The 246,318-nt window shown below is 41.9% G+C and overlaps 2 protein-coding genes across 13 annotated transcripts; one reads left to right on the top strand and one right to left on the bottom strand.

Moving 5' to 3' along the window:
* Nucleotides 1–83,263: 83,263 nt before the first annotated feature.
* LOC119650566 (sodium/hydrogen exchanger 7) lies at nt 83,264–220,183 on the top strand. 12 transcript variants are annotated; one of them, XM_038053375.1, is made up of 16 exons: nt 83,264–83,897; nt 166,378–166,502; nt 166,573–166,761; nt 178,626–178,915; nt 178,983–179,124; nt 179,559–179,867; nt 180,737–180,848; nt 190,256–190,409; nt 190,702–190,756; nt 191,004–191,033; nt 211,938–211,997; nt 212,231–212,334; nt 212,391–212,499; nt 213,080–213,196; nt 214,420–214,519; nt 219,438–220,183. In XM_038053375.1, the coding sequence occupies exons 1-15, from the start codon at nt 83,621–83,623 to the stop codon at nt 214,489–214,491; spliced, it is 2,145 nt and encodes a 714-aa protein (XP_037909303.1). In that variant the 5' UTR covers nt 83,264–83,620; the 3' UTR covers nt 214,492–214,519; nt 219,438–220,183. The 12 variants fall into 12 exon arrangements, with proteins under 12 accessions (XP_037909303.1, XP_037909309.1, XP_037909301.1 ...); XM_038053381.1 differs by lacking the exon at nt 213,080–213,196; XM_038053373.1 differs by lacking the exon at nt 214,420–214,519.
* A 17,231-nt stretch (nt 220,184–237,414) lies between these two features.
* LOC119652108 (uncharacterized protein F54H12.2-like) lies at nt 237,415–238,893 on the bottom strand. Its single transcript, XM_038056049.1, has 2 exons — nt 238,674–238,893; nt 237,415–238,298 (listed from the first exon to the last, which is right to left on the bottom strand). The coding sequence occupies exons 1-2, from the start codon at nt 238,891–238,893 to the stop codon at nt 237,415–237,417; spliced, it is 1,104 nt and encodes a 367-aa protein (XP_037911977.1).
* Nucleotides 238,894–246,318: the final 7,425 nt, after the last annotated feature.

The raw sequence follows: 246,318 nt of genomic DNA, 5'->3' as shown, positions 1-246,318 counted from the left end.
AATTGCGCGACTGCAATGGTGGGCAACGTCCTCACATCTTTTCACAACAATGAAAAGAGTATCGCTCGCGCAAGCGTAAGTTTTTTCTAACGACAGGGCTTATTAAGGCTTTGTTCTGCAGGGCCACCAATAGCCGATAGTAACACAGGAAGTCTGCGCCTAAAACGGGGGTGCTAATGTTTGCCAAAACCAATTGCCACGAAAACGTTCGGCGCAGTCAGAGGCTCACATTCACCTGCTTGTAGCAGTAAGTGCGGATGGGAGACGAGTTCGCAGCAGCCAATCGCAAGTTTTGCGGTATCAACATGCTTGGACGAGGTACAGGGAGAACCGACACCAGAAAGCAACCCCCGCTCAGAGGAAACGTGGCGTGATACTGCGTGGGAAGGCGGCGTGGTACTGCGCTTCGGGTAGCCGTGGTACATTTGGTCGCTGGAGCTCCGAATTTACGGTGGTACCCACTCTAACGTTGTTGACTCTGCTGTGATTGTTGCCGTGTGTTGATGATAGCTTGTTGCGTCTACACTTGAACTGCATTTGTTGGAATATTTATGGTATTCGCTAACTTTGATGTATTTGCCACATATGTACGAATATTTCCGCATACCAGAGCTTACATTGATGCAGCTGATACAACCAAAATTACTTGTTGCGTTGCATTGGAATGTTATAGATTCTGAAATGACTCTACCGACGCCTGTTTTCAATGCTACGTCCATAATTGTTTGTTTGCCTGACCGGAGTCCGTAGTTAATCCACACGATCTATTTCACTTGAGTGTCTTTGCAACTCGATAAACAGTTTAAACAGAATTCACATATTACGGAACTCCTACTTTGATTTTCGACGAACTATGGCACGCAAAGGTTTGAAGACCAGAAAAGCAGAGAACTTCATCTTGGCTGCTATGCTCCTCTCTTGCGCAAATTGTTCCGTTAGCTGCTATTGGGGTCACCAATATCCGTGCAATATCGCCGGCAGTTCAATCGAGAAATTTAAGTTTTTTTTTGTCATTATAAGCAAAGTGGGAAACTGATTTATTTATCAGAATCAATAGTTATTTCTTATAAACAAGACTTTTATTTAAATCCGATTTTGATTTAGCCGAGCAATTGTGCCGGCGGCGCAATCAAGAAATTTAAGTTTTCCATGGCTGCGTTCACCCACGTCGGCGGTTAGCACAAGAATCAAGGAAGTTCACGTCACAGTAGATCTACTATAGGCAGTACCCTTACAAAAATGACCCCACTTGCAAATGTGCTTGCAGAAGCTTATCTGTACACATCAGAGACGCTAAACAAGGAAAAGGCATAATCTTCGTCAAATCGTATTGGTAAGAGAGAGATCGGTGAGCTTTTGCTATTCTGGTACTGCGGCGTGCTCACCCATTAGCAAAAAGTTGTTTCACGTATTCACTTATATATAAGCAAAAACTTACTAATCTCACCAATACATTGGCAAGTCCGGGCGGTATGTCAAACACAGCTGATCGGGTTTTCGGTACATCTCGCTCATGCTCAAGGGCAAAACAATTTGAAATCGTGTGTACTCGCACTGATTTCCCCCCTTGAGGGGCAAGGGGGAGTGAGGTAGCTGTCTAGTATCTAACTGTGGTTCACGTGCCGGCCTCGTGTCAGGTCGCCAGTCGCGGCGGCGGTAGTACAGTGCGGCGGCGAAAGCGGATTCACCACGGTAATGCAATTATAGTTCATGCCTCCGATGTTTCGCCCCAACATGCCACACATTCCCATTTGCTATTTAAAACAAGTCAGGAAACCGGAAGCTAGACGCTTCAGGTATGAAAGGTTTTGTGTATTTCTTTTATAAAGAGATTTGGATGTGCATTTGCCCCATTAGCATGTAGTACGTAAAATATGCATATACAGTCGAACCTGGATATAAGGAATTGCAAGGGAAACTCACTTAAATTCCTTATAAACAAGTTTTCCATTTATCCAGTTTTCCTTATACAGAGGCTTTCAGCAAAAAATTCCTTTTATCCAGGTTTTTAAAATCACCTGGTGTATTTAGTATTACAGCAACTTTGAGTTTTCATTTAAATACAAATAAATAATCCGCATGATAAATAAAATTAAAAAGAGTATATCAATATCAAAGATTCTTTATTTCATAAGTCGTCACTATAATCAGTCGAATACATAAATGGAATGAGTGTCTATCTCATAGATATTAAGTTTTGAAAAAATCAAATATTTTTGTTTGTTTATCAGTGACCACATTTTCAACGTTTCTTTCAAGAGCGATAATATTTTCGAATATCTTTGGTTCGGTTTCACGCTGTTCAAAAAATTTTGTTAAAGTATGCAGTGCCTCTAACGCTTCCCTCTTCTTTACAAGTTTTATTTCAAGAGTATCGCCGTGATCTTCATCACTATCGTTTTCATTGGTGTCACACATTTGGAGGGTGCTCACAATGTCGTCGACTGTTTGCTCTCCTGTAACCTCGATATTTTCATCGACGTTTACATAATCTTCGAAGCTAGGTACCCTCTCACCGGCATTGGAAGTTAATTCAGACCACTCTTGGAATGAAGGCCGTAACTCCTCATGTGAAGAGTCCCATTCGGAATATTGGGGCTCTTGTAAACCATTTATCCTGAACCCTGCTTTCCTAAAACAGTTAGCTATAGTGGTCTGGGTTACAGATAACCATGCTTTTTTCACAAATCTCATTGCGATGAGAACGTTTATTTCCAAGCTACCGTTGCTTTCGAGATTTGTTAAAATATGGCGAACAACCTCCCGACGATAATTAATTTTAAAATTTTGAATCACTCCCTGATCTAGGGGCTGCAGCTTGCTGGTGGAGTTTGGAGGTAGGTAGACAACTTTTATGTGTTGTAGTTCATCTGAGCTGTAATGGGCAGTACAATTATCGATAAAAAGTAAAATTTTCCTATTTTCGAGGCGCATCTGAATATCGATTTTCTTAAGCCATTCCGAAAAAAGTGCTGCAGTCATCCATGCTTTGCTATTGTTTTTGTATTCAACAGGAAGAGTTATCACGCCTAAAACAGAAAAAAATCTATAGTATTTTAACTATCGACTCATAACCTTTATTCTGTTAATGTCATTTATACAGTAACAGCGAACGAAGAATCTTTTACTCACCTGCAAAACATCTGGGTTTCCTTGACTTGCCGATAAGAAAAACGGGTAATTTCTCAGTGCCAGTCATGTTCGCACATAAAAGAATAGTGACACGTTCCTTGCTGTACTTCCCACCATGACACGAAATTCCCTTAAAGGTAAAGGTCTTATCTGGCAAGCATTTAAAAAAGAGCCCTGTTTCGTCTGCATTGAAAATGTCGTTAGGAGAATAATCTCCCAGCAAAGCGGGAAGATCGTTTATCCACTGGCTACATGCGTTGATGTCTACAGCACCACTTTCACCAGAAATTTTTTTAAAAATAAGATCATTTCTTTTTTTAAAGCCATCCAACCAACCGTTGCTGGCGCAAAAACCTCCAATCGTCAACTTCCTAGCAAATTCTTCAGCTTTTTCTTTCAAAATCGGTCCATTTACAGGTACATTCTTGCTTTGGCACTGTTTCAACCACTCCACTAAACACTGTTCCAGATTCGGATATTCCGAATTACGATTTCTTTTTATTTTGCCATGTCCTTCAGAACACTCTTGTTTGATTTTGTCGCTTTCTTTTAAAATACGACACAATGTCGACAGCGGCACGAAATATTCCGCGGATATTGCATTCCGAGTTTTTCCGTTTTCAAACTCCTTTATCAATTTCAATTTCTCACTTAAACTTAAATTTTTTCTCTTGTTTTCGGACATGACAGCCTTTTATTATTAAAAGAAACAAAAGTTATAGCGGCAAAGGAACAGTAAAAGGTTTAATTTGCAAGTGAAAGAATCGTCACCACTATCACCGAGTTTCAAATTAAACTTTGAATAAACAAAAAATTTCAAAACGTGTCACAATAGAAAATTGCACGATTCTAAGAAAAAAAAAAGACCTTCTCTTTTTGTCGTTCAGGGGAAAATTCCATATATAGAGGTCATGACAACTGAATAACATAAAAATTTCCATTTATAGAGGCTCCGGAAAAAAAATGAATTCCTTATAAAGAGGTTTTCTATTCCATATATAGAAGTTCGAAAAATTGAAAAATGTTATTTTTTCTTTGAAAATTGAAGGTGCACGAAAAAATGTTCCATTTAAAGAAGTTTTCCTTATATCCAAGTTCCTTATATCCAGGTTCGACTGTATTATGTGAAAATAGCCACTTTCAAGTGATATTGACATTCATAGTCTTGAATTTGCAGAGGAGCGCAGATTTGACCTAGTATAACTTTGTTAGTAATAGTGCAATTTTCACCAAATTTGGCAGGATCATGATCTATGCTGTAGCCTACATTGTTGCAAAATTTTGTGATTCTAAGGTGAACTTAAGGGGGGTTTTCCTGTCAATTACTAAAAATTATAGTAATATACTATTATTAACTTTATTTGAACAGGTATCGATATGGAAGGTATTTCGGAGCCTAGGCACCATATAGTGGCAGCCCCCTGATTTTTTCCAGATTTTTTGGTTTGGTAGTTCCTGAGAATGGGTTCGTTAAAAAAATGACCACTTTGAACCCCCCGCGCTCCCCATCTTTTCAGCAAAAGTCGAAACTAATACCGGCTTCGAAAAGTACTCACCGAGACCTTTAATTTGATACCCCACATGACTATATTTGATGAAAAAAAAATTTACACCCCCCTTTTGCATGTATGGGGACCCCCCCTTGAATTCGTAGTAAGAAGATGTAACTCACTATATGCATGAGCGTTCACAGTTCCCACCTTTCTACCAAGTTTGGTGTCAATCGCTATAACCGTCTCCGAGAAAAATGCGTGTGACGGACAGACAGACAGACAGACAGACAGACAGACAGACAGACAGACGGACAGACAGACAGACAGTAAACCGATTTTAATAAGGTTTTGTTTTACAAACAAAACCTTAAAAAGATTCAATTTTTAAGGTTTTGTGTGTCTGTCCGTCTGTCTGTCTGTCTGTCTGTCACAGGCACTTTTCTCAGAAACGGCTATACCGATTGACACGAAATTTTGTGAGAAGGTGGGACCTGTGGACCCCCAGACATGCAGTGATTGATATCCTTATACGCTGAGATTTAGGGGGTCCCCATACATGTAAAAGGGGGATGTAAAATTTTTTTTCACCATACTCATGTGGGCTATCATATGAAAGGTCTCGATTAGTATTTTTCGAATCTGGTATTAGTTTTCAGATTTGTTATAAAGGCGGGTACTGGAAGGGGTGGAAAGTGATGATTTCTTTAACGGACCCATTCTCAGAAACTAGCCAACCGAAAAATCTGAAAAAAAATCATGAAGCTGCCTCTATATGGTGTCCAGGCCTCAAAATACTCTCCATATCGATATCTGTTCAAATTAAGTTAATAATAGTATATTACCATATTTTTGGGGAAATTGAGTAAAACCCCCCCTCAGTTTATCCCAGAGTTATAAAAGTTGGTAGTAGTATAAAATACAACATGAAGCATATTATCTTTAAGTTTGATCAAAATCATACTATTAGTAACAAAGTTACACTAGCTCAAATTTGTCTTTACCGTGTAAATTTACAAATGGGATACTTCTACACTCAAATATACTCACACAAGAAGCAAACAAAACCTTTCATACCTGAAGCGCCAGCTTCCGGTTTCCCGACTTGTTTAAAATAATATACATTTACCCTTAGGAATACGTGCAAATTCGCTAATAATAATAATCGCTGGCGCAACAATTCATATTGGATCAGGAGCTTGAAGCGTGTTGGAGCACTTCATTCAAAACCGTAATGGTACACTACAATACACTGTAGGAGGCAATGTGGTCAGCATTGCGCTTGCCCGAGATTTATACCCTGATTTGACTCAGGCACTCAATCGCAGCTGGGTCGACTGGTATCCGACATCCAGTCACGATAACAAATCCCTCAGCCACCAGTGAGATTTGATCCACGACCTTCTGCTGTGTCAGCCCAGCGCTCTGGGTAAATTCATTCCTAGAGTTAAAAGCTCCCGTTAAAGACTTCATGCAATTCATTGTTTCCTCAGTGGAAACTATTGATCATACATAGGCTTCTTTTAAGGTATCAGTTGCCTTTCGAATTCTTCCTGTAGTTTCTGTGTTTTCCGTTGAATTATTTCAATGTTCTCTGCGTCAAAACAATTTTTCTTAACACGATTTTCGTTGATTTCCTGCGCCAGTGACTCATAATTCACTTTCCTTTCTACATACTTCTGTTCAATGTTGCCACTATGAGGGATACCAGCTACAAAAATGTACGTAGAACGACTTAATGTCAAGCAGTGGACTATGGCAATTATTTAAAAATTTCCAATCCTATTTCATGCCCTTTCGCATACTGCCCGCGGTTCATATCGATAAACCGGGGATGTTTCCATAATCATCCCATGTTTTTATGCAAGATTCCCAACCCAATCAATGCACTTCAGGATATTCTGATGCGGAATACAGCCTACTGGGAGTCAACCTATCTCCCCTTGGGGTTAATGTGTAGCTCTCCAGGAGTCAAAGCTCTTGTCTACCAAAGCCGTTATTTGGTGATAGCCACGCCCAGTACGCGCTTACCCCTACTACTACTAGTCGAAATACACCTCCCCTAATTAAAAGTATTATGAGAACCGTGCGGTTCAGGACAGACCTAAGCCTCCATCATCGGAGCGAAAAAAGCGGAGAGCAGCGTAGATCAGCCCCCAAGAGGGAAGTGCCTCCAAGGTCCCCAAAGTCAAGTCTGAAAGAGGGAAAATCCCGGAAGGTCAAGGGTAAAGGTAGAATCTTATCGTCTTATATTGATAGATTATGTGATAGAGGACATGGTGGGCTGACTTAGGATTAAAGTCCCTAAATTGTCAGTATGGAAGTGATCGGAACTGTCGGCATGTGCTGCTATTCCAGGGGCACACATGGTGACGATCTACCTCTTCAAAGCCACAGCGGGGAAACTTCCATGCCCCCCATCACTCAAAATATGGATCGCATAGGCGTGCCTTAGCAAGGAACTCCAGACACCCCGGTTTTGCGATGAGATCCAGCAATTTGATATCCCTAAAAGCTGTCTGCCGCCCTAACCTGTGCCATCGCTCCATCTGAGGCAAGGTCTGGCTCGTCTTCTTTTTCTACCATAGATATTGCTCTTATAGACTTTCCGAGCTGAATCATCCTTATTCCCTTATTCCAACCGTTCGTGGTATCTTTGATAGACTTCGTCGTAGGCTACGGAATCGTCCATCCTCATGTAGGGAGTCAAAAATCTTTGGAAGATTCTTCTCTCGAACGCGACCCAGAGTTTGCAATCTTTCTTGCTAAGAACCGAGTTCTCCGAGGGATACGTAAAGACTCGCAAGTTCATAATCTTCTACAGTAAGAGCTTTGATCCTACCTGAAATAGGTTCTGTTGGCAGCCAACAACCATGCGCAGATTTCGTCGACATAGCTGTTATCGGTTGTGATTTTCGACCCTAGATTGGAGAAATTATCAACGATCTCAAAATTGTACTCTCCTATCTTTATTGTTTTCAGTTGGCCAGTGCGATTTGATGTTGTTCGTTCTGTGGTTTTGGAGAGTTTTAAGAACCCACAATCGGGGTAGTTGACTGCACCATCCAAATAATACTGCTAAACGTATTAATTATGCTCAAGATAGCTCTAAGGTCTGTGCCAGCATAGAGCTTGATGTCATCTAAACCACCATAAACTGCAAAAATAATTCAGCGCGATACAAAATTAAAGAGGACTCAATGAATCCCATTGGAAAGTGCCTCTCCACTGAGAAGTGGTATGCTACACTTTTATGACTGTTGCTAAAGCCTTAACAAGTTTCGGATCAGTGGAATACAGAAATAACGTATCTATTAGCCAGATATGCGGGACGCTAGCAAAAGCCTTTTTTATCGTTGTAGCAATTAAATGGATCGGACCCTTTTGCCTCTAGTTGCCTGTCCTACAAATACCCAGTCGTTACTCTTTGCAATCCCTCGATCCAATTCAGCAGGCCTACTGTTCGAGTAGAATGGTGTTTGTCTCGAAGTGTGAACTGATCCACTAATAACTGACCTTATGAATTTGGTTTGGTTGGCAAAGTAGTTAATTGCCGCAGTGAGAAAGGGTCAGGTATTCCTTTGGCCGACTAATGACCTAATGTACACTTGTAACAGACTTAGGAGAAAACAGGAGGATAAAACGATCATCCTAAGCGGCCGAAAACGACCTAGAGGAAAGAGCTAAACCTAAAATTGACCGTGAAGGTCAGACCGCAAAGACTGAAGCTCCATCAAACTGCTCGGTCGATACGTTCTTGTATGCCTGTATGTGCTAGCCAGGCTCGGGAATTTGGGTGTGGTGGGGGGTCCTTTGAGCGCTTTGATCTTTCATGTGCCATTAATACAAAATTAACGTGTCTTTACCGATTCGTGGGTCCGCACCGGATTTCAAAATAGACAACACACTTGGGAATTCGCGCCGGCCTAACGATGAAAACCAGAACGCGAGCTAACACTGAAAAATTAAAAAACAAGTCGGGAAACCCGAAGCTGGACGCTTCAGGTACGAAGAGTTTTGTGTCTTTCTTAGTACGTAGGACGTAATATATGCATATACAATATTATGTGAGAGTATCCTTTTTCGGGTGATACTGACATTCAAAGTCTTCAATTTGCAAAGAAGCAACAAATTTGACCTATCGGTACGGAAGGTATTTCGGAGCCTAGGCACCATATAGTGGCAGCCTTCTGATTTTTTTCAGATTTTTCGGTTGGGTAGTTTCTGAGAATGGCCCCCTTAAAGAAATGATCCCTTTCAACCCCCCGCACTCCCCACCTTTCCAACAAATGTCAAAACTAATACCGGTTTTGAAGAGTACTAACCGAGACCTTTAATTTGATACCCCACATAACTATATTTGATGGAAAAAATTTACACCCCCCTTTTGCATGTATGGGGACCCCCCTTAAATTCTACGTAAGAAAATGTAACTCACTGTATGCGTGAGCGTTCACAGTCTCCACCTTTGTGCCAATCGCTATAACCGTCTCCGAGAAAAATGCGTGTGACCGACAGACAGACAGACGGACAGAGAGACAGAGGGACAGAGAGACAGACAGCCAAACAGACAGTGAACAAGAACAAGAACAAGAAAAGAGACAAGAAGCCAAAGATGTCCGGAACCAATTGCAATCTCCAGCAGAGGACATCTAACGTATGCGGAGATACTGAAGAAGGTGAAATCTGACCCCGACCTAAAAGACCTAGGCGGAAATGTCGGCACCTCCGGATTTTGCCGACATTTCCCAGAAAGGAAGTCTCATGTTTGGGCTGAAAAAATGAGGTTAATACAAATAAACTTTAATCATTGCAGGGCCGCACAAGATTTGCTTGCGCAGACCACTTACGAATCCGCGATGGAGGTTCCTATCGTTAGTGAACTGTACAGAAATCTCTACGGGGGTGTATGGGTCACAGATTCGACTGGTGGAGCGGTGATATGGGCGTGCGGTCGTCAAGCCATACAATATAGCATGCGTCAGGCGGCTTGTGGCTTTGTATGGGCAAAAATAAGCGGTATATTCGTATACAGCTGCTACCCTCCGCCGAGCCTCACACTTCCTGAGTTGAAGAGCTGTTAGACGATCTTGTTCATGACGCAAGGGGACGAGGTCCAAAGGTGATAGTCGGTGACATTAATGCGTGGGCTATCGAGTGGGGCAGCAAAGAGACTAATGCAAAGGGGCGGTGATTATTAGAAGCATTTGCCCAGTTAGATGTAATTCTGGCCAACGAAGGCGATGTAAACACTTATCAGAAAGGGGGAACTGGTTCAATTGTAGATCTGACTTTTGTCAGCCTTGCGCTGGCACGTGACATGTCCTGGCAAGTTAGCGAGGATTTCACGTACAGTGACCACCAGGCTGTCACCTTTGGACTAAGGACGGAGGTACTAGGCAGGATACCCGCACCTCGGAAGCCGAAATCCAAAAGAACACCAGGTTGGTCTGCAAAAGCGATGGATGAGCAAACATTCATGGAAGTGTGGCTAGACCTGCCTCACAAAGCAGGCTTCTCCACGGATAGAGCTCTCCATGTTACAGAAAGCATCTCTAAGGCATGTGACGCGTCGATGCTTAGGGGATGCTCATTCTCCACTAGAAGGCCCAATTATTGGTGGAATAGTGAACTTGCCAGCCTTCGATCGATTTGCTACAGAGCCAGACGAACGGCTCAGAGGGCAATCGGTAGGATCGACCAAGGGCAAAAGGAGCATGCCTATAGGGAAGCTCGCAAGGACCTCAAGCTAGCCATCCAGCGGAGTAAGAGTGAGTATTTAAGGAGTTCTGTTTGGAAGCGGACATAAATCCGTGGGGTAGTGCCTATAAAATCGTGACAGGACGATTCAGAGGCCGATCATCTCCGCAGATCACGTGCCCTACACTCTTGTTGAATGTAATCCAGGGGTCATTTCCCCAGCAAGAGGGAGGTACTGGTACTTTTCAGCATCCCCTGAATGTGACGCCAAATCCACCAGGCACCAGGGACGAACTGCTGGAGGTCTGCAGTCGAATAGGCGAAGCTGCTGCCTAAGGCTGGCAAACCCCGCCAGGGTAACCGTCCTCCTATAGACCCATATGTCTTTTAGTCACTATGCAAAAAATGTTGGAGCAGATTATTTATAATAGACTACTCCCAGTCGTTGAGAGCCAAGGGGGCCTTTCAGATAGGCAATATGGTTTCCGTAAAGCCAGATCAAACATTGATACTTTAACTGTTGTTTCAAAATTTTATTAGATGGTTGCGAATATTTACAATATAAAAACTTATTAAGTTTAGTAATATAATAATAATGTAGTCTTTTGAAGACACTTTAACAGTTGTTTCAAAACGTTTTATTTGATTGGCTCGAAATTCCCGAGAATAAGACTTTAACTTTGTCTAGGTGTGTTCACCGAGGCGGTTGGAGACAGAAGAGACCGGCTTATTTCCATGCGGTCCTTACTGTCCCAACCAACGGCATTTTCTCACCGCTAATTCTCCACTTCCCTGGCGAGCTCTAAAATGAGTGAGTGGAGAGTTCCGCGCCATCTACCCGTCCGCATCCGCAACATTCGAAAAAAATGGCAGAAAATGCAATTCACTGTAGGGGTTGTACCAGCAAATATTATGTGGTGGTGACCCTGGATGCGAGAAATGCATTCAACTCGGCCAATTGGAACCTTATACGAAAGTGTCTGGCGAAGATTGATGTTCCCACCAAACTCGTTGCTATTATAGATAGCTATTTGCGTGAGCGAACACTTTGGTATAATACCGATAATGGAGCCAAGGAGTACGTTGTCCCCGTGGGAGTCCCACAGGGACAAAGAGACCGCCTTTTTGTGTCCACCGATCTCGAGCTGGAAGAAATGTTCTCCCCTCTCGAGAATGCGGTACGGGCCCTCATATGGAGGCTGCAGCAGCTTCCGGACGGCATCCGTCCTGACCAGAACGTGCGTGCATGTGTCCAGTTCCTTGGGCGAACAGGCAGGTGTGGGCGAGTGTCGAGTGGGTGGTGGCGCTTTGATGCGTCGGAGATTGTCCCTCAGCAGGCGCACCAACCCCGACTCCGTGAGACCCGATCTCTTGTCGAAGACCGGATCGCTTGGGAGTCTTGGGTTCTCCCCGTAAACCAGCTCCGCGGGGCTGGCAGCAAATTCCTCTCGGCGGGTTGTACGTAGGCCGAGTAGGACGAGAGGCAAGACTTGAGTCCAGGACGGATCGTCGCGTGCCATAATGGCGGCTTTCAGCGTCCGGTGCCAACGTTCTAGCATCCCATTGGATTGCGGGTGGTATGCAGTAGTCCGTTGGCGTTTAAAACGCAGGAGTTTACTTAACTCCGAGAAAAGGGTGGATTCAAATTGCATTCCCTGGTCAGTGATGACCACTGCAGGGACGCCAAAGCGGGTATTACCTCAGGCCACCGCGTGAACCTGTCCATGATTGTGAGGCAATACTTGTAAGCGTGCGAGTCTCGCAAAGACCCTATTATGTCGAGGTGTATGGCGTGGAAACGCTTGGTAGTGCGGGGGAATGAGCCCACTTCTTTCCTTATATGCCTGGAGACTTTACACTTTTGGCATGCGATGCACTCTCTGGCCCAGGAATTGATATCCTTGTTCATGGAGGGCCAGAAGTATTTTCCGGTGACTAACCGGTTTGTTGTCCTGATGCCGGGATGCGCCAAGTCGTGAACTGCGTGGAACACTTCCTTGCGAAATGTGGCCGGAATGTATGGCCGAGGTCCCTTTTCCGAATCTTCGCAGCAGAACGAGAGGTTTGAGCCGAAGATGGGGAACTCCCGAAATTTGTATTTGAGGCTCTGCTGCGTCATCCTCCTGCGCCTTGGCAATAGCCGAGAAATCGAGTGAGGCGGGGATGTTAACCTCGGAGACACGAGACAAAGCGTCAGCAACTATGTTGTCCTTGCCGGACACGTGCTGGATGTCTGACGTAAACTGGCTTATGAAGCTCAGGTGTCGAAGCTGACGAGGGGACGCTTTGTCGGGCTTTTGTTTCAAAGCATACGTGAGAGGCTTATGGTCCGTGAACACTGTGAACGGCCTGCCTTCTAGGGAGAAACGGAAGTATTTGATGGACAAGTACGCGGCGAGCAGTTCGCGATCGTAGGTACTGTAGTTCCGTTGAGCGGGATTCAACTGTTTCGAGAAGAAGCTCAACGGCTGCCAAACTTGATCCACCTTTTGGTGAAGGGCAGCACCTACTGCCATGTCAGAGGTATCAACAAAAACGGCTAGGGGTGCATCTTGCAGAGGAAATGCCAAGAGTGTAGCATCAGCCAGTTGCTGTCGGGATTTATCAAACGCGCGGACAGCCTCTTCAGACCACACAATCTCTCGTGTGTCTTTTGTTTTGGGGCCAGACAAGTACGCGTTCAAAACGGACTGGTGATGGGCGGCCTTGGGCAGGAAACGACGGTAGAAGTTTAGCATGCCTAAGGACCTCCTCAACTCCCCCACTGTTTTCGGACGCGGGAAGCTTGTAATTGCTTGCACCTTGTCTGGGTCGGGCTCCTTTCCTTCAGAGGAAATGGAGTGGCCGAGGAATCTCACCTGTTTTTGAAGGAATTTGCATTTCTCAACGTTTAGGACTAAGCCGGCCTCAAGGAGACGTTGAAAAATGCACTCGAGATGGGCTAAGTGCTCAGATTCAGTGGAAGAAGCGACCAAAACATCATCCAAATATACGAAACAGAAATCGAGGTTTCGCAGGATTGAGTGAATGAACCTTTGAAAGGTTTGCGCCGCATTGCACAATCCGAAAGTCATTCGGGTGAACTCGAAGAGTCCAAAGGGTGTGCATATTGCCGTCTTTGGAATGTCTTCAGGAGCTACTGGGATTTGGTGGTATGCCTTGGCTAAGTCCAAGGTCGAAAAGATGCGGCAATTCGCGAGGGGATGCGCAAAGTCGTGGATGAGTGGAATCGGATATCGGTCAGGAACAGTCTGTGCGTTTAGCCCTCTGTAATCCCCACAGGGGCACCATTCGCCATTTGGCTTAGGGACCATATGTAATGGGGAAGACCAACAGCTGTTTGAGGGACTACAGATACCCTTTTGAACAAGTTGTTCAAATTCTTTCCACGCAATAGCCAGTTTCTGGGGTGGTAGAGGACGCACCTTCGAGAAAATCGGGGAACCAGTAGTATTTATGTGGTGCTGCACATTGTGCTTCACTGGTTTCGAGAGACTACACTCGGTAGTAATCTGGCTGAACTTTTGGAGGAGTGTCCGAACACGAGAGTCGGTGATGTCTTCCAAAAGAACGGAAAGGTTATTGTCAGCGTGATATACCATTTGGCCCGACGAATTAAGGTTGGTCGTGGGGTCTATAAGGGACTTATTTTGCAAGTCCACCAGCAAACCATAGTGACACAAGAAGTCTGCGCCTAATACGGGGAAGCTGACATCCGCCAGGATGAAACGCCACGAAAACGTCCTACGCAAGCCAAGACTCACGTCCACTTGCCTGTACCCGTATGTATTGATGCGGGAGGAATTTGCTGCCGCCAGTTTGAGGGGCTGTGGGTAAAGTTTATGATGCTGGGGTACGGGAAGAACCGAAACCTAAGCACCCCTGTCGACGAGGTAGTTGCGCCTGCTGAGGGGGTCGAAAATAGTTAGGCGACGTGGCGCTGCGCTCTGGGTGGCCGTCGCCAAGACCCCCCGCGGACCTAGTTTTTTGCGGTAGGCGCGAATTTACAAGGTAGCGTACATCTTGTCGCTTTATCTCCGAAGTTACGATGGTACCAGCAAATACCTTTGTCCGCAGGCTGTCTTGATGACCTACTACCCGAACGCCCTTTTCGTGTGGCAGACCGTGAGCGAGCTCGCGATCTGGCACTCGAACGCTGAGCGTCCAACGTCGCCCGCATCTCGGCCACGCTGGCTGTTAAAACAGCTATCTCGCGCCTTAAGTCGCCCACCTCATCCGACTGTGGTTGAATGGCCGCTATGGTTGGGCGAACGTACACCTCCTGCACCTGGTCGGCCGTCGCTGCCAGTTCCTCCAAGGAACCGGAGACGCAAGCTAGGATCGCCTGGGTGCCCTCCGGGAGCCGTCGCAGCCAGAGCGACTTGATCAGGTCATCGTCAATCTTGCTCCCACCCAATTGCCTCATTTCGCGAAGCAATTGGCTGGGAGTTCGATCACCCAACGTTAAACCGGCCAGCAAGTGGTCTAATTTTGCCGACTCGCTTGCCGAGAGGCGCCTGATCAACTCACTCTTGACCTGTGTGTATGATGCCGACTTCACTACGTCGGACACCATAAGAATAGACTCTTCGTCCAGGCCGACCACCGCGTAGTTGAAGCGGGTCGCGTCCGATGTGATGCCGGACATTTGGAACTGCGCTTCTAAATGCACGAACCACAGCTCCGGGTTCCGCCGCCAAAACGGAGGAACGCGTACGGCGAGGGCGGTCACTTGCGGGTCCGATGGGCCTGCCGCGTCTTTGCTGTCGAACGACATCTTGAGTAACGAAAAGTACGAGTAACGAAACACAGAAATGACGACCGAAGCGGACGCTTTCCAGCGCAGACCGAAATCACCACCCAGAAACCCGCCAAGAAAACGGAGAACCCGCGATGAGAAACACTTCAACGCCGTCTCCTGCAGCTGGTATAACTTTTATTTTAACTATAATCACGATTTAAACTCTTAATAATATAATTAACAATTAGTGCGAATATTGCGAAACTAATGACAACAATTAAATTTGAACAGATTGATTGCCAGTTGCTATCGTTATTGGAACGAAGTTGATGGCCGTCTCCTTTCCTGCGAAACTCCTTGCCAGGGAAGCAATTATATTTTTTTTATCGGATATAATAATTAGTTGTATTGTGCGTAGAAAGATGTTGATGAATCGCAGCTATTTCTTGCCCTTGGTGGCCTTTTCGTCAGCCTTGGTCACCTTGCCACCGCTGGCGTCCTTGAAGTTTACAGCCTTGATTACACTGACAGCGACGATCTGTCTCATATCACGAACAGCGAAACGACCCAATGGAGGGAACTCCTGGAACGATTCGACGCACAAAGGTTTGGTTGGGACGAGGATGACGATGGCGGAATCATCAGACTTGATGGCCTTGGGGTTCTCCTCGGCGGCGGCGCTGGTGTGAATTCAAGCGGCCGTCGCAGGTGATGGTGGCTATGACTGTGGCGGCGGCGCTTGTACTAGTATCGCTGGTGTTGCGTTTTCCTTTTCGGGGTCACCACTTTAACTGTTGTTCCAAAATTTTATTAGATGGTTGCGAATATTTACAATATAAAAACTTATTAAGTTTAGTAATATAATAATAATGTAGTCTTTTGAAGACACTTTAACAGTTGTTTCAAAACGTTTTATTTGATTGGCTCGAAATTCCCGAGAATAAGACTTTAACTTTGTCTAGGTGTGTTCACCGAGGCGGTTGGAGACAGAAGAGACCGGCTTATTTCCATGCGGTCCTTACTGTCCCAACCAACGGCATTTTCTCACCGCTAATTCTCCACTTCCCTGGCGAGCTCTAAAATGAGTGAGTGGAGAGTTCCGCGCCATCTACCCGTCCGCATCCGCAACATTCGAAAAAAATGGCAGAAAATGCAATTCACTGTAGGGGTTGTACCAGCAAATATTATGTGGTGGTGACCCTGGATGCGAGAAATGCATTCAACTCGGCCAATTGGAACCTTTTACGAAAGTGTCTGGCGAAGATTGATGTTCCCACCAAACTCGTTGCTATTATAGATAGCTATTTGCGTGAGCGAACACTTTGGTATAATACCGATAATGGAGCCAAGGAGTACGTTGTCCCCGTGGGAGTCCCACAGGGCTCTGTACTGGGCCCACTACTGTGGAACATCATATATAATGATGCATTTAACCTTCCGGTTCCTTAGAGGGCCACGGTGGTGGGTTACGCCGATGATATAGTACTGGTTGTGGTCGCAAAGCATCTCGAGGATGCTGAGTTGTACTCAAGCGAAGCAATCAGTCTTGTTAAGGCTTGGTTAGAGAGTGCTGGACTGGCACTCGCTGAGGAAAAGACGGAAGCGGTCCTCATTACTAAGCGCCGCAAAAGAAATTACGCCTGCATTAGAATCGGGAATCATATCATCACTTCCAAATACTTGGGGGTGATGATAGAGGGAAAACTCAATTTCATGCAGCACATAGAGCATACCTGCAAAAAAGCATCCACCACCAGTATGGTTCTCGCAAGAATGATGTCGAACGTAGGAGGACCGCGGCATACTTGCAGGCTGCTCATAGCCAGGGTGGTGAGTTCTATCATGCTGTATGCAGTCCCAGTTTGGAAAAAGGCGCTGCAGGTTTTAGGCAATGCATATAAACTGAGTACGGTTTACAGAAGAACAGCCTTCAGGACCGTCTCAGACGATGTAGCGTTCATCATATCGGGAATGATGTCGATTGACATCCTGGCAACCGAAATGATGAACATTTACAACACCACTCTCACTTATCTCAGGTGAAAAAATCCGAAAGGGAGAGATCCACAAGCAGATAGCAACAGCGATGGGACCAGTCAGAAAAGGGTCGTTGGACTTACAGGTTGATCGCTTCCATCAGGGAGTTGCTGGAGAGAAAGCATGGGGAGATCAATTATAATTTAACCCAGTTTCTCATCGGCCATGGAGGATACCGTCAATACCTGTACAGGTTTAAATTGGACACCTCACCTTATTGTCCAAACTGCGACGGGGTCCCAGAGGACCCAGTACACGTATTCTTCCAATGTCGTGGGTTCGTGGAAGAAAGGAGGAATCTAGAGGAAACTCTAGGTGAAGTGCTGTCACCGGAAAATTTTGACCGGAGAATGGTAGCTTGCCAGGAAGACTGGGATGCGGTCAATTCCATGATCGCAGTAATCCAGGAGAAATTGCGAAAAACAGAGGAAGTGAGGGAAGCGCGGTTACGAACTACACGGGAAGACGGAAGGAGACCTAGTTAAAGTAAGCTGACTCCACTTTGTGATGTAATATCTAAAGGTGGTTCCACGGGGTAGGGGGGAGTCGGGGGTGGTTTTAGTGGGTAAAAATCCCACACTCTGGCGTGCCCAGGCCAGAGTCTTTTGAAGATTTCCACCCCCTTAACAAAAAAAAAAAAGACAGACAGACAGTAAACCGATTTTAATAAGGTTTTGTGTTTATCCTCAGGCCAGTATTTCAGAGAATGTCTCTAGAAAGGTTTTGCGGGGTCAAGGAGGAAGAGAGAGGGAGGAGTTCCTTAAATCATTAAAAATTATTCAAAATTCATTATATATTGATCCACTCCAACAAAAAAAAACAAACAAATATATAGAAGTAAAAGAAATCTGAAAATAATAATATACAAATGAAAAAAAAAATTAAATGAAATCAAAGAAAAAATTGAAAAAAAAAGGAAAAAGAAATGAAATCCAAAGAAAAGAAAAATTAACACTCACACGTAGAATCACTCCGAGCTCGGCGTGTGTGTATATATCATGATGATGATGATTCTGTTAGTGGATAAAAAAAATATTTAAAACATTACAATATGAATTTAAGAATTACATAATATACCATTTCATTTTCCTTTAAAAAAAAGCGTTTAAGAGTTCGCGATTGCTTCTATGGCTGCGCACTGGAGTTTTCTCAGATCGGGCTGCGAAAACGACACTTTTGGTTTGCATTGTGATGTCACCAGAATGTTCACCGATCACCGGAATATCAACGGTATTCACGTCAACTTTACATGAATCCAAAATGAATTTTCGAGCAAGGACAATATCCAAAATTGAAACACCGAAGAGACGACGGGGATAGTACTTTCGTTTGGATTTTAGAACTTCTGTGGCAATTGATACACACGAGTTCACAGAAAATTGTCCGCAATGGCAGAAGTCAAACCGCGAACGATACCAGCATTGGTGTTGAACCAATCACATCGAGTCCTTCCAGGTTTACGTGGCAAACCTGCTGGGATAACAACTCCATCGACGCCTTTAAAACAATTCGCAACTTCCTCTGCTACAACGTATCCTTTTACACTTCTGGCTCTATATCTGTCGGAAAAGATCCGTCGAGTCTGGTGAAACAACTGCACGAGGCGGAATCATGCTCTTGGTCATTGTATTGCCTAAATAGAGCAACTCACCTACCACACCGGATGGCTTGCGCCTGTTATCGGACCTTAAATTTCGCTTTCCCCTCATTTGTTAGGTATCGTGACATCTTCCATAGCGAGTTCCATAAGCTTCTCCTCAAGGGGCAACGGCGACATTCAGCTATTGAGACTGAAGCTGTCCATAGCTTTATTTATGATTACAGGAATATGTATGCGCTTTTATTTTATTTTCAAATACCAAAATCTGAAGGGGTAGCTGTAACGGCGCAACTTTTAGACATATGGAACTTCCCTCACTGTTTAGCCAGTATTGACGTCAAATGTCACCATGGCCTGCATATAGTATCATTTAATTAGAAAGACAATTTCAGTATTCTTTTTGCAGTAGTTGGACGAATTGCAACTCAATACCGATGTATGGTATTAAGAATGGTGGTTTTTTAAATGTACATCTTTTTATAATAAAATAGTGCGAAAGTTGGATATCCCGCCAGAGAGAGCCTTGTAAGTTAGTCTACCCATGTCTCGTATGTATTTATCACGCAGAGTTAATAAAAATTTATCTAAGCTAACGATCGCGTTCACCTTCTTCAGAAAGGATTTTTAATCATATGATATTAAGGGCGTGATTAACTATTCAAAATATAATTGATACTCTCAAAACCAAGTTCTGATAAAATGAAACCTATCGTTTATTTACGTATGTAACTATCTAAGCCTTAGTTTACAGCTTAAGAATTTATCAATTCCTTCAGGATCATTTTATTTAGAATTGGTTGATGGAAATTTGAGAGATGCAAAGCGGAAGTCTGAATCAGAGAGTGACTTGATAACTTGATAACTTTAGTTCCACCGATGTCCGTAGAATTCGACATGAGTTTCGAAATAATTTTACAACTCCAACAGGAGCGGTACCATGACAAAACAACCTATGAATCTATGGCAGCAATTCACCTATGTAAGTTATCGAGATTTCATTCCCAATCCATAAATAAGTCGGGAAGCCGTAAGCTAGACGCTTCAGATATGAAAGGTTTTGTGTATTTCTTATATAAAGACATTTGAGTGTGCATTTGCCCCATTAGTACATAGCACGTAATATATGTAAATATTGTGTGAGAGTATACACTATCGGATGATATTGGCATTCATAGTCTTGAATTTGCAAAGAAACGATAACTTTGACCTGTTATAACTTTGTAAACGATAGTGCGATTTCCAACGAACCTGGTAGGATCATGCTCTATATTGTAGCCTACATTGCTACAATTCCGTTTTACACAAAACCTTAAAAAACAAGTCGAAATACCGGGAGCTCGGCGCTTAATGTTTAAAGGTTTTGTGTTCATCTTGTGTGAGCAACTCTCTATGCACGTTTCTTCATTCATACATTGTTAAGAGTGCAAAATACATATATTCATATATTGCAAAACAAAATGTGCATAGGTACATACATTTTGAATATATAAATATTGTGCACAAAATTGATCTAACATATATGCACGCATTTCCATTCAGTGCACGAAAGCATACATATTTAAAGTAACGTCCATTTTATTGAACACTACTCGCAAATTTCATTAGCATATACGTATACATACACATGCCTGTCTCCAGTAATTGATACTGATATTCAAATAACTAAAACAGGTCGGGAAACCGGAAGCTTGATACTTCAGGTATAAAAGGTTTTGTATTTCTCTATGTGACGAGCATAACGCAGTTCTCCATTGGCTGATAGCATTGACTCGAGATATTTAAATCGCTCAGTTTTCTCAATGGCAGTAACCTACCCGGAACTGAGCGATTTAAATATCTCGAGACAATACTATCAGCCAATGGAGAACTGCGTAATGAAATTGCTTCACGCATTAACGCAACCTGGATGAAGTGGCATCCCCCAACTGGTGTTCTTTATGATCAATGTATCAGCGAACGTCTCAGATCTAAAATTTAACGCAATATCTTCCGTCCATCGCTCTCTATAGTCCTGAGTGTTGGCCGACTATAAAAGACAATGGAAGATATCAGCGATTGATAGGGGGCTCCACCGCTCGTGGAAAAACTTCGAAAGCGGCGAATTCATTTCCCAATAGTGGTCTGAACATCGAAGTCAATGGTAAGCGACCAAAAGGCGGTCCGGAAAAACGGCGGCTTGATACGCTGGTTATGGCCCACTAGGGCAGGACATTGCTAGACTGATTCAGATCAGTACTGACAATGCCAGCAGACGGATGAGTAATAAAGTGCAGAGGGTTTACAGAAACTATGCCATCCCCAGTGAGACACACGTAGTTGAAATTCTGGACACAATAAAGCAGAAATTTTCTGTCATATGTAGTCGGTTACGACAGTATGGCGAAAGTCACTCCAGACGGGTCCAGAATGCAATATACGCGAACCAGCGGAGCTTTTTCATATCTCTCAACGAATCCCAACAGAGCGTCCAGTCAGTATAGTTTTCGGTAACGGAAGCGAAAGAATACTGGGGTGGACTTTGGGGGTTACCCGCCCAGCGTGCTGAGTTAATCACCGCCAAAGGCACCCGCCATGCCAATCCGCCTGGCATGAATTTTGTAGATGTCACACACGTATACGGAGAGGCATCTTCCAGGGGGACTTCCATGGCTACTGAATGATGCTAGAGGGCATGGTTTTGCAATTAAATATGGTCTACGTGCTAAGTGCGAACAGACACACTTGATATACTTAGATGATATCAAGCTGTATGCAGATACTGACGACCATCTTAGAAGTCTGTTGCGAATAGTAGGCATGTTCAGATCATCACGAGCCACATGACGGACATAGCATTGGCGACTTCCACTTCGAAATTATGACCGAGACAGACTTCTACAAGTCCCTAGGAATTCTGCAAGGAAATCTTATTCAAATTGTTGATCTGAAGGATGATCTGCTGTCCGAATTCCTGCGACGTGTAAAGTTCGTACTGAAATCGCATCTTTCGCATGTATTCATTATCGCTTCACTGGTTTATGCATTCGGAATATTCCCGTGGGCTGACTCCACTTAACTGGAAGGATCGGTCTTTCAATCCTCTGAGTGGGGTGAAGTCGGACCAAGAACGCTCGATGAATGGAAGTCGAAGGTCATCCACGGTAAACACATGTATTGCCTTTGGAAACCATTTATCGATTCGCATTTATCGACCAGATGGCTGTGTGCTGGGGAGCTCTTTGCTAGGACGGAGGGATTCATGTATGCCATTCAGGATGGCGTGGCCTCCACCTGACCTTATAAAAAGCTCATCATGAAAGAGCGGGCGGAGAATGTGTGGTTTGGGGTTAGCGGCGTTGGACCATCTCATTTCTGGCTGCACTGTTATGGTACCCGTGCAACACATCACCAGGTATAATGCTGTATGTAAGGTTATCCATCAAAATCTTGCATACAAGCATGGGCTGATAATGGGAACATGTCCGGTTTACCGATATGAACCACAAGCGTTACTTGATAGTTTGGCTTACAGCATGTATTGGGACCGGTAAGTTCTGACTGATCGCCGTATTCCACACAACAAGCCTAACGTGCATTTAGTTGACAAGACGGGTCGCTCCCTTAATGTCCTGGGACCTTCGCACAGTGTGGTTCAAACCATGCAGTAGTACACCATTCTGCAACGTGCTCGATGTTGCGGGAAGTTCTCAACGGATTCTTCTATTGACCTACCACCGGCCACCACCAGCAGCGCCCCTTTAGTTTTTAAGTAGGTAGGATCGTCCGAACTTAAATGCTTGGCACTTAGTGCTAGTATTAGGTAAAATCCGGCATCTGTCGAAATTGTGACAACTCGGAAAACAACAATTTAAAATTTATATATTTCCTTTATCCTCACTAGTCCAAGTTAGGTGGTGCTACACAAAGTACTTGGACTAAAGTAGAGCGAAAAGGTAGGCGTCGCGGCCCGATGCGTTGATTATAAAATCAACAAGCGAGCGGACATATACGGAAATCTTGCAGAAAGTAAAAACAGACAGTTCCCCCTTGGACCTGGGTGAACACGTGAACCGTATAAGGCGCACACAGAAAGGTGATTTGCTTCTTGAACTTAGGTGTGGGGAGAGTAAGTCCCACGATCTATATAAAATCGAACCGTCACTGGGCAAAATAGCGGAGGTAAGGGTGAGCCAGGACTTAATGCTGATTGAATACAAGGACCTAGATGAGATCACCACAAAAGCGGAGATCTGCGAGGCCTTAAAGACTCAACTCGGGCTAGAGTTGATCCTTGAGTCCAACGTGAAAAGGCTCCGTAATGCATATGGTGGTACTCAGACGTCTATAATAGCCTTACCATTTGAAGCAGCAAAAAAGGTTATTACTGTTGGTAAAATACACGTCGGCCGGGTCAGCTGTCTACTGCGAGAACAGATGTCGCCAAAAAGGTGTTTCAAATGCCTGGAATTTGGATACATTTCGAGAAACTGTTCAAGCAAATACGATAGATCTAAGTTGTGTCGAAGATGCGGAGAAGAAGGGCATATTGCCAAAGAAACAATGGAGGTTACCATGGACCATACCACAGGCAGTTACAGATGAATTTAAGCCTCACGCTAGATGAATTCATACGGATGGTAGAAAAATTAGCTTCCGAAGCAAGCCGCCACAATCCAATAATAATAGCTGGCGATTTTAACGCTTGCGCCGAAGATTGGGGTAGCGGTGAAACAAATGCTGAATGTCTTTCTGGTAAATACTGGCGGCGTCAATACTTTTCGCAGACGAGATATGGGATCGGTGATACTCGTTACGTTTGTTAGCGATACATTATCTAATAATCCCCAATGGCAGGAGGAGGAATATACCCACAGTGACCATCGGCAATTACCTTCCAGGACAGGACATCCAAAAAACTTGATAAAGAAATGTTTAAAGAAATACTCCTGCAGGAAGCGATGCCGGTGAGAAATGCACGGGAAAAGGTGGCGCAGATTCTTGACAGGATACAAAAAGTGTGTAATGGTTCCATGCCCCGCCGATACTCAAGAAACGAATGTCCAACTTCTAATGGAATGCCGAAATCGAAGAACTTCGTAAAGTCTGCCTTAAAACCAGAAGACACAGCCAACGTAGCAGAAACCGGCCTGAGTCTGAAGAGTTGTACAACCGATATAAGAAGGCGGGAAAAGTATTGCAAGCAGCCATCTTTAGAAGTAAAACCGAACACAAGAAGTTATGCAAGGAAGCGGACTTCGGCTCATGGGGCGGTGCATACAAGGCAGTTATGGCATCAATCAAAAATAAGCGCTCACCGTCGATCACCAACCGCGATTTGCTGCGGGATATCATTAGCACTCTCTTCCCACAAGTTTCAAGTGGATCGAACCTACCCACTGTTCTGAAACTCCTGAGGTACCCACTGACGAAGTCCTGGAAGCCGCGAAGAAGATTACCGAAAATAAAGCACCAGATTTAGACGGCATTCCAAATAAACCACTGACATTGACCGTCGCAACAGTTCCAAGGTGGTTCGCTGAAATATTTACGACGTGTCTAATAAATGGGATTTTCCCGGAAGAGTGGAGAAAACAGAAGCTTGTGCTAATCCCGAAGCCAAATAAACCTTTGGGTGATCCTTCGTCTTATGGGCCTATAGGTCTACTAAACGGCATCGGGAAACTTTTCGAACGGGTCATCTTCAATCGGTTTGTACCAATCACAGAACAGGAGAGTGGTCTCTCAGTTCGGATTCCGAAAGGCCAATAAATTTTGCGCAGTAGTTACTCTCGACGTGGAGAATGTCTTCAATACGGCAAAATGGTGCAAAATAATTGCGGCTTGCACATAGTCATGGAATTTTTCCAAAAGAAGATATTGTGTTATGATTCGGACGATGGATCTAAAACGTATACAACAACCTGCAGGGTTCCACAAAGATCAGTCCTCGATCCTCTCCTGTGGATAATAAGGTATAACGAAATTTCAAAGTTGCAACTATCCAAAGGAGTGGGGATCATTGGTTTCGCAGACGACATCGGAGTGACTAACGTGTCACAAGATATTGATGAAATCGAAGTACTCACAAACTAGGCAATTTTTGAAATCAGCTCTTGGCTAGAGGAAGCTGGCCTGACGCTCACGGAGCGTAAAACCGAGGTAGTTTTGATTTCCAAGCGAAAAAAGCAAATGTCGATAAAGATCAGGGTTGTGAACACATCATACAGTCGCAGCCAACGCTTAAATACTGTTACGAATTTGCTTTTACGTACTTCTACCGCTATCACCAATTGTTACGATTTCCTTTACGTAATCCCGTCGCTGTCATCAATTGTTACGTTCTTAGCACTTCGTACTCGTCACTAGTTACGTTACTTGCTTTACTTAGGCTCGTATCACTGGATCGCGTAGCACTAAACAAAAACCCGTTCAATATCAGCGATTATTAAACACTAAATTATACAACCGTACTGTATAATTAATTATAGAACAATTCTTTAACGGATACAATTCGAGGCGTATTCATAATCGACGCGATCTTTTCTAACTCTAGAGTTAGAACGGAACTAGAATGACTTTGTGGGCGGATTTTCGGCCCTTTTATACTCCGCGGAACATTCCAGAAAGGCATGTAAACACTTTACTAGAAAACTACTTTGCGCCTTTGATAAGATCTTTTTGCTGACATTAGAGTCATCTTTTAACAATTGTCGCCACACCGTTGTACAATTTTGGCGTCTTGGCTAATTGTCATAACCACGATTTATATTGACGTCACACATAATTTTCCAAAGTGATTTTCATCACAATACCCATGAGTCATGAAATTCAAGTTCCATTTTCAAAAATTTTCCAACCAAAACTTCAGGGGTGGCTGCATTGTTGGCAAGAATGTTACCAAATATAGGTAGTCCTAGGCAAAGCTCTCGGCTCCTGATCTCGAGAGTTGTCAGCTCCATTTTGCTTTATGCAGCTCCAGTCTGGGCACCGTCTTTGAAGTTGGAAGCAAATAGAAGAAAAATCGCAGCCCCATACCGATTGTGTGCATTGCAAACGTCGTGCGCTTACCGTACAACATGAGACGAAGCAGCTTGTGTGATACCAGGCATGATCCCCATCGACATCTTGGCGAGCGAGCCTCTATAACTCATCATATGCAATCGGTGAGTCCTATACCTATCGTCGGCAATTGGCACAAAGTAAATCTATTTTGGAATGGCAAAAAAGATGGGATGATTCACCTAAAGGACGCTGGACACACAGGATTATTCCAAATGTCTCTGAATCCCGACATGCGTAATGATTCCGGAGGATGCGGAGCATGTTATTTTGAACTGCCAGCGGTTCGTCGCACACAGGGCGGAGGTGGAAATTGATGCCGGGGCACGGTTGACAGGCGAGAATATCGTGGACCACATGCTAGCCTCTGAAACATCTTTTAGGGTGGTAGAAAAATTAATGAAGGCGATCCACAATCTGCTGAGGAGACGGGAGATTCGGAGAAAAGTTACAAATAACGACACGAGGCGCAGTTCGTAACTGATCTTTCCCGGCGACGTAATACCCAAATGGCATTCCCGCGGGGTAAGAGAAGGAGGTGGTTTTAGTGAGTAAAAGTCTTACCTAACCGTATGGCAGGAGCCAGCGATATGTTTTGAACAGTTCCACTTTCCAACGTATATAAAAACAAGTCGGGAAACCGGAAGCTGGACGCTTCAGGTATGAAAGGTTTTGCGTATTTTTTTCTATAAAGACATTTGACTGTGAATTTGTCCCATTAGTACGTAACACGTAATATGCGCATATATTATGTGAGAATATGCACTTTCAAGTGATATTGACATTCATAATCTAGAACTTCCAAAGAAGTGTCAACTTTGACCCAGTATAACTAATAGTAGTAATATTACGATTTCCACCAAACTTGGTAGGATCAAGCTCTATATTACAGCCTATATTGCTGCAAAATGGTGCTAGGATGAACTTAAGGGGGCTCTGTAGCCAACTACTGAAAATTGTAGTAATATACTATTATTAATTTTATTTGAGGGATATCGATATGCAAGGTATCTCGGAGCCTAGACACCATACTGGCAGCCCCTTGATTTTTTCGAGATTTTTTGGTTTGGCAATTTCTGAGAATGATCACTTTCGACCCTCAAACTCCCCGCTTTTCCAACAAATGACAAAACTAAGACTAACTTCGGAAATCACTAACCTTTCATTTAATACCCCACATGACTATATTTGGTGAAAAAAATGTACACCCCCCTTTTGCATGTATGGGGACCTCCCCTTAAATTGTGCGTAGTAGGATGTAACTCACTATATGCGAAAGCTTTCACAATTCCCACCTTTCTTCCAAATTTGGTGCCAATCGTTGCTGCAGTCTCCGGCAAAAATGCATGTGGCAGACATGTGGCGCGGCAGGATTCGCGGCATTTGAAATTTATTTCGAATGTCGCGAATACCAGCGGACAGATGACGTCACCGGTGCTCTACTCAGTTCAGAACTACAAGAGTGAAGAACAGAGTAGGTGACGAAAAACGTCAGATAGGAAAAATAATAGTTGGTTGGCAGTCACGGTGAAAGAAAAGATTTTCGTGTAGAAAGAAAACAGCTACATACGGAAATCAGTATTATTTCTAATATCTCAGAGTTATAATAAGAGTAATTTATAATAAGAGTAATTTCTTGAAATTATGTATTGAACTTTGCAACATACGAAAAATATGTCGAAAACCTATTTCGAATAATAAAAGAATAAAAGGTTAAATACAAGCTCCTAAATTTGACTGAGAACTCTTATAGACAGACAGGCAGACAGTGAACCGATTGTAATAAGGTTTTGTTTCACACAAAACCTTAAAAAGACAGGCGGACAGACGGACAGACCGACATTGAATCGATTTTAATAAGGTTTTGTTCCACACAAAGCCTTAAAAAGAAATAAGATAGATACTTTGATAATTATTATTATCTCGCGCATTTTCAATTATAAGTCTGTCGAAAATAATTTGTTTGCCTCTTTTATGCAGTTCAAGAAAAAAGGGAAGATGCTGTTGTTATATTTTGTCATATATATCATATATTTTGTGAGGAGGATTAAGAGCGCATATTTGAAGACACATGCTATGAAAAGACTATGCCGGTCCCAAGCCCGGTTGCGAAAGGAGGAGGGATAGATGGCTTCAGTCTGAATGGCTGTACGCCACCGCAGCGTCTCAGGGGGTAGGTGAGGAAAGTGCAGGAACTTTGCAGTCTTGCAGATTACTCACTAAGGAAACTATCCCAACACCTGGCAGCTAGGGATAAAATGCACCACCAATAATGAGAAGAAGAAGAAATTTGAGGTCCGGTACGGATAACCGGCGGGAGTCGTCTGACTTGGTTACTGGATCGGGCTCTCGTAATGGACAGCACGGCGTCGAAACCACTAGTCGTGCGGCGGTTCGACGTCTAGGCGCCACGACGACCAGGAGCACAGCTCCGCCTGCTGCAGCTGTTTCGCCACAATCTGTGGCGACCACTTCAGCAGGTTCGCGTAGACAGCGGCTGAAATGGACTGAAGAAATGAAGCTCTTCATCATCGGCTACAACATCTTACCGCCCCTTGTTGCACCAGAGATTCGTCGAGCGTTTCCCGCAATTCGCGCAAGTGACTGTGCAGCGAGTCGCAGATCAGTACCGCTTTAATACTCGCAGCGACACAATCCCGGCCACCATCAGGGAACGTGTTCGACTTGAGGTCACCGGGGAAACTTGTGACCGAGAATCAGTGGGGGCAGATGCGGCGCTGAGGTTTCGGCTGAGGTTCGGGACGAATTCCAAAGAACGTGTGTAGAATTCTCGGATATGGATCCTTTGCATAGACCAGGTATTCCCAGGCTCTATGCATCTCCAGCAACTCCGGGAATTCTATAGGGCCTACAAATAAGTTCTGTCGGGTTTTTCTTTAAATTTGAAGCTTTATTGTGAAAAATTGGTTATACATTCATTCTTCAAAGTATTGCCCATCGCTAGCCACAACTTTCTTCCATCTTTCAGACAATTCATAGATACCATCGCGCCAAAAATTGGCCTGCTTGGCCGCTATCCACTCATCGAGCCATTTTTTGAGTTCGTCGTAATTGGAGAAGTGCTGGTCAGCCAAGCCATGCTGCATCAACCGGAACAAATGGTAATCAGAAGGGAGAGTACAGCGGGTGGGGTAGGACTTCCCATTTCAACGTTTCTAGATATGATTTAACGGGCTGTGCAACATGTGGACGAGCATTGTCATGTTGCAAAATAACTTTATCATGCCTTTGCTGGTATTGCGGCCGTTTTTTCTTGAGTTCGCGGCTCAAACGCATCACTTGACGTCGGTAGAGTTTGCCCGTGACCGTTTCGTTCGGTTTTAGCAGCTCATAGTATACCACGCCCAGCTGGTCCCACCATATACACGGCATGATCATCTCACCATGAATATTCGCTTTGGCCGTCGATGATGAGGCATGGCCGGGGTATCCCCACGTTGCCAGACGCTTGGGATTATCGCAATGGATCCACTTTTCATCGCCAGTAACTATTCGATGCAGAAAACCTTTCCTTTCTTGTCGTTGGAGCAGATGTTCGCACGTGAAAAAACGGCGTTCGGCGTCTCTTGGCTTCAGTTCACACGGAACCCAACTTCCGACCTTTCGGATCATTCCCGTTGCTTTTAAACGGTTGGCAATGGCCTGCTGAGTGACTCCAAGTGTTTTTCCAAGTTCTTCTTCCGTTTGCGATGGATCTTGGTCGAGCAATGTTTCTAATTCTTCATCTTCAAAAATTGTTGGCCGTCCGGCGCGCTCTTCATCTTCCAAGTCAAAATTGTCACTTTTAAACCGTCCAAACCACCTCTGACATGTTCGTTCAGATAGAGCATGGTCACCATAAACTTCCACCAAAATGCGATGACTTTCGGTTGCTTTTTTCTTCATATTGAAATAATGAAGTAGAACTCCCCGCAAAAACACATTATTTGGTACAAAATTGGCCATTTTCGTTGATGAAAAAAGTATTGTTGTTTACACTTCAATTAAATAATTTATACTGACGTTTGTACCTATTGACAGTAGCTTTCCGATGAATGTTTGGAAATGTGGATCAATTGAATAAAAAACAAGGTACGCCATCTATTGAGAAAACGGACAGAACTTATTTGTAGGCCTATTATCTCAAATCAATGATGAGATTGCATCTCGACTGTGTGTTGATATTTCGCTGCTGCAATTACAATCACTTGTGTATTGTGGTGCAGTTGCGGCTATCAGATTGCACGGTCAGAAGATTCGCTTTCGTGTTACTCGTGTTACTCACTAAGGCAGGACATTGCTAGACTGATTCAGATCAGCACTGGCAATGCCAGCAGACGGGTGAGAAATAAAGTGCAGACGGTTTACGAGAACTATGCCATCACCAGTGAGACACCCGTAGTTGTAATTCTGGACACACTAAAACAGAGACTTTACGACGGTATGGCGAAAGTCATTCCAGACGTGTCCAGAATGCAACATACGCGAGTAACCAGCAGAGTTTTTTCAGATCTCTCAACGAATCCCAACAGAGCGTCCAGACAATACAGTTCTCGGTGACGGAAGCGAAAGAGTATTGGGGTGGACTTTGGGGGTTGCCCGCCCAGCATGCTGAGCATGCTTCTCAAAATAATGCGGTGCATACCCTTGGGATATAATGAATCCACGTGAAATACAAAATTTGGTCGTTCTATAGAGTTAAATTGCACATCTTTTGTAGTATGGTGGCGAAATTTTGAAATAATAAGATCACTCTAATTGAAATAATGAAATATATTATATATATTTTGAAATGCAAAATCACTTTAATTTAAAATAATGAAATATAAATTATATATATAAACTGGTCCAATTCACAATGCAAAATCACTTTATAGTCGCCGGCCACTTCCAACCTCCTTCGTGGTTGAGACAGAAGAGACCGGCTTATTTCCATGCGGTCTTTTCTGTCTCCACTCTCGTGGCGAGTTCTAAAACGAGTGGAGAGTTCCGCGCCATCTACGTGTCCGCATTTGCAACATTCGAAATAAATTTCGAATGCTGCGGATCCTGCCGCGCCACAGTTCTATAACTTTGTTAGTAATTGCTGGATTGCCTTCAAACTTTTCAGAATTGTGTCCTATATCATTGCTTATACTGGTCCCAAATTTTATACTTCTACCTTAAACTTAAGGGGGTGTGACGGCGGGGGTCTGAACCACGACTGCATTATCGGTGATGAAATCGCCTTCGCCGACGCACTGTACTGCCTTCGACACGCCTAGCGGCCTGACACAAGGCCAGCGCACGAACTTCCTTCCTTCTGATTCGAACCACCGGCGCGTGTGTACCAGACTTCTAAAGGTACACGTAACAACTATTTCCTGAGTTTTATCTTAATTTCTTCTATATGGTTCTTTCAAACACATATATAGATATTTATATTCTTAGTAAAGTCCAGTTTAATCTAGAAAGGTGGTCTAAATAAGGGGACCAGACATCTACATCTAAAACTGGTGGCTCCGACAATTCGGACAACTGAAACAACAAAGGCGGACGTGGTGTACCGCAGTTTCGTCGCAGGTTGCGATTTCATCATTGGTTTATAAGTGCTTGGTGCAGTGAAAACAACACAAATAAAGGGCAACGGAAAAAATCTGACAGCAGTCACAATAGTGTCATTTCGCCCAGTTGCAACTACAACAAGTCATCTAGCAGCAAATGGAGGACTTCCACAATCCGCCCAGAACTCTCGATGCTTGCCGGAAAAATTTGCATTTGTGGAAAGCAATTTTGGACATTTGTAAACAATACAATGCGAGCGCTGTAAGGGTCAGCAGGCGCTCTTCACCAACGGGAGAAACAAACCTGGCAGCCGTTGAGCTTCTTTTCAAAACAATTCAACCCAGCTCAGCGTGACTGCAGCGCCTACGATAGTGAACTACTCGTCGCGTACTTCTCCATTAAATACTTTCGTTTTTCCTTTGAAGGCTGGCCGTTCACCGTGTTCACAGACCACAAGCCCCTTACTTTCGCGCTTAAACAGAAGTCCGACAAAGCAGTACTACTTCTGGCTGTCCATGAACAAGGGCGTAAAGTCTTGGGCCAGTCATTGCATCACATGCCAGAAGTGTAAAATCGGCAAGCATTTAAAAAAGGAAGTAAGCGTATTCCCTCAGTCGACCAAGCGTATCCACCTCTACATCATTGGCCCTTTGTGAGACTCGCACGGATACAAGTATTGCCTCACAAACATCGACAGGTTTGCGCGGTGGCTTGAAGCAATACCTCTGACTGACATTTTGTTGTTTGGAGTAGGGTGGTTCCATTAGCCGAGATTCCAGCTGAAGTCCTGTCTGCCGCTTCTTTGATTTGCTCGAAGAAGCTCATCTTCGAGTCGAGCATTAAACCAAGGTGTTTAACTGTTGGTTTTGCCTCTATAGTTAACTGGCCGCCGATCGATATGGGAGGTAAGGTCGAGATTCTCTTTCTTGTCAAGATGACTACTTCGGTTTTTCTCCAGCGCAAAGCTGAAAACATGAACAGTCATTCATCTGCTTACCTGTCACATCAATATGCCAAGTCTGCTTTGCGCCTGTTTAACAGTACGTCCGGCAACAAGTGTCGCAACGTCGTCTGCATAACCGACCAGGCGCGATTATTCGGGCATATCGAGTCTTAGCAAACTATCGTAGGAAGCATTCTAGAAGTCCGGCTCTAGAATAGATCCCTGTGTATTCGCGACGTGATTTCCATCCTCCTCTGGCCCTCTAGCGTCTCATAGAGCAGAGAGCACTCTTTCAGATCCCTCAATGTGCACAAGAGTTAGCTTGGCACGTGGAATGAGTTTTCTTATGTACCCAGCATATCTGTCCATCTCATGGAATTGAAGCATTTCTGACATGAAGCGTTATGAGGAGCACTATAGACGAGATCGGCAGCTGTGTGCCTCGGCTCGCATCTACGGCCTTCTTAACAGTTTCCACTGTGGACCTCTCTATTCTGAACCCGACCTGCCTTCGCAATATCTCCCCGGCAGAGCGGACCGCTTCAGCGAGTCTACTCCTGATGAGCTTCTCAAGCACTTTCCCGGCCATGTAAAGCATACACAGCCGTCGTTACGCAGACAGGAGCTCCAGTTCTCTTTTTCCCTTGCTGATCAGTCGTGCGAGTCTCGCCATCTTTCAGTGACAAGGAAAAATGCCCTCCTTCAAGCAAGCTTTAAACGCTCCAAGCAGCAAGTCTGGCCGTTGGTGGAACACGAGTTTGTAAACTTTCGCCGGGATGCCATCAGGACGTCGAGTTGGGGCTCGTCGACAAGTAGCGTCAACCACTTCGAACGCGATGTACTGGTGACCACTTGCCGAGAAGTCTTCCAGGACTCACCCTCGTCCACCGATGGCGGCACAGATTCCGACGCAAAAGTTATGTCAAGAATGCTTCCTTCACAGCCTGAGCGTCGAAACGTTGGCGACGACCCCGGTTTTCGCCGCCATTTCCAGAATCCGTTTCCCCCTGAAATCTGGCTGAGGCATGCCGCATTCAAGCGCCCTAGCATCAAAATCACCGTCTACCAGGATTCGCCATTCCGTGCCCGAAATGACGTCTTTCAGAGCATCAAGCCGCGTTGAAAGTCTGGCATTGTTTCATTCGACGTCAGGTGAATCCTAAAAAATATTATCTCTAAACACCGAACCCAGACGGCAAGAACACGAAGTCGAACTTCGCCCCGAACCCAGATGGTGGCGGTACCCAATAAGACGTGATGCCATGAAGCCAGGTTCCTGTTTCGGTATTGCTCGCTGATTAGCTCTAGATCAGCATTTACCTCCGCAGCGAACCTTGCTAGCAACTGGTGAACGGTTGCACTTCGGTGCATGTTAATGTGTAAAATACGAATCATGCCATTCGTGCCCTAACCCTTTCCATAGCTTACACCAAAATACAAATGATACCGGACTGCGCATTATTCAATTAGCAGCGTCACACGAAATGGTTGTTGAAAGTACCTGGTTTGCGCGGAAAGTAGTCCCCAAACATGCATAGGCCTCTCCAGACCGGACCACTTTCAACCAAATTGACCACGTGTTGATCGAACGCCGCCACTTCTCAGCCTTGATGAATCTCATTAGCATGGTGCTCCGAGCTCCAATAACAATATCACCTAGAATCCCCTCCGACAATCAGGTGAGAGTTAACACTGAAGCCATCCACAACACAGCCCTCCGCGACACCTATAAGAGGGAAATGGATGCCGCAATAACCGCAGTCAATTGAGGATCTGGAGACCAAGCATCAACAAATGATCTTCACAACCACCTGAAAAACGTTATCATGTATACGGCCACAAACATACTTGGCCCCAGCCGCAAAAGGAGTCGGAACGGCTGGTTTGACGATGAATGTAAGCTAGCAACGGAAGGGAAGAATGCCGCATACCGAGTAATGTTGCATTCTCAAAGAACGCGGGCACGCGCAGAGACTTATCGCGAACTCCGTCGAGCGGAGAAGCGACTTCACAGCCGGAGAAAAGAATCCGGGGAGAACCGACAAGTCTGTGAACTAGAAAAGTACAAGGAGCAACCGCACCAGGCGCGGAAGTTTTACCAACAAGTCAGCAGTATGAAGCCTTATACACCTCGATGCTCATCCTGCCGAGACAAAGAGACACAGAATGGGCATATTGAAGTGATGGGTTGAGTTCTTTAATGAGCTACTGAACAACCAAAACATCGGCGAGTTGGAGGTCCAACCAACTGAAGACGACGGACAAATACTGCCACGACCAAGTTTAGGAGAAACAGTCCGTGCAATTCATCGGCTAAAAAATCATAAGTCGCCACGAACCGATGGAATTAAGCCGAATTGGTTAAATAAGGAGGCGACCAGTTACACCAAGTGGTTCAACTTGTGCTCAAGGTATGGGACAGCGAATCAATGCCAGACGATTGGCAACGAGGCATTATCTGTCTCATACATAAGAAGGGAGATATCACACAGTGCAGCTATTATAGAGGTATCACGTTGCTGAGTACCATCTATAAGATGTTCTCTGTTATCTTGCTAGGCCGGATAGCCCCATACGCCCAGAATATCATTGGCCCATACCAAAGAGGCTTCACTCCAGGCAAATCAGCAACAGATCAGATTTTCTCTGAGACAAGCAATGGAAAAACTGTTGGAATATGGACAACAGTTGCACCATCTGGTCATCGACTTTAAAGCCGCCAATGATAGCATTGCCAGGGTAAAACTGTACTCGGCCATGAGAGAATTCCTTATCCCCACGAAATTAATAAGACTGACTAGCCTGACCCTGACCAATGTGCGAGGCCAGATAAAAGCAGCAGGATCACTCTCAAGACCATTCGACATCAACAACGGTCTGCGACAAGGGGATGCCCTATCATGCGTCCTCTTTAACCTGGCTCTTGAGAAAGTGATCCATGATGCTGAGGTAAATGCAAGAGGTACGATCCTCTTTCAGTCCACCCAACTACTGGCCTATGCTGACGATATCGACATCATGGGAAGAACCACCCGAGACGTACAAACTGCCTTCATCCAGATCGAGCAGGCGGCGTGAAATCTTGGAGTGCACATGGCGGCAAGTCCTGCGGCGAGACAAAATATATGATGGCAACGTCAGCATCAAAACCCAACCAACCAACAACATCAAACCGCACTGGTTAAACGGGAAGAATAAAATTAGGAAATTACAACTTTGAGACTGTTGATAATTTCTCGTATCTAGGGTCGAAAATCACAACCGATAATAACTACGATGATGAAATCCGCGCACGGTTGTTGGCAGCCAACAGAGCCTATTTCAGCTTACAAAAACTGTTCCTCTCGAAACGTCTCACCATAGGGTCAAAGCTCTTACTGTACAAGACCAGTCCTCATGTATTCCTCGGAGACTTGGGTTCTTAGCAAGAAAAACTGCGAACTCTTGGCCGCGTTCGAGAGAAGAATTCTCCGAAGAATTTTTGGCCCCCTACATGAGGATGGACGAATCCGTAGCCTACACAATGACGAAATCTATGAGCCATGCCATGACCGTCTGGTTGTGGATAATATCCGGCTCAATAGGTTACGGTGGGCGGGTCACTTAATCCGTATGGATGAGGACGATCCCACCCGGAAGTCTATAAGGGCAATATCTGTGGTAGAAAAAGAAGATGAGGCAGACCCTGCCTAAGATGGAGCGATGGTGTAGGTCAGGACGCCAGACAGCTTTTAAGGATATCGAATTGGTGGACCTCGGCGCAAAACGGGGACGGCTGGAGTTCCTTATTAAGGCAGGCCTAGATCGGATACCGGTTGTTGCGCCGTTGATGATGATGATATGAACTGAAATACGTATACATATTTATATTCTCAGTAAAGTTCAGTTTAATCTAGAAACGCTGACTTAATAAGCGAAATAGGCATCTACATCTTGAAACCGAGGTTGAACGGACAATGAGGAAGTGGGGCACACCCTTCATGTCTGAAATCTTCCCAATGATTAAACCGAAGATTATATATAATATCCACAACATTTGCTTGATGAAGTTGTTAAGAAACGCAATAGTATTTCTTATACACAACTTCATTGTGGTTAGTATCCAACTGTTTGGACATACGCAAAAATTATCCCGATTTTTAAGCCAGAAAAACTTGCTCGTGCATCTAGCAGTTATAGACCTATAAAGCCCGCCATCCACGTATAATTCGGCCTGTCGGTTACACCGGAAGAGCCCGCAGTGCACCCATCCACCAGTTGAACTAAATGAACCACCCACGTACCGGCAAGCCGCAACGCCATTAGTTCAACTCTGGACGTGGAAGGACTTGAGATGAAAATTTGAGATATTTTTGTGTTCGAGCATTTATCAAAACTGTCATTAGCGATAAAGATGCCATAAAATTCTCGCTCACAGTCTAAACAAAGATGAAATCCTCGACCACAGCCTAAACAAACACATCTGTCCAGTTAGCGGAATCATTTTTCATTCGATCATTCGACAATGCCACCCCATCCGCGTTACAATCGCCGGTCAAATACCGATTATTCAGACGTAACTGACACCAGAAGCTTGACGCTTCAGGTATAAAAGGTTTTGTGTTTCCCTATGTGAGGAGCGATGAGTGCATGACAGTTCGTACAGTTCCGTGTGCACGTAGTTAAAAATTCCATTGCTCTCTATTTGTTAACAAGTCGGGAAACCGGAAGCTTGACGCTTCAGGTATAAAAGGTTTTGTGTTTCGCTATATGAGGAGCATAACGTAGTACTCCATTGGCTTATAGCATTGACCCGAGATATTGAAATCGTTCAGTTCTGGGCAGGTTACTGCCATTGCCAGAACTGAGCGATTTAAATATCTCGAAGGGCAGGTTACTGGCATTGCCAAAACTCAGCGATTTAAATATCTCGAGGGGCAGGTTACTGCCATTGCCAGAACTCAACGATTTAAATCTCTCGAGTCAATGCTATCTGCCAATGGAGAACTGCGTAATGAAATAATTTCACACATTAACGTAACCTGGATGAAGTGGCATTCCCCAACTGGTGTTCTTTGTGATCGACGTATCAGCGCATGTCCCAAATCTAAAATTTACTGCAATGTCGTCCGTCTGCCGCTCTCTATAGTTCTGAGTATTGGCCGACTATAAAGGTCAATGAACGGCGTCTTGCGGTAAAGGGGACGAAGATGTTGCATTGCACTGGTGGCGTGACACGTTTTGATTAGGTCTGAAATGAGAATATCCGCGATCGAACGGGTTTGCACCGATCGTGGAAAAACTGCAGGAGAGGCGTTTTCGATGGTGTGGTCACGTAATTCACACTAACGAGAATTCAACAACCAGTATTGGTCAGAACATCGAAAGCAATGGTAAGCAACCAAAAAGCCGGCCAAAACAATGATGGCTTGATACGCTGGATGGGGATTTAAAGGTCTCAAGATAACATCCTGATTAGGCATTTGATAAAATAAAATGACGGAACAGATCACCACAGGCGACCCCGCTTGTGAACTGATGGCTGAACAAAAAGACAAGATGTGAGGAGCGACGAGTGCACGACAGCTTCTAGAAAGTGATTTAAATAAATCATTTGATGGAAAGCCCTGTGTTGATAATGGTCAACCTCATACGCCCCACACCCTGAGTTTAATATTATTAGCAAATGCCAACATCAAATATAAAAAAGGGCTAGGGAGAATTAGATTCTTCTTGAATGGAATTTTAATATTTCACTCGGATGTCAATTATTCTCGCTAACTATGACGTCAGCATCTTATTTGTATGGCTTAGAATGCTGTTAATTAGCACGAAATTGATTAGTTTGAACTGCTATAACTTTCCCATTAATAGTAGTATACCTACGATGAAGTTAAGGGGAGTTTTTTAGTCACTTTCTAAAAGCTGATAATATACTATTAGTAAATTTTTTGAGCAAATACCGGAATGGGACATCTCTCGAAGATTAGATTTCACATAAGTGTTTTACACAAAATCTTAAAAGGGGTTGCAGATAAGTAGATTCTTCATAAATGTGACTTTAATATTTCACGCGAATGTCAATTATTCCGGGTAATTATGACGTCAGCATCTGATTTGCATGGCTTTGGTAGCAGTAAATTCGCGCGAAATTGCTGAGTTTGAACTGCTATAACTTTGGCGTTAATTGCCAGATTTCCACGAAATTTAGCGCGTATGTACGAAATATTGTCTTCTATTCTGGTACAAAATTCGGAAGTCCTAGGATAAATTTAAGGGGGTTTTTTCAGTAAATTTCTAAAAAGTAGTAATATACTATTAGTAAGTTTATTTGAGCAGATATCGGAATGGGACATATTTTGAGGCATAGATTTCATCTAGGTGCACCACCTAACCTACAACAGATACAAACAATTCGGAATACAGGAAGCTCGCGCTCCAGATAAAAAGGTTTTGTGTTCATCTTCACCCTAAACAAACAAACTGCCTATACTTCCCAATATAAATTGATCGCACCCATATTTCCGATTTACTTGGTGCAGAGTAGCATACATATGTACACTAAATATGACTGGCTTTATGTACAAATATATCTATCTGAATTAGACATTACCCACAAACTTCATCAGCGCGCATATACTATATACCTGCATATACACATGTCTGGAGTAATTGATATTCATATAACATATAAATGACTAAAAAACTAAAACAAAATAATTCTTTCCGAGGCCATTCATATGAGCTTACTTTGTTGTGGTATTGACGAATTGATATGTGATGATGACGTCATACATATTGTAGACTGCAGGAAATTCACAAAAAATGGCAGTTTCACCCCCTATAATTTAATAATGTTAATAATAGTTTCATTTTCTTCAAACTTGACAAAATTTTGCACTATGCTATTACCTTATACCTTGCTTCTGGGATGGAAATAAGGGTGGTTACCGGGTAAATTTCAAAAATGTGGAAATATACTATTATTAACTTTATTTGTACAGATATCGGAACGGGATGAATTTTGAGGCCTAGATTTCATAGGAATGCACCACTGTGATTTTTTTAGATTTTTCGGTTGGATTTGTTCTGAGAACGAGAGCTGTTACACTTTTTGATGGTCATATTTTGAACCCTCACTCCCATATGTTTCACCCTATATCAAATATACCAGTTTCGAAAAGTGCTTGATACTCCACATGACCACATTTTATGAAAAAAATGTTGCTCCCTCCATTAACATGTATGGGGAGCCCCCCTTAAACTTAACACAAAATGACGCCAGTTACTGTATGTAAAGGGAACAATAGACCCATGCTCTCACCAATTTTCGTGACAATCGGTCTAGCCGTTTCGAATAAATGGGGTGTGACAGACAGACAAACAGAGGGACAGACAGACACCGACTCGAATCTAATAAGGTTTTGTTTCACACAAAACCTTAAAACGGGCTGGGGAGAAGTAGATTCCTCACGAATGGAATTTTAATATTTCACTTATTCTCGTTAATTATGACGTCAGCACCTTAGGATGACTTTAATTCGCACAAAATTGATAAGTGTGAACTGCTATAACTTTCAATCTAATAGCCGGATTTCCGTGAAACTTGCATATGCACGATACTGTCCTCTACGCCGGTTGCAAAATTTAGTACTCCAAGATTGAACTTAAGGGGGGTTCTACAGTCAAATTCTCAAAGTTGGTAATATATTATTAGTAAGTTTATTTGGGGACATATCGAAGTAGGATATCTTTCAAGACTTAGATTTCACATAAGTATTCGTTTTGAGAATAACGGAGTCCTAAGTCCGTATCAACTTAATGCTGGACCGGACTTAGGACCCCATCATTCTCAAAACGAATATTTCAGCTCTGGCCAAGCTCTGGTCAATAAGGGGGATTTGCACTCAATATAATTCGTAGTCATGTCGTGTTCTAGGAATTATATAAAGGAGCACTCAACATCTGTGAGCCGCTACGGTCGCGCTGCTCCCAAGGCAGAGGTGAGGCAGCGTCTGACAATTTGCCTTTGCCCTTGCCCTGGTAAGAAACAGTAAAGCCGTCATCGCTTGACTTTTTTTTACGTAAGTGTTTTGCACAAAACCTTAAAAAGTTCTGACGAGAAGTAGATTCCGCATAAATCCAATATTAATATTAATAATTATGACGTCAGCACCTTATTTGCATGGCTTTACAAGCAGTAAAATTGCGCGAAATTGCGTTCGAACTACTATAACCTTGGCTTTAATGGCCAGATTTCCATGGCGTGTATAAGAAAGATATTGTCCTCTATGCTGTTGCAAAATGTGGTATCCCTAGGATGAACTGAAGTCAATTTCTAAAAGTTGGTAATATGCTATTAGTAAGTTTTTTTGAGCAATTATCGAAATGGCACATATTTTGAGGCCTAGATTTTATTTAGGCGCACCGCCCTGATTTTTGGGTTGGGTATTTTCCGGAAATGAGTTCTGTCTCACTTTAAGTGTGTATATTTTGACTCTTTACTCGCGCACTTTACAATTCACGTCAATACTAATATCAGTTTCCGAAAGTACTAACCGAGACTTGATCTGATACCACACATGACTATATTCGGTGCATGCATGGGGAATCCACCTAAATTTATGTCACTCACTATATGCGTGGGATTTCATAGCTTCCATCTGTCCACTAAATTTCGTTAGCCATTTTGGAGAAAAACGCGTGAGACAGACAGACAGTGAATCAAATTTACACAAAACCTTAAAAATGATACCAAACGAACAATTTGGATTTAGGCATTCAACAAACCATCATTTAATGCGTGTAAAAAATGCAGTTGAATTAGCTTTCAGCACAAAACAATCTATGGCCTTAGTGTCCCTCGACATGAAAAAATCCTTTGATAGAGTTTGGCACATTGTTTTGCACTATAACCTCAAAAAGGTGAACTTACCGGCTTACCTTATGAATCTGGCGAATAGTTTCCTTAGTGGCAGATCATTCAAAGGTGGGAGGAACATGTTTTTCGCAGAATATGGTATCAAATGAAAGGGTGCTAAGTGCTTTTCGAAAATGATTATTTCTGATATTAAGTGAAACCCAGCGGAGTGAAGACTCAAAATGTATAACCCAAAAAGTGAAACAGGTCTCGTTTCTGAGCCTATTCCGCCGAAGAATCTGAAAAAAATCACAGTGATGCATCTATACAAAACATAAGTCAATTAAAGTTAAGTAGTATATATTGTAAAAATTTACTCGAAAACCCTCCTTAAATTCGTTGTACATGCACACAATTTTGCAGTAACATAGCTGATTATATGTGTATCGGACCATACTGGCAGGTTGCTGCAAACGTATAGTGCATCAAATTAGTATTTTTCATGAGAGAGTTATCAATTACTCTATAAAATGTTATATATACGAACTGGAAACGCACATACTAGAAGCTTACACCATAAATGACCCCATAACATTACCAACTAGTGAACCGAGTTCGCTATCTGGCAATTGAGTTGGCGTGTAAGACGCATCATGGGGTTAAGCACTCTGAATTGTAACATTTTGATGAGGGCCATATGTTAAAATCGGTTCAATGTCTGTCTGTCTGTCTTTTTTTTTCAGGAGGTGGAAATCTTCAAAAGACACACCAGCGTGTGGAATTTTTACCCACTAAAACCACCCCCGACTCCCTCCCTGCCCCGCGGAACCACCATAAGCTATTACATCACGGGGCGGAGTAAGTTCACTCTAGCTTAGTCACCTTTCTTCTATACGCGGCGCACGTGACCGCGTTTTTCTCCTCTCCTCTGCTTTTCGCAGTTTATTTTGGATAGATGCGATCATGGAGTTTACCGCATCCCAATTCTCTTGATGTGCTACCGTTTTCGATACCAGCACCTTTCCTAGAGTCTCCTTTAGATTTCTCTTTTCCTCCACAAATCTTGGAGAGTGGAAGAATACATGCAATTTGGACATTCGGGTGAGGTCTTAACCTGTGACAGTATTGGAGATATCCTCCATGCCCCGTGAGAAACTGAGTGAGATTATAATTAATCTCCGACCCTCCGACCCTTTCTTCCCATCTATTTATGGATCTCTCCCTCTCAGTCTTCTTCGTCGTCCGCGATGGGGAAGAGGTTGGCTTCCCATTGTATTGTATATGTTCGCCATTTCATCTGCCAAGATGTCAATCCGCATCATTCAAGAGATGACGAATGCTGCATCATCTGAGACAGTCCTGAAGGCAGAACATACCCTCAGGGCTGTCCTCCTGTATACTGAACTCAATTTGGTAGCGTTCCCTGACATCCGCAACGCCTCCTTCCAAACTGGGGTTGCATAAAGCATGATCGAAGTCACCACCCTGCATCATCCTTGCCAGGGCCATACTCGCAGTTGATGATTTGTCGCAAACATACCGCACATGTTGCTTATAGCTAAGCTTTCTGTCTATCACCACCAAGTATTTGATGGTCGGCTTGGAAGTGATGATATGATTCCCGATTCTAATACAGGCATAATTTCTTTTCCGGCGTTTAGTGATGAGGACCGCTTCCGTTTTTTCCTCCGCAAGTGTCAGACCAGAGCTCTTAATAGGACTGATTGCCTCGCTTGAGTATAACTCAGAATCTTCGAAATGCTTTGCGACAACAATCAGCGCTATGTCGTCAACGTAACTCACCACTGTGACTTCCCCCGGAAGAGGAAGATTAAGTACATCGCTCTACATGATGTTCCACAGTAGTGGGCCCAATATGGAGCGTTGCTGGACACCCGCGGAAACAACGTACTCCTGGGGTCCGTAATCGGTGTCTTACCAGAGCCTCCTTTCAGTTAAATAACTATCGACGATAGCGGCGAGATGGGCGGGAATACCAAACTTCGCTAAATATTTCCGTATTAGATTCCAATTGGCCGAATTGAATGCATTTTTCACATCCAGGGTTACTACCACGCAATATTTGCTCGTACTACCCTTTCAGTAAATTGCATCTTCGGCCAAGCCAGTAACCAATTTGATAGCATCAATGGTTGATCTGGCTTTACGGAACCCATACTGCCGATCTGAAAGGCCGCCTTGGCTCTGAACAACCGGGAGTAATCTATTATAGATTATCCGCTCTAACATTTTCCCCACAGTGTCCAAAAGACATATGGGTGGGTATGAGGATGGTTCGCTTGGAGGTTTACCTGGGTTAGGCAGAAGTACCAACTGCTGTTGCTTCCAAGCCGCCGGAAATATTCCTTCGGATATGCACGCTTCGAACAACTCAGCGAACATGTCCGGCCTGGATTTCACTGCAAGCTTAAGGGCCTTATTCGGTACTCCGTCCAGGCCCGGCGCTTTATTGTCTCCTATTCTGCCGCAGATCTCCAACAGTTCGTCTCTGGTAGTAGTTTGGTCTTCTACTGGGGAATGAGCACCTCCTAGGCGTGGACGCGACACATGCTTTGGCGATGCATTGAGCTAGATGGACGGTTCTTTCCGTAGAGGCACCTGCTTTATCAGGTTGATCTAACCACAGCTGTATGAAGGTCTGCTCATCCAAAGATTTTGCAGACCAGCCTGAAACCTTTTTCGGTTTCGGGCATGATAGCTCTTTGCCCTGTGGCTGGATACATGTCTCGAAGAAAATTGTCTGGTGATCGCTGTGGGTGTAGCGTTCGCTGACGCACCAGGACATACCACGCGCCAGCGCAGGGCTGGCAAAGATCAGGTCTACAACTGAACCTGACCCCCTTGCTGAAAGGTGTTCACATCACCTTTGTTAGCCAAAACTATGTCAATCTGCGCAAAAGCTTCTAATAAACTGCGCCCCCTTGCATATTCTCTGCTACCCCACTCAAGGGCCTAAGCGTCGAAATCACCAGCCATCACCTTTGGACTTCGTCCCCTTGCGTCGAGAACAAGATTATTGTGGCGCAGCAGGATTCACAGCATTCGAAATTTATTTCGTATGTTGCGAATGCGAACAAATAGATGGCGCGCCGAACTCTCCACTTTTTAGAACTCGCCACGGGAGTGGAGGACTAGCGGTGAGGAAGTGCCGTTGGTTGGGACAGGAAAAGACCGCATGGAAATAAGCCGGTCTCTTCTGTCGCAACCACCAAAAGGTACACGCGGCTTCTTACGCGGCCAAGTAGAAAACCATTCACCGTTCACCGTATATTTAAACTCGCAAAAAGTAAGACGTGGAATCCTTCGACTGAAGTTTCTAAATTGAATAGTAATTATAATAATGTTATAACGTAGCGTTAATTAATATCAGGAACATGACATGTGGAAAATGAATGTTCGGAATATATTGAAAAACCCATATATACAAAAGTGATTTCCAAGTTGTTTTTATATACATAAATATGAAATTACTGAGTTTGGTCACAAATGTGTAAAGAATCGTAAGAACTGTAAATGGCCAGACGATACTAAATTTTCCTGAAAGTTTGGCGATTGAACTTATATGCCAAAAGTGACAGTAAGTAACACTAAATTATCAAGCCTTTGCTCCAATTCAGACAGTGTCAGACTTGGTGGAACGTAGTAGCTGTATACATATACATCACTTATTTTTGCCCACACAAGGTCACTGCCTGACTTGCAGTAGATTGTATGGCCTGTCGATCGCAAGCCCATATCCCCGCTCCCCCAATCGAATCTGTGACCCATATGCCACCGTGACGGTTTCTGTACTTATGATCGCAATTTCCATCTCAGATTCGAACGTGGTCTGCTCAAGTAAATCCTGAGCGACCCTGCAATGATTCATTCATTCATACAAAAGGAGGGTGTAAAATTTTTTTTCGGCAAATATGCTCATGTTGGGTATCAAATGAAAGGCCTCGATTAGTACTTTTCGAAGCCTATCTTTGTTTTGACTTTTGCTGGAAAGGTGGGGAGTGGGAGGGGTGGAAAGTGATGATTTCTTTAACGGACCCATTCTCAGAAACTACTTAACCGAAAAATCTGAAAAAAATCATGAAGCTGCTTCTATATGGTGTCCAGGCCCCATAATACTCTCCATATTTATACCTGCTCAAATTAAATTAATAATAGTATATTTTCATATTTTTGGGGAAGTTGAGTGAAAACCCCCTTAAGTTTATCCTAGAGTTACAAAAGTTTGTAATAATATAGAATATAATATGGAGCATACTAGGTCCAAGTTTGATCGAAATCATACTATTACTAACAAAGTTGCAGTACTTCAAAGTTAAGTTTACTATGTAAATTTACTGCAACTAAATATCCGTTTTAGGAATGATGGGGTCCTAATTCCGCATCAATAAATATCAATATCACACTAAAATGAGTAGTCTGACATTAAATGCATGTTCATAATGGGTTACGTACAAATTGGATGGTTCTGCACTCAAATATACTCACAGAAGAAGCAAACAAAACCTTTCATACCGAAACACCGAGCTTCCGGTTTCCCGACTTGTTTTTATAATAGTAGCATTTTTTTTTATAAAATAAATTCATAATGGATTCATCTAAAACATATAGTACCATCAAATTCGATATGAATTCTACTACTATTAGCAAAGTATAGCGTCAAATTCGTTTTCTTTGTTTGAATTTACTGCATTCTAAAAAATCAAGAGATATCAGCACCGCATTGAAACCAATAGTCTGACATACACTACATTTACCAGAGTCCTATACATATATAAGCCAAACTAAAGATACAGATATAAACTAAAGATACAGTCGAAACCGGGCGTAACGCCATTGAAGGGACCGTATATTTCGGACGTTATGTCCGTTAGCTGTTATAAGGAATACATAGTATAGGTAGGTTTGCAGTATGGGTGTAGGTTATGCATATGAACTTGTTTTCAAATAAAATGTGGAAACAAGCCGGCAAACTGGACTGGACGCTTCAAGTATGAAAGGTTTTGTGTATTTCTTATATAAAGCATTTGAGTGTGCATTTGTCCCTTTAGTACGTAGCACGTTATATATGCATATATTATGCGAGAATATCAATTTCATTGAAAGTCTTGAATTTGCAAAAACGCAACAACTTCGACTTATTATAACTTTATTAGTAATAATCCGATTTCCACCAAACTTGGTAGGATTATGCTCTATATTACAACCTATATTGGAACATTTCGTAATTCTAGGAGAACCTTAAGGGGGGTTTGCAGTCAATTACCAAAAATTATAATAATATACTTTTTTTTTACACAAAACGTTAAAAAGAAATTATTATGAAAAAAAAATGAAGTAACTAGACTACACTTAGCTTTTTAAAGTTCTCGGTCATTTTAGTCTGTTTTTTTTTAAATGTGTCGTCAAGGTATCATCAGTATTAAAATGGTCGTGAAACGCCTCAAATTTTTGTAAAACTGCTATTTCGGTAAGGGTTAATGGTCTTCGTGGTCTTTGTTTTCTTTGTCAATGTTACGATTGTTAGTTTCAATTTCTGCAATAATCTCTTTCTCAGTAGCTAAGGCACACACGGCAACATTGTCATCTATTCCAATAACATGCCCTAATTCAAACCTTGGTTCTGTAGCAGTACATCTGCGCAATTGAGCAACTAATTGAGCTAATGGTACGTTGTCATTTTTCACCTGTAGGAGATTCTATCAGTTTCGCAGGCGGAATATCATGATCGTCCTCCGCTTGTGATGGAAAGAATCTTTAAAATCTAGATGGCGAAAGCAGTTGGCTATAGTGGTCTGCTTGACGTTTTCCCTTAGCTTATCATTAGAATTGCATCTAGAACGCTAAGACCTTCTGCGTCTTCGCCGTTAATTCCAGTAAACTCGTTGGGGAGTGTCGCCCCCCTCACTGGAGGTTATTTGGTACCATGGGAACCGAGATGGCCCTCTGAGAGCATATGCTCCAGGAGAATTCCTGGAGAATGTGTTCTCGGCCCGGTTATTTGCGGTTGGCCCCCTAGTGGGAGTTTCATGGTGGTTGTGGTTATGCCTACATCGCGGGCAGAGCTCCTCGGAGTTCGAGCGTGGAGTTGCGCTGTACAACTCGGGTGCCGTACCCTTAGTTGCGGCAGAGGTGTTAGATAGGCCTTGCATCCATTGATATGAATGCTGACCCTGCACTCAGTATAAACCAGTACGGCTGTGTCAGTCATGGCGGGGCTCTGATTGTGGTCTCCAAATCAATCCGTGTCCGAAGAGGAGCGTGGGATTATGGCTACACGGCAGGTACTCACTTTAAACTCTCAAGACCATCATATGTGGTTAAATTATAAAACTCTGCAGTTTCACCAGCATCAAAGCTTTCTTCTGGTTTGAATACTTCGCACAACGCAGACCTCTTACGAGGGAACCGCTCTTTAGTAACACCTTCAGGACTGATCACATACCCGCTTTCGGAGTATATTATTGACACAGCTATTAAGAATGGGTATAATCCTCTGACTATTGAGAAGCCGATCGTAAGGAAAATCAAGCAACACCATGCCTATACAATATTATTCTCGCAGCAAAGGAGACAACCAAGAGACGGATAAGTATCTCGTATTCCTACCTATTTAACAACATCAGGAATTGGATAAAAAAAGTTTCAACTGGAACTCGTAGGTTCGAGTTCCACGTTTACGTTGTGGAATTTACTGCGAAGCGTCAAGGATCCATTGGCAGCGGAAGAAAAAAGCGGAAACTACCGAATAACGTACAGCGATTGTAAGAAGATATACATAGGACTGTCTAAACGACTAGATCCAATGAACCCATCAAACAAGCGGTAAGTATACCATTCAACGGGACAATCTTGAGTTCTTGCGTAATGCAAAACGAACGACAACCTTGTACCCTTGGGAAAGTGTAGAAATTTTGAGAGAAGACAGGACGCGATTATTTAACACGGATTCAGGTAACTGTCCCTCAAAATTAGTAAGACTCGCCGCGGCAATTAACAAGTAATTGATAGTTTAAAAAATGTTTAAAAGTAATTTAAGTAATGAGTGAATAACTATAAAAGAACCTTATAATTGCAATTGTTTTTAGCAGCTTTGTACTGATGAAGGGGGCAAGTCGCTCTCGAAATATATATTTACATTTAAAACTAAAAATTGTAGTTTGGAGGCAGCTATCCCTTGTCTATCAATTGTACCACACACGACGAGCACTCGAAATTTGCCTTCCCCATAAGGCGAGCGAAGTCGCAGGGTTTTTGTTGCTATATCGGACCACTTATTGGGACTTTGTTTGCCATCTGATGTATAAAACAACTGAATAAAGCCTCTTCGTTTAATTTTCAAAAAGTTGTTCTCGAAAAGAGCTTTTATTTTATCTCTATTCTTCCAAATCGTTCATATTGTAGAGTGTGAGACTTCACATTCCTTTGCAATTTCATTATTTGACTCGCCATTTTGTAATCTCCATATAATATCTGATTTTTTTTCAATATTAAACACTTTCCTCTCTCTTTAAAACATGGTAATGCGTAAACACACGATCTAAACCAAAACTTTTGAAATCAACCTATCATTCACGCGGTCAATTATCGCACTAAATAAGTTGTGAAATATCCAAAGTCAAATGGCAAAGAGCGCAGAAGAGGTTCGGATAAGCTGGGAGTAGAATAATACACAAGTCAAAATTTCTTCATAGATTAGTATGGGTAAGGTTGAACATTTTTCGTATTGTTTTATTTTCCTGGAACACGTAGTAGGTCGTTATAGCCGATTAAAATCAGTAAACTTTCGTCGCTTTAAGCGATATATCACTTTGTCCGATGTCACTATAGGCGATATGTTTACTTATTATAATAGTTTATATAGAGATTCGGTCAGAACCTTGCCATTCGGTTGTTATAACCGATCTGTCGTTATAAACGATGTCGTTATATTCGGTTTCGACTGTAATTACCAATTTCATACACACACCGCCTAAGTTTATCTATTTAATATTCAAAGCAATGCTGAGGATTACTTTGGTGGACAAAGTGGACTTCATAAGACCACAAAGGTTAAACGATTTTCGCGAATTGTTAGTACTTAGAAGAAGCAAGAATTCAGAAATAACAACAACTATAATAAATAAAGCTTTGTGTTAAACAAAAACTTATTAAAAAAAATTCAATGTATGTCTGTCTGTCGGTCACAGCCGATTTACTCGGAAGAACGAGATTTGGCATTGGTATAAGGGATAACATAAGGCATAACTTTAGGAAGTTTGAATGAAATCCAACTATTAGTAATGAAGTTATGGACGTTGAAATTTTTAAATTTCACGGAAATTTATTGCACTTTAAATGGTGTATAACGTCATCTTCATAGAAAGTGAACGGCAGAGACCATGGGGACATTTTAGTTTTGCTTTTTTATCTTTTTTAAGGTTTTGTGTGAAACAAAACCTTATTACAATCGAGTCGATGTCTGTCTGTCTGTCACAGCTGATTTATTCGGAAACAAGTGGACAGATTGTCACGAAAATTGGTAAGAGTATGTAATCTGGTGTTCCCTTTACATGCAGCAACTGGCGCCATTTTTTGTTGAGTTTTAGGGGGGTTCCCCATATATGTGAAAGGAGGCTGCAAAACTTTTTCTCACAGAATGTGGCCATATGGGATATCAAACGAAAGGACTCAATTAGTACTTTTCGAAACCGGTTCAATATTTGATATCGGGTGAAACATAGGGGAGTGAGGGCTGCAAAAATGTCACCCAAAAAGTGTAACAGGTCTCGTTCTCAGAACCTATCTAATCGAAAAATCTGAAAAAAATCACAGTAGTGCGTCTCTACGAAATCTAGGCCTCAAAATATATCCGGTTCCGATATCTGTACAATTAAAGTTAATAATAGTATATTTCCATATTTTAGAAATTTACCCGGCAACCCCCCCTTATGTTCAACCGAGGAGTACAAATTTGGCATGCTTATAATGAAGAACATAATGCACAATTCAAGTTTGAAGAAAATCCAACTATTATCAACAAAGTTACAGGGGGTAAAACTTTACCATTTTTGTGAATTTCGTGCACTCTACAACCTGCATAACGTCATCACCACATATCAATTCGACAATACCACAACGAAATGAGTTCTTATGAATGGGATCCGAAGGGAATTGTTTTGGTTTTTTAGTCATTTGCATATGAATATCAATTACTCCAAACAGGCGTGTGTGTATGTAGGTATATAGTATATGCGTGCTAATGAATTTTGCGGGTAGTGCCTAATTCAGATAGATATGAGAAGTAAATCGGAAATATCAGTACGATCAATTCACATACGTGCATATATGTGTACACTATTCCGAAATAGGCAGTTTGTTTGTTTAGGGTGAGCGTAATATATATGGTTTATAATATGTACGTATGTCTCGTAGTTTGGAAAAATATGAAGGAATATGTTGGATTTGTAGCTATATACGGATAGAAAAATGTGCGTTGAAATTTCTTATATAAGATGAACACAAAACCTTTATACCCGAAGCGCGAGCTTCCGGTATTCCGACTTGTTTAGTTATTCGTATATCAGTATCAATTACTCGAGACAGATATGTGTATGAATACGTATGTGCTAATTAAGTTTGTGGGTAGTGTCCAATAAGGTAGACATTTGTGTAGGTTAGTACCAGTGGTAAGTACTTTAAGTACATAAGTTATATGTACGCTTTTATGCACGGGGTAAAGTGGAAATGTGTGAAGATGCGTTAAACCAATTTGAATGGGCAAGGTTTGTTTATTTACGATTAGAATAATGTTGATATGTCTGATATGTATGTACGTATGTATATCTAGAGTTGAGCAATTAAGGCCAGGAACTTTTGCATTTTTAGCTATGTACGAATGGAAAGCCGCCGATAGAGAGTTCCTCACATAAGATGAACACAATACCTTCTATCCGAAGCGCACAGCTTTCGTTTTTGTTTGTAAATATTGGCTCCAGCTGCAAAATCTTCTAGGATTTTACCTCGATGCAACACTTGAAATTTTGTGCTATCATATGTCGCTCCCCTCAGGGGTCGCTAGCGACCTTTAACGTATCCCTTACGATACCGGGTGTGACGTCCTCAAGGTGCCCGAGTAAGTAGTTCTGACCCCTAGCTGGCAGTATACCTCCATCCTAGGTAGTAGCCTCGAGAAAGCTTCTCGGTGAAGAGCGAACCGCGAATGACCGGTACACGTCGGGACACATTGGGAGTCTCCGGAGCCCCGACGTAGACGGGGTGATGTGAGCGTAGCTCTTCCAAGATAGTAGTTGTGACGTGTATCAGGAGTCAGCCCCTTCGGAACCCTGGTCGGGTAGGGTGCATTGAACCGGTGTTAGTAGACCACGTTACCCCAAGCGAGCGCTGATTCGTCCGTGAATTCCGGGATCAGCTAATCGTAGGTTAGGCCTCAGGGAACCGGGCTAGGGGCTGTGTCACCGAGGGTACATCTGTTCCTGACTATTGCGGCCCACTCCCTTGCACACGATGCGCTGGTTAGTTTTTCATGGAGAATAAATATACATTAATAAAAAAAAATCGACGAAATAACAGGGAACAAGGAAGAGCTGAATGCATTTGGGCGGAGCACAAAAATGCGTCGTTCGCCGCAGAAATTAGCGAAAGAAGCAGCGAGGGCTAACATAGCCGATGTGACACCGGGGCATCCAAATAAAGAGGAAGCCTTATCAAGTAGCGCGACTGACCGGGCAGAGATGGCAATTCCAATACCTTGTAGTGTCCCTGTCCCGGAAGAAAGCTCAGTCAGAATCGCTAGTCGTGAGCAGAAGGATTCGGACACAAACCGATTGGAAGTGAAGTCGACCGTCCTAGCTAGAGCCGAAGAGGAAAGGCGCATCAAGAAAAGCGCAGCAGTGCGGTCGGCAACGTTCCTCCAGAAGAACGTCAGCAAAGTCGTCAAAAACGGGCTGATGGAGCTGGAGGAACTATTGGACCGCATCTCCTTCTACAGACTAACGTGGAGGGCAGCGGAAGACGATTGGAGAGTGGAAACAGCTGAAATCTCCGCTGAGAACTCTGCAAAGCGAACTGGGGAAAAAGCGGAAAGAAGATGACGTGCCTGAAGGAGACTTTATCGAATTAGTTTATTAGTTTTTTTTATTATTAGTTTCCAGGGCCCAAAAAAATAAGGTGAAGGAGGAAAAAAAGAAACAACTGATTCCGCCGCCAGAGACACGTCTGTCCAAAGACAAGGAGGCTGCCAACCAAAGCCCAGGAGCAGAAAAGACGAGAAAACGAAGACTAAACCGTCGGCTCTGCTCATTAAGCTGGCGGAAGGGAAGATATTTGCGGAAATTCTTAGTGAAATCCGCTATAGGATGAAACCCGAAGACAACGGAGCAGAGATGTCTTCCATACGGAAAACGAGAAGTGGCGGAGTTTTCGTCGAACTGGGCCCAAAGACGACTAATAAGAGTACGTTATGCGAAGCGGTCAAGGGGTTATTGGGGGAGAAGGCTCTCGTTTCCAGCCTACAGCCAATGTGCTATCTAGAAATCCGGGATCTTGACTGCTCACAGAAATGGCCGAAGTAGAGGAGGCGATAAAGTGTGAATGTCCAGAAGTAACCAATGCCCGGGTAAGTATTACCTGTGTAAATGCTCAAGGCCAGAAGCTCGCCGTGGTGGAAGTCACCGAGCAATATGCGAGGAAACTGCTTAGCAGCGGGAGAGTAAAAATCGGATGGGTAGTATGGAGGGCACGAAGTGCTACAGGTGTCTAGAGTATGGACACACCTTTGTGTCGGAATCTCTGCCATCATCGGTGGACGGGTGGCGAATCCTAGAAGACTTCTTGGCAAGTGATCATCAGTACATCGCGTTCGATGTTGTTGACGTTACTTGCCGGCGAGTACCAACACGACGCTCCCCCTGCCTGTGAAATGTCGTGAAGGTGAACATCGGGAAGTTCGCCGAAGGTCTTGGAGCAAAAAGGGCCGCGCTGGAGGGTGCTCTGGGAGGGGATGGTAGTGTCGCATTCAGTGATGAATCTGATAACGATGGCGTGTGAGGCTTCCATGCCCCGGAGGGGCCCCAGGCGCGACAAGCTTTCTATGTACTGTTGGACGGCAGAAATTGCCGATCTACGGAAGAGGTGTCATAAGCTCCCCCGATTGACACGACGTTTGTACGCCAACGTGGAAACATGTGCCATAATTGTAGTAAAGGAGACCCGGAGCTCCCGTCTGCATACCGACCGCTATGTATGTTTGACACGTCCGGAAAAGTGATCGAGAAGCTCATCACTCGCTGAAGCAACTTGCTCTCCCGGGGACTTACCCCCAAGGCAGTTCGGCTTCCGAACAGGAAGATCCACAGTGGATGCTGTTGTGGAGGTCGTAGATGTAGTTCATCGAGCCGAGGCACACAGCCGCTGATCTCGACTGATAGTCCTCCTTATAACGCTTGATGTCAGAAATGCCTTCAATTCCGTAAGATGGACAGATATGCTAGGCACACTAGAAAACTCATTTCACGTGCCAAGCTAACTCTTGTGGATATTGAGGGATTATCTGAAAGACCGCTCCTTACTCAATGAGATGCTAGAGGGCCAGAGAAGGATGAAAATCACGTCGGGTGTAGCACAGGGATCCACCCTAGGGCCGGACCTCTGGAACGCTTCTTATGATAGTCTGCTGAAACTCGATATGCCCGAAGAGTCGCGTCTGGTCGGTTATGCAGACGACGTTGCGGCACTTGTTTCCGGAAGCACTGTTGAACACCCCCAAAGCAGAGTTGGCATATTGATGCGACGGGTAAGCAGATGGATGACTGTTCACCCTTTCAACTTTGCGCTGGAAAAAACCGAAGTAGTCATCTGACTATAGAGTCAAAACCAGCGATTAAATACTTTGGTTTAATGCTCGACTCGAAGATGAGCTTCTTCGAGCAAATCAAAGAAGCGGCGGACAGAACTTCAGCTAGAGTGTCGGCCTTAAGTCGGCTAATGGCAAATGTCGGCGGCCCTATATCTACTAGGAGACGTCTCCTTATGGGAGCAACACAGACGGTTCTGCTCTATGGCGGGTCTGGCTAATGCCCTTGACAAGGAGATGCGTCGTAAACGTCTTGCTTAAGTGCAGCGGCAGGGAGCTTTGGGAGTGGCGCCTGCTTATCACACCGTCTCCGAACTGGCCGTGATGGTGACTGTGTGAGTGATCCCCTTTGCCCTTTTGCCAAGGAGCGCAAAGCTATCTACCGCCGTAAAGGCGAGAACTTAAGAGAGGTGGCTGCCCGTGAAAAACGTCAACGCACCCTTACGGAGTGCAACTTTCTAGGCAAAATGAGCCAAGGGGCAAATGGACTGCGCTGCTCATCGACAAATTAGATCCGTGGCTGAACCGAACGCACGGTGAGATTGATTACTTCCTTACCCAAGTTCTCAGTGGGCATGGAATTTTTCAGTCTTACCTGCACAGAATTGGGAAGGCGCGATCTCCTGATTGTGTGTTCTGCAATAGAGTAGCGCCCGACGCTGAATACACCTTTTTCTCTTACGACAGATGGGACGGCTTTCGTCAACAGCTTTATGTAGACACAGGGAGCTGGCAGCTGCAATCGTATTGCGCATTATTTTCGGGCTCTTCTGATTGTGAAGAAGATTGCACTCGAAGGACGGAGGAATGGGACGGTAAGGGGTTCCCTGACAACTGGCAACTCCTTTTCTGCCCTCCCCTCACGCTGGTAAAAGAGATTTCCTTACTTGAAGGCTCCCAAAGCCGGAAAAGCGGTAGGGCTAGCCCGAAGTAATGTGTCAAACGGTTCCAGGCTAGTACTCTGATAGCAAAGAGGTGTTTAGTTGGTAGTCCGACAGCGTGCTGTTGCGGGAGTCCAACACTCTGTGCGTAAACGCATTCACCTACACTACTCCCAACAAAAATAATCATATATTGCTCTGGTAATGGCTATTAGTTTCTTTGCCCCTCCTACGTAGCGCACTCCAGATACACTCTCTGTTCACGCTATCGATAATTTTCTCGAAATTGATGATGAACAGGTGCAGCGAAGATCTAAACTCTGCGCACTGGTATCTTCATAATCAGTGGAAGAAGGTTGCACTTTCTGGGAAAAGTCTCGGATTCCCAAGATTTCCGGACAAGTGAAAGTAGCAGGGGCTTTACTCCGACCCCATGCAGGCTTTTTCGTGATGCGGTATACATTTCTGGAATCATTGCGATCTGTGGCATCTTGCGCTTCCCTGACCAGCACAATAGCAAATTCTCTCGTCATGGTGTACACTATGATGAACCTCTCGGGATTTTGCTTGGTATCGGAGTTCGAGCGTATCACGCTCGCCATCTTCCCAGCGGTCAGTAGAGCCTCTAATCCTTCCATTTATCGATCCGTTTCCGCGATTCCACAGTCAGCTAGAATTTATCGCGCTCCTCCGGGACGTGGCCGTCGATTTGTATAACGCCCTAGAAAAGAGCACTTTTGATGTATGCATAATGCTCATCGATATTCTTAGGCGGATTACTCAGTATATTTGCCGTTTAATCAGAAAGTGGTTCATGTTGGACTCAGGGGTTCGCAGCTCTCCAACCCTGCGAGAAATGATGGACGCAATACGCAAGCGAACGTAAGCGACCATCAGATGGTAATCCCTTTCGAGGCAGATATCAGCACCGCTGTTGTTACGTACATCCAGCAGACAACTAAAAAATCTACTGATGATCGCGATGTGGTCGATAAGATTATGGCCTCGGTCAGTTGAAACCCAGCCAGCCATATGGCGGACTCTTTGCTCGAACAATGTGCACCAAAGAGGCGGTTGAAGTTGTAGAAATCCACAATCCCCCACCATTACTATGTCCAAGCAGGGTGTTGTGAGATCCCACCTTAGCATTCAGATCACCCATCCAGCCAACCTTATAGCGGACTCTTTGCGCGAACAATGTGCAACGACGAGGCGGTTGAAGTTGCAGAAATCCACAATCCCCCACCATTACTATGCCCGAGCAAGGTGTTGCGAGATCCCACCTTGGCATTCAGATCACCCATCACGATCACAATGTCACCTTTATGAAGCGTCCTCTGGACTTAGTTTAGTTGCTCGTATAAACCATCCTTTTCCACCATATTGGAAGTCTCCGTTGGTATGTAGCACTGTACAATTGTCATGCTCCTTAACCTGGATCAGAATCTTGAAATTAAAAGTCTGTCAGAAAAAGGCAACCAAATCAACGGGTGAAGTTAGAAGCACTTGGCTTTCCTGAGTACAAGAGCACGTTGCCGCAAAAGAGAGAGGAGTACTCTCCAGAGTCCCACCATCTTACTTCGCTTAGACCCTCGAGCTTAGAGCTCCTGCCACACGGTTATGTGGGACTCTTACCCAATAAATCCACCTCCTTCTCCCTTCACTCTCCCCGCGGTACTCTCACTTGATATTACGCCGCAGGGCTGGATCAGAATTTATTCTGCGCTCGTGTTAACATTCGTGTTTCCCTCGCGTTCATTCTTCCGCTGACCTTTGCTTTCCACCATATATTCCATTATATTTTCGGGTGTGCTCCCCGGTTGTAGTTTTCAATGCAGCGTGTTCTGTGTCCTCTGCAATATTTGTGCACTTTGGGCAATATGGCGAATCATCATGCCCAAATCGACACAGATATGCTCGATAGCCTCTGTGTTCCTCAAGATTAAGTTAGGTCTAAATCTACTTCGTTTTGTGAGTCTCTATCTTGAAGTCGTTGTCTTCCTTTCGACAGAAGCAAGCTGCTTCATTGAATATTGTTCTGTAAGGGCAACATTTTCGGAGTACACTTATGCGATACGCAGCTCCATTTTATCTCTTATTTGTTGTATTTTTTAATGCATTTGCCCATACTGCTGCATACAGTAGGATCGAACTGACCACCTTGGAAATAAGGAGTCGACGGCTCGCTCTTGGGCCACCTATATTTGGTAGAATTCTCGCCAATCAGTGCTCCTATGTTATATGCCTTGGTTGCTGCGCCCTCCACATGCAATCTAAAGTTTAACTTCTGGTCAATCATTTCGCCTAAGTACTTAAGCGCAAGCTTGGAATGAATTGATTGTGTTCCAACTTTGATCTTCATGGAAGTTCACTTTCTTCGTTTGGTATAATTTCATTCCTTCATCTGATTCGCTGCACAGAACCCTATCGATTACGAAGTCGGCAACGATACGCGCCAGGTATTTCGGCACGCCTAAGTGGATAAGGGACTCAAGTATCTTGCTCAATCTAGCGGAATTGAAGGCGAGTGTGATCATTGCACAACATTTGTCCACGACAAGGCAGTCGTAGCTGTGTTAGCCACCAGGACAACAGCGTCCGCTGTAGACCTCCCCTTTCGAAAACCGAACTGATTCTCAGAGCGACCGCCGTCCTTTTCGGCAATTGGAAGTAATCTGTTATAGATTTCTCGTTCGAATAGTTTGCCAGTATTATTTGGAAGACAGTGTCAAGTACAGTCAGTACAAGACTGTTATACGGAAAGTCGCGGTTCGAATCTCACTGGTGGCAGCGGAATTTCTATCGTGAGTTAACGTCGGATATCAGTCGACTCAGCTGTGAATGAGTACCTCAGTCAAATCAAGGTAATAATCTCGGGCGAGAGCAATGCTGACCATATTGCCTCCTATAGGGTACTGTAATCCTGTAGTGTACGGTTACGGTCATTAATGAAGTGCTCGAACACCCTTCAAGACCATGATCGCTTCGGCAAACATATTTGGAACTATTTTCACTTCTGTCTTAAATTGATTGGGGATGCTATCCAAGGCAGCTTCGAGGACCTCCTTTTCACTTACCATGGGAACTACGGCGGTGTCTATCTCGACAGTGGGAAGGTTAACGGTTCTCACATTTTGTGGGGAAAGATCCGTTACTATTCCATTAAGCAGAGTAGGGCAAGAAGTTGATGGGCATGCTTCGTCATGTTCCCGAATATTGTATCATCTGAGCCCATCCTACATTTTTGATTCCAACATCAATTATAAATGATTTCTCGTTTAGGAATCCTTTGATCAGTTTATGAATCATGCAATTATAAGGCGCCATGTTATATACGTAGTATGGCTTGTCATCGTTACGGGGGGTCACCCCGTGTAAAGGTCGTTTTTTTTTCGCTTTTTTTAGAAATTTTTTGTGAAGAACTGGATAAAGTAATAAATACGCCATAAATTTATTAATATCTTGAGCGTGCATAGTAATTTTTCAAGCCTGATCGCATAGTTCGTTATTGAAATACAGAGTAATTTATACACCCATCAATAAAAAAAGGTGTTTTTCTGCTGCCACGCTAGAAGGCGCTGTGATCATCTTTGAAAAAAAAGTAAACGGCATTTTAATGTACAGACTCAACTATAGTCCGCAAACTAGGATTATTAAAAAATATTAAAAATTAATTTTTTGGTGCCTTGTTAAACTTTTTTTGTGAATTTTGGTGTTTTTTCAAAGAATTTGGTTTGATAGATTTTGGGGTATGGTGGCAGCCGATTTTCAACATGCAGTTTCGAGAAAAACGCATTTAAAAAGTAGAATGCGATTTTAGCCATAAAACCATTTTAGCCTAATCCATAAACTTTAGGTTTCTTGAAGAAACACATGTACAGCCTTGGTTTCAATTCTTGTCCTTTTAGCGAAGTCATTCGAACGTCATTCGGACCGATAAATGCACGCTCTTTTACGGCGATCGACATAAATCTGGCATGTGACTTATCACGTCTTTAACACTATAATTTCCGAACGGTTCCGAATATCAAACAATCACTTTACCCATATATTCTACACTATATCCAGATACAATTCATGCCAAAAAAAAATTCGATTCTGCGAATCCGACACACGGGATGACCTCCTTAAGTTGTTTGGTTCGATCTTTCTGTAATGTATCGATTCTTCCCCAAGCTTCCAATGTGCTGTCTCTCCTTACGTGTGTGATAATCTCGATTTTACCCACTAATTAACTTAACAAAAAAAAACTACTTTAAATCAACATCCTTTATTTCAATCTCACAACATTAACTACAAATGACTCTTAACCTATTTTAACTTACGGTGCCACATCTTTGTCTTAAGCGTTACTGACTCGTGGTTTACTCGGTAGCCCTGTTCAATAAGTCAATATTAATCTGAGGAATACTTGCATTCAACAACGGCAGATTGACCCACATTCGTGTTCGGCATATTGCTTCACGAAATTTGCAATTGGTACTACAATACCAGCTGCACATATGCTTGTTACAAACAATGAGCCATTTCACGCGTCGAAACTATTATACATATGAGTACATATCATCATCATCAACGGCGCAACAAGGCCTTAATAAAGAACTCCAGATATCCCGGTTTTGCGCCGAGGTCCACCAATTGGGTATCTCTAAAAGCTGTCTGGCGTCCTGGTCTACGCCATCGCTTCGTCTGAGGCAGGGTCTATCTCGCCTACTTTTCTTATCATTGATGTTGCCCTTATAGATTTTCCGGGCTGGATCATCCCCATCTAAACGGATTAAGGGACCTCCACCGCAACCTATTGAGCCGGATTTTATCCACAATCGGACGGTCATGGTATCGCTCATAGATTTCATCGTTATATAGGCTACGGAATGCTCACGTAGGAGGCCAAGAATTCTTCGGAGGATTCTTTTCTCAAACGCGGCCAAGAGTTCGCAATTTTTCATGCTAAGAACCCGAGTCTCCGAGGAATATATGAATACTGGTAAGATCATTGTCTTGTAAAATAAGAGCTTTGACCTTATGGTGAGACCTTTCGATCGGAACAGTTAAGTGTAAGCTGAAATAGTCTCTGTTGGCGGCTAAAAACCGTGCGCGGATTTCACCATCGTAACTGCTATCGGTTGTGATTTTCGACCACCATTTAATTTCAGACCGGACCAAATGGAGGAGTGCGTGGACCGGAAAGAGTGGGAGCAAGTTGCTCTCCATTTGGTTCGGTCCGACATTAAGTGGATGCGGACTCCTCAATCCCTAAAAAAAATTTATGTTGTTGGTTGTTTAGTTTTTGGTGCCGACCATTTATTCCGTCTTGCGTCTCGCGCCGCTTGCTCGACCTACATGAAGCCAGTTTATACGTCTAGGGTCGCATAGGGGAGCATAGGTCAATAACAATTTCTTTGGGATATGCTATCATAGGCGGCTTTGAAGTCGATGAAAGTATGGTGCAACAGTTTTTCTATTGCTTGCCGCAAAAAATCTAATCTGTTGCTGATTTGCCTGAAGTGAAACCCTTTTGGTATGGGTCAATGATGTTGTGGGCGTATGGGGCTATCCGACCTAGTAAGATAGAATATCTTATAGATGGTTTTCAGAAACGTGGTCCCTTTATAATTGCTGCAGTGCGTGATATCCCCCTTTTTATGTATAGGACAGATAATGATTCGCTGCCAATCGTCAAGGATTGATTCGCTCTCTGACATCATAAGCATAAGTTGATGAATCGCTTGGTGCACAGTATATCTAATTGGCAGTAAACACACTAAAATGCCCCGAGCACAGTTAGATACTAGACTGCTACCACGCTCCTCCTTGCCCCTCAAGGAGGAAATCGGTGCGAGTACGCACGATTTCAAATTGTTTTGCCCTTGAGCATGAGCGAGATGTACCGAAAACCCGATCAGCTGTGTTTGACATACCGCCCGGACTTGCCAATGTATTGGTGAAATCAGCAAGTTTTTGCTTATATATAAGTGAATACGTGAAACAACTTTTTGCTAATGGGTGAGCACGCCGCAGTACCAGAATAGCAAAAGCTCACCGATCTCTCTCTGACCAATACGATTTGACGAAGATTATGCCTTTTCCTTGTTTAACGTCTCTGATGTTTACAGATAAGCTTCTGCAGCCCATTCGCAAGTCTGGTCATTTTAGTGTAGGTACTGCATATTGTAGATCTACTGTGGCCCCGACTTACAAATGCATCGCGTAAGCTTATACGTACACATCATAGTCACTAAACAAGGACAAAGCATAATTTTGTGTCCGGATAGCTGAGTGGTTAGAGCACAAGGCTGTCGTACGGAAGGTCGCGGTTCAAATCTCACTGGTGGCAGTGGAATCGTGATTTGACGTCGGATACCAGTCGACTCAACTGTGAATGAGTACCTGAGTCAAATCAGGGTAATAATCTCGGGCGAGCGCAATGCTGACCACATTGCCTCCTAGTGTACCGTTACGGTCTTGAATGAAGTGCTCTAACACACTTCAAGGCCCTGATCCAACATGGATTGTTGCGCCAACGATTATTATTATTATTATTATTAAAGCATCATCTTCGTCAAATCGTATTAATAAGAGAGAGAGATGAAAGCAACATCTCTGCCATATTTAATTGAACGAAAAATTATGTGTCATGGCCTCTGTAATATTTATAAATTTTTGTATTCTGAATCGGAAAAAAAATTTCTGAATGAAAAAAAGCATTTAAATTTGGTAATATCGTCCAATTCGTTCGGAGAGATTTTGCTATGCTGGTACTACTGCTGTGCGCACCCAGGTTCACGTACTCACATATCCATAGACAAAAACATGGGCAAGTCTTGGCCACAGTTGATCTACTATAGGCAGTACCCACACTAAAATGACTCCACTTGCGAATTCGCTGCAGAAGCTTATCTGTACACATCAGAGACACTAAACAAGGAAAAGGCATAATCTTCGTCAAATCGTATTGGTAAGAGAGAGATCGGTGAGCTTTTGCTATTCTGGTACTACTGCCGTGGTCACCCATTTAGCAAAAAGTTGTTTCAAGTATTCACTTATACATATGCAAAAACTTGCTGATTTCACCAATACATTGGCAAGTCCGGGAGGTATGTCAAACACAGCTGATCGGATTTTCGCTACATCTCGCTCATGCTCAAGGGCAAAACAATTTGAAATCGTGCTTACTAGCACTAATTTCCCCTCTTGCGGAGCAAGGGGGAGTGTGGTAGCTGTCTAGTATCTAACTGTAGTCCGGGCGGCTTGTCAAACACAGCTAATCCGATTTTCATTATATCTCGCTTATGCCCAAGGCCAGAGCAATTTGAAATCGTGCGGACTTGCATTGATTTTCAATTCTTGGGGGAGCCAGTCCCCGGTAGCTGTATAATATCTACCTGGTGTAGTGTGATGTGTTTCTGTTTTGCAAATGCAGCCAATATGGGTATTGCACACATGTAGTTTAGTTTGTTACGTCCATTGTACTATCCCTGGGGATCATGTATTCATCGGCTTCTCGCCGAAGTCGTTCGCAGGTTTTCGCGAATCTGAAAACATTCTCCGGAAACAGAGTGCGCCGACTCTTCGTTAAAGAAAACTGAGGTATCTTCGTCTGAAGTGTGAGGAGGGTTGGCAGCAGCATACAAGTGCAGGATCATGTCTTCTTCTTTATGCAGATTAGACTTGACAGTAGATGACCGGATGCCAACAACTGGTTCTGGCCCCACCATTGTAGGTTCAGAACCTTGGCGAGTCAGTCTGTCGACACTTGAGTGGCCTGGCGTCCAGATTAGAAATGTTTCGTTGAGTCGGCCAAGCTTTAGCAGCACTTGATAACCACTCCACACCAACTGGCTCGATATCGCGCGACCCCTCCATTTATATCGCAAACATTCTTTTGTTGCCAATAAAACGACATACATCTTCGCCTGAAATATGGACGCCATTTTGCCGAAAGGTCGAGCCAGTTCCATAATCGGATTTCCCGAGAAGACCCCTACGACCGATCCGTTTTCCATGACTTACCCGTCGGTGAAGATTATTAAGTCTGTAATCGCAAAGGACTCGTGGTGGTATAGACCATTTTTACGGTTTTGTGTAAAACAAAACCTTATTCAGAGTGAAATTATGCGGTGTTTCCAACGATTAATTAATTGAAATAATAAAAACTATTATTTCAAAAACCTTATTGAAATCGGTACTGTCTGTCTGTCCGTCAAATGTATTTTTCTTAGAGATGGTTTTAGCGATTGACAGCAAATTTGGTGGGAACTATGAACGCTCACGCATACAGTCAGTAACATAATTCTATGTCGAATTTAAGGGAGGTCCCCATCCATGCAAAAGGGGGCTGTACATTTTTTTCATCAATTTATCAATTATATCTTGTGGGGTATCAAATGAGAGGTATCGATTAGTTCTTCCCGAATCCAGTCTTAGTTTTGACACTTGTTGGAAAGGTGGGAAGTGCGGGGAGTCGAAAATGATCATTTCTTTAACGGAACCATTCTGTGAAACTACCCAACCCAAAAATCTGAAAAAATCAAGACACTGCCACTATATGGTGCCTAGGCTCCGAAATACCCTACATACCGATATCTGCTTAAATAAAGTTAATAATAGGATATTACTATAATTTTTAATAATTGGCTGCGAAACCCCTCTTCAGTACATACTAGCAACATGAAATATGTAACAATGTAGGGTATACCATAGAGCATGAGCCTACCAAGTTTGGTGGAAATCGCACTATTACTAACAAAGTAATAATAGGTCAAAGTTGTTGCTTCTTTTCAAATTCAAGGCTTTGAATGTCAATATCACCTGAATGTTGATATTCTTATTTAATCTTTTTTTTCTTCAGCCTTTGTCCCGTTCACAAGCGGGATCGGCTCGTCGTGATCGGCTTCACCATTTGACTCTATCGAATGCCTGATCTGAGTGCAATCTCGAGGTTTTCAAATCCCCATCTAGCGTATCAAGCCACCGTTGTTTAGGTCTGCCTTTTGGTCATTTACCATCGACTTCGATGTTCAGACCAATCTTGGCAAGTGAATTCTCGTTTGCGCGAATTGTGTGACCATACCATCGAAGACGTCTCTCTCGCAACTTTTCCACGATCGGTGCAACCCCATAACGATTGCGGATATCCTCATTTCGGATGTGATCAAAACGTGTGATGCCACTAGTCCAACGTAGCATCTTCGCCTCCATTACCGCAAGACGCCGTTCATTGTCTTTTATATTTGGCCAACACTCAGAACCATAGAGAGCGACTGGGCAGACGATATTGCGGTAAATTTTAGATTTGAGACGTTCGTTGATGCGTCGATCACAAAAGACACCAGTGGTGGAACGCCAACTTCATCCAGGTTGCGTTAATGCGTGAAGCAATTTCATAACGCAGTTCTCCATTGGCTGATAGCGTTGACCCGAGGTATTTAAATCGCTCAGTTCTGGGCAGATCACTGCCGCTGACAGTGATTGTGCCTGTTTCATGGGGATCGGTCGTCAAAAATTCAATTTTGTTTAAATTCAATCTGAGACCGTGTTGGATGAGGCGATCATTCCATTTTTGAACAAGTTGTTCGAGATCATTTTTGCTATCAGATGCTAGGAAAACATCATCTGCATAAAGCAATGTGTAGAGCGCAGGACGTTGGATAGCCCGTGTGACGGTGTCCATAACAAGAACAAAGAGGAATGGTGAGAGGGCGCTTCCTTGATGAACACCAACAGAGACACGAAGTGGTTTTGATACACTCGCCATACTTCAAACTTTACTTTTCGGATCGTGGTAGAGCAATTGAACCCAGCGCACGAGTTCTTCTGACACTAAGTGTTGTCGTAAAGCATACCAGACACATGCTTTCTCTAGATCCAGAAAGGCAATGTAAAGAGGGCGATGCTTCTCACGGTGTTTCTCCATGAGTAACTGCGCAGCGTGTATTGCGTCAGTAGTTCCACAGTTCTTGACAAATCCGGCTTGATTCACGGTTATTTCAACGATTTCGCGAATACGGTTGTCAAGAATGCGTTGAATGCGTGAAGATTTCATGGTATGGGAAAGTAACCGGATCGGACGGTAATTTGAACATTCTGCTGGACTACCTTTCTTTTCCATATTGGAACAGTGGTACTTTCTTGCCAGTCAGATGGTGTTCTTCCTTTCTGAATAACCCGGTTAAAGAATTCACTGAGCCACAGTGTTGGGTCCCAGCTCTTCGCTTTTCAAAGCTGAGATGCGATGTCGTCAGGTCCTGTTGCTTTCCCCGATTTCATTCGTTTTATTGCCTCCTCGATTTCAGTTGCGCTGACTGGTGGAACTGCTCCAAATGTCGGCAATGATTGTGGAAGTGGAGGATGAGCAAATTCTTCAGTTGAAATCTGCTCGAAGTATTCTCGCCATCTATCCGTTGCGGCTCGACGGTTGGTAAGCAAAGTACTGTTATTGTCATTAACGCAACAGAAGTGTTAGATATCCTGTGTGTGTTGATTACGGCTTTTAGCAAGTCGATACGGATCTCTCTCGCCATCCCGAGTGTCCAGTTTATCGTAAAGATTTTTGAAATGGTTCGCTCGGGTGACAGCGACCGCTTTCTTTGTTTCCCGGTTGGCATTCTTATAAATTTGCCAATTAGCAGGCGTTTTATCGGTGAGAAATTTGTGGTAGAGGCGTTTCTTTTCACGGACCTTCATTTCAACATCATCATTCCAAAGCCAAGTATCTCGGTTGATGCACCGCTTACCCGGCTTGGCGACGCCGAGGGTTTCAGAGGCCGCTATGTAGATGGTGTCTTTCATTTGGTTCCATGATTCTTCCACATTCGTAATGGTCGGCAATCGTATGACTGAGACCGTTTCTTCTTTCTTCTCAGCAAATCGCCACCATTTAATGCGCGTCGGGCCAGTGCGTTCCTCACGCTGTTTTATCGGTGGCTTAATTCGCAGGACGGCAACCACCGGCCGATGTTGAGGTGCGATGGTCTCATAGGAAACAATTTTGCAATCAGTGACGGTGGTAAAATGTTGGCGTATTATGAGAATATAGTCGATTTGCGTTTTACTGTTCCCACTATAAAATGTAGGAAGATGAGACAATCGTTTGATGAACCATGTATTCATAAGCACAAGGTCAAGTGTGTCCGCAAAATCGATTATACGCTCGCTACGCTCATTGCGCGCTCCGAACCCCTTTCCCCCATGGCACCTGTTACGGTCTGCCTTTTCACCCACATGACATTAAGGTCGCCGGCAATGATTATATAATCATCAGCAGGCACGTAATAAGTCTTTTCATCGAGAAGTTGCCAGAAGGCATCTTTCTCGGCATCAGGTCGACCTGTCTGTGGTGCATACGCGGTGAAGAAGAGGATAGTGCGATCAGCTGATATAATGGTGAGCTTCATCAGTCGATCATCAAATCGTTCGACTTCTTTAATGGCATCACGGAAACCCTCTGAGATGACAATGCCAACACCATATTGAGTGTGGGTTACCAAAATAGAGAAGCTTTTGGCACCAGACCATCGGGTTTCTTGCAGAGCGCAGATATTAATGCGCCTTTTCAGAAGGGCTCTTGCGAGTTCCTCGGTCTTTCCAGTTAGGGTACCAACATTTAGCATGCAGACACGTATTTGTTTTGTTCGTTGTGTGCGGACTAACTTGCTTACGTCCGGACACCGTCCATGCGTCAAGAACCCTTGCCCATTTCTTGACAGGACCGGGGCCCGTCCTGCCGCGACGACTGAGGTGGACGCCCTAGCATTCCTCCGAGGCTTGTGATTCAATCCAATCATCATGTTTGTAACGACATTGTATGTATTTTCTTGGTCGACCTGCCGCGGGGCCTGTCACTAAGAGGGATCAGATAGGATTTAGCATAGTATTATAGAATAACTCCAACTATACTCTATTTATCTCTTTCCCTGATCTCAGCATTTTATTTTTGTTTAACTGAGGATAGTACAGAGTACGTTGCCTCAAACCCTCCTCCTTTACCTGGGCTTGGGAACAGCATACTATGTTAATAGCATGGCGGAGTTCTCTGATATTCTCATTTAATGTATGTATATATTACGTGCTAGGTACTAATGCGACAATGCACACTCAAATGTCTTTACGGAAGAAATACACAAAGTCTTTCGTACCTGAAGCGTCCAGCTCCGGTTTCCCGACTTGTTTTCTTTTGGTGATTATGTCTTTTCGAAGACGAATCTGGAGACAGGCATCAGAGCGTGTAGCTGCCTCATCTGACATTTCTGGTAAACATAACTAGTCCAGTCTTCCTACTGTTCATAGTCAGTCCGTTATGTAGGCACCAACTGTGGATCACATGCTGTGTTGCATTCCGATGGTCACATACTGTACCCGCAAACTAGCCGATAATTATTATGGCTAGATCGTGCGCAAATGCTTGTGCGAAAACTTTTGTGTCCTCCAGGAGCCATAGGAATATACCCATTACCAGGAGCCCTAACTTCCTGAGTTTATGGTATGAATTACAGATAAGTGCTGACTTGAGGTATTTATTGGGGCAGAGATATGAATGTGTTAACTTGTATATAACCGTTGCACACACAGACTTTTGTATATTTATTCAAGAATAAATCACCTGTTTTCCAATACTTCTTCCTACTATCTGAATGTCAAATACCAGGAAACAGAAATTACAACATTCTAAACGAACTATTTGTTCTGATTTAGATGTGTTTTTTGTTTTAAGCGGACATTTAAGTTATCGATACGAAATTTTCCTCATAGTGCTATAGAGAAGTGAAATTAATGCCGGCTCCTTTGAAACACTCTTTTAAGTCGACTCAGCTAAGTGAGTGAGTCGAAATGAGTCGACCCACCTAAAGGAGTCATATTTCCCACCACTTGTGGTCTTCAGTTGGCGTGACCTCCAAATCGCCGATATTTTGGTTGTTGAGCAGTGCCTCAAAACACTCAACCCATCGCTTCAATATGCCCATTCTACCGGAAATCAGATTTTCCTCTTTGCTTCGGCATGATGAGCATCGAAATGTATAAGGCTTCATCCTGCTGACTTCTTGTTGTTAAAATTTCCACGCCTTGCTGCGAGTGCTCCTTTTAATTTTCGAAGTCACAGACTTGTTGGTTCTCCCAGGCTTCCTTTTTCCGTCTGTGAAGTCGCTTCTCTGTTCGACGGAATTCGTGATAAGTCTCCACGCGTGCCAGCGTTCTTTGAGAATACAACATTACTCGGTATGCAGTAATCTTCCGTTCCGTTGCTAGCTTACATTCATCGTCGAACCAGCCGTTCTAATTTTTTTGGCGACTAGGGAGAAATATGTTTGTGGACATATCAATGATAACGTTCTTCAGGTGATTGTAAAGATCGGGGACAAAGGCTGAAGAAAAAGAAGAAGATTTGCTGATGCTTCATCTGCAGGACCTCTGTTGACTGCGGTTAGTGCGGCATCCATTTCCCCCTTATAGTTGATATAGAGGGCTATGTTGTGGATGGGTTCAATGTTAACTCTCACCTGTCAGAGGGGATTGTTGTTGTTGTTGTGTTGTTATTCGAGCACAGAGCACTATGCCAACGAGATAGTGATTCGAATCTATATTGGTCCCCCCAAAAATGTTCTGACATTCATCAAGGTTGAGAGTTGGCGGCGTTCAATGAACACATGGTCAACTTGATTGAAAGTGGTCCCGTCTGGAGAGGCCCATGTATATTTGTGGACTGCTTTTCGCGCAAACCAGGTACTTCCAACAACCATTTCGTGTGAAACTGCTAACTGACTAATCCGCAGTCCGTTACAATTGAAGTAAGCTATGGGAGCCAACGTTTCGCCTGAATACGAACTCCGTCTCCACTTGGCTGTTAAAATCCCCAAGTATGATTTCGATATCATATCTGGGGCAGGCTTCGAGGGTTCGTTCTACTGCCTCGTAGAAGGTATCCTTCTCCGACTCTGCACGTCTCCCCTGTAGGGGCGTGAACGTTAATGAGACTTATATTTCTAAATTTGGCTCACGATTCAAACATAAGCAAACATCTCAACATCACCTCGTCACCGTACAGTAAAGGAGCGATAGAGATGTGACTTATGTGATAAGCATTGCTTTTTAATATCCGTGCAGATGTGGTATTACATCACGAAACATCACTTTTATTACACAAATTTAGGCGGTTGCTCATTCGGAAGAATTATGATTCTCTGTTCTTTTCATGTGAAAATATTTTACTATAGTATATCAGAAGTTTACTTTTTTTCTTCTCCTGCATGAAGAAAATCCATTAATTGTGAAAGATATTGGGGGAACTAAACTTAGTTCTTGTAATGCTTTCAGACTCTTGAATCCCGACACATCTTTTTGACAGGAGACATAAGGTGAGCCTTCTACCCTAGCCTAGAGCAGGAGAATGACTGGCAAGACTGGTACCGATGGCTCAACAATAGAACAGGGTTCTGGGGCAGGAGTCTACCTTTCGAAATGAGAAGTGGGGTTTTCCTTGGGGACAATATAGAACGGCCTTTCAGGCTGAAGTGAATGTAATCCTAAGAGCAACAGCATGTGTGATTGACGAGCGAATTAAGAACAGGAGCATCGTAATCTACTGCGATAGGCAGGAAGCCTTGAAAACGTTGAACAGTCCCTAGATCACGTCAAAAATCTTTCAGAATGCAGAACTTTTTTGAACTCTTTATCTAGATTCAATACGGAAGAACTACTTGGAATACTTGTCCACTATAGTGTAGAGGTAAATGAAACCTCGGATGTTTTCAAAAAAAGTAGCAAAGTTTGCAGAAATATTGTCTGGCTTCTGACTAGACATATGTGTCCATTCTCTAACGTGGTGTCTCACCTATGGGGGCACCAGATGTCAGATTTTTAGTACTGATATACCCCAATTGCAGTGGGTGGCATCTCATTCACAACGGCAATCTCGGGGCACATTAACAAATCCGGAATATTCCGTTAGACAAGGACACTAATTACAAAAAGCCACTATAGTCAGGGCGCTCAAAGGTTCCCAGTTATAACTTAACAGGTCCCAGAAACGCATAACCTCAACGGCCGTACGAAAGGGTTTTTTCGTTCGGTTACTGTTAAGCTAATTAGAGTTTCCAATAGTTCCAATAGGGTAATATAATGCAATTTAAACAGTTTACAACATGGAGAGGGGGTTGAGGGCTTAGCGATAGTAGTAGTTTAGACATAGGCCTTTAATAGTATCATACTTCTCATTTCAATCAGATAATGCTATTCCATGGTAAAGTATCTTAAGGTTTTATCAATGCAAACTAATGAACAAGTCGGAATACCGGAAGCTCGCGCTTCGGGTATCAAGGCTTTGTGGTCATCTTATGTAAGAAACTTCAATGCACTTTTTTCTGTTCGCATAACAACATAATCCTTCATATTTTTACAAACTACAAGACAAACGTACATATTACAGCCGTAGATATTATCCTCACCCTAAACAAACAAACTGCCTATTTCCGAATACTGTACATATATATGCACGTACATAAACTCGTACCCATATTTCCAATTTACTTCGTGCACAAAAGCATACATATATACATACATAGCACGTATATTAAATACGACTGGTTTAATGTACAAATATATCTATCTGAATTAAACACTATCCGCAAACTTCATTAGCATGCATATACTATATATGTATCTATATACACACATGTCTGGTTGGAGTAATTGATATTCATATACAAATGACTAAAGAACTAAAACAAAATAATTCTTCGCGACCCCATTCATAAGAACTCATTTTGTTTTGGTATTGATGAATTGAAATGTTTTGATGACGTAATACAGGTTGAAGAATGAACGAAATTCACAAAAAATGGTAAAGTTTCATACCCTATAACTTTGTTAATAATAGTTGGATTGTTTTCAAACTTGACCAACTTGTGCATTATGTTCTTCATGGCAAATTTTATACTTCTGGGATGAACATAAGGGGGGTTCCCGGGTAAATTTCTAAAATGTGGAAATATACTATTATTAACTTTATTTGTGCAGATATCGGAACCGGATGTATTTTGAGGCCTAGATTTAGTAGAGATGCACCACTGTGATTTTTTTCAGATTTTTCGGTTGGATAGGATCTGGGAACGAGACCAGTGACACTTTTTGTGGGTCATATTTTGAGCCCTCACTCCTCTATGTTTCATCCAATATCAAATATGGAAGCAGTTTTGAAAAGTACTGATTGAGCCTTTTAATTTGATACCCCACATGGCCACATTTTATGAAAAAAAATTTTGCACCCTCCATCCACATGTATGGGGAGTCCCCCCTTAAACTTAATACAAAATGGCGCTGCTTGCTGCATGTAAAGGAAACAACAGGTCACATACTCTTACTAATTTTCGTGACAATTGGTCTAGCCGTTTCCGAATAAATCGGGTGTGACAGACAGACAGACGGACAGACAGAGAGGCGGGTGTCCCACAGGGCTCTGTACTGGGCCCACGACTGTAGAACATCATGTATAATGATGTACTCAACCTTCCGGTTCCGGAGGAGGTCACGGTGGTGGGTTACGCCGATGATATAACACTCGTTGTGGTTGCAAAACATCTCGAGGATGCTGAGTCGTATTCAAGCGAAGCAATCAGTGTTGTTAAGGCTTGGTTAGGGAGTGCTGGACTGGCACTTGCTGAGGAAAAGACGGAAGCGGTCCTCATCACTAAGCGCCGCAAAAGAAATTACGCCTGCATTAGAATCGTGAATCGTATCATCACTTCCAAGCCGATCATCAAATACTTGGGGGTAATGATAGACGGAGGACTTAATTTTAAAAGAGCATCCACCACGAGTATGGCTCTGGCAAGAATGATGCCGAACGTAGGAGGACCGCGGCATACTTGCAGGCTGCTCATAGCCAGGGTGGTGAGTTCTATCATGCTGTATGCAATCCCAGTTTGAGGAAAAGCACTGCAGGTTTTAGGCAATACACATAAACTGAGGGCGGTTTACAGAAAAGCATCCCTAAGCGTGTGTTCTACTTTTAGGATCGTCTCAGACGATACTGTGTTCGTCATCTCGGAAATGATGCCGATTGACATCCTCGCAACCGAAATGATGAATATTTATAACACCAGGTCCATCTCTCCCTTATCTCAGGTGAAAAAATTCGAAAGGGAGAGATCCATAAGCAGATAGCAACAGCGATGGGACCAGTCAGAAAAGGGTCGTTGGACTTACAGGTTGATCCCTTCCATCGGGGAGTGGCGAGAAAGCCTGGGGAGATCAATTATAATCTCACCCAGTTTCTCCGGCCACGGAGGATACCGTCAATATCTGTACAGGTTTGAATTGGACATCTCGCCTAATTGTACAAACTGCGACGGGGTCCCAGAGGACCCAGCGCACGTTTTCTTCCAGTATCCAGTCTAGATGAAGGGCTATCACCGAAAAATGGCAGGAACTATTCAGATATGCAACGTTTGCCCTTGTTAAGTATGAATAATTTTGTGTGTGCTGTGCCCGACATACTCCGTGCTGGATACGTAATACGTAAGGCTAGCTGCTGGTAACTATGAATACTCGCATAGCGAATATATGAAAGGATATTTTCGTCTTTGATACGCTCTGTCCTGGACACGCTTCCTGCTGATAAGTATAAATAAAGCTATTCACAGTTTAGAGTGTCATAAATTCATATGAATTGGAAGTCTTTCACCTTCTGTAACTATGTTAATAAGAATCAGATTCCTTTCAAACTAGGTATTATTATAACTAGTATATCCCTTATATTGATGCCAAATTTTATATTCTCAGATGAAGGTGTTTCCGGGGAAATTTCTAAAATATGGTAATATTCCATTTTTGATAACCTGTTTCACTTTTGGGCCCTTACTTCCCTACATTCCACTCAATGTCACAAATAGGACCACTTTGGACAAATACTAATCGAGTCGTTTCGATCCCACACGACCATATTCTGAGAAAGAACTTTGCAACCCCCTTTCACAAGTTGGGGGAGCTCCACATATTCTTCCTCAAACTCAACAAAATATGTAGCCAATTGCTATATGTAAAAGGGTTCGCAGACCGCACCTTCTCACTAAATTTCGTGTGAATAAGTTCAGCTGCGGTCAGGAGTCAAATTATAGTGAGGATCACAGGACGACATCTGATCTGGTGCACGGCTAGCACAGATCCTGTGAAACGACGCATCAAAGCCACACCTTCCACCCGACACTCGTCCGCAACTGTCTGTGCGCTCAAGGAACTGGGCACGTGCATGCACGTCCTGGTCAGGACGGAAGCCGCTGCGGGTTCCATATGAAGGCACGTACCGTGTTCTCGAGCGGGGAGAGCATTTCTTCCAGCTCGGGATCGTAGGACACTAAAAGGCGTCTCCTTATCTAGGCTGAAGCCCGTGTCCGCCCCAAAACAACGTCGTGTTCGCTTCGCGGAATGACGGGGAACGCAGTTTCGGGTTCGGTCGCTGAAACCCTTAGGTTTGATCTGGTGGCGGAGGAATGTGGCGTAGCGGGGTTAACAACATTCGAAATTTATTTATTTCGGTCTAGGCCTGCCTTAATAAGCAACTCCAGACATCCCGGTTTTGCGCCGAGGTCCACCAATTCGATATCCCTAAAAGTTGTCTGGCGTTCTGACCTAACCCATCGCTCCATTTTAGGCAGGGTCTCCCTTGTCTTCTTTTTCAACCATAGATATTGCCCTTATAGACTTTCCGGGTTGGATCATCCTCATCCATACGGATTAAGTGACCCGCCCACAGTAACCTATGGAGCCGGATTTTATCCACAACCTGACGGTTATGGTATCCCTCATAGATTTCGTCATTGTGTAGGCTACGGAATCGTCCATCCTCATGTAGGGGGCCAAAAATTCTTCGGAGAATTCTTCTCTCGAACGCGGCCAAGAGTTCGCAGTTTTTCTTGCTAAGAGCCCAAGTCTCGGAGGAATACTTGAGGACTGGCAAGATCATTGTCTTGTACAGTAAGAGCTTTGACCCTATGGTGAGACGTTTCGAGCGGAACAATTTTTGTAAGTTGAAGTAGGCTCTGTTGGCTGACATTAACCGCGCGCGGATTTCATCATCGTAGCTGTTGTTAGAAAAAATTATCAACGGTCTGAAAGTTGTAATCTCTTATCTTTATTCTTCCTATCTGACCAGCGCCGTTTGATTTTATTGGTTATATACTTTGTCTTGCCTTCATTGATCTACAGCCGGAAATATTCGTGGAATCATAAAACAATCATGGATAGACTCCCGGCTTTATTTTCACTAATGACGGAAATCACTTCTATAGTACAATCTAACAAAACTCTCAAAGATCGTTTTTGAAAAAATACTGTGTTTGAAATTATGAAGATCTTAAATTTTAACCGAATGCAAAGAGAAGAAGTCCGCATCATGTTATGTGACGTCACAACTCGAACCAAGAAACTTCAGTAGCCCGGCAATTGGCAGTTCCACAGAGAAATATAAAACTGTCAATAATTTCCCGCGTAAAATGCGGACAATGAAATATTATTTCGTGCTTTACTGTACAAATAATTCCACAAAAACCCCCCAAGAAAGTGTTTTTGGCCATTCCGAAAGGAGATTTTCTGAAGAAGTAGATCGTCATCGTCCGATGGAATCCAGTTTCTTTGGAGTTAAATTTTGAGGATCATTTCAATTTGGTAATTTGGCAGGTGAAACTACTATTTCGGCATTAATCAATCGAGATTTAATATCTATATTAAATTAAAATCTGTTTTTGTTATATCGCTAGCTAATTGCGGATTTTCAAGGAATCTTTCTTTTTGAAATCGTTCCTAGATATTTGGTAAGAACTTCTAATTCTTTTTCTTCATCAGTACTTTTTTCTCTGTACCTAATAATTCATACGCCTGATGCAAAACCCTCCCAAACATTCGAATCTTGGCAGGAAGGTGAAATAGCTCAAATTCACTAGCTTAGAACTTACAGATATTTAACTTTTTTGTCAGATTGTTAAAGTCTTTCGATGTTGATCCGCATATACCAAAGCGACTTATTGATTTCATACCGCTACAGCTTTATATGACATCGTTATCTGAAAGCCATGTTCAAAAATGAATTCGCGCCCATGTAAAACTATAATACTTCACTAGGTTTGTACTCCTTGGCAGACTTGACGTAACTAACTTCGTCATTTGCAATGTTAGTAGTTTCTATGACAAACTTGAATTGAATTGGGCTGCAATATCAAGCTTTAGGTAGTTCTAGGAATTTTGCCAATTACTTTCTTACTTTTAAATTTTAGTTTACATTTGTCTAGTTGGAATTCATCACACTTCTAGGACTTCTGGTTAAGTACTTGTGGCCTTCACGCAATCTTTGTGTGAAAAAAGGATTTATTGGTATTTTTAATTAAATGACGCTTGGTCAAATCCACTTCCATAAACATTGGTAAGACTTAGATCGATGTAAGTAATTTCCATTTGATTAAATTTTCTGCACGCTTTTCTGAATTTCCCTGCACGGGTTAGAGAGTTCCTGATTTACTTTAATGACTTGGTCTCATTTGTTTATTTGCTGGTAGTTGAAACGTTCCCCCTGATCAAACTGCATATGTTTTAAGAAATATTGCTTTGTTTCTATGGGCACTGGACCATTTCTTTCAGAATAATAATAATCAGCGCAGCAATCCAATTGAATCAGGGTCATGAAGTGTGTTAGAGCACTTTCATTCCAGACCGTAACGATATACTACAGGATTACAGTACCCTATAGGAGGCGATGTGGTCAGCATTGCAGCACCCTGATTTGACTCAGGTACTCATTCACAGCTGAGTCGACTGGTATCCGACGTCAAATCACGATACGAATTCCATTGCCACTAGTGAGATTTGGACCGCGATCTTCATTTTTTTCATAGACGCTTTAAAGTAGGCGCGAGATCTTGGGCTGCACATTAATGAAGGCAAGACAAAATATGTGGTGGCAACGTCAGCACCGAAAACGAACCATCCAACAACATCAAACCGCACTGGAAACAGGAAGAATCGGGATAGGACTAAACAACTTTGAGCCCGTTGATAATTTCTCCTATCTAGGGTCGAAAATCACAACCGATAACAGCTACGATGAGGAAATCCGCGCACGGTTGTTGTCAGCCAACAGAGCCTACTTCAGCTTACAAAAACTGTTCCGCTCGAAACGTCTCACCATAGGGTCAAAGCTCTTACTGTACAAGACAATGATCTTGCCAGTCCTCATGTATTCCTCGGAGACTTGGGTTCTTAGCAAAAAGAATTACGAACTCTTGGCCGCGTTCGAGAAAAGAATCCTCCGAAAAATTTTTACCCCCTACATGAGGATGGACGTTTCCGTAGCCTACATAACGACAACATCTATGAGCGATACCATGACGCGGTTGTGGATAAAATCCGGCTCAATAGGTTATGGTGGGCGGGTCACTTAATCCGTATGGATGAGAATGATCCAACCCGGAAAGTCTATAAGGGCAATATCTATGGTAGAAAAAGTAGACGAGGCAGACCCTGCCTAAGATGGAGCGATGGCGTAGGTGAGGACGCCAGACAGCTTTTGGGGATGTCGAATTGGTGGACCTCGGCGCAAAACCGGAATGTCTGGAGTTGCTTATTAAGGCAGGCCTAGACCGGATACCGGTTGTTGCGCCGTTGATGATGATGATGATGATGAATAATTGTTTCAAATTGGTTCAATTATCTGGGAGATGACAATAACAGGACAGCAAGTGGTTTCCAAGATGCTATTCGATTTTTTCGCCAAAATTAAGCAAGTGTTGCTTCATTCGGTCGGAGGGATATTTACGGGTTATTATTGTTAGACTTGAAGAACGAAGTGTATCTGAAACAAAGAAAATCCCACTTTACTGCGTTTGAAACGAAGTTCGTTTATTTTATCTTTTATGACCGTATTCACGAAAAAAACCTATAATTTGCCATCCGCAGCTACCCGTAGATAATTTTTACGTCACTATGTAGCCTACAGCTCAGTGGTTAGAGCACTAGGCTGTCATACGGAAGGTCGCGGTTCAAATCTCACTGGTGGCAGTGGAATTTGCATCGTGATTTGACGTCGGATACCAGTCGACTCAGTTGTGAATGAGTACCTGAGTCAAATCAGGGTAATAATCTCGGGCGAGCGTAATGCTGACCACATTGCCTCCTACAGTGTACTGTAGCGTACCGTTACGGTCTTAAATGAAGTACTCTAACACACTTCAAGGCCTTGATCCAATATGGATTGTTGCACCAACGATTATTATTATCATGTAGCCTAATATGTGCGCTACAAAGTACAACAAGCGGCATGGCGGGATCGGAGGCAGTAGTGCAACGAAAAGTCTCTTGAATATGAGAATTAAATAAAATTTCATTACAAAATGGCCTATTTTTAAGGTTTTGTGTAAAATAAACCTTATTCAAATCGGTTTACTGTCTGTCTATCTTCTTTTTTTTTTTTGATTAGATTGAAATATTTAAAAGACACTGGTCTGCACACACCAGTGTGTGGGATTTTTACCCACTAAACCACTCCCGACTCCCTCCCTGCCCCGCGCAACCATTATAAGCTATTACATCACGCGGCGGAGTCAGCTCATTCTAGCTCAGTCACCTTTCTGCTATAGGCGACGTACGTGACCACGCTTTTCTCCTCTCCTGGAGTTGACCGCTAGATTTTCTGGTACCAGCTTTCCTAGAATCTCCTCTAGATTCCTCCTTTTTTCCACAAATTTCGGACAGTGGAAGAATACATGCTCTGGGTCCTCTGGGACTCCATCGCAATTTGGACATTCGGGTGAGGTCTTCAATTGAAACCTGTGCAGGTATTGGCGGTATCTTCCATGCCCCGTGAGAAACTGAGTGAGATTATAATTAACCTAATTAATTAAGCCTGTGAGTCCACGCACCCTCTCCCAAGCGTTTCAACCGCTCTTGCCATCTAGTTATGGATCCTCCCTCTCAGCCTTGTTCGTCTTCGATGAGGGAGAGACTGGCTTCGCATTGTATATATTCCCATCTCATCTGCCAAGATGTCAATCGGCATCATTCCAGAGATGACGAATGCTGCATCATTTGAGACAGCCCTGAAGGCAGAGCATACCCTCAGGGTTGTTCTCTAGTAGACTGCACTCAGTTTGTTAGTGTTAACTGACATCCGCAACGCCTCCCTCCAAACTGGGGTCACATAGAGCATGATGGAGGTCACCACCCTGACTATAAGCAACCTAGAGGTATGCCGTGGCCCTCCCACGGCATCATCCTTACCAGGGCCTTACTAGCAGTGCAAATAAACCGCACTTGTTGCTTATAGCTGAGCTTCCTGTCTATCACCACCCCCAAGTATTTGATGGTCGGTTGGAATTGATGATGTCATTCCTGATTCTAATACAGGCGTAATTTCTTTTCCGACGTTTAGTGATGAGGACCGTTTCTGTTTTTCCTCCGAAAGTGCCAGGCCAGAGCTCCCTATCCAACTCTTAACAGCACTGATTGCCTCGCTTGAGTATAACTCAGCATCTTCGAGATGCTTTGCGACAACAACCAGCGCGATGTCGTCAGCATAACCCACCACTGTAGCTTTCCTCGGAAGAGGAAGGTTAAGTACATCGTTGTACATGATGTGGGCCCAATACGGAGCCCTGCAGGACACCTGTGGAAGCAACATACTCTTAGGATCCGTCATCACTGTCATACCAGAGCCTCCTTTTAGAAAAAAAACTATCGACAATAGCAGCGAGATAGGCGGGAATACAAACCTTCGCTAGAGATTTGCGCATTAGATTCCAATTGGTCGAATTGAATGCATTTTACACATCCAGGGATACTACCACGCAATATTTGCTGGTGAATTGCGTCTTCGGCCAAGCCGGTAACCAGTTTGATGGCGTCAATTATTGATCTGGCTTTACGAAACCCATACTGCCGATCTGAAAGGCCGCCTTGGCTCTCAACAACCAGGAGTAATTTATTATAGATTACCCGCTCTAACATTTTCCCCACAGTATCCAAAAGACATATGGACCTGTATGAGGATGGTTTACTTGGAGGTTTACCAGGCTTAGGCAGAAGCACCTATTTTTGCCGCTTCCATCCCTGAAAATATCCCCTCGGACATGCACACTTCGAGCAACTCAGCGAACATGTCCGGTTTGGACTTCACGGCAAGCTTAAGGGCCTTATTCGATACTCCGTCCAGGCTCGGGGCTTTATTGTCTCCTATTCTACCGTAGATCTCCAACAGCTCGTCTCTTGTGACAGACAGAATTGCCATCACATTCAGAGGTGGTTGGAATGTGTCGGTGCCCTACTTTTGCAGGGAGAATAACCCCTGGATGATTTTCAGGAAGAGGGTAGGACACGGGATCTGCGGGATTGAACGGCCTCTGAATCGTCTCAACGCGTGCGTTCGCTGACGCACCATTACATGACGAAGCGAAAAGTGTTAACAGTACCTTGATAAGCCAAAACTATGTCCATCTGCACAAAAGCTTCTTCTGATCGGATCGATCGGATCGATCAATGTTGCGGGTGCCTACCTTCGCGAAGTGCCCAAACATGAGATATTTAAGGTACCTCTTTCGTGAAGTTTGTTCTCTCAAACGGCAGAACCCATCCAGTCCGTACTTTTTCGTCCGTATTGTGGCCGTTTAAGTACCGCCATAGGCTTTTTGTAAACCCACAACAGACTCCTCGGTAAGTTCTTCTAACTTGAATTGCTCCTTCAGAGCAGTACAAATTTCTTCTTTCGAAGGCACTTCATTGAGATCCTTACATTGTATGTAGATCTCATGTTTTTGGGCACGTACTGCGGCATTCTCTCCAAGTGTGTTTATGACTTGAGTGCGAAAGTCATCAGTTTTATCTACGCTGGATCTTTTCAGTTCGAACATGAGTTCTGTTCATAGTCATGTGGGATATCAAATGAACGATTAGTACTTTCCGAAGCCAGTCTTAGTTTTGACATTTGTTGGGAAGGTGTAAAGTGCAGGAGGTCAAAATTGATCACTTTTTAACGGGTCCATTCTTAGAAACTATCCAGCCGAAAAATATGAAAAAATCAAGAAGCTACCACTATATGGTACCTAGATTCCGAAATACCTCACATACCGATACCCTTTCAAATAAAGTTAATAATAGTATATTATTATAATTTTTAGTAATTAGCTGCACAATCCCCCTTAATTTCATCCTTGTACCACGAAATTTTGCAGTATAACATGAGCATGAGCTTACCAAGTTTGGTGGAAATCGCTTACTGACAAAGTTATAATAGGTCAAAATTGTCGTTTCTTTGCCAATTCAAGAATATGAATATCAATATCACCCGAAAGTGGATCATCATCATCATCATCAACGGCGCAACAACTGGTAGCCGGTCTAGGCCTGCCTTAATAAGGAACTCCAGACATCCCGGTTTTGTGACGAGGTCCACCAATTTGATATCTCTCAAAGCTGTCTGGCGTCTTGACCTACGCCATCGCTCCATCTCAGGCAGGGTTTGCCTTGCATTCTTTTCCTACCATAGATATTGCCCTTATAGCGAAGATGATTTGTTACAGGTCTTACAGGTGTTGCGGAAGGCTGTGTTGTGGATGGTTTCAGTGTTAACTCCCACTTGATTATCAGAGGGGATTCTGGGTGGTGTTGTTATTCGAGCTCGGAGCTCCATGCCAAGGAGATAGTGACCCGAGTCTATATTGAGGCCCACGTTTTTTTGGACCGCTTTCCGCGTAAACTAGGTACTTCCAACAACCATTTCATGTGACACTGCTAATTGAATAATCCGCAGTCCGTTATCATTTGATGTATGCTTTGGGAGCCAACGTATCGCCTGAATACGAACTCCGTCCCTACTTGCCTGTTAAAATCCCCAAGTATCATTTTGATATCATATCTGGGACAGGATTCGAAGGTTCGTTCTACTGCCTCATAGAAGGTATCCTTCCCCGACTCTGCAGTTTCCTCTGTAGGGACGTGAATGTGATTGGAGCTTATTTTTCTAAATTTGCGTCGCAAACGTAAAATGTATAGCCGTTTGCTATGTTTTTCAGGCCGATAACGGCAGGCTTCATTTTTTGGCTGACTAAGAACCCTTCCTAGAGCATATGGTTTACTGGATGGTGACTATACTATATGGTGTGCCGAATCTTCTCCAGGAAACCGGTCCCTGTGCATCGTTCTCCTGCAATGCTGTTACATCAGCAGGAAATAGGGGTATCGGCTAGCTGCTTGGCAGCTCCACCTTTGTACAGGGGGCGCACGTTCTATGAGGAAATACGCAAATCGTTATTCCATTTTCGTTGCCGGGTTCGTCGTTGTAAAATCCATCCAGTTCGAAGCTCCTGTTGTGGCTTCGTAACAAGATTTTTTCCGTGTAGGATTGTCAGCCCTACCCAACCCCCAACTTGGAGGATCAGTTGGTACATTTGTCCCGTTTATAGGTGGGGGAGACTCGCCTTCAGCCTTCTCCGTCTGCAACTTTTCATTAAGAAAGAGCTCCCAGCGGTCACCACGTGGAGGTGGAGATAGGGTTTGGGGTTAGAGCTGTTGGTGTTGGTTCAGCAGGCGTTTCCCAGGTTTTGTGCTCCATCGTGGGTACCAATCCACGTTTTGCCCTGAGACCTATACTACCCTTTGACCACCAAGTGGATACTCTGACATAATGCATATATTACGTGCTACGTACTAATGGGCAAATGCACACTCAAATGTCTTTATATAAGAAATACACAAAACCTTTCTTACCTTTCATACCTCGTATGATTTTTTTCTTATTTTTGTTGTTATTTTGCTGTTTAATATATAAATTGTTATACACTTCTCTTGAAAAGTCTGTTCATTAACTACAGGGTGCGGCAGCATAACTTCCTTTTTTCAAAACTCAATAAAAACTATTGTATGCATCGGAAAATATTTATTTATTTTTTATAATGTAGGTACATGTCTAAAGTTTTTATTTACATTGTTTTGAAGATCAAATCTGTTAGGTGGCGTCCCCCATTCTCCATACATTGCGTAAACCGATTTCTGGCGTTTGTCATGACTCTTGTTAGCATAGCAGGTGTTATGTTGGCAATTTCTTCTTGGATGTTGGTCTTCAAATCTTGTAGGGTTCTTGGACGGTTCACATAAACACGGGATTTCAAAAAACCCCATAGAAAAAAATCACAAGATCGGGAGAGCGTGCCGGCCATTCCAAATCGCCTCTAATTGAGATAAGGCGCTCTGGAAAGTGTTTCCTCAAAACAGCCATCGATGCTCTTGAAGTGTGTGCTGTTGCACCGTCTTGTTGGAACCAAGTGTCCCCCAAATCCAAATTTTCTAGCCGTGAGAAAAAAAAATCTGTAGCATGTTTACATACCGGTCCGAATTCACTGTCACTCTAACCTCGTTTTCCTCAAAAAAACCAGGGACCAATAATTCCAGCTGAGGAAATTGCACATGCAATTCTCAAGGGTTGATGTCAGCCCAGTAGCGCATGTTTTGTTTGTTAACCGACCCACACAAATGAAAATGGGCTTCATCGCTAAAAAAAACAATAGCACCCTCGGGAACGACATCAAGAAGAAGCTCACACGCGTTCATCCGAGAATTGAAGTCACGTTCTGAAAGTTCCTGCACTATCGTCATCTTATAGGGATGAAAATGAAGATCATCACGAAGAATTCTTCTCACAGAACGATCGGATAGTCCAAGGGCAGATGCGTGTTTGCGCGCAGAACGCCGTGGCGATCGCAACATTGACGCTCTCACTGCTTCAATGTTCTCAGGTGATCTAACGGGCCGAGGGACTCCAGTTCTTCCTTTTGTCGCACTTGCAGTTTGTCTGAATGTAGTGACCCATGTAACAATTGATTTGCGGTCTGGGACGGGAGCCAAAGGGGCTAAGTTAAAGTGATTCCGAAATGCACGCTGTGTTGCAATAACCGAACAGCCGCTTGAAAAGTAAACCTCAACGGCAAAGGCACGCTCCTCACTATTCAACGCATGATGGCGACTGAACCGTGTCGGGACAAAACTTTACAGTATCCCCTCTTGAACGAGACCACTAGCGCTCCGTTATGACATCAACTAACTGAGTGTGGCGCACATTTTAAAAAAGGAAGTTATGCTGCCGCATCCTGTATAATACAAAAAATAAGCTCAAAACATGAATCATTTTTTGTTCGATTATGCGTTTGATCCACTGTATATAACCCACACATGTACGGGCTTTGTTTAACTCTTTTCCGGCCAGCCGGGCGAGGATGTATGACAGACATACATATAAAATACATATCGCCGGTGATAACGATGATTAATTTCAGTAAATCATTTTATCGAAATATACGACAACTTGAATATGTAAAAACCGTTGCAAAGAATATCCGAGCACTTCCAGCGGCACTTTCGATGCAGTATTTCTTCATTTCAAGCGCCCAGCCCTGCATGACATTAAAAAAGTAGCTGTCATGACAGCTACTGTCAACTTAATGCCAATCAAAACAAAGCTTGAGGACGGTATTTGACATCGGGTTCGATTTGTTGTGCAATTCGAAGATCGCAGCTTCACGAGTGGCCAGATTTTTTCTACTTTTCCGTTTCGTGAACGCCCCGCCGAAATTGGGAGTTTGTCACTCAATTTATTAGTTGCAACGATTCCCTATTTCCAATGTTTGGCAAGCCGTGCGGATGGAAGTTTGGGTAATTTCGAACAAATCCAAATTTTCCATTGTACAAAAGTGCGAAGTGAAACATTAGAAAACTCAGAGTCAGGGTATTGTAGTGCGTGCGGAAATTGTGTAAAGTTCGTTATTTGTGTTTAATAGAGAATATGCTGATTTCGCCGCATTCCGAAAAGTTAGCGGATCGCTGCAAGCTTGCCGTGAGTTTTTGTGTTTTATCGATAATTCTTGGTTGCTTGACGGGCAGATGCAATGGAGAAGCAGCTGACATTGCGCTGGACGCAAAGGCTAATCTGACTCATAGGATCGACAGCCTAAACTTGCTCGTCTACACCTTCCTTCTGACGCTCACAGTACTCACGATCTGGTTATTTAAGCACAGAAGGGTGGCATGGCTCCACGAGACCGGCCTGGCGGTAATTTACGGTAAGACGCATCGTTTTTAAGTGGGTTTCGCACAATATGTTTTACTTGCCGTGCCAATTCTCACTCCTTAACATTTTAAATTATTCCTAATAGTGAGATGTCAATGTTTTGGTGATGACAAATTTTTGTTATTGATTTTCCTGGCATGTTTGAGGCCGTTAAGTGATTTTGGGTTATAAAACAGCTGAGCATACACTTCGCTCGTCTGGGGAGTTTGTGTGCGCGCTTGTGTCGTTAATGATTGGGCAGTTCTTGACAAGGTACATTGCTGGTGGAAATTTTACTGGACACTAAGCCATTCCGTTGATGATACATACAGTACCAGCTCGAAAATAAGAAACAGAAAGCTTTGGCCAGTTTTAATTTCTCATAATATAAGATATATATAATAATTATAATTTTCTTCTTAATAATGACAAATAAGACACGTCACCATACACGAATTTCACACGAGGTTAATCTATATAATCAGAAAGTTTCCTATCTCATAGGAAAAACTTGAAAAATTCATCAACACTAATAACCAAAAAGTATCCTTTCTTATGTATTCAAGAGTTTATAGTTTATAAAATAATAAGGAAAGAATTACAAAGATTAGGAAGGGAATAAATATAATAGTTGTGACCGGACGGCAGGGGTTTTTGAACTAAGAGCTCCCTTCTTCCTCTCCCCTCCTTTTGGTGAAGGATTATCTGACTTGAAGGCTCCCTAAGGCCGGAGAATAAGAAAGCTACTTCTAAGTACGAGTAATGTGGTGTATATATGAGAAAAAAGAGAAACAGAACATAAGGAAATGTCTTATTAACAGGAAATGAATTTATAAGCTCGGAAATTGTAAATAAATCGTTTGCTCTAATTTTCATCATCATCGTCAACGGCGCAACAACCAGTATCCGGTCTAGGCCTGCCTTAATAAGGAACTTCAGGTATCCCGGTTTTGCGCCGAGGACCACTAATTCGATATCCCTCAAAGCTGTCTGGCGTCCTGACCTACGTCATCGCTCCATCTCAGGCAGGGTCTGCCTCGTCTTCTTTTTCTTCCATGGATACTGCCCATATAGAGTTTCCGGGCTGAATCATTCTCATCCATACGGATTATCCACAACCTGACGGTCATGGTATCGCTCATAGATTTCGTCGTTATGTAGGCTACGGAAAAGTCTATCCTCATGTAGGGGGCCAAAAATTCTTCGGAGGATTCTTATCTCGAACGCGGCCAAGAGTTGCAATTCTTCTTGTTAAGAACCCAAGTTTGCGAAGAATACATGAGGACTGGCAAGACCATTGTCTTGTACAGTAAGAGCTTTGACCCTATGGTGAGACGTTTCGAGCGGAACAGTTTTTGTAAGCTGAAATAGGCTCTGCTGGCTACCAACAACCGTGCGCGAATTTCATCATAGGTAGGAGAAATTATCAATGGTCTCAAAGTTGTAGTCTCTTATCTTTATTCTTCCTGCCTGACCAGTGCGGTTTGATTTTGTTGTTTGGTTGGTTTTCGGGGCTGAAGTTGCCACCATCTATTTTGTCTTGCCTTTATTGATGTGCAGCCCAAGATCTCGCACCGCCTGCTTGATCTGGATGAAGGCAGTTTGTACGTCTCGGTCTAATTTTCAGGTTTTTCTAATTTCTGCGAAATCTAATTTGCGTGCGGCTACTGTGTATATTCTACAGAAAAGTTACCACATTGTGTATTCGAGTTAATCATGAAAGATTTCGAATGGGACACTTTGTCTAAATAATTACAAGATTTATTCGAAACACAGTATAATTGAAGAGTACAAATGCTAGGTTTTATTCAGGATGCTTATTACAGTACCAATTTCACACTTATATTTTTTTGCGTAAAAATTAACCCATGAGTACATGATTAATGAAAGAACCTAAACAAGTCCACTCCTGCCTTAATCTCCGTACAGATGTTGCAGTGGTGGACGTGTTTGGAAAGAACTTGGAAAGGTGAAAAAGCTCGACAAATGGGTTTCGCATGCCTTTACGGAGCAAAACATGGCGCTTCGGATGGAAATTTGCAGTTTTTTACTCTCCCCCAACAGAAGCGATCCTTTTTTGCACAGAATAGTGACATGTGATGAAAAGTGGATATTATACGACAATCTTCGCTGATCGGCACAATGGCTAGATGCTGATGAGCCACCGAAGCATATGCCGAAACCGAGCTTCCATCCGAAGAAAGTAATGGTGACTGTTTGGTGGCCTACAGGTGGAGTTGTCCACTATTATTTTTTGGCACCTGGCGAAACGATAAATATACAGAAATACTGTGCCCAACTCGACGAAATGCACCAAAAGTTGAGTATACAACGGCTGAGATTAGTCAACAAAGATGGTGTGATACTCCTTAACGACAATGCACGACCCCGTGTATCCAGAACAACGGTTCAAAAGTCATCATTTTTGGCGGAAAAACAATTTAGGAACGAAGAGCCTGTCAAAATTGCTCTTGAATCTCGCTGGGAGAAGTGTTTTGAATCGACTGGCACCTATTTTGATTAAATAAATAAATTTTTGGTAGTTTTTAGTACCAAAGCGGCTATTTCAACTGCAACAATCTAATACATATTCGGGGAAATAAACTAGAATCATTTACGGTGACAGTTAAGCCCTTGGGTGTTTAACGCAGGTACCTGTCGTGGAGACTTAATCCTACGGTCCTCTTCAGACACGGATTGATTTTGTGACCACAATCAGAGCCCCGCTGAGACAAGCAACAATGGTACCAGTCTATACCAAGTGCATGGCTTAGCATTCATACTGGCGGATGCAAGAATTACTTAAATCTCTACCAAACTAAGGAGTACGGCATCCGTGTTGAAACGCAACACCACGCCGAGGCCCGAAGGTCTCTTCTTGCTTGAGCATAACCACAACTCCCATGAAACTCCCACTAGGGGGCCTACCGCAAATAACCGAGCTGTACTCTCATACAACGGGAGTTCACCCGAAGTATGAGGGTCCAGGGGCTATCCCGGTCCCCATGGTACCAGTATACTCCTGGTAAGATTTCGTGACCGATTTGCCACTTCAGATGAGTCTGTAAAATACTGTAAACTTATCCACATTATCATTGCCTACTATGTAATATTTTCTCTAAAATACTCTAAATTCATATGTACCGGCCTACTAAGTATAGGTAAAAATTGTATAAAATAGGAAATAATAATAATAATAATAATAATCGTTGGCGCAACAATCCATATTGGATCAAGGCCTTGAAGTGTGTTAGAGCACTTCATTCAAGACCGTAACGGTACACCACAGTACACTGTGGGAGGCAATGTGGTCAGCATTGCGCTCGCCCGAGATTATTACCCTGATTTGACTCAGGTACTCATTCACAGCTGAGTCGACTGGTGTCCGACATCCAATCACGATAACAAATTCCTCTGCCTCCAGCGAGATTTGAACCGCGACCTTCCGCTACGACAGCCCAGCGCTCTAACCACTTGAGCCATCCGGACACTAGGAAATATGAATTAAAAATACGTAGTTCGTTAGAACTATCGAACATAAGCCCAACGTGTTTAATTCTGTGGAGTCCAAGCAATTTGCTGCTCCCAAAATTTACACTACTTGGCTAAATTATTGTGGAGCTCAGGCAATTGCTGCTCCCATAGCTGATTAGTCTGGAGTTTGGCATTTAGCTGCTCCGACTAACTATAAACTCATTTACAAAGAAAGAAGAGTAAGGGATTGCCAAGTGGACTGGCAACATCCACATAAGGTGGCACATCACAAGTCCCCGTGCAGACTCGGGTCTAATCGCCCTGATTTGGAGTATTCGCCTATTGCATCACGGCCGGCAAACCAAAGTGAGTACAGCGTCTCCCGGTGCCACTACTATGGAGGTTCTCCTCGGCCACTTGGTTTTGGTTTGGCGGACAGGGTTGCCGCCCCGTCTTCCTCACCGCCACCTCTGAGCACCAACATTTACAGTGACATTAGAATCAGAATTTTGTGTTACTATTGTTCAAATAAAAGGTGCGAATCCCGCTCAGTGCAAATCCGTTTTTAAGGTTTTGTGTAAACACAAAACCTTATTAAAATCGGTTTACTGTCTGTCTGTGTGTCCGTCTGTCTGTCTGTCTGTCCGTCCCGTAAGGGGGGGGGGGGGGTGTAAATTTTTTTTCATCAAATATAGTCATGTGGGGTATCAAATTAAAGGTCTCGGTTAGTACTTTTCGAAGCCGGTCTTAGTTTTGACATTTGTTGGAAAGGTGGGGAGCACGGGGGTTGAAAGTGGTCATTTTTTTAACGAACCCGTTCTCAGGAACTACCAAACCGAAAAATCTGAAAAAAATCAGGGGGCTGCTACTATATGGTGCCTAGGCTCCAAAATACCCTCCATACCGATACCTGTTCAAATAAAGTTAATAATAGTATATAACTATAATTTTTAGTAATTGACAGGAAAACCCCCCTTAAGTTCACGCTAGGATCACAAAATTTTGCAGCAATGTAGGCTACAATATAGAGCATGATCCTGCCAAATTTGGTAAAAATCGCACTATTACTAACAAAGTTATAATAGGTCAAAGCTGTCGCTTCTGTGCAAATTCAAGACTTTAAATATCAATATCACTCAAAGTGGATATTCTCACATAATATATGCATATATTAAGTGCTACATACTAATGGGACAAATGCACACTCAAATCTCTTTATAAAAGAAATACACAAAATCAAGCGCCTACTCCCTGGTTGCTTCTACAAACTAATAATATCATATTTAACGAAACACCTGGAATCTGTGTTTCGAAATAGAAAGATATTCTCAGTGAACAACATAAGATCAGAGTAAGAATTCCTCAAGGGAATATACTCGGACCTATACTGTAAATGGCGGATTTTCTGTTAGTTGGCTAACCACCATAACTACCTTTGCCGTCGATACCGTAATCTTGAGTTCGTATGTAGACCTAAAACTCTCTTCTCTGCAACTGGAATGGCATCCAAGGAAATTAGAAAACTGACTGCAGGTGAGGAGGATGGAAATTAACGGGTCAAAGTATGTGAAAATAGCTTTCATTTTGCGAAAGAAAATTTGTTCTCAGGTGAAAATTAGCATCGTTGTTGTACGTCAATCACATGACGTTAAATACCTGGATGTACACCTCGATAGAATATTCACCTGGAAGCGACACATTAGTGTTTCTTGTTGACTTCTTATTGGTGTAGAAAGCATCCATATAGTGAGGCTGTGTTTCAGTTTCATTATCATCCAACTTAACACTGCGCAGCGAAATAAACACAAGACGAACACAGCCACCCATGATGACTGGTATTTGAGTTTAACCATAGCACCGTTGAAATGCAAATCGGTGCTTAAGCTTATTTGGACATATGGGATCCTAATTTGGGGTTCAGAATACCATCCAAGACTAGTTTGTTGTGTCTCAGTACGAAATTTCGAGATCTATATCCGGTACCCAAATGGTATTTCCGTAACGTTGACCTCCACAGAAACTTGGAGACCAGGACAATAGTTAAAGAAACGTAATGTTCCGCTAGTAAACACTTAGCCAAACTGAAAAATAACACAATGGCCAAGAGGGTATCATCGAAAATTCAAGAGACTAAGAAAAGTTCACCCCTTGGATCTGGGAAAAGTATATGCACTAAGAATAAATTGAAGAAAATGCTTCTTTTTTTATGCAATTAAATCTCTTCTCTTGTGAAAATTTGCTCTGCAATATGTTAAGTCCCAAATGATAAGCACACTTCCAGACTACACTATTTTAGTTTTTCACGGAGTGTACGCATAAGTGAGCGAAATTTAATTCACGCCACCGTCGCAAAAAATACGTAAGTGTTCAAAAAAGGAGTAAAAGGAGTTGCATTTGTCCTGTTTTTACAAAAACCTGACGTAAAGGATAAAAAAAAACCATTACTGAGAGCGAATTACAAAAGAAACAGCATAGGCAAAGTTGAAGTTCAGACGGAGCTACACAATCACAATCATCATCATCATCATCATTAACGGCGCACGACCGGTATCCGGTCTAGGCCTGCCTTAATAAAGAACTCCAGACATCCCGGTTTTGCGCTGAGGTCCACCAATTCGATATCCCTAAAAGCTGTCTGGCGTCCTGACCCACGTCATCGCTCCAGCTTAGGCAGGGTCTGACTCGTCTTCTTTTTCTACCATAGATATTGCTCTTATAGACTTTCTCATCCATACGGATTAAGTGACCCGCCCACCGTAACCTATTGAGCCAGATTTTATCCACAACCGGACGGTCATGTTATCGCTCATAGATTTCGTCATTGTGTAGGCTACGGAATCGTCCATCCTCATGCTAAGAACCCAAGTTTCCGAGGAATACATGAGAACTGGCAAGATCGTAGTCTTGTGCAGTAAGAGCTTTGCCCTTATGGTGAGACGTTTCGAGCGGAACAGGTTTTGTAACCTGAAATAGACTCTGTTGGCTGACAACAACCGTGCGCGGATTTCATCATCGCAGCTGTTATCGGTTGTGATTTTCGACCCTAGATAGGAGAAATTGTCAACTATCTCAAAGTTGTATTCTCCTATCTTTATTCTTCTTTTTGTTTGACCAGTGCGGTTTGATGTTGTTGGTTGATTCGTCTTCGGTGCTGACGTCGCCACCATATATTTTGTCTTGCCTTCATTAATGTGCAGCCCAAGATCTCGCCTCAAGGGCCGCTTGCTCGATCTGGATGAAGGCAGTTTGTACGTCTCGGGTGGTTCTTCCCATGATGTCGATATCGTCAGCATAGGCCAGTAGTTGGGTGGACTTGAAGAGGATCGTACCTGTTGCATTTACCTCAGCATCACGGATCACTTTCTCGAGGGCCAGGTTAAAGAGGACAAATGATAGGGCATCCCCTTGTCGTAGACCGTTGTTGATGTCGAATGGTCTTGAGAGTGACCCTGCTGCTTTTATCTGGCCTCGCACATTGGTCAGGGTCAGCCTAGTCAGTCTTATTAATTTCGTCGGGATACCGAATTCTCTCATGGCCGTACAGTTTTACCCTGGCTATGCTATCATAGGCGGCTTTGAAGTCGATGAACAGATGGTGCAACTGTTGTCCATATTCCAACAGTTTTTCCATCGCTTGCCGCACAGAGAAAATCTGATCTGTTGCTGATTTGCCTGAGTGAAGCCTCTTTGGTATGGGCCAATGATGTTCTGGGCGTATGGGGCTATCCAGCCTAGCAAGATAGTGGAGAATATCTTATAGATGGTACTCAGCAACGTGATACCTCTATAATTGCTGCACTGTGTGATATCTCCCTTTTTATGTATGAGACAGATAATGCCTCATTGCCAATCGTCAGGCATTGATTCGATGTCCCATACCTTGAGCACAAGTTGATGAACTACTTGATGTAACTGGTCGCTTCCATATTTAACCAATTCGGCTGTAATTCCACAATCATAATAATGACATCAAAAACTCAAAAAATAAAGTTAACACTTCATATGCAGATGTTTAGCTTCATATACAGATTCCTTTCCTCGGGGCATGGATTCGACTAGATTGGACGAGACTGGACATATTCAGCTGGTTTTTTTTTCTCAATTCTTCAAGAAGACTTTTGATTAAGGGGGTCATCCCATGTGTCGGATCCGCGGAATCGAATTTGTTTTTGCATCAATCGTATCTAGATATAGTGTAGAATATATGGGTAAAGTGATTTTTGATATTCGAACTTGTTTTGAAATTTGAAATTATGCCACCATAGCCCAAAATCTATCCAACGAAATTCTGTGAAATTTTCAGAACTTATTCAAAACATATTTCTACGGTCCGCAAACTGGGATAATTGCGATTCATTCAGTAGTTTTTCTTTATTCATTGAAGAAGCCTTGAAAAAACACCAAAAATTCACAAAAAACAGTTTAACAAGGCACCAAAAATTTAGCTTCTAATATCTTTTAATAATCCTAGTTTGCGGACTGTAGTTAAGTCTGTACATTAAAATGGCGTTTACTTGTTTTCTTTAAAGTGCTCACAGCGCCCTCTAACGTGGCAGCAGAAAAACACCTTTTGGAAATGGGTGTATAAATTGTTCTGTATTTCAATAACAAACTATACGATTGAGCTGGAAAAATTACTATGCACGCTCAAGTTATTGGTAAATTTATGGTGAAAAATTCGTGTTTGTATCTTTATCCAGTACTTCATAAAAATTTCTAAAAAAGCCAAAAAACGGCCTTCACACGGGATAACCCCCTTATGTATGGCTGGAAATGGAACGTTCGCGAAGTGAATCGTCGACGCAATCCTAATCGATCCCTCCCAATAATATTGCAATCCGAGGATTGTGGGGAGATTTCGTCTACCTTCAGGCAAGTGAACAAGAACCAAATGCGTGTTTTCTATGATTTATTTTTGGAATCATTTTCTTAGTACATCTTGATTATTTGACGAATACACAACTCCCTGCGCAGACATTATTTTTTTTTTGAAAATATCGATATACATATTCTCATCCATATTTTACTTCACTAACCAATTTTCTTATGCCGTCCGCTCCGCAACAGCTCCACAGCATAACACCTTTTAAGGTTTTGTGTGAAACAAAACCTTATTAGAATCGAGTCGATGTCTCTCTGTCCGTCTGACTGCCTGTCTGTCACACCCGATTTATTCGGAAACAGCTGAACCGCTTGTCACGACATGTGGTGTGTTTCCTTTACATACAGCACGTGGCGCCATTTTGGGTTAAGCTTAAGGGGGCCCCCATATATGTGAATAGAGGGTGCAAAATTTCTTTCACAGAATATAGTGTGGGGTATCAAATGAAAGGGCTCAATTAGTTATTTTCGAAACTGGTCCCATATTTGATATTGGGTGAAACGTATGGGGAATGAAGGCTCAAAATACAACTTTCAAAAAGTGTAACAGGTTCTCAGAACCTATCGAACCGAAAAATCTGAAAAAATTACAGTGGTGCATCTATATGAAATTTAGGCTTCAAAATACATCCCGTTCCGATATTTGGATAAATAAAGTTAATAATAGTATATTAGCATATTTTTGAAATTTAGCCGGCAACCCCCCTTAAGTTCATGCTAGAACTACACTGGCACTTGCATAAGGGATAACATAAGGCATAACTTTGGGAAGTTTGAAGGAAATCCAACTATTATTAACAAAGTTATAGAAGGTGAAACCTACATTTTGTGTTTCATGCATTCTAAAACATGTATGACGTCATCATTTCATATCAATTCGTCAATACTTCAACAAAGTGATCTTACGTGAATGGGAGGTCGCAGGGAAACATTTCGTTTTAGTTTTTCAATCATTTATATTTCAATATCAAGCCACATACGAATGGAAAAATGTGCGTAGGAAGCTTCTTATATAAGATGAATACAAAACCTTTATACCCGAAGCGCCAACTTCCGGTATTCCGACTTGTTTTTTCTTCTTTTTCCGCCTTTGTTCCATTCAGAAGCTCGGAGATCGACCGTTTGGTCCTTTCTCATGGAGTTCGGTGTTCAGACCAATACTTGCAAGTGAATTCTTGTTCGCCCGAATTACGTGACGATAGCATCGAAAATGCTACTCGCAATTTTTCCACGATCAGTGTAACTCCATATCGACTGCGAATATCCTCATTTCGGACGTAATTAAAGCGTGTTACGTTACTCGTCCAACGCAACATCTTCCTCTTCATTACCGCAAGATGCCGGTCATTGTCTTTTACAATCGGCCGATACTCCAGACCAGAGCAGACTGCAGAGTCGAAGGAAGGATACCTTCTATGAGGCAGTAGAACGAACCTTAGAAGCCTGTCCCAGATATGATATCAAAATCATACTTGGCGATTTTAACAGCCAAGTAGGAACGAAGTTCGTATTCAGGCGATACGTTGGCTCCCATAGCTTACTTCGATGGTAACTGACTGCGGATTACTCAATCAAATTGACCACGGGGTCACTTTCAAACAAATTGACCAGGTGTTCATTGAACGCCGCCAACTCTTAGCCTTGATGAATGTAAGAACATATAGGGGGGACAATATAGACTCGGATCACTATCTTGTTGGCATGGTGCTCCGAGCTCGAATAACAACACCACCCAGAATCCCCTCTGACAATCAGGTGACAGTTAATACTGAAGCTATCCACCACACTTATAAGAGGAAAATAGATGCCAATAACCGCAGTCAACAGAGATCCTGGAGATGAAGCATGAACAAATGATCTTCACAATGACCTGAGGAACGTTGTCATAAATACGGCCACAAATACACTTGGCCACAGCAGCAAAAAGGGTCGGACCCGCTGGTTTGACGATGAATGTAAGGTAGCAACGGAACAGAAGAGTGCTGCAGTAACGTTGCATTATCAAAGGACGAGGACATGCGCGGAGACTTATCACGAACTCCATCGAGCGGAGAATCGACAGAAAAAGGAAGCCTGGGAGAACCAATATGAACTCGGCAAGTACAATGAGCAACCGCACCAGGCGCCGAATTTTTATCAATAAATGAAGTGCCCTAATACCCTTCAGGGCCCTGATCCAATATGGATTGTTGCGCCAACGATTGTTATTATTAACAGGAAGCAACCGCACCAGACGCGTAAATTTTACCAACAAGTCAGCAGGATGAAGCCTTACACAACTCGATGCTCATCCCACAGAGACAAAGAGGGAAATCTGATTTCCGACAGAAAGGGCATATTGGAGCGATGGGTTGAGTGCTTTGATGAACTACTGAACAACCAGAACATGGGCGAGTTGGAGGTCCCGCCAACTGAAGACGACGGACAAATACTGTCACCACCAAGTATAGAAGAAACAACTATCGACATCATGGCCTTCATCCAGATCGAGCAGGCGGCGCGAAATCTTGGAGTGCACATGAAGGCAAGACAAAATATGTGGTGGCAACGTCAGCATCAAAACTCAACCAACCAACAACATCAAATCGCACTGGTCAAACGGGAAGAATAAAAATAGGAAATTACAACTTTGAGACTGCTGATAATTTCTCATATCTCGGGTCGAAAATCACAACCGCTAACAGCTACGATGATGAAATCCGCGCACGGTTGTTGGCAGCCAACAGAGCCTAGTTCAGCTTACAGAAACTCTTCCGCTCGAAATGTCTCACCATAGGGTCAAAGCTCTTACTGTACAAGACAATGATCTTGCCAGTCCTCATGTATTCTTCGTAGACTTGGGTTCTTAGCAAGAAAAATTGGGAACTCTTGGTTCGCGTTCCGAAGAATTTTTGGCCCCCTACATGATGATGGACGATTCCATAGCCTACATAACGACGAAGTCTATGAGCGATACCATGACCGTTAGACTGTGGATAAAATCCGGCTCAATAGGTTACGGTGAGCGGGTCACTTCATCCGTGTGGATGAGGATGATCCCACCCGGAAAGTCTATAAGGGCAATTCTATGGTAGAAAAAGAAGACGAGGCAGACCCTGTCTGAGTTGGAGCGAAGGCGTAGGTCAGGACGCCAGACAGCCTTTAGGGATATCGAATTGGTGGACCTCGGCGCAAAACCGGGATGTCTGGAGTTCCTTATTAAGGCAGGCCTAGACCGGATGCAGGTTGATGCGCCGTTGATAAGGATGAGTGATGGTTGTGAGTACCATAGAGGGTGACATTGCTGTAAATTTTCGACTAGAGAGGTTCGTTGGTTAGTCGATCACAGAGAACACCAGTTGTGGAACCCAGCTTCATCCAGGTTGCGCTAATGCGTGTAGAAATTTCATAACGCAGTTAACTATTCGCTGATAATATTGATCCGAGTTCAGACAGTTCTGGGCAGGTCAATGCCACTGACATGGGGATCGGTCTACAAAAATTCTGTTTTATTCGTCATTCCATTCCATTTTTGGAAAAGTCGCTTCAGATTATTTTTGCTATGAGACGGTAGAAAAACAACATGTATAGGGGCTCGACGTTGGATGTCGTTTCGGATCGAGGTAGAGCAATTTAACCCAGGACACGAGTTTTTCTGGTACTAGGTGTTATCGTAGAGCATATCAGATAAGTTTGTGTAGCACACGGTCAAACGCTTTCTCCAGATCCAAGAGTGCAATATAAAGAAGGCGATGCTTCTCACGGTGCTTCTTCATGGGTAACTGCGCAGCGAATATTGCGTCAGTAGTTCCGCAGATCTTGACAAACCCGGTTTGATTCACGGTTATTTGAACGATTTCGCGAATACGGATGTCAAGAATGCGTTCAAAAGTTCATGGTATGAGAAAGCTATCGTATCGGACGGTATTTTGAACATTCTGCTGGATTACCTTTCTTTTTCCATATTGGTGGTTTTTTGCCAGTCAGATGGTGTTCTACCTTCCTAAATAACCCAATTGAAGAATTCACTGAGCCACAGTGTTGGGTCCCAGCTCTTCACTTTCCATAGCTCAGATGTGATGTCGTCAGCAGGTAGCTACTGTTACTTTCTACGATTCTCGATTCCTCGAGTTCAGTTGCGCCGACAGGTGGAATTATTCCAAATGTCGGCAGGGCTTGTGAAAGTGGAATATGAACCAATCCTTCCGTTTAAATCTGCTCGAAATATTCTCGCCATCTATTCGTCGCGTCTCGTCAGTTGGTAAGCAAAGTACCGTTCTTGTCATAAACGCAACAGAAATGTTCGATATCCTGTGTGCATTGGTGTCGGCTTTAAACAAATCGGCACTGATCTCCATCACCATTCCAAGTGTTGAGTTTATGGTAAAGATCTTTGCAAGGGATCGCTCGGATAACAGCGATCGCTTTCTTTGCTTCCCGATTGGAGTTCTTATAAATTTGACAATTGGCAAGCGATTTATCGTTGGGAAACTTATGCTAGAGGCTAATGAACCGAGGGTTGCATAAGGTGCTTTGTGGATTATGTCTTTAACTTGATTCCACGATTTCTTGACACTCGTAATAGTTGGCAATCGCGTAAGAAGATCATTTCTTCTTTCTTCTGTTGAAATTGCCACCATTTAATGCGCGGCGGGCCAGTGCATTCCTTGCGCTGTTTTATCGATGGTTTGATTTGCCAGACAGCAATTAACTACCGATGTTCAGGTGCGCTGTTCTGATAGGGAACAGTTTTGCAGTCAGTGACGATGATAAAATATCAGTCTTATGAGAATAGAATAGATTTGAATTTGAATAGACCGTTCCTACTATAAAATGTAGGAAGATGAGTAAATCGTTTGATGAACCAAGTACAAGGTCATGGGTATCCGCAAAGTCGACTATTGCATACTCCAAAGATGCTTCCCCTACGGCGCTTATTGGCGGCTGCGTTTTCATTCACACAACGATTTAGGTCGCCTGGAGCTGTTACCAAGAGAAATCAGGTAGGATTTAGCATAGTGGAATACCTCCAACTATATTTTATTTATTTCTTTCCCTGATCTCAGCATTTTATTTTGGTTTTACTGAGGTTCTACAAGGCACGTTGCCTCAAACCCTCCTCATTTATCTTGGATTGGGACCAGCATGCTATGCAAATAACATAGGAAGACCTGCAATTACGGCACGTGGATTACGCAGGAATTATTCCCGCCAGCCTTCCTTTTGTAGAAATTGTTCAGTGGGTATTTGGCCTATGTATATCATGCTCTATTAAACTATACAAATTATTGAAATTTAGAAACAAGTCGGAATACCGAAAGCTCGCGCTTCGGGTATAAAGGTTTTGTGTTCATTTTATGTAAGAAATTTCAACGCACATTTTTCTATCTGTATACAGCTACAATACTACGAGACATACGTATATATTAGAGCCGTAGATGTTACGCTCACCCTAAACAAACAAACTACCTGTTTTCGAATACTGTGCACATATATGCACGTATATAAATTGATCGTATCTATATTTCCGATTTACTTCTTATATCTATCTGAATTAGGCTCTACCGGCAAAGTCCATTAGCACGCATATACTGTATACCTACATATGTCTCGTTGGAATAATTGATATTCATATACAAATGATTAAAAAACTAAAACAAAATAATTCTTTTCCATCCAATTCATACGAACTTGTGTGTGTGTGTATGGTGGGGGAGACGCTACAGCTTCTGAGCACTCAGGCCGTGTTGGCCCATTGTACTCGCCTCCCCCGTCTAACGGAAGTTTTACCCCCTGTAACTTTGTTAATAATAGTTTGATTTTCTTCAAACGACCAAATTGTGCACTATGTTCTTCATTATACGCATGCCAAATTTTGTACTTCTGGGATGAGCATAAGGGGCGTGCCGGGTAAATTTCTAAAATATGGAAATATACTATTATTAACTTTATTTGTGCAGATATCGGAACCGGATATATTTTGAGGCCTAGATTTCATAGAGATGCACTATTGCATTTTTTTCAGATTTTTCGGTTGGATAGGTTCTGAGAACGAGACCTGTTACACTTTTCGGGGGTCATATTTTGAGCCCTTACTCCCCTATGTTTCACCCAATATCAAATATTGAACCAGTTTCAAAAAGTACTAATTGAGACCTTTCATTTAATACCCCACATGGTTACATTCTGTGAAAAAAATTTTTGCACTCTCCTTCCACATGTATGGGGAGCCCCCCCCTTAAACTTAACACAAAATGGCGTCAGTTGCTGCATGTAAAGGGAACGGCAGATTACATTCTCTTACCAATTTTCGTGACAATCGGTCCAGCCGTTTCCGAATAAATCGGCTGTGACAGACAGATAGACATCGAATCGATTCTAATAAGGTTTTGTTTCACACAAAACCTTAAAAAGAGTATTAAATTCTCCTTTATCTTCTCATTTGCTGTTCATTGGGTGCACCAGTGATTTGTTTTCCTCTTGAAAGCCTCCAGCCTTCACAAAAGAAGTGCTTCTTGGTCAGATGAAACAAAAAGGCAGACAAGTCTCGTTCTCAGAGCCTACCCAGTCGCAGTGAGATTTGTATCGTGATTTGACGTCCGATACCGGTCGACTCAGCTATGACTGAGTACCTGGGTCAAATCAGGGTAATAATCACGGGCGAGCGCAATGCTGACCACATTGCCTCCTACAGGATACTGTAATCCTGTAGTGTACCATTATGGTCTTAAATAAAGTGCTCTAACACACTTCAAGGATCAGATCCAATTGGATTGTCGCGCCAAGAATTATTATAAAGGACAATATAAGGCATAATTTCGGGAAGTTTGAAGAAAATCCCATCTATTATTAACAAAATTATAGAAGGTGAAAGTTTTTCATTTTATATGGATTCAGTGCCATTCTAAGACGTGTATAACGTCATCATCATATATCAATTGGTCAATATAATACAACCAAGTGAACTCACACGAATGGGGTTGCATGGGAATATTTTTTTCCCCTTTTTAACTGCGTTTAGTCATTTGTATATTAGTATCAATTACTCGAGACAGACATATGTATGTACGTATATCATCAACGGCGCAACAACCGGTATCCGGTCTAGGCCTGCCTTAATAAGAAACTAACATATGGACATACCGATTTTGCGCCGACGTCGAACAATTCGATATCCCTAAAAGCTGTCTGGCGTCCTGGCCTACGCCAACACTCCATATGAAGCAGGGTCTGCCTCGTCTTCGTTTCTTACCATAGATATTGTCTTTATAGACTCTCCGGGCTGGATCATCCCCTTTCATACGGATTAAATAACTGCAACCTATTGAGCCGGATTTTATCTACAACCAGACGGTCATGGTATCACTCATAAATTTCGTCGTTATATAGAGTACGGAATCCTCATGTAGGGGGCCGAGAATTCTTCGAAGGATTCTTCTCTCGAACGCGGCTAAAAGTTCGCAATTTTTCTTGATAAGAACCAAAGTCTCCGAGGAATATATGAGAACTGGCAAGATCATTGTCTTGTACAGCAAGAATTTGACCCTATTCTGAGAGGTATCGAGCGGAACAGTTTTTGTAAGCTGAAATAGGCTCTGTTGGCTGATAACAACCGTACGCGGATTTCATCGTCATAACTATTATCGGTTGTAATTTTCGCCCATAGATAGGAAAAATTGTCAACGGGCTTAAAGCTGTAGTCTCCTATCTTTATTATTCGCTATTGACCAGTGCGATCTGATGTTGTTTAGTTTTTGGTGTTGTCGTTCTTCCTTCCCATGATGTCGAAATCGTCAGCATAGGCCGGTAATATCATTAAGCCGATGAATTGCACGGACTGTTTCTTCTATACTTGGTGGTGGCAGTATTTATCCGTCGTCTTCAGTTGGCGGGACCTCCAACTCGTCGATGTTCTGGTTGTTCAGTAGTTCATCAAAGTACTTAACCCATCGCTTAAATATGTTCATTCTGTCGGAAATCAGATTTCCCTCTTTGTCTCTGCAGGATGAGCATCGAGGTGTGTAAGGCTTCATCCTGCTGACTTGTTGGCAAAACTTTCGTGCCTGGTGCGGTTAATTCCTGTCCTTTTCGAGTTCACAGCCCTGCAAATAATAATAATCGTTGGGGTAACAATCCATATTGGATCAGGGCCTTGAAGGGTGCTACAGCACTTCATTCACTTCACTTTAGAACACGGTAGGAAGCAATGTGGTCAGCGTTACGCTCGCCCGAGATTTGACTCAGGCACTCATTCACAGCTGAGTCGACTGGTATCCGACGTCAAACCACGATTCAAATCCCACTGCTTTATATGTGAGATCAACGCGTGAACCACGACTTTCCGTACGACAGCCTTGTGCTCTAACCACTAAGCTATCCGGACACAGGCCTGCTGGTTCTCATTTTTTAAGGTTTTGTTTGCAAAACAAAACCTTGTTGAAATCGGTTGAGTGTCTGTCTGTCTGTCTGCCACACGCACTTTTCCCAGAAATGGCCATACCGATTGACACGAAATTTGATGAGAAGGTGAGAACTGTGAACGCCCCAGACGTACAGTGAGTGATATCCTTCTACGTTGAGAATTAAGATACATGTAAAAGGGTAGTGTAAAAATTTGTTTCACCGAATATAGTCATGTGGGATATCAAATGAAATGTCTCGATTAGCACTTTCCGAAGCCTGTCTTAGTTTTGAGATTTGTTAGAAAGGGGGCGAGTGGGAGAGGTGAAAAGTGATGATTTTTTTAGCGGAGCGATTCTCAGAAAGTACCCAACCGAAAAATCTCAAAAAATTCATGAAGCTGCTTCTATATGGTTCCCAGGCCTCAAAATACTCTCCATATAGATATCTGTTCAAATTAAGTTAATAATAGTATATTACCATATTGTTGGGAAAATTGAGTAAAATCCCCCTTAAGTTTACCCCAGAGTTATAAAAGTCGGCAGTAATATAAAACATAATATGGAGCATATTATCCCCAAGTTTGATTAAAATCATACTATTACTAATAAAGTTACAGTAGCTCAAAATTGCCTTTACCGTGTAAATTTACAACCCGAAGTACTAAATCTGATATGCTAAACGCATCTACATAACGGGTTACGTACAAATGGGATAGTTCTACACTCAAATATACTCACAGAAGAAGCAAACAAAAGCTTTTATACCTGAAGTGCCCAGCTCCCGGTTTCCTAAATTGTTTACATTTGTGATAAGTCCGCGTTCTTTGAGAATGCAACATTACTCATTGCTATTATAGCTTACATCCATCGTTGAATCAGCCGTTCCGACTTTTTTGCGACTGGGGCCAAGTATGTGTGTGACTGTATCAATGATAACGTTCTTCAGGTGGTTGTGAAGATCATTCATTGATGCTTTACCTCTGGGACCTCTGTTGACTGCGGTCATTGCATCATCTATTTCCCCCTTACCGGTGTTACAGAGGGTTGTGTTGTGGATGACTTCAATGTTAACTCTCATCTATTCTAGGTGGTGTTGTTGTTCGAACACGCAGCACCATGCCAACGAGATAGTGATCCGAGTCTATATTGGCCCCTCCTATGTGTTCTGACATTCATCAAGGCTGAGAATTGGCGGCGTTTGATGAACACGTGGTCAATTTGATTGAAAGTGTTTCTGTTTGGAGATGTTTGTGAACCGTTTTCCGCGCAAACCAGATACTTCCAACACCTATTTCGTACGACACTGCTAATTGAATTTATCATTGGTATCGTTATGTAAGCTATGGAAGCCAACGTATCGCCTCAATTTGGTTTCCGTCCCTACTTGACTGTTAAAATCCCCAAGTATGATTTGATATCATACCTGGACAGGCTTCGAGGGTTCGTTATACTGTCTCGTATAAGGTATCCTTCTCCGACTCTACAGTCACCTCTGTAGGGGCGTGAACGTTAATGAGACTTGTATTTCTAAATTTGTCTCGCAAGGGCAGAAAGTATAACCTTTCGCGTCTATTTTCAGATCCGATAACAGCAGGTTTAATTTTTTGGCTGACCAAGAAACCTACTTCGAGCACACGGTTTACTGGATGGCCACTGTAATATATAGTGCAGTCGCTCTTCTCCAAAAAACGAGTCCCTGTCCAGCGCCTCTATTGAAACGCTGTTACATCAGACCCATATTGAGACAGGGTCTGTAGGGGGACCGCATGTTGCATGTGAAAATGCACAAATCATTCGTCCGTTTTCGTTGCCGGGTTCGCCATTGTAAAATCCATTCAGTCCGAGGGTCCTTCTGTGGCTTCATAACAAGTTGTTTTCCTTGTACGGTTGTCAGCATTACCCAACCCCCAACCTGGAAGACCAATTGGTACAATTTGTCCCGTTTTTATGCACGAGGGACTACCCTCCATCCTTCTCCGTTTGCAGTTTTCGTTAAGAAAGAACTTCCAGCGATCACCACGTGGGGGTGGAGTTAGGGTTTTTGACCATCATGTACGTATATGGCTATGTTAATGAAATTTGCGGGTAGTGTCTAATGGAAATAGATATACTTGTACGTTAGCATTAGCGGTATTCAATATATGTATGCTTCTGGGCACGATGTAAATGGGAAATATACGTACGATCAATTTATGTACTTACATAGTTGCAATGTTTGTTTAGGGTGAGCGTACAGTGCCTGGCCAAAAATTGCAAACACTTGGACAATTTTACACAGTTTTTATTTAAATACATTTTTCAGTATGGCTGATATATTCATAAAAAAATTTTATATAATATAGCAGTAGATCTTAGAAAGAGAGAGATAGTTGTATATAATATTTTTTATATCAAGTTTTAGCTTGCCACTCTTTGCTTTCCATCAAGCTATGATGGACTTTTATCTCAAGCGCCTCACGCGATTTTTTTTGGTGTTCTATGTAAAGAAGTCCCTTTACTCCTTTCCACACGTTTTCTATTGGGTTCAAATCAGGCGAATTTCTTGGCCATGGAAATGAAGGTATATTTTCATCTAACGTAATTTGGGGCACTATCATGCATACAGATGAACGAAGATGTCTAAAATTTGATTTCATCAAAGTATGGCAGCGGTCTCCAATTTTTTTTATGTTGGTCTTTTCTCATGGTCTTCCAAACTAAATAAAGAGATTCTGGCCCGTTAATGGTAATTGCTCCCTATACCATTAAATATGGCGGATGCTTAACGGTTTTTTAAATGCAAGGTTCATCGAATTTCTGTCCCGTACACCTTTTGACAAACCTACAGGCTTCCTTCCATAAGGCATTATAACGTGGATTGGTCAGAAAACATTACCTGAAAATATTCAAAAATATTGAACATTGGGTAAAGACATTAAAATTCTTCTTTTTCTGCAGCCTTTGTCCCGTTTACAATCGGGTTCGGTTCCTCGATCCGATCATCTTGTTTCTAACGACATTTGATGCATTTTCCTGCCACCAAGGGAGATCAGGTAGGATTTAGCATAGTGGAATAACTCCCACTATCTTCTTTTTCTTCAGCTTTTATCCCGTTCACAAGAGGGGTTGGGTCGTCGTGATCAACCTCGCCATTTGGCCCTATTAAATACCTGATCTGGATGCAATCTCGAGGCTTTTAAATTCCCATCCAGCATATCAAGCCACCATTGTTTCGGTCGGCCTTTTGGTCCTTTACCATCAATTTCGATGTTCAGATCAATCTTGGCAAGTGAATTTTCGATGGTGCGGATTACGTGACCATACCATCGAAGACGCCCCTCGCAGTTTTTCCACGATCGGTGCAACTCCAATATACGTTATTTATCTGTTTCTCTGATCTCAGCATATTATTTTTGTTTTACTGAGGGTAGCACATAGTACGTTACCTCAAATCCTCTTTCTTTACTTGGGCTTGGGACCGGCATACTACGTTAATAGCATGGGGGAGTTGGTAAAAACATTAAAATTAACGCTTTCTATCTATCTTTTACCAATATTCTACGTCGAATGTTAAAATTCCTGAATGAATTCAAGTCTCGCTTTCTTTATTCTCTTTTTTAAGGGTGGTTTTTTACCGGTCGCCTGCATTGAAAGTCGGCATTCCCCAATCTCCTTCGCAAAGTTCGCTCCAAGAATTAGGTACGCCAGCATCATGAACCGTTTGTTGTACTCCCAAAAAGGACCTAGGTTTGGTCTTCATTTTTCAACGACAAATTGCCTGCTTTGAAGAAGTCACAGATGAATTTTGCTTTATTTTTCTGAAGATCTAGACCGCTGCATAAGGTGAAACTCCCTGAAGACAAAAATTCCCCTTAATGAGCGATTCCTTGTTTTCAAAATATGAATTTTGACTAGATGATTAGATTGATTGTTGTAATAATGCTTGCGAATACACTAATCTCACTATTTACTCCAGAAAACTTTAAACTTACTTCCAGAAAGTTTTAAAATGGAACAAACGTCATTCACATTTTTCAATTAAGACACTCAAAAAACACTGTTTATTAACCTAAAGCACATTAACACAACTGGCACCTCTCATGTTTTTTTCATTTTATTTATTTCCAAATAGTGCCTTACATCTAATACATTTTGCTTACGACTAGCTAGAATTAGCTTAGCTAGCTTAGAATTATTACAATAGGTGGCTATACATTGTTTGGCCTAACAGACCTCCTCTGTAATTAACTTTATCGTGTAAAAACAAACTGTAATTTACAACGTTCCTTGACTTTGTATTTTATTAAAACATTACTTAACCTATTTTTAAAACTGCGTCCGCATTAATGACGCGAGAAGGTTTTATTCTATGTACTTACTTACATCTACCTTATTAATACTTATACCTACTTGCATAAATACTTAATTCTACTATATACAATAGCACTTAATATTCATATAGTGCTTAGCCTCTTTACACTCCTACCAGGCAAGGTGTGTCGAAGAGGGACAAAATAATTGGTTTTAGGTCAGGGTTCAGTATCTGGCACGGCCTAAGGAAAGTCGCTAGTGGGATTGTTTTGCCCTGCTCATGCAGTCTTCTAATTTTTGGGTTTGGATGGTTTTCAAGCTTATTGAAAAACCGCTCCGTAATGTTGAGAATATATTCTTTAATTGGGTCTATATTTGCTGGCCAGTGCAATGTCTTAATACACGGCGTTCCAAAGACATGCATTTATTCATGGCTTTCGAAGAGCAAGTGATCCACGAAGGGGCTCCGTAGCATATGATGGGCCTGATGAGACTCTTATATAGGATCAGCTTAGTTTTGGTGCTTAGACCCACTTTTTTGCGAAGAAGAAAGTAGATCTTGCGCAATGCACCATTTACTTTTCCAATGGCGAGTTTAACATGGTCGTTAAATCTTAGGAATTCATTGAAATTGATTACTAGATATTTGATCGACTTCGACCCTCTTACTATTGTATTCCTGATTTCCAGTTTCAGGCGTTTAGCCTTCCTGTGGATGGATCTAGATCCCCAGTATTTAGATTTCCTCCTGAAGATGCAGACTTGTGCCTTGGTTGAGTTAATTTTAATACCCCAGCTCTGGTAGTAGTAGCAGAGGTCGACCAAGTAATCCTCTATATCGCTAACAGCTTTGTCTGGTCGAAAATTAGAGGAGTAGATGAGTGTGTCGTCGGCATACTGTATAAGTTCTATATCGACCTCAGGGGAGGGGACATCAACAGTGAAAATGTTGTATAAAGTAGGACCAGAAATGAATCCCTGCGGCACCCCAGAAGTAACCGGCAAAAGATCGGCAATCTCATTTCCAACAATGACGTAAAAATGTCTATCCTCGAAGAAACTGATGGCAAGTCTGATCATCGGGATTGGGAATTCGTATTTGATCAGTTTATAGATTAGCCCGTTTATCCAGACGGAATCAAAGGCCTTTTCTAAATCCAGAGCGGAAGCTACCGTGGGTTTGTTATTGACGTTAAGTTTGCTGGCCACAGTATCGTGGAGGTAGCTCAGGGCGTGCTGTGTTCCGTGTTTAGCACGGAAAGCGAACTGATAGACTGGAATAATGTTTTTTTTTGGAGTAGGGTAGGTGAATGCGTTTACGCACAGAGTGTTGGACTCCCGCAACAGTACGCTGGCGGACTACCAACTAAACACCTCCCTGTCATCAGAGAACTAGCCTGGAACCGTTTGACACATTACTTCGGGCTAGCCCTCTCACTCTCCGGGCTTTGGGAGCCTTCAGTCAGGGAATTCCTTTCACCAACGGCAGGGGAGGGGAGGAATGGAGTTGTTGTTAGTTCAGGGAATTCCTTACCGTCCGATACCGCCGGTCGAGTTCAATCTTCTTCGTAATAAGAAGAGCCCGAACATAATGCGCAATACGATTTCAGCTGCCAGCGCTCTTCAGCATCTCTCGCACAATGTTGTCTGGAGAGAGCTCCCCTGTGTCTGCATAAAGCTGCTGGCGGAGGCCGTCCCACCTCTCGCAAGAGAAAAAGGTGTGTTCAGCGTCATCCGCCACTCCATTGCAGAACACACAATCAGGAGATCGCGCCTTCCCAATTCTGTGCAGGTAAGACTGAAAACCTCCATGTCCACTTAGAAGTTGGGTAAGGAACTAATCAATCTCACCGTGGGTTCTGTTCAACCATGGGTCTAATTTGTCGATGAACCGCGCAGTCTACTTGCCCCTTGGCTCATTTTGCCAAGAAAGTTGCCACTCGCTAAGGGTGCGTTGACGTTCTACACGGGCAACCACTTCTCTTCTTAAGTTTTCGCCCTTACGGCAGTAGATAGCTTTATGCTCCTTGGCAAGGAGGGCAACGGGGATCACTCCTGCAATCACTATCACAGCCGGTTCGGAGACGGTGCGATAAGCAGACGCCACTCGCAAAGCTCCCCGCCTCTGCACTTGAGCGAAGCGTTTACGATGCACCTCCTTGTCAAGGGCATCAGCCCATACCTCCGCACCATAGAGAAGAACGGACTGCGTTGTTCCCATGAGGAGACGGCTCCTAGTTGATATAGGGCCCCCAACATTCGCCATTAGCCGACTCAAGGCCGCCACTCCAGCTGCAGCCCTGTTCGCTGCTGCTTTGATTTGCTCGAAGAAGCTCATCTTCGAGTCAAGCATTAAACCAAGGTATTTAATCGCTGGTTTTGACTCTATAGTCAACTCGCCGATCAATATGGGACGCAGGGTCGGGACTCTCCTTCTGGTCAAGATGACTACTTCGGTTTTTTCCAGCTTTGCGCCTGTTCAACAGTGCGTCCGGCAAGGTGCGACTCTTCGGGCATATCGAGTCTCAGCAGACTATCGTAGGAAGCGTTCCAGAGGTCCGGCCCTAGGATGGATCCCTGTGCTACTCCCGACATGATTTCCATCCTCCTCTGGCCCTCTACCGTCTCATAGAGCAGGGAGCAGTCTTTCAGATAATCCCTCAATATCCGCAAGAGATAGCTTGGCACGTGAAAGGAGTTCTCTAGTGTGTCTAGCATATCTGTCCATCTTACGGAATTGAAGGCATTTCTGACATCAAGCGTTATGAGGAGCACTATCCGTCGAGATCGGCGGCTGTGTGCCCCGGCTCGATTAAAAGCATCTACGACCTCGATAACAGCATCCACTGTAGATTTCCCTGTTCTAAACCCGAACTGCCTTGGGGATAAGTCCCCGGCAGCACGGATGACTTCAGCGAGTCTACCCCTGATAAGCTTCTCGAGCACTTTTCCGGCCGTGTCAAGCATACACAGCGGTCGGTATGCTGACGGGAGCTCCGGGTCTCCTTTACCCTTACTGATCAACGGGAATCTGGCCACTTTCCAACGACAAGGAAAAATGCCCTCCCTCAAGCACGCATTGAACACTTCAAGCAGCAACTCTGGCCGTTGGCGGAACACCAGTTTGTAAACCTCCGCCGGGATGCCATCCGGACTTAACGCCTTTCTGTTTTCAATAGTGAGAACAGCTTCTTCGAGCTCTCTCATTGTGAAAAGGGGGCAGTCCACAACGCTTTCCGCGCTATTTACATCAACCCGTACAGGGTGTCTGGGGAACAATGCCCGCATAATGCAGTCCATCTGGTCGGTGCTTAATATGCAGGGCTTCCGCAGAGCCCCGATTTTCCGGGTGACAAGCTTATAGCCAAGTCCCCACGGGTCACCATTCACCTCATTAACAAGATTCTGCCAGCCGCCAGCTTTGCTTCTATTTATAGCGCTGCGGAGTCTCCTTTTTGCTGATCTATATTGTGCCTTTATGGCACATGGCGGAGCTTCTGGCACTCCTTCCGTAGGTCGGCAATTTCTGCCGTCCACCAGCACATTGAAGACTTGTCGTGCTTGGGGCCTCTCCGGGGCATGGAAGCCTCACACGCCGTCGTTATCAGATTCATCACTGAGTTTACGACGGTGTCAGCTGCGACACTACCACCCTCCGGAGTGCCCCCCAGCGCGGCCCTACCTGCTCCAAGAGCTTCGATGAACTTTCCGATGTTCACCCTCGCGACGTTCCACACGCAGGGGGAACGTCGTGTTGGTGCTCGCCGGCAAGTAGCGTCAAACACTTCGAACGCAATGTAGTGATGATCACTTGCCGAGAAGTCTTCTAGGACTCGTCACCCGTCCACCGATGATGCCAGAGATTCCGACGCAAAAGTGATGTCAGGAATGCTTCCTTCACAACCTGGGTGCCGAAACGTTGGCGTGGATCCGGTGTTTAAAACTACGAGCCCGGTTCTCGCCGCCATTTCCAGAATCGGTTTTCCTCTGGAGTCTGATTGAGGCATGCCCCATTCAAGAGCCCTGGCATTAAAATCACCGCCAACCAGGATTCGTCCCTCCGTGCTCGAAACGGCGTCCTCCAGAGCATCAAGTCGGCGCCGAAAGTCCGGAATCGTCTCATTCGGCGTCAGGTAAACGCTAAAAAACCTTATCCCTAAACACCGGATCCAGACAAATCCGTCCCCCCGGCCTTCGGCAAGAACACGAAATCGAACGTCGTCCCGAACCCAGATGGCAGCGATAAGTCGAGATATCATGAGGACGGGTCCTTGTTTCGGTATTGCTCGCTAACCAGCACTAGATCAGCATTTACTTCCGAAGCGAACTGCGCTAGCAACTGATGAGCGGTTGCACTCCGGTGCATGTTAATTTGCAAAATCCGGATCATGGCGTTCGCACCCTAGCCCTCTCCAATTCCGCCCTGAAGATCGGACACCGTCCTGAGCGTGCAGTGTGTGCGACGCTTTCGGCAGACGCGCCACGATCCTTGCAGAGAACACAACTCTCGCTTTCCTTGCAAGTCTTCGCTTGATGACCCACTTGGCCGCATCTCCCGCATGTTGTCCTCCTGTCCGGACCCTTGCAAGCTGCTGACGTGTGTCCATAGTCGAGACACCTGTAGCACTTGGTGGGGACTATCCGCATTCGTACCCTGCATACTACCCATCCGATTTTGATTCTCCCGCTGTTAAGGAGTTTCCTCGCATATTGCTCGGGGACTTCCACCACGGCGAGCTTTCGGCCCCGAGCATTTACAGAGGTAATACCTACCCGGGCATTGGTTACCTCTGGACATTCACTCTTTAGCGCCTCCTCTACTTCGGCCTTTTCTGTGAGGTAGTCTTGTTGTCTTTGGGCCCAGTTCGACGAGAAGTCCACCATTCGTCTTCCGTATCGAAGACACCTCTGCTTCGTTCTCTTCGAGTTTCATCCTGTAGCGGATTTCACTAAGGACTTTCGCAAATGTCTTGCCTTCCGTCGGCTTAATGAGCAGAGCCGACGGTCTAGTCCTTCTCCGCTTCCTCGTTTTTTCCGCTCCTGGCTTTGGTTGGCAGCCTCCTGGTTTTTGGACAGACGTGTCTCTGGCGACGGAGTCCGTTTGTTTTTTTTTTCCTTTTTCGCCTTCTTTTTTTTGGGCCCTGGAAACTACTTCGATAAAGTCTCCTTCAGGCACGTCGTCCTCTTTCCGCTTTTTCTCCAGATCACTTTGCAGAGGGCTATCTGCGGTCCCCGTTTGACGCAAGCAGCATTCTCAGCGGGGAGTGCGACTGTTTCTTCTCTACAATCATCTTCCGCTGCTCTCCACGTTCGTCTATAAAAGGAAATGCGGTCCAGTAGTTCCTCCAGTTCCATCAGCCCGTTTTTGACGCCTTTGCTGATGTTCTTCTGAAGGAACGTTGCCGACCGCATACGTTTCATCACTGCTGCACACTTTCTGATGAGCCTTTCCTCTTCGGCTCTAGCGAGGACGGTCGAATGCACTTCCATTCGATTTGTGTCCAAATCCATCTGCTCAGGACTAGCGATTCTGACTGAGCTTACTTCCAGAGCAGGGGCACTGGAAGGTGTTGGAGTTACCATCTCCGCATGGTCAGTCGCGCCACTTGATGAGACTTCCTCTTTATTTTGGCGCCCCGGTGTCACATCGGGTATGTCAGCCCTCGTTGCCTCTTTCGCTGTTCGCTACGGTGAGCGACGAATTTTTGTGCTCCGCCCAAACGCACTCAGCTCTTCATCCGTGCCTGTTGTTTCGTCGTTGTTTTTTATAAGTTTATGAATATTCTCCATGAAAAAGTAATCAGCGCATCGTGTGCAAGGGAGCGTGCCGCAATAGTCAGGAACGGGTATACCCTCGGGGACGCAGCCCCTACCCCAGTTTCCTGAGGCCTGACCTACGCTTAGCTGATCCCGGAATTCACGGACGGATCAGCGCTCGCTCGGGGCAACGCGGTCTACTAACACCGGTTCACTGCACACTTCCCGACCAGGGTCCCGAAGGGGCTGGCTCCTGATACACGTCGCAACTACCACCTTGGCAGAGCTGGGCTCATATCACCCCGTCGACGCCGACAGAGTTGTCGACGGCTCCGGAGACTCCCAGTGTGTCCCGACGTGTACCGGTCATTCGCGGTTCGCTCTTCACCGAGAAGCTTTCTCGAGGCTACTACCTAGGACGCAGGAATGCTGCCAACTAGGAGGCAGAACTACTTACTCGGGCACCTCGGGGACGTCACACCCCGTATCGTAAGCGACCCGTTAAAAGTCGCTAACGACCCCTGAGGGGAATAATGTTGTTAAGATTGCAGTGTTGAACCAGTCCTACAATCCATGCTCTCTCAAAAAGCTTCCCCAGGTTAGATAGAAGTGAAACGCGTCTGAAGTTACCAGGTTCACAGGAGGCACCTCCTTTCCGAATGGCTATAATTTTGGCTATTTTCCAGGTGGATGGGAAGTAGCCATTATTAATGCAGTTATTAAAAACCGCGAGCAGGAACTTAATGGAGGCTACTGGAAAATTTTTTAAGACGAAATTCGTAATTCCATCTGGGCCTGCTGACTTTTTACCGTTAAGGTTATGGGTAATAGCAGTGAGTTTTGATAAACTCAGAAATTTGCTAAAATCAGTAGGCTTGTTGGAAGGGTTCTGGGCAGAAAAAGCCGTGATTCCTAGAAGTGAAATCTCTGACTGTTGAATCAATATTCTTAGTGAGAGCCGTTCTGTTGCTCGGAGGCGTTGCTTTGAGCTGCCGCTCGAAGAATTCCCCAAGTGTTTTTACTTTCTCAGCATCACTACACACTCGCACTTTGTTTTGGGTTAGAACAAAGTTGCGGGCTTTGTATTTCCCCGTTAGCCTGTTGATATTTTTGAAGGCCGTTTTTTAAGGTTTTGTGTGAAATAAAACCTTATTACAACCGATTCGATGTCTCTCTGTCCGTCTGTCTGTCTGTCTGTCACAGCCGATTTATTCGGAAACGGCTGGACCGATTATCACGAAAATTAGTGTGTGTGATCTGTTGTTCCCTTTACATGCAGCATGTGGCGCCATTTTGTGTTAAGTTTAAGGGGGGGCTCCCCCTACATGTGAAATGAGGGTGCAATATTTTTTTTCATAAAATGTGGGCCTATGCGGTATCAAATTAAAGGGCGCAATTAGTATTAGTATTGATATTAGGTGAAACATAGCGGAGTGAGGGCTCAAAATATGACCCCCAAAAAGTGAAACAGGTCTCGTTCTCAGAACCTCTCCAACCAAAAAATCTGAAAAAAATCACAGTGTACAGTGCATCTCTACGAAATCTAGACCTCAAAATATATCCGGTTCCGATATCTGCACAAATAAAGTTAATAATAGTATATTTTCACATTTTAGAAGTTTACCCGGCAACCCCCCTTATGTTCATCGCAGAATTATAAAATTTGGCATGGTTATAATGCACAAGTTGGTCAAGTTTGAAGAAAATCAAACTATTATTAACAAAGTTGTAGGGGATGAAACTTTGCCATTTTTTGTGAATTTCGTGGACTCTACAACCTGTATGACGTCATCATTACATATCAATTCATCTTATGAATGGGGTCGCAAAGAATTATTTTGTTTTAGTTTTTTAGTCACAATTAATTCAAACAGAGATGTATGTATGTAGGTATATAGTATATGCGTGCTAATGAAGTTTACTAATTCAGATATTTGTACATGCAACCAGCGGTATTTAATATACGTACTATATATGTACATATGAACGCTTTTGTGCACAAAGTAAATCGGAAATATGGGTACGATCAATTTATACAGGTGCATATATGTGTACAGTATTCGGAAATATTAATGTTTGTTTAGGGAGAGCGTAATATCTATGGCTGTAATATGTACGTATGGCTCGTAGTTTGGAAAAATATGAAGGATTATGTTGGATTTGTAGCTATATACGGATAGAAAAATGTGCGTTGAAATTTCTTACATAAGATGAACACAAAATCTTTATACCCGAAGCGCGAGCTTCCGGTATTCCGACTTGTTTTGGCTTTTTTTAGAATTGTTTTGTGAAGATCTGGATAAAGATACAAATATGAATTTTTCACCATAGATTTATTAGTATCTTGAGCGTGCATAGTATTTTTTCCACCCCGATCGCATAGTTGATTATTGAAATACAAGGTAATTTACACACCCATCTCCAAAAAAAGGTGTTTTTCTGATGCCACGCTAGAGGGCGATGTGATCATCTTAGAGAAAAAAGTAAACGGCATTTCAACGTACAGACTTAACTACAGTCCTCAAACAAGGATTAATAAAATATATTAAAAGATACATTTTTGGTGCCTTGTTAAACTTTTTTGTGCGAATTTTGGTGTTTTTTCAAGGCTTCTTCATTAAATAAAAAAAACTGCTAAACGAATCGCAATTATCCTAGCTTGCGGACCGTAGAAATATGTTTTGAATAAGTCCTGAAAACTTCAAAGAATTTCGTTGGATAGATTTTACGCTATGGTGGCAGCCGATTTTCAACATGCAGTTTCGAGAAAAACGCATTTAAAAAGTAAAATGCGATTTTTAGCCATAAAACCTTAGATTTCTTGAAGAAACACATGTACAGCTTAGGCTTTAATTTTTGTCCTTTTAGCGAAGTCATTTGAACATAATTCGGATCCATAAATACGAGCTTTATTACGGCGATCGACATCAATCTGGCATGTGACTTATCACGTGTTTAACACTATAATTTCCAAACGACTCCGAATATCAAAAAATCACTTTACCCATGTATTCTACACTATGTCTAGAGACAATTGACAATTGATTCCGCGAATCCGACACACGGGATGACCCCCTTAATGTTTGCAAGTTGGCGGGTCAATTCCTTGCTACGGAAGGTTGCCACCATACCACGGATGACTGAGACAGTTAAGGGGGGATGCTTTATATTCCGTATTTATTTTATTCCCGTGCTTGTGAAATTTGCACTTGAGATTACGCCTCCGAATCTGCCTAACTTTCAAGTGGAGCATTATCTCATGTGGAAGAGAATTGAATTCAAACTCACCGACTTTTATCAGCTTAGAGTTCCTGGGTGTAGCAGTGTCAATAGCGTCAGACGCCAAGTTAATAGCCTCGTCGATTTCTTTGTCCGAAAGATTGGGATTATTTGAGAGCTTTTTCAAGTTGAGTTTTGGTGCTAACTCAGCTCTGAATTTATTCCAGTCACTGTAGGCGAAAAACCTAATTGTGGCCATTACTCTCTTTTTCAGAGAAAGAGGTGAGGACAGTTTGAGACTGACCGCGAAATGGTCGGACATGTCTGGTAAGGTATCACATGATATTACCTGAAAGCTTTGCTTCATTTCCATAGACAGAAGGAAGTAGTCTAATATAGATTGACTACTCGGCCTTGACGGAGAATTCGGCAAGCCCATAACGAGATTGATAGGCGAGAAAGGGTCGTGGATCCATTTGAGCAGGATTTTCCCATTACAGTTAACGGCCGTGTCGCCCCAGTGAGTGTGCCTGTAGTTGAAGTCGCCTCCAAAGACAAGGTAATTAGATTTCAACTGGAGATCGCTCAGGGCTTTTAAGTCGTGGCTCAGTTCTTCATTTCTAGATTGGCACCTAATATAAACGGAGACAATGAGAATCCATTTATTGCCAGCCGTTTAATGAAAGCCGCCGCAGCGGAACAAGTTAGCAGATTGTCTATGGCGACTTCCTCGAATTCATAATCTTTTTTGATTAATAGGGCGGAGCCGGTGTTGTTGTCGTCTCGGATGATATTATATCCGGTGAAGTTCACATTATACCTGCTTTTAGGATGGGTCTCCGAAACGCAATAAATGGCTGCTTTCAGAGAGTCGATCAACACCTGGGCAGTGCAACGTTTGGCGTGAGATACAAGAGACGCGGAGTTAAAAGTCACGATACTTAACTCCATAAATTAAGAATATGTTTGATGGCAGCGAATTGCCGTTGTTCATTGAGGTGAGGGCTCCAACCAATTCACGGAATTTAGCCGGCTGTTTTGGGAGAGACTTTGTTGGAGGTGTAGGGGCCATGGCTTGGGCGTAAGATATGCCTGGTTTGGCTAAACTTTACGACAGGTGTGCTGCTGCCTATTTGGTCTGCTGTGCATCTTTAGATTTGCGGGCTTTGGCAGCTTCTTTTCGGGCCAGCATTTCCTTATATGTTGGGCAACCTCGGAAGCTGGCGGGATGTCCGACTTTGTCGCAGTTGCAGCATTGCGGCACCTCCGTTAAGGGGCGTGGGCAGTCGCCACGCAGGTGTTTTGTGGTGCACTTACCGCACCGATGTACAATTGTACAATTTTGAGCAACGTGCCCAAAATTTTGACAATTGAAACATTGAATCTGTCCCAACGGTCTTATTTTTTCTAAGGTAACCTTCTGGTGTAGAATGTATTTCACCTTGAAGGCGTCGTTGAGCTCTTGAGAGGGCTCGAAGGTCACTATAAAAAGTCCCGATTGAGACTTCACTGGGAGAGAAGAATTCTCCTTATGTAGAGCTTTGTCCTGATGTGTCAGGAAGTTGGCTACAGATCGGATTTTAAGCTGCGGATGCTCAGCTTTGAGCTCCGTCAGAATTTCTGCAGCATCGGTTTCCCGATGTAGTCCTCGAATAATGAGGGACTGCATCCTCAGGGATTGAGGGTTGCTCGTTGTGGCGTTTAAGCCTTGCTCTTTGATAAGAGCGAAGATTTTGCCGTGATCCTCAATGGATTCGGCGGAAATGAGGGCCTTATCCGCCCTCGTGTTCTTGAAAGTTGCCTTTATCCCTTTTGCCTTAAGGCACCTTAGCAGAACAGGGACATTTAATGAATATCCGGTAATTACCGGTATCTTTTGTTTCTTTGGTTTCTGAGCAGGGGTTGGGGTAATATTTGCCTGGGGAGTGCTTTCACTAATTTTTACACTTTTGGCACTAACCTTGCTCCTTTTTGGTTTACGTCTTGTGACGAAGTTGAATGGGTCGTCGTCTTCCGATGTTGCGGCAGTGATATTGCTGGTTACAGTCTTGCTGGCTTCAATGTTGCCGGCTACGATGTTGCTGGCTTCTACGTTGTTTGGCTCTACCAAGACAGCTTCGGCGAAAGTAGACGCACATCCCACGATGTCGTCCACTTCAATGGGCTGTCCGGCTAGCAGGTTTTCCTTCTCCTGCCGTTTTTCACGTTCTGCCCTGAGCTCTGCGATCTCCTCCTTCAGCATTTTAATTATCTCGAGCAGATTTACTCGAATCTCCCGGGCTTGGGCCCCCTCCTCGTCAGCGGGGCCCCCGGTCTTCGCCCTCTTGGCGGACATCCTCTCCCCAAGCTCATCCTGCGTGGATGTCAGAATTTCTCCGGTTCACTAAAAGAAAACAAAAAACAATCGGATGTAAATTATACTTTAATATACGGTGTCTCAATAATATTGAGATGCACTGTATATTTAACCGCACTATACTCCCTCTGTCACTGTTTTCACTGTTGTTACGCTCTAACAGAGCACTCTGCCTTGTCGTCACTTAATCTCTGTTTGTTTTTTTTTAAATAAACCTTTACTTTCTTTTTCAATTCCGCAGCACACGTCTGCTCGCCTCGAGATCTCGAAGCGAACTGACCTCTCATGCCTCTGACCGGTTTTGTTTATACCACAGTTAGATACTAGACAGCTACCTCACTCCCCCTTGCCCCTCAAGGGGGGAAATCAGTGCGAGTACACACTATTTCAAATTGTTTTGCCCTTGAGCATGAGCGAGATGTACCGAAAACCCGATCAGCTGTGTTTGACATACCGCCCGGACTTGCCAATGTATTGGTGAGATTGGCAAGTTTTTGCTTATGTATAAGTGAATACGTGAAACAACTTTTTGCTATATGGGTGAGCACGCCGTAGTACCAGAATAGCAGAAGCTCACCGATCTCTCTCTTACCAATATGATTTGACGAAGATTATGCCTTTTCCTTGTTTAGCGTCTCTGATGTGTACAGATAAGCTTCTGCAAGCACATTTGCAAGTGGGGTCATTTTTGTAAGGGTACTGCCTATAGTAAATCTACTGTGGTTTATACTTTTTAACCCGCCAGCCCTTCGTTTAATTACCGTAAACTAATTAGGTGTATGTGTGTGTTTGAGGTAGAAGATAGATAAAGCCTCTCAGCACTCAGACCCTAGTGGCGAAGGAGGACATTAACTGCAAATAAGTATGAATTTCTGTGGTTTGAAGTTTTACTATTACCACCACCAGTTAAAGATATCATTTTGAATAGTGGGCACCCGAAAGGTAATTTTCAATTCGGGAATCTTGGGTTGTACCCAGATGATATTACCTTCAACCGCATAGACTACGTTCTCATTATTGAAATATTGGCACAGAATCTATTTAAATGAAAGCACAATTGTTCTCTTCTATTATTAATTTTATTTTATTCTTTTCTATTAAGCAAGGAGTGACTAACTAACTTGAAAAAGGTCTATCGAAGACTGTACTTATTGAACAAAACTAGCAGATATGTAACTATATGTACCACAAGCATTTATCTAACTCATTTTACATGCACACTTGTATAAACAGTAAAGAATGAGTTCCGGACTTTATCTCTTTTATAAGAAAAAGGTTTATTAGGGTACAGTAATAAAAGTAGAAAAGAATTAGTTTTTGTATGAAATGTAAAAGATAATATTTCAACACTCATCACCAAAAATGGTCCTCCAGCATCCTCGATGTAAGATCTTATGGGGAGCCAAACGGTGACTCCGCGGAATAAAAACTAACCCTAAAAAATGATTTAATTCAATGAGGTTTTCGAACTGGAAGATCGACCATTGATTAGTTATTTACGCTCAAATAGGTGCTAGGAAAAGGTTGGGAATTCAACATCGATGTCCGTCAAATATTCATGGACTTCAAGTAGGCATATGACAATATTGACCGAAATGCACTCCACACAGTAATACATGATTTGGAAATTCGAGCAAAACTGTTAAGCCTTACAAGATTGACAATGTCCCGCACAGATGCGTTTAAGACAAACGTCGTATTAAAACAGGAAGATAGACTGGCACTTCTACTGTTCACTCTCACACTAAGAGTGGGCTAAAATTGAAGTTGGATATGAACGCAAATGGCACGCCGCTCTACAAGGTGGGGCAAAAGTAATCATCCGATTTTCTTTTGTTGTATTTTTTTTAATGGGGGTTTCAAAAGTTTGAGGTTTATTAACATCAACAGACGGCTTAAAAGAAAGCCATAAAAGGAAGTCTGGATCGGTTAAATTGAGTGCTGGGTGCTTATAGTGAATGCTGCCCTCAGAATATCGGTTGTGGCTCCAGCAGTGTGCGTCTTTGCACCGTCCTGTTGGAACCACATGCCCTCCAATCCCAATTCATCCAATTGGCCCGGCGGTGTCCTCATAGAAAAGTGGCACACCACGCAGTAATTTTGAGCAAGTGTAATAGCTCTTGGGTGATACACGGATTTTCGGTGCCCGAGAAAAATGATTATTTTGTTTATTCACGTAACTACTAAGATGGAAATGATCCTCATCGCTCATGATCATTTTCAGGATTCAGGATGGCTTAAGTGCAGGTTAGACGCGTTTGGTGGTCAACAGTTAACAGCTGACGCACTGTCATTACTTTATAGGGGAACATCTTCAAATCTTCCACTAAAATTCTGCGTAGGGACCGCCGGCTAATGCCCAATTGCGTGACACGCCACCTGGTCGATGTTCCGAGTTCCTGTTTGACGTCTTAGGCACAAGCAGCGATATTCTCAACAGAACGGCTGCTCCGGGGCCGGCCAGCCTTGAGAATATCTCGTGTTGTCCCAGTATCCTCAAGGCGAGTGGTCAAACGCCACAGTGTTTGTTGTTACATTATGGTTATATTTTTTTTAAAGAAAATTAAAAATGACGAAATCTGGGGAGGTAAGCATTGATATCCCTTCTGCCGTTGTTATAAACTTCAAAACCGGGGATTTCAGCCCTTGAGCTAACAGAATAGTGAAAGCAAATGGCGGTTAAGCCAACACAAAAACATGTTGGTGACACGATAATATTTCGGGAGAGCCCCGTACTATGGGCTGGAGATTTAAGGCTGGACCACATAGAAAGCAGTCTGTGGCGGCGGGCAGCTATCTGCGATCGTGGCAGTCAGGCGGTCTAGTTGTATACGCAATGTTGCATTACCTTTGTCAGACAGGATGTGGTCTGTCGCGGCGGGCTAGTTTTTGTCGCAACGACAGGCGGTCTGGTTGTACAGAATTACAGATTCAAGTGAGTTATGGGTTATGCACTAACCCTTAAAAAACAATATTTAAATTTTTAAGGATTTATTTTTGCAGCGTTTCTGCCAGATTCCCGATTACAACTTGTCGCATTAATTTATGATTCTGACTTTTATACAATATTTTATGCTTACTCGAAAATGCACATCCGGCGTGTGCTAGAAAGATATTTGATACAATGAATTTACTTGCCGGAAAAATGTATTTTATATCGGATTTAGAAAAAGTGCAATTTACGATGATTTTATGATTACTGAGGCGAAAAACTAATTGTAGGTAAATGTAAGATATATTTAAGTTGGTTGTCGCTATGGGGACATTACTAGCGTGGCTAGCTTGTGAATTTCGATCTGAAATGAGTGGACAAATTGAAGTTTTCATAGAGTATACGTAAATACAGGTTTTTGTTTCATAGTTCACACGAACATTGCAAAAATGTTTTAAAACGCTTAAGCATTGCAGGAGGCAGGCCAAGGACTCCATATGACAGATAATTAACATTTGATTGAAATCGATGAAATTATAAAGCAAAAATTAAAATTAGAGTTGTTTTTCTTTTATAAATTGGAGCTTTCTGAATAAATATTACATTTATATATTACTTTATGCTGCGTTGTTAATTTTGTCAAAGTAATCAGCAAGATGTTAGCGAAGCTGAATTGCAGCATTGGGTGACCTTCGATTTGTTAAGGTAGTTTTAATAGATGAGCGGGAAGGCCCGCATCTGTTATTATCTTTCGATGTAACGGAATTGTGTAAACAGCAAACTGCTTTTACAATATAATTCGCAGTTTCAACATCTGCGTCTATAGCTTTTAAAAATATCCCCCATATCATTGCCAATATACCAAATGTGTTCTCTGCGACGCCGACGCGGCGTGCTTGGCTGAGCCGCGAGTTGATTTTTTTCGTATATTGTTTCATACGGTCTCATTAAATAAATTTGAAGTGAAAAATCTGTACCTGGCAGTGGTTTTGGCGGTAGAATAGTTTTCCCCATCAATTTATTCACTGTAAAAAAGTGAATTTTTAAAAATTCCGCTGTCGCTGCTAGGTCCATAGCTTCCTATATCAACAATCATAAATTTATATGTAGTATGGATCAAACACTTCTAGCAGTGAAAAGCAGGGAAAAAATTGTACTGTTACGTGGGTGGACATTTCAGTTTGATGTTTTCCATCAATGCTTCCAATGCAGTTCGGAAATCGCCAAAGTTCTGCGAATCCTTCTACAGTTCTCTTCCACATTTCTACCGTAGGTTTAGGTAAATATTGGGTTGGGGAAAAAGAAATGTCGTATTTTGTCAATAGATGGCGACACTTAAATATATCTTGTGTTTTACTTATCGCATCGGGTTATACTATACGGCGATTTGAAGACGATGATCTGTGCTACAAGTGTCGCTTTGAGAGTGTTGTGATCGTACGTTTCAGTCTCAAATTATAGCGCGTCAAAGATGGAGTCCACCAAACAAGAAATTCGTCACATTTTACGTTTTTACTACCTGAGAGGTAAAAATGCAACGAAGGCGGCCGAAAAACGATGTAACGATTCGCGTGTTCGATCGACTTCGTTCTGGTGTAGTGGATGTCGAAAATACACTACTGGTAGGTACTGGTAGGCCAATCGTCGTAGAAACCGATAAAATCGTCGAAATCATCCCAAGTAGACCGGCAAGTGAGCATTCGCTCGATTGGCCAGGAGCTGGGTATAGACCATAAAACCGTTTGGAACCATTTGCAAAACATTAGATGCCAAAAAAAGCTGAATGTTTGGGTGCCACACGATTCGACGGAAAAAAATCTCTTGGAGCGAATCAACGCCTGCGAGGCACTGTTAAAACGGAACGAATTCGACCCATTTTTGAAGCGGATGGTGACTGGTGATGAAAAGTGGATCACATACGACAACCTCAAGCGAAAAAGATCGTGGTCTAAGCGCGGCGTGTGTGTGTGTTCGGTGGCATCGGAAGGGAATCGTCCACTATGAGCTGCTCAACTATGGCCAGATCCTCAATTCGGTCCTCTACTGTGAGCAACTCGACCGTTTGAAGCAGGCGATTGACCAGAAACGGCCAGAATTGGTCAATAGGAATGGTGTTTTGTTCCACCACGACAGCGCTCGGCCTCACACATGTTTGGTGACCCGCCAAAAGTTACGGGAGCTCGGGTCGGATGTCCTATCCCACCCACCGTATAGTCCGGGCCTAGCACCAAGTGATTACCACCTCTTCCGGTCCATGCAAAACGTTCTTGATGCTACTAAGTTGGTCTCAAAAGAGGCTTGCGAAAACTGGCTGTCTTTCGCAAATAAGAACGGGGTGGGTGGGGGGTGGGGGTTATAAGAGGGAGATGATGAAGTCGCCTTCTAAATGGCAACAAGTTTTCGAGCAAAACGGCCCATATTTGACTTAAATCGGATAATTCTAAGTATGTTAAATAAAGCGTCAAATTTCGATCACAAATACGACATTTCTTTTTCCCCAACCCAATATTTTGGCTGTACTCCAAATTCTCTCATTCTCAATTAGAGGGACGGTAGAAATGGCCCAACCGAAAAGAGAAAGCAATGGTCTGATAAGTGTCACCTGTAGCGAAATATCTGAAAAAAGTCATACCATGGAAAAAAATCAATATCTCGGTACCTTACAAAGTTATTGTAAAAACATATTGTTTCATGGCTAGATTCATCAAGTCATGTGTAATTGAAATTTGTTTCAGATGATGCTGCCAAAACGAAATCGAATCGAATGATTTGTGAGACTCGTCAATTAGGTTTAAAAGGACAGCAAAGATACACCAACTGGCCATGAAGCAGTCGCTTATCATTTCTCGACGCAACACTTAAATATCAATGAATGAATAGCAAATGGTGATGAAAGTCCCTCACCAGGAGAATGCACGTCGCCTCTGCCGATCAACAATGATGAAATTACTCGACAGCAGAAATCCTCCCTCAACCTCCAAACAAAGAAGGACATTAAGTCACTTCCAGGATCTTCAAGTGTGTATTGTTGCCTACAAAATCATATAAAGACATTTTGACAGGTAGTGCACTTTGTGGCCGGGTCGCGTAGCGTAGATGTGGTTGTACGCTTTGAGGTTGATAAAGTAATTAGCTTTTTGGAAAAAAAATCATAAGAAAAAGATATTGACGGTGTAGACCACATAGTTTTCAGCTACGCTGTAACATTCAAAGGAGAAAGGACTCAAGCAATATTGAAGTTAAACCTGACCTTCGCAGAAACGGAGCTGAATCAGCTGCAAGAACACAACATCAGCAACATTTTCTAGTAGGAGTTCAAGTGAATATGCGACAGGAGAGTATAGGGGCACCGTACTACACGTGACGCCAATCCTAACAATGAGTTTTTCTCGATTATGTAATACACTTCATAATAAACATTTAGTGTATAATATTTGTCATTAATTAGTTCCATAACTTACTTTATACTTGGCTAGTTGGATTGGTTTCCTCAGATTTGTTGTGCAATTTCCATTCCCACATTTAATCAAATCATGTAGTTTCCCGAAAGACTGTCCATCTGACTGAATTTTTTTCAGATTTTTTAGTTGGATAGCTTCTGAGAAGGAAACTTGTACTTTTTGGGGGTCATATTTTACGCCATCACTCTCCTACGCTTCGCCGGATATCAAATATGAGACCGAAAATTACTAATTGAGCCCTTCCTTTTGATACCCCACATGCCACATTCTGTAAAAAAAATTTTGCAACTTAACACAAAATGACACTACTTACTGTATGTAAATGGAACTACAGACCACATGCTCTCACCAATTTTAGTGAAAATTTCCGAATAAATCGGGTGTGACAGACAGACATCGAATCGATTCTAATAAGGTTTTGTTTGTGGGGGAAGTTCACTCTTCAGGAATTGAATTTTAATATTTCACTCGAACATCAATTATTCTCGTTAATTAAGATGCAGTTAGTTCGTCCAAAATTGATAAGTTTGAACTGCTATAACTTTGACATTAATAGCTGGATTTTCGTGAAACTTGATGCCACCAGTGAGAGTTGAACCGCGATCTTCCATACGACAGCCTTGCATTGTAACCATTCACTTTGTGAATACAGACCAAAAAGCAAAAATTACTCACTTCGGTCATTATTTTTATAATAGCAGTTACATTATTTAAGAGACCCCTAATATATAAATTTTCGACAAGAAATTTGCCTGAAAGTTTGTTTTTCACCACACAACACAACAACATGAAATTCGCTGAGAACATGTGGTCTGTGAAACGCTTTACATGCAACGTTTGACACCATTTTACGTTTTGTTTTTGGGGAGTTCCCCGTAGGTGCGAACTGGGGGTGTACAGTTTTTTCTTAGAATATGACAATATCAGGCCTCAAAATACATTCCGATGTCTATTCAAATAAAATTAGTAATGGCGTATAACCATATTTTCGGAATTTTTCCGAAAAGCCCCTTTCCCCTATAATTTCATCCTACAAGTACAAAATGGCATCAGTATGGCGATAATATAGGGCACAATTATGGAAAGTTTGAAGGAAATCCAACTATTATTGACGAAGTTATAGAATGTCGCTGTCCGGATGGTTCAAGTGGTTAGAGTGCTGGGTTGGACTCAGCTGTGAATGAATACCTGAGTGAAATTAGGATAATAATATCGGGCGAGCGCAATGCTGACCACGTTGCCTCCTACCTTGTGCTGCAGTGTACTGTCACGGTCTTCAATGAAGTGCTCTAACACACTTCAAGGCCCTGACCCAACATGGATTGTCGCACCAACGATTATTATTATTATAGAATGTCAAAGCTTTATATCTAATGTGAATTTATTTAAAACTCAGGCGTTTTTGACGCCATCATTATATAAAGTGAACTTGTGAATGGCGTACTGCATGGGAACATTTTAGTTTTCTTCTTAAGGTTTTGTTTGTTTGTGTAGAATATAGTCATATGAGGTATCGAATGAAAGGTCTCGAATTTTTCAAAGCTTGTCTTAGTTCTGATATTTAATGTACAAGAGAGGAGATCGGGGAATGAATAGTGCCCATACCAATATCTTTTCAAATAAAGTTAATAATATGATATTACTATAATTTTTAATAATTGATTAAAAACTCCCCCTGAAGTTCAGCCTAGAATCATTCATTTTGCACTAATATAGGCTATAATATAAATCACGATTCTAACGTACATAGTTTGGTGGAAATGGCATTATTACGAATAAAGTTATAATAGGTGAAAGTTGTCAATTCAATGGAAAGTCTAAGATTTTGAATGTCAGTTTCACGTGAAAGTGAATATTCTGACATAGACTTGTTTTTAGTTATTCGTATATCCGTATCAATTTCTCGAGACAGGCATATATATATGAAGCCGATCACGACGAGCCGACCCCGCTTGTGAACGGGACAAAGGCTGAAGAAAAAGAAGAATAAAGTTTGCCACCACCACCAACCAGATTGACGTATATATTTGATTGACGACGTATGTATTTGATGCTTTGGTGCATGGAGTAAAACGGAAATATTCAGATGTCAGCAACCAATTTAGATATGTTCATATCATAAAGACTGCATACAGGAGAAGCAAATGAAATTTTTAGACGGCACGGAATGTGATGACGCATATGCGGGTTAGGTAGATGGTAGAAGGTTTCACTATGCATATTTCCCCGCTTCGGCAAGTCTTCTTGCGGAGATTCGTGGATAAGTCTCCTCTCCTGGCGTGTCGTAGACACGCGTTTTCATTCCGTTTTTAAGGTCTGTCTATCACATCCAAATTATTCGGAAACGGCTGAACCTACTGCCAGTAAATTTTGTGAGAACGTGTGGCCTGCGAATCTCTTTACATACGGTACGTGTTGAGTTTGAAGGGAGGCTCCCCATACAAGCGAAGGAAGGGTTCAATTTTTTTTCACAGATTATCGTCATGTGGGGTATCAAATGGAACAGCTCGATTAGTACTTTTCGAAACTTATTTCTGATATTGGGTGAACCGTAGCCCAAACCATTAGATATCAATATTGCACTAAAGTAAGTAGCATGCCATACGAAATGGATATACATTACGGGCTATGTACAAATGGAATAGTTCTCCACTGAAATATACCTACACAAGAAATATACAAAACGTTTCATTCCTGAAGCTTCGAGCTTCCGATTTTAGATTTGTTGATACGATTAAACCCTGTAATAGTAGACTGGATGAGATGGAGCACATCACGAATATTTTACTTCGATATTTTCGCTTAGGATTTTTCTTTTCCGTGAAAAAAAATATATTTTTATTTTTTGTTACGGATATGAGGACTCCTAAATCCACATCTACCAAGTAGAGAGTAACTTACTCCCAATTGGTCCACGGACCCCTCGTTTTGACCATAGCACCCAAGTATTAAAAAAATAGAAAAAGTGACTAAGGGTTTCGTCTGTGCAATGACCTTGATTTGACAACTCTCTCAAGTCGCACGCAAGCGCGCACGTTTTCGTTGTGCTTTAGCTATTAAATTACTGGCGGTTTCAAGTTAGAGATAATTCGCACCCTAGTCATCTTTGCGATTATATAAAAAGGAGCGATTCATCTGTTGCCACTTTCGGTGACGCTGCTCCCAAGCCAGCGGTGAGTTGATGGACGAAACCTTTAGTCAATTTTTCCAGTCCTTGTATTTTTATTTGTTTTTCTGTTGAAAGCTCACTCACTTTGCTAATTTAGAAAACAGAATAATCAAACAGTGAACGGGCTGAGTATGAAAAATCCATATTTGTATACAAAGCCGTAGGGAAGCATCTTATTTTGACTTTTTTAGCTGTTTGTGGTTTTAGTTTTGACTCTGCTTTTGAAAAACAATCAAATCAAAACCTTATTAGAATCGATTCACTGTCTGTCTGCCACACGTACTTTTCTCCAAAACGGCTAAATCGATCGGAACGAAATTTTGTGGACAAATGGGAACTATGATACAGCAGTGTATAACATAAATTTAGGTTGCGTTTAAAGGGGGCTCCCCATACATGCAAAGGGGGATATAAACATTTTTTTCAACGAATGTAGTTGACCTCGATTAGTACTTTCCAAAATACATTAGTTTTGTCGTGGATTGTAAATTGCGCGAGTAGGAGTCAAAATATGCTCCTTTAAAGTGAGACAAGACTCATTTTCGGAAACTACCCAACCCGAAAATCTGAAAACAGTCAAGACGGTGCGCTTATATGAAATCTAGGTCTCAAAATATGACGATGAACTGAGGTCATAGTAGAATCGGACCCATCCCCCGAAATTTGGTGGATATTTGGGAACAATGAATCCCACACATATAGTAAGTGTCATAAATTTACATGGAGTTTGAAGGTGGGCTTCCCATACATAAACATATTTTTCACCTAATCTACCAGAAGTGAAATGAGCAAAGCTAAAATGAAAGGACTCATTTCGGAAACTAGCCAATCCAAAAATTTGAAATTCAGGGTGATGCGCTTATATGAAATCTAGGCCCCAAAATATGACTGATACCTACTCAAATAAACTTTTGGAATTGGCCGAAAAGCGTCCTCTACGTTCATACTAAAATTACACAATATCGCAGCATCATAAACGATAGTATTATAATTCTGGGAAGTTTCGTGAAATTCTGCCTATTGGTATCAAATTTATAGTGGTTCAAACTTATAATTTTTCACGGGAATTTATTGTATCTTAAGTAAGTATGTATGAAGAATTTATTTTCCTGCAGCCCTTTTTAGGGTTTTGTGTGAAACAAAGCCTTATTAGAATCCATTCAATGTTTGCCTGTCTCTTCGTCTACCTGGCGGGCTGTCTGTCTGTCACATCCGATTTATTCGGAAACCGCTGAACCAATTGTCACGAAATTTGGTGAGAACGTGTGGTCTTGTGAATCCCTTTACATACAATGGCATCATTTTGCACTGGATTTAAGGGGGATTCTTCATACATGCGAAAGAGGGGTGTGATGACTGCTGAGTGAAACTTGGGGGAATTAGCGCTCAAAAAGTGCAACAGTGCTCGTTCTCAGAACATATCCAATCGAAAAATCTAGAAAAATTGGCAATGGTGCATCCATACGAAAATTAGGTCTCCAAATAGATTTTGAAGCTTGTATAACACTGTTTTATATAATAATATAATACTGTTTTTACCGAAATAGTGTCAGAGAGTTTAAGTAAGCATAAATCATTACCATCGTTTGAATTATATACTTTCGACGAAAGTATCAGACTGATGGCAAATATGATGAGATAGATTTAAAGCATAGTGTGAAAAGGGTTATTGAAATGTTACAAAAGCGCTGCCATAATTTTGAAGCATATTGTGGGATTTCCATTATGAAAGTTATTGACATTTTACATACATAGGAATTTGGAAAATTAGAAGACAATGAAATTGGAATTCTAAAAACCATTATTGTGCAATGTGACTCAAAAATAATGAAACGATTGACTTCGAATTTGTTTCAGATATTCCTTAACTCATTGGCCTTTGCATGAACGTAAAATTTCAATTTAATTGTTGTTTTAACATATTGTTTATGCAAAAACAGGAGTTTTTTAGTTTTTTTGGCTTCTAATTTTTATTTTTCATCTTTTTTGCAAAATTTAGGTTCATGGAAAGCAGAGTAACATATTTAAATGCTCGTTGATTACAGATCATTACAAAGACTTGGGCGTTGCACTCCCCAAATACAAGGAGTTAACTTTGATGAGATGTAGCGCCGTCATACAATTTTTCGAATCACAATTAATGCTTCCAATTTTTCGAAATATGATAGCATAGCCAGGCTAAAATTGTACACAGCCGTGAGAGAATTCGGTATCCCGACGAAATTAATAAAATTGACTAGACTGACCCTGACCAATGTGCGAGGCCAGATAAAAGCAGCAGGATCACTCTCAAGACCATTCGACATCAACAACGGTCTACGACAAGGGGATGCCCTATCATGCGTCCCCTTTAACCTGGCCCTCGAGAAAGTGATCCGTGATGCTGATGTAAATGCAAGAGGTACGATCCTCTTTAAGTCCACCCAACTGCTGGCCTATGCTGACAATACCGGCATTATGAGAAGAACCACCCAAGACGTACAAACTGCCTTCATCCAGATCGAGCAGGCGGCCTTTGGGGCGATATCTTGGGCTGCACATCAATGACGGCAAAGTAAAGTATAAGGTGGCAATGTCAGCACCGGAGACCAACCAACCAACAACATCAAGCCGCACTGGTCAAACTGGAAGGATAAAGATAGGAGACTACAACTTTGAGACCGTTGATAATTGTTTCTATCTAGGGTCGAAAATTACAAACGATAACAGCTACGACGATGAAACCCGCGCTCGGTTGTTGACAGCCAACAGAGCCTACTTCAGCTTACAAAAACTGTTCCGCTCGAAACGTCTCACCATAGGGTCAAAGCTCTTACTGTACAAGACAATGATCTTGCCAGTCCTCAAGTATTCCTCCGAGACGTGGGTTCTTAGCAAGAAAAATTGCGAACTCTTGGCGGCGTTCGAGAGAAGTATCCTCCGAAGAATTTTTGGCCCCCTACATGAGGATGGACGATTCCGTAGCCTACACAATGACGAAATCTATGAGCGATACCATGACCGTCCGGTTGTGCATAAAATCCGGCTCAATAGGTTACGGTGGGCGGGTCACTTAATCCGTATGGATGAGGATGATCCCACCCGGAAAGTCTATAAGGGCAATATCTATGGTAGAAAAAGAAGACGAGGCAGACCCTGCCTAAGATGGAGCGATGGCGTAGGTCAGGACGCCAGACAGCTTTTAGGGATATCGAATTGGTGGACCTCGGCGCAAAACCGGGATGTCTGGAGTTCCTTATTAAGGCAGACCTAGACCGGCTACCGGTTGTTGCGCTGTTGATGATGATGAATTTTTCGAAGAGAAAAATTATTAAATAAACCCGTCATTTACAGGAATTTTCCCACTTAAGTTCATTCTAGAAGTTCAAAATTTGGTACTATCATTAGTAATAATACACAATTTTGAAAAGTTTGAAAAAAATCCAACTATTATTAACAGAGTTATACACTCTAAGGTGTGTATGACGTCATCATCATATAAAGTGAACTCATATGAACGGTGGAGTCCGAGTTTGGAAATATATATATCAAGGAATATTTTGAATTTTTAGTAATATACGAATTGGGAAATTTCTCACACAAGATGAAACCTTTATACCGGTAGGGTCCAGCTCCTGGTATTCCGACTTGTTTGTGTATGTTTTAGGTGAACTTCTTCGCATTTGCTAATAATGCTGAATTCCTAGTGTGAAACATATGAAGTTGACTATTATCAGTAACTGTACGTAGTCAAGGATGGTGTAATGGTAGTTGTGGAGATAGGGAGATCAAGCCGAGTGGCCGATAACGACCTAGAGGGCAGAGCTATCCCAAAAAGCTAAACCAATTGGCAAAATTGACCGTGAAGGTCCGCCCACAAAGATTGAAGCTCTATCAAAGTGCTCGGTCGACACGTTCTTGCACGCCTCTGTGCTAGCCAGGCTCGGGAATGTGGGGGGGTCCTTTGAGCGCTTCGATCCCTCACGCTTCATTACTTAAAACAACGTGTCTTTACCGGTGCGTGGGTCCGCACCGGATTTTAAAATCGATTTTACGTAGGAATTCGCGGCGGCCTATCGAATAAAACCAGAACGCGAGCTAAATTGGAAAATAAAAAAAAACGGCTCGACCGCGCGCGTGGAGCCGTTTGTCTCCGGACCCGAGTGCCGCGATCAAGTAGGGGAAAATCCACGACGGATCACCTTCCCGATTGCCGTCCCTTCCGCCTCAGATCTTGTACGAGGCGCGGCCTGTGAGGTTCCCACCCTTCCTCGACATCCTTCGGCCAGTTATTCGTTTAGAGGATGTCCCTTCTATAAGAATTCCGCGGGAGTAAGGAGGAACTAAGGGGAGGAAGTCCTCAAACTACTTCAGATTATTCCAACATTATTTATACAATTCCATAAGATTTATCATAAACACCAAAAATGAAAATAAAAATAAACAGTGGTTCAAATTCAAAAGAAAAAAAAAAGAAAATACTAAAACAAATGAAAAATAAATAAAAATAAAAAGAAAGTAAAATAAAAAAAAAAGAAAATTCAAACAATAACTCACCCAGATCGTCACGCCGAGCTCGGTTGGCGGCTGGTGTACCTATTTTTTTCTTTAAATTCAAAATATTTATAATTACAAAATATATAGTCCTACAAAAAAACTAACGTTAGTTCACTTCTTCTCTATAATTTCGTACTTCATGTTTTATGAGGTTGTTTTGTTTATACACAGCGCGGGAATTTCGACACTTAACTTCGGCAATTAAATATTAATTTCATTCCGTTGCTATTTCGACTATCTCAATTGTTTTTCTCCTTTTTGCTTTAAATCACTGTGCATTGATCATTTGTTAACGATTGAACGATTTGAACTTATTCTCGGAATCTTCGTTTAAAATACACTTCAGTTAGCACGATGTGGTGTTAGTTTTCTTGGTCGAATTCTTTTATTTTGCTCGCGAAAATCTTCACACCTTCGGATTAATGATCCTCTTCTCTTTCCTCCGTCCTCACTCTTACAACGCCAAATCCCAAAACTCCTTTCCTCAAAATTGAATTCCGTTCCTCTTTTCTTTTCTCCGTGCTCACTCCGTCACCCAAAAAAACCAAACTCCTTTCCTCAAAATTGAATTCCGTTCCTCGTTTCTTTTCTCCGTCTTCACTCCTTTGCCCAAAAAAACCAAACTCCTTTCCTCAAAATTGAATTCCGTTCCTCGTTTCTTTTCTCCGTCTTCACTCCTTTGCCGCCAAAACTCTTCCTCTCCCAGCAACATTCTCGCTGTGCTTTGTTCGTGCACCGCTTCTATTCCCGCTACATAGCCTTTCTCACTCGGCAATGTTGCGGCAACATGCGCATGCGCCTGCAGATGCGGCAAATCATTCCCCTCCTGTCAAGATCAATTCGCTTGAATACATTGAATAATGTGCAATCTGCGGCGAACTTTAAGGCAGTTGCACACTATTAAATGCATTGTTTAAGCAAATTAATTAAGAAAGAGCCGAATGAAATTCCGCTCCCGTCGCGCAGCCGCGGTCACTACAGGGCAGCTGGGTTTCCGAGACCCGCTCGAGGAAAGAAAGCTGAAGACCAGTGAGGGCCTCACTGCTGATAGCGGCTGAGTGTTGGCGCTTACGAGGAAAAGTAGACCGAGATCCAAACCCACATTAGGCCTTGAGGTCCTTAGCGTGAGCTACGCCCAGGTTACGACCCTCCATGTCCTCCAGCTCGTATTGAACCGTTCCGACTCGACCGATGACCTTCGCCTTCACGAACTTCTGATCCAATTTGGCATTATATCGTTTTGCTGCACTGCTTAAGTTGAAGAGCCGCTTATACACGATATCTCCGACCTGAAATTCACGAGCTCGGGATCGCAAGTTGTAACCCCTTTCCTGTGTCTCTCTTGCCTGGAGGATTCGCCCTTGAACCTCTGCTCTCAGAATAGCAAGTTTATCCTGAGAACAGATCTCCAAGGTCGCATCAGATAAGGCGTTCAGGCGTCGTAAGAGGGCGTAGGTACTCCCATGGGTGACCATGCTTTGCCCAAAAACGACGTGATAGGGTGATGTCCCTATCGAGACGTGTTTCGCTGAACGCAAGGCACAGTTGATGGATGACAACTTGTTATCCCAATCTCTTTGATCAGGACCGATATAAGCGCGTATAGCAGCCAACAGTGAGCGATTTACTCGCTCCGAGGCGTTTGCCTGCGGGGAGTATAAAGCGGTGTAAATGTGTTGAATGCCATACTGGTTCAGAAGATCGTTGAAAGCCACGGATTTGAACTGTACCCCATTATCAGATGTGATCGACTCAGGGATTCCAAACACATGAAAGATTCTCTTCTCCAAGTATTCGGTCAGCACGTTTGCGGTAAACCGTTTAATCGGCTCCACAAATGAAAACTTTGAGAGAGAATCGAGAACGACTATTGCTCCGATATTTCCGGCGCGAGATCTGGGGTATGGGCCGATCAAATCGATATACAAACGTTGAAATACCCTATCGGAGATGAGCGCTTTTCCCATTAGAGGTTGGAGTGTTTGGTTGGGAGCTTTTGACGTCTTGCACGTTTCACAATTGCGGATATAGTCCTTGACCTGTGAAACCATTTTAGGCCAATAAAACCACAGCCGCAGTCTACCCAAGGTTTTACCAACCCCCCCATGTGCACTCAAAGGATGATCATGGGCACGGGTGATCACCTCCATCGTCAGCTCCTCCGGAATCCAAAGCTTCCAAGCCTGTTGTTCCTGCATCTCATCTCCTGAAGCATGATTGGTTCGTTTGTATACCAATCCATCGCATACCTGCAGATCAGGGAGTTTGTTGGAATTCTCCCTAATACGCTCTATTAATTGCAAATAGTTCGCAGACCGAAAATGTGGTGAATTAAAATCCACGTCTGCGTTGTTCCCACTTCTCTCCAAAGCATCCACCTCCGCTGGTGAATACATTCGAGATAGAGAATCCGGGACCAGATGTTGTGATCCCTTTCTGTGTTTAATGATGAACGAGAATCCTTGAAGCTTCAATGCCCATCTGGCCAGTCTGCCGTGAAGGTCGGACTGGTTCATCAGCCATTTGAGCGAAGCGTGGTCAGTTACCACTTCGAATGTTGTGCCTTCAACATACGCTCGGAATTTGCGCACTGCCTCCACCGCTGTCAGACATTCCTGCTCAGTGACAGTGTAGTTTCGCTAAGGCTGTGTAAGCTTCTTCGACATATACGCTATAGGAACTTCATGTCCCTCCTCTGTCTTCTGCATCAGCACCGCTCCTATGCCATGTTGACTTGCGTCACAATGTATGGCGAAAGGCTTGGAGAAGTCGGGGCTGTGCAGAACTGGAGCCGAGGAGAGACTCGTTTTCAGAGCGTCGAAGGCCGAGATAGCTTCCTCAGACCAGTAAAACTGACGCTTCTTCTGAAGCATGTCTGTCAACGGTGCAGTCAGCGAAGCGTAATTTGGCACAAATCGCTGATACCACCCACACATCCCAAGAAACCGCCGCAGTTGCCTGACGGTTTTCGGCCGCGGAAAATCTTTAATGGCGTGTACCTTGTCGGGATCGGTACAAATCGTCCCGTTACCGATGATGTGCCCCAAGTATCGAACTTCCTTCATGACAAACTTGCTCTTCCGGATGTTCAACGTCAAGCCAGCGCGTCTCATACAGAGAGCCACTTCGCTTAAGAGCAGCAGGTGCTGGTCGAAGGTCTCTGTAATAAGCAGCAAGTCATCTAAATATACAAAGACTTGATGACGTAAGTGAGCAGGGATGACCTTATCCATCAGTCGTTGCATGGTTTGAGGTGCATTGCAGAGCCCAAACGGCATGGTCACAAACTGATAGAGTGGCCGACCTGGGACGGTGAAGGCAGTCTTATCCTTGGACGCCTCATCCAGAGGAATTTGCCAGAACGCATCCTTCAGATCTAAACTCGTAATGAATCTAGCCTTCGGGAGACGACTGAAAATCCCCTCGATGAGAGGTAAAGGATAAGCGTCCTTCACTGTTACACTATTCACTTTACGTGCATCAAGGCAAAGTCGCACTTTACCAGGTTTCACCACAAGGGTAACTGGCGAAGACCAGGCGCTTTGCGATTCTTCGATGACTCCCAAAGCCAGCATTCTATCAATCTCTTCGTAGAGGAGCTTTTCGATGGCGGGAGAGACTGAGAAGTGTCTCTGTTTAATCGGTTTGTTACCGCCGACATCGATGACGTGTGTCGTAAGACTTGTACGTCCTAAGCCCTCCGACTCGAAAGATGGAAAACTGCCAATGACAGCCTCGAGCCTTGCTCGCTGGTGTGTCGTCAACTGGTGTTGATTGACGTTCTCAACATTTTCGATGGAACAAATGGAAGGTACAAATAAGTCCTGTGCGAGATCGAACTTGCGCACAAAATCAGCTCCAAGGTAAAGATTTTGCGTTAACGACGGGATAAGGAGGAACGACATCGATTCCGTCCGATCACGAAACGTGATGTCAGCTGACACTCTGCCTACTGTCGAGTGGCTAGTCCCGTCAGCCGTCCTGAGATCGATGCGTAATCTCTCCCACTTGTACCGACCGTCGTTAATAATTTTCCGGGCGAAATCCGAAGCTAAGCAACTTACAGTGGCTCCGGTATCAATCAGTCCTGAAACACGCTCACCCAAGACTGTGACATCCGCATACGGGCGAATGTCGTTATTGGGCCGACTCGTGAGAATGGCAGAGTAGTAAAGACGACGGTTGCGCATTATTCGCATCCAATAGTGCCGTAAGCGAAGAGTTGAGCGCTTCGGTTTTTTCGTCGCCATCTCTGCTACTCCGAAAATCCGTTCTCTGGCCGCTTGATATTGTTGCAGTCTTACGTGCAACGGCCTCAGAACCGAAAGCATCGGTTTCCTTGAAACAATTGGTGGTGGGGTCAAATCCGGGTAGGTCATGTTTAAGTTATCGGACCGCTTCAACACGGTAACTTTTGGAGTTACTGTGGAAGACGTTGTCGCAACGCCTGCGCAGTCACGTGCGTCCAATGCAGGAACGCCCTGATGACTGGGGCTGGGCTCTGGAACTCGACAATCTGGACATACGGGCTTACGAGTGTTCGGGCGCCCGCAACCGAAACAAAAGACTTTGGGATCCTCCCAACAGTCTTCAAACAAGTGTCCAATCTGCCGACAATTCCAGCAGACCAAGTCCAAATATCGATCATGAATCTCAGACTGAGGATTTCCTGAGATGCCCTTTATGTCAACACCCTCTTCAGATTCAGCAGAATAGCTGTGTAATTGGTGAGAGAGCCTGCTTGAGAGACGCTCCTCTAAAATTTCGCTCTGCTGCACTAACTTACGCAGCTCGCGAACCGTACTAGCCGGAAAATAGAGAAGTTGCCTCTGAACGTCGGGTCTCAGCCCACGACGTAGCAACTCTACCAACTTGTTTTCCGTTAAGGAGTTTTCTAGCCTATTTGCTAGCGAACGCACAGCTTTATAGTAACTGTCGAAATCTTCGGATGGACCTTGCATGCGGTCTCGCATCAGTTCAGGGGATATCCCAGTCATCTAGAGAATCCTTAAACTCATGGCGAAGAGCCTCACGAAAAGAGGTCCACTCGATTCGTCCGACAGACTGGTGATAGTCCCAGTACCAATCTGCTGCTCTGTCTCTGAAAAGGGTGTGTACATAAGTACACAGCAGGCTAAAATCCCCCTGTAAGGTTGTGTTGGTCAAAGCCTCCACGCGGAACAAGAATTGGTTGATGGGCAAAGTTTTTGATGTGCCATCAAAAACCAACTCCCAGGATGCCAAAATTGAATAAACACGATCCGCTGATTTTGTATTAAGCGGTCGTGCCTGGCATCCATATGGCAAATCGTCCTCGTCAGAGTCAGTAAAATAGTACATATAGTCGGGTCCGGATCGGTCGTCATGTCGTTGAAAGTTCTCGGATCCGGACCTGTCGTCAAGTCCGTAAAAACCAATGTCACGTCTATGGTCATGTATGTAAAAATTATCTTTATTCTGTCCATAGTCACGTCTGTCTTCAAAATGCACTGCACGAGTTGAAGCAGGCTGATGTTGAGCTGCCTGATGCATTGAGTGCGTGTTCTGGTTCGAGTCTCGAAGTGCAGCTAATTGCTCTCGAACCGATCCCTCAACTCGTGAAGCGTCCGTCGCCCTAGCATCCCGCGTGGAAGGATCAACCCAACCAACAGGATCTCTCCTCGCCGCCTCATGCCACCGTCAGTCGTCACGGCGTATTGGCAGGTCAAGCTCAGCTGAGCTCCATTGACCTGGAGGTAACGTGGAAGGAAGGCGATAAAGGTCGCGAGACCCGTGATCTCTTTGATGGGACATATCGTTATTAAAATTTAAAAAAAAATAAAATAAAATTGGAAGCGACCAAAAGGAAGTCCAAGAAAAAAAAAGAAAAAGAAGCGAAAAGAAAAAAAAACGAAGTATATAAACGAAGTTAAAAAAAAAGGAAAAGTTAAAATAATCTAATTAATCGAAAAGAAAAAGAAAAGAGAAAAAAAAAACAAGGCAAAAGAAAGAAAATAGTGAAAAAAGAAGAACGAAAAAAAAAACGAATTCCGAGGACTCCTCCCTCTCTCTAATTTGTCAACTCCATAGTCAACTCCCGCAGAACTCTCGGATGACTAAAATGCCATCCCAACCTCATAAATTTTTTCCTCTGTGTGCAGAACTTGCACACACAGTGTTTTCCAAGAAAAGGCAACAATCGAGTTGCTCCCCGTCGCAGAATATTAAATAAAAGAACACAAGCAAAAAGGAATCGCGAGAATTCAATCTTCCTCGTCTGGAGTCAGAGAACAAAGTGAAGATGAATCATTGAGGACGGAACGGTACAGCATATAGCCGACTACCTCCGTATTCCATCAAGGATCCATCTCACCCGTCACTTCATCCCTACGAAGAAGAAAGAATATTTAATTTTCTTCAAAATTCCGAAACGAAGAGATAGTCGTTTCACATTAAGGTAGGGAAGGACACTCCTCAGAAGCTCGGACGGCAATACCTTTCAGCTTATAGCCGCAAAGGCCCGTAGATCCAGAGACTTCTGGGAGGCAATCACCTACGAGACGTTAAATCTCAAGACAAACACAACAAACGACTAGCTCTTATGGTATTCTACCAAGGATAGGGCAGGAAACTCTACGCTACAAGGTGGGAAAGGAAATTGAGGCTTAGGAACACTTGCTTCCGGGGAAAAAGGCGTGAAACCTAAAACTAGAAATCTGAAGACAAGTGTACGTGGAGCCTAGCCGGGAACAATATTGAGAATCTATTGATTCTCTATCCGACACCACCAAACGAAGTTGTGAGCCGGAATAGGCTATCTTCCACATGATTCAGGAAACCTGTAAATAATAAATTATGCCTGAATCCAGGAAATGTTGGGCCCCACGTTGGGCGCCATTTGTAATGATAGTTGTGGAGATAGGGAGATCAAGCCGATCCCCCTGAGTGGCCGATAACGACCTAGAGGGCAGAGCTATCCCAAAAAGCTAAACCAATTGGCAAAATTGACCGTGAAGGTCCGCCCACAAAGATTGAAGCTCTATCAAAGTGCTCGGTCGACACGTTCTTGCACGCCTCTGTGCTAGCCAGGCTCGGGAATGTGGGGGGGTCCTTTGAGCGCTTTGATCCCTCACGCTTCATTACTTAAAATAACGTGTCTTTACCGGTGCGTGGGTCCGCACCGGATTTTAAAATCGATTTTACGTAGGAATTCGCGACGGCCTATCGAATAAAACCAGAACGCGAGCTAAATTGGAAAATAAAAAAAAACGGCTCGACCGCGCGCGTGGAGCCGTTTGTCTCCGGACCCGAGTGCCGCGATCAAGTAGGGGAAAATCCACGACGGATCACCTTCCCGATTGCCGTCCCTTCCGCCTCAGATCTTGTACGAGGCGCGGCCTGTGAGGTTCCCACCCTTCCTCGACATCCTTCGGCCAGTTATTCGTTTAGAGGATGTCCCTTCTATAAGAATTCCGCGGGAGTAAGGAGGAACTAAGGGGAGGAAGTCCTCAAACTACTTCAGATTATTCCAACATTATTTATACAATTCCATAAGATTTATCATAAACACCAAAAATGAAAATAAAAATAAACAGTGGTTCAAATTCAAAAGAAAAAAAAAAGAAAATACTAAAACAAATGAAAAATAAATAAAAATAAAAAGAAAGTAAAATAAAAAAAAAAGAAAATTCAAACAATAACTCACCCAGATCGTCACGCCGAGCTCGGTTGGCGGCTGGTGTACCTATTTTTTTCTTTAAATTCAAAATATTTATAATTACAAAATATATAGTCCTACAAAAAAACTAACGTTAGTTCACTTCTTCTCTATAATTTCGTACTTCATGTTTTATGAGGTTGTTTTGTTTATACACAGCGCGGGAATTTCGACACTTAACTTCGGCAATTAAATACTAATTTCATTCCGTTGCTATTTCGACTATCTCAATTGTTTTTCTCCTTTTTGCTTTAAATCACTGTGCATTGATCATTTGTTAACGATTGAACGATTTGAACTTATTCTCGGAATCTTCGTTTAAAATACACTTCAGTTAGCACGATGTGGTGTTAGTTTTCTTGGTCGAATTCTTTTATTTTGCTCGCGAAAATCTTCACACCTTCGGATTAATGATCCTCTTCTCTTTCCTCCGTCCTCACTCTTACAACGCCAAATCCCAAAACTCCTTTCCTCAAAATTGAATTCCGTTCCTCTTTTCTTTTCTCCGTGCTCACTCCGCCACCCAAAAAAACCAAACTCCTTTCCTCAAAATTGAATTCCGTTCCTCGTTTCTTTTCTCCGTCTTCACTCCTTTGCCCAAAAAAACCAAACTCCTTTCCTCAAAATTGAATTCCGTTCCTCGTTTCTTTTCTCCGTCTTCACTCCTTTGCCGCCAAAACTCTTCCTCTCCCAGCAACATTCTCGCTGTGCTTTGTTCGTGCACCGCTTCTATTCCCGCTACATAGCCTTTCTCACTCGGCAATGTTGCGGCAACATGCGCATGCGCCTGCAGATGCGGCAAATCATTCCCCTCCTGTCAAGATCAATTCGCTTGAATACATTGAATAATGTGCAATCTGCGGCGAACTTTAAGGCAGTTGCACACTATTAAATGCATTGTTTAAGCAAATTAATTAAGAAAGAGCCGAATGAAATTCCGCTCCCGTCGCGCAGCCGCGGTCACTACAATGGACTGAGGACAATCCAAAGATCCTCATCACAGCAATGATGGCTACATCGATTATGCAACACGCTTGTTCTTGTTTGAGAAGCAGAACTAGATCGGATCTGTTGTGATTAATACTGTGGTCGATGGCAATAATGTGATCCCACAGTAGTTTGGTGTACTTGGTACTGCTCAACATCCTGCACGCAGGTGTTATGTGCTGGATGGTCTCCTCTTCACAGTTGCATAACCTACAACTGGAGTTGGTGATCGAGGAGTCATGAAGAATGCACCGTTTATAATTTTTTATTGGGAGCGAAGCACCTTGAATTGAATTTAGGAATGCTTCGGTCTCATAAAATAGTACACCGTTAGTTAACCAATTGTTAGAAGAGCTTGAATGTCAATGCCGGGCAACAACAATTTTTTTATATGACCTCCGTGAATGTATTACTCTTTTCACATGTCGACCTTCTCTAGGCTTCTCTCTGCTTAACATTCGACATTGGATCACATTCTCTGCCGGTCAAGTTCAAAGGAGATAATTTATTATCTGCCATGACGGTAACCTGATGTATTGGGCTGGAAGATTGTTTCTCATAGAAAAACTCACGAAGAGAATGCATTTGATTGTAGTGCAATGCTTTTAAATCAAATACCCCCTTCCTCCCTGATGACATGCGATAGTGATTCTCAATTTTGTCGCAGTTCTACGGTGCATTTTGTTGTTTGCAAGAACTACCCTTACCCGTCTATTGACAGATTCTAAATCGGTATTACTCCACTGTGTCACACGCAAAGTATATAGAAGGACGGCGCAGGAAGGTGCAGCTCAGTTTTGAAGACAAGATCGAGACGCCGTTCAAATTCATCGAGCAACTTAGATTTCATTATTGCCACATTTCATTATTGCTATTAACATAGTATGCTGGTCCCAAGCCCAGGTAAAGGAGGAGGGTTTGAGGCAACGTACTCTGTACTATCCTCAGTAAAACAAAAATAAAATGCTGAGATCAGGGAAAGAGATAAATAGAGTATAGTTGGAGTTATGCTAAATCCTACCTGATCTCTCTTGGTGACAGGCCCCGCGACAGGTCGACCAAGAAAATGCATAGAATGTCGTTACAAACATGATGATCGGATTAAGTCACAGGCCTCGGAGAAATGCTAGGGCGTCCACCTCAGTCGACGCGGCAGGACGGGCCCCGGTCCTGTCGAGAAATGGGCAAGGGTTCTTGACGCATGGACGGCGTCAGGACGTAAGCAAGTTAGTCCGCACACAACGAACAAAACCAATACGTGTCTGCACGCTAAATGTTGGTACCCTAACTGGAAAGACCGAGGAACTCGCAAGAGCCCTTCGGAAAAGGTGCATTGACATCTGCGCCCTGCAAGAAACCCGATGGTCTGGTTCCAAAAGCTGCGACATTGAACGCGAACGCGGTAAAAATGGCTACAAACTTCTCTATTTTGGTAATCCACAAACTCAATATGGTGTTGGCATTGCCATCTCAGAGGGTTTCCGTGATGCCATTAAAGAAGTCGAACGATTTGATGATCGGCTGATGAAGCTCAGCATTATATCAGCTGATCGCACTATTCACTTCTTCACCGCGTATGCACCACAAACAGGCCGACCTGATGCCGAGAAAGATGCCTTCTGGCAACTTCTCGATGAAAAGACTTTCACGTGCCTGTTGAGGATTACATAATCATTGCCGGCGACCTTAATGGTCATGTGGGTGAAAAGGCAGACGGTAACAGGTGCCATGGGGGAAAGGGGTTCGGAGCGCGCAACGAAGGTGGCGAGCGTATAATCGATTTTGCGGACACCCATGACCTTGTACTTATGAATACATGGTTCATCAAACGATTGTCTCATCTTCCGACATTTTATAGTGGGAACAATAAAACGCAAATCGACTATATTCTCATAAGACGTCAACATTTTACCACTGTCACTGATTGCAAAGTCGTTCCCTATGAGACCATCGCACCTCAACATCGGCCGTTGATTGCTGTCCTGCGAATTAAGCCACCGATAAAACGGCGTGAAGAACGAAGAAACGGTCTCACTCATACGATTGCCAACCATTACGAATGTGGAAGAATCATGGAACCAAATGAAAGGCACGATCCACGAAGCGGCCTCTGCAACCCTCGGGGTCACCAAGCCGGGTAAGCGGTACATCAACCGAGATACTTGGCTTTGGAATGATGATGTTGAAATGAAGGTCCGTGAAAAGAAACGCCTCTACCACAAATTTCTCGACGATAAAACGCCTGCTAATTGGCAAATTTATAAGAATGCCAACCGGGAAGCAAAGAAAGCGGTCGCTGTCACCCGAGCGAACCATTTCCAAAATCTTTACGATAAACTGGACACTCGGGATGGCGAGAGAGATCTGTACCGACTTGCTAAAAGCCGTGATGAACGCACACAGGATATCGAACACTTCTGTTGTGTTAATGACAAGAACGGTACTTTGCTTACTGATCGCCGAGCCGCGACGGATAGATGGCGAGAATACTTCGAGCAGATTTCAACTGAAGAATTTGCTCATCCTCCACTTCCACAATCATTGCCGACATTTGGAGCAGTTCCACCAGTCAGCGCAACTGAAGTCGAGGAGGCAATAAAACAAATGAAATCGGGGAAAGCAACAGGACCTGACGACATCGCATCTGAGCTCTGGAAAGAAAAGAGCTGGGACCCAACACCGTGGCTCAGTGAATTCTTTAACCGGGTTATTCAGGAAGGGAGAACACCATCTGACTGGCAAGAAAGTACCACTGTTCCAATATGGAAAAAGAAAGGTAGCCCAACAGAATGTTCAAATTACCGTCCGATCCGGTTACTTTCCCATACCATGAAGATTTTTGAACGCATTCTTGACAACCGTATTCGCGAAATCGTTGAAATAACCGTGAATCAAGCCGGATTTGTCAAGAACTGCGGAACTATTGACGCAATACACGCTGCGCGGTTACTCATGGAGAAATACCGTGAGAAGCATCGCCCTCTTTACATTGCCTTTCTGGATCTAGAGAAAGCGTTTGACCGTGTACCACACGAACTCATCTGGTATGCTTTACGACAACACTTCGTGCCAGAAGAACTCGTGCGCTGGGTTCAATTGCTCTACCACGATCCGAAAAGTAAAGTTCGAAGTATGGCGGGTGTATCAGAACCGCTTCGTGTCTCTGTTGGAGTTCATCAAGGAAGTGCCCTCTCACCACTCCTCTTTGTCCTTGTTATGGACACCGTCACACGGGATATTCAACGTCCAGCGCCCTACACACTGCTTTATGCAGATGATGTTTTCCTAGCATCTGATAGCAAAAATGATCTCGAACAACTTGTTCAAAAATGGAATGATCGCCTCATGCAACACGGTCTCAGATTGAATTTAAACAAAACTGAATTTTTGACGACCGATCCCCATGAAACAGGCACAATCACTGTCAGCGGCAGTGATCTGCCCAGATCTGAGCGATTTAAATACCTCGGGTCAACGCTATCAGCCAATGGAGAGCTGCGCTATGAAATTGCTTCACGCATTAACGCAACCTGGATGAAGTGGCGTTCCACAACTGGTGTCCTCTGTGATCGACGTATCGACGAACGTCTCAAATCTAAAATTTACCGCAATGTCGTTCGTCCAGTCGCCCTCTATGGTTCTGAGTGTTGGCCGACCATAAAAGACAATGAACGGCGTCTCGCGGTAATGGAGACGAAGATGCTACGTTGGACTAGTGGCATCACACGTTTTGATCACATCCGAAATGAGGATATCCGCGATCGTTATGGGGTTGCACCGATCGTGGAAAAGTTGCGAGAGAGGCGTCTTCGATGGTATGGTCACGCAATTCGTGCAAACGAGAATTCACTTGCAAAGATTGGTCTGAACATCGAAGGCGATGGTAAACGACCAAAAGGCAAACCTAAGCAACGGTGGCTTGATACGCTGGATGGGGATTTGAAAGCCTCGGGATTGCACCCTGATCAGGCATTCGATAGAGCCAAATGGCGAAGCCGATCACGACGAGCCGACCCCGCTTCTGAACGGGACAAAGGCTGAAGAAAAAGAAGAAGTAGCAATACCTGCTTACAATATGCCAAGATATTTGTAAACGTCGTCCGGATCCATACCACCAATTCGGATGTTATTATGGCTGCATCCTTCGTTGTGGTGTGTTTTCCCCTAACAATTGTTTTTATGTGACATTTCTCCAAACCCAAAAGCATTCCGATATCCCTGCTGAACTCGACTTTGGCATACAATTTGATGTCGTCAATATACATTAAATGACTTAATGTACATTTCGACAATATGTCATGTTTAACTTAGAACCCGTATTTATTTTCTACTTAGGAAAAGAACGACATTCGGGTTGATTTTGTAAAATCATATGTAGTAAACACGAATGTGAGATGGAGTTAAAGGCTTATTTATAATCAATGTAGGTTGTCGAAATATTTCGTCTTTGATGGACAGTCTGCTTTACAGCAACCGTATCGATTATAATCTGTTCCTTACAGCCGTGGGAACTTTTTGCGTAGCCTTTTTGTTCCACAGCTATCAATTTATGAGCGTCAAGATGTTTTGAGATGTTCGCGCACAAAACTGAATTGAAGACCTTGTAGATGGTAGGAAGACGAGTAATTGATCGGCATTCCGAAGGGCGAGAGGCACCCTGTTCCTTGGGGATGAGGAAAGTTATCCCCTTGTTGAAAAATTTTGGGACTAATTTCGAATCGACAATCATCTGATTAAAATAATTTGCTAACATCCTGCGAGTGCTCTTGAACCGTTTCAGCCAGAAGTTGTGAATCTTATCAACTCCTGGCGCTTTCCAAAGGCTGTTTCTATTTCGATTTTAGTTACGTCATGCATGGTCATTTCGGGAATGGTCTCCCCACGCTGCTTCTAAATTACGACGGCTGGGTTCGCTCCAAATACTTCTCCACAAGTCTTCTGTCTGATCCAGATCGAGGTTACTTTCACGACCTGAGTTTGTGAGATTTTTATAGAATCCCCGTTGGTTTTAGAAGAACAAGGTGTTGTCTGTCTGTCTGTACTTAAGCTTTTTTGATATCTACGGATGCGACTGGAGCATATCCTAAGTTTCTGCTTCAGCACCACGAGGATTTCTTCGATTAGCATCTAATTGGACAGTTGGTAGTTTCTAGTGTTGTTTGCAACGCATCTGTGCACTCTTGGTGATGGATTTCCAAGAAGTGCTTGCGTTACATGTCCAATCTCCTTTCTCAACTTTTCGAGTCTTTGTTGAGTCGAAACACCCAGAACGGTAAATTCCTCCTGTGCGTACCTTTGTTATTCGCCTCATAAGCTGATTTTTACCAATTTCATTTTTTCATTCCGTCTAAGGATCTCCTAAATATTGGTCATCTGCTGTTGTGCACGATATGTCGACAGGCGACGTCCTCTTTCACATTTCCGTCACCTTGTTGACTTATGGTCTGTCGGTATGTGACCAAATTGAAGACATCCAAAAGAGCGCTTGGAGAACATCTGTTGGCACCTATTTTTTCTTTACTGACCAGCAGCAGTTTGAATGTTGCTTCAGCTGGAAAATAGATAGTTATCGTTTGTATGCCTCCATATGCCTTTCTGAGTCGCCTGATTACGGATTCTTGGAAATCAAGTGATCCGAATGTTTTGCTAGGGTCTCTCGAATATCCTTCGTCCTTCTTTTCGGCCCGCATTTAAACATCTTGCTGTAAAGTCGTGCAGAGAAAATGTTCAGCCTTCTTGCCGGGACGCTTCTTTAGCTACCGCGCGCGGCTGATATCGTGTCCATTAGTTCCGGGCATATCCGCTTTCCCAGCAATGTCGTATGTTATATAAACTTTTTTGGAGATGATAATTAATTTGGACCCATATTTCGCGGTTTACCTTCTTTGTATTCATCGAAAACAGCGCCATTTCTATGATTTTGGCTACTTTGTTCGCTTTCCCTATTTCAGGTGAGAGGATTTTTACCTGTGCTTCCTGTGAGGGTCCAAAAGAAATCATTCGTTCTCTCTGGAATACTTTTCTAGTTTACTACCCTTTTGGATTTGAATAGGTGTCACTTGTGTCGCCTGGGTGACGTTTGCTTTCTCCGTAGATTTTTTTTTGTTCCCGACACTGTTACACAAAACCCTACTGATACTGACCATGTTTTTAGTTGCCTAGTGCATATTGCATTTTCCATTTATGAATTCGGATATCTTTATTATTTTTTCTCCGATTAAAGCGAAAGATGACTCTCGGTACACTCTCTTTCTTTTAACCGATTATAGGCGAGTCCTCAGCAAGTATCACTTGCTGGTTAAGGTAACCTGGACTCCATTTTTGTGATGATGATATTATCTGTCAAGTCCGAATATGTTAATGTTACCCATTGTCTTGGTTCTGTGTTTGGCTGTCGTCGTATGTCGAAAGTTTTTGTCTTGAAATCTAGTGTAGTTTTTTTGAATCCGATTTACGATGATTTCCCTGTTGTAATTCTTTTTCTTTTTAAGGTTGTGTGTAAAGCAAAACCTTATTAAAATCGATTCATTGTCGCGCACTTTTCTCCAAAACGACTAAACTGACTGAACTGATTTGGTGGATATATGGGAACTGTGGAATAGTAGTGGAGTGACATAAATTTACGTGGAGTTTAAAGGGTACCCCCCTATACATGCAAAGGGAGGATGTAAAAACCATCAAATGTATCATATGAAAGGCATTAAGTAGTAATTTCAGAAACTGATATCAGTTTTGGCGTGAATTGTAAAGTGCGCGAGTAAGAAGTCAAAATGTGCACCCTTAAAGTCAAACAAGATTCATTTTCGGATACTCCACAATACAAAAATCTGAAAAAACTCAGGGTGATGCGCTTATACGGAATCTTGGCCTCAAAATATGTCCCATTCCGATATCTGCTCAAATAAACTTACTAATAGTATATTACCAACTTATAGAAATTTACTGAAAAAACCCCCTTGGGTTCATGCTACGAATACTAAATTTTGCAGCATAGAGGATATCATCGCGCATACACATGCCACATTTCATGGAAATCCGGCTATCACTGTTGAAGGTATAGTCATCATCATCAACGGCGCAACAACCGGTATCCGGTCTAGGCCTGCCTTAATAAGGAACTCCAGACATCCCGGTTTTGCGCCGAGGTCCACCAATTCGATATCCCTAAAAGCTGTCTGGCGTCCTGGCCCACGCCATCGCTCCATCTTAGGCAGGGTCTGCCTCGTCTTCTTTTCCTACCATAGATATTGTCCTTATAGACTTTCCGGGTGGGATCATCTTCATCGATACGGATTAAGTGACCCGCCCATCGTAACCTATTGAGCCGGATTTTATCCACAACCGGACGGTCATGGTATCGCTCATAGATTTCGTCATTGTGTAGGCTACGGAATCGTCCATCCTCATGTAGGGGGCCAAAAATTCTTCGGAGGATTCTTCTCTCGAACGCGGCCAAGAGTTCGCAATTTTTCTTGCTAAGAACCCAAGTTTCCGAGGAATACATGAGGACTGGCAAGATCATAGTCTTGTACAGTAAGAGCTTTGACCCTATGGTGAGACGTTTCGAGCGGAACAGTCTTTGTAAGCTGAAATAGGCTCTGTTGGCTGACAACAACCGTGCGCGGATTTCATCATCGTAGTTGTTATCGGTTGCGACTTTCGGCCCTAGATAGGAGAAATTGTCAACGGTCTCAAAGTTGTATTCTCCTATCCTTATTCTTGTTCGTGTTTGTGTTTGACCAGTGCTGTTTGATGTTGTTGGTTGATTCCTCTTCGGTGCTGACGTTGCCACCATATATTTTGTCTTGCCTTCATTGATGTGCAGCCCAAGATCTCGCCCCAATGGCCGCCTGCTCGATCTGGATGAAGGCAGTTTGTACGTCTCGGGTGGTTCTTCCCATGATGTCGATATCGTCAGCATAGGCCAGTAGTTGGGTGGACTTGAAGAGGATCGTACCTCTTGCATTCACCTCAGCATCACGGATCACTTTCTCGAGGGCCAGGTTAAAGAGGACGCATGATAGCGCATCCCCTTGTCATAGACCGTTGTTGATGTGGAATGGTCTTGAGAGTGATCCTGCTGCGAGGCCAGATAAAGCCTCGCACATTGGTCAGGGTCAGCCTAGTCAGTCTTATTAATTTCGTCGGGATACCGAATTCTCTCATGGCCGTGTACAGTTTTACCCTGGCTATGCTATCATAGGCGGCTTTAAAGTCGATGAACAGGTGGTGCAACTGTTGTCCATATTCCAACAGTTTTTCCATCGCCTGCCGCAGAGAGAAAATCTGATCTGTTGCTGATTTGCCTGGAGTAAAGCCTCTTTGGTATGGGCCAATGATGTTCTGGGCGTATGGGGCTATCCGGCCTAGCAAGATAGTGGAGAATATCTTATAGATGGTACTCAGCAACGTGATACCTCTATAATTGCTGCACTGTGTGATATCTCCCTTTTTATGTATGAGACAGATTATGCCTCGTTGCCAACTGGTCGCCTCCATATTTAACCAATTCGGCTGTAATTCCATCGGCTCCTGGCGACTTATGATTTTTTAGCCGATTAATTGCCCGGACTGTTTCTCCTAAACTTGGTGGTGGCAGTATTTGTCCGTCGTCTTCAGTTGGCGGGACCTCCAACTCGCCGTTGTTCTGGTTGTTCAGTAGCTCATCAAAGTACTCAACCCATCGCTCTAATATGCCCATTCTGTCGGAAATCAGATTTCCCTCTTTGTCTCGGCAGGATGAGCATCGAGGTGTATAAGGCTTCATCCTGCTGACTTGTTGGTAAAACTTCCGCGCCTGATGCGGTTGCTCCTTGTACTTTTCTAGTTCACAGACTTGTTGGTTCTCCCAGGCTTCTTTTTTCCGTCTGTGAAGTCGCTTCTCCGCTCGACGGAGTTCGTGATAAGTCTCTGTGCGTGTCCGCGTTCTTTGAGAATGCAACATTACTCGGTATGCGGCATTCTTCCGTTCCGTTGCTAGCTTACATTCATCGTCAAACCAGCCGTTCCGACTCCTTTTGCGGCTGGGGCCAAGTATATTTGTGGCCGTATCCATGATAACGTTCTTCAGGTGGTTGTGAAGATCATTAGTTGATGCTTCATCTCCAGGTCCTCTGTTGACTGCGGTTATTGCGGCATCCATTTCCCTCTTATAGGTGTCGCGGAGGGTTGTGTTGTGGATGGCTTCAGTGTTCACTCTCACCTGATTGTCAGAGGGGATTCTAGGTGGTATTGTTATTCGAGCTCGGAGCACCATGCCAACGAGATAGTGATCCGAGTCTATATTGGCCCCCCTATATGTGCTGACATTCATCAATGCTGAGAGGTGGCGGCGTTCGATCAACACGTGGTCAATTTGGTTAAAAGTGGTCCCGTCTGGAGAGGCCCACGTATGTTTGTGGACCGCTTTCCGCGCAAACCAGGTACTTCCAACAACCATCTCGTGTGACCCTGCTAATTGAATAGTCCGCAGTCCGTTATTATTTGTTTTTTCGTGTAAGCTATGGGGGCCAACGTATCGCCTGAATACGGGCTCCTTCCCTACTTGGCTGTTAAAATCCCCAAGTATGATTTTGATATCATATCTGGGACAGGCTTCGAGGGTTCTTTCTACTGCCTCGTAGAAGGTATCCTTCTTCGACTCTGCAGTCTCCTCTGTAGGGGCGTGAACGTTTATGAGGCTTATATTTCTAAACTTGCCTCACAAGCGCAGAGTGCATAGCCGTTCGCTTATGCTTTCAAAGCCGATAACAGCAGGTTTCATTTTTTGGCTGACTAAGAAACCTACTCTGAGCACATGGTTTACTGGATGACCGCTATAATATATGGTGTAGCGGCTCTTCTCCAGGAAACCGGTCCCTGTCCATCGCATCTCTTGCAACGCTGTTACATTAGCCCTATATTGGGACAGGGTATCGGCTAGCTGCTTATCAGCTTCATCTCTGTACAGGGAGCGCACGTTCCATGAGAAAATGCGCAAATCGTTGTTCCTTTGTCGTTGCCGGGTCCGTCGTTTTAAAATCCGTCCTGTCCGAGGCTCTTGTTGTGGCTTCGTAACATGTTGTTTTCCGTGTAGGGTTGTCAGCCCTACCCAACCCCCAACCTGGAGGACCAGTTGGTACAATTTGTCCCGTTTTTAGGCGCAGGAGACTCGCCTTCATCCTTCTCCGTCTGCAGCTTTTCGTCAAGAAAGAGCTCCCAGCGGTCACCACGTGGAGGTGGAGATAGGGTTTGGTAGTAGAGCTGTTGGTGTTGGTTCAGCAGGCATTTCCCAGGTTTTATGCTCCATCGTGGGTACCAATCCACGTTTCGCCCCGGGACCTATACTACCCTTTGACCACGGTATAGTACTTCAAATATATCAATTTCGGGTGAATTTATTGTATCTACTGACGTCATAATTACTAACAATAATTGGCATTCGAGTGAAATATTAAAATTCCACTCATGAAGAATCTACTTCTCTTTAGCCTGCTTTTGTATCTGTTGTAGGTAACCTCTTCACATTTGCTAATAATATTCAACTCCTATTGTGAAGCGTATGAGGTTGACTATTCTCAATAGAGTGCTTTCCAGATCAAATTACCGGTGTAAATGTCTCTTTAAAAAACAGAATTTTTAACCATAGACACACGAGACTGTCATGGATTCAAAGTTCTTCACATAAAGAAACCCAAAACCTTTCATACATGAAGCGTCCCACTTCCGGTTTACTAAGTTGCTTCTTCTCTTCTCGTTGAGTGGCATTGTGACCATTCTATGGATCATAAAATTATATGCCCCACCTTGTAGTGGAAATCGTGGTTTGAGATATATGAGATGGTTGTGAATATATGTTCGATATTTAGCATAGCAGTGGTGAAAGGGGTTAACCCATTGCTGTCTCGGAGATTGTTTTATAAAATACATTTCTCAATGTGGAATAAGACTCACTCGTGCATATGAAAGCCAGTTTCCTATACAGATTGGTCTTCCTCCATTTAGTTGAGTTTTCTTGTGTCGTAATCCAGTCTTCGAATAGGTATAGGACTTCAACTATCGGCACGCTTGGGAACAGCACTCTTACGCCGAAGGATACCAGTATTTCGTCATTATGTATTCTCCCGGTATGGTTGAGTCTGGCAATAATTTCGTTGCTGTTTCTCACTGCACGTTTTCCTATTTTTAAGCCTAATCTGTTTACCTCTGTCAGGAGTCACTTCGCAATATTTTGGATTGGTGAATGTTGTTGCTACTACTATCTCTCTAACCTCGTTGCCTTGCCTAGCGTAATTAGACAATTAGGATAACTAGAGAAAACCTTTATAAACAAAAAATCATAATAAAAATGTCAGTAGATAAAACACTGAGGAAGGGGACAGTGCTTCCCTGAAGTACAGTATTTGTATTTATTTGATGATGATAACGTGATGTTCCACTTTTGGAAGATTTACTTGAGATTAGCTTTCTTAAAAACTCTTGGAAGGTATCAAATGAAAGGCCTTCGTTAGTACTTTTCGAAACTGATCTTATTTCTGATATTGGGTGAAATATAGGAGAATAAGGGCTCAAAATGTATGCTCCGAAAAGTGTAACAGGTCTCGTTCTCAGAACCTATCCAATCGTAAACTATATAAAAACAAGTCGGGAAACCAGAAGCTAGACGCTTCAGGTATGAAAGGTTTTGTTTATTTCTTTTATAAAGAGATTTGGGTGTGCATTTATCCCATTAGCATGTAGCACGTAAAATATGCATATATTATGTGAAAATAGCCACTTTCAAGTGATATTTACATTCATAGTCTCGAATTTGCAGAGGAGCGACAGCTTTGACTTAGTATTACTTTGTTAGTAATAGTGCGATTTTCACCAAATTTGGCAGGATCATGCTCTATGCTGTAGCCTATATTGTTGCAAAATTTTGTGATTCTAGGGTGAACTTAAGGGGGGTTTTCCTGTCAATTACCAAAAATTATAGTAATGTACTATTATTAACTTTATTTGAACAGGTATCGGTAGGGAGGGTATTTCGGAGCCTAGGCACCATATAGTGACAGCCCCCTGATTTTTTTCAGACTTTTCGGTTGGGTAGTTTCTGAGAATGGGTTCCTTAAAAAAATGACCACTTTCAACCCCCCGCACCCCCCACCTTTTCAACAAATGTCAAAACTAAGACTAGCTTCGAAAAGTACTAATCGAGACCTTTAATTTGATACCCCACATGACTATATTTGATGAAAAAAAAATTTACACCCTCCCTTTGCATGTATGGAGACCCCTCCTTAAATTCGATGTAAAAGGATGTACCTCACTATATGCGTGAGCGTTCACAGTTCCCACCTTTCTACCAAATTTGGTGCCAATCGCTACAACCGCCTCCGAGAAAAATGCGTGTGACGGACAGACAGACAGTAAACCGATTTTAATAAGGTTTTGTTTTACAAACAAAACCTTAACAAGTCGAAATACGATCTATTACCGAATACTGTATTCTATATCCATGTATATAAATTGATCGTACACCTATTTTCGATTTACTTCGTTCATGAAAGTATACATATGTACATAGAAAGTACGCATATTGAATACCGCTTGTTCAATGTACAAATCTGAATTAAGCACTACCCCAAAGCTTCATTTACATACACATATAAATACATACTTATGTCTGACTGGAATAATTAATATTGATATATAAATGATTAAAAAACTAAAACCAAATGTTTCCCTGCGATCTCCCATTCACGTGAGCTCACTTTGTTGGTTTTGACGAATTGATATGTTATGATGACATCATACACGTTTTAGAATGCATGAAATTCACACAAAATGTATCGAAAAGTATTAATTGAGCCCTTTCATTTGATAAGCCACATTCAAACGCACATCCATTCGATTCTAATAAGGTTTTGTTTCACACAAAACCTTAAAAACCACAATGGTGCTACTATAGAAAATCTAAGCAGCAAACTACATCCCACTGCGATATCTGCCCAATTAATGTTAATAATAGTATATTACTATCACCATCATAAGTAATAATATAGTACACAATTTTGGAAAGTTTGAAGAAAATTTAACTGTTAACAAAGTTATAGAAGGTTAAAATTTTGTGTTTGTTGTTGTTTGTTTATCGCGATCTAAGATGTGTATGACGTAATCATCATATAAAGTGAACTGATATGAACGGCGGAGCTTGATATGTCAAGAGATATTTTGAATTTTTAGCTAGGTACAAATAGAAAAATTGGCATGGGAAATTTCTTGCACAGGATGAACACAAAGCGACTTGTTTCTTCTAGTATTTATTAACGATTTTGACCATATTCATGTTCTATGCCGCAGGTTTTTACACCGATTTTCTTACAGAATGCAGATATCAATATGTCTCTTTCATTGTTCTCGGTAAATTAAAGATTTTGGATATAACTGTGTTGCTTTGGTAAATTTGATATAGGTTCTTTATTTATTTTTGTGAGTTCTCTAAAATACATTTTAAGCACAGAAAACAATAAAATGTATAGCTAAGTGTAATCTCGCGATGTTTCTAGCGATTGCAAGAGCCATAGGTTTTTAGCAGTTTGCAAGTAGACTTTCCAATCAAACCGATTGCTTCGTGCAAAAGTATAACAGCATGAGCACTTACAACATAATGAATAGAAAATTGCCTTCCTTCTCAATGGCATCAATTTCGAATTTAACGCTGCACTTTCGAACTTAACGACACGAGCTAAAACAATATATTTTTCGAACTTCAATATAAATTATATTATATACTTTAAGTAACAGGTTAGTAATAATTGCTCCAAAACTAGAAATATTGGTTTTGTATAGAAATAAACTTTTTCTTAAATTCGCGAGTGTTCCTCGCCGCGGTTGGACACAGAAGACCGGCTTATTTCCATGCGGTCCTTTCTGTCCTAACCAACGACACTTTCTCACCGCTAATTCTCCACTCCCGTGGCGAGTTCTAAATGAGTGGCGAGTTCTAAAGTGAGTGGAGAGTTCCGCGCCATCTACCCGTCCGCATCCGCAACATTTGAAATAAATTTCGAATGCTGCGGATCCTGCCGCGCCACATCACTCCGCCCCCAGACGAAACCTAGGGGGTTTCGGCGACCGATCCCGGAACTCCGTTCCCCGTTAATCCACAAAGCGGACACGACGCTGCTTCGGGGCGCACACGGGTTTCAGTCTGGACAAAGAGACCGCCTTTCTGTGTCCACCGATCTCAAGCTGGAAGAAATGTTCTCCCCTCTCGAGAATGCGGTACGGGCCCTCATATGGAGGCTTCCGGACGGCATCCGTCCTGACCAGAACGTGCAGAACGAGCATGTGTCCAGTTCCTTGGGCGAACAGGCAGGTGTGGGCGAGTGTCGAGTGGGTGGTGGCGCTTTGATGCGTCGGAGATTGTCCCTCAGCAGGTGCACCAACCCCGACTCCGTGAGACCCGATCTCTTGTCGAAGACCGGATCGCTTGGGAGTCTTGAGTTCTCCCCGTAAACCAGCTCCGCGGGGCTGGCAGCAAATTCCTCTCGGCGGGTTGTACGTAGGCCGAGTAGGACGAGAGGCAAGACTTGAGTCCAGGACGGATCGTCGCGTGCCATAATGGCGGCTTTCAGCGTCCGGTGCCAACGTTCTAGCATCCCATTAGATTGCGGGTGGTATGCAGTAGTCCGCTGGCGTTTAAAACCCAGGAGTTTACCTAACTCCGAGAAAAGGGTGGATTCAAATTGCATTCCCTGGTCAGTGATGATCACTGCATGGACGCCAAAGCGTGGTATCCACTCTCGGCAGAGGGCTTCGGCACAAGATTGCGCCGTAATGTCTTTCAGAGGTATTGCCTCAGGCCACCGCATGAACCTGTCGATGATTGTGAGGCAATACTTATAACCGTGCGAGTCTCGCAAAGGCCCTATTATGTCGAGGTGTATCGTGTGGAAACGCTTGGTAGTGCGGGGGAATGAGCCCACTTGTTTCCTTACATGCCTGGAGACTTTACACTTTTGGCATGCGATGCACTCTCTGGCCCAGGAATTGATATCCTTGTTCATGGAGGGCCAGAAGTATTTTCCGGTGACTAACCGGTTTGTTGTCCTGATGTCGGGATGCGCCAAGTCGTGAATTGCGTGGAACACTTCCTTGCGAAATGTGGCCGGAATGTATGGCCGAGGTCCCTTTTCCGAGTCTTCGCAGCAGAGCGAGAGGTTTGAGCCGAAGATGGGGAACTCCCGAAATTTGTATTTGAGGCTCTGAAGTGCTGCGTCATCATCCTGCGCCTTGGCAATAGCCGAGAAATCGAGTGAGGCGGGGATGTTAACCTCGGAGACACGAGACAAAGCGTCAGCAACTATGTTGTCCTTGCCGGACACGTGCTGGATGTCTGACGTAAACTGGCTTATGAAGCTCAGGTGTCAAAGCTGACGAGGGGACGCTTTGTCGGGCTTTTGTTTCAAAGCATACGTGAGAGGCTTATTGTCCGTGAACACTGTGAACGGCCTGCCTTCTAGGGAGAAACGGAAGTATTTGATTCTCAAGTACGCGGCGAGCAATTCGCGATCGTAGGTACTGTAGTTCTGTTGAGCGGGATTCAACTGTTTCGAGAAGAAGCTTAACGGCTGCCAAACTTGATCCACCTTTTGGTGAAGGGCAGCACCTACTGCGATGTCAGAGGCATCAAGAAAAACGGCTAGGGGTGCATCTTGCAGAGGAAATGCCAAAAGTGTAGCATCAGCCAGTTGCTGTCGGGATTTATCAAACGCGCAGACAGCCTCTTCAGACCACACAATCTCTCGTGTGTCTTTTGTTTTGGGGCCAGACAAGTACGCGTTCAAAACGGAGTGGTGATGGGCGGCCTTGGGCAGGAAACGACGGTAGAAGTTTAGCATGCCCAAGAACCTCCTCAACTCCCTCACTGTCTTCGGATGCGGGAAGCTTGTAATTGCTTGTACCTTGTCTGGGTCGGGCTGTATTCCTTCAGGGGAAATGGAGTGGCCGAGGAATCTCACCTGTTTTTGAAGGAATTTGCATTTCTCAACGTTTAGGACTAAACCGGCCTCAAGGAGACGTTGAAAAATGCACTCGAGATGGGCTAAGTGCTCAGACTCAGTGGAAGAAGCGACCAAAACAGAAATCGAGGTTTCGCAGGGCTGAGTGAATGAACCTTTGAAAGGTTTGCGCCGCATTGCACAATCCGAAAGTCATTCGGGTGAACTCGAAGAGTCCAAAGGGTGTGCATATTGCCGTCTTTGGAATGTCTTCAGGAGCTACTGGGATTTGGTGGTAAGCCTTGTCTAAGTCCAAGGTCAAAAAGATGCGGCAATTCGCGAGGTGATGCGCAAAGTCATGGATGAGTGGAATTGTATATCGGCCAGGAACAGTCAGTGCATTTAGCCTTCTGTAATCCCCACAGGGGCGCCATTCGCCATTAGGCTTAGGTACCATATGTAATGGGGAAGACCAACAGCTGTTTGAGGGACTACAGATACCCTGTTGAACAAGTTATTCAAATTCTTTCCACGCAATAGCCAGTTTCTGGGGTGGTACAGGACGCACCTTCGAGAAGATCGGGGAACCAGTAGTGTTAATGTGGTGCTGCATGCTTTACTGGTCTTGAGAGACTACACTCGGTAGTAATCTGGCTGAACTTTTGGAGGAGTGACCGAACACGAGAGTCGGTGATGTCTTCCAAAAGAACGGAAAGGTTATTGTCAGCGTGAGATACCATTTGGCCCGACGAATTAAAGTTGGTCGTGGGGTCTATAAGGGACTTATTTTGCAAGTCCACCAGCAACCCATAGTGACACAAGAAGTCTGCGCCTAATATGGGGAAGCTGACATCCGCCAGGATGAAACGCCACGAAAATGTTCTACGCAAGCCAAGACTCACGTCCACTTGCCTGTACCCGTATGTATTGATGCGGGAGGAATTTGCTGCCGCCAGTTTGAGGGGCTGTGGATACAGTCGATGATGCCGGGGTACGGGAAGAACCGAAACCTCCGCACCCGTGTCGACGAGGTAGTTGCGCCTGCTGAGGGGGTCGAAAATAGTTAGGCGACGTGGCGCTGCACTCTGGGTGGCCGTCGCCAAGACCCCCCGCGGACCTAGTTTTTTGCGGTGGGCGCGAATTTACAAGGTAGCGTACATCTTGTCGCTTTATCTCCGAAGTTACGATGGTACCAGCAAATACCTTTGTCCGCAGGCTGTCTTGACGACCTGCTACCCGAACGCCCTTTTCGTGTGGCAGACCGTGAGCGAGCTCGCGATCTGACACTCGAACGCTGAGCGTCCAACGTCGCCCGCATCTCGGCAACGCTGGCTGTTAAAGCGGCTATCTCACGCCTTAAGTCGCCCACCTCATCCGACGGTGTTTGAACGGCCGCTATGGTTGGGCGAACGTACACCTCCTGCACCTGGTCGGCCGTCGCTGCCAGTTCCTCCAAGGAACCGGAGACGCAAGCTAGGATCGCCTGGGTGCCCTCCGGGAGCCGTCGCAGCCAGAGCGACTTGATCAGGTCATCGCCAATCTTGCTCCCACCCAATTGCCTCATTTCGCGAAGCAATTGGCTGGGAGTTCGATCACCCAACGTTAAACCCGCCAGCAAGTGGTCTAATTTTGCCGACTCGCTTGCCGACAGGCGCCTGATCAACTCACTCTTGAGCTGCGTGTATGATGCCGACTTCACTACGTCCGACACCATAAGAATGGACTCTTCGTCCAGGCCGACCACCGCGTAGTTGAAGCGGGTCGCGTCCGATATGATGCCGGACATTTGGAACTGCGCTTCCAAAAGTACGAACCATAGCTTCGGGTTCCGCCGCCAAAACGGAGGAACGCGTACGGCGAGGGCGGTCACTTGCGGGTCCGATGGGCTTGCCGCGTCTTTTGCTGTCGAACGACATCTTGAGTAACAAAAAGTAGGAGTTTGTAATGAACACGCGGTGAGTTTATAATGAAAACGCGGTGAATTTGTTCCGACACGGCAGGCCGCACCCACAAATGACCGCACGAAGAAAGTGGATAACACACCCGAAGCGAACGCTCGCTAGCGCAGACCGAAAATAAATAACTCGCCGAGAATATGGAGAACCCGCGATGAGATAACACCTTGAAACACTTCAACGCCGCCTCCTGCAGCGGGTATAACTTTTATTTTTTTTTCTTTTTGACAAACCCTTATTCTCTCGTAAATATTTATATATTAAATATATAAATGCGGAGTAAATAGTGTAGAAAACTTCTATGTGCTTTTTATAGTAAAAAGTGTGGTTGTTGTAGCATTAGTTGGAATGAAGTTGATGGGCCGTCTCCTTTCCTGCGAAACTCCTTGCGATGGAAGCAATTATATTTTTTTATCGAATGTAATAATTAGTTGTATTGTGCGTAGAAAGATGTTGATGAATCGCAGCTATTTCTTGCCCTTAGTGGCCTTTTCGGCAGCCTTGGTCACCTTGCCACCGCTGGCGTCCTTGAAGTTTACAGCCTTGATTACACTGACAGTTTGCAAGTAGACTTTCCAATCAAACCGATTGCTTCGTGCAAAAGTATAACAACATTAGCACTTACAACATAATGAATAGAAAATTGCCTTCCTTCTCAATGGCATCAATTTCAAATTTAACGCTACGCATTCGAACTTAACGACACGAACTAAAACAATATATTTTTCGAACTTCAATATAAATCATATTATATACTTTAAGTAACAGGTTAGTAATAATTGCTTCAAAACTAGAAATATTGGTTTTGTATAGAAATAAACTTTTTCTTAAATTCGCGAATGTTCCTCGCCGCGGTTGGAGACAGAAGACCGGCTTATTTCCATGCGGTCCTTTCTGTTCCAACCAACGACACTTTCTCACCGCTAATTCTCCACTCCCGTGGCGAGTTCTAAATGAGTGGCGAGTTCTTAAGTGAGTGGAGAGTTCCGCGCCATCTACCCGTCCGCATCCGCAACATTTGAAATAAATTTCGAATGCTGCGGATCCTGCCGCGCCGCAGGTTTGATCTAAATAGAATCTGTTGCATGGGATCAGTAAACGGAGCTAGGATTTATTATGATGAAAGATCCATAACACCGAGAGTTTGTCTGTTGATGTCAAGACGGTTAAGGGCAACCATACTGAGGCAGTTCTGTTCCCAGGACCTAGGAGGAAAAACTGCTTTCTCATTTATCCTATGATTCCTTGTGTCCTTCGCCGACGCAAGAACTAAGGGATCTGTTAGCGTATGCAGAATGAAGGGGTCTCGAACTCTTAATAGGTTGCCATGCGAACGTTCAACATATTTGTTGGGGCAGTAGAAAATGCAATCCCAGAGAAGAGAAGCTATTTGGTTTCATCGCTTCAGCTGGTCTCATGACTGCAAACGTAGGGTGCGCCCCTATAAGTTCTACAAAAGTAGTTTTTTTAAGGTTTTGTTTGTAAAACAAAACCTTATTAAAATCGGTTCAATATCTGTTTGTCCGGATAGCTGAGTGGTTAGAGCATAAGGCTGTCGTACGGAAGGTCGCGGTTCAAATCTCGCTGGCGGCAGTGGGATTTGTATCGTGATTTGACGTCGGATACCAGTCGACTCAGCTGTGAATGAGTACCTGAGTCAAATCGGGGTAATAATCTCGGGCGAGCGTAATGCTGACCACATTGCCTCCTACAGTGCTCTGTAGTGTACCGTTACGGTCTTGAATGAAGTGCTCTAACACACTTCAAGGCCCTGATCCAATATGGATTGTTGTGCCAACGATTATTATTATTATTATATTATCTGTTTGTCTGTCCGTCTGTCACAGGCACTTTTCTCAGAAACGGCTATACCGATTGACACGAAATTTGGTGGGAAGGTGGGAACTGTGGACCCCCAGACATGCAGTCAGTGATATCCTCCTACTTTGAGATTTAGGGGGGTACTCATATATGTAAAAGGGGGGTGTAAAAATTTTTTTCACCAAATATTGTCATGTGGGGTATCAAATGAAAGGTCTCGATTAGTACTTTTTGAAGCCGGTCTTACTTTTAAAATTTGTTAAAATGGCGGGGAGTGGAAGGGGTGCAAAGTGATGATTTCATTAACGGACCTATTCTCAGAAACTACCCAACCGAAAAATCTGAAAAAAATCATGAAACTACCCCTATATGGTGCCCAGGCCACAAAATACTCTCCATATCGATATCTGTTCAAATTAAGTTAATAATAGTATATTACCATATTTTTGGGAAAATTGAGTAAAAACCCCCTTAAGTTTATCTCAGAGTTATAGAACTTGGTAGTAGTATAAAATATATTATAATATCAAGCATATTACCGCCAAGTATGATCAAAATCAATATAGATTTATGGTTTTTTTTTTTTTTCTAAGAATTGCAGACACGTTTTTCGGATACAAAATGTGTCCTTCTTCAGTGCTGATTTTGTACTTTTCCTTTTAGTAGCGCACCCCTAGGTTCGTGGGACTGTGAAGAAGTAAAGTAACTGACCTCCCATCCGGGAGAACTAGTGAGAGAAGTGGAATGGCGAAATTGGTGGTTCCTGGAGCTCCTTTAACACTTAAGTGTTGCACGCTCAACTGGAACACTGTGGGAGCGGTTGTTACCAATGAAAAGGCAAGAATTTCCATACTGTCCTTGCACACTTCAAAGCACCTGGTATGGATGGCATCTATTCAGCAATGCTAAAGGAAGATATGGAGCACTTAGAGCGATCGCTAAGAAATATTTTTCTGCCGTGTTTTGCTTTGGGCTACGTGCCTTCCTCTTAGCGGAAGGTGAAGGTAGTCTTCATACCGAAGCCTGCGTAGGATGACTATTCTAATCCAAAGAACTTCAGGCAGATCAGCTCGACTTCATTCCTGCTGAAAAGTTTGGAGAGATTGGTTGAGCGTCACATTCGTGGGAAGGTGCTTAGGTCGCACGCACTAAATGAAAACCAACATACTTACCAGCGCGGAAAGTCCTGTGAGTCTCTTCCTCATTCTTTAGAGTGTGATGTGCCACCTTATGTGGTTGTTGCCAGTCCACTTGGCAATCCCTTACTCTTCTTTCTTTCTAGATTAGATTATGGTTAGTCGGAGCAGCTAAATGCCAAAACTCCAGACTAACCAGCTATGGGAGCAGCAATTGCCTGAACTCCACAATGATCTAGTCAAGCAGTGTAAATTTTGGGAGCAGCAAATTGCTTGGACTCCACAGAATAAAACACGTTAAGCTTGAGTTTGATAGTTCCAACGAACTACGTATTTTTAATTTATATTTCCTATTTTATACAATTTTTACCTATACTTAGTAGGCCGGTACATATGAGTTTACAGTATTTTAGAGAAAATATTACATAGTAGGCAATGATAAGTTTACAGTATTTTTAGAGAAAATATTACATAGTAGGCAATGATAAAGTGGATAAGTTTACAGTATTTTACACCTTACCCCTTTTGAAAAAAATGAATTGTCTTTAGGAACGGTAGACAATTCGTTTTTTCTTTATTGTTTATATTATGTATAGTTAGAAGTTTTTTTTTTTTTCTTTTTTTTAACAATGAGTAATATTTTTAAAGTCTACTTATTGTAATAGTATTGTATTGGTATTGATTAATTAGGTGGTATATTTATATTTATAATAGTACTTTTAACAGTATAGGCAATTTCAAAGCAATTTTGTTTATTTTATTTATTTATTTATTCGTCTTAACCTATTTTTGTGAATTTTAGATATTTTATTGTCCTGGTCTTTTATCAGGCAATTTACATTGTCCATTGATATTATGCTATAAGGACCTTCATACAATGGGTCTAGTTTTCGTCTGTTTTCGACGGATAACAAAACTTGATCTCCTATTTTCAATGATAATGGGTTACATTTTGGGTCATTTTGGTTTTTTGTCTTTTTCTTTGTTTTTTCTAGAAGTTTTTTATACATTCTACTCTGTCCAATGTGTCCTGCTGTTGGAGTAGAGTGATTGCTATGCAATACTTCTATTATTTTCGATTTGTCCGTTATTGTAATTAGTGGTTTGTATATTTGAATATCCATATTTTTCAAAGTATGATTCGCTAGCGTTTTAAATGCGGTTGTATTTAATATAGTGAATAATTCACTTTCGGCCGATAATTTCAGAGTCTTGGTCTGAAACCTATTATTTAGATATTTTTCCAACTCTGTGAGTTCCTGCACTAATGCCGGTTCAATTGGTTGGTTATTATTTAGATTTATATACCGCTTTATTTGGACTTTATTTTTACGTATTACGTCCATTTCTATATCAGTATTTTTATTTTTATATTGCGCAATTTCAATTCCGGTAAACGCACTACTTCATTAGGTGATAGAACCTCGAAAACGTACAGTTGATCAGGCTGCATGTTTTTGTTAGTAATATGGTTTTCTGAAGTATTGTGAATGAGTTTTGATTGATTTGTGTTTAATTCCTCGGATACCGCGTATTTGGCTTTGTCGGTTATCCGGGTTTTCACAAATTTAAGTAGAATACCTTTGTGTTCTACTGGTGTGAGTTCGTTCAATAGTGAAACTGACTCAATGAAGGATTCTGTTTCCTCTGGGTTTCCGTCAAAGTATTTGACTAAAGCTGTGGCTGTTTTAATGTCGAAAGCCATGTTCCCTAATTGTTGTTTGTCTAATATTGAAAGTATTTCAGCAGATAGTTGCTGTATTTCCTTGCAAACTCTTTTTATTAGAGTTGCTGTTTTAACGTCTGTTCGTATATTTTGTTCAGTCGACTTTGCGTCTATTAGTGTTTGTTCAATTAATTCGCGTTTTTCGCGTATAGTTTTTTCACTGTAAGGACGATTTACACTTTTCCGTAGATTTATTAGTGTAATTTGAAGTTTCTCTTTTAGAGATTCTAATTTGTCCATTTAGAAAAAGCAAAGAATAACATTTTCAGACATCTACTTTTATATTGTTATATTGTCGTGCTTTCAATCATGTTATACAAATACTAACATTATTTGGAACAAACAAACAAAAATCATTTATTATTTATTACTATTACATTTATTAAACTATCATAATTCTAATTTGGAACAAAAATTTTTTTTTTATATTATTTTACTGATTAACTTTATTATTTTTTTTTTTGCATTTTTTTTAAATAATTTATTTCTTTTTTAACTTTGGTTATTAAATATTTATACTTGTTGGTCTCTTCTGGTGTAGCTGCGATTTCCTCTAACCGTTTATATTTTATGAACTGCCGCTGGAGTTCTCTTCTTCGTCCTCCTTTAGCGCTGACAGATTCGTTATTGGATAGTCGTTTCGTACGTTTCTTATATTCTTCTATCGTAAGGCGTCGAGGTCCCGCAAGTTTATCATCAACCGTAGTTGTCGATGTTGATTCTGACGGCTTCCAGCGTGGTGGTTGCTCTCCAATTTTATATAGTGTTATGCCTCCATTGTTTCGCTCTGGTTTTTTGAGCAATCGCCAGATTTTCTGGTAAAGCTGGTCGAACTTTTCCCCAATGTCGTTCATTTACACGACCTTGATTTTCAAATTTTCACGATAGTAAGTAGAAACGCTAGTAAGCAGAAGTCTTTAGACTGGTACTTATGTACGAAGTCTTTAGACTGTCACTTATGTACGAAGTCTTTAGACTGTCACGGTCGCCATGTGATGTGCCACCTTATGTGGTTGTTGCCAGTCCACTTGGCAATCCCTTACTCTTCTTTCTTTCTAGATTAGATTATGGTTAGTCGGAGCAGCTAAATGCCAAAACTCCAGACTAACCAGCTATGGGAGCAGCAATTGCCTGAACTCCACAATGATCTAGTCAAGCAGTGTAAATTTTGGGAGCAGCAAATTGCTTGGACTCCACAGAATAAAACACGTTAAGCTTGAGTTTGATAGTTCCAACGAACTACGTATTTTTAATTTATATTTCCTATTTTATACAATTTTTACCTATACTTAGTAGGCCGGTACATATGAGTTTACAGTATTTTAGAGAAAATATTACATAGTAGGCAATGATAAGTTCACAGTATTTTTAGAGAAAATATTACATAGTAGGCAATGATAAAGTGGATAAGTTTACAGTATTTTACAAGAGGATAAAACTCTTTAAGGGTGAGTACGCGATGGAGGTTTTCGTGGATGTTGAAGGAGTGTTTCCCAACAAAATGGTGATGCTACCTAACAGCAGAAGCAACGAAAGGCTGCTCCCCAGGAGGTGTGGTATTGCCACTACTGTGGAGTATGCTGATCGGCCCAATACTATGCGAATACAAAATTCGCCGATACACGCTCAAGCTTATGCTGATGATGTGGCTGTGCTTCCCTTGTTCGCGATCCCATAACGGTATGTAGAAATATACAACGTGCCATTGATTTGATAGACAGTTGGTGGCTGAGGCATGGACTTTCCGTTAATTCAAGAAGAGAAAACTGGATGGGCTTTGTCTTCGAGATATGAGGGGTACAACCCTTCATCTCTCCGAACAAGTGAAATATCTGCGAGTCACTCTAGATAAAAGCTTCTTCAGAACAAACATATAGAGGTAAAGTTGAAAGGAGCTCTCACAGGCTATGGGCGGTGCAGACAAACCTTTACCTCGACATGGAGACTCAACTCGCATGTGTTAATGTGGATAAACGTTGCAATCATTAGGCCGATGTTCGTTTATGCATCCGTGGTGTGGTGGGTTAAGGTGAGACAAAAAGTTTTCACCGTAAACTAGCCGCACTGAAAAGAGCTGTGTGTCCGGGTATTTCCAGTGGCAGATCACCACATTCGCATTACTCAATTTCCAACACCTTTATATATTTATTCAATGCACTGCAATGAGAGCAGCTCAAAGACTAATTTGATTAAATCTACGGGAAAACAGCGGGCGTGGCGGCACAGAGTTTTGGAATATTTACTGGCAGAACTGAATCCAGTTCTTAGAATGAGTTCTGATTTTCGGGTCCCCATACGCGGTTCAAATCTTACTGGTGACAGGGGTTTGTAATGTGATTTGACGCCGGATACCAGTCGACTCTGCTGTGAATGAGTACCTGAGTCAAATCAGGGTAATAATCTCGGGCGAGTGCAATGCTGACCACATTGCCTCGTATAGGGTGTCCTGTAGTGTACGGTTACGGTCTTGAATGAAGTGCTCTAACACACTTCAAGGCTCTGATCCAATATGGATTGTTGCGCCAACGATTATTATTATTATTATACATCGGTTTGGTAGAAGATATAAAGTTACCTTTAAACGTAGAGAGAACTGGTAAGTCCCAGAAGAATGCGTGGCGGGATATACGGGAGCTGGAGTCAACCTCTGAAAGAAAAACGAGAAGTGGGCGTTTCCTTTGGGACAATATGAAACGGTTTTTCAAGCTGAAGTGTATGCATTCCTATGGAAGGACACGCGGATCGCAATCTGCAGTGATAGCCAGGCTGTGTTGAGAAATCCTTTGATCACTTGGTAAAAACTATAAACGGTTCCTGAACAGGAATCCAGAAACCGTTTAAAGTTTATCTTTAGGTTCAATATAGTGAAACTGCTCTGGGTATCTGATTACTGTGGTGTAGAGGGAAATAAAATCTCGGATGCCTTAACAAAAGAGCATTCAATCTTCCCCATCGCAGGACCGGAACCAGCAATTGGATTATCAGTAGCATTGCCTAAAGCTGTCTTCATAAACTGGGAGCAAGCTTTTCATAATGATAGGTGACGGAGCCTAAATGCTGCTAGGCGTACCAAGCTTTCCCTGTCAGAACAAAACATGCATACCGCAAAGTTTATCCTGTCGAAAAGCAGGAATACTTGCAGGAGTAGGAGTATTGTGTGCATTCTGACTGGCCATAATTCACTAGTTGAACATATGTTCAGAATAGGAATTATTCAAGATGGTACGTGCGCCTTCTGAAATGAGGAAACGGAATCCAGGGGAAATTTTCTATGTGCTGCATTCACACGCCTGTGGACGCATCAGAAGTCAGATTTTTGATGCCGATGTGCTCCACTTATAACCGGCAGTATTATCCACTAACGGAAATCCTGCAATACATTAACTTTTGGGTTTTTATGAAAAAATTAGCAAAATTTTATGTGTCGAAAAATTTTGCACCGCACTATTATTTATTGCAACTTAGGACGTTGAATATCAATATCTAACATCAAATGCATATACATTACGGACGACGTACAAATCGGACAGCTAGCTGTGCACTCAAATTTTCTTACATGAGAATTATACAAATCTTTTCATACCTGAAGCGCCGAGTTTCCAATTTTCAATTTATTTATATTGAATCTGTTTTAAGTGAATTTCTGTATGTACTCGCTAAATAATGATCATCTCTGACTGTAAAGTCACATGATACCCCAAGTGAACTATTATCGATATAATACATATTACTTCCCAGAGCAATTTACCGCAATGTTCTCCGTCCTGTCGCTCTCTATGGCTCTGAGTGTTAGCCGACTATAAAAGACAATGAACGGCGTCTTACAGTAATAGAGCCGAAGATGTTGCGTTGGACTAGTGGCGTGACATGTTTTGATCACATCCGAAATGGGGATGTCCGCGATCGATATGGAGTTGCCCCGATCGTGGAAAGAATGTGGAGAGAGATAGAGAGGCGTCCTCGATGGTATTGTTCAGTCACTTCTTTTTTAAGTTTTATTATATTGTTTCGAATACAATTTCTAGTGAGCGTGATTTTCTTATGCTTTCTTTATATTTATTATCAAAAATGATTGATTAAAATCTATCACTAAGTAGGCAAAGTACTATAACAATCGCAAAAAGATCACTTTTTTATTTAGTGCTTACACCGCCGCGGTTGGAAACAGAAGAGACCGACTTATTTCCATGCGGTCCTTACTGTCCCAACCAACGGCATTTTTCCGCCGCTAATTCTCCACTCCCCGGGTGCGTTCCGAAAATGAGCGAGTGGAGAGTTTCGCATCATCTACCCGTCCGCATCCGCAACATTCGAAATAAATTTCGAATGCTGCAGATCCTGCCGCGCCACAGTATGGTGACGTAATTCGCGCTAACGAGTATTCACTTGCCAAGATTGGTCTGAACATCGAGGTTGATGGATGGGGATTTAAAAGCCTCGCGATTGCATCGAGATCAGGCATTTGATAGAACCAAATGGAGAAACCGATCACGAGGGGCCGACCCCCCGTGTGAACGTGACAATGGCGGAAGAAAAAGAAGATAGTATATTAGAGAACGAGTTAGTTGTGTAAGAGGGTCTTAAAAATAGTGCAAAACTGCCTTGTGTTTAAAAAAAAATTAAGATTCACATCAAGTTAAATAAATATAAACAAAAGGGCAAACTGTTTTAAAATCAAATTCAAATGGAAGCTCAATTATAATTTAACACTGCATAATCGGGAAAGTAAATGAACATTTGTTTGTTTGCAGGTCTTATAGTAGGAGCAATTATTCGCTATGCTGGGACGACAACCCCTCTTATTCACCTATCCGTGGAACCTGAAGGAGAATCCAAATTCAATCAAAGCCTTCCACCTGATACTTTGTGGTTAAAGGTACTTCTCATATTATTATTTTTTTTATTTATAGTCTATATGAATAAAAAATATACTGAAAAAATATCAGTTTCCAGTGCACCACGGTGTTGAAAATAAAGACCCGCTTACCAATAAGACGTACGCTTACGTTTTTCGAGGTCAAGTTGTTGATCTGGAGGAGAACGAGATAGATTTGAAAGCGACATTTGATCCTGAAATTTTCTTCAACATAATTCTACCACCGATTATTTTCCATGCCGGATATAGCTTGAAAAGGGTAAGATTTTATCAATTATGTAATCACATCAGTTGATAGTTTTATCGATATAATAAGTTTCTTTTTTTTCGAGTTTTACACATTATTGCGAATATCCTTTAACGTATAAATTAACAATAACAATCGTTGCTACAGTACACTGTAGGAGGCAATGTGGTCAGCATTGCGCTCGCCCGAGATTATCACCCTGATGTAGTATGACGTCATCATGACATATCAATTCGTCAATATCGCAACCAAGTGAGGTCATGGAATAGGAGGTCGAAGGGAAACATTTCTTTTTAATTTTTTAGTAATATATATATCAATTACTCGAGACAGGCATATGTATGTATTCATATGTATATGTAAATGAAGCTTTGGGGTAGTGCCTAATTCAGATAGATATATTTGTACATTGAACAAGCGGTATTCAACACATGTACTTCATATACATGTGTATGCTTTTGCGCAGGAAGTAAATCGAAAATATGTGTACGATCAATTTATATTCGTGTCTACGTCAGTCAGATTTACGTATTTCTTCTAGCTTGAAAAAAATATGAGGGAATATTTTGGGTTTTTAACCATATACAAATGGAAAAATGTGCGTAGAAAATTTCTCACATAAGATGAACACAAAACCTTTATACCCGAAACGCCAGTTTTCGGTATTCCGACTTGTTTGACCAAGCTCGCTTCCAGCAATTACTAATTGGAAAATTCCATTCGCCTGTAAATATTACATTGCTCTAATCACAATCGATATTTTCCTTGGCTCGCTGACAGTGGAGTTTTTGTCATCGTACCCTTGTGAGAAATATCGGATTCTCGAAGTCTTTGCCTGATTGTGTTTAATGACACCCTAATGTTCTTTTTCCGTTATTTTTTCCCTCGCTGTATCCAAAGATAATGTTGAAAACTTCCTCAAAAATTCGATGATGGCCTTGTTCTGTGCTTTAATAATACTACTACTTGACCCTCTTCAGGTAGATCATCGACATTACTATCAGTTTCAAATCCTGATTACCTCCTCTTTATCTTTATAAAATAAGGAAATTATGGTGTACACGTACCTAATAAACACATTGTATAATAGCTACCATCATCATCAACAACGGCGCAACAACCGGTATCCGTTCTGGGTCTGCCTTAGTAAAGAACTCCAGACACTCCGGTTTTGCGCTCATGTCCACCAATTCGATATCTAAAAGTTGTCTGACGTCCTGACTTACGCCATCGCGCCATCTCAGGCAGGGCCTGCCTCGTCTTCTTTTTCTACCGTAGGTATGCTCTTATAGACTTTCCGGGCTGGGTAATCCTCATCCATACGGATTAGATGGCCCGTTCGACTACAACTAATTGAGCCAAATTCTATTCATAACGGTCGTAGTATCGCTCATAGAATTCTTCGGAGGATTCTTCTCTTAAACCCGGCCAAGGGTAAGCAATTTTTTTTTGTAAGAACTCCAAGAGTCTCCAAAGAATACACGAGGACTAGTAAGATCATTGTCTTGTAAAGTAAAAATTTGACTGTATGGTAAGACGTTTCGAGCGGAACAGTTTTTATAAGCTGAAATAGGCTCTGTTGGCTCCAAAAGCCGTGCGTGGATTTCATCCTCATAGCTGTTATCGGTTGTGATTTTCGACCCTAGATAGGAGAAATTATTAACGGCCTCGGAGTGAGTTGTAGCTCCTATCTTTATTTTTTTCGTTTAATCAGTGCGGTTCGATGTTGTTCTTTCTTGGTTCGTGGCGCTGACGTTGCTCGTTCTGGATGAAGGTAGACTGTACATCTCGGGTTGTTCTTCCCATAATGTCAATATCGTCAGCGTAGACCAGTAGTTTGATAGATTTGAAGAGGGTGGTGCCTCTTGCATTGACATCTGCATCGTGGATCACTTTCTCTAGGGCCAGGTTAAAGAGGACGCATGATAGGGCATCACGTTGTCTTAGACCGTTGTTGATGTTGAATGGTTTTGAGAGTGATCCTCCTGCTTTTACCTGGCATCGCACATTGGTCTGGGTCAACCTACGCCGCCTTATCAATTTCGTCCGGATACGGCATTCTTTTATGGCTGTGTACAGTTTTAACCCAGAATCGCTGTCATAGGCGGTCTTGAAGTCAATGGAAAAACATCCGCTTTCTTTTAAATCAGTTTACTGTCTGTCTCTCACACCCATTTTCTCAAAAGTGTGTAGTGAGTTACATAGTTCTTCGTTGAGTTTAAGGGAGGTCCTCATAGATGCAAAAGAGGGTGTACCTTTTTTTCAGCAAATATTGTCATGTGGGGAATCAGTATTTTAATACTTTTCTAAGCAGATATTAGTTTTGGATTGATTGCAAAGGAGAAGAGTGCGAGCATTCGAAATAAGTCAATTATTTCATACTCTTCCCAAAAATCCGACACAAATTATAGTGGGCCAGGCACATGGTATCTAGGCCTCAAACCCCTTTTTATGTATGAGACAGATAATGCCTCTTTGCCAGTCGCCAGGCATTGATTTCCTGTCCCACACCTTGAGCGCAACCTGATGAACCACTTGGTGTAATTGGTCGCCTTCATATTGCACCGTCTGTTTCTTCTATACTTGGTGATGATAGTATTTGTCCGTCGTCTTCAGTTGGCGGGACCCCCAACTCGCGGTTGATCAGTAGTTCAACAAAGTACTCAACGCATCGCTCCAATATGCACAATCTGTCGGGGCTCAGATTTCCCACTTTGTCTCAGCAGGATGAACATCGAGGTGTGTAAGGCTTCATCCTGCTGACTTGTTAATTTCCGCGCCTGGTGCGGTTGCTCCCTATACTTTTCTAGCTCACAGACTTGTTGGCTCTCCCAGGCTTCCTTTTTCCGTCTGTGAAGTCGCTTCTCCGCTCGTCGGAGTTCGTGACAAGTCTCCGCTCCCGCGCCCTTTGAGAATGCAGCATTACTCGGTTTGCGGCATTCTTCCGTTCCGTTGCTAGCTTCCATTCATCGTCAAACCAGCCGTATGTTTGTCGCCGTATTTATGATAACGTTCTTCAGGTGATTGTGGAGATCATTTGTTGATGCTTCATCTCCAGGATACCTGTTGACTGCGGTTATTGCGGCATCCATTTCTCTCTTGTAGGTGTTGCGGGAGGCTGTGTTGTGGATGGCTTCAGTTTTAACTGTCACCCGATTGTCAGATTCTGGGTGGTGTTGTTATTCAAGCTCGGAGCACCATGCCAACGAGATAGTGATCCGAGTCTACATTCGCCCCCCTATATGTTATGATCTTCATCAAGGCTGAGAGGTGTATATTTGTGGGCCGCTTTCCGCGCAAACCAGGTACTTCCAACAACCAGTGTGACACTGCTAATTGAGTAATCCGCAGTCCGTTATCATTTGTATTTTGGTGTAAGCTATGGGAGCCAACGTATCGCCTGAATACGGGCTCCTTCCCCACTTGGGTGTTAAAATCCCTAAGTATGAAATAATAAAAACTTGTTTCTTTTTCGTTGGTGTGAATATTTATTCTTGTAAGTACCGATATTTCGGGAACCACTTGTTCCCTTCATCAGTGCTAACAAGAACTTGTTACACACAAACGAAAAAGAAACAACAAGTTTTTATTATTTCAGATAATTAATCGTTGGAAACACCGCATAATTTCATTCATATCCCTAAGTACGATTTTTATAGCATATAGAAAAATTTATATTGTAACAACGCCACAAATTTTGTCGGTGCAAAACATCAATTCTTCCACTGGCCAAGAAGCTATATTCAACACTTGCAATAGCAAGAGAGTAAAATTCAATTTTATTGCTCCTAGATTTCCCCACTTTGGAGGATTGTGGGAAACGGCAGTTGAGTCAGCGAAACATTTATTATTTAAGTCAATAGCAACTGCATCGCTCACTTATGAAGCGCTGGAAACAGTTATGGAAATCGAAACGATCTTTGGCCACTTATTGATTGGAAAACAGCTCAAATCGAGTTGAAAGTTGCTAAATCATCTAAAGCATGAATTCTGGAAGAGATGATCACGCGACTATTTGAATTTCAGTATCGGTATAAATGGAAGAAGGAATATTCACCGAACGTTGAATCTAGCACGATGGTGGTTATGAAGGAGGATAACACTCAAGTTCTTCAAAAGAGAACAAGGCTTACAAGGGCGATGATGGGATACACCAAAAGTTTGGAAACGACAAATTCACAAACCAACATTGCTACGTAAAGAATATAACTTGAGGACGAACGAAGTTCAAGAGGCTGTCGAAACCGAAGAAGAAGAAAATGAAACGGATTATATCTAGTCCAAGTATCTGTGCTGTTCTGGGAGCATTGATGATTTTGCCCTTGGCGTTTGGAAGTTTGGTTACTGGTTTTAAAGGCATTGCTTCAATTAAATTAGTAACAACGGAATGGAAGCTGATCGCATACTATGAAGAAGAATTTCAGTGGAAATCCGTATAAATCCCGTTGATCATCCAATTCGCACACAAGTGAAGAACAATGAAGCCAATTGTTGAAACTTCTCAAAAACCAAACATTAGTGGTCGACGCGAAGAAAAACATTATGAAGCAAGGCTAGGTTGAGACAAAGGAGGGCTGCGGCTAATTAAAACATCGTATTAACGAAATTGTGGCTAGGGTCAGATACAATGATCAAAACTCATACCAATCGAAAATATTCCACTTATGTCACTATCCATTTAGATGACGTTGATGGCTTCCAGTCTGCGAAAGATGCAATCATCATTCGACGACGTGTTAACCGGGGGAACTTGCTGCCATACAATTTTCATCATTAAACTGCCACTTGTCAATCAAGAATTCTTTGATTATTTATCAAACTTGCAGTCAGTTTATATCCAGATTAATATTTTCTAATGAATATGGGATAATTGAATTCATGTGCGCGGTGGGAGTTTTCTGTACTCGCGCATTCAGACAATCTACCGCAAAATTTTGGACTTTCAAATGAGGCATAAAAATCAGTGGATTGTATCCTTTAAAACATCAGTACGAATAATCGCAGTATGTGGGACCGAAATTCTACAAATAATCATCAAGGACTCTGCACCCTAAGATATAGCCTTCTAACTTCTTCTTTTTCTTCAGCCTTTGTCCCGTTCACAAGCGGGGTCGGCTCGTCGTGATCGCCTTCTAACTATCGACATGATACCGCAACGGGTACCATCTAGTCGTCCTATTTCGGTTTCGTCATGCTATCACGCAGGTTGCGATTGCGAAATTCAGGTTTTTTCAGTGCACTGGGGCACAACACTTTGGTTTGGGAGTACGGACACATTTGGCGTGGGAACTACCAGTTGCGACAGTTACGGGCGACAATTCACTCAGAAAGAACGCTTGGCAGATACAATTGTGTACCGGACGGGGAAAACGTGTATCAGTAATCCAAATTCACGAATTTTCTTGGTAGACAGGAAGGCAACTTTTAGCCAGCAAATCGTTCCAGGGTACAACAATTTGATTCCCGATTTTATCATAAAATCACACAAAAGTCAATTCAAGTCCAAACTTGCGATTATCGCCAGTCACCAATTTATAGATTAAATTACAAATTTTATTTCGAGTTGTCACAATCTCGGCAGATGCTGGATTTTACCTAATACTAGCACTAAGTGCCAAGCATTTAGACTCGGACGATCCTAGCTACTTAAACTATAAAGAAGGAAAGAAGGTGGTGGTGGCCGGTGTTAGGTTAATCGGAGAATCCATCGGGAACTCCCCGCATCATCAAGCACGTATGCAGAACGATGTACTCCTGCATGGTTTGAACCAGACTGTGTGAGAGTCCTAGGACATCAAGGGAAGCCGTGAAGGATTTAGGTACAATACCTGTAGCTGACAATATTACGAGAACTACAACCACCCGTTCACTTCACTACACGTATTTCCGTTCGATATTGCTATTATGGGGGATAGCAACAACAATAATATACGCGGAGCGACCCGTCTTGTCAACTAACAGTAAGTCACGCTTGTTGTGCGAAATATGGCGATCACTTAAAACTTGCCGGTCCCAATACATGCTGTAAACAGAATTATCAAGTACTGCTTGCGGCTAATATCGGTAAACCTGATATGTTCCCGTGATCAGCCCATGCTTGCATGCAAGGTTTTGATGGATCCCCTTACATACAGCATTATATCTGTCGGTCGATTCACTCTTGGTCGATGTTTCAAGTTAAGTGGCGTCAGTGCACCCAGTGAAGTGATAGCAAATACATTTAATGCGCTTATTTGATTCTTCCCCGAGACATGCGATTTCAGTGCCAGCTTTACTCGACGCAGGAATTTGGACAGTAGAGTATCCTTCAGATCGCCAATGCTATCTCCGACATGCGGCTCGTGATGATCTTTGCGGATGGCTTGGATTTGACATTTGTCCAATCCAAATTCAATCCGAATATAACGGCTAAACATGTCTACTATGCGGAACAGTATACAGCTTGATGTCATCTATGTACATCAAGTATATCAGCTCGCACTTAACACGTAGGCCATATTTGATTGCGAAACCATGCCCTCTAGCATCGTTCAGTAGTCATTAGAGGGAGTTCAGTGCCATTCAAAATCAAAGGGGACTCAATGAATCCCTCTGGAAGATAATAATAATAATCGTTGGCGTAACAATCCATATTGGATCAGGACATTGAATTGCGTTAAAGCACTTCATTCAAGACTGCAACGGTACACTACAGGATTGCAGTACCCTATACGAGGCAATGTGATCAGCATTGCGCTCGCCCGAGATTATTACCCTGATTTGAACTAGTTGCACTTGTCAGCGCAACTGAAGTCGAGGAGGCAATAAAATGGATAAAATGCGGAAAAACCACAGGACCTCACAACATCGCATCTGAGCTTTGGAAAGCGAAGAAGTGGGACCCAACACTATGGCTCAGTGAATTCTTCAATCGGGCTATTCGGAAAGTAGAACACCATCTGACTAGCAAGAAAGTACCACTGTTCCAATATGGAAATTGAAAGGTAATCCAGCAGAATATTCAAATTACCGTCCGATCCGGTCACTTTCACATACCATGAAGATTTTTGAACGCATTCTTGACAACCGTATTCGCGAAATCGTTGAAATAACCGTGAATCAAACCGGATTTGTCAAAAACTGCGGAACTACTGACGCAATACACACTGCGAGGTTACTCATGGAGAAACACCGTGAGAAGCATCGCCCTCTTTACATTGCATTTCTGGATCTAGAAAATCGTTTGACCGTGTGTCATACAAACTCATCTTGTATGCTTTACGACAACACTTAATGCCAGAAGAACTTGTGCGCTGGGTTCAATTGCTCTACCACGATCCGAAAAGTAAAGTTCGAAGTATGGCGGGTATATCAAAACCACTTCGTGTCTCTATTGGTGTTCATCAAGGAAGCGCTCTCTCACCACTCTTTGTTCTTGCTATGGACACCATCACACGGGACATCCAACGTCCAGCGCCCTATACCCAGCTTTAGGCAGATGATGTTTTCCTAGCATCTAATAGCAAAAATGATCTCGAGCAACTTGTCCAAAAATAGAATGATTGCCTCATGCAACACGGTCTCAGATTGAATCTAAACAAAACTGAATTTTTGACGACCGATTCCCATGAAACAGGCATGAAATGAGGATATCCGCGATCGTTATGGGGTTGCACTGATCGTGGAAAAGTTGCGAGAGAGGCGTCTTCGATGGTATGGTCATGTAATTCGTGCTAACGAGAATTCACTTGCCAAGATTGGTCTGAACATCGAAGTCGATGGTAAACGACCAAAAGGCAGACCTAAACAGCGGTGACTTGATACGCTAGATGGGGATTTGAAAGTCTCGAGATTGCACCCAGATCATGCATTTGATAGAACCAAATGGCCAGATCGTTCACGACGCGCCGACCCGCTTGTGAACGGGACAAAGGCTGAAGAAAAAGAAGAATCACCTGAAGAAGGTTATCATCAAACATACTCAGCGCCAGCCGCAAAAAGGGTCGGGACAGCTGGTTTGACGATGAATGTAAGCTAGCAACGGAACGGAAGAATGCTGCATACCGAGTAATGCTCCATTCTCAAAGGAAACGGGCACACGCGTAGACTTACCACGAACTCCGGCGAGCGGAAAAGCGACTTCATAGACGGAGAAAGGAAGCCTGGGAGAACCAACAGGTCTGTGAATTCGAAAAGTACAGGGAGCAACCGCACCAGGCGCGTCACTTTTACCAACAAATCAGCAGGATGAAGCCTTACACACCTCGATGTTCATCCTGCCGAGACAAAGAGGGAAATCTGATATTTTGTCGGCATATTGGAGCGATGCTTTGAGTACTTTGATGAACTACTGAACAACCATAACATGGGCGAGTTGGAGGTCCCGCCAACTGAAGATGACGAGTAAAAACTGCCACCACCAAGTATAGAAGAAACAGTCCGTGCAATTCATCGGCTTAAAGATCATAAGTCGCCAGGAGCCGATGGAATTACAACCGAATTGGTGAAATATGGAGGCGACCAATTACACAAAGTGGTCCATCAGCTTGTGCTCAAGGTGTGGGACAGCGAATCAATGCCTGACCACTGGCAAAGAGGCATTATCTGTCTCATACATAAAAAGATATCACATATCACAATGCAGCAATTATAGAGGTATCATGTTGCTGAGTACCATCTATAAGATATTCTCCGCTATCTTGCTAGGCCGGACAGCCCCATATGCCTAGAACATCATTGGCTCATACAAAAAAGGCTTCACTCCAGGAAAATTAGCAGCAGATTACATTTTCCCTCTGCGGCAACCAATGGAAAATTGTTGGTATGACATCAGTTGTACCATTTTCTCATCGACTTTAAAGCCGCCTATGATAGCAAAGCCATGGTTAAACTGTACACGGCCATGAGCGGTATCCCGACGAAATTGATAAGACTGACTAGGCTGACCCTGACCAATGTGCGAGGCCAGATAAAAGCAGCAGGATCACTCTCAAGACCATTCGATATCAACAACGGTCTACGACATGGGGATGCCCTATCATGCGTCCCCTTTAACCTGGCCCTCGAGAAAGTGATCCGTGATGCTGATGTAAATGCAAGAGGTACGATCCTCTTTAAGTCCACCCAACTACTGGCCTATGCTGACAATACCGGCATCTTGGGAAGAACCACCCGAGACGTACAAACTGCCTTCATCCAAATCGAGCAGGCGGCCATTGGGGCGAGATCTTGGGCTGCACATCAATGAAGGCAAGGTAAACTATATGGTGGCAATGTCGGCACCGGGGACCAACCAACCAACAACATCAAACCGCACTGGTCAAACTGGAAGGATAAAGATAGGAGACTACAACTTTGAGACCGTTGATAATTGTTTCTATCTAGGGTTGAAAATTACAAACGATAACAGCTACGACGATGAAACCCGCGCTCGGTTGTTGACAGCCAACAGAGCCTACTTCAGTTTCCAAAACCTGGTCCGCTCGAAACGTCTCACCATAGGGTCAAAGCTCTTACTGTACAAGACAATGATCTTGCCAGTCCTCAAGTATTCCTCCGAGACTTGGGTTCTTAGCAAGAAAAATTGCGAACTCTTGGCCGCGTTCGAGAGAGGAATCCTCCGAAGAATTTTTGGCCCCTTACATGAGGATGGACGATTCCGTAGCCTACATAAGGACGAAATCTATGAGCGATACCATGACCGTCCGGTTGTGGATAAAATCCGGCTCAATAGGTTACGGTGGGCGGGTCACTTAATCCGTATGGATGAGGATGATCCAACCCGGAAAGTCTATAAGGGCAATATCTATGGTAGAAACAGAAGTCGAGGCAGACTCTGCCTTATATGGAGCGATGTCGTAGGTCAGGGTGCCAGACAGCTTTTAGGGATATCGAATAAGTGGACCTTGGCCCAAAATCAGGATGTCTGGAGTTCTTTACTAAGGCAGACCTAGACCGGATACCGGTTGTTCCAACGTTTATGGTGATGACAATGATTGTATGCGTGAGAGTTCACAGTTCCCACCTCACCCAATTTGGTGTCAATCGCTAAAACCATCTCCATATATGGGAATGGAGGCCGTACAATCTTTTTAAACTGGATATAGTAGTGTGACGTATCAAATAAAAGGGCTCGATTAGTACTTTTCGAAACTGATATTGGGTGAAATATAGGAGAGTGAGGGCTCAAGATGTATGCTCCACAATTGTGACAGGTCTCATTCTCAGAACGTGAATAGTGCACCTATGCAAAATTGAGGCCTCAAAATACATCACATATCGTATATTAGAAATTTACCCGAAAATCACTCTTAAATTTATGGTACCATTTTATGTAATAATATAATACACAATTTTGGACAGTTTGAAGAAAATCCAACTATTATAAACAACATTACAGAAGGTCAAAATTTTGTTTTTTTACGTGAGTTCGTCAAACCCATATGAAAAGTGGAGTTGGATATCTCAAAGAAAATTTAGAATTTTTAACTATGCACGAATGGCGAAGCGTGCAGAGGAAATTTCTCATACAAGATGCAGTGAACTAAGCTATTTAAATAGTTCGGATTAATACCCTTACCCAATGTTGAAGTGCGATATAAAATTGTTTCAAGCATCAAAGCAAGCTAGATAGGGCATTCCACAGTTCGCGTTATCGAATGTCACAAGCTCCAGATCCGCCAGTGTCGTTCATCCCGTTGACTTCTATGGTTCCGAGTGCTCGTCGGTTACCGAAGATGATGAAGGGCGCCCCACACTATTTTTTTTGTAGGTGCAATATGGGCTGAGTTATAGTCGGTTAAACGTAAATTCATAATGGTTTAAAAAAATAATAATTTCAAGATCAAATAAACTAAATAGGTAACTCTTAGTGGAAACTCATCTACAGTCCTTTTAAAGTGCTTGAAAATACCTGAGGTGAGATATGATAAAAGTCAATGGCATAAATAATAATGAAGCTATGATCAAAATAATGTAATTAGTTGAATTTTTGATATAACAAGTCGGAAAATCGGAAGCTAGACGCTTCAGGCATGAAAGGTTTTGTGTATTTCTTATATAAAAATATTTGAGTGGGCATTTCCCGATTAGAACCTAACACGTAATATACTCATATATTATTTAGAATGCTCACTTTCGCGTGACTGACATTTAAAAGCTTGGATTTGCGCAGAAGTGACAAATTTTAGTTACCGTAACTTTGTTAGTAATAGTGCATCCATCAAACTTGGTATGATTGTGCTCTATCGTATAGCGTACATTGCTGCTGATTCTAGGATGAACTTAAAGGGGGTTCTGCAGCCAATTACTAAAAATTATGATAATATACTATTATTAACTTTATTTAAACAGATATCGGTATGAAGGGTATTTCGGAGCCTAGGCACCATATAGTGGCATCCTCCTGATTTTTTCTGAGTTTTTGGATGGGCAGTTTCTCAGAACGGGTCCGTGACCTAGTATGATTTAATTGTATGCGCTGACAGTTCCCACCTTTCCACCAAATTTGGTGTGAATAGCTGCAACCGTTTTCGAGAAAAATGCGTGTGACAAACAGACAGTAAACCGATTTTAATAAGGTTTTCTTTTACACCAAACTTTAAGAATCAATAAAAATAAAACCTAGCTTTCTCATATAAATTTAGCGGAATCCCTTGATAATCTACTGTATTTAAGTAAGTGTGATTTATCCAAAAAAAAAGTGTATTTTCCAGAAAACTAATAATATGGATACCCAAATGTTATCGCAAGCAAAACGAATAAAATAAGTTTTCGATTAAACAAAAACAGTTTTCAAGTTTTCGTTGACTTCAATTTTGATATTTTCAACTTTAAGTGTAAAGATACTAAATACATATGGCATGATAATGTTGACTAACTTTTTTATTTGTGTCCAGAAATACTTTTTCAGAAATCTTGGTGCTATTCTTTCGTTTGCCATTATTGGTACGACAATATCATCGTTTCTAATCGGAGCCCTAATGTATGGCTGCGTGAAACTTATGCCTGAATATTTACGTAATAGTTTTACATTTTTGGATACACTCTACTTCGGAGCGTTAATATCGCCGACAGACCCTTTGACAATACTAGCAATATTTCATGATATACATGTGGACGTTAATCTGTATGCATTAGTGTTCGGCGAATCAGTGTTGAATGATGCAGTCGCTTTGGTGCTTAGCGCGTAAGTACTTGCGTCTTCTATTCGGATGGATTCAATTTTTACTTTTATTCCTCTTGTTCACTTTCAGAGCAATACAAAACTATGGAAAACATTATTCTGTTTCGGGTGGATTTGAAACTAATGCATTTTTAATGTCTTTGGGAGATTTTTTCGGAATATTTATGCTATCATTGCTCATTGGTGCTACAATGGGATGCTTAACAGCATTGATATCCTTTTCAAACTAAAGTCGAGTAGTTGTTTTGTTATATGAATAATTATGTAAAGACAGACGTATTGTGTCTCAGTGGTCCATCGTAAACCTCTTTAGTCGGAACATAGGGAGATTTGTGACCCACTGAAAATTCTTCACAAGGCGATAAAGAAATGTAAATATTCTCTGTTGGAGACTTTCCAGCGGGCATAATAAAACGAAACAAGTCCCGTTTTATCATATTGCATTGTGTTCAAATCCAATCCTATGGGGAAGAGATATAAACTATAAATAAATTTCTAAATATTTTCATAGTTTTGGGAAGGCGAGATCGATTGGAATTGTCTATTAAACATATTGATGATTATATTACTCGTTTTAATGACAATTGTAAATAATTTTGTATTTGTATACTATATTTCTAAAAATTTTCCTTAGCTTTTTTAACACCTGACGAAATTTACCCGCGTTCGTGACTTCCCTCTTCTGGAATCGGCGCTTTTTGTACTTATGTCTTATAGTACATTTTTAATAGCGGAAGCTAGTGAATTAACGGGTGTAGTCGCGGTTCTATTCTGTGGAATATGCCAAGCACATTACACCTACAATAATTTGTCTGAAGATTCACGGACTAGAACGAAACAAATATTTGAATTATTAAATTTTTTGGCAGAGAACTTCATTTTTTCATATATCGGAGTGTCAATGTTTACATTTCCAAAACATCATTTCGACCCACTTTTTATCACAACTGGGTTTGTAAGTTAATTTTTTATACAGGGTGATTCACGGCAGGGTTAAAGTTGTAGTAGGTAGTGGGAAGCGCGCATTAGCTTAAGTGTCTACTCTAGCGGAACTAATATATATAGCCGCGGTGTTTCTACCGATTGAATGAAGTGGAAACAATGAGATAACTTTTTTCTACTCACTAGTTCGCGCGTACTACACGTCGTATTAAAAAGGGAGCAAGTTGCTCCCTAAATGTCATTATAGGCGAACTAAAATAAAAATCACTAATGAATAGAAAAACCTCGCCTCATTGTTCCTATTTGCTAGCGAAACATTTCTCAAGGGATGATAATCATACGTTTCGGCAACAGTTTTGCCCCCACTATGACATCAGACGTTTACGGGATGGACCGAACGAGAACTGGATGCGTAAATGGGTAAAGAAGTTTTGAGGTATTGATTCGCTATAAATGGGCGACCATCCGGGACCAAGCAGAATTCCAAGAATAGCAGCAATAATAGACACAAGAACAGCGGACGGTATAGAGAGCTTTGAAGTTTGGTCTGAAATCCAATCACTTTTTATAGCATATTCGGAAATGCAATGCACACTTTCAAATCAAAAGTATCGTTTGGAGCGACGAATATTGTAAAATATGGTAATTTCACTGCGACATTCAAAGCGAAAAGGCAAGCGTATCATCGCATTGCTTCACTTCTTCTAGACTTAAGAAAATCCGCAGCTTTTGCAAATATACACAAGTAGAAGAACGTCTGTCAGGGTTTGATTAGTTTAATATAAAAATGCTAGCTCCGCCGTGAGACACCATGTATAATTGTATACATTTTCGTTGAACATACCATATATGTATACGAAATATAAATTATAATATTTCTAGATCTGTGCAGCAATTGGACGAGCAGCGAACATCTACCCGTTATCATTTCTGTTGAATTTAGGCCGAAATCCCAAAATATCGTATAATTTTCAACACATGCTATTTTTTGCAGGTAAGAAAATCATTTGAAAAACAAATCGAAAACTGGAAGGTGAACGCTCAGGTATGAAAGGTTTTGCGTATTTCTTGTGTAAGAGTGGATTGGTCTGTGCACGTAATTCGTAATGTATATACACAATCTTAACAAGTTCTATACAAAGGTACCTCGAAACTGATTCATGTTCATGTTTTTATAATGGCTTGAGGTACTATATCCGTTTTTGAAATATCTGGAATCTCTTTATTTTATAATTTCTTTGTCCGTAATAGTAGTGAAAAATATGGACTTGAATAATATATTTCGTTCCGAATCATAATGCAAGCATGAAAGAGAAATCCAGTTTTAAACAACTTTTTTTCGAGTTTACTATGACACTAAGGAATGAAATCACTAATCATTTGATTTTGAATGTATGATGAAATTCTTATCATTTACACCAGCGTAAATTAAGTTTGTAGCATAAAACAGATTACGCAGAAAGTATACATCTATGTATACCGTTTGTTCAGGAAAAAAATATTTATTAAAAACACAAATATTTTGTGATATTTCTTCTCACTTTGTCTTAACCAATTAAGGTTTCATTAATATCAGTTTTTAGCTGGTCTTCGGGCCATGAAGCCATTTCATTCCGCCATCATTAAACCATACCTACACTACTCAATGCTCTTCTAACTCTGAGCGTAACTAAAGCTGCTTGCGAATCTGTTTTGCAAAGATGTAGTGATAATTGTTTGCTCGTTTTTCGCCGCTTTACACTGCTATCTATAACATACATTTTTCTCTTATTTTACCACCGCCCCAACATCGTAAGACAAGAATAAGGGCTTTTTCTTTAATAATCATCGTTCTCCCATTCTTCTAGTCAAAGTTGGCGGTTTTATCTTTGACGCCTTAAAATCTCAAGGCAGACTCATACTATGTAAATTAAGTGTAAATATGACAAGCTGTTTATCACTCCAGCTATTTACTTTCATTCCGAAAAGCGATATTTTTAGACGGAATTAAATGTATTAAAAAGGTAATGTAACTTACTTCCAAAGTTGTGATCCAGGCCGCCCAGTCTCAGGCAAACACCCAAGATGCAATTATTATGTAATATATTACTTAGACTGCCCTGTGAGCAGCGTGACCGAAGTCTTGGGCCCAAGACTAAGTTCTCCGTGCACCACAACGGTCTAAGTAAGTTGCTTCCCAACTAGTCCAGCCCGAAATCAAGTAGCTGGCGCACTTAGGACTTTCTAAAAAGATAAAAGAAATGTGATTTTATTACTGCTGTTAAGAGGGGGAAGCCATAGGACCTGACAACATCGCATCTGAGCTCTGAAAAGCGAAGAGTTGGGACCAAACTCATGCGATGGATTCAATTTCTCTACCACGATCCGAGAAGTGAAGTTGGAAGTATGGCGGGTGTATCAAAACCACTTCGTGTCTCTATTGGTGTTCATCAAGGAAGCGCCCTCTCACCACTCCTCTTTTTTATTGTTACGGACACCATCACACGAGACATCCAACGTCCAGCGCCCTATACACCGCTTTATGTAGATAACGTTTTCCTAGCGTTCAATAGCAAAAATGATCTTGAGCAACTGGTCCAAAAATAGAATGATCGCCTCATGCAACACGGTCTCAGATTGAATCCGAATAAAACTGAATTTTTGACGACGGATCCCCATGAAACAAGCACAATCACTGTCAGCGGCAGTGACCTGGCCAGAACTGAGCCATTTAAATATCTCGAATCAGTGCTATAAGCCAATGGAGATCTGCGTTATGGAATTGCTTCACGCATTAACGGAATCTGCATGAAGTAGCGTTCCACAACTGGTGTTCTTTGTGATCGACGTATCAACGAACGTCTCAAATCTAAAATTTACCGCAATGTCGCCCGTCTTGTCACTCTCTATGGAGCTGAGTTTTGGCCGAATATAAAAGACAAGGAATGGCGTTTTGGGGTAATGGAGACGAAGATGTTACGTTGGGCTAGTGGCGTGACACGTTTCGATCTTAATTGATCGCGATTGTTATGGGGTTGCAGCAATTGGTGAAAATTTGCAAGAGAGGCGTCTTCAATGGTATGGTCACATAATTCGTGCTAACGAGAATTCACATTGGTCAGAGCATCGAAGTCAATGGTACAGGACCAAAAATCCGGCCGAAGCAACGGTGGCTTGATACGCTGGATGGTGATTTAAAAGCCTCGCGATTGCACCCAGATCAGGCATTTGATAGACCCAAATGGCAAAACCGATAACGAGGAGCCAACCCCGCTTATGAACGGGACAAAAGCTGAAGAGAAAGAACATGTAAGGACTTTTCCCCACCATTTGGCCTTAAAAAACAAGGTTGTTTCTGTAATTTTGCTAGCGAATTGTATGCTAGTGCCCTGTGAGTTGGGGCTCAAGAATACACTCAAAGTCTTCTGTGCAAATGCCGAAACATGACTGCTACCGAAACATCAACAACATCTCACCGCTACGACCTTTGGCTATCGAAAGCGGGCTATGATTGGTCTATGTAATGTGCGTACTCTTTTAAATGTCTCGAGTAGTCTCCGTATTTAATCAAGTAGAAATATAATACAAAACATAGCCTTCCACATTTGACACATCACTTTTAATTATTTACAATAAACCGGTCGCGAGTTTGAAACTTTTAATTCGATTGTTGAATTATACATTAAATGAATGAAGTTTTGGGGTAAAGAAAACATTCGCCACTCATGAACGGTTCTGAAGTAACTGTCAAAAATTCAATTATTTTTTTACAATTTTTCTAGTCAAATACGAAGGCCTACTCCGCCACGGAGAACACCGGTAGTGGGATGTGTCAGTCGAATTAACAACATTCGAAATAAATTTCGAATGTTGTTAACCCTGCTGCGCCACACTCTCCTCGCCATCAGTATGGAAAGTCCCCCGAATCCTCGCTATTTCCAACTCGAGCCAGAATTGTGGAATTCTGCTCTCTCCTTCGGCAATGTGATTTTGTACTCTGGGAAGCTGAGTAGTGGCGGACACGAATCCGATGTCGGGTTGTTTTTGACGGCTATCGCAAGGCGCGGTCTCTTGATCTAGAAGTTGGTTTCTGGCGGATTTCTGACTACAATTCCGGTCATCATAATTGTGTTATCTGCCATGTACCAAGAGAGACTTCCGATATAGTAGAGAATGATGCTTTCTATGTGCAATTACACACAGTTCAGGTGAGGCTACCTTATGGTGACATTTTGATCGTGACGGGTGATTAGGATGCCAAGGTAGATTCTGTCAGCACCTTGCTGGGATATATGGTGCAGCAACACGGTATTGATGACCATAACAATAACCATCATCATCATCAACGGCGCAATAACCGTAATCCGGTCTAGGCCTGCCTTAATAAGGAACTGCAGACACCTCGGTTTTGCGACGAGGTCCACCAATTCGACATCCTTAAATACTGTCTGGAGTCCTGACCTATGCCATCTTTCCATCTCAGGCAGGGTTTGCCTCGTCTTTTTTTAATGGTTAGAGTTTTTGTGAATTTCCGCAACTTCTACCATTGGTGGCATATTGCTCGAATACATAGTTTGCCTTAAGGTCAGTTGGGTTTCAACCGAACGACAAAATAGGAGCAATCAGATTGATCACTTTGCCATCAACAGTCGGTTTAGGAGCTGTCTCCTGTGTGTAACAAGAAAGGAACTGACATTAGCTTCGAAAGGGATCATCGCCAATTTGTTATTGCGCTGGTCAGGGAAGCGGAATATGCCGCGGATCACATTTCATGAGAATATACCGCATCATGAAGGAGCTTGCATGTGGTCGCTAATTTGTCGCTGGTTCTGTGTCTGCTCTGGCTCTCTAAATGGCTATGGATTTGGAAATAGAGGCAGGTAGAGCTTGACTGAAGAAAACATTAACAAAACCAAGGTCCCCAATCTGATGGGTTATTGCACGGTTCCTATTTGCATTGCTGGATCAATTTGTATACCTAGGAAACGTGGTTTCTGCGGGTAATGGCACCGAACTGGATGTTGCCCGACGCATTTAACACTGCCAGGTCCGCTTTCGCTGTCTTGTCTAAAATCTGGAAATGCATTTATCTCAACACCAAGATTCTCACTGTGACGAGAATGCTCCAGAGCTTAGTTAGCATCTGCCTGCGTCGCATCATCGGAATACGCTAGCCTGACACAATTGCACACAAAGAACTTGTTCGGTGCACATGCCTGTCACCCGTGGGCGATGTGATCGGAAGGCGGACGATGTGGTCGGATAAGTCACACATTCTGGAGGGGCGACAATTCCATTTCTGGCTATACCATGCAGTGGAATCCACTCTCCTAAGATGGCTGACGAGTGAGTCGCTCCAAGAGAACTTGGCACAGAACAGTCGAGAATTGTGGCATCTCAGGAAGTCGAGGGGGAGCTGATGCGCGTTTCAGGTAATCATGAACAATGTCGCGTAGATGTGGTATACCCATCAAGGGATAAATGGCAACCGTATAATAGTTATAATGCTATAAACAAAAGCCTTTTAAACAAAGATAGTCCATTTGCGTTGTAAAAATGTCAGGATGGTATGAAATGAATTGTTTGAATCAATTTTTGTATACAAAAAAAACAGGCGGACGGTTGAAAAAAATAAGCAATATCAGTTTTTTTTTTTCTACATTTGATTGCACAAAAGTTGTATGTAAAAGTTTAATTTTAATGCCTTCACCATAGAATAGACCTTCTGATTTGCATGCCCAATTTAGCCCTCCTATGTTGAGTCTTGCTTGCGACAATACGAAATTGCTCGCAAGAAGGAGCGACGCTTTTAAATCCCCATCCAGCGTATCAATCCGCCGTTGTTTCGTCCGGCTTTTTGGTCGCTCACCAGTGAATTCTCGTTAGCGCGGATGACGATCACACCATTGAAGACGCCTCTCGTAAATTTTCCACGATCGGTGCAACATAATAATCGCGGATATCCTCATTTCGGATGTGATCAAAACGTGTTACGCCACTAAAGCAGTGTGAATGTCCCGTGAAACAGTGTCCATAACAAGAGCAAAGAGGTGGTGAAAGGGCGCTTCCTTGATGAACACCAACAGAGAGACGAAGTGGTTTTGATATACCCGCCACACTTCGAACTTTACTGCGCTGTCGTAAAGCATACCAGATGAGTTCGTGTAGGACACGCTCAAACGCTTTCTCCAGATCCAGAAATGCAGTGTAAAGAGGGCGATGCATCTCATGGCGTTTCTCCATGAGTAACCGCGCAGCGTGCATTGCGTCAGTAATTCCACAGTTCTTGACAAATGCGGCTTGATTCACGATTTCGTGAATACGATTGTCAAGAATGCGTTCAAAAGTCTTCATGGTATGGGAAAGTAACCGGATTGAACGGTAATTTGAACATTCTGCTGGACTACCTTCCTTTTTAGGGTTTTGTGTAGAACAAAACCTTATTAAAATCGGTTTACTGTCTGTCTGTCCGTCACACGCAATTTTCTCGGAGATGATTGTAGCGATTGGCACCAAATTGGGTGGAAAGATGGGAACTGTGAACGCCCACGCATACAGTGTGTTACATTCGTTTACATCGAATTTAATGGAAGGGGGGAGGGCACACATGCAAAAGGGAGTTGTATTTTTTTTTGACAAATATACTTATGTTTGGTATCAAATGAAAGGGCTTGATTAGTGCTTTCCGACGCCGGTATAGTTTTGACATTTGTTGGAAAGTCGGAGAGTGAGAGAGATCGAGAGAGACGATTCCTTTACTGGATCCTTTCTCAGAAACTACCCAACCGAAAAATCTGAAAAAAAATCAAGAGGCTGTGACTATATGGTGCCTAGGCTCTGAAATACCCTTCATACCGATATCTATTCAAATAAAGTTAATAATATTAAAATACTATAATTTTTAATAATTGGCTGCAAAACCCCGCTTACGTTCATCCTAGCACCACGAAATTGCAGTAGTATAGGCTACAACATAGAGCATGATCCGACCGCACTATTACTAACACACCATAATACTATATAAGTCCAAATTGTCGCTTCTTTGCCTGTGACTGTGATTGTCAATATCATCCGAAAGTGGATACTCTCTGATAATGCATGCATATATTACGTGCTACGTATTAATAAGGCAAATGCACACTCAAATGTCTTTAGATAAGAAATACACAAAATCTTCCATACTTGATGTGTTCAGCTTCCGCTTTCCCGACTTGCTCTATATTGGAACTGCGGTACTTTTTTGCCAGTCAAATGTGAATAACCCGATAAAAGAATTCACTGAGCCAGAGTGTTGGGTCACAGCTCTTCGCTTTCCAGAGCTCAGATGCGATGTCGTCAGATCCTGTGGCTTTCCCCGATTCCATCCGACTTTAGTTGTGCTGGCAGGTGAAACCACTCCAAATAAAAATAAAACTAGGTAGCTTGCTCCTACTACAATATATTTTAATACTTAGTAAATACGTATTTCGAAAGCTACTTACTCTCTTCCTCAGTACTTAAGCTACGTAGCGATAACTATTTTACTCCAAATGTCGGGAATGATTATGTAAATGGAAGATGAACAAATTCTTCAGCTGAAATCTGCTCCAAATATTCTCGCCATCTATCGTGGCGGCTCGACGGTCGGTAAGCAAAGCACTGTTCTTGTCATTAACGCAACAGAAGTGTTCAATATCCTGTGTGCGTTCGCTTAGGCTTTTGGCAAGTCGCGGATCGTGTCTTTAATTTGGTTCCACGATTTTTCCACATTTGTAATGGTTGGTAATCGTGTAAGTGAGATCATTTCAACTATTTTCTCACGAAATCACCACCATTTAATGCAAGTGGCAAGTCTTTGCATCGAGAAGTTATCAGAAAGCATGACATGACATGGCAATGTGTGTGGGCTACCAAAATAGAAAAGTTTATAGCCATTCACATTCAATGTCGGCACTAGACCATTGGGTTTTTTGCAAAGCGCAGATATTAATGCGCCTTGTCCGAAGGGCTCTTGCGAGTTCTTCGGTCTTTCTAGTTAGGGTGCCAACATTCAGCGTGCATACACGTATTTTTGTTTGTTCGGACTAACTTGCTTACGTCCTGACACCGTTCATACGTCAAGAACCTTTGGCAATTTCTCGACAGGCCCGGGGCCCGTCCTGCCGCGTCGACTGTGGTGGACGTCCTAACATTTTTCCGAGGCTTGTTACTCGATCCGATCATGTTGTTTCTAACAACATTGAATGCATTTTCTTGGTTGGCCTCTCACGGGACCTGTCATCAAGAGATATCAGGTAGGATTTATTCACACCGTTAAAATGAACGGTTCGGCGATACCTTCGAACCACTAACAGGGGACGATAGGTCAGGTCGAATTTTTAGATTCCGAAAAGGTATCTAAGGATGGGTAAACTTGTGCTAGAAGCTAAAAAAACTTAAATTTTTTGATGAAGATATTCGTTTACGGGTGCATCTCGTACTTAAACGACAGAATATAACAGTAAAGATCAGCTAAACCGCGAATATTTGAATAATATTATCTCTGAAATTTGATTTAAAAATAGTTATAGTCGGCGGACTATGTAATCGCAAGGAAACCAAGCCTCACATTGCCTGTTGAAGGATAATATTATAGGGATAATATTTTCCCAGTTTTTGTCTAATAGTTGAATAGAAGAAGGAACGAAGGAAGCGAATTTTATGCAAAAAGATATGAAATCGCACACCGATTTGGAAACTTATGAAGCGACTTAAAAACGCTTTAATAATGTTTTAGATTGAGCCACTTGGAAATATGTGGTTTTTATGAAAGCCAAGTGCTTTTAACGGGTCGAGATCCAAAAAGAGACAACAAAACTCATGCATAAGAAATACTTTTTAACAGAAACCGAAACGAATATTTGGCAATATCACGTTTTGCTGACTGACATCGACTGGTCGAATGTTTGGACTGGGCACATTACGTTACCTGGTGGTCAATTCGTGAAATAGCTCAAACTTTCCATAAAATTGAAAATCGTAAAAACAAACTAGCAATTTCCGTGAATGCAATGCACCACTTCTTAAAAATAACCCACTAAGTTGGACATAAAATGGAACGACCTACTACGAAAACTGGTAGTTCAAAAACAACGTGACGCCATTCGCAATTTACAAGAAGGTCCAATCACACGCGCCACGCCATTGAAGGAAGATGCCGCGACATGCATTGGCAGACAGGTTCACTCTTAGAACATACTATATCAGAGTGAAATTATGCGGTGTTTCCAACGATTAATTAATTGAAATAATAAAACTTGTTGTTTCTTTTTCGTTGGTGTGGGTATTTATTCTTGCAAATACCGATATTTCGGGAACCACTTGTTCCCTTCATCAGTGCAAACAAGTTGTTTGCACTGATGAAGGGAACAAGTGGTTCCCGAAATATCGGTATTTGCAAGAATAAATACCCACACCAACGAAAAAGAAACAACAAGTTTTATTATTTCACATACTATATGTATATTTTGATTTTTAAAAATTTTTATTAAAATTGGTTCAATGGCTGTCTGTCTGTCTATCCGTCTGTCACACGCACTTTTCTCAGATATGGCTATACCGATTGACACGAAATTTGGTGAGAAAGTGGGACCTGTGAACCCCCAGACATACAGTGAGTGATATTATTCTAGGTTGAGATTTAGGGGGGCTCCCCATACATGTAAAAGGGGGGTGTACAATTTTTTTTCACCAAATACAATCATGTGGGGTATCAAATGAAAGGTCTTAATTAGTATTTTTCGAGGCCGATCTTACTTTTGAGATTTATTAAAAAGGCGGGGAGTGGGAGGGGTCGAAAGTGATGATTTCTTGAACGGACCCATTCTCAGAAACTACCCAACCGAAAAATCTGAAAAAATCATGAAACTGCCTCTATATGGCGCCCAGGCCTCAAAATACTCTCCATATCGATATCTGTTCAAATTAAGTTAATAATAGTAGATTAACATATTTTTGGGAAAATTGAGTAAAACCTCTCTTAAGTTCATCTCAGAGTTATAAAAGTTGATATTAGTATAAAATATAATATGAAGCATATTATCTCCAAGTTTGATCAAAATGATACTATTCGTAACAAAGTTACAGTAGCTGAAAGTTGTCTTTACTTGTAAATTTACAACCCGAAGTACTAAATCTGACATGCTAAATGCATATTCTTAACGGGCTACGTACAAATGGGATAGTTCTACACTCAAATATACTGACAGGACAAGCAAACAAAACCTTTCATACCTGAAGCGCCCAGCTTCCGGTTTCCCGACTTGTTTAGCTATGTACGAATGATTGAACCTATATTGGAAATTCGTCACATAACAAAATCATAAAACTTTTTATAGCCCAGATTTCCAGCTTGAAACGCATTTTAATCAATTCTTACGAGTTGCTTTTACATGTTCTTTGTAGGTTTACGTGGCGCTATGTCATTTGCTTTGGCTATTCGGAATACAGTATCGGACGCTAGGCAGACTATGCTGACTGCAACATCCTTGATAGTTATCATAACTGTAATTGTGCAGGGAGGCGCTGCAAACTTCCTACTTAATTGGCTGAAAATCCCGTAAGTAAACTTCTATATCAAATTTGAATGTTAAAATTAATAAACGGGAAGACGACAATATTCAATTGCGTGTGATTTTCACGAAAATTCGCCTACGTTCTGCCTTGAATAGAAAGAAAAGAAAGAAACTGCGCTTTTGCTCCAATCAGGAAGAATACTATAAGTGCCAATATAAACGAATTTGCTAGGTTAAGAACTTGCTTTAAACCCAGGAAAACATAAACTGTACTTAACTCACATAAAACCGTGGTTACTTTAAATTTAATAAATATATTTTCATTATATTTTTTAGAGTTGGAGTCGATGATGAGACTGAACAGCTGACAAATTACCAAGGAGTGAGAAGTGTAAGTTTGAAATATATGTATTTAATAGAATATCGCCAAAAGTTTGCACCCTGTCTATAAAGTATAAATAACAGTTCTGCTTATGATGGTTCTTGCACATACGTTTTATTTGAATCCGTTCCGGCATTATGAAGTAAATAAATATTTAAGCGTAATTACAGGCAGAGTGCGAATAAATGTACAAACCAATGCATTGCATGTCGATTTCATACATATCTTCATATTTATTTCTTATCATATCAATCAGGTGTACAATTCAATGGAAAACACCACTGGGGTATGTTAATAACATGTGTGAATAGAAAATATCCACATATAACTCATAAGCGCTCTTCTTTTCACGTTTTTTATACAATTTTAATTTTGTGAATGCTTGCGTTATAAAACACCTCTCTTCAGAAACTGTGCTATTTAAAGTTATGTATATCAATTAATATTGCAGAAGAGTTTTGATATTTTGTTATTTAAAAGAACTGTCCTATCTGTACCTGTAATGTATTCATTTGGAAATAATGTTCGTCGGTTTTCATTTTTCGAATTATTTTATTTCTTGTGCTAGCCAAAAAGTGGTGAGTGGTTAGAGAACAAGGCTGTCGTACGGAAGGTCGCGGTTCAAACTCACTAGTGGCAGTGGGATTTGCATCGTGATTTGATGTCGGATACCACTCAGCTGTGAATGAGTACCTGAGTTAAATCAGGGTAATAATCTGGGGCGAGCGCAATGCTGACGACATTGCCTCCTACTGTAGTGTACCGTTAGGGTCTTGAATGAAGTGCTCTAACACACTTCAAAGCCCTGATCCAATATGGATTGTTGCGCCAACGATCGTCCAGGAACGTTGAAACTAATTGAATTCTATATCTAGATTCAATACGATAGAACTAATCTGGGCGTCTGCTCAGCGGAATAAAAACGTAAAATCCTTAGCAAAAGATGGTTTAATTTCTCCCTTGCTGGGACCGAGCCAGCAATTGGAGTGTTAGCATTAGCTGGTATCAAAAACCTGGGAACGAATTTTACATAAGGCCAAGTGGCTGCTAGACACACCAAATTTTCCTGCCAGAAACAAAACTACTCCAAAGTTTATCCTGTCGAAAAATAGGAAGATTTGCAGAGGTATTGTCGGCATTCTGGCTGGTCATGTTTCACAAACAAAACATATCTCCTAAATAGGAATTCTACAAGATGATATGTGTCCGTCCTGTAATGAGGAAGCGGAATCCGCGAAATTAACTGCCTCGCATATAGACGCTTCAGACAACACACAAATGTGATACCGGTATGTAACGTCACAACTTACGCCGGGAAACTTTAGTAACCTGGTAACTTATAGTTAACATGCATCAATTGCACTAATCTTGGATTTTTTTGAAAAGTAATTTATATACAAATATAACGCAAATGTACATTAATTTAACTTTAAACTGGCACAGCCTAGATTCAATTCAAAAGCAATTTCTCCTTTGTGGGAGTACTTCCAAGCTGTTGGCGCTCTACTTTTTAAGGTTTTATGTAAAACAAAACCTTATTAAAATCGATTCAATGTCTGTCTGTCTGTCACATACAGCGAGTGGAATAAATTTAGGTGAGTTGAAAGGAGGGGGCTCCCCATACATCCAAAGGGGGGATTCAAAAATTGTTTTCACTGGATATAGTCGTGTAGGGTATCAAATTAAAGGTCTCGATTTGTACTGAAACTGATATTAGTTTTGGCGTTAAGTGCAAAGTGCGCGAGTGACGAGTCAAAATGTACGCACTTAAAGTGAGACAGGACTCATTTTCGGAAACTACCCTAACTAAAAATCTGAAAAAATCAGGATGGTGCGCTTAGATGAAATCTAGGCCTGAAAATATGTCTCATTCCGATATCTACTTAAACAAACTTACTAATAGTATATTACTAATTTTTAGAAATTTACTGAAAAACCACCCTTAAATTCATCCTAGGACTTCCGAATTTTGCACCAGCGTAGAGGACAATATTTCGTATATACGTGCTAAATTTCGTGGAAATATGGCCATTAACTCCAAAGTTATAGCAGTTCAAACTTATCAATTTCGTGCTAATTAACAGAATCCTGAGCCATACAAATAAGATGCTGACGTCATAATTAGCGAGAATAATTGACATCCGAGTGAAATATTAAAATTTCATTCAAGAAGAATCTAATTCTCTCTAGCCCTTTTTTATATTTGATGTTGGTTAAATTCTTGGCATTTGCTAATAATATTAAACTCAGAGTGTGAAGCGTATGAGGTTGACTATTATCAATACAGTGCTTTCCATCAAATAATTTACTTAAATCGCTTTCTAGAAAATAGAGGGCAATGGAATTTTTAGCTATGTGACACGTGCGCTCGGCGCTCCTCATTTCTTTTTCTTTTTCTTCAGCCTTCAGTTCACAAGCGGGGTAGGTTCGTCGTGATCGGTTTCGTCATTCTATTTTATCAAATACCTGATGTAATCGCGAGACCTTCAAGTCCCCATCCAGTGTATCAAGCCACCGTTGTTTTGGCCGGCTTTTTGGTTGCTTACCATTGACTTCGATGTTCTGATCAATACTGGTTATTGAATTCTCGTCAGCGTGAATTACGTGACTACACCATCGAAAGCGCCTCTCTCGCAGTTTTTCCATGATCGGGGCAAACCCATATCGATCGCGGATATTCTAATTTCAGACGTGATCAAAACGTGTCACGCCACCAGTGCAATGCAACATCTTCGTCCCCATTATCACAAGACGCCATGCATTGTCCTTAATAGTCGGCCAACACTCAGTAAACTGCAGTAAATTTTAGATTTGAGACGCGCGCTGATACGCCGATCACAAAGAACACCAGTTCGGGAATGCCGCTTCATCCAGGTTGCGTTAATGCGTGAAACAATTTCATTACGCAGTTCTCCATTGCCTGATAGCATTGACTCGAGATATTTAAATCGCTGAGTTCTGGCAGTGGCAGTAACCTGTCCCTCGAGATATTTAAATCGCTCAGTTCTGGCAATGGCCATAACCTGCCCAGAACTGAGCGATTTCAATATCTCGGGTCAATGCTATAAGCCAAGGGAGAACTACGTTATACTTCTCACATAGCGAAACACAAAACCTTTTAGACCTGAAGCGTCAAGCTCCGGTTTCCCGACTTGTTTATATTATACTTTAAGCTCCACCCATATTTTTGGTAGTTTCTCAAGAACCGGTGGATCCGAATTCAGTGAAATTTTCAGAGTTACATAAATGTTAAATAAGAAGTATTCCTACCAGAAATCATTCATGGTTCATTGCTGGAAAAATAACACTTTTCTGCCCAAAATTATGATTTTGAGGGTCTTAGTACTGTTAACTCCACTACAAAGTTGTTTACTAATGTACTGTCGATCGTACCACGCGATGGCGTTTTTAAGCACTTCAAAGGAACGACGTTGCTTTCTATTCGCATACATATAACGGACGAAAACGGCTGAAATGTCCTCTATCTGATTGAGGTACAGGTTTCACTTAGGCGAGTCGAGCGTCCCAATGCTATGCGCGTTAAACCAAGAGCCCATGCTTCGAAATTAATTAGTATTTAAATAAGCACATGATTTCATGCCAAAATTATAAAGTAAAATGGTAGTTATTATCTGATTTTTTTAGGTGACCTCATCCGACAGCTTTTAAGATCTTCTGTGTGAGTGTTCTTACTGAAGTCTAGGATATTGTGAAATCTGGATAGGTTGCGGGTATGTGCTCTGTTAAGCAACTAACTTGGGCAATCGATGACAATGTGTTTGTTGTCTTCTATCACATTACAGTGTGGGCAGTTTGAGCTATTTTTTAAGATTGATAGACAAGGAGTAGCTTCTTCCAAACTGCAATTGTTAGTTTTAAATGTAAATATATGTCATATTTCGGGAGCGACTTACCTCCTTCATCAGTACAAAGCTACAAGGTTTTGTGTGAAACAAAATATTATTAACATCGATTCATTGACTGTCTCTCCGTCTGTCTGTCTGTCTGTCAATCTGTCGCACCCTTTTTTCTCAGAAATGGCTGAACCGATTGTCACAAAAGTTGGTGAGAACATATGGTCTGTGTTCCCCTTTACATGCAGCGAGGGGCGCCATTTTGTGTTTAGTGTGAAAGAGGGGTGTAATTTTTGTTTTCACAGAATAGGGTCATGGTTGTCAAATGAAAGGGCCCGAATAGTGCTTTGCGAAACTGATTTATTTTTGATATTGGATAAAATATAGGAAGATGCGTGCCCCAAAAAGTGAAACAGGTCTCGTTCCCAGAACCTATCCAATCAAAAATCTGAAAAAAAATCACAGTCGTGCATCTATGTGAAATTTAGGCCTCAAAATACATCCCATTCCGATATATGCACAAATAAAGTTACTTATAGTATATTACCATGTTTTAGAAATTTACCGGAAAACCCCTTTAAGTTCATCCCAGAAATACAAAGCAGCAGCGTAAGCGATAATATAGGACATAATTCTTAAAAGTTTGAAGGCAATCCAACTATTATTAACAAAGTTATGGAAAGTCAAAGTTTCGCATTTCAGGTAACTTTACTGCACCCTAAAATGTGTATGAGTCATCATCATATAAAGTGAACTTATGTGCTATTTGCACTAGACTGCTTAACGATTTCCAAGTGTAATTCCAATCTATTTTAAAGGAAAAAAACACGGATTAATCATAAATTTCAAATGACGTCGTTATGAATTGAACTTTTATTTAAACAATCAAACTTAATTTACGACAGGAAAGAAATAATAAAGACACTTTTTATTTAAACAATCAAACTTAATTTACGAAAGGAATAATAGAGACACTTTTAACAGCGCGAGAGATCCGTCGTTGTTCCAGGCTGGAGACAGAAGAGAACGATTTGTCTTCATGTGTTTCTTTCTGCCCCCAACTCATGGCACACTATCTCCGCTAGTCCTCCACTCCCGTGGTGAGTTCTACAAAGTGGAAGTTCAGCGCCATCTATTTGTTCGCATTCGCAACATTCGAAATAAATTTCGAATACTGCGAATCCCGCCACGCCACACTTATATGAACGGTCCATGGGGATGTTTTTGTTTTCCCTATTTTTGGATTTTTTTTCAGTTATTTGCATATTAGTGTCAATTACTCGAGGGAGACAGTTGCGGGTAGTAACTAAAATAATAGAAATGTGTGCACCTGGTTAGCAACGGTTTTTAATTTGTGCATGGAGTAAAGTGGAGATGCGAGAAAATGCGTTAGATCAATTTATCAATGCGGTAATAGAAAATTTTTGTTTATTTAGGATGAACACAGTATTTATATCATTTATATGTATGTGCATATGTGCATCTTAGAGTTTAGAAAAATATTGCGAAATATTTTGTATTCTTAGCTACATATGTACGAATGGAGAACATGCATAGTGAGTTGCTCACATAAGATGAACACAAAACATTTTACCTGAAGCGCTCTGAATCTTAGAGCTAAAATTAAGATGTATGCCTCGACAGTGCTATACAATACACTATTCTCAAAGCAAGATTACAGAATAGTATCCATACACGTTTTTTAAGGTTTTGTGTGAAACAAAACCTTATTAGAATGGTGACGGTGTCTGTCTGTCCGTCTGTCCGTCTGTCTGTCTGTCTGTCTGTCTGTCACACCCGATTTATTCGGAAACGGCTAGACCGATTGTCACGAAAATTGGTGAGAGTATGTAATCTGGTGATCCCTTTACATGCAGTAAGTGGCGCCATCTTGCGTTAAGTTTAAGGGGGGGCTCTCCGTACATGTGAATGGAGGGTGCAAATTTTTTTTTCACAGAATGTAGCCAAGTAGGGTGTCAAATGAAAGGTCTCAATTAGTACTTTTCGAATCTGGTTCAATATTTGATATTAGATGAAACATAGGGGAGTAAGGGTTGAAAATATGACCCACAAAAAGTGTAACAGGTCTCGTTCTCAGAACCTATCTAACCGAAAAATCTGGAAAAAATCACAGTGGTGCATCTCTACGAAATCTAGGCCTCAAAATATATCCGGCTCCGATATCTGCACAAATAAAGTTAATAATAGTACATTTCCACATTTTAGAAATTTACCCGGGACCCCCCCTTATGTTCATCCCAGAAATACAAAATTTGGCATGAGTGTAATGAAGAACATAATGCACAGTTTGGTCAAGTTTGAAGAAAATCCAACTATTATTAACAAAGTTATTGGGGGTGAAACTTTACAATTTTTTGTGAATTTCGTGCACTCTACAACCCGCATGACGTCATCATCACATATCAATTCGTCAATACCACAACGAAATGAATTCTTATGAATTGGGTCGCAGACAATTATTTTGTTTTAGTTTTTTAGTTATTTGTCAACCAGACATGTGTGTATGTAGGTATATAATATATGCGTGCTAATGAACTTTGCGGGTAGTGCCTAATTCAGATAGAATAAGACGTAAATCGGAAATATGGGTACGATAAATTTAGATACGTGCATATATGTGTACAGCAGGTAATAGGCAGTTTGTTTGTTTAGGGTGAGCGTGATATCTATGGCTCTAATATGTACGTATGTCTCGTAGTTTGGAAAAATATGATGGATTATGTTGGATTTGTAGCTATATACGGACAGAGATATGTGCGTCTCTTACATAAGATGAACACAAAACCTTTATACCCGAAGCGCGAGCTTCCGGTATTCCGACTTGTTTGTTGTTATTTACATTCTAGAATGTTCATTCTTTTCAATCGACTGTCACTAAGCTGTTGTCGCAGTCCCCGGGTTAAGGGGTTAGGATCGCAAGCTAACCTTGTTTTGTGTTTGTCATTCGGAATGAGATCTCCTTTCTCACTGTCGCAATTCGAAGGTCGCTGTGGATGTTTTCATTTTTCATATAACAAGGTGCACCGGTGATCATCCGCAGTATCCTGGGCTGGGCTGTCTGTAACAACTCGATGTTAGATGTGCACGTTTATCCAGATGCAAAGTGAGATATTTTACCTTATTCTGTTGATTGATTGAGACCTTAGCGCAGTTTTGCCTGTTCAGTGTGAAAGCGACATGACAGCACTGGGTTTCGCTTACGCAAATTTTCCATTTTGTAAAACACTTTTCAATTCGTCTTAGGAGGATTTGTAAGTTTTTGATGTAACCTGAGGATTGATGTGGATACTCGGCAGTATCATTTGCAAACGTTGAACCTATCAGATTAGGATCACTTGGTAGATCCAAGGTATAGGCGAGGTAGAATGTCGTTTCAAGAACGCTGCCTTGGGGACCTCAGCTTGGATCTTGTATTCGCGAGACGCAAAGCTTTTGTATATCAACCTTAATTTGCGCTCCAAGAGACAAAAATCCGAAATTTCATGAAACTGCTGGAAGCAGCTTCTTCATTTTAAAAATCAAACCTTCATGCCACACTCTGTCAATAGTTTCTATTCTCCAGTGCACTCCTTATCTTAGAGACGATCATGTGCACTTGTTCGATTGTACTATGTTTCTGAGAGTAATTCCTCCTTGTTTTCCATTAGATCTGGTCAGATTTTTGAAAGTAGTAATTTTTCGAATACCTTTGCGAGTATCGGTAGCAGACTTATAGGCCTGTGTGAAACATTTTGCGTTTGGTCCTTCCTACATTTAGGAATCATTGTAACTTCTGAAACCTTCCAAAACTTGGGGAAATAGGTGAGACGAGAATTGCGTTGAGTATGTGAGTCACGTAAGTGATTACGATACCTGGAAGTTCCTTCAACATTTTTCCTGTGATTAGGTCATATCCTGGAGCTTTCTTTGGGTCCACTTGTCCTCCAAAGACTTGAGCAATTTGTTTGGCTCTAAATGTGAAGATTCCGGTGTACGCATGGATATTTTTTGGAAGCGTTGACTCCATTTCCAGGAAGTGGGGGAGAAATACCTTTTGTCAGTATCTCTTCTTGCCCAGCTGCCTGCTGCTGATCTCAGTGGCGATTTGCATTGAGCAAGTCTTCAGCTTCCCACAGGGAAAATTTAGTTGATGCAGGGGGCGATAGACTTCGTAAGTAACTTTGCAACTCCTGTTCCCATTGATTCTTAAGGGCTCCACGGAGCGATCATTTCGTTTTGGCCAATGGTTTTTTTTTAGGTCTGGAGAATAGTAAGGCAGCCATTGTTTATTCAACATCCGCTCTATTTCGACCAGCTGTCGATCTGTGCGATGTACTATTTTTTGGAAGATTGGTGATACATGGGCGTGGTGTAGAGAGCTGTTGCGGCCATGGCCATTATTTCTTTGAATTTCAAAAGGACTTTACCTATTTCACCTCTGATCTTCAAGGGAATGTTTATTTGTAGATGAGTGCTTATATACTTGCGGAAATTCAACCAGTTCGTTGATTTGATTTTTAACTTCCTACTTGCATCGCTTCTTGTAGGAGGTACATTTGCATGTGTTATAATGACGGGTGAGTTGTCTGAAAACAGCTCATTGCGCGGCTTGCTCGTTATTAACTCTCGTCTCACATTTTTAGTAACACCAAATTGAATCCAGTCAGTGTTCGGATGGCTCAAGTGGTTAAAGCGCTGGGCTGTCGTACCGGAAGGCCACGGTTCAAATTTCACTGGTAGCAAAGCGATTTGTTACCGTGACTGGATGTCGGATACCAGTCAACTCAGCTGTGAATGAGTACCTGAATCAAATCAAGGTAATAATCTTGGGAGCGCAATGCTGACCACATTGCCTCCTACAGTGTACTGCAGTGTACCGTTGCGATCTTGAATGAGGTGCTCTAATACACTCCAAGGCACTGATCCAATTGGTTGCGCCAACGATTATTATTATTAGTAAATTCAATCAGGATCAGGATTTTTCGTCGATCGGCTGCCCAATAAGTGGGCTGTCCAGATGAGACGATGTCAAGTCTAGTGTCTCAGGCTAGCACGCCCCACAACTATCTTCCTTTGGGAGTGGTCAGTCTGGATTCTAATGAATGTGCTTAGCGTTAAAAACCTCAGCAGCAAGAAATCTGTTCCCCTGTGTATTAGAAATCTTCGAATGTCTGAGAAGTCAGTTTAAACTTTGGAGGAAAACACATCGCGGTGGTGGATTCGGATTGAAGTTGCTTGGCGGTAGTCTTTGCAATAATCTCCTAGAAGATAATGCTTAATGTAGGATCTGGTAAGTACTCCGGTACTGCCGTGGACCTTTCCTTCCAAATGCTTAGTATCATAGAAGAGATACCTATCAATTTGGAAATTGGTTTTGTAAGTGAGATGCGTTTCGTATATGCGCATTATATCGATTTCGAGTTCGAGCGCAGAGGATTTTCGCCCTAGTCGCGTTTTCTACTGGACGAAGGGCTTTATTCGAGACAAGGAGATCCATTTGGTTGCGCCCCCAACGGTGAGGCTATAATAATGTTGACCTCGCTCGAGGACCTCGAAGAGGCTCTCATAAGGTGGCTGCAGCGGCTTCCGAGGAGCATCCGTCCTAATTAGGACGTGCGTACAGGATTCGAGATCGCTAAGCACGTTAGTCACGGTTTTTGCGTGGTTGGCTGGTGGTAGGGACTTCAGTTTTGGCATTGCGTCCTTGGGCAAACGCAACCGATCGGTAGCGTTGAGTCCCGACCTGATGTTGAAATTACTGTCGCTAAGGAGTCTCAGAGTCTCCCCGTTTACTAGCTCCGCAGGACTTGCAGCAAACTCTTCGCGATTGGCTGTTCGGAGGCCAAGAAGAACCAGTGGCAAAACTTGCGACAGGATGAGTGTCTTGGGCCATTATAGCGGCCTTCAGCCGCCTGTGCCACCTTTCGAGCATCCCATTGCACTGTGGGTGGTAAGCAGTTGTCCGGTGGCATTTAAGGCCGAGGGGCCTGCCTAACTCTGAGATAAGGGAGGACTCAAACTGCATTCCTTGGTCGGTGATTATATTTGCCGGCACACCAAAGCGTGGAATTCATTCTCGGCAGAGGGCTTCTGCATAAGATTGTGAGAGAGAGAGGTATTGCTTCAGGCCACCGCGTGCACCTTCAGTAATTGTGAGATAATACTTGAAACCGTGCGAGTCTCGCAAAGGGCCAGTGATGTCGAGTGGATTGTGTGGAAACACTTGCTGGACCGAGGGAACACCCCTACCTCTTCCCTCACATGTTTTGTTGTTTTGCACTTCTGGCATGCGATGCACTGTCTGGCTCAAGAGTTAATGTCCTTGTTCATCGAGGGCCTGAAATACTTGTGGTGATAAACCGATTCATTGTCCGAATACCTGGGTGCGCTAGATCGTTTCCTTTCGGAAATTGGCCGAAATATATGGCCTTGATCCCTTGTCTGAGGTCTCGCAGTATATATTGGATATTGAACGAAACATTGGTGGTCCCCAAGCTGTGGAGAACCGCGTCGTCACTCTGCGCCTCAGCGATTGCCGGAAAATCGACGGTGGCGGTGATCTTGGCAACCACGGTATCTTTTCCAGACACGTGTTGAATCTCGGAAGTGAACTGGCTGATAAAACTCAAGTGCCGAAATTGGCAAGGGGATGCTTTGCTGGACTTTTGCTTCAAAGCAAAAATGAGTGACTTATGGTCCGTGAATAATGTGAACGGCCTGCCTTCAGGGGAATACCGGAAGTATTTAATTGCCAGCTACGTGGCGAGTAGCTCACTGTCATAGGTGCTGTAGTTCCGTTGACCGAGATTCAGCTGTTGGAGAAGAAGCTCAACGGCAGCCAAATTTGATTCACTTTTCGGTGAAGAGCAGCCACTACGGCAATGTCTGAGTCATCCTCGAGAACGTTACCGCGAAGTCCGGATTTGATGGTATGCATTGACTAAATCCAAGGTCGAGAAAATACGGCAATTTGCGATAGAGTGCGCGAAGTTGTTTATGAGTGGTATGGGATAGCGGTCAGGAATGGTCTGAGCATTCAGAGGTCTGTGGTCGCCATAAGGTCTCCATTCACCATTGGGTTTAGTGACCATCTGAAGTGGCGAAGACTAAAAACTAATTGAAGGTCTGCAAATACCCTGCTTAAGAAGTTCTTCGAACTCTTTCCGCGCAACTGCAAGCTTCTGCGGTGGTAATGGACGCACCTTAGAGAATAATGAGGAGGCAGAAGTGTTGATGTGGTGCTGAACATCATGCTTAACGGGCTCAGAGAGACTACGCTCGGTAGCGATGTTACGATATTTTTGAAGAAGTACACGAATACGTGCGTCGACAACGTCTTCAAAAACGATGGAAATAGTGCTGGGTGAGCAGGATGAGGTTTTTCCTGATGACCAGAGGCAGAGGCAAGTCCTGCGATAATTACCGTGGCCGTGCGGGTGGCGCCGCTTTGGCGTAGGAGCCCGGCAGCATAGTTCCTCCAACTTGAGACCCAATTCACTTTCACAAAAAGAACGGAGGCGAGGGAAAACGGTCCTGCGCATCTCTTGCGAAGTTATTTTTATATTTATGTGTGTTTGTTGTTTTTTTAATGACAATACATTTAAATTCTATTTTAATAACAACAAATACTAAATTTACTCTAGGTTGTTAATTCTTCTTCTTGCCTCTGTATAGATATCTTGCGAATGATGTTGGAAAGCCTGTTCGATTAAAACGCTTTTCCTGGAGTTCTTGAAATGCCGTTTCGTCAATGATTATCGAGAATTGGCGACGCTAATAATATTTGAATGGATAGTAAAATTGATTCTAATGTTATCGCTGGGCTGTATAAACCATTTGGTGGTAGTCGTAGGACATCTAAGCATATCTCCCCAGCATTATCAATGGTTGTGTGATAAATTGGCGTAATCAATTTTACCACAGGCAGTTGAAATGGACATTGTGTTGTGAATTCTAGCGATACTTTGAATTTTCCCTGCTGAGAAGATGAATCCTTGGGTCCTGGAACAATGGCCTGCAGCTTCGTAAAATCCCTTCGTCAACCGGCTTGCATTCAATAAAATGAACTTCTTCCGAAGCATTTAATCGTTTTAGTTCCAGTGGCACTCTTTTCGTGCGAATATCCCGTTTACTCATTTCCGATCAAGTTTTGAAAAGCAAATTTGATGTTTCAGTCACCTTCACGTGCAGAGAATCTCTCTCGCATGCGATCCCCACTCAGCGGCCTGCTACTGTTCTGACAGATTTCGGAGCAGTACCACGTGTGGAAATTGTTGTTGTCTGTCTTTAATACTTTCCTTTAAACTACAATTGATGTCACCACTTGTAATAAACACTTTATTTTTCTTATTTTAATCTTTAATGAATTATTAATAAATTAATTATTATTAAATTAAATTATTATTAAATTAATTATTATTAATTGGAACTTTCTTTTTGCTTCTCCTCGCGCTAGTCTCCTCTCGAACTGATATCGAAAATTTTCACTGTCAAAAGTAGTTTTTCAATATCGTGGCCAACTCATTTCGCACTTGCGCGTGCTACACGTATGTTGTTCGCTCCGCCACAGATTTAAGAGTTGTATCCTAGATGTGCGTAACAAGAGAGGCGCTGACGTCGGCTTTACGTTGGCTTGCATGTTGTGTCCGCCACTTCACGCAGAGTTGGAGAGCTCCGACCTCCCAAATTCAGTATCGATCGCTGTATGATTTGCATACAAGGGTGTGGGTGAGCTATTTTGCTGATCGGACGGCAGATGTACTGAGTAATCCGTCTGAGATTATCGATGAGCATTGAGCTACCATCTCTCTTTTCTCGGATACTACACCGACCCCGAAGGGGCGTCATAAGATCTGATTGAGTGCGAAAACGTCAAACCAAATGGATGAACGAAATTTCGGTTATCAATGCACTTAAATGGAGTAAAGCCGCTGGGCTTGACGATCCTCAGCAGAGTTATTTTTCGTTCCATCTGTAGTTATTGCAGATCTGCTACTTCTACTCGTACGGAAATGTTGGGAATCCGAGACCATCCCCAGAGAACGGAAGAAGGGGATGATCGTTTAGATTCCAAAGAAGGGCACGCATTTTGAGTGTGGCAATTCGAGTGGTATCTGCGTGCTCCCTACCATTGCAAAGAAAATGACTAAAATAATCATGGAACGCATCAAAGAACATTTCGAAACCTTGATCGACAGAGAGCAGCCTGATTTCCACTCCGGATCCTCCTGCATTGACGACATCAACATACAGACCATTTTAGAACAGTGCGTGGAGTTTAGATCTTCGCTGCACCTACTCTTTATCAATTTCGAGAAAGCTTTCGATAGCATGGAGAGGGAATATATCTGGAGTGCTCTATGCAGAACGGACATCCCGGAACAGCTAGTAGCCATTATCAGAGCGACATATGATGACGCAAATGCCATGGTCTGCACCTAGGTAAAATCTCATTCTGCATGTCGCTTTGCCTGGAGGACCTGGATGAATTTAATGGACTACGCCGCTAACATATGTTTGCTCTCTGACCGGGTTATTTACTTTGGTCAAATGGCTCTGAATTTAAAAAGGAAGGCAAGCGGAGTTGGATTGAAGTTAAACACCAGCAAAGCCAAGGTTCTTAGTCTGAAGAGTCCTCGCAAACTCTCTACCTGCATTAATCGACAGAGCATCTAAGGCGTTGATCAATTTGTATATCTAGGAAGCATCGTTTCTGCCTGGTACGCACTGTGATGGAAATGGTAGTGGATAGGTTACCCTGGGTGTACAATGGGAGCAACAGAGTTTGGGCAGTTCTGATGAATTGGACGAAATCGTAATCGTCTGTTTTTAAGGTTTTGTGTGAAACAAAACCTTATTAGAATCGAGACGGTGTCTGTCTGTCTGTCACACTCGATTTATTCAGAAACGGCTGGACCGATTGTCACGAAAATTGATGAGAGTATGTAATCTGGTGTTCCCTTTACATGCAGTAAGTGGCGCCATTTTGTGTTAAGTTTAAGGGGGGCTCTCCATACATGTAAATGAAGGGTACAAATTTTTTTTCACAGAATGTAGCCATGTGGGGTATCAAATGAAAGGTCTCAATTAGTACTTTTCGAAACTGATTCAATATTTGATGTTGGGTGAAAAATAGGGGAGTGAGGGCTCAAAATATGACCCCCAAAAAGTGTAACAGGTCTCGTGCTTCGAACCTATCCAACCGAAAAATCTGAAAAAAATCTCAGTGGTGCATCTCTACGAAATCTAGGCCTCAAAATATATCCGGTTCCGATATCTGCAGAAATAAAGTTAATAATAGTATATTTCCACATTTTAGAAATTTACCCGGCACCCCCCTTATGTTCATCCCAGAAGTACAAAATTTGGCATGCTTATAATGAAGAACATAATGCATAGTTTGGTCAAGTTTGAAGAAAATCCAACTATTATTAACAAAGTTATAGGGGGTGAAACTTCACATTTTTTTGTGAATTTCTTGCACTCTGCAACCTGCATGACGTCATCATCACATATCAATTCGTCAATACCACAACGAAATGAGAACGACGAATTGGGTCGCAGAGAATTATTTTGTTTTAGTTTTTTAGTTATCTGTCAACCAGACATGTGTGTATATAGGTATATAATATATGGGTGCTAATGAACTTTGCGGATAGTGGCTAATTCAGATAGATATAGGAAGTAAATCGGAAATATGGGTACGATCCATTGCATATATGTGTACAGTATTCGGAAGTAGACAGTTTGTTTGTTTAGGGTGACCGGAATATCTATGGCTGTAATATGTACGTATGTCTCGTAGTTTGGAGATTATATTGAATTTGTAGTTATACACGGATAGAAAAATGTGCGTTGAAATGTCTTACATAAGATGAACACAAAACCTTTATACCCGAAGCACGGGCTTCCGGTATTCCGACTTGTTTAAACTTTAGGTTTTAGCCTAAAAATAGGGACCCATGGAACAAAAAGTGGGAGAAAATTCTTCTCCAACTGACTAAAAGGTCCCTCGATTCCAAACGAAAATGGTATTAATAGAAAAACAACGACTATTTGTCTCTGTTCTTTGCCCAACGCATGGCAGAAAGCAACGAAAATAAAACGAAAAATATTGTAGTCTACGAGGAATTAGATATAATGCCAATGGTTCTCAGCTATTGGACTGTGTCCAAAATGTGTCAGGACGCCAGACAGCCTTTAGGAATATCGAATTGGTGGACCTCGGCACAAAACCAGGATATTTGGAGTTCCTTATTAAGACAGGCCTAAACCGGATACTGGTTGTTGCGCCGTTGATGCTGATGATACTCTTGATGAACATCGAATTCTGGAAAACGGTCGTCAAATTGCAAGAAATGAGGTAGACGGTGGGGGAATAACATTAATTCGCGCAAGAACTGACACAACTTTCGGATTTTTTGACGACACAGTTAAAATCTATTTACTAAAACCAGTGATACATTAATATATGACATTCGAAGAATATTGTGTAAAATTTTCAGGAAGAAATATTAAAACACAAGACAATGACAGCAATTATTCGAAACCATCTAAGAAAAAAAGTAGAATAGCAAGCCCCTCATAACTCGGTACTCAATCATCTGAAATGAAAAAATCAAAGTTTTTTCATTAGATGATCACTCTCTCCAGGTAGTGCTGGAAGTGTTTTTCGAAATTTCAATTTTTCACTTTTTGGGAAACACTTTGAATAAATTTATTCTTGCAAAATAAAAAATTAACAAATTTGAAAAAATCTGCAGCGTAAATCTCGTAAACTATGTACAGAAATAGTGTTCAAAAATTTGAAAGGGATTGGTATAGTAATTTTGGAGTTACCTCCCCAGTATACTATCGTCGAACGTGAACTTCGCAACTTTCGCAACTTTGCAGGAGGTCTCAGGCTTCCTCGCGAGTGTCGTGATAATGTCGATTACCCTTGACGAGTAGTTGATTGGTTTGTGTTGCAGCCACTCGGGTCCGTTCCACCATAAATCGCTTTTGAAGAGTTGAGAAGCAGTCACTCCCCGTGACGCTATGTCTGCCGGGTTCCAGTCTGTATCGACGTGTCTCCATTGACTAGAGTTGCTCGTAGCCTGTATTTCGCTCACCCTATTTGCGACGAACGTTTTCCACCTGGCTGGGTGATCACTCAACCAAGCGAGAACAATGGTCGAATCCGTCCAGTAAAATTCAGCTGTGTCGGCAGGGAATTCGCAAGTTTGCTTCACGTGTTTCATCAATCTGCATAGTAGACCGGCACCGTTCAATTCTAGCCGGGGTACTGACTGTACCTTTAAAGATGCCACTTTCGATTTCGATGTTAATATGTTCGCAGATACCGTGCCATCCGGATGTATTACTCGAACGTAAATCACCGCTGCAAAAGCTGCCATTGACGCGTCGCAGAAACCATGCAGTTCTACCTTGCAGCGATCAGACGTCTGTATGTATCGTGGTATTTGAAGTTGCGATAACGCTGGCCACTCCTTCATGTAGGTCAGCCACTCGATTTTCAACTGGTCAGGTACGGGCTTATCCCAATCCAGTTTCTGTAGCCACAACCTTTGGATAAAAATCTTACTAACTATTATGATGGGCTGGATCCAACCAAGCGGATCGAATAATCTTACAGCATTGGATGTAATTATTCATTTCGTAACTGGCTCGTTCGCTGAGATATAAGGCAGTTTCACTTTAAAGGTGAATATATCGTCTTTAGGAATCCATTGCAAACCCAATGTCTTGACGGTGTTTTCTAGATTGATGTTGACTACGTCAGACGTTTCCCGGTCAGCGGTGCTTACATGTTTCAGAACCTCCTCATAATTCGTGGACCATTTTCGAATGTTAAATCCAGCTTTTTTGAGAACGTTCACAATATCGTTTTGCAATTTCGTTGCACCTTCTATGGTCGAGGATCCGGTAAGCAAGTCATCTACATAGAAGTCCTTTTTGATGCTTTCACTTGCTGATGATGACGTGAATTGCTCGTCTTCAGCAACCTGTTGTAGGGTACGTGTTGCATGAAAGGGAGCACTGGCGGTGCCATAAGTTACTGTGTTTAGCCGGTAGTGCTTAATTGGACCCTGGGGTTCTGGTCTCCAAACAATTCGCAGTAAGTCGCAGTCTCGACTGTCCACGAGTATCTGTCGGTACATCTTCTCAATGTCAGCAGCCAATGTGTATTTATGCCTCCTCCACCGCAGCAATATTTCACAGATGGTGTATTGCGTATTTGGTCCCACCATTAGGATATCGTTCAACGAGGTGCCGGAGGAAGTTTTATGGGACGCATTGAATACGACGCGAACTTTCGTAGTTGTGCTGTCCTCTCTAATTACAGCATGATGTGGCAAGTAGTATGAGTGCTTGCAAACAATTTCTGCGGATGGGACCTCGCTCATATGTCCCAATTCCAAATATTCCTTTAGGAATGCATTGTACTGCGCTTTGAGCTCTGGATTCCGTTCGAGTTTTGCCTCTGTCTGGCGGAGGCGTATGATAGCGTCTTTTAATGACGGATGCAGCAGGATGGAGGGATTCATATCAGGCTTAATCGGCAGCCTGACTATGTATCGGCCTGACTTTGGATCCCTCTTAGTAGTTCGGATGAATTGCCTCTCGCAGTCTGCTTCCTCTAGGGTGAGGATTCGCTCTTGTGGTAACTCTTCCTGTTCCCATAATTTTCGTATGTCAGCATCTAGCTGTTCGATGCTAACCATACTGATGGAAGGTTCTGATGCTCGTATTACTTGGTTGACAGGCCCGGACAGGATCCAACCGATTTTGGTTTTTTGAGCCAAAACTTTGGTATTCTTTATCCGGATTACGCCCTTTTCAAATAGATCGCCATAAACGTCAGCACCCAGGAGGACGTCGTTCTTCCCCGGAATGTTATACGATGAATCAGCTAAGTCCTCCTGTGTCAATTCAGTTATCTTACATGGTGTCTTGGACTGGGGAATCTTGTCCGTTATATGGTTTACTACGACAAGAGATAAGTTGAAACACCTTGTCGACCATTTCTCTTTGCATTGAGCAGATATCGCTCCCTTGCTGCTCGTTGAATGACTCCCGATGCCGCTGATTGTCAGATTTGTCGCTTGACGTGGTAGCCGTAAGAGTTGCGCCGCAGCTTCACTGATGAACGAACGCTGGGACCGTTGATCAACCAATGCACGCAAAAGAATGAACGTTCCTTGATTGTCCTTTACCCGAATCCTTGTTGTAGCCAATAGAACAGCCGTAATGTCGACACAATTGTTGATAGCATTCAGCGATGAGACTTGTTGTTTTGGATTCGGCAAAGTTGAAGATGCAAATATGCAGCTCTATTCGACGATGCCTGGTGTAACATTGAGTTATGCCTTTTTCCACTCAGTTTGCACCCTTTACGTGATGGGCAGTTCCTGACTGTATGAGCCTCGTGTAAGCAATTGTAGCGCAGCCGCAAAGATGCTACCAACTCTCGTCGTCTGGTTATGTCTGATTTCAGAAATGTGTCGCATTGCGAAATTCGATGATCGCCCTGGCATACTCGGCAGACGGCTCCCGTTGCTTGTGCTGAGTGTGCCCCTATTTTCACCGTCTTGCGTTCGGTAAGCTGTACTGCTTCCAGTATTGTGAACCGTTGATGCAAGAAGCTCGTGAATTGATTCAAAGTTGGTATCTCGTTTGAAGAACCAATAAATTTCTGCCATTCCGAATTACTTTCATTGTCCAATTTTTGTTGCAGGATGTACACCATGATTAGGTCGACTAAATCTGCTCCCAATGATTCAGTATTGGCACGGAATTGTTCGGTCGTGTCCAATATTCGCTTGATACCTATCGCACTAGCCGGAGTGCTAGTCGGTAACCTCCATATGCCTTTCATGTAGGCATTCCTGATGGCCCTCTTATTGTTGTATCGCTCCTTCAGTAAATTCCATGCTGGCGCATAATTAGTCTCTGTTAAAGTGAGGTGGCGTATCAATTGTTCTGCCTCACCGTTGACCGGCGCACGAAGATACTGAAGCTTTTGTACACCACTTAATTTTTTGTTGTCGTGCACCATGACCTTGAATAAGTCATGGAATTCTGCCCACTGAGTGTAGCCGCCGCTGTAGCTGGGTATTTTAATCCTTTCTAGCCTGATTACGTTTTCGCCTGCATGTGGGGCCTCTTGAACTGCTGGACGTTGACTGCTCTCCGCAGCTATGTAACCGGCAATGTTTTGACGGAATACCACTGAGCATTCCCCCAGGCATCCTCGACCTCCTCGTACTCTTTCATGTACTGCGCAAGTAGTACTGCATCCTGAGCCCTCACGGTCTTCACCCTTCCGTGCAAGGCTTCGCATTTGGCCCATGCTGGCTTTAGCGTCTCCTCTCGGTGTTGAAAGTATTGTAAGTTGTATCGCGTCCTCGAATCCCTCTTGAAGTATGTCGCTGCTCGCTGACCACGTTTGCTGTGGACGCTGAATCTCCTTGTTCTGCTTGTCCCGGAGCCATTGTAGTATGCGAATGACTGAGTGTGTAGGATGTCTGAAAATATTGGCTCGACCAGAAATCCGGCTCGACGGACCATGTAAAAATGGGGCAGATATCAATCCTTAAATTGATATCTAGCCAACAATCCTTAAATTGTTGATGGCTGCCGGGATAGGTGCAATAATCCTCAAATTATTGTACGCTGGAGGAAGCAAGAAGAAACTACTGGTTTCACTTTTCTTTGGCTTGTCGCCCGGTTTATTACTATCACTTCGTTTTTATAAAAGAAATCTTATAACTAAGCAATTTACAATTTACACATTTTTGTTTACATGACCATTTAGCAATTTACAATTGACACATTTCTGTTTACATGACCTATTGATTCGTTTCTGGCACAAGCGCATATTCAGCATTTTTCTTTGAACTGCTATTATGTTGACGTAATTACTAATGACTTGTGCGAAAGTAGACCAATGTGTCGATGCACTTATTAATTTTAGCTGAACTGCTATTATGTTATTTTGTATGATTCGAACACATTGGAATATTTTTTGTACACGACGGGCAAAGTTTCCCATCAATCGTCTGGTGTGATACTGTGTATGCATACAATTGAAAACACTAGTGGATGAAAGTATCGGTCGATGTCATTTGGGGCGTATTGACCAGTCAACATCGATGAGAACTTTTTTTACACAAATGGGTGTATATTTCTATAAATAACAAGTTGGAATACCGGAAGCAGGGCGTTTCGGGTAGGAAGGTTTTGTGTTCATCTTATGTGAGAAATACCCTATTAACGTTTTTTTTTTCATTCGCGTATGAGATATTCAAAATATCCCTTGTTGTACACATGTATTTCCAAACCCTAACTCCTCCGTTAATATGAGTTCACCTTAGAGGCTTAGAGTACGATAAATTCAAGTGAAATTTTGACCTTCTACAACTTTGTTAATATTAGTTGGATTTTTGTCAAACCCAAAATTATGCATTATGCTATTACTTATAACTGTACCAGATTTTGTGTTTCTAGGGTGAACTTACGGGGGGTTTCGAGTAAATTTCTAAAATATGGTTGGTGGTTAACTTAAGCAGATATTGAAATGGGATGTATTTTAAGGCCTAGATTGCGCATATTTCCACCATTGTGTTTTTCAGATTTTTTGATTGGATAGATTCTTTTTGGATTGATAGATTCTATTACACTTTGTAGGTCACGCATTTTGAGCCCTCACTCCCCTAAATTTCATTCGGTACGAAAAATATCATCAATTTGAAAAAGTACTAATTGATATCTCACACGACTGTATTCTATAGAAAAAATGTACACCCCTCTTCACATGTATGGCGAGTCCACGTATAAACCCAATGGAGAATGATGCAGTCCGTTGCATGTAACGACATTCACAGACCACATGTTCTCGTCAAATTTCTTGACAATTGGTCTAGCCATTTCCGAGTAAATCGGGTGTGACAGTCAGAGGTCGGATAGATTCAAATAAGGTTTTGTTTTACAAAAAAACTTGAATAACAGAAATGTATGGCGAATTTATTAAAAGATCTACATCTGTTTCTATTATGTTTCATTACATTACTATTCAAAAATTTTATAAAAATGTACAGCTTCTGTTTTTCTCTTAAATATATAAAAATCACGCTCTGCTCCTCATTTGACTTCTAGAAATTGAAATTTCAATGGAATAAGTATTTTCAATGGAATATGTATTATTTGCATCAATAAGCATTTATGTGGCGAAAATAGCAATTCCCAGTTAATTTCTTCCTATTTCTTATATTTTTTCATTTTTATTAACCAAAATCCTGTTATTCAAAACTGATGGTTTGTTATTTAATTTCAAGTCTATCGACACTGGACTTAATTTGGGTCAACTCCCCATTTCACGACGGCGGAGTTCTTTGGTAAGAACGAATGATCTGGACTTATACTCTTGCTTTGAAGAAAGGCATTGCCTTTAATTAGCCCCACTCCCCTCTTCTTATTTTTTTTCTGCATGTCATGCAATTCACTATCAGGGGTTCTACTTTACGTTAATATATTTCTATATTCCTCTTTTCAATCATTTTTGGTCTTCAATGGGAAATTACTAGTGACTTTAGCAAAGTATAATGATTACGTTTCCTTTTAATTTCAGGATGCCGAAAATGCAGATGGCGATGGTGTAACAACGCCAGGAGGTGGTAAGAGAAATCATGAGAAAGCTTTTCTAGCTCGTATTTGGGGCAACTTCGATACAAAGTAAATTATTTATAATGCACCACGATATTTCTATAGTACAATATTTGCTTCTGCAGGTATATGAAGCCGTTATTAACTCATTCTCGTCCCACGCTGTTAGAAACCTTGCCAGTTTGCTGTAATCCTATTGCGAGGTTGCTTACTACTACTGAACAACTTACACAGGTTAGTAAATGATCATTTTGCTGGTGGTGTTACACCTTTGATTTTCGTTATTCGTTTTGTAGTTCATTGTCCCCTAATCTTTATTCGGCACAAATGTTAAAATAACAAGTAATTTATTCCATCATTTTAAGGATGCATTTCTATGATGTGGGTTCAGGTAGCAGAACTTGAACTGCTGGATTTATCACATTTAATAATCATATTTTGATGAATGCAAATAAAGAAAAAAAATGATATTTATTTACATCTGTTTGATATTAGTGAAATAAAAACCATAAATTGAATACTACTTAGAAGATGAACACTTTGGTCATGATGACTATAAAATGGATTCCGTTTTTACTTTTCTTCATACCTCTGCTTTTCAAATAAATCACGAAACACTAAATGACTTGAATGGCTTTTCCATAACTAAATTTTATTCACCGGTTTTTAAATCAAATTTCTTAGATATTTTCAAGTGATATTTATTTCATTCAAAGACCCGGCGACAAACAATGTAAATCTCGTCCTCATAACATAGAAATCCATCTTAAATGAAGCATATAACCAAAAATATTGTGTTATTGTAAAACAACAGGATAGTGGGATGAGACGGTCGGATTCTGATTCCGATTTGTGTCTTGACGATGATGATTACCGGAATTCTGGAAGTGGTGGCGACGGGCAACGAATACGTAGAAACTCAATTAATCGAGTAAGTATACGAGTCGTATCGGATGATCGGAATACCTTTTTTGCTAGCTATAAAAATCGAGATTAAGCTTTTTAACCATAAAATGCAAGAAAGCAAAAGACAGTATTAAAAAAGTAACAATAATGAACCATGGCTATTTGTAAGAAAAATTTACTTTTGAGGCAAGTTATACATTCACTAATAAATTGGATGCCTCCTGTTGTTTTCTATTTCACAATAATTCCTAAATTTTCACGTTTTTGTTGATTTTTTATTTTACGCAATGAAACGGGGAAGAAAGAAGAAATTAATTGGCTACCTGCTGCCAAGCAATTGCCCGTAGCCGTTCTTGATATAATGCAAAATATGAACGCATGCAGTTCTTGGCAGTTTTTTGTGGTAATTATAAAAAAAATAAAGGAAAAGCTCGCAGTGATGAAGGAAACACCACAAAAGACGTTATTGGCAAAAAAAAATTTATAGTCAAATTGGAAGTTTCTTCTATTTTCTATATTCATGTTGTGTACTCGATCTAAATGAAGTAAAATCTACTGAAAACGATTCACCAAACAAAAAAATAAAAACTGGTCCAAAATTATTCCTTTAAAGAATGCAGAAATATTAACAATTTCTTGAGTATTCATAAAGACCCCCGCTTCACCTTAGTATTGAAAAAAGACAAAATTTTGTATATCGTAATATGGTGTCAGCTATTTTTGTGAAATTGACTGATTGTTGGTGATACTAGAGTTACGCGCTACATCGAAATTTATCAACCTTATTTGCTTTGCGGGTGTTTTAAAAATATTTTTGGAAACAAAGCAAGAAACCAGAAAACAATAATTTCTTCTTTCTAATTTTCGGGAATATAAAACTTCAAATTTTAGAACGGGTTTCTTATTTTGACTAATCATGAAAATGGCAAAAAGATTAAAGTAAAAATAAATAAAGGAATTTATCTAGTCAAATAATCTATTTACCTCCACAGAAGAATTTAATAACCTAACAATACCATATTTATTTCCTCTAATTTTTAATATTTACTGTTGTTTTGCATGCTGACATTTTATTTTATTTACAATAAATGGATATTTATTGATGAACATAAAATGAATACGAACTAAAACTACTGATAATGCAACCAATTTTTACTAATTTAAAACTACAATATCAAATAACTGACTTTACTACAACATATTTGTATGCAACCTAAATACAAATAAAATGAACAAAAACACGAGAAGGCGAACACTGTTGCACAAGAAGTTAATCAAATTATTACCAATCTTGGCGTTGTAGCAAATGATTTTATGTAAAATGTGTGGTAGTCAGTATGTTAGGAATGTACGGAATAGTACAAGTTAATTAAGATTTGTTGTAAAATTTGATTTTTCGTTCATATTGGTTGCTTGTAATGAAATGTCGAAATTCATTTATTATTAGTCTTTAGCACATCTTGTTTTTTTTATTGTTGAACATGTAGTTTAAAGTGAAAATTTCCCGAAGAAAACGCAAATCCCTGACGTAGAATGATATTAATTTCCAATGATAGCACTGCTAACCTAATTAAGGCTCAAATAAAAATCCCAGGAAGTACTGTTTCGCATAAAACAGCACTTCTGAATGCTTTTTATTCGAGGAAATTACAACCTGAAAAAAAATTCACCAAATCACAAACTTAGGCTGTTAAGAAACAATACACCGTCAAGTTTTTAATAAGTTCGTGCTAACAATTTCTGTAAATTTTTATCGGCAAATCATTCATTGTAAAGGTTTTTGGGTTTATAGTCTTCCCCGTTAATTTTATTAATGTATTTTTGTTGGCTGTGTTTTCTATTATTATTCTTATGGTTTCTTCCTTCGTTTATTTGCAGACATTATAGAACAGATGTACCCTTATATGCTTTTTTGGTAGAGAAGCAGAAATTCGTTAGAGGCTCTTATGTGTTTTTTCAATGTACGCATATGTTGCGATGGTGATTGTCCAATTTTGCCCATATTCTACATTTATTCCGTTGAAAATTATTCATTTATATCTTTTTGCTAAACGTTTTTGCTAAAATCATATTCACCTTAATTGTTGATCATCTGGAAGTTGTCGTAAAGAAGTTGACATTAAGAGTAACATTGTCAGAAGAGAAAGGGAGAGAGAACAAGCAGTTTTTACTACTGATGACGAACGATAACATTGAAGGGGTCATTGGGCCAAGTAGCATTAATCTGAAAATACTAGTAAATAATTTCTATTTTAGCAAACATTTATTAAATCTTAAATGAGTTTTTTGTTTTGATGTCACGATTTTCGATTTTCATATTACTAACATCATCATATATGAAAAAATTGTGTATTTTGCAGAAACTTGCTCTATTATAATAACAGCGTTAGGAAGTTGAGACATTTCCGAATGTTTCCTTCATGATCATAAGCTTCCAGATTACCCAGAATTATTTAACACCTCTTGTGTGCAATCGGATGCAATTTCATCTACACCTTTCATATACTCCTTGAGATTTTGTAGTTTGTCTTTTGACGTTTGATAATATTCTGATCCATCGGTCCGAGGAAACGAACAAACTTCACATTGATTAAACCACCGGATGACATCCATATCTTGAGTATGGCTGGCTTGGCTTGTGATTCCACAAAGTGAACACGATACCAATCCGGAAAGAGCTCGCTCCTCACCTAAGGTTTCGATTGACTTTTTTAACTAACTGGCAGTTTATTCTTGTCTACATATTTGAAAGTCTGTGGATTCTCAGACTCCCCTACGACTAGTATATATAATATCCGTTTCATCTGCATTGTAAATTTGTTCCTTTCCTTTGAACCTTTTGCATTAGCTTTTTTCTAAATATAATTGATAAATAATTTTTCGGCAGTTTTATTTTTCTCCACAAGCCTTAGTAAGCGTATACACGTCATATAAAAATACGAATGACCCAATATCATGGTACGTTTATGGTTTGAACTAGAATGGTTCTGTGTTGAGAAAACTCCGGAACCATGTACAGACGAACATTGAAAATTGAAAATAAAATTAGCGACTCCATCGGATGTATCCTGGCTACTTCCTTAGTAGCCTGGCTACTCCAGCCGTTAGAGAATGCAACTATAAATCCCAAAGTCATGTCGTGTCACATCGGCCGCCATTATAATGATTCTGCTGATTTGGGGATGACCAAAATGAATACCATCAATCGTGAAAAATGACACCACTTTAAAAGTGGAGCTGCACTTAGGTGCTGTTCACAATGCACCTTTCTAGGAGGGTTCCCCAGCGATTAACAATAGTCCAGAAGGTCATTTTGTGCCCCAGGAAGTCAGCAGACTAATTACAAGACCCATAATATCAAACTATACGCATTTTCGGCCTAGCTTATAATTAAGGGGGTCATCCCGTGCGTCGGATCCGAGGAATCGATTTTTTTTCTGGTATCAATTTTATCTAGATATAGTGTAGAATATATGGGCAAGGTGATTTTTTGATATTTGGAGTCGTTTGGGAATTACATTCGATCGCCGTAATAAAGCGCGTATTTTTCGGTCCGAAAGAAGAGGACAAGAATTGAAGCCAAGGCTGTACATGTGTTTTTTGAAGAAACCTAAGGTTTATGAAATAGTTATAGCAGATTAATGGTCAGTTAATATTTTATGGTTAAAATCGCATTCTACTTTTAAATACGTTTTTCTCGAAACTGCAAATTGAAAATCGACTGCCACCATAGCCCAAAATCTATCCAACGAAATTCATTTGATAGTTTTTCTATTCATTAAAAAAGCCTTGAAAAACACCAAAATTTACAAGAAAAAAGGTTTAAAAGGCAAAACAATTTAGCTTTCAATACTTTTAATAATCCTAGTTTGCGGACTGTGGTTAAGTCCGCACGTTAAAATATCGTTTGCATTTTTTCTTTAAGATGATCACGGCACCCAATAGCGTGACAGCAGAAAAACACTTTTTTTGGAGATGGGTTTATAGGTTGCTGTGTATTTCAGTAATGAACTATGCTATCGAACTGGAAAAATTACTACGCCTGCTGAAGATATTATTAAAAATATGTCGTGAAAAATGCGTATTTGTAACTTCAGTTCTTCAAGTTCTTCGCAAGAAAATTTTAAAAAAGGGGAGAAAAACGACCTTCACACGGAATGACCCCCTTAAGGTTCGCAACGTGGCCACAATAGAAGATTTGTTCCATTTGAAAGTTTCTAGGATAAAAGTTTCAAGTAAAGTTCATAAATGTTTATCTATTCATTTCGTCTTTTGATCAATTGTTCACAAATATCTGACCCAAAGTCTGTCAAAATTAATAAAGAGGTCACTTTGTCCGTTTAGGAAAAACTGGGTCGCTGTAATATACCACTATTAACTTTATTTAGATGCACGTTGAATTTGGGGTATTTTGAGCCGTAGATATCTTATAGGGCCATCATCTGAAAATGAGACTTTGGTTTCAGAATTCACTTTTTATCCTCATCGCCCCCCCCCTTTCTTAGGAGCGGCTTCAAAAAGTATTATCTTTTATTTGATATTCCACTCGATAAAAAATCTTTACATCATCTTTTTGTACGTACGGGGATCCCTCTTAAATTCAGCGCAAAATGATGTTATTCATTATCTAAAGGGGGGTTGATAAATCGAATATCCCCACCAAATTTCGTGTTAACAGGTGAAACGGTTTCGGAATAAGTTGCATAAGGTGAACAGTGAACCACTTTTAATATGGTTGTTTTTACACAATAACTTTAAAACAAATGAAGCAGAGATTTATACTTCACGAATTGCCTCACTATAATCCGCAAGGAGAACTGTGAATCCCAATGGCTTCATTTCCTTCAGGGAATTGGCCGAATTGTCGCAAATATGGTGTATTGAAAAAAGTGATTATAATTTTTGATAGCCACACTGTTAATTTTCATAAATCATTCAGGTTTACTTTGTAGTGTAAAACTAAAATAGATCTACACCTGCCGCTACAAACGATTGGCTTGATTTTGGGGAGTTATATATCGCCATCCACATGCAAGTGCGTTAATGTGTACGGATGCATCGCAAGCGCTTGGGGAAATTCCCTTTGATTTGTCGGAAAAATCGACACTCAACCGGAGCTGTTTCAAGTGCTTGCAAATCTATAAAACTAGGCCAAAAATTTTCCGAACAGGGTTCTGCGTCTTTGGACGCTTCTGAATCCGCACCGGAGATTTTGCGTGTTTTCCTTTTACGGTGCGTATCCAGAAAATAACCCCCAATAAGTAATTGGCGGTGTGAGCTCTTTATTGCTGCGTAGCACTGTACTGTCCTATGCTGGTAATAATCCGGCAAATTGTGGTGAATTTTCACCATCAAAATTGCCAACATCCAAGTGTAGCTCCAAGAAACAACCGTCAGCACACGGTTATTGCCTGTTTGCTGGTGAAATTGGTGGGTCGAGTCTTTTGATCTCACTTTGAATCACGTAAGTGATTATCATCCAAGTTTACCTCTCATCAACAACACAATCTTGACGAAGTGGAATAACAGAAATGGCTAGTATCTAGGCGCCTATAGTACAGCAATGATATACGATTTTGAGAACAGCTTAATGCTTTAATGAGTTATTCGCGAAAATAAAACTCAAAACTCAACAAAAGTAGTAAGTCCTTCAGTTTTTGTTTCCTCCCCTTCGATAATAATATTATAAGTTTTTCGGGTAGATAGTTTCTGGGATTAGATCACGGTAAGCTATAGCACTTGCATATTTTGAACTGTCGCCTCTCTATTCTTGGAAAAAATATCAAGATCGTGTTCGAGGAGTAATAATTAATAAACATAATATGTTATATATTTGTAAGAAGATCGTGATAGTAGTCAGCAGATTCTAAAGCAACATAAAGTTATAATTAAATTAATCTGAATAGCCAAGAGCCGCTTTACTGTCGCAGCCCCCTAGACAAGGATTGAGGCAATTTTATTACAGTATATGGACCGTTTATGATATTTAGTCTGAATGGATCACATTCTACGCCGAATCTACTTTGTTTTTCTCTCCCTTTCTCTTTCTTTCGTTTCATCATACACATTAAAATGAATATTGTTACTTTTATTTGAATTAGTGGGATCAGGCAAAAAATAGTACTTCAGATCATGGTGTTACAGTTTAATCCAACACAAGATTCTATCATGCTCTTACTTTTACTATGAACATATTTTCAGATTCACTGTTACCAAAATTAAACGTAATTTTTTTTGTGTTGTTTCAATTGTATGCATACAAATAGTTGGAAATATTGGAACAAGTCCAAAGTCCTGTCTCGACACGAGTACGACTTTTAGGACTCTACGGGAAATCACTCTAAACTGATCGGTATTGAAGTATGTATTTTATTAAATATTTCAAATTCATTATGAAGCGAACAATTACACTAAATTTGAGCAACATGTTCTCACTTCATTATTTTGGTAGCCTTAAATTTATCGAACATAAAACTGGTAAAATGTATTTATACTATTCAAAAAAGCACTTGATTCGATTCGTAGAGGGTTCGTATGATTATAAGAATGTACAGGATTTAAAACGTCACTAAATATCTAAGGAATGATTTTCAAAATAATGATACAGAGATTGATCATAACATTAAATGTTATTACTTGTTAATGGCTGTGAGCTTGGAAGCCGTTCGATTTTGAAAAGAAAATATTTCATAAACATATTGTGAATGGCAGCAAACATTAATTAAGTTGTTCGCGTATGTAATTTATTACACTTACTAAATAATGTGACGAAAATTTTAATTCGCAATCCAGAAGTTTTGTTACAATCACTTGGATGTAAATTTATTAAGCCACGATAATTGCGAGTTGAAGTAAATTTTCCTAAATATTTAATTTATTCGATAAATAGAATTGAAAAAAAGCTCACATTATTTCATGGAAGAATGAATGTTAAATTTAGAATACTGGACTGTTCTATTAAAATGGAAGTATTTGGTTTGGTTGATAGAAATTTATTCAGTAAAATTTATTAATAAAATTCAGAATTGTTTTATTTCTTTCGAGAATGACGGGTCTTGTGCTTATGAGGTGAGTATTGAGCAATAAATGCACTTCTTTAAACAACCTGGATTTTGTTTTGATTTCAAAGCAAACATTTGCTTTATTAAATATTTAGAGAAATTATAGGAGATATTTGATTATCATAAACGATAATTATGACCATGTTGCCAAACTTAAGTAGCAGGGTCAGTAGAATTATTTATATTGATTGCCTGCATTAAGTGCAATCCAATAGAAAGGGCTATATAATACTGTGTTAAAAATGATTCTTATGATCTGTATGTATTACATACATTTGGCGTGGTATTGATTCGGAGAATGACATGACCTACCAACCCAGCTACGAATTTCATAAGTCTCAATCTTGTAAATAAGAAGCTGCAGAATGCTTCCTTTATATTATTGTCCTCTCCATTCTTTTTTTTGTCTTTAGAAGTAAACCTCTGTAAAAAGTCCGTAATCCGAGATTGGTCTCAACTACTGTCAATAAGACCCATAGGCAAGAGGATAGTCTCCGATGTAGTTGAAAGTCGAGAACAACTTTAGAGTGGTTCTTCGCCCTTGGATGTTTTTGCGGTATTATTATCAACCTCCAGGGACGGCGCCTACGGTTTGGACGAGTCAATTCAATGAATTTATCGTACACGCCTACTATTGTGTCACAGACTTACAGCGAAACCCTCCTGAACAAAGTAAAGACATCGACTCCATGATGTGTTCATAGCCCGGTGCCCAGGGCTAACTAATGTTCCGGAACAGAATGTTGTCAACCAATACCGAGTGATAGCGAAAAATAATAATAATGTTGCGTTTCCAACAAGGTTTCACTTGCACTTGGTGTGGCGCTATCGATTAGTAGTGTGCCGGTACCTTCTAATCGCATTTACATGTATCAAAATAGCTTTCAGCAGAGAACAAACAAAGCCTTATTCTTCCAAAAGCAAGATTATTATTATTATTCTGTTAATGGAAAGTCGCACCGCGTCTTTGAAGAACTATTGTGCCCCTTTTACTGGTTATAGTGTACCTGTTGATCATAGTATCTCAAGCAGGCCTGTAACCGTTAGGAACTTTAGTATGTTCCCCACTTCCAGAAGTTTCAGCTTTGCATCTCGTATTAAGTGTTCTCCCAGATGTATCGACCTACTTTACACAAGTGCCGGACACTGTCCTCCTCACAGAACCTGCAGGCAGTGTCCGTAGATATCCCTAGCTTCCCTAGGTGATAGTTCAGCCGACAATGACCAGTGAGAATTCCCACTATGATTCGGAGGTTCTTTTTGGTGAGGTTTAAGCAATCCTTTGTACGCATGGGTTCGTATCCCCCAATAAGCACCCTGGACTGCTCCATCCCTGGTAGGAAAAGCAAGATGGATTTTATAAAAATCAGAGGAACTCGGCAGAAAAGCAGCCTAAATATATATATATATATATATAGCTACAAAAGCCCACGGACCCTCCTCCCGCCAACCGGACCGAGGGACCAGCAACCTAAGGATGGATCAAAGGCTAAAGGCAACATCCAAAGGCTGAAGGTAACATCCAAAGGCCCGCATCACAGCGATGATGCGTTTTAACGCAAAGTGTGTGCGACCATGTGAAAATGTAGTACTACATCCCCGATTGTCGCAAACACTTCAAGCAGTGCAGAGACATAGATTTTCAATTGAAAACAATACGAATCAAGACTGAAGCCCACTAGGGTAGACTATTACCGGACAATACTTTGGACTATAGCACAGTTGCAAGGATAATCGCTTTTGCATCTCTATGTATAGTCCAGCCATAAGATCGAGCGTTTTCGGCGCTTTGTGTAAATTTTGCGGGACTAATCCCGGTGCCGAAATCACGATTGGGACTACTTCAATCATTTGTAATCTCCAAGTCTGCTTCATATCGTCCACCAAGGGGCCGTAGTTCCGGATTTTTTTCTGCTGCTTTTCAACAGTGTTCCGGTCTAACGGTACGGCTACATCGATTATGAAGCGCGCTCGTTGTTCCCTGAGAAGCAGAACTAGATCCGGTCTGTTGTGATTAACATTGTAGTCGGTGACAATAGTCAGATCACACAGTAGATATGCGGAATATACTTATAATAAGGATGGTAGGTTGCCACTGAGTTATACTTCAACGCCAGGTTTTGATGAAGAATCTTGCAGACGGGGTTATGACGATTGGTGTATTTAGTGCTGCTCAACATCCTGCATGCAGATGTCATGTGCTGGATGGTCTCCCCTTCACAGTTGTACACCCTACAACTTCAGTTGGTGATTGACGAGTCGTGAAGAATGTACCGTTTACATTTTTGTTGGGAGCGAAGCATCCTGAGTTAAATTTAGGAATGCTTCGATCTCATAGAAAGTTACACCAGTAGTCAATCATTTGTTGGAGGTTTCGATGTCAATGCCTAGCAGCAAAAAAATTTGCTATATGACCTCCGTGGATGAGATCCCATTCTCTGCTTCTCAAGTTCAAAGGAGATAATTTATTATCTGCCATGACGGTAGCCTGATGTATCTGGCTAGAGGATTGTAGTGCAATGCTTTTAAATCAAGTACCCCCCTTCCTCCCAGATGATGTGCGATAGTGATTCTCAATTTTGCCGCAGCTCTACTGTGCAATTTGTTGTTTGCAAGAACTACCCTTACCCGTCTATTGTCAGATACTAAATCCGTATTATTCCACTGGATCACACCGAAAGTATATAGAAGGACGGGAATGGCGAAGGTATTGATTACCATGATTTTATTTTTCCCATACATTTTTATGGACAAGATCTAGACCCCGTTCAATTTCCCCCAGCAACTTAGATTTCATTATTACCACAGCATGTGTTGCTGCTTGCAATATGCCGAGGTATTTGTAGACGTCGTCTGAATCCATACCCTCAATTTGGATATTATTTTGGCTGTATCCTTCATTGTCAATATGTTTTCCCCGGGCGAAGTTGGATTTCGTCTTTGGCATACAATTTGATGTCGTCAATATATTAAATGGCTCAATGTACATTTCGACAATATGCCATGTTTGACTTAGAACTCGTATTTACTTTCATGCAGAATATGGAATAGTGGATTCAAAACCAAAAATGCCACGCCTGATTGGAATCTCCCCTGATGTTTGCGAGGATACCGATAGCTTCGTGCTCCATTCCTTCATTCCTGTTCATAGGAGAAGAACGACATTCGGGTTGATTTTGTACAAGCGTAATACTTGTAGTAACCACAAGTTCGATATGGAGTCAAAGGCTGGTTTATAATCGATGTAGGTTGTTGAGATATTTCGTTTTCGGTGGACAGACTGCTTTACAGCTACCTTATCGATTATGAGCTGTTCTTTACAGCTTCTTGCGTATCCTTTCTGCTCCTCAGCTATCAATTTATGAACATCAAGATGTTTTGAGATGTTCGCGCACAGAACTGAAGTGAAAACCTTGTAGATGGTAGGAAGACAAGTAATTGGTCGACATTCTGAAGGGCAAGAGGCATCCTGTTCCTTGGGGTTAAGGAAAGTTATCCCCTTGGTAAAAAATTGTCGAACTAACTTCGGATCGACAATCATCTGATCAAAATGATTTACCAATACCCTGTGAGTGCTTCTGAACCGCTTCGGCCAAAAGTTTTGAATCTTGTCAACTTCTGGCATCTGCCAATTATCTGCCTTTTCAAAGGTTGCTTCAACGTCAGCTTCAGTTACGTCAGGCATGTTCATTTCGGGGCGTGTCTTGCATGAACGCGTAAGGTGTGGGAGCCACGCTGCTTCTAAATTGCAACGGTTAAGTTCGCCCTACATTAAAATCACTCAATGTATATTGACGATATCAAATTGTATGTCAAAGACGAAAACCAACTTCGCTCCTTGCTGGACACCACCAGCCAGTTCAGCATTGATATCGGCATGCAATTGGGATTGGAGAAATGTCGCATAAAAACAATTGTTCGAGGAAAACACATCGACAATGAAGGATACAACCAAAATAATATCGGACGATGTCAATAAATACCTTGGCGTATTGCAAGCAACAACACCTGCTGTGGAAATAATGAAATCCTCCTTAATCACCAACTCCAGCTGTAGGTTATGCAACTGTGAGGAGGAGACCATCCAGCACATAACATCTGCGTGCAGGATGTTGGGCAGTACCGTGTACACCAAGCGTCATACCTCCGTCGGTAAGAGTCTCCACCAAAACCTTACGTTGAAGTATAACTTAGTAGTATTAGCAAGTATACTCGGCAAAAAATTTTGGAAAATGATGGGGTCAGACTACTGTGGGATCACCCTATTGCCACCGACCACAGTGGCAGTCACAACATACCCGATCTAGTTCTGCTTCTCAGGGGACAACAAGCGATGTAGCCGTACCGTTAGACCGGAACACTGTTGAAAAGCAGCAGAAAAAAATCTGGAACTACGGCCCCTTGACGGACGTTAGTATTAAGTGGGATACCCTCCCAATAGGTTCTGTGTGTTAGAGTGAGATAGCATGATAGAGCTGCGATCTTCCGGGTGCGCTCCTTGGGTAAGGGGTGCACGCCTTGGGTAAGGGGTGTGCCCTGCTGGGGCTTTGGGTGTGTGCCTTGGGTGAGTGCATGCCTTTGGTGGAGGCTTTGTGGGTTTTGCGACTTGGGTAGGGGGTGTTGCTTGGTGTGGAGGCATGTGCTTTTGTCGGGGGTCGTGTCTTGGAGCTCTCTTGCTGTTTTTCTAGGAGAAGTACTTTTCCTGTGTGTCTTGGATAATACCGAGTTATGTTTTGGTGTATTTCTGGGACATGAAGCTTCAATGGGCGTCTTGGGAGATGTCAAGCTATTTTCGGTGTGTTTCTGAGATTGCGATCTGTTTTCAAGTGTTTTGGGGAGTGTCAAGTTTTATTTGGTGCCTTTATGGGGTATCATGTTGATCGAACGCCGCCACCTCTCAGCCTTGATGAATGTCAGGACATATAGGGGGGCCAATATAGACTCGGATCACTATCTCGTTGGCATGGTGCTCCGAGCTCGAATAACAATAACACTTAGAATCCCCTCTGACAATCAGGTGAGAGTGAACACTGAACTGAAGCCATCCATAACACAGCCCTCCGCGACACCTATAAGAGGGAAATGGATGCCGCAATAACCGCAATCAACAGAGGACTTGGAGATCAAGCATCACGAATGACCTTCACAACCATCTGAAGAACGTTATCATGGATACGGCCACAAACATACTTGGCGCCAGCCGCAAAAGGAGTCGACACGGCTGGTTTGACGATGAATGTAAGCTAGCAACGGAACGGAAGAATGCCGCATACCGAGTAATGTTGCATCCTCAAAGAACGCGGACACGCGCAGAGACTTATCACGAACTCCGTCGAGTGGAGAAGCGACTTCACAGACGGAAAAAGGAAGCCTGGGAGAACCAACAAGTCTATGAACTCGAAAAGTACAGGGAGCAACTGCACCAGGCGCGCAAGTTTTACCAACAAGTCAGCAGGATGAAGCCTTATACACCTCGATGCTCATCCTGCCGAGATAAAGAGGGAAATCTGATTTCCGACAGAATGGGCATATTAGAGCGATGGGTTGAGTACTTTGATGAGCTACTGAACAACCAGAACATCGGCGAGTTGGAGGTCCTGCCAACTGAAGACGACGGACAAATACTGCCACCACCAAGTTTAGGAGAAACCGTCCGTGCAATTCATCGGCTAAAAAATCATAAGTCGCCTGGAGCCGATGGAATTACAGCCGAATTGGTTAAATATGGAGGCGACCAGTTACACCAAGTGGTTCATCAACTTGTGCTCAAGGTATGGGACAGCGAATCAATGCCTGACGATTGGTAACGAGGCATTATCTGTTTCATACATAAAAAGGGAGATATCACACAGTGCAGCAATTATAGAGGTATCATGTTGCTGAGTACCATCTATAAGATATTCTCCGCTATCTTGCTAGGCCGGATAGCCCCATAAGCCCAGAACATCATTGGCCCATACCAAAGAGGTTTCACTCCAGGCAAATCAGCAATAGATCAGATTTTCTCTCTGCGGCAAGCGATGGAAAAACTGTTGGAATATGGACAACAGTTGCACCATCTGTTCATCGACTTTAAAGCCGCCTATGATAGCATAGCCAGGGTAAAACTATACACGGCCATGGGAGAATTCGGTATCCCAACGAAATTAATAAGACTGACTAGGCTGACCCTGACCAATGTGCGAGGCCAGATAAAAGCAGCAGGATCACTCTCAAGACCATTCGACATCAACAACGGTCTACGACAAGGGGGATGCCCTATCATGCATCCTCTTTAACCTGGCCCTCGAGAAAGTGATCCATGATGCTGAGGTAAATGCAAGAGGTTCGATCTTCTTCAAGTCCACCCAACTACTGGCCTGCGCTGACGATATCGACATCATGGGAAGAACCACCCGAGATGTACAAACTGCCTTCATCCAGATCGAGCAGGCGGCCATTGGGGCGAGATCTTGGGCTGCACATCAATGAAGGCAAGACAAAATATTTGGTGGTAACGTCAGCACCGAAGACGAATCAACCAACAATATCAAACCGCACTGGTTAAACATGAAGAAGAATAAGGATAGTAGAATACAACTTTGAGACCGTGGACAATTTCTCCTATCCAGGGTCGAAAATCACAACCGATAACAACTACGATGATGAAATCCGCGCACGGTTGTTGTCAGTCAACAGAGCCTATTTCAGCTTACAAAGACTGTTCCGCTCGAAACGTCTCACCATAGGGTCAAAGCTCTTACTGTACAAGACTATGATCTTGCCAGTCCTCATGTATTCCTCGGAAACTTGGGTTCTTAGCAAGAAAAATTGCGAACTCTTGGCCGCGTTCGAGAGAAGAATGCTCCGAAGAATTTTTGGCCACCTACATGATGATGGATGATTCCGTAGCCTACACAATGACGAAATCTATGAGCGACACCATGACCGTCCGGCTGTGGATAAAATCCGGCTCAATAGGTTGCGGTGGGCGGGTCACTTAATCCGTATGGATGAGGATGATCCCACCCGGAAAGTCTATAAGGGCAATATCTATGGTAGAAAAAGAAGACGAGGCAGACCCTGCCTAAGATGGAGCGATGGCGTGGGTCAGGACGCCAGACAGCTTTTAGGGATATCGAATTGGTGGACCTCGACCCAAAACCGGGATGTCTGGAGTTCCTTATTAAGGCAGGCCTAGACCGGATACCAGTTGTTGCGCCGTTGATGATGATAATGATGGGGTATCGATCTTTTTGGTGTGTTTTTTGTGGGTTATTAAGCTGGTTTGGTGTGTATATGAGATAGCGATGTTTTCAGAGTGCTTTTTGGGGAGTGTCAAGTTGTTTGGGTGTCTTTATAGGGGGTATCGATCTTTTTGGTGTGCTTTTGGGGGTTTATTAAGCTGTTTTGATGTATTTGTCTGGGTATCGGTCTTTGCGGTGAGTATCTTGGTTGAAGTGGGGTTTCTGGGGATCACGGCGGGCGGCTATGGTGCGGGTTTTAGGTGGTAGGCTTCGCCGCGGGCTTGAGGCGATTGGCTTGACCGGTGCAGATTTTGCGGTTATCATTGCTGACTTAGGTAATGGGATTAAGTTTAAATAAAAAATTTCGTTGATAAAGTTCAAATATTTATTTTATAATATTATACTTATTATTCAATATTCTTTAGAATTAACAATATGTGTACACTTATTTATATATCTTTCTCTTTATTTCACTATATAACGTATAAATTTCATATACAAATTATGAAATTCGTTACGAATTGTGTGGTGATGTTATTTAAAACTCTTATCTTACAAAACTATTTCACAATATTATGCGACATTTTGAATATTACTTTAAATTACAGTGCATAAGCTGAATAATTGTTATTTTGAACAAATTTTATTATGAAATAATTGTGTTTCTGCACATCCACACCTTCGAAAACGAAATAGTGTTCCTGTATGGCGTTCAGCTCATCGATCTGCTTCTGGTTATGAATCTTTTCGGAGAAGCGAGGGGGTAAGAAAACAAAATTGTTATTACTAAAATGGACTGTCAAACGCTGTCCAAATTTAGTTTTAACAAGCTTGAATGCGGTGATGAGATATTTTTTACCCACCTCTAAACTGGATATTGACACATAGGTCTGGGGTAATGTTTCGCTGACATTGTTCAGGATTTCGATGGTATTCTAAGGAAACAAATAATAAACTATTGTAAAATATTTTCTTGAGTAAATCAAGAAAATTGTACTAGCGACCCAAACTTGAAGTCGGTGCTCGGTTCTCTTGCGCTAAGGGCGCATCGAATTTTATTTTAAAATCAATTTACAATTAAAATGAAAGAAATATTAGCGACCCATACATAAAGTTGGCGCTCAGTTTTCTTGCGCTAAAAGCACATAGAATTTTACTTCAGAAATAGATTTTTTTAGTTTCGGAGACAGATTTTTTGTGTTTCATAAAAGTCAAAAAGAAAAGTATATAATAGCGACCGAAACATAAAGTTGGCGCTCAGCTTTCTTGCGCTAATAGCGCATTGAATCAATTAAAGTGATGTTAAATAAACTTACTATGTTGGTATAATGCAGCCTTGCAAATGATAATGACCTCCAGAATAAATTCCTTTTATACATGTATTCGCTACATGAGAACATCATATAGCGATCATGAAGATATCTACATAGCTCATAAAAAATCATCATCATCATGATACTTGCCTTGTAATTTATCCAGGACAGTTTTGTGATGTTTTTATGGTCTCTGAAATTAATTACACAGCATCTGCAAATGTAAACTTCCTACAAATCCTTAATACTAACATATCCATATGCCTACGAACAAGGATGCATGGGCCTAAGATATTACGATCATAAAGACAGGTTGCCCGTCAAAAAAAAAAAAACAGTGCTTATGCTTATGCCTTTGTGCTATTTGCACTAGACTGCTTAACGATTTCCAAGTGTAATTCCAATCTATTAGAAAGGAAAAAAACACGATGAGACCAGAGCACGGATTAATCATAAATTTCAAATGACGTCGTTATGAATTGAACTTTTATTTAAACAATCAAATTTAATTTACGAAAGGAATAATAGAGACACTTTTAACAGCGCGAGAGATCCGTCGTTGTTCCAGGCTGGAGGCAGAAGAGAACATGGCACACTATCTCCGCTAGTCCTCCACTCCCGTGGCGAGCTCTACAAAGTGGAAAGTTCCGCGCCATCTATTTGTTCGCATTCACAACATTCGAAACAAATTTTGAATGCTGTAAATCCTGCCGCGCCACACCTTGGTTCTTTGAGTTATTCAGTGCAATTTATTTGATTTTTTTATATTCTCTGAAAGCAATTAGCCGACATCTGCAATTTCATAATTCTATGCAACCAAATGCTTGGGAATAATATACTTGTCTTATGGTTTATATTATACATTTCGCATGTTGCGTAAAAAAAAATGTATGGAACCATTGCGATCATGAAGATACGCATAAGTTGCTTGCCAACAAAAAGGGAGTTGAATATGCTTCCGCCTTGATTTATCCTATGCGAAATGATGCATAAAAAAATGCATTGGACTAAGATACTGCGATCATGAAGATGTGTTACTTGTGAACAAGAAAAAATACCCATGCATATGCCTTGATTTATCCGGTGCAGTTTTATGATATTTTTATGTTCCCTGAAATTAATTACCCAGCATCTGCGAATGTAAACTCCTTACAATTTCATTTGTCTGTTGATTTATTGCAATATTTCGCATGAAAATATGCACGGAACCACGAGATTGCGATAATGAAGATTTGTTGCTTGTGAACATTATGATTTGATACTCGTTTTAGGAATGATGGGGTCCTAAGTCCGCATCAACTTAATGCAGGACCGGACCAAATGGGAAGCAACTTACTCCCTCATTCCTGGTCCACGGACCCCTCGCTTAGGGCTTGCACCCAAACTTCTCAAAAAAGTGAAGCGATGGCGGCTTTACGGTTTCTTACCAGGGCAGAGGCAAATCGTCAGACGTTGCCTCACCTCTGCCCTGGGAGCAGCGTGACTGTAGCGGCTCGCAGTCTTCTACGAATTATATAAAGGAGCACTTAACATCTGCGAGCCGCTACGGTCACGCTGGTCCCAGGGCAGAGGTGAGGCAGCGTCTGACGATTTGCCTCTGCCCTGGTAAGAAACCGTAAAGCCGCCATCACTTCACTTTTTTATTATGATTTGATTTATCCAGTATAGTTTGATCTTTTATTTTTTTGACTCCCTAAACAATACGTATAAATAGTGCAAATTTCAAGTGGGAAATCCGCAGAAATTTTGAAACGATCAGGAGGGTAGCAGTGGGGTAAGAGTCTTTCGTAAAATTTGTTTAACAATTATTAACAGGTTTTCTAACTTTATTTCAGATTTAACCAATAATAAATTAGAGCAACAGTACCGTTGGCTTATTAGCTAAGATATTTAATGATAATGAGCTTTTCAGCTCTTTCAAAATAAAAAAAAAAAATATAAAAGAAGCATACAGTAAAACCAAAATTTTCTAAAAATGTCTTTCACTTTTAATTTAATTCAGCTCTTACAAAATTCTGTAGCTTTGGGTAAAGTGTTTTGCTTTGAGGTGATGAACACTGTTATTAGTTACTTGGAGAAACAAAAAGTTTCAATAGCAGTGGCAGAAAAGAATTCATTTTTCAAGATTCTTCTTGAATGTTTCAAGGAGTTTAAAATAAATCAGGATGACGTAGTTTTTCATAAATTTTTCGAAATTATTGATGAGTGTGTAAAATTGTCAGATTGTTCAACTATAAGAAATAGTACAAATATACCAGCAGCTTCCACTTCATCGATATGTGTTGCTACTACTGTTACGAATGCGCGTAGCAATAGCAATAATCAAAATTATCAAGTCGGTTCAGGATTAAAAGAAAAAATCGAAATAATTTGAAAAAAAGTGACAAATTTCAAGAAATTTAATGTGATGGGGGTGAAAATGGTTTTCCGACTGAATGAGTTTAAAGATCCTGAGGAAAATATTTTGGACGGTCTTAGAAATACCTTTAACGAAGTTGTAAATGAAATCGTGGAAAATTCTAAGGAGGGTAGTAAAATTTCAATGTATATTTCATTGCCAAACTAGCCCCACGAGAAACCTATATGGTCTAGTTTAAGGAGGTCATCCCGTGGGAAGGCCGTTTTTTTGCCTTTTTTTGAAAAATTGTTTTGCAGGACTGGATAAAGATAGAAACGTGATTTTTTCACCATATGTTTATTGATATGTCTAGTATATGTGATTCAGCTTGATATCATAGCTAGTTTTCGGAATACGTGTCAATTTATACCCATCTCCAAAAAAGGGTGTTTTTTTGCTGCCACGCTGGAGGGCGCTTTGTTCTTCTCAGAAAAAAAACTAAACGGCATTTTAATGCGGATAATATTCCACGGTCCGCAAACTAGGATAATTAGAAAATATTAAAAGGTAAATTTTTGGTGGGCATTTAAACTTAATTTTTTGGATTTTGGTGTTTTTTTACGGCTTTCTTTATGAATAAAAAAAAACGACCCGTCCGAATGCAATTATCCTAGTTTGCGGACCGTAGAAATATGTATTAAAGAAGTCGTGAAAATTTCATAGAATTTGGTTGGATAGATTTTGAGCTATGGTGGCAGTCGATTTTCAAGATGCAGTTTCAAGAAAAACGCACTTGAAAATTTAAATGTGATTATCAACAGTAAAATTTTAACTCACCACTAATCTGCTATACCTGGTTCATAGAGAGCACCCTCCGTTTCTTCAAAAAAGTTTTGTAAGGCCGATTGTTGCTCTCTGGTTTCAATTCTGGCTCTTTTAGCGAGGTCAGTCGATCGTCGTTCGGACCGCCAAATTCGCGCTTCATTACGGTGGGCGACATAAACCTGACATATGTGACCAACTTGACATCCCATTGTCACTAGAATTTTGAGAATGCCATTGAATCCTTCATTAAAAATAATTACAGCCAGAAAAGTGGCTATTTCTACGACCTTGGCCCCAGAATGAAGGTGTTTAGGAGCCAAAGTCCAGATCAATGCATTTACCGACTCATTGTTATTCTGGATCTCTGCTCCTAAATATCTGTTCAAGAGATCATCTCGTGACAAATCTTCGTAGATTGGTTTGATGACTATTTGAACTTCTTCAGTCAAAGGTGCCTTCTCGTGGTAGAAACTATGCAGTTCTCCTTTAGCTTCCGCTTTGCGTCATTTGCACCAACTGTCCTCGCCTGCTGGACAATTTTGATGCTGAGGATTTTCGTCTGTAGAACATTTAGAAAGTTGTCCAAATTTCTTACTTCATTCCTTCTATCGAATTTGCGTGTCGACGAATAGCCAGCCCAAAAAATGTGTGAGGTCGTTAATAACCTTAGCAGTAAGTTTTCCAGCCCCTTTTCCACCAATGCCTTTGCGATTCTTCTTTGCATTTCTATGCCGCGTTCCCATTCTTTTCTCGACATGACTTACGCATTCCTTTTTTACTACTACGTATATTTTATTATTTGCAGAAATTTGCAGAAATATCGGAGAAAACTCCAGCAACATCCAATATACAATATACAAAACTTGTCGCAATTGGAACATCCATGTTCATGCTTTCTAAAAGTTTCTTTGCTGATGTTCATGCGAAGTCCTTTTTCTTCTCTGATAAGTATCGATTCCCATGAAATACTCATTTTTTAGTGCGAACATGATGTTGAACCTTAAAGTGATTTCCTTTCGTACGACCCATTTAAAAAAATCACTGAACACACAAACAGCACAATACTTACAACAAAATATAACTGAGTATAGCTTAAAAGCCTTTCAGTGCGCACTCTAGACTGGATTATCCTTTTTATTCCAAACAGCAAATAAGTTTAGACAGTTGATTGGTTTTCCATCTTTTTATATTTATACCTGTGTTCCAATTTATAAGGCTCAGGTAAAAAAAGATTCGATGCTCTTTTTCATCGAGTACTCTAGCCGCGGCTGCAAACTCCTTATGTGCGTAACCATGTAATTTCTGAACGACTGGGAATATCGGAAAACCCCTTTGCCCACATATTCTCCACTATATATAGATACAATTCATTCATTCAAAAAAAAAACGATTTCTCCAACCCGACACACGGGATGACCCCCTTAAGACCTGTAAGCGAGCTAAATGGCGAACACATTCTATCATTAATATCAAGCATTAATCAGCCAAATTCAACATTTCTTTCAGACGATATTATACAGATTGATGCAAATATCGTCAATTTTCCATTTGGGAAGGGTAGAATTAATCCAAAAATGCTAAGTGAAGCTGACGTCCTATTGAAAAAAAACTAGCGTTGTAGATGTTGGCAAAGAAGGGGATGTCCATTGTCTTCCGAGAAATATTTGCTATGTTTTGGATAGTGAAATAGCAAAAAATAATTTAAGCAAGGCAGCTAAAAAATTTTGTAAACTTGCAAATGTAAATGTGAGTGAAATAAATGGCTGTAGCTTACTAGATCTGTATAAATTTCAAAAGTATCTCAACAATTATCAGATTGTTGTGTTCAATGATATCACTGATCCAAATTCTATACTATTTAAAATTCCATATAATAAAAAAAATTTACTTGTATTATTCCGCATTACAAAACCATTACTACGTTATCAAATCGCTTACAGCCTTTTTTAATAAGAATTATGCCTGCAATTATGGCGATAATATCAGCAATTACAGATTTCATAAATGTGCAAAGAAGTGTCCATACTGTTATTGCTATCCTCCTTGCCAATTTACTTCTACATTGAGGGATTGCCTAAAGTGTAATCGATCGTTCAGAGGAGAACACTGTTATCTACAGCATATTCAGAATAAAATTCGTAAAGATAGTGTTTCTGACTCCTTAAAAATCTGTAAGATATGTAACAAGTTCTTGAACTTTGTTATTAGAGATAAAAGAGAGCATACATGTAATGAGTACTATTGCCAAACATGTTATAAAGTAGTTCCACAAGAACATCTATGTTACATTCAACTATACCGGGGGAAAGGTAATTCACGTTTTCTAATTATTTTTTTCGACTGCGAAACCACACATCCATTTTACCTATCAATGAGGACACAATGTGGATAAACTGGAGATATTTTGATGAAAATCTAAACATGCTCCCGCACATTAATATTGCCGTTGCAGCATACACAATTGCCTTTGCACGGATAAAACTGTATGAAGCAATGGAAAATATCGGTAACGAGCTTCTTAATTGCGACAATGACAGTTTAATATTTATTGAAAATAAAAAGACACCTTCCGTTTTTAAAATATCAGATTATTAAGGCGATTTATCAGATGACGTGGAATCCTTTGGTCCTAATGCATTTATTTCGGAATTTGTATCCATTGGTCCTAAAACATATAGTTTTAAAGTTGAAGTTTCACCCGATGCTCAATATATAACCAAATGTAAGATCATAACAATTAATTTTCAAACATCCAAAATTGTAAACTTTAATCATTTAAAATCTTTGGTAATTGGAGAAGCTGAGGAAGAAAATGGGGCGATTATCAAGTATGAGAATAAAATTAAACGAAAACGAGTAGGAATTGTTATGACAGAACCGCAGAAAAAAACTCTGGCATTTACTTTTAATAAAAGAATTCTCGTAGATAATCATTTATCCTATCCATACGGCTTTAAGAGAATTAAGTTACAAGAAAGAAAAGAGAAAAATAATAAATATAAATAGGGATGCTTCTTTTATTTTTCAGTATTCCGATGGCAGATTCGGAAAAGATAGTGCAATACGTTATGGAATGTAACAAAAAGTCAGCTATTGTTGATGTCCAGTTTGTAGTTGGTAACAATAAGCAAATGTTTGTAAAAGAACTAGTTACATTGAACACTGACTCCATTAACCCAGTTTTGTATCATTTCAAACCTCCGTTCCCGAAGGAAGAACAACGCAAATAGTGCATGGCAATCAGATTATAATTATAAATTCATAAATGGATTAACGTGGTTGAATGGCGTCATTGATTATAATCATTTACCTGAAATTTTATCAACCCTAGAAGGTTCAGTAATATATGGAAAAGGGGAGGAGAAAGGAAAAGTTTTGAAAAAATACCTTAAAGACGTTGAAATTATTCAGGCTGATATCCCCAAACTCGGTCTTTTATAAAAGTATAAAACAAATTGTATGCTACATGGGGAATCGCCAAATGTTAGATGTGCTTTAGAAAATACTGTGAATATGTATATGTATCTGCTGAAAAATAAAATCATTGAATAAAACAGAAAATATTGCCTTTTATTTATTTTACTCTTTTATTTCTTTATAAACACAAAGTATTATACAGTACATTAGCGCTACAGAATATTGGAATTTCATAAAAAAGTCTGGAATAATTAACATGAACGTAAGATGCTCTCGATGGTATAAAGAAATCTTCGTCTGGCAATTTGATGGTGTCTTTCTCTCGGCATTTTGTGACGTATCCATTATATTATAGTATTCTTTCACGCTCTCTGATGCACTGTTGTTGTGGTACATAACAATATTAAAGAACCGCATCATCTCATATAGTTTCAAAAGTTCAAGTGTCTGCAATTGGATACTGCCCTCACCCACTGGAATTTTATATTTTTTCGAAAGCCCAAACTGATTTTCCGGTAAAAGGTCTCCTGTTTCCTCTTTAAGCTTGTTTATATGGTGGAAAACTGCACACTAACCTGAATAATTTGTCGATACTGGAAACCGTCCATGAAGATGAAAAATGATTTTGGCTTCAAAGTTTGAAGGATGAAAACCGAGCATAATTTTTCGGTTTTGGCATCCGTCCAAGTAATAGGTGTAATTTAACAGCACTTGTTCTCCCGGCACTGCAGATTTTCTTTCTTTCACCGTTTTGGTCGTTGTTTTTTTCTCACTTCTTAACTTCTTGGTGTCAGGCTTCATCATGAACAAATGTAGTTGCAAAACTGGATGTAAAACATGTCGTTTCGGGTTTTTATAATTAGTTTTCATCTCGATGAGTACATAAATTTCCTCCTGTAATATATGCACATGATTCTTTAAATATACTTTTCTGTATGAAGTAACAACCTTAACATAGTGTCATTCCAAGTGAAATCATTTGATGAAAATTGGTTTAGAAAATTTGTAAGACTTCGTCCCTTACAACGCCAGTAAAGATGCATACAACAGTAATACCCACAGGTGGATGCAAACGCACTTTGTAATCGTTTCTTATTATTTATAAATACAGACTAATTAGTCATGAGACACTTTTGAAAAAATTTATTTACTGGGTAGCCTCCAAATGAATCAAAGTGCTCCGCAGTTCCTTTTTTCGGAATGAAGAAAGCAACCCAATGAGTTCCACTTTTGTAAGAAGGATCTGTATTAGCTATCACACATGCCGGTCTTTTAATTCGCTTCGGTAAATATAATAATTACATGGAAAAACGCCTTTGAAGAATCTTGATGGTATTTTGTTCGTTCTGACTGTTCTGTTTAGTTCAATCGTGTTCATTCCTGTTCAGAAAAGTTGCAATAATTTTCGAGTGTGATGTTACATAGTGCTTCATAAATTCCTTTACACCATCATTTTGAACAAATACCGTAGTAAATTTCGGCAATGTTTTTATAACGTCTTCATCCAACCGTCTCAGCTCCAAGTTGCCGCATCTTCCCAATTGTTCCACACCTGCTAGATTGCTTGTTGTAGTAGGATATCTAAAGGTGATCTATTATCTGCAGTAATACCAGCGAACGACATCTTTTTAAAGAAAGCTAAATCACCTCCAGGGAGATAGTCAACATTCACTAAACAGCTCATATCGACTTTTGATTAAATGTGGAAGGATGTCGGAATGTTGGTACTATATATAGATTTTAATAGCTTGTGAAAACATTCCGATCCTTGTCTATCTCCATACTGCTATAATACTCTGCGTAAACAACGCATGTGACGCTTTTCTTTAGAGCGTCTTTGAATCGCCCCTCGATCCTAATCGTGCCCTGGTTGAGTAGATGTTGAATTGTAGAAATTGTCCGGAGTGAGATCAAACGCCAACAAGAACGCTCCATTATCGAAGAATTTTTTTGATATTTGATGTACCCTTGAACAAGCTTAGATATCCTCGCGTACTAATGGGAGTTTCATTTGAAAAGTCAAACTCTAGAGGTTGGTTCGGTACTTGTACTCCATTGACTGATTAATTGAACCTTGTCAGATTATTGTGTTTAAAGTTGTATGAATTTTTCGACCGTTTTCCTGTATATGCCTCATTGTCTACCATACCAAACACTAGCAAGTTAGGTAATTGTCCAATGACCACATTATCGAGTGAAAGTGAAAATGTGTTTGCAAGTAGAGTATATGTCTTCACTTCTACACGTTTATATGGATATATTGCATTAGATCTTTGGAGAACACTTTCATGCACAAGGAAGATGTTCGGATTGACAGTTACATGGTTCATGTACATTGTCGTCTCTATAATTTTGATTAGTGATGGCTGAACGTCATCTTTACAATGTAAGTAAAATTCGGGTTTTTCTAGCGAAAAAATGACACGCAAATTTACCCCATTGATTAGCAACTTATCTTGATTTAAGATTAAGACATGAACTTTTCCCATATACTCCACCACATTGCTGTGTGCAAGCAATTTGGATCTTCTACTATATCCTTGGTTTGAATCAGATGGCTTTCCACTTTCAACTATGGCCATCTCATTCTCATCGAGATACCATCCGACGGACTCCAAACGGGTTTCGACGGTATTCTTGCCATAATTTAGCAAATTTTCAATATACGCTCTGTATTGGTAATTGTGGTCAGTTTGCGCTATTGGCCTACCATTTAACTGTATTGTACATTGTCTGAACAGCGAATGCAGAACATTATTGACAACGCCAATTGGTGGAGCAGCTTTATCGAACAATTCCTCTCTTCCATCTTTTGCTTTAATAAGTTGTACTTTTAGTCGAAGATATATGCTAGACAGATCGCGGTATGTATCGCCATGACCTAACGACACAAATTCTAAAACAGTAGAATTATCTAATGAAGCTATGGGCTTGTATGCTACTTCCTCTGTTTTTAAAATATTACTTTGAATTGGTGAACTTGAGAAAAGATCTAGTTCAGACTTCATGCACTCTTTGTACGACATTTCTACTTATCAAAAATGTCTATCACACGTTTACGTATCTGCTTTTTGCGTGGTTTGCCTTGCTTTGAAGACGGAGATTTTTTAACAGCTTTTCTTCCTTTTGCAATATCTCCTGCGTTTAAACTTCGAAATCGATCTTGATTTTTTCGCCTCAAAGGGATTGGGTCTTTTTCGAGATGAATGATTATTGATAACAACATTATGTAAACCTCTGAAGAGTTTATTTATACTTTTCGGGGTTAGCTCCCGGGCAGCAGTTTTAGCCTGCCTCTTTAGAATGGTCTTAATCGGCTTACTTCCTATTTCTGATAGTATTGCCTTACCAGTTTTTACTGCTTGTTGTTTTAAGGTTGTAGCTCCTGCCGAGACCACGGGGCTTGCGTGTCGCACTAAACCTCTAAAGAAACTCTTAACACCTCCACCGTGCTGACTAATATCTGGCGGTCGATATAAATTCTGAATTGAGGAATTCCCGCCGCTCTGGATTAGGTAATAACGTGTGAAATAGGAATCCATGTCTGTGACAATTCAAACTCCTTAAGTTTTCCAATCAGAGTATAGTTGGTTGACATCCAGACAGTATATTTATACTTTATCGACGTTTCGATGATTCCCAATGCAGCATGAGGTATGATGGAGCCTCGCTTGAACGGAATTCAATCAATTCGCCTTGCTGTTTAGTTACTTCCACAGAAATACTTCAATAAAAGTTTTTTCGATTGGGTGATATTCTATATGTTCAAATCTTAACAATTTCCCTCACTCTTCCAGTGGTATTACACGTAGGCATCGTACGAATCTATCACTCACCACTGTCGGTCTTACAATGTCACTGGAGGTAAAAGCCATTCCTCCATTGCCATATTTGCTAGATACAATAGGCGACTTTTTTGAAGTACTCTTCGATATTCCCACAACTTTTTTCCAAATATCGAATTTCATCTAGTATCATTGAAAGTTCTTTGCTAAAGCCTCTACCAGAATCAGAGGTTTTCTTATCAAGCTTTTCACTAACTTCACCAATTAATTCATTAAGACTGCTAATTTTATTGATTATTGAGGTGTATTCTTCATGAATCTTTTCAGATGATGCGGTTTTTTCATCCGGAAGCCTTTCCATTGTACGATGAATATCGCTTTCCATTGATTTAACCTTCTCTAATAATATTGCACTGTCAGTAGTTGGAATCTTGCTAAGAGATTCAGCGAATGGTGGCGGCAAAGTTGCACCCAAAACAATAACGGATTCTAAACTGCCATACATTCTTCGTTTCCTTGGGATTTGACCTATCATCATCATCATCAACGGCGCAACAACCGGTATCCGGTCTAGGCCTGCCTTAATAAGGAACCCCAGACATCCCGGTTTTGCGCCGAGGTCCACCAATTCGATATCCCTAAAAGCTCTGTGGCATCCTGACCTACGCCATCGCTCCATCTTAGGCAGGGTCTGCCTCGTCTTCTTTTTCTACCATAGATATTGCCCTTATAGACTTTCCGGGTGGGATCATCCTCATCCATACGGATTAAGTGATCCGCCCACCGTAACCTATTGAGCCGGATTTTATGCACAACCGGACGGTCATGGTATCGCTCATAGACTTCGTCATTGTGTAGGCTACGGAATCGTCCATTCTCATGTAGGTGGCCAAAAATTCTTCGGAGGATTCTTCTCTCGAACGCGGCCAAGAGTTCGCAATTTTTCTTGCTAAGAACCCAAGTCTCGGAGGAATACTTGAGGACTGGCAAGATCATTGTCTTGTACAGTAAGAGCTTTGACCCTATGGTGAGACGTTTCGAGCGGAACAGTTTTTGTAAGCTGAAGTAGGCTCTGTTGGCTGTCAACAACCGAGCGCGGGTTTCATCGTCGTAGCTGTTATCGTTTGTAATTTTCGACCCTAGATAGAAACAATTATCAACGGTCTCAAAGTTGTAGTCTCCTATCTTCATCCTTCCAGTTTGACCAGTGCGGCTTGATGTTGTTGGTTGGTTGGTCTCCGGTGCTGACATTGCCACCTTATAGTTTACTTTGCCTTCATTGATGTGCAGCCCAAGATCTCGCCCCAATGGCCGCCTGCTCGATCTGGATGAAGGCAGTTTGTACATCTCGGGTGGTTCTTCCCATGATGTCGATATCGTCAGTGTAGGCCAGTAGTTGGGTGGACTTGAAGAAGATCGTACCTCTTGCATTTACCTCAGCATCATGGATCACTTTCTCGAGGGCCAGGTTAAAGAGGATGCATGATAGGGCATCCCCCTTGTCGTAGACCGTTGTTGATGTCGAATGGTCTTGAGAGTGATCCTGCTGCTTTTATCTGGCCTCGCACATTGGTCAGGGTCAGCCTAGTCAGTCTTATTAATTTCGTTGGGATACCGAATTCTCCCATGGCCGTGTATAGTTTTACCCTGGCTATGCTATCATAGGCGGCTTTAAAGTCGATGAACAGATGGTGCAACTGTTGTCCATATTCCAACAGTTTTTCCATCGCTTGCCGCAGAGAGAAAATCTGATCTGTTGCTGATTTGCCTGGAGTGAAACCTCTTTGGTATGGGCTTATGGGGCTATCCGGCCTAGCAAGATCGCGGAGAATATCTTATAGATGGTACTCAGCAACATGATACCTCTATAATTGCTGCACTGTGTGATATCTCCCTTTTATGTATGAGGTAGATAATGCCTTTGACCTATAATCACATCAATGAAGTGTTCAATAGGGGGACATGTATAACTTTTCAAAATAACTTTCTCTACAGCAGTGTCGGATTGTTTTATGTTTAGTGTAAATTCAGTCGGAAGAGCCTCGTAAGAAGCTTCAGTTATGACTTTATCTGTTAAATCAGCTTCTACACGTTTCCACATTTTCTCTTTTACTCTGGTGACCCCCCGATTACTTGGATGAGGAGGATCTATTCTGGTTAGAAAAGAAGAAAGCAACGCTATAAAATCAATTGACCCATCTTTATTGCTTATCTCTTTGAGCCCCTTTTGTGTCCAGTTAAGTGAACCATGAAAGTCATCAAAGTCCAGTACAATTCGCAAAGCTATGGGATCAGCTTTAGTTATTTCTGGTAAATCACGTTTTGTTCTCTTCTTACCACTTTCCTCAATTGACTCGTCGGGAAATCTTTTTGTGCTCACCTTTTGCACTGGCAATGCTACTTCTGTGATTCCCACACACCAGGTATCGTTTAGTTTACACAATCTTGGTAATATATTTCGAAAATGTGCGTGTGTGTTATCAGGGTAAAAGAGCAACGAACTATTACTTAGGAGGGAAATATAAAAGTCATTGCTTTCTACATCGACGGGCATCTTTATAACTTTATATCCTTTCCCAATCAAAAACCGGTACATTAGCGGCTCGCTCCTTTCTACCTTTCAAACGTTCACTTTGCCTTGCAGTTTTTTTCACTGGAAAAGATATTTCATATTGACCAGGATCTAGACGTGAAGGTTTTAATGTAGTCTTTTTGACAGCACCTTTTTGCTTCTTTTTAAACCCTTCCTCTTCTCTCTCCTCTAACTTCTCCATAGCTCTGGCAACTTCACCGGGACTCATGTCTATAGGAACTGTGTATTGAGTTATACCATCATCAGCTGTTATTATCCTATAATCATCCGTGCCTGATCTACTTGTACTAGTTTTCTGCATTTTCGGTTGCTGAAGATTTTTGGCAATACTACTTGCTGATAAACGTCGTTTAGCTGCAGGTGAAAGGGATTTTCTGAGTGGCGTTATTTCTTCAGCTTCCGCCTCAAAGTATTTCTCTCCCGTCAAGAACGGTTCCCTTTCTGGTGATGTCTGGGTTGATAAATCTTCTTTAAAAATCAATCTTGTCTGATTCTGATTGTCTCGAAGACTTTCCTTTTTGCTCAAACCTCTACTAGCTGCTGGAAAATCGACTTTTAGTTCTGGAACATGTCTACCTCGTCGTTTGGTGTTTAAAAAATTTATTAGCTCATTTCTATAGCTATACCACTTATTCATATAAGGAAGGTTTTTATTCTTCGGTATTTTACTCATCGCCTTATCAAACAAAGTCTGATTGTTTGATTCTTCAATAATTTCTTTGAGTTTTTCGTATACCTCGGGTGATAATAGAAGCATTTTGTTAACAACATTGTTTCTCTGCATATTTGCTTTTAAATAACTGCTCCTATAGGGCTTGAAAGTAGACTATCTAATAATATGGGAACAAAGCTACCCCACTGTATATGCACTTTCCGTTGTTTTCGAACAAAGCGTTTTGCTTCAGCAAACTTTCGCATATTCTTTTCATACTTGGAGAGTTGGTTAAACACTTTTCTACTTGGAAGGTGGTTACCATTGAGGGTGTATAGTGTTATTTCACATATCGCATTTATCACTTCCGGATCAGCCGTCTTGATTATTGCATTCCTTAAACAGGATTTAGCACTCTTGAGAACGCACAATATATGCTTGTTGTCCTTTAATCATCTCACTTTCGGCACCATGATTATTCCTTATACCGTCTGGTGAACAATAGCATGTGAGGAAACTTTTTTAAAAATATCGGTGCGAAATCTAAGGATTTCGTTCATACCTTGGATCAAATCCACCGGCAAATAACTATACGGCCTCTGTGTGATATCTTTATATATTTTCACTAGTTCTTTACTATTCTCTGGATAAATTTGTTTAGCAAAATGGAGAAACTGACTTTTGTCCCGTGGGTTTTTAAAAACTACTAGGTATTTGCAATTAAGCGATATCTCGCGACAGAATTTGCCTTGGTGAAACAGATTTTGTGTGACTAAAACTACTGAAAAGTTACGATGATGGGATCCTTTTGTGAAAAGCTCACACACCTGCCTTGGAAAAGCATTCAACATCATGTCGTCTAATACAATTAGTGTCGGCTCATTTTGGATGTTGGTAAATTCATCTGGAATAGTATCCAAGTATGCAATGTTTGCAAATGATAAGTTTGAAGGTAGGGGTGTTTCTCCGCATTACACCAAATAGTTTTCTTAATTTGAGGTTGTATTAGAGATGTGTTGTTTAGAAGATTTGCTATGAATGTTGTCTTCCCGCATCCTGAAGGACGGGCCAGCATCATTGTAAACGGATGAATAAACTTTAACATAGTTCTTATCTCCTGTACAAAGCCACTGGTACGTACAATCAATATAAAAATAAAATCCGAGCCGATATTTATACGCATTTATTATGAAAATGAGTAGGAGACGGAGGACAACGAGTTACATAAACCGGCTCGCAGAAATTTTGGACGTCGAGCTGTCGTTATCAAAGGTATAGATGACTTATGGCAGGCAGATTTGGTTGATATGAGTGCATTTTTGAGTGATAACCAAGGATTCAAATTTCTCCTTACAGTCATCGACACATTTTCGAAATTTGCCTGGGCAGCGCCAATCAAAAATAAAAGCGGGAGCGAAGTGGCAAGAGCGATGGGGACAATTCTAAACCAAAAACGTGTATCAAGAAATTTGCAGACAGATGATGGCAAAGAATTTTTTAACAGAACGTTTAAACAATTGAAGAAGAAATTCGAGATCAATCACTACTCTACCTACAGTTCCTTGAAAGCGTCAATTGTAGAAAGATTTAACCGTACGCTAAAACATTTTATGTGGAAAGATTCCGTATGAACGGGAACTACAATACAATACAATATGACCAAACATCCACCATTAAAACCATTAAAATGAAGCCGGTAGATGTTGGCCCGTCAAACGAAATCAAGTTATTATCAACCGTGTATAGAAAGGTTAACGTAACCTCGAAACCGAAATTAAAAAAAGGTGATTATGTAAGAATTAGCAAGCACAAACATGTCTTTGAAAAGGGCTACACTCCAAATTGGTCCACAGAAATATTCAGGGTTCTATGAACTGGAATTACTACAAACAAAGCAACCAGATGTATATCTCGTAGAAAAGATCTTAAAAAAAGGGGGGGGGGGGATCGTGTTCTTGTCAAGTGGTTTGGTTTCAAATCCGACCACAACTCCTGGATTAATATAAAAGACGTCATTTAAAGTGGAAACTCGCAGTCAAAATGTTAAACTTAAAACGTGAATACGATCGTCTGAAAACTTTCAGCAATCTGAACATTAAGGATAGACAGGCCCAAAAATTTGCTAAACGTGAATTTTTTTACACAAATTTAAAAGACTATGTTAAGTGCTATTTCTGTGCGTTAGAAGTCAACGCATTCAACACCCCCTCAGACATTGAAGCTGAACATCTGCGTTTTTCACCAACATGTCTTTATGTTAACGGAGAAGATGTGTGCGGACCTTTTAATCGACCGAGTGTTAAATAATCGTCTTCGAAGAGTCACAACCATATTTTCAATTAAGCCTATAGCGACAGTAGTTATAGCCCTAGGTTTTGCCTATTATATACACCAAAATTGTAATGGCTTCATCAAACATTGCGAATTGCACACATTTTAGATGCACAGTAGAAAATATATATAAATAAGTGTACACATATTGTTACTGTATGTGTAAATAAGTATAATAAAATAAATATTTGAACTTTATCAACGAACTTTTTCATTTAAACTTAATCCCATTACCTAAGTCAGCAATGATAACCGCAAAATCTGCACCGGTCAAGCCAACCGCCTCAAGCCCGCGGCGAAGCCTACCACCTAAAACCCGCACCATAGCCGCCCGCCGTGATCCCCAGAAACCCCACTTCAACCAAGATACTCACCGCAAAGACCGATACCCAGCCAAATACATCAAAACAGCTTAATAAACCCCCAAAAGCACACCAAAAAGATCGATACCCCCTATAAAGACACCCAAACAACTTGACACTCCCCAAAAAGCACTCTGAAAAAATCGTTATCTCATATACACACCAAACCAAAACATAACTCGGTATTATCCAAGACACACAGCAAAAGTACTTATCCTAGAAAAACAGCAACAGAGCTTAATATCCCCAAGACACAGACCACCCACATCAAGACACGACTCCCCGACAAAAGCACAGGTGATTTCGGCACCGGGATTAGTCCCGCAAAATATACATAAAGCGCTGAAAACGCTCGATCTTATGGCTGGACTATACATAGAGATGCAAAAGCGATTATCCTTGCAACTGTGCTATAGTCCAAAGTATTGTCCGGTAATAGGCTACCCTAGTGGGCTTCAGTCTAGATTCGTATTGTTTTCAATTGAAAATCTATGTCTCTGCAGATTATAACCACCGCATCACTGCTTGAAATGTTTGCGACAATCGGGATGTAGCAATACATTTTCGCATGGTCGCACACATTTTGCGTTGAAACGCATCACCGGTGTGATGCGGGCCTTTAGATGTTGATTTTAGCCTTTAGTCCAGCCTTAGGTTGGTCGCCCCTCGGATTGAGCGTCATGGCTAAAGTGATTCAAGAGCACTCACAGCGTATTAGTAAATCATTTTCATAATTGCTTCAATCTTCATTCCACTGTTCTTCAGGAAAGGTGTACCTTACCTCATCCCGGAGGAGCAGAACAAGTTGCTTTTCCACCACCTACAAGGTTTTCACTTCAGTTTGTAACGCAAATACCACACAACCTCTCTAGAGGCTATCAAAATACGTCCTCATATTACATATGTAGTGTTACGCTTGTATGAAATAAACCCGAATGTGGTACTTCTTCCGGGAACAGCGATGAAGAAGATAGTTCCGTTTCACACTAAATCCATTGTCCCATGTCGGTGCAGAGAGAACTGCATTTGCAGATTTTGGATTTAGTGCTGTTAAAGCGTCAAGGGATATCAAGTTTGGTGACAGTCACCGAAAACAAGAATTAATATAATAGTGTTGGTGGGCAGATGCAATCTTAACGGGCACTACTTTGGACTTCGATTCCTTCCGAGATTTTATCTTGGTGTCCCTATAATAATAACTGTTAGTTTCTTTAGAATGCCCCATCGGTGTAGAGCGTTCCAAA

This window comes from Hermetia illucens, chromosome 3 (assembly GCF_905115235.1).
Source record: "Hermetia illucens chromosome 3, iHerIll2.2.curated.20191125, whole genome shotgun sequence".
Lineage (NCBI taxonomy): Eukaryota > Metazoa > Arthropoda > Insecta > Diptera > Stratiomyidae > Hermetia > Hermetia illucens.
The sequence above is the reverse complement of the archived record's forward strand: the minus strand, read 5'-3'. Positions and strand labels throughout refer to the sequence as shown.

Excerpts from the sequence above, each read along its gene's own strand:
- LOC119650566 (XM_038053373.1), top strand. The coding sequence starts at position 83,621 with ATGCTGATTTCGCCGCATTCCGAAAAGTTAGCGGATCGCTGCAAGCTT. Across the intron at positions 166,503-166,572 it reads CTGATACTTTGTGGTTAAAG|TTTCCAGTGCACCACGGTGT; the intron begins GTACTTCTCATA and ends AAAAAATATCAG. Across the intron at positions 179,868-180,736 it reads TTTTTATCACAACTGGGTTT|ATCTGTGCAGCAATTGGACG; the intron begins GTAAGTTAATTT and ends TAATATTTCTAG.
- LOC119652108 (XM_038056049.1), bottom strand. The coding sequence starts at position 238,893 with ATGGATTCCTATTTCACACGTTATTACCTAATCCAGAGCGGCGGGAAT. Across the intron at positions 238,299-238,673 it reads AATACTATCAGAAATAGGAA|AGGAAGTAGCATACAAGCCC; the intron begins GTAAGCCGATTA and ends TTTTAAAAACAG.